This window comes from Chiloscyllium plagiosum, unplaced genomic scaffold, assembly GCF_037043375.1.
Source record: "Chiloscyllium plagiosum isolate Xiang-an unplaced genomic scaffold, Cpla_swu_hap1 HiC_scaffold_27, whole genome shotgun sequence".
NCBI classification, from domain to species: Eukaryota; Metazoa; Chordata; class Chondrichthyes; order Orectolobiformes; family Hemiscylliidae; genus Chiloscyllium; species Chiloscyllium plagiosum.
Genome location: NW_028270165.1, coordinates 48,719,042 through 49,007,399, shown reverse-complemented (window position 1 = coordinate 49,007,399; position 288,358 = coordinate 48,719,042). Strand labels below are relative to the sequence as shown.

Sequence of the window (288,358 nt, the reverse complement as noted above, 5' to 3'; positions counted from 1 at the left end):
TAAAGAATTGTTGGCACTTTCTGGGAATGACTCCCAGCCTGTAAGAAATGGCTAAATGCTTCGGGGTGTCTATTCACATTCAGCAGTGACTTTTAAATTAGATTTACAGTTACGTGTCTGTGAAAAGCTCATAGTCCAAGGATTGCACAAAGGCTTGGCAATCCATTGTGTGAAACTGTTTGTTTGAATTGGTAAGTTTAAAAAAAAAATCTTTCTTAATTTGCCGTTTAAGTTTCTGTCTCTGAAAAGGTGGGGGACTTGATCAAAGGGTTTAAATCATTGCTATTAATTAGATTATCTACTTCAACTTTGCCCTAGAAAAGTTGCCGTATTTATAATTGTTGGTTTTTGTTTAAATTATAATGTTGATGTGCAAGATCTGTTCTTCATCAAGTCTGGTTCGGAACAGTTGAGAAATTGAGGGACATTGCATGTTTTAATTTCACTGTGTTGTGAATCTGGTGAGAGTGACATTCATTTGTATTGGGTTGCTTATCCTTAGTTGTAATGTCTTTCACCCCAACTATTCACTATGGAAGTGAGTTCCACAGTCTCACCACACTCTGAGGTTTTTCATGAAATCCTTAGTACAGAATTGGAAGGGAAAATGTTGACGAGGGCAGAATATAGGGTCTTAACTGCAAAAGCCAGGAAGTCATTCGACAAAGTAAGACCATGACAATGTAGGGACAAATAAGGAACTTTGACAGCAATGAAGACGTCACACGTCAGAGTTCAAGATAATGGTCGTGACAAAAAGAAAAAGTACTCTGCTGATATTGGATATTGTAATTAAGCAAGTTTCGAGATGCTGCAGTTGGTTGAATATAATGACGTAAGAGATGAAATAACCAAAACCACGAATGTAATTTGATGTCGGTAACCATAAAGCAAGTGTATACTATTGATTGATAGAGGTCAATTGCGTGCAAGTAGGCCATTCAGCCCATCGAGTCAACATTGACTGACCGTCCCACCCAGACCCAGTTCGTTACCCTATCTCTGTAACCCTGCATCTCCCATGGTCAATCTACCCTCACCTGCACATCCTTTGGATTGTGGGAGGAGGCCAGAGCACCAGAGGAAACCCACGCAGACACAAGGGGAGAAGTGCAAACTCCACACAGAGAGTCGGCCCGAGGGTGGGATCAAACCGAGGTCACTGATGCTGTGAGGCAGCAGTGCTAACCACCGTGCCACTACCACATGCTGCTCTCCAAAGAAATGAATTTCAAAGACTCGGGAACACTTGAGAGAAAAACAAAACTCTCCTATATTAAATGAGAGGCTAGTCTCTGGCTAGAAATGAGTGGACATGACATTTACATTAAGTCCTCTCCAGATGTTATACAGCTTCATCAGATCATCTGTTTCTTCTAAACTCAAACTGATACAAGCCCAGCCTGACATCCTCCTGTCCCCGATTATAAGTTGAGTAAATCAGCGACCCTCGACCTGACTGGCATGACACAGGATGCCCCCAATCCAAGTTGACCTTAATTGTCTAACCTCTTGACGCCAACGCCACCATGTGGTCAGCCGCAACTCAGCCCTGAACGAGAGCAGAGGAACTGAATAGACGGCAGTGAGGTGGACATTGCATTCCCAGAGAATATTGTTCAAGTGAGAAAGTTGTTCAGCTCACATTCGGATCATTGCAGGGACCATGTATCCTGTCATTTAAATATCATAGATCCCAATAACAGTCTACTTTTGTTGTACATTGTGTGTGTTTTACCTGATTTACTGTTGCTGTCATTCCCATTAGGGTGTGTGAATTCAGTACCAGATAATAGTCTCAGTTCTGAATTATCCTTGAGGATTGGTGTAGAACGTACAAAGTGTCAGTCATAATGGAAGAAGCTCTACTGTTTATTTAACCCTTTGCTGCCATTGTCCTGGGACTAAATGAATGGGAAAGTGTAGAGGGAGTTTTACTCTGCATCTAACCCAATGCTGTCTTTGTCTTGGCAGTGTTTGTTGGGGACAGTGTTGAGGTAGCTTCACTTTCAATTTAAGAGTAGAGGAAGCTTTATTCTGATTGTAATCGCATGCTGTCCTTGTCCTGGGAGTGTGAGATGGCATCTGTAATTGAAGTGAATGCAGACTTGCTGTGGGAGTGGAGGGTACTTCTACCTGAGCACACCCATCTTTGAGATTGCTGTGCTAATCAAGACAATCTCAGACACCTTCATTCACTTTTCCAACCAACCACAGGGTGGTTAAGGATGGTATAAATGCAAGCATTGCCAGCGATGCCTACACCCAATGCATGAATAAATACTTTTTGTTTAAAAGTTACATTCACGTTCCAAACCCTCTAATGTATGATTACTTACATGGAAAATTCCTGTCAGTTTCGAATATCATTTTAAAACATAGGAATGTGTCAACCATGTAGAAATATAACAAGAACAACAAATGGAGAAGTTAACAGGTAATGAGCAGGACCAGAATGCTGAGTCAGTCTGACCTCCATGGCTGAGAGAGTTCTCCCAGATGTTGAAGTTACACCAATGCCTTTTACTCTTGCAGCTTCCCCAAAAGTTTGTCCCCGATGTCAGTTCATTCAATGACCTGAAGAACTAACTGTTTTCATCTCCATAGCTGATGCCAGACTTGCTGAGTAATTCCAGCCCTTCTGCTTTATTGTTTTATGGGATTTGAGTTTCCCTAAGTCAGTGTAATGAAGAACTGCAATGCTGGAGATCTGAAACACAAAAATGCACCAATTGCTGGAGAAACTCAATAGGACTGGAATCAAAAGTGGAGAGAGAAGCAGAGTTAGCATTTCAAGTGCTGTGACCCTTCTTCACAACAGTTCTGGACGAAGGCCAGGATATTGACTTTGTTTCTTTCTATCTCTCTATCCACCAGTGTTGCCAGACAGGCTGAGTTTCTCCAGCAATTTCTGTTCTGACACTTTCACAAGGTTGATGTTTGTTATTTATCCCTAAGTGCAAGGTGTCTTGCTTATGCCAATTCAGAGGGCAATTTAAGAGTCAACCACATTGCTGTGGATCTGGAGTCACATGTAAGCCAGACCGGGTAAGGATGGCAGTTTCCCTCCTGAAAGGACATTGGTGAACATGGGTTTTTATGACAATTGACGTCAGTGCCATCGATACCATACTGAGACTAATTTTGTGTTCCCCATTTATGATTTGAATTATTCACAACTCACCTCTTGCTGTGGTGGGATTTGAACTCATGTTCCCTGGATTACTCATCCTGTGACATTATGTTCACAGTGTTGCTTCCCATCCTTTGCTATTTTGTGTTTGCCTTTTACGTCTTTGTCCTCTGATGTTTGGGAAATTGAACCTGTTTAAAAGATTGCCCTAAACCTGCCCCTTTGACCAAGTCTTTGGTCACCTGTCCTAATCTGTGCTCCACTCTTGTGATTTTTAAAGGAATTCTCATTATGTTCACGTGAAGCACTTTGAGATAGTTCGCTGCACCACAGAAGTTATTTGAATGCAGTTTGTATCCCTATCTTAATATCTGAAAGTAGAGGGTCATATTTTAAAAGTAGAAGACAAAAATGAGGATGATTTTTTTTTCTTTCTGATGGTTGTGTGTCTTCCTCAAAAGGCAGTGAATTCAAAATCTTTCAGGCAGATGTAGATAGGTTCTTGATAACCAAGTGGATGACAGATTGTCGGGGATGTGTAGGAATGTAGAGTTGAGGTTGAATTCAGATCAACCATGATCTTATTGAATGTTGCAGCAGGCTCGAAGGGCCGAGTGGCCTACTCCCGCCCATTGTATGTTTGTATCAAGCAGTCTGTGTCTCCCTTCTTATAGCTATGAACTGGGTCATTCCTTTCCAATATTGCGTCTTGTAGACAGTTAAGTGAACACCAGGTGGCCTCCTATTGGGAGCAGGCATATTGTAGGAATTGCAGTATTTCTTGTGTTAATTTTGTTGCTTCTCACTCAGTGTTGCTGAGAATCACCTAAATAAAAACCAAAACACTTATATTATTATCGCACCAATGGAAGTGTTGGTTTGGATGTAACATTGTTGAATAAGCCATTCCCAGCTTTTCCAGATATCTGTGTTTAAAGCCCTAGAGTCTGGTTTGTACCCCTGAAACAGTTCTTATCAAGGTCATATTTGACATCCTCTGTAACGGTGATCGGGATGAACATTGCCTCGTCGACCTGCGGACAGCCTCGATCAGAGTTAATGACAGTACTGACCCTCTCCAATATCGCTGTATGCTCTGGGAGGGTCTGCTTTTAGCGTCTTCCGTTCTTATTTATTTAACCGTAGCTGCTGGTGTTGGCATCTATACTGATGATATCCAACTGTGCCTGAACACCACTTCTCTCCCGACTCCTCTGTCATTTATAATTTACCAATAATTTCATCTGAATGCCTGCCCAGTTTATAACCATAAACATTCCCTTAGTTAAATATTGTGAAGGGTGAAGCCATTGTTTTAATCCCCAAGTTCGATGACACCCCATCCAACCCCAGTAACTCTGTTGACATCCTTCTTGTCACATTTAAACTAGGATCGATAGATTCGTGAACAGCCGGGGGATGAACAGTTACAGGAAAAGGGCAGGGAAGTGGATGTGGGGAATGTCAGATCAGCCACGATCCTACTGAATGGAGGAGCAGGCTCAATGGGCTGAATGGCGTATTCCTGTTCCTATTTTTTATGATTCCCGAGCCCTTACCTCTGATACAGGACACTGACTTCAGTTTGTGCCATTACTGAGAGTGCTGATGTTCCCTTGTGTAATATCAACAACTTAGCAGCTGCTGCAACCTCTCGCTCCTTTGTTACCTCTAAACACAATATGCCAATGTGTCCAGGGGAGGCGATGGCCGACTTTATTGTCACCAGACTATTCAGCCAGTTAATGTTCTGGGGATTTAGGTTCAAAACCTACCACGGCAGATGGTGGAATCTGAATTCAATATAAATCTGGAATTAAGAGTCTAAGGATGAAATCGTTGTGGTTTGTTTTAAAAAGTTATCTGGTTTCCTGCTGTCCGAAACTGGTCTGATCTACATGTGATTCGGATCCACTGTCAGCTGGTTGAATCTTCACTGCACTTTCAATCAAAACCTCCAGGCGGAGGTTCACTATAACCTCCCCACTTTTATACTCTATTTAAATGCCAATCTCCCTTTTGCCGTCCCTATTACTCACTGAACTTAGATGAAGAGTTCATAGATGCTTCCAAATCCTCCTATTCAGCAACTTTCTCCATTTAACATTCAGCACATTTCCTGCTGGCAAAGTGCACAACCTCATTTTCCCACATTCTATTCCATCTGCCAAGGGTTTGCTCATTTGCTTAACCTGTCGATATCCCTCTCCATGTCATCCTCACCACCTGCATTCCAATCAACTGTCTCTACTGCAGTCTTGGCAATAGTACATTCACTTCATGTTTCCAAGTAATTCATATCCATATTGTAAATAATTTTGGCCGCAGCCCTGATCCCTGTGGCACATTGCTCGTTACAAGTTGCGATCCTGAACATGCCCCTTATCCCTACTGCATCATTGGTTAGCCAATCATCTATCCATACGATTAGACTGTCCTCGATATCGTGCGAATATCATTGGCTCTGCCAGCAAATCTTTCCAAACTGTCCTTGAAAAAGTGGTGGTGAGCTGCCTCTTAAATTGCTTCACAAATATGATGTGGTCTATAATAAAGGTTCAGGAGCGAGTTCCAGGATTTTGATCAATAACATCGAAGTAATGCGTATATGTCACAGTTGGAATGTTGTGTTCACACTTATCTCCTCTTGCTGGTTGAAGTGATGGAGTGGAAGTTGCTCTTGAAGAGCCGCCACTCATATAATCAAGCCAGACAGATCGATTGTGGCCAGAGACTCTGCCATTTCGACTTCTCATCAATCTACATTCTTTCCATCCAAGTTTTAGTCACATCAAACTGCCACGCAATGCTGTTATGGCCTCAGTAAACTATAATAACGTGAAGATCGCTGGGATGACTTTCTACATCCTAATATAAACACAGATCATTGTTTCCAGTTTTGGTGGAACAAAAGACATCATATTGGTGGATAATTACAGTTAGTGCAAACACAGCTAGCCATCGATAAATATTAATCCTGTTCACTTCAACGGCCAAATTTTAATTCAGAAACCAAGTGCACTCGGCTGCTTGTAACAGAGACAACATGACAAAATGGCTCATACGAGGAGAAATGGGACATTGAGGAGGAGTGAAATGTTTGCTTTTGGTCACCTCCACAATTGTTAGAAAAACAGGTTGAAATGATTCTTTAAAGCTGGCTGAAGTAATGGTAAAAAAAGACATTTCTTATTTCTGAAAGAATGGGGAAACAGAAGAGGGAATGAAATCTGACTTGGGAGCTATTTCCTATTTGTTGAGGATGTTGCTTCATCACAGTCTTGGTTTAGAGCATAAGCTCTTCATCGGGAATAAAGGGTGGCCCAAGGGGGCTGAGAGATAACTGGGAAGGAAGTGGGGCTGGAGGGAAGGCAGCTGGGAGTGCAATAGATAGATAGAGGTAGGGATTGATGGTGATAGGTCAGAGATGAGGGTGGAGCAAATAGGTGAGAAGCAAGGTGGACAGGTATGACAGGTCAAGAGGTTGGTGTCGAATTGGAAGGTTGGATCTTGGACAAGGTGGGGGAGAGGGAATTAGGAAACTGATGAAATCGATATTGATCCCATGTGATTGGAGGGTCCCAAGGCAGATGATGAGGCGTTTTTCCTACAAGCGTCGGGTTGCAAGAGTTTGGCAGTGTAGGAGATCCAGGGCTTGCATGTCCTTGGTGGAATGGGAGGGGGAGTTAAACTGTTCAGACACAGGGCCGTCGGTCGTTTGGTTTTATTGTCCCAGAGTTGTTCCCTGAAACGTTCCGCTAGTTGGCGTCCAGTTTCCACAATGTGGATGAGACCATATTGCGCGCAGTGGAAATAATCTTATAAATAGATTGCATAAATCTTAGCCTGCCAGAGTTATTTTCTTTAATTAAATTAAAGAATATTTTAATTAAATTGGGTGACTGCATGAAACGGGTTGTTGGTCAGATTTGAATCATCACTCCCAAATGAGACAATGCCATGAATATCAGTGAACTGCTGTTTTTGTTAAAATCCACAAGTTCTTGATGTATTTTCACAACTTACTGGTATTCACATCTGCACATTCAATGTCAAACTCTGACACCAGAAATGAAATTACAGCATTAATTTTGACTTACAATATTCGAAGAAACAAATTAATAGCACACAGTGAATACCAAGTCTGATTAATATGAAATTAAATTTGACCAAAAAATATAAAATCAAGATGGGAGATAAGAAATGGGAGAAGTGCATTAAGGCAAGAAATGCAGCATCATAGAAGGTGCTCCTCCAGTGAGTGTATTTTACCAACTAACACTGCTAAATATAAACACTCTGATATGATCCTCTGGTTTTAATGTAAACCATAACCCCATACAGTAGATACCATTTAAATGAGTTAAAAATACAATCCTTGATCAAACCCAGCCTCCAGCCTTACCGCCGGCTTCTTGGAGCTTGGACCTTCCTTCAGCTCCGGGGGGTCGTTGAACTCCTGCGCTCCAGCTGCCACTTCTCCACTGAAGAAGCTTTGGGAAGCAGATGCAAAGGCAAGACACAGAACAGACCACCTTTGTAAATGAAAGCAGCTGACGGAGACATTGAGCAATAGCGTCACATGGTTTTGACCCATCGATCTCTGGTTCATCTGACCAGCACACTCACGCAGCACTACTCTGCTTCTGTGCTCCCAGAAGCTGGATTGTGGTTCAGTTTAAAGTAGGTCCTATATCTCTGATAACATCGATACACAAGGCAGTGAAGAAAGGTTTCAGCACACTGGCCTTCATTAATTAGGGAATTGAGTATAGATGTTGGCAAGTTATGTTGTAGTTATACAGGACGTTGATGAGGCTGCACCTGGAATATTGTGATCAGTTTTGGTCCCCTTGGTGTTCTGACTTCTGACTTCTTCAACTCTGGGTTTGTGTTGAACTTGATGGGATACTTTGTGCAACTCAGCATGTTTAAACAGTATCTCTCAGAGGGATTCATTTGAAACTTTTCAGGAGGTGAGCTCAACAAGATTGAACTATTCAAATTTACTTGGACTCTCTTTTAAACTTACTTCAGGACCAGTAGTCAGAGACACAAACAGCATGGAAACAGGCCCTTCTGTCCAACTTGTCCATGCTGACCTGATATCCTAAATTAATCGAGTCCCATTTGACAGCACCTGACCCATATACACTGGCAGCTTATTTCATATATATACCACCCTCTGCATGAAGACGTTGTCCCTTTAATATATTTCGCCTCTTACTCTAAACCTATGCCCTCTAGTTCTGGACTCCCCCATCCCAGGGAAAAGACCTTGTCTATTACCCTGTCAATATTCCTCATAATTTTGTAACTTCTATTGGGTCACTCCTCTGCCTCCGATGCTCCAGTGAAAACAGCCCCATCCTATTCAGCCTCTCCCTGTAGCTCAAACCCTCCAACCCTCAGCAATATTCCCGTAAATCGTTTCTCATAGAGAAGTTAGCGTTTCAGTCCTGAAGAAGGGTTAATACCCAAAACGCTGACTACTCCACATCCTGGTGCTGCCTGGCTTGCTGTATTCTCCCAACCTCCTGCTTGCCTGCTACGGGTTGCAACATGTAGTGGCTCAGTGTTACCACTGCAGCCTCACAGTGCTGGGGACCCAGGTTTGATTCCAGCCTTGGGTGGCTGTCTGTGAGGAGTTTGCACTTTCTCCCAGTGTCTGCGTGGGTTTTCTCTGGATGATCCTGTTTTCTTCCATAAACCAAAGATGTGCAGGTCATGTGGATTGGCAATGCTTAATTGCCCATAGAGTTAGGTACATTAGTCAAAGCGAAACGGGTCTGGATGGGTTAGTCTTCGGAGGGTCGGTGTGGACTTGTTGGGACAAATTGCCTGTTTCCACACTGTAGCTAATCTCATCTGCACTACTTTTGTCACTAAAGAATGGCAGAGAAGACTTGACGGGCCGAATGGACTAACTTCTGCTCAGATGGTCTTGCGGTCTTAGGTTTCTCTGGAACATTTCATTGGCAATGTGCAGTCCCGGGCTCAATGAGCAGAAGTGTCCATTGAAAGCAAAGCTCATTGTATCGTAGAACTCCTACAATGTGGAACCAGGTCCTTCAGCCCAACACATCTGCACTGATCTTCCGAAGAGTAACCTACTCAGATCCATTTTTCTACCCTCCGTATATTGCACACAGACCCCCTAGGGTGGAATTGATCCTGGGTTCCGGTGCCATGAGGCAGCAGTGCTAACCATGAGGCACCATGGGGTTGTGGCTGTGGGGTGTAGGGGAGGCACTTGCAGTCCAGCAGAAAACAAAAACAGCCCACCTACTCTCCCACTGCACCCACTGTCAGAACTGGCAGAGGTTCAGTCCTGGGGTGTGACCGAAGGCAGCGTCACCGGTGGGATCTGATTGCTGGGAGCGCTGGTGCCCCCGCTGGTGCTTCCGCAAGTTGCAGGAAAACATGAACCTCTTCCCACAGTCGTGCCAGCTGAAGGGCCTCTCCACGGTGTGGACGGACTGGTGCCTCAGCAGGGCTGAGGAATTGCTGAAGGCCTTCCTGCACTTAGGGCAACTGAACGACCTCTCCCCAATGTGGACCCACCAATGGGCCAGCAGGTCGGAGGAAAGAGCAAAGCCCTTCCTGCACTGTGACATCTGGGCAGAAGAATGGCCTCTCCTCGGTGTGGACCCACTGGTGTCTCAGCAGGTGGGAAGAACTGCTGAAGGCCATCTTGCACTTGGGGCCGGAGAACGGCCTTCCCTGGTGTGGACCAACTGGTACGTCAGCAGGGCAGAGGAATCACTGAAGGCCTTCCCGCACTCAGGGCAGCAGAAGGGCCTCTTCCCCTCTGTGGACCCATTGGTGCTTCAGAACCCTTTCAAATTTCACAATATGCTTCTGATAGGAGGGAGACCAGAATTGCACACAATATTCCAAAAGTGGTCTAACCAATGTCCTGTACAGCCACAAAATAACTTCCAAACTCCAATACTCAGTCAGAGGATTGGGAAAGCTTTCGAAACCCACAAAAAACAAGCAGGAAAGAATGGAGGGACAAACCGAATTTTTGAGAGTCAGCTTGGAAGCATCAATGAGAAATCGGCGGACTGGGTTTATTGGGTACCCGTTCTCCTTAAATACATTATATACGTATTTCTCTTATGCTCTTCGTAGTTTCTCTGTGCTGCAGTGTGTAGTGGCTCGTTGATATAATGTCCTGATGCAGCTTCGTTTGTGGGTGTTGGCATGATTGCTTCTACGGTTAAGAACTTGGTTTGCGTGTGTTGTTTTTCTGTCGACGCTAGTTTGAAGTTCCCCATTGACTGTTCGCTCTACTGTGACATCTAAGAATGGCACTTTGTTGTTGTTCTCCTCCTCTTCAAACCAGGAGACCCCCTCAGGCCACAGTCTCACTACTTGGAACACCAATATACAGACTAGTCAAAGGCCTCCACTGAAGACTAAAACACCAAGTCGAAGATTCACGTCACTCCATTTACTCCATCCAAGAATTCCTGAACACCAAAGACACCAAGATCGAAGATGATGGAATAATGTTGTGCTTTGGCATAACAGCCCTGTTCACATCCATTGACATCAACGTGGCCAAAGAAAACTGAAGACACTACTCGAAGAACCAAAGTCACAAACACAGCACCAACTTCATCAGCAAAGATAACAGTGTCAAGCTCGTGGAACTGTGCCTTATCACCCACTTCATATTCAGTAACAAGCCCTACAAACAAATCAACGGAACACCCATGAAACCACCAGTGTCAGGATTCCTAGCAGAAACAATAATGCAGAGACTCGAACAAACAGCCCTTTCAACGATCCAACCCAAACTTTGTGTCCGCTACAGTGATGACACTTTTGTCATCAAAAAATGAAACAAATTAGAGGAAACCTACAACACCATCAACAATATCCTTACGGGCATAAAATTCACAAAAGAGGAGAACAACAACAAAGTGCCATTTCTCGATGTCACAGTAGAGCGAACAGTGAATGGTAAATTCAAAACAGCGTCTACAGGAAAACAACGCACGCGAACCAAGAACTTAGCTACAGAAGCAATCATCCCTGCACATACAAACAAATCTGAATCAGGACACTATTTCAACGAGACACGACACACTCGAGCACCCAGGAACTTCGAAGACCAATCAATAACTGTACAGCGCATTTAAGAAGAACGGGTAGCAAACAAACCCCACAGAAAATTGCTTCTCTGACCGGGAATCGAACCCGGACCGCGGCGGTGAGAGCGCCGAATCCTAACCACTAGACCACCAGGGAGATGTCAATGCATGGTGTCAGATCTGCTAGAAATGACTTACCTGCCCGAAAATCGAACCCGAGCCGCGGTATATCGAAGGCTTTCACCTGTGCATCTACCAATATCATTTCTTGTATCCATTGCTCCCGATGCGGTCTCCTCTACATTGGGGAGACTGGAGACTCCTCGCAGAGTAAAGTCACAGCGCTGAGGGAACATCTCCAGGACAACCGCACCAATCAACCCCATCGCCTTATGGCCCAACATTTCAACACCCCCCCACTCTGCCGAGGACATGCAGGTCCGAGGCCTTCTCCATCACCGCTCCCTCCCCACCCGATGCAAGGAGGAAGAACGCCGCATCTTCCGCCTCGGATACATTCAACCCCCAGGACATCAATGTGGACTTCACCAGTTTCCTCATTTCCCCTCCCCCCACCTTACCTCCGTTCCAACCTTACAGCTGACCTGTCCTACCTGCCAATCTCCCTGACCACCTATCCGCTCCACCCCCCTCTCTGACCTGCCACCTCCATCCCCACCCCCAATTCACCTATTGTACTCTTTGCTACCTTCTGCTCAGCTCCCCACCCCCCCGCCCCCCCCCCCCCAACCAATTTATCTCTCCACCCTGGAGGCGTCCTGCCTCTATTCCTGATGAAGGGCTTTTGCCCGAAACGGCGATTTTCCTGCTCCTCGGAAGCTGTTTGACCTGCTGTGCTTTTCCAGCACCACTCTGATCTAAACTCTGGTTTCCAGCATCTGCAGTCCTCACTTTTGCCGAACCAATAAACCCAGTGTGCCGATTTCACATCAACAAATTGACACAAGCAGACGCAACGTGTGCAGAAACCCTAGCCACATTACTTTACATAAAAGACATCTGTGAAGTGATGTCCAGACAACTCAACCCTCTCAGCATCATGGTAGCCCACAAACCTACCAACACACTTAAACAGCGGCTAATGAACCTGAAATACCCGATACAAACAACCCGCAAACGAATGTTATTTACAAAATACCATACAAGGAAATATATACATGAACTCTGCTGCACAGTTCTCTGTGGCAAGAAATGCTGGGATGAGATAAGGAATATTTTTTTCAGCCAAAACGAATCGGCACTAACTGGACAGCCATTTAAAATCAACGCTGTCAGGCCAGGATGGAAGATCCAAAGGGATGAACAGCTTTCATATTTCCTGAAGATTTACAAAACTGAGACTGGGTTTTGGTGTTTGTTCCCATTCCACTCCCAGGAGCCGCAGTGGTTGGGGCGGTGAGTTGGGGAAAGTGAAATATGCCCGTGAGAAGCGTGTGGGGCTCTTTCAGCTTCCCCTCCTCTGACAGCGCTGTGACGGGACTCTGATGTTCTCAGGGACACTGACTGACGCGAGACAGTGAAAAGATTCCCATTCCCGCAGATCGGGAATTCAAACCGTATGTCGGCTTCAGGACAATGAGAAAGATTAATTGAGGTGTGTGAAGAAGCTGTGAGCTGCATTTCAAACAGGTAGGTGGAGTCAGATGCGTCATCCATTGCGCCCCTGGCCGTGTGCGTATCTGACGCCGCCATGATGCAGAGTTCTGACGTTAACACGGACATGCGCAGCAATGGGAACATTCACAAGGTGAACAGACAAGATAATCACCGTCACTGCTTCCCTTCCATTGTCCCAACTTTGTGAAGCAGTATCTTTCATTGGGAAATAAAACACCTTTGTCCTTCGGTACCTGCTTCATTTCGATCACGACTTCACGCCCCTCACTGTTCTAGTCTCATTTCCAAACTCTTGGCTCATATCCTCAAAAGCAGCTCTGTGGGTATCTGCTTGTTCCACCCTGACAGGCAGTGGGTTGCAGATTCCCGACCAGTCTCAACGTGATTGAAATATTTCAACCCCTCCACTGATTTGCATCTTTAAAAAAGCCGTGGAGCAATCTCTCTTTCTTTTTGACGATAGTTCTCAACTGTAGTCGGCAGGGTTCACACCTGCGTGGGGAAACCGCAATGGATTTCATGTCCATCGCATTCACCACTCGGCCCACCAATACAGAACCACACTGACAGCTTCATTTCCCAGGTCTCTCTGCCTGTGGAGCTGAGAAAGAGTGAATCATTGCAGAGTTTGTTTGAATCCAATCACTCCACAGGTTTCGAAAGGGTTAAATATCTGCAAATGGCGAGTCTGGGTGTTTCATCCCGAAAGATGAAACGGACGTTCAGTTAGAAACAAAACCAGGAATTGCAGGAGCAACTCAGCGGGTCAGGCAGCATCTGTGGAAAGAGAATCAGAGACAACTTTTCAGAACTCCTTTTTCCTCATCCAGGTACAGCCAAACCTGCTGAGTTTCTCCAGCCGTTTCTCTCTCTGTCTCGGATTCTCAGCATTCGTAGTCCTTTACGTTAGAAATTCAATCAATTCAGAAACCCCTTTGTGCTTCCTCAGTGGAGAAGATTTCCGTTTGGGAAACATTTTCCTGACACCATTAAAAACTGACACCTTCGCAGCCAAGAAAGCGGTAGGAGCGAGAGCAACAAACACTCCATGCCTGGGTGGTTTCGAATTACCAACCTTCCGGTTAACAGCCGAACGGGCTGACCAATTGCGATGTAGAGATACGCAAACGCACAGCTTGCACAGTCTGTTAGAGGAGGCTGTTCGTCAATGCATAATTCTGTCTGTCGTGCCCAGCATGAACATTGTCCTCTCCAACATAACTAGGAACTCGCCCTCCGACACCGGGGCCATCGCCCTTTGAGCCTTTCCGTGTCTTGCCTGTTCCCGACTTTTCACAGTGACCCGGAGCCGGAAGGCGTTTGAATTCCTGATGTGCAGGAACGAGAATTTTATCAATGTCTCAGATCAGTTCATGGCCCGAGAATAATAGAGTCAATCTCCCGGCCTCTTAAAAAGGGGACGGTGTCTGGACTGTCTCTGCTCAGTCGGACAGTTCATTCCTTCATTCTCCTCTAATTCCATTTCCCAAAGCGTTTCTGAAGATTCACAAAGCTGGAGACTGGGATTTCTGTTTTATTTCATGAACATATTTCCACCTGCTAACTGACAATATTTTGCTAAAATCTCTTCCCGATTGTAACACTTGCATCATGTCCAGCCATGAGGTATTTCCATTTTGGGAATGTTCTCTTTGGAGCAAAGAAGGTTAACTGGAGATGTCCAGGGGCTGTTGGCAATGCTGGTAGAAGAAGTGCTGGGAATGGACAGGTTCATGATCAGAAGAACCTATTGCCACTGACTAGGATCAGTTACCAGAGGACAGGGATTGAAGTTTTTTAATGGGAAGCAGCATTTGTGAAGAACAAACACAGCGAATACTGCAGAAAGCCAACGGGTCGAGCAGCATCTGTGGAAAGGTAAACAGAGCTGACGTTTTGAGTGTGCTATGGTTTTTGTTCAGAACACGAGTTTCCTGCATGGCAATAAATTCCCAGACGTGAGAAAACGGGACTTTATTGAGACGGGTTTTGTGAAGTTTGAGCGATAATGCAACCAACAGGAAGTCATTTAAAATCGCCAGCGAAGAAAGCATAGTCAGCAGGTTACCACCCTGGGCGGGGGAACCCCACAGGGTGTCTAAGGCAGCAACGTAAATGTTCGGCCACAACTAGAGGCCTAATATTTCTCATGGAATGTTTCCCACAGGAAAGGTGAGTATTGGGCTTGTCAGCCTATTTCAGCTTCCCCTCCTCTGACAGCGCTGTGACGTGACTCTGATGTTCTCAGGGACATTTACTGACGCGAGACAGTGAAAAGAGTCTCGTTCCTGCAGATCAGGAATTCAAACCGTATGCCGGCTTCAGGACAATGAGAAAGATTAATTGGGGTGTGTGAAGAAGCTGTGAGCTGCATTTCAAACAGGTAGGTGGAGTCAGATGCGTCATCCATTGCGCTCCCATGCTGCAGAGTTCTGACGTTATACGGACATGCGCAGCAATGGGAACATTCACAAGGTGAACAGCCAAAGATAATCACCATCATTGCTTCTTCCATTGTCCCAACTTTGTGAAGCAGTATCTTGCATTGGGAAATAAAACACATTAATCCTCAGGTGCCTGCTTCATTTCGATCACGATTTAAAGCCCCTCACTGTTCTAGTCTCATTTCCAAACTCTTGGCTCATCGCCTCAAAAGCAGCTCTGTGGATATTTGCTTGTTCCACCCTAGCTGTATCCTTTACCTGGTCTCACCAACAGGTGACTCCAAACCCACAGCAGTCTTGTTGACTCTCTACTGCCCCAACTCTCCAACCACCCTCCCCCAGCAGATGGGCTGGGAAAATCTTACATGGAGACAGGGTCTGGGTTGAAATTGCTGACTGAGGCAACACTTCCTTTGGATTAAGGTTGTACCAAGGATCCAATTACAAAGGGACAACTTGGTGGTTACCAATAGTAAGGGAAGTGAGGTGGGATGGTGTTTGCGCGCTTTGACCCAGAGTTGTTTAAAAAGCAGCTACGTTTTCTATGCCTTTTTACTGGGGGGAATCTGAAGCTGTAACAAAGTTGTCACAGTAAAGGTTACCTGAACTTATCGCCGGGCTCAAGCTCTCATTAAAAGCTTTGAGCTCCAAGAGGTTTTTGTTTTAAAGCTGCTCATTTCTTTCAGCCTTCTGCACAAAGTTTCCAATGTCGTGTATCAGATGGAGCAGTGAATGAGGAGCTAGTATTGTTAGAAATTGTAAACTTTTCAGGACTGCAGGTAATGTGTTGTTACATCAGCATTTTAAAGTTTACTGGCAGCACTGGGCAATGTGGGCTGTATTCACTAGAAACAATGTGGAGTAGCTGGTATTGGACTGGGGTGTACAAAGTTAAAATTCACACAACACCAGGTTATAATCCAACAGGTTTATTTGGAAGCACTTGCTTTCGGAACGCTGCTCCTTCGTCGGTTAGCTGAGAGGTATGAATAAAAGTGACGGCTTGCATTTTCTTAAAACAAGGAAGGGCAGGACTTGTACAGTTAATGGTAGGGCCCTGGATCATGTTGTGAAACAGAGAAACATTGAGGTGGAGGGGCATTCAGATACATAGTTCTTTGAAAGTTGCATCATTGGTGGACAGGGTGGTTAGTTGAAACTTTATTGCTGGAACAGCACAGCAGGTCAGGCAGCATCCAGGGAACAGGAGATTCGACGTTTCGGGCACAGGCCCTTCTTCAGGAACGTCGAATCTCCTGTTCCCTGGATGCTGCCTGACCTGCTGTGCTGTTCCAGCAATAAAGTTTCAACTTTGATCTCCAGCATCTGCAGACCTCACTTTCTCTTCCGGACAGGGTGGTTAAGAAGGCATTTAGCACCATTGCATTTATTGTTCCCCCCACTGCGTATAGGAGTTGGCCCATCATGTTGAGGTTGTACAGGATGTTGGTGAGGCCACTTCTAGAGTACTGAGTACACTTCTGGTCACTCTGTTACTGGAAGAATACTGTGCTGTACATCTCTATGACTCTATAAAAGATCCATTACAAATTTGATGGACCAAACAATTGCCTTTTGAGAGAGATAAACGAGAGGATCAATATTTAAGTAAACTTCCAATTTTTGTTCTCCTGCCAAAGTCTCTGTTTTGTCGGGGACAGGGTAAGCCAATAGACCTTGCAACTCAACCTCATCTTGTCCTCACCCAATATTTAAGGAAAATAAGGGATGATGAAAAATACCGGCTTTGCCAGTGATGCTCACAGTCCATGAACAAATAAAACAGATTAGGGTGCTGCCATCACTGCATGTGTCAGAATTAAGTGATCAGAAAAATTCTGAACTCACACTACACACAGTTTGCGCACAATGCCATCATGTCTATTAATTCTGATCATTTCAATTGATATTCAGTCTGTACCAAATTCAGAGCAGTCACGGTTTATGTTTCATTGGCAATTCTACATGTTGACTTTCTATTATCACAATCTCTTTGACGTTGTTATATGTATTTAATCTTTAGATTGGTTGTGTCTTTAATTGTGAAACAGACTGAAAATTCACAACTTCACCAAATGCCAAAACGTTTTTATTTAGGATGTTTGGGCACTAGCACTGACAAATAAAATATCAAAGAAATACAAAGTTTTCAAGAGAGATACATATCTTGTTTAATCAAATACATTGGCAGTGCAGAGAATTTCAGCAAAGTGCAATAAATATTCACTTTGTACCCCTTATTCAACTCATTCAAGAATTTCAAATTGAGCTTGAGGTAATTCAAGAGAAAATGGCAACATTCGTTTGTTAATACACTCACCATAAACTCTGATAAAAATAATCTTTCAAAGTAACAATGTTTAGTCCCAAACAGAGCAATTAAGTGCAAAGTTACTTTCAACCATTTAATAAAACATTGCAAATTTTATTTCCTATGAAAAACAATTTTATAGTTTTGATAAGATCTTTACAAATATATTAAACAAAATAGCTTTCCTGGGTGTTAATATTGACAACAGTTATGCAGCTATTATTTGGCAATTGACCAACTAATTGAAATAATTTCAGAATAAATTAGCTGCTTCATTATAATACATTAAGATATTTTAATAAAGTCATGAAAAGGAAATCTTTAACACAAAATTAAATAAAATACAAAACCATCTTACAGAATTCAATTCAAATCATATCTGTTGAATCACAAAAAGATGATGCTCAATGTACCAATGACAGACAATCACTGGTAATGAAGGAAAAACATTGTGAAGAACATATATATCTCAATTATATCTTAAATGAATATCTACTTTGTCTTGGACAACAATGACTGAAAGTTTTTTTGGCGAATTGAAACTACAATAGCAAAGCTTTAGAAAATCCATCACTGAGCCCAACCTTCAATCAATGTTTTTTTCAGGAAATCCCTTTCAGATTTCAGGCTTCTCCAGCTACAATTAGCACGAAGGGAAAGGCTGAGCAATAGCAATATCTTGGCTCTCACCCAAGTATTCTCTGAAGAAAAAAAAATGCATCTGGATGGGGACATGAATAAGGAAGGAATCAGAGGGATATGGGCCAAATGCTGGCAAATAGGTCACTAGGTTACTTTAGGATATCTGGTCGGCCTGGACTGAAGGGTTTGTTTCTATGTGCTCATTACAGATACTCCTCTTCTGTGATCCCCAGTCATCTCCCCATACCAGCTGTACTTTTCATGAAATAATTTGACAATTGTTGACTTCTATCAACCTCTTCAATCCTGAGAAATTTCCTCTCTCTGCAAAATGTGGTTCACGTTGGCAAGTTCAATCCTCCTCCGTTCCTCAGGAATGCACTTTATAATGTGCAACGTTCTCAATAGCTGTTTAACATTCAATGGGGAAACTATTTTCAGTCCAACAGTTAGACAGAATTTCTCTGAAATGTTTATAGCAAATGCACTGCTCCCATGAAAGCTTGTGGGGCCACAGTTAAAATGCTTTTAACAGCCTTTTCTTTAAATTTCCCTGACTTCCCAGGATAGAAATTTTCTCCCAAAAAATCCAGCAGTAAAATGATTATGGAGCTATCAATAAAAATGTCTCAGTTGGCTTATCCAAGGTTAGAAATGGAAGAACATCTCTCTTCAAGGTTACAGCTCAATTTGCCCTTTCAGCATTCCTTGAAATTAAGGTGTTCCATCATAATGTTTAATTATGATCCATTAAAAGCAGTATCTACTCTCATCTGAGTGCAGAACCAACTCAACTGACTGAACAAGCAAAATAACTTTTCTGTATGCACTTTAGATGTGACATCCTCTCCCTCTCTCTCTGTTGACCCAACAGGATTACCAGGGCTATCGAGTAACGATTGCTGATCTACAGTTTGCTTCTGCTGGTTAACATAAGCATTTAATAACTGCCAGCCTGGTCATCCCCAAAGTCAAAGAACAGACTGTTCACCTGTGCCTGCGCAGAGGATAAATTTCACTTGGAACAGATCACAAAATGACAACTGTTACCAGTCCCACAACTCATGAGTTTCCATGGACAAAGTTAAAAATCACACAACACCAGGTTATAATCCAACAGATTTGTTTGGAAGCACTAGCTTTTGGAGCACTGCTCCTTCATCAGGTGGTTATGGAGAATGAGATCATGGTCACGGAATTTATAGTCAAAGGAGTCAAGCATTATGGAAATGTGATGCATTAAACAATTTTAGATTAAATCTTTCATCTTTTAGAACGGGTTTCTGCTCTTTGGTATGTTAATCCCAGAATTTGGTTTTAATTACCTTCTCAAAAATGCCATTGAAATGCAGAGCTTTTTGAACAGAGGTGTGAATTCTGTTTGTGTCCCAATGTCCAGTCAGACTGACATTTTTCTTAGAAAAGCTCTGTACTTAGATTACATTCTTGAGAAGGTAAATTATAGATTAGGGTGGATTGGCAGTGCTAAATTACCCACAGTGCCCAGAGATGTGCAGGTTCGGGTGGATTAGCCATGGAAAATATGGAGTAAGGGGGTGTGTATGGATGGGTAGCAATATGGAGGGCCAATGTGGAATAGATGGGCCGAATGGCCTGCTTTCACATTGTCAGGATTCTGTGACCCTCCCCAACAAAGGCACATTTTATCTGCATCTATCCTTTCAAACCCCTTTCAGAATTCTACTGGTTTCAATAAGATCACTTCTGATTCAGAGAGATATACAGCACAGAAACAGACCCTTTGGTCCAAATCATCCATGGATTCTCAAACTGAACTCGTCCCACTTGCCTGTATTTGGCCCATATCCCTCTAAACCTTTCTTTTCATGTACCCATCAAATGTCATTTAAACGCTGTAGCTGTCCCTGCATCTCCCACTTCCTCAGCAAGATCATTCCTCATGTAAACCACCCTCTGTCAAAACGTTGCTCCTCAGGTTCCTTTTACGCCTCTCTTTTCACCTTAAAAAAAAAATGCCTCCTACCTTTGAGCTCCCCGACACTAAGAAGACCCTTTCTATTCACCTTACCTCCACTCCATGATTTTATAAATCTCAGTGAGCGTACCCCTCAACCTCCTGTGTTCTCGTGAAAAAAGTCCCAGCCTCTCCTTGCAACAGAAACTCTCCAGTCCTGGTAAATCTTTACCAAACCCTCTCTAATAGTATTCTTCCTCTTACAGGGTCACCCAGAGCTGTACTCAGTACCCGGAAAGTGGCCTCACCAACATTCTGTTCCTCAACAAGATGTCCCAACTCAATGGTGTTAACAGTGGAGGCAATGCTGCTGAATGCCTTCTTAACCTCCCTGTCTAGCAGTGATACAACTTTCAAAGAAATATGTACCTTAACTCCCCCCATGTCTCTGTTTTACAACATGACCCAGGGCCCTACCATTAACTGTACAAGTCCTGCCCTTCCTTGTTTTAGCAAAACACAACTGCTCGCTTTTATTCATACCTCTCTCATACACATGCTCTCTCTCTCTCTCTCTCTCTCTGTCATATACATGTACACACACCCCCACCCCCCGAACACACTCTCAGGCTTATACTCCATCACACTCTACCAAATGTTCACACAGTGTTACGCACACTCGCATGCACAAACTGACATGCACACAATCACACTCTCATGCACACACACCCACAACTCTATGGGGTGAATTTGGCAGAATTATATTTGCAGATACATTCAATTTTGCTCAAAAAGCACAGAATCTGCAGGCAGTCAATCCATGTAATATTTTATAAATTCCTATTTTGGAAATAGAACCAATCTGATTCAAGATTGGGATACTGGGATAGACTCGAAGCTCACACCTGTAATGCATTGTCTGAGCTAAGATATCACTTTTTAAAAAAAAAAACCTTAAGTCATCTCAAGACTATGACTTAAAAGTAGTTCTGGGATTTACAGATCAACAAACTAAAACCTGCAACCCATTCTAAAAGATGAATGGCTTCACAGCACTCTTGGTTTGTTCAATATATCCTATTAGTTGCATGACACTGATTTTTGCAATAAAATGTGTCTTATGATCCTGCTCCACAGCTACCTGATGAAGGAGCAGCGCTCCGAAAGTTAGTGCTTCCAAAGAAACCAGTTGGACTATAACCTGGTGTTGTGTGATTTTTAACTTTATCCACCCCAGTCCAATGCTGGTATCTCCACATCATATCTCGTGAACACAGCCCACACCTTAGTGCTGCCAGTAAGCTTTACAATGCCGATGAAACGACGCACTCTACACTCCTGAAAAATTTACAATTTCTAACGATACTCATTCACTGCTCCATCTGATATACGACATTGGAAACTTAGTGCAGGAGGCTGGAAGAAATGAGCAGCTTTAAAACAAAAACCTGTTGGAGCTCAAAGCTTTCAAAGTCTGAGCCCAGCAGTAAGTTCAGGTTACCTTTATTGTGACCCAACTTTGTTACAGCTCCAGATCACCTCAGCAAAAATGTGTTGAAAAAGTAGCTGCTTTTTAACAGCTCAAGGTCAAAGCACCCCCCCCCCCACCCAACCACTTTCTTTACTATTGGTCACCACTGACTTGTCCCTTTGTAATTGGATCCTTGGCACAGCCTTAACCCGGAGGAAGTATTGCCTCACTCAGCAATTTCAACCCAGACCCTGTCTCCAAGTAAGTTTCTCCCCGCCCATGTGCCGGGAGGGAAAGAAGTGGGGGGAAGCAGGTGGAGTCAACTACACTGCTGTCGGTCTGCAGCCACGTGTAGGCTAGACCAGTGAAAGAATGCAGCTGGGACGACAGAGTGAATCCTTTGCCACAACAGCAGTTTCCTTCCCTAAAAAGGACGTGACTGAATCAGAATGGGGCTTCCCCCCCACCCCGCCCGATGGTTTCATTGTTAGATTCTGACCTCCAGATTACTGACCGAATTCCAAATCCGCTGTCTGCTGCGGTGGGATTCAAACCTGGGAGTTCCAGAACTAGGTTGGTAGCCCAGTCCACAATGGCACTCGACAGTCGCTCCTTCAATCCCCCTGCAATGGCACGTGAACTCCTTGGTGCCTCCGCAGGGTGGCTGCCCGGGTAAAGCCCTTCCCACATTCGGGACAGCTGAAGGGCCTCTCCCCCGTGTGGACCCGCCGATGCTTCACCAGGGCAGAGGAATCGCTGAAGGCCTTCCCACATTCGGGACAGGGGAATGGCCTCTCCCCCGTGTGGACACGCTGGTGCTTCAGCAGGTCAGAGGAATCGCTGAAGGCCTTCCCACATTCGGGGCAGGGGAATGGTCTCTCCCCCGTGTGGACTCGCTGGTGCTTCAGCAGGGTGGAGGAATCGCTGAAGGCATTCCCGCACTTGGGACAGATGAAGGGCTTCTCCCCCGTGTGGACCCGCTGGTGCGTGCGCAAGTTGCCCATCTGAGTGAATCCCTTCCCACACTCAGGGCAGCAGAAAGGCTTCTCACCTGTGTGGATCCGCTGGTGGATCAGCAGGACCGACGCCTGGGTAAAGCTCTTCCCACATTCGGGGCAGCTGAAGGGCCTCTCCCCTGTGTGGACCCTCTGGTGTTTCAGCAGGGAGGAGGAATTGCTGAAGATCTTGCCGCACTCTGTGCAGGGGAAAGGCCTCTCCTGCGTGTGGACCCACTTGTGGGTCTGCAGGGCAGAGGAATCGTTGAAGGCCTTCCCACACTCAGGGCAGCTGAAAGGCTTCTCCCCAGTGTGGACCCGCTGGTGCGTCCGCAACTTGCCCTCCTGAGTGAATCCCTTCCTGCACTCGGAACAAGGGAATGGCCTCTCCCCAGTGTGGACCCGCCAGTGGGTCAGTAGGGTGGAGGAGGTGCTGAAGGCCTTCCCACACACAGTGCAGGAGAATGGCCTCTCCCCCGTGTGGACCCGCCTGTGGGTCTTCAGGTCAGAAGAATAGCTGAAGTCCTTCCCACAATCGGGGCAGCTGAAGGGCCTCTCCCCAGTGTGGACCCATCAGTGCCTCAGTAGGGCGGAGGAATTGCTGAAGGCCTTCCCACACCTGGGGCAGGTGAATGGCCTCTCTCCGGTGTGACTGCGCCAATGAATCTCCAGGGCAGATGGAGCACGGAAGCCTTTTCCGCAGTCGCCACACTTCCATGATTTCTCCACGGGGTGGGATTCCTCAGGTTTCTCCATGGCCGAAGCTTCAGCTGTACACAAATGCGTGTAGAGCCCCGCCTCACCGTGAATTCCTCTTTCCAGGCTGTACAACTGTTACTGGCTCCACGCTCAGTGCGCTGCCAACAGTAGGGTCACTCACCCAGTCCCACTGATGCTGAAAATGTACTCAAACAGGAACCAAAAAGCTTTGCTCCTTCTCACAGAATCACAGTCAAACATTGTTGCAGTCAGACATTGACAACAAAGTGAGGACTGTAGTTACTGGACAGTCAGTGCTGGAAAAGCACAGCTGGTCAGACAGCATCTGAGGAGCAGGAGCGTCGACGTTTCAGGCATAAGCCCTTCATCTGTTAATTTTGAAACTTCCGTCCTCAGATCGCCAAATACTCTGTAAAAAGAGATTACAAAAGTCATCAGTGTCAGTCCAGGGTAGAAATTCAAAACAAGTATTTCTACTTTCTTTTCTTTAGTTATTCCACAAAATTGAAAGCACCATCTCGCTCTCTCTTTCTTGGTTCTCACACTAACGTCCCTGGGAAGTGGGGGGAAAGGAGACATCAAAGCATTAAAACCGACACCAGAGAGAAACTGTACATATGTTAGTAGAAAGCCAGAGTCATAGAGATACACAGCACAGAAACAGACCCTTCGGTCAATCTCTTCCGTGCCAACCTGATACCCAAAATCAATCTAGTCCCATTTGTCAGTACTTGGCCCATATCCCTCTGAACCCTTCCTATTCAAACACCCACCCAGATGCCAGCATCCACCATTTCCTCTGGCAGCTCATTCCTTACACACATCACATTCTGCATGAAAAAGTTGCCCCTTAGGTCCCTTTTAAATCTTCCCCCACCTTAAACCTATTACCTTCTGGTTCTGGACTCCCCCATCACAAGGTAAAGACCTTGTATATTTACACTATCCATGCCCCTCATGCTTTTCTGGAAGTCTATAAGGTCACCCCTAAGTCTCTGGCGCGGGAGGGAAAACAGCCCCATCCCATCCCATCCCATCCCATCCCTCCTCACCCGGGTAATTAAGACACATTCCTGAGTTTGCAGAGTCTGCCCCCTCCCTGGAATCACTCCAGTTGCTCGAACTGAACAGATTTTACCCCCACTCCCTCCCAGGATGAAGGGTTGCCCAGAGGGAGGGAGTTTCACTCTGAAACGGACAGGGCCACTTCCGCGTTATGACGTCATAGATGAAGCGAGGGGGCGGGGAAGGCCGACAACAGCCCCGCGCACTGCGCCTGCGCAGCCCTGCAGTTTGCAATTGGGTAATCCCTTCCTTTCAGAGAATTCCCAGAGTGTGGAAGCAGACCACTCGGCCCAAGGAGTCCATACCGACCCTCCGAAGGATAACCCACCTACACCCATCCCCCTATTGCCCTGACTAATGCACATCCCTGAGCACTACGGGTAATTTAGCTTGGCCAATCCAACCTAACCTGGACAAAGTTAAAAGTCAAACACCCAACAGGTTGATTTGGAAGGACTGGTGTTAACAGCGCTGCTCCTTCATCAGGTGGTTGTGGAGAATAAGATCATAAGGCACAGAATTCATGGAAAAACATTACAGTGCCCTGCCACTGAAATGATATATTGAACAGACCTGGATTAAGTCTTTCATCGTTTAGAATGGGTTGCAGGTATCAATAATATGTAAATCCTAGAACTTTCTGTCAGTTACGTGTGTGCATGCATGCATGAGGGAGAGAAAAAGTCTCTTTCTGTGCTGTATATCTCTATGTCTGTATGATAACAAATGATTTATGTTGGTGTAAATATTGTTGTAAATCAAAGCTGGGTACTAATAGTTAGATTTTATTGCTGGAACAGCACAGCAGGTCAGGCAGCATCCAGGGAACAGGAGATTCGACGTTTCGGGCACAGGCCCTTCAAGGGCCTGTGCCCGAAACGTCGAATCTCCTGTTCCCTGGATGCTGCCTGACCTGCTGTGCTGTTCCAGCAATAAAGTTTCAACTTTGATCTCCAGCATCTGCAGACCTCACTTTCTCCACTAATAGTTAGATGTAAAGGAGAGAGTATCCCTCAAGTAGGCAGCTCATTCTATAAGAATCCTGGGAAGTCTCTATTTCTGGTTTACTTCCTAAAGAACAAACATTTGGGGGTAGCATGGTGGCTCAGTGGTTAGTACTGCTACCTCACAGCAATAAGGACCTGGGTTTGATTCTGTGTGGAGTTTGCACATTCTACCCGGGTCTGAGTGGGTTTCCACCGAGTGCTCCTGTTTCCTCCCACAGTCCAAAGTTGCGCAGGTCAGGTGAATTCGTCATGCTAAATTGCCTATAATGTTAGGTGCATTAGATAGGGGTAAATGTAGGGGAATGGGTCTGGGTGGGTTACTCTTTGGAGGGTCAGTGTGGACTTTTTGGGTGGAAGGGCCTGTTTCCATACTATAGGAATCTAATCTAATTAAGCACCTATATATTTAACTTTGTTTCATTTTTCTTGTTTGATTCCATGCTATGACTACACTCTTGTGCCTGATTGGTTTGAGAGACTGGGAGATTGTGGGTTGGGTCTCAATTCACTGAATGTTTTATTGTTCCAGAAGGTGTAAAGGGGTGGGGGTGGGGTCAAAGCTTCAGCAGAAATCCAGCAGAGCTGAGAGCAGACCCACATTTTACTCTGTTGGAACAGGAAAATCAACAGAGGACAGAGAAACCAGGACCTGAAATCCGAGCTGACACCAGATTACCCTGTGATCAGTGCTTTCATGAGCACCTCTCCCATTCTCTTACTTTCCATTTGACGACCCCCCTCAATTTTCAGGATCCAATCCTTGTCATTCTGAAGCCATGTCTCCATTAGGAGTCTCAGATCATAATTATTCTCTTCAATGTGTGCAGTCAATTCATTCGCTTTTGTTACAATGCAGCACACATTCAGACAAACCATTTTTAGTTTCCATTTTTGTGATCTTTAGAATCCAGTTTTGATTGCTGGTATACTTACTCTCCTTGTCCCTTTCTATCATTCTCTGATGTTAATTCTCCAGATCACAACATTGCTCACTGGCCTTGATTTGGATTGGCCAGGCTAAATTGCCCAAAGTGTCCAGGGATGTGCAGGTTCGGTGGGTTAGCCATGGGAAATACAGGGTTATAGTTCCATAGTAATAGAAGCAGGAGTAGGCCATTGGCTCATCGAGCCTGCTCTGCCATTCATTCAGCTCATGACTGACCTATCCATCGTCTCAGCTACTCCTACCTCCATTGTCCCAACTACCCTTCATTCCCCTACCATTGCAAAACCCCATCCAACTGTGTCTTGAATATACTTAATGAAGCTGCCTCTCCTGATTCCTTGGCAGAAAATTCCATAGATTCACTACTCTCCAGGTAAAGCAGTTCCTCCTCATCTCTGTCCTAAATCTACTCCCCCTAATCTTGAGTCCGAGTCTCATCTACCAGCAGAAATGACTGGATAGGGTAGGGCTTCATCCCCACAGTTCAATGAATTCTCACTTTCCAAGATGTATTCACTCATTCAGTTGCTGTCTCACAAATAAAAGATTTAATTGCAACTTCTTCTGTTCCCAGACAAGGCAAAACATCTTTGAAAGCTGCTCTGAAAGTCCAGTCTTCACAACCACACATCTGCTTTCACTGAAGATGATGAGAGTCATAAGCACAGAAACAGACCCTTCAACCCAACTCATCTGTGCCAACAAGAAATCCTAAATTAATCTAAATCATTTGCCAGCATTTGGTCCATATCCCCCTAAACTCTTCCACTTTATATCCCCATCCAGATGCCTTTGAAATTTTGTAGTAATTGTATCAGACTCCATCATCCTCTGTGAAAACGTTGCTCCTCTGGTCCCTTTTAAATCATTCCCTCTCACCTCAAACATATGCCGTCTAGTTTTGGACTCCCCTACCCTGGGTACTCATCCTATCCTGCCCCTTATAAACATCTATAAGGTCACCCCTCAACCTCCAGTGCTCCACAGAAAATGTTCCTGGCCTATTTAACCTCTTCCTGTGTCTTAAACACTCCAACTCTGGTAACAGCCTTGAAAAACCTTTCTGAACCTTTTCAAGGTTTCACAACATCTTTCCTGTAGCAGGGAGACCAGAACTGAACACAGTATTCTAAAAGTGGCCTAAACCAATGTCCTGTACAGCCACTCCATGACCTCCTAAGACTCACTTTCAAGGAACTATGAACCTGCACTCCAAGGTCTCTTTTTGTTTTGCAACACTCCCCTTCACTGTGCCAGTCCTACCTGGATTGCTTGATCAAAACGCAATACCTCACATTTCTCTAAATTAAACTCCATCTGCCAGTCCTCAGCCCATTGGCCCATCCGATCAATTCTAATTCACAGCAAACTCTTTTTCCTCTCTTATTCCCTGGAAGCTGAAAATCTCCATCCAACGCAATCTCCCTCCATTCTCACTTTGTTGAACCTAATTCCTGCTGCAGGAGAAAGTGAGGTCTGCAGATGCTGGAGATCAGAGCTGGAAATGTGTTGCTGGAAATGTCATTCCTGAAGAAGGGCTAATGCCCGAAACGTCGATTCTCCTGTTCCCTAGATGCTGCCTGACCTGCTGCGCTTTTCCAGCAACACATTTCCAGCTAATTCCTGCTGCACCTCATCTTGAAGGGTTTGGTTCATGCTGATTAACAGGTGTCACAAAGGTAGTTCCGTTTTTGACTAAAAGCTTTTCCCTGGCTCAAGGAGACTCTGTCCATGACTTTTTTCAGAGAGGTAATAAACAGGCCGGGTTCCATTCAGTCTGGTTTGAACAGAGATGAAAAGAATTTTGAGAGGCCTTTTGTTTATATGTAAACAGATGTGACTTCAGGCCAAATTGGTCATGTTTTAGAAGTGACTTGTATAAAGAAAGGGGAGTGAGCTGAGCAGTTTTAGTTCAGTCTTGAACTGGCTGCAAGTTCAACAGGGAGCTGTGTGGAAACTCTCTCTCTCTCAATTTCAACCTATAAGCATGTGTTCCATTTATACTGGTTTTCAAAGGGAGTTGGCTTATTGGGACTGTTGTGTATATTCAGAACAGCATAACTGAGTCTCGTTGGATAGGCTGAGTGTTGTATGGGTTCTTTATTCTGATCTTTGTGTTTCATTGTGTAGTTTTGAGAATAAATTTTAGTCTGTTTTAAAATCTAGTAGTCAACTGAGCTAACTTACTCCAGATAATTTTCACTGTACACTTACCAAATCAAATTACAAAGTTATGGTCTGGGACTGCCTGCTTAAGAATGTTTTGAGTGGTCTGGCTTAGTCCATAACAGGCCCACACTCTCACTCGGGGAGATACAATTGAAACATACAGAACATTGAAAGGCCTAAACAAAGTGGGCGTTGGGAAGATGTTTCCATTGGTGGGCGAGACCAGGACCTGAAAGAGACTAGAAAAGGGAAGACCTTTTCGAAGGGAGATAAGGAGAAACTTTTCAGCCTGAGAGTGGTGAATCTATGGAATTCACTGCCACATGAGGCTGTGGAGGCCAAGTCACTGGGGATATTTAAGACTGAGATAGATAAGTTCTTGAGTATCAAGGGTTATGGGGAGGAAGTGGGAGAATGGGGTTGAGAAACATATCAGCCACAATTGTGTGGTATGAGCAGACCTGATGGGCTGAATAGCCTACTTTCTGCTCCTGTGTCTTATGGTCTCTTGCTGTCTTGGACGCAGAGTGAGAGAGAATTGGGAGCAGGAGTCGGCCATTTGGTCTTTTGAGCATGCAGCAGCACTGAACAGATCATAACTGGATATGAATATGCCTACATCTAGGTGGATAGGCTGGGACATTTTTCCACTGAGGGACAGGAAGTTGAGAGGTTACCTATGAAATTTATAAAACCAAGAGGGGTGTCAATGAGGTGAGTGGCTGGTGCTGTTGCCTTCTGGTGGGGGTTTCAAGATTAGGGAGCAAACTTTTAAGGAGAGAGGAGAAAGATTTAAAAAAAGATATGAGGAACACCTTTTTTTGAAAGAGAGTGGTTTGTGTGTGGAATCAATGTCCTGAGGAAGTGGTGGATATAGGTACAGTAATAGCATTTAAAAGACATTTGGATAAGTACACGAGTAGGAAAGGTTCAAAGGGATATGAGCCAAACTACGTGGGACTAGTTTAGTTTATGAATACAGCCAGCATGGACTAGCTGGACTGAAGTGTCTCTTTCTGTGCTGTATGACTCTGTAACTGTTCTGTACTGGTCTTAAAACCATTATTTTTGCCTTCCCCCATCACCATCCACTTCTTTGTTGTTCAGAAATCAGATGAACGCAGGCTTGAATATATTCAATGACTGCCTGATCACAAAAAGCAATCCCAACTTCTGAATTCTTGCTAATGTACCACTCGCCTTGCTGATTGCTTGCTACACTTGTCTGACAACTGGCAGTGACTGGTGTGGAAAGTTGCCGAGACCCCATTGTACATCCACACATCATTCCTGGTGAAGGGCTCGTGTCCATATCACCAACACTCCTGCTCCTCGGATGCTGCCTGACCTGCTGTGCTTTTCCAGCACCACACTTTTCAACTCTAATCTCCAGCATGTGTAGCCCCCACTTTTTCCACATCCAATATATAACCATTTAAACAAATTACCTTTTTTTCTGCATTTTCTTCCACAGCAAAGGCAAAATCATCACATTGTGGTAACGCGTTTGCCAATGGAGACACAGACCTGGACCAACGCTTGCAGAGTCTGTTCCCCCAACCCCCGATTCACCCAATTTCCTTTCAGTTGCTGCAAGTCAACAATTGAAGCTCAGAATTTAGAAAAGAAACGGAAAAGAGAGTGCCGTACTCACAGATGTTGGACAGAGGAAGGAGGTTGCAATCGAGGGTGAAGTTCAATCTTTATTCAGAGAGAGAGGAGCAACAACAGCAACTTCCGAAGCTCATGTTCCAACTTCCGCATTCAGACAATAGGGGCGCTCTGATTGGCAGGAGGACCAGTCTCCTTCCGGTCCTCCAGTGCTTCCTATTGGTCCATCAAAAGAAAGGCGCGAGCCGTGTGCGCGGACACTGAGCAGCTGGCGCAGTTTTCTTGCTGACTCCGAGGAGCATGCGCAGTGCTTGCTGCCACAGAGACGCTGGAGACCCTGGGAGGTGGTATTACTGACAGATTTGAAGTGTCCAATTGCCAATAGGAGAAAAAAGGCTGGAGCCACTTTCTTTTCCCCATCTGTGGCTCGACTTCTTAGCCCTTTTGCATTTGTTTGGCTGCTCAACTTTTGTATATCTCTTCCCCGGGGTCGGGGTCCTAAACTAGAGGGCAAAGGTTTAGGGTAAGTGGGGAAAATTTGAGGGACTTCGGATTAGAAAGAAAAACAGTGTGAAAGTTAATTGTCCTTAAGAAATACCCTCCCTTACACCCCAACAAAAATAGATTGCTCACAGCCTATTGGATCACTCAGTGGGAAGAATGTTGTGAAACTTGAAAGGGTTGAGAAACGACTTATAAGGATGTTGTTAGGTTTGGAGCTACAGGGAGAGGCTGAAAAGGCTGGGACTGTTTTCCCTGGAGTATTGGAGGCTGAGGGGGTAACCTTATAGAGGTTTATAAAATCATGAAGGGCATAGATAATGTAAATAGACAAGGTATTTCCCCTGGGGTGGGGAGGTCCAGAAGTAGAAAACATTAGTTTTAGGGCGAGGGGGGAAAACTTAAAAGTGTCCTATGGGGCAGCTTGTTTCACACAGAGAGTGGTGTGTAAATTGAATGAGCTGCCAGAGGAAGTGGTACAATTACAACATTTAAAAGGTATCTGGATGGGGACATGAACAGGAAGGTTTACAGGGATATGGGCAAAGTGCTGGCAAATGAGACAAGGTTAATTTGGGATATCTGTTCGGTCAGAACCAAAGGCTTTGTTTCTGTGCTCTACAATTCTATTTCGACATAGTCTGAGCCAATTTCACAAGACTAGGAATAGGCCATTCACCCATTACAGCCTGTCCTCAGCTGTGGCCTAACTGCACATATTTCAATGCGAGTTTCTAAAGATGTCTGCAGGTTTTTTATAAAATTAAACATGCTTTAATAATGTTTCTGAATATATCATTTTAGCTATTCTTAATTTTAAAAATAAGCCATTTCCCAGGTAGAGTCATCACCATCCATTCTCTCTCCCTCTTCTTATCGGTTCCTGAATCCTGGCACCAGGCAGACACCAATATCATCTGGCCTCCTGCTGGCAACTGCAGAGAACGGAGACAATCCCTGACCCAATCAGAAGGCTGTCCAGAGGGCAATGACCGTCTCCCAGAATAAAGTGTCCGGTTAAGATCCCCCCACCCACCACCACCACCGTGTCTGCAGCCTGGCGTCCAGCTGAATCTGAGCCGAAGGTTCTCCAGCGTGTGTTTACCCTGGATGATAGCATACAGAGCCTCCCACCTTCTGTGAGACAAGTGTCACTCTATCCTCTCCGATGGGTGTTGTGTCACTGCTTAACTGTTTCCAGTGACTGAGCAGAGGTTGATGGCCAAGTTCAGAACCCAAGAGGATAACCTTGGGTGACCCCACTACACTCTACACTCTCTCTCACTCACGGTCTCTCTCAGACACACACAAATCCACCAATGCACACACCCTCTCACAGGCTCATACTCTATCATACACACATGCAAAAACACACACTCACACTACTCTCTCATGCACGCACATACAAGTCCATGGGACGAATTTGCGTTTGCAGTATTATATTTGCAGATAGATTCAATGTGTGCTTTTTGTGGAAAAATTGGCAGGCAGTTAATGAAGGCCATCAATCCATGTAATATTTTATCAACTCATACTTTGGAAATAGAACCAGTCTGATTCAAGATTGGGATACAGACAGACTGAACCTCTCACCCTTCATGCATTGTCTGAGCTGAGATGTCACCTATTTTTATAAAACCTTAAGTCATCTTGAGAACATGAATTAATAGTAGTTCTGGGATTGACATATTAAATGAACAGAAACCTGCAACCCATTCGAAAAGATGGAAGACTTAACAGCAATCAAGGTTTGTTCAATATATCCTATCAGTTGCATGAAACTGTGATCTTTTGCTATAAAATCTGTGTCTTCTGATCCTGCTCCAATGCAGCGCTCTGAAAGCTAGTGCTTCCAAATAAACCTGTTGGACTATAACCTGGTGTTGTGAAATTTTACCTTTGTGCACATCAGTCCAACAGTGACACCTCCACAACGTTTCTAGTGATCACAGTCCATACTTCCGCCAGGAAACTTTACAATGCTGATAAAACAACGCAGTACGTGCATTCCTAAAAACTTTACAATTTTTTTTTATAGATATTTTTATTAGAAATTTAACATTTTTACAAGTTTACAAAAATAAACAAAACTCTCAGATATAAACATTGATATACAATTAGCTCAAATATACAATAGCCAAAATTTGACAAAAAAAAACAAAACAACAAAAAAAAACCCGAAAAAAAAAACAACAAAAAAGAACAAACAAACAAAACTCAACTATCTACTAATCTAAACTACAACTAACCAGGGTATATATTTAAGTCTCTTACATGCTCGGGATGTGTTAACATCAGATATGATAAAACCCGTATTCGTGCGGGATTCCTCCCCCGAGGGGCCGCGGACCAGCCAGGTCTGTAGTCTCAATTAAATAAAAGCCCTTGTTAGGATAGCCGAAATATCTGTATTTATGTAATTCAAAAAGGGCTGCCATATTTTATAAAATAATTCGGTCTTTCGGTGCACCATGTTTGTAAGGAAGTCAAGGGGAATACATTCCATAATTAGTCTGTGCCAATTTGAAAGTCCAGGGGGGCCCTCCGCCACCCAGTTCATCAAAATATTTTTCCTTGCACAGAAAGAAAGAATAGAAAATAGTCTCTTCCCGTACGTGTCCAGTGAGGGAAAGTTCGAAAAGCCCAATAGGAGAGATACGGGGTCCACTTTTATTTCCGTTCCTAAAATTTCTGTCAGGGTACTTGCTACTTTAGTCCAATATCCACGGATCTTATGACAGGTCCATAAGCAATGTACAAGAGTGCCCACCTCTATTTTGCATTTAGGACACATTGGAGATGCTCCTGCCTTAAATTTTGCCAATCGAACCGGTGCTATATGGGCCCTATGAAGTATCTTCAGCTGGATAGCCTGGGTTCTGTTACAAATAGTAATTCTTCTAGCATTTTCCCAGATATCATTCCACGTTTCTGTGGAGATTTCTAGTCCCAGATCCTGATCCCATGTTTTAAGCAGATTATCCATATCTCCCGATACTTCATCATGTAGCAAATGATAAATATTACTGACGGAAGATACCCCCACTGGTCGTAGGACATTACATTCTCTATCGGATTTATAAAGACTATCTAATAACGTAGTCTTCTTCTGTATAAAATCTCGAATTTGGAAGTATCGAAAGAGGTCTCCATTGGGTAATCCGAATTTCTGACGCAGCTGTCCGAAAGACATCAGGACCCCCTCTTTAAATAAATCCCCGAGACATGAGATACCCCTGGCTCTCCAGAGTTTAAAAGTGGCATCTGTTAACCCCGGTTGGAATCCCCATGCTCCCACTATCGGTGCATAGGGGGATGTTTTATGTGAATTACCCTCATTTTGCCGCATTATATTCCAAGCCTTGATTGTATTCAGTATTATAGGGTTTTTACAGTGATCTGTAATGATTTTCCTCTTGTCTGAGAATAAAAGGTTAATAAGTGGGTATTTTACTTGAGAAGCCTCGATGTCCAACCAGATTGATTGTGGATCAGACAAGACCCAATCAGCTATATAACTTAATAGGGAACTTAATTGATATTTCCTAAAATCTGGGAAGTCCAATCCACCCCTTGCCTGTGGAAGCTGTAGCTTCTTCAGCTTAATGAGGGGCCGCCTATGGTTCCAGATAAAGGAGCTCAGCCAGCCGTATAATTTACATAAAGCTGTCCTCGGCAGCATCACCGGAAGCATTCTCATAGGATATAGGAGACGGGGCAGGATATTCATTTTGATTAATGCTATTCTACCCAGCCAGGAAATTGGCAGGTCTCCCCATCGCTGGAGGTCCTGCCTTATCCTTTCCAATAAATTCACAAAATTAGCCTTATACAACTGACCAAATACTGGAGTAATAAAAATGCCTAAATATAAGAAACCCTCCATGGACCAGCGAAAGGGAAAAAGGGAACCGTCCGCTAAGCGGGGTATCACAGCAAGGCCACCCATTGGCATAGCCTCCGATTTTGAAAAATTAATTTTATAGCCTGAGAATGCACTAAATGTATTAATAACTTGAATTAAGCGGGGTATGGACATCAAAGGGTTACTGAGGAAGAGAAGAACATCATCTGCATAAAGGGTAATTTTATGTTTACCTGTACCAATCCTTGGGGCCACTATATTAGGATCAGCTCGTATAGCTTCTGCTAGTGGTTCAATTATTAGCGTGAATAACAATGGTGAGAGGGGACATCCCTGACGGCAGCCCCTACCCACACTGAAGCTATCCGAGCCTAATCCATTGGTAACCACAACTGCTTTGGGATCACTATACAATGTTGAGATCCATTTGGTAAACACCTGTCCAACACCAAACCTCTCCAACGTGCAAAACAAATATGACCATTCGACCCTATCAAATGCCTTTTCCGCGTCTAATGAAACCACTACTCCTGGTATCTTTCCCTGATGACAAGCTTGAATCATATTCAGAGCCCTTCTAACATTATTGGATGATCTACGGCCCTTAATAAACCCCGTCTGATCCTCCTTTATAATATGTGGCAGTATCCTTTCTAATCTCAGTGCTAATGTTTTAGAGAGGATTTTAAAATCTACATTTAGCAAGGATATTGGTCTGTATGATGTACAATCTTCTGGGTCCTTTCCTTTTTTGAGGATAAGAGAGATATTTGCCTCTTTCAGCGAAGGCGGGAGACAGCCCTGACTATATGCATAGTTATACATGTCCATAAGTGGACCAACCAGTATTTCTGTAAATTCTTTATAGAATTCAGCTTGAAAGCCATCTGGGCCCGGCGTCTTACCATTTTGAAGGTGCCTAATTGCATCAACTATTTCTTGGGGTGTAAGAGGAGCATTTAGGACCGATACTTGTTCCGGAGTTAGGTCTGGAAAAGTCAAATTTTTAAAAAATGACTGCATCCTCTTCGCCCTATCTTCACAATCCTGTGATTTATATAACTCAGAATAGAATTTTCTAAAGGTCGCATTAATCTTTTTATGATCATGAGTCAAAATACCCGTACTTTCCTTGATAGACATAATAGTCTGAGGGGCCTTTTTTTTCTTTGCAAGAAATGCTAAGTATCTACCCGGTTTGTCGCCATATTCATATAATCTTTGCTTTGCAAATAATATTTCCCTCTTAGCCGTTTGAGTAAGTGTAGTATTTAGAGCTGTCCTAAGAGCTGTAATCCTTTGCAATTTAATAATAGAGGGTCTATCAATGTATGCTGTTTCAGCCGCTTTTAAGCGGGTTTCAAGCAAACGCTGTTGTTCTCCTTTTAATTTCTTCTGGGTCGCTGAGTAGGAGATGATCAAGCCTCGCGTGTAAGCTTTGATGGTCTCCCACATCATTGACGGGTTGCTAGCTGTACCTGAATTAATTTCTAAAAAAGTTTTAAATTCTTGAGAGAAGTACTTTACAAATTTACTATCTTTCATTAAGAAGGGGTCCATACGCCAATGCCGAGGGGATGTCCCACTGTTCTTCGCCTTAGTTTCCATATATACAGCAGCGTGGTCAGAAATTGCTATATTACCTATTTTACAGGATGATATGGAATTTAAAAAAATTGAGGGGGCAAAAAACATATCAATTCTGGTATGACATTTATGTGGATTAGAGTAGAAAGAAAAATCTCTACCCTGTGGATGAAGACATCTCCATACATCTACTAATCCTAATTCTTTGTTCAGATCCATCAATTGTCTAGATCTGGGAGATACTCCTGCAGTACTCTTGGGAATCCTGTCTATTTCCGGATCCATAATACAATTAAAGTCTCCCCCTATAATTATATGACGGGCATCAAAAGCCATCAATTTTGAGAAGGCTTCCGTTATAAATTTAAAGGGGTGTGCCGGGGGGCAGTACAAATTTAAAATCCCATATTCCTCTCCATTTATGAGAGCTTTAATCAAGATATATCATCCAGATTCGTCTTTTATCTGCTTTAGGATTTTGAAAGGGAAATTCTTCCGAACAAGAATAACAACTCCCCTGCTTTTTGAGCTAAAAGAAGAAAAAAAGGCCTGATCAAATCCGCCCTGTCGTAATTTCAAGTGTTCTTTATCTGACAGATGCGTCTCCTGTAGGAGAGCTATATCAACTCTTTCCTTCTTAAGATTTGATAATATTTTCTTCCTTTTAAGTGGCGAATTACTCCCTTTGACATTCCAGGTGCACCACTTAACCGATTGATCAACCATAATCCTCTGGGCCAATCCGAGACCCCTCGGGAGGGGGAACCCCATCCAGAACATCCCGGGCATGGAACATGTAAGATTTACAAAAATAAACCCTCTTTAATACACCCACAACAATACAGTAAAAAACTATTTCTAAATAAAAAAAATATAAAACGTATCTAAGTGGAGACTTTCCCCCTTGTTCCCAGGGGGCATCACTTCCTCTCCAAAAATCCCTCATATCCTCTCCCAACCAATGCCCCACCCTTGACCCAGGCACTCCTCAATAAAGTGAGGAAAATTCAAATATAATACAAAGCTAGAGTTAACAGTGAGCACCCCACCCCCACCCCTACCAACACCTGGGTATATTTGGTAATGTTAATACCACATATAAACATATAACTATAAAATTACCAGTTCAACAAATAATAATTAAATATGATAATACAAAATAACGAAGGGAAAAACAACCCCGCTCCTAAAGACAGAGGTAAAATCGAATAAGGTAACCACCTCCCCCCACCCACATTAACCAAATCCCCCAGCTTATATATACATACACATACATACACACACATATACATACACCCCTCATATATACATAAAATAATAACAGAAAACAACTCCAAGGGGGGGGGGGGAGAAAATCAAATCCCTCTCCCCACCCCCCATAATAATATTAAGCAATAAGGTAAGAAAAGAAAAAAAAGGGAGGGGATATAAACCAAAACGGGGGGGGAAGGCAGACCAACATCCATTATGTCCTACAGTTTATCTAAGAGAGTCCAAGAATTCCTTAGCCTTTTCTGGTGATCCAAAGTTATATACAGATCCTTCATGGTTAAAGCGTAACATCGCTGGGTAGCGTAAGGAGTACTGTACATTTAAGTCCCTTAAACGCTTCTTCGCCTCGTCGAATGCCTTCCTCTTTCGAACCAGAGCCGGGGAAAAGTCCTGAAATAGCATGATCTTGGATCCTTTGTAGATCATAGCTTGGGGGTCTTTTCCGAGATTTCTAGAGGCTTCTAGGAGTATCTGCCTCTCCCTGTAGCTCTGCAGCCGGAACAGGACCGGGCGTGGGCGCTGGTTCGAGCCGGGCCCGCGTATTGCTACCCGGTAGGCCCATTCCACCCTTACCTGGCCTGATCCAGCTTGCAGATTTAAAAGTTGTGGCAGCCACTGCTCCAGGAATGCTGTAAGCTGGCCTTCCTCTTCCTGCTCGGGAAGGCCCAGCAAACGAATATTTTTTCGACGACCTCGATTATCGAGGTCATCAATATGATTTTCCAAGGTCCGGACTCGCTGCTCGAGAGTCCGGACCTGATCCACGGCCGATTGAGCGGTTGTCTCCGAGGTCGCGGCCTTTAGCTCCGCCCCTCCGACTCGGCGTTGAATTTCATCAATTTCACGGTCGTGCTTCTTCAGCGCGGCCGAGAGCGACTCCCAACGATTCCTGGATTCGACGATGAAGGCATCAATCTTCGAGTCAAGCTTGGAAAGCATTTCTGTAAGGCTTGCTACTGTAGGTAAGTCCCCCGGGGCGGCTGTGGACGCCTCTGCTGCAGCTGGAGAGTGTGGGGGAGGGGTTCCTGCTTGCTGAGAGCTGCGGGCTCCCTTCCCTTTAGTCATTTTAACTTAGGATAAAGTTGCTTAAATATAATATTACACCACTAATTCAGTTACTAAACTATTATAAATGATTTATAAATGATTTGGTGAGCTTGGTAGGGGGTAGGTGACCCACTGTGCCCAAGTCTTGGGAGGAGCACTATAGACTCAGTCTTACTGGGTCGCCGCCATCTTGGATCCCCCAACTTTACAATTTTTAATGATACTAGCTACTCATTCACTGCTCCATCTGATACATGACATTGGAAACTTAGCGCAGGAGGCTGAAAGAAATGAGCAGCTTTAAAACAAAAACCTCTTGGAGCTCAAAGCTTTCAATGAGAGTCTGAGCCCGGCAGTAAGTTCAGGTAACCTTTATTGCGACCCAACCTCGTTACAGCTTCAGATCCCCCCAGCAAAAAGGTCTAGAAAAAGTATCTTTTTTAAAAAAAAACAGCTCAAGCTCAAAGCACACACACTTCTCTCCCCCCTCACCCCCACTTTCTTTACTATTTGTCAGCACAGAGTTGTCCTTTTGTAATTGGATCCTTGGTATAGCCATAAACTAGAAGTATTGCCTCATGCACCAATTTAAACCCATACCTTGTCTCCAAGTAAGTTTCTCCCCCCTCATCGGCTGGAGTTGGGGTGGGGAGGGAGAAAGGAGTGCAGAATAGTCATCCAGACTGCTGTGGGTCTGGAGTCACGTGTAAGCCAGCTCGGGTAAAGGATGCACTGGGACAAGTGAGTGAATCCGTTCCCACATTAGCAGTTTCCTTCCCTTAAAAGGTTGTGAGTAAATCAGATGGGGGTTCCCCCTCCCCTCCCTGACAATTGTTTCATTGTTAGAAATCTGGAGTTCAGAATCTAACCGAATTCCAATTCCGCCATCAGCCTTGGCAGCTCCCGGAACTGGGTTGATAGTCCAGGCGATAATGGCACTCAGCCGTCACTGCTTTAAACTCCCTGCGATGGCATGTGAACTCTCTGGTGCCTCCGCAGGTGGGAGGAGCGGCTAAAGCTCTTCCCGCACTGAGAGCAGGTGAACGGCCTCTCCCCTGTGTGGACCCGCTGGTGCCTCAGCAGGTCAGAGGCCTGGGTAAAGCCCTTCCTGCACTCTGGGCAGCTGAAGGGCCTCTCCCCCGTGTGGACCCGCTGGTGCTTCAGCCTGTCGGAGGAACTGTTGAAGGCCTTCCTGCACTCTGTGCAGGGGAATGGCCTCTCCCCTGTGTGGACCCGCTGGTGGGTCAGCAGGGCAAAGGAATTGCTGAAGCCCTTCCCGCACTCGGTGCAGAGGAACAGCCTCTCCCCAGTGTGGACCTGACGGTGGGCCAACAGGGTGGAGGCCTGGGTAAAGCCCTTCCCGCATGCGGAGCACCTGAAGGGCCGCTCCCCTGTGTGGACCCACCGGTGCCTTAACAGGTCAGAGCAATTGCTGAAGGCCTTCCCACACTCGGGGCAGCTGAAGGGCCTCTCCCTGGTGTGGACCCGCCGGTGCCTCACTAGGTCGGAGGAATTGCTGAAGGCCTTCCCGCACTCTGTGCAGGGGAATGGCCTTTCCCCGGTGTGACTGCGATGATGAATCGCCAGAGCAGATGGGAAACGGAAGCCTTTCCCACAGTCGTCACACTTCCACGGTCTCTCCACGGGGCGGGATTCCTCTGGTTTCTCCATGGCCAAAACTTCAGCCGCACACAACACGTGTAGAGCTCCTCCCCTCCGTGAATTCCTCTTCCCAGGCCTTATAACTGTTTCAGGCTCCACACTCAGTGCACTCCAACAGTAGGGTCTCTCATCCAGTCCCACTGATGCCGAGAACGGACTGAAACAGGAACCAAAACGTTTTGCTCCTTCTCCCAGAATCAGTCAAAAATGGTTGTGGTCCCGATGGAGTGAGTGACTGTCAGACATTGACGTCAAAGTGAGGACTGCAGACGCTGGAGAGTCAGTGTCGAAAAGTGCGGCACTGGAAAAGCACAGCAAGTCAGGCATCACCTGAGGAGCAGGAGGGTCGGCATTTTGGGCATAAGTCCTTCATCTGTTGATTTTGAAACTTCCGTCTTCAGATCTTCAAATACTCTGTCAAAAGAGATTACAAAATTCATTACTGTCAGTCCAGAATAAAAATTCAGAACAAGCAATTTGTTTGTGTTGTTACTCCACAAAATTGAAAGCACTATCCCACTCTCTCACCCCCCCCGCCCTCCGCTCCAACTCATTCTCCTAAAGGTGTTGATTCAGGATCTTATCGGGGCAGAAAAGCAAAAACGTCAAGACTGACATCTCTCTGAGTTTTGGATAACTCCACCTGAAATGTAATATCTTTCACAACACTGGGATATTGCTGAGAGTGTGCAGGTCTGATTTTGGGAAGCAAAAAAATGTCAGTTCAGGGTGAACCTGCAATGCAGGTTCTTGAAGAACAACCAGACAAAATGGTTAACATTCCCAGGAAGTCGGGGGGTAAGCAAAATGAGCCATCAAGGCATTGACACCGCCACCAAAGAGAAACTGAACATAGACATGACAAACGTTTGTGGAAAGCCACAGTCATCGAGATGTAGAGCACAGAAACAGACACTTCAGTCAAATTCTTCTGTGCCCAACCAGATATCCAAAATTAATCTTGTCCCATTTGCCAGCGCTTTGCCCATATCCCTTTGAACCCTTCCTTTTCATACACTCATGCTGATGACTTTTAAATGTTGTCATTGTACCAGCCTTCACCACTTCCTTTGGCAGCTCATTCCATACATGCACCATCCTCTGCGTGAAAATGTTGCCCCTTAGGTCTCTTTGCAGTCTCCCTCCCCTTGCCCTCACCTTAAATCTATTACCCTCGAGTTCTGGACTCCCCATCCCAAGGAAAAGACCTCGTCTATTTACCCAATCCATGCCCCTCATGAGTTTAAAAAAGTCTATCAGGTTACTCCTCACACTCTGATGCACTAGGGAAAACAGCAGCACCCTATCCTTCCAACCCTCCTTCCCCGGGTAATTAAGACACATATCTGAGTTTGCAGAGTCTGCTCCCTCCCTGGGTTCATTCCAGTTGCTACAAGTGAACAAATTACTTCCCCCCGCACTCCACCCACCGCTTCCACCCTCCCCCCTCTTCCTGAACAGTTAACAAAAATCCCTTCTCTTCACAGAACCCTCACTGTTCTAACAAGTCTACACCAACCTCCGAATGGCAACCTCACCACACCTATTCCCCTATTCCTATTGCTCTACATTTACCCCTTGACTAATACATCTAACCTGCATATCCCTGGGCACTGTGGGTAATTTAGCACCGCCAATCCACCCTAACCTGCACATCCTTGGGGACTATGTGTAATTTGACCTGACCAATCAAACCTTACCTGGACAAAGTTAAAAATCGCACAACACCAGGTTATCGTCCAATGGGTTTATTTGGAAGCACTAGCATTTGGAGCGCTGCTCCTTCGTCAGGTGGTTGTGGAGTGTAAGATCATAAGACACAGAATTTCTGGAAAAGCATTACAGTGTCCTGGCATTGAAATGATATATTGAACAAACCTGGATCATTAAGTCTTTCATCTTTTACAATGGATTGCAGATACCATTAATACGTAACCCAGAACTTTCTGTAAGGCACCTTCTCAGGATAACTTTATAACAAAAGGAGACACCTCAGCTCAAACAATGCATTAAAGGTGCGAGGTCAGAATCTGTCTGTATCCCAGTCTAGAGTCAGACTGGTTCTATTTCCAATGTGGAATTTACAAAATATTACATATATTAACTGCCTGCAGATTGTGCATTTTTTGAGGAAAATAGAATGCATATGCAAATATCATTCTGCAAACACAAATTCACCCCCATGGACTTGTGCATGTGTGTGCATGAGAGAGAGAAAAAGTCTGTTTCCATGCTGTATATCTCTATGTGAATTTGACAACAGATACTTTTTTTTCTGTTGGTATAAATATTGTTGTAAATCATAGTGGGTACTAATAGCTCGATGTAAGGGTGAGAGAATTCCTCAAATAAGGCACTGTAGGAATCCTGGGAGAATAGTATTTCTGGTTTACTTCCTATTGAACAATATTAAGCAAAAGCACCTACTTATTTCTAATTTTGGTTCACATTTCTTGTTTTATTCCCTGCTATGACTACACTCGGTGTTTGGATGGTTAACAGGCTGGGAGATTGTGGGTTTGGATTGACTTATTGTTCCAGAAGGTGTAAAAAAAAAAGGGGTCCAAAGCATCAGCAGAAATCCAGGAGGGGTGAGAAATCAGGACCTGAAATCTGAGCTGACACCAGATTACCCTGTGATCAGTGCTTTGATTACCTGTGCACCCTCTACCTTTATCACCTCCTCAATATTGAGGATCCAATCCTTGTCATCCTGGAGCCATATCTCTGTAAGGAGTCTCATATTTTAATTGAAGGAGTTCCCTTCAACGTGTGCAGTCAATTCATTCGCTTTTGCTGCAATGCAGCACACATTTTTAGTTTCAGTTTTAGTGATCTTTAGAATCCAGTTTTGATTGCTGGGACATTTACTCTCCATGTCTTTCTGTCGTTCTCGGATGTTCATTTTTCACATCACTGTATTGCTCACTGGCCTGGATTTGGATTGGCCATGCTAAATTGTCCATAGTATCCAGAGATGTGCAGGTTAGGTGGGTTAGCCATGGGAAATGCAGGGTTAGAGTTTCATAGTAATAGAAGCAGGAGTAGGTCATTTGGCCCGTCGAGCCTGCTTCGCCATTCATTTAGATCATGACTGATCTGTCCATTGTCCCAGCTTCTCCTCCCTGCATTGTCCCAACTACCCTTAATACCTTTACCATGCAAAAACCCATCTGTGTCCTGAATATACTCAATTAAGCTGCCTCTACTGCTTCCCTGGGCAGAGAATTACATAGATTCACGATTCTCTGGGAAAAGCAGTTCTTCCTCATCTCTATCCTAAATCTACTCCAACTAATCTTGAGGTCTGGTCTCACCTACCAGCAGAAATGACTGGATAGGGTAGGGTTTCATCCCCACAGTGCAATGAAATCCCACTTTCCACAAAATCTCAGATGTACTCACTCACTCAGTTGCTGTCTCAAATGAAAGATTTCATTGTAACTTCTTCTACTCCCAGTAAGGACAAAACATCTTTGAAGGCTGCTCTGAAAGTCCAGTCTTCACAATGACACTTCTGGTTTCACCAAAGACCCAGAGAGTCATACAGCACAGAAACAGACCCTTCAGTCCAACTCATATGTGCCGCCCAGATATCCTAACTTAATCTCGTCCCATTTACCAGCATTTGGTCCATGTCCCTCTTCCTATTCTTGTACCCATCCAGATGCCTTTTAAATGCTGTAATTGTATCAGGCTCCACCCCTTCCTATGACAGCTCATTCAATACATGCACCATCTTCTGCGTGAAACAAGTTGCCCTTCATGTCCCTTTTAAATCATTCCCCTCTCCCCTCAAACATTTGCTCTCTAGTTTTGCATTCACCCTATCCATGCTCCTTATACATATTTATACGGTCACCCCTGAACATCCAATGCTCCAGGAAAATATCCCTGACCGATTCAGCCTCTCTCTGTAGATCAAACCCTCCAACTCTGACAACAGCCTTTCAAGTCTTTTCTGACCCCTTTCAAAGTTTCACACCATCCTTCCTGTAGCAGGGAGACCAGAACTGAATGCAGTATTTTAAAAGTGGCCTAACCAATGTCCTGTACAGCCACAACATGACCTCCCAACTCCGATACTCAATGCTCTGACTAATAAAGGAAAGCATACAAAATTCCTTCTTCACTATTCTGGCTACCTGAGACTGCACTTTCAAGGAACAATGAACCTGCACTCCAAGGTCTCTTTGTTCTGAAACACTCTCTTAACTGTCCTGCCTGGATTGCCTTACCAAAATGCAAACATCACATTTCCCTAAATTAATCTCCATCTGCCACTCCCTGGCCCATTGCCCCATCCAATCAATTCTAATTTATAGCAAGCTCTCTGTAATTCTTATTCCCTGGAAGTTCAAAATCTCCATCCCACACACACTCCCTCCATTCTGACTTTGCTGAACCTAATCCCTGCTGTACCTCATCCTGAAGGGTCTGGTTCATGCTGATTAACAGGGTCACACTCAGGGGAATCTAACTGAAACAAACAGAATACTCAATGGCCTGGACGAGTTGATGTTGGGAAGATGTTTCCATTGGAAGGAGAGACTAGCAGCCGAGGGCACAGCCTTAGAGTAAAGGGAAGACCTTTCAGAACTGAGATTAGGAGAAATTTCTTTAGCCAGAGAGTGGTGAACTGATGGAATTCATTGCCACAGAAGGCTGTGGAGGCCAGGTAACTGAGGATATTTAACACTGAGACAGAAACAGCTCTTGAGTATCAAGGGGATCGAGGGTTACAGGGAGATAACAGGAGAATGGGGCTGAGACACTTATCAGTCGCGATTGAATGGTGTGGGCAGACCCAGTGGGCTGAATGGCTTAATTTCTGCTCTTATGAATAGGAAAGGTTCAGAGATATATAGGCCAAACAAGGTAGGACTAGTTTAGTTTATGGATATAGTCAGCATGAAATCAAGTATCTGTTTCATAGAACATAGAAGAATACAGCGCAGTACAGGCCCTTTGGCCCTCGATGTTGCACCGATCCAAGCCCACCTAACCTATACTAACCCACTATCCTCCATATACCTATCCAATGCCCGCTTAAATGCCCATAAAGAGGGAGAGTCCACCACTGCTACTGGCAGGGCATTCCATGAACTTACGACTCGCTGAGTGAAGAACCTACCCCTAACTTCAGTCCTATATCTACCCCCCCTTAATTTAAAGCTATGCCCCCTTGTAATACCCGACTCCATACGCGGGAAAAGGTTCACACTGTCAACCCTATCTAACCCCCTAATCATCTTGTACACCTCAATCAAGTCACCCCTAAACCTTCTTTTCTCTAATGAAAACAGCCCCAAGTGTCTCAGTCTTTCCTCATACGATCTTCCTTCCATACCAGGCAACATCCTGGTAAACCTCCTCTGCACCCGTTCCAGTGCCTCCACATCCTTCCTATAGTATGGCGACCAAAACTGCACACAATAGTCCAGATGCGGCCGCACCAGAGTCTTATACAACTGCATCATGACCTCAGGACTCCGGAACTCAATTCCTCTACCAATAAAAGCCAGTACGCCATATGCCTTCCTCACTGCACTATTTACCTGGGTGGCAACTTTCAGAGATCTGTGTACATGGACACCAAGATCCCTCTGCTCATCCACACTACCAAGTATCCGACCATTAGCCCAGTACCCCATCTTTTTGTTATTCTTCCCAAAGTGAATCACCTCACACTTAGCTACATTGAATTCCATTTGCCACCTTTCTGCCCAGCTCTGCAGCTTCTCTATATCCTGCTGTAACCTGCCACATCCTTCCTCACTGTCAACAACTCCTCCGACTTTCGTATCATCCGCAAACTTGCTCACCCAACCTTCTAACCCCTCTTCCAGGTCATTTATAAAAATGACAAACAGAAATGGTCCCAAAACAGATCCTTGCGGAACACCGCTAGTGACGGCACTCCATGAAGAAACTTTGCCATCAACTACTACCCTCTGTCTTCTTCCATCCAGCCAATTCCTAATCCAAACCTCCAACTCACCCTCAATGCCATATCTCTGTATTTTCTGCAGTAGCCTACCATGGGGAACCTTATCAAACGCCTTACTAAAATCCATATATACCACATCTACCGCTTTCCCCTCATCAACCTCCTTCGTCACCTTTTCAAAGAATTCAATAAGGTTTGTGAGGCACGACCTGCCCTTCACAAAACCATGCTGACTATCCTTGATCACATTATTCCTATCCAGATGTGCATAAATCCTATCCCTTACAATTCTCTCTAAGACTTTGCCCACAACAGAAGTGAGACTCACCGGCCTATAGTTACTAGGGTTATCCCTACTCCCCTTTTTGAACAAGGGAACCACATTTGCTATCCTCCAGTCTTCTGGCACTACTCCAGTAGACAAAGAGGACATAAAAATCAAGGCCAATGGCTCTGCAATCTCCTCCCTTGCTTCCCAGAGAATCCTAGGATAAATGCCATCAGGCCCAGGGGACTTATCTATTTTCACCTTTTCCAGGATTTCCAACACCTCTTCTCTACATACCTCAAAGCCATCCATTCTACTTATTTGTGACTCAGTATTCACATCGATGACAATGCCCTGTTCCTGAGTAAATACTGAAGAAAAGTATTCATTCAGTGTCTCCCCAATCTCTTCCGCCTCCACACGCAACTTCCCACTACTATCCTTGACTGGACCTATTCCTACCCTAGTCATTCTTTTATTCCTAACATACCTATAGAAAGCCTTAGGGTTTTCCCTAATCCTACCGACTAAGGACCTTTCATGTCCCCTCCTTGCTGCTCTTAGCTCTCTCTTCAGGTCCTTCCTGGCTACCCTATAACTCTCAATCGCCCCAATTGAACCTTCACGTCTCATCTTGAGATAGGCCGCCCTCTTCCATTTAACAAGGGATTCCAATTCCTTATTAAACCACGGCTCCCTCGCACGACCCTTCCCTCCCTGCCTGACAGGTACATAATTATCAAGGACACTCAATAGTTGCTCCTTGAACAAGCTCCACATATCATTTACACTCTTGCCTTGGAGTCTACTTTTCCAAGCCACACATCCTAAGTCATGCCTCACCGCATCATAATTTCCCTGACCCCAGCTATAACTCTTGCCCTGTAGTACACACTTATCCCTCTCCATCACGAGTGTAAAAATCACCGAATTATGGTCACTATCCCCAAAGTGCTCACCTACCTCTAATTCTAAAACCTGGCCTGGTTCTGGGTAACGAAATCCAGTATGGCCTCACCTCTTGTTGGCCTGTCTACATATTGTGTCAGGAAACTCTCCTGCACACATTGAACAAACACTGACCCATCTAACGAACTTGAGCTATAGCTTTCCCAATCAATATCAGGAAAGTTAAAGTCCCCCATAACAACCACCCTGTTACTGTCACTCATCTCCTGAATCACCTTCCCTATCCTTTCTTCAATGATTCTAGGACTATTAGGAGGCCTGTAAAAGACTCCTAACAGGATGACCTCACCTTTCCTATTCCTAACCTCAGCCCAAACTACCTCAGATGGCAAGTCCTCATCCATCGTCCTTTCCACCACTGTAATACTATCTTTGACAAGCAATGCCACACCTCCCCCTCTTTTACCCCCACCTCTGACCCTACTAAAACATTTAAATCCTGGAACCTGCAACAGCCAATCCTGTCCCTGTTCTAGCCATGTCTCCGTAATAGCCACAACATCGAAGTCCCAGGTACCAACCCACGCTGCAAGTTCACCTACCTTATTTCGTATACTTCTTGCATTGAAGTATACACACTTCAAGCCAGTTTCCTGTTTACAGACACCCTCCTTGGAAATTGATGCCATGTTCCTAACCTCCCTACACTCCAGGCCCTGCACCCTGAAGCTACAATCTGGGTTCCCATGCCCCTGCAGAGTTAGTGTAACCCCCCCCAAGAGCACTAGCAAACCTCCCCCCAAGGATACTGGTGCCCCTCAGGTTCAGGTGTAGACCATCCTGTTTATAGAGGTCCCACCGTCCCCAGAAAGAACCCCAGTTATCAAAAAACCGGAATCCCTCCCTCCTGCACCATCCCTGTAGCCACGCATTTAAGTGTTCTCTTTCCCTATTCCTCGAATCTCTATCACGTGGCACGGGTAACAAACCAGAGACAACAACTCTGTTCGTTCTAACTCTGAGCTTCCAACCTAGCTCCCTGAAAGCCTGTCTAACATCCTCGGCACTCCTCCTAACTATGTCGTTGGTGCCAATATGGACCACGACTTCGGGCTGCTCCCCCTCCCCCTCCAGGACCCGGAAAACACGATCAGAGACATCACGTACCCTTGCACCTGGGAGGCAACATACCAAACGTGAGTCTCTCTCGTTCCCACAAAACCGCCTATCTGTGCCCCTAACTATCGAGTCCCCAATTACTACTGCCCTGCTCTTCTTCACCCTTCCCTTCTGAGTAACGGGGACAGGCTCCATGCCAGAGACCTGAGCCCCGTTACTTACCCCTGGTAAGTCATCCCCCCCACAAGTATCCAAAACGGTATACTTGTTCTTGAGGGGAACGGCCGCAGGGGGTCCCTGCACTGGCTGCTTCCTCCAAGTCCCCCTCACTATCACCCATCTATCTGCCATCTTTGGAGTTACTACCTCCCTATAACTCCGATCTATGACCCCCTCTGCCTCCCGAATGATCCGAAGTTCATCCAACTCCAGTTCCCTAACACGGTCTTGGAGGAGCTGGAGATGGGTGCACTTCCTGCAAGTGTAATCGGCAGGGACGTCGATGGCATCCCTCACCTCATACATGTTGCAGGAGGAACATTGCACTGCCTTCACTGCCATCCCTCTAAAGCTAACTTTTATTTTTAAAAAAACTGGGTCTAAAGAATACAACAAGCAAAATTCAGCACTTCCTCTCCTTCGCGCTTTTAAAGGGGGAAAAAGCCTACCCAGGTAAGCTTACACTAACTGCTTCCGGGTCTCGGCTGCCCCTCTGGTCGTCGTCACTTCCCCCTGGTGCTCCCGCTCTTTCTGTGAAGAGAGAGTGAAAGAGAAAAAGAAAACACCGCTGCCCGCTACCGGTAAGCACTTTTAAAACCAAACGGTCTTACCTTCGCTGCTGCTCGCACTGGAAAATGTGTGCTGTACGATTCTGTAACTGTTCTTAAAACCATTTTTTTCCTGCTCCCTCATAACCATCCACTTCATTGTTGTTCAAAAATCAGATGAACTCAGCCTTGAATATATTCAATGACTCCCTAACCGCAGGAAGGCCCCACCCCACTTCTGAACTCAATTCCTCTTGCTAATACACGACTTGCCCTGCTGACTGCTTAGTGCACCTGTCTGACAACGGGTATTGACTGGTGTAAAAAGACATTGAAACCTCTTTGTACATCCACATAACATTCCTGATGAACAGCTCGTGTCCAAAACGTCAACTCTCCTGGTCCTCGGATGTTGTCTGACCCGCTGTTCTTTTCCAGGGCCACACTTGTCAACTCTGATCTCCAGCATTTGCACTTCTCACTTTCTCCATATCCCAACATGTCACATTAAAACAATGCACCTCCTTTCTGCTTTCTCACAGCAAAGGCTATATTATCACATTGTGGTAATGCATTTGCCATGTGTTTGCCAAGTGAGACACAGATCTAGACCAACATTTCTAGACAAAAAAGTGAGTACTGCAGATGCCGGAGATTAGAGTCGAGAGTGTGGTGCTGGAAAAGCACGCAGGTCAGGCAGCATCTGAGGAACAGGAAAATTCCTGATGAAGGACTTTTGCCCGAAACGTAGATTTTCTTGCTCCTCGGACGCTGCCTGACCTGCTATGCTTTTCCAGCACCACACTCTCGACCAATATTTCTACACTCTGTCCCCTCCCTGAATTCACTCCCTTTCCTTTCAGTTGTTGCAAGTCAACAATTGAACGCCAGAATTAAAAAAAAGTGGAACAGATGTCGAGAAAAGAGAGTGCTGTACTCACAGTTGTTGGACAGAGGAAGAAAGTTGCAGTTTGGGGTAAAGCTCAATCTTCATTCAGAGAGACAGGAGCAGCAGCAGGGGCTTCAGAAGCTCATTATCCAACTTCCGCATTCAGACAATAGCGGTGTTCTGATTGGCAGGAGGACAAGACAACTTCCGGTCCTCCCGAGTTCCCTATTGGTACATCAAAAGAAGGTCATGAGTCGTTTGTGTACACAACTAGGAGCATGCACAGTCTTTTGCTGACACCAGCGGACATGCGCAGTGCTTGCTGACACCGAGGGGCATGTGCATTATGCTCTTCAGAGATGCTTACGTTACTGACAGATTTGAAGTGTCCAAATGCCAATCAGAGGAAAAAAAAGTTGAACCACAATTTTTTCCCCCCTGTGGCTCGACATTGTATATCTTTTGTATATATTTTGTATATCTTTTCCCTCGGTTAGGGGAGTCACAAACTGGAGGGCATAGGTTTAGGGACCAAAGGATGAGAAAAAACGTGAGACATTTAATTTGCCTCAAGAAATGCCAGAACTAGAGGACATTAGTTTTGGGTGATCGGGGAAAGATTTAAAAGGGACCTAAGGGGTAACTTGTTTCACACAGAGGATGGTAAATGTATTGAATGAGCAGCGGGAATGGAGGCTGGTACAATTACAACTTTTAAAAGGCATCTGGATGGGTGTACGAATAGGAAAGTTTAAAGGGGTTTGGGCTAAGTGTTGGCAAATAGGAGTAGATTAATTTAGGATATCTGGTCGGCATAAACCAAACTGTTTCATTCCATGCTCCATGACTCTATTTCTTCATAATCAGAACCAATTTGACAATATTAGAATGGGCAACTCACCCCTTACAGCCTGTCCTCAACTGTGACCAGACTGCACATTTTTCTACGCAAGTTTCAGAAAGATGCCTGTAGCTTTTTTAAAAATAGAATTGAACATGCCGTAATGTTGTTTCTGAGTAGCTATTCTCAATGTTAAAGATCAGCCATTTCTTGTGCACCCCCATCTCCCAGGTAGAGTTATCACCATCTGTCTCTCTCTCCTTAGAAGGGCTTGATACAGCGAACAAAGAGGGATGGAGGCATGAGAAATAATAGGTGGTGGGGAAAGAGAATAGTTGGGGGGGGGAGGAGCTGAGGGTGGGTGTCAAGAGAGAGAAAATGGACAGGGGGACAGAAAGAGAATGGACAGAGGACAGTGACACTACAAATCCCACCTTTCCCAGGACCATAGTAATCATTTTTCAATATACAAATGGCTAAAGCAGTAGAATCACATAATCCCTGCAGGCCATTCAGCCCATTCACCTCACACTGACCTTCCAAACAGCATCCCACCAGACCAACCCACTTACCATACAACCCTGCAGTTCCCCATGGCTTACGCACCCGAAAATGCATATCCTTGGACACTTCAGCACAGATGATCCACCCTAAACTGCAGATCTTTGGACTGTGGGAGGAAACTGGAGCACCTGGAGGAAACCCATGCAGACACAAGGGGGACAATGTGCCAAAGTCGCCTGAGGCTGGAATCAAACCCAGCACTGTGAGGCAGTAGTACTAACCACTGAGCCACCATGCCACCCAGAGCTTTGATGTTCTGCTTTGTTTTCATAGCTTCTGACTTCTCATGCGCCCTCAGCAGAAGCTCTGCCCTCCTGAGATTTGTGGACCACACCCACTGCAGCCTCCCATTCCCACTTCTCCTGTCCTGAGCACGTCAGTTCCTGAACCTGGTGCCAGACAGACACTGATGCCATCTGGCCTCCTGCTGCTAACTGCAGAGAAAGACGACAATCACCTGTCAATATTCTGCCCCTTACTCCCAACGCCCCCCCCCTCCCACCACTCAGCCAGGTAGCTCCTCCCCGCTGCCCAATCTCAGATCCCCTTTACCTCTGTGATTCACACTCTCACCCTTCTGACCCTGTCCAATGACCTAATCAGAAGGCTCTGTCCAGAAGGGAATGACCATCTCCTGGAATAAAGTGTCCGGTTAACCTTCCCCGTGACATGTCTGCAGCCTGGCTTCCAACTCCATCTCTCTGAGCCAAAGGTCTTCCAGCGTGTGTTTACCCTGAATCACAGCATCCAGAACCTCCCACCTTCTGCAAAGTGAAAGACAAGTCTCACCCTGCCCTCTCCAATGTGTGAGCGTGTAGATTAGATTTGATTCCCTTTAGTATGGAAACAGGCCGTTTGGCCCAAAATGTCCACACTGACCCTCCAAAGAGTAACCCACCCAGACCCATTCCCCTCCCTATATTTACCCCTGACTAATGCACCTAACACTGTGGAATTTAGCATGGCCAATTCACCTGACCTGCATATATTTTGGATTGTGAGAGGAAACTGGAGCACCCGGAGGAAACCCATGCAGACATGGGGAGAATGTGCCAACTCCACATAGACAGTTGCCCAAGTTGGGAATCGAACCCGGATCCCTGGTGCTGCGAGGCAGCACTGCTAACCACCGAGCCACCATGCCACCCAGTAACTGATTAATTGTTTCTACTGGCCAAGCAGAGGCAGATAGCCAGGTTTGGAACCCATGAGGACGGTCTCAACCGGGACCTTCACTACACTTAACACTGTCTCTCACTCCCACACGCACACATACACACCCAGTCACGCAGACCCTCTCTCACACATACACCTCCCACACTCAAATCCATGCACACACCTTCTCACAGGCTTCTACTCCATTGCATCGACACACTTTATCAAGCATGCACATGCAAACACACACACTGTCTCTCTCATGCGCACACACACACACACACACACACAAACCTATGCAGTGAATTTGCATTTGCAGATACATTGTGCTATTTGAGCAAAACACAATCTGCAGGCAGTCAATCTATGTAATATTTTATAAATTCCTACTTTGGTAATAGAACATATGTGACTCAGGACTGGGATACAGACAGACTTGAACCTCACACCTTTCTTGCATTGTCTGAGCTGAGAGGTCACCTAATTCTATAAAATCTTAAGTCATCGGGAGAATGTGACTTAAAAGTAGTTCTGGGATATACATGTTAATGAACCGAAACCTGCAACCCATTCTAAAAGATGAAAGACTGAATTGCAACTGGACTGGTTCAGGAAATCTTATCAACTGCATGACACTGTAATGTTTGGCCATAAATTCTATGTCTTATGATCCTGCTCAACAGCTACCCGATGAAGGAGCAGCGCTCCAAAAGCTAGCACTTCCAAATAAATCTGTTGGGACTATAACCTGGAGTTGTGTAGATTTTAACTTTATCCACTTCAGTCCAACACCAGCAACTCCACATCATTTCTAATTAACACAGCCCACACCTCCTGGTGCTGCCAGTAAACTTTACAATGCCGATAAAACGAAACAGTACCTGCACTCCTGAAATATTTGCAATTTCCAACGATACTAGCTACTCATTCACTGCTCCATCTGATACACGACATTGGAAACTTAGTGCAGGAGGCTGAAAGAAATCAACAGGTTTAAAACAAAAACCATTTGAAGCTCAAAGCCTTCAATGAGAGTCTGAGCCTGGCGGTAAGTTCAGGTAACCCTTTATTGTGACACAACTTTGTTACAGCTTCAGATTCCCCCCAGCAAAAAGGCGTGGAAAAAGTAGCTTTTTATTTAAAAACAGCTCAAAGTCAAAGTGCACACACTCCCTTTCTTAACCTGTAGGAAGTATTGCCTCATTCAGCAATTTCAACGTATACTCTATATCCAAGTAGGTTTCTCCCTGTTCATTTGCTGGGGAGAGGGAGGGGCCCAGTGGGGAAGAGAAGGGAGTGGGGGTGGGGGGGCGGTGGAAGGCAGTGTAGAGTCAACCATAGGCCAGACAGGGTAAAGGATGCAGCTGGGACGACTGAGTGAATCCTTTCCCACAACGGCAGTTTCCTTCCCGAAAAATGACGTGAGTGAATAAGATGGGGGTTTTCTTCCCCCTCCCCCCAAAAATGGCTTCATCATTAGACTTGGAACTCCAGATTACTGACTGAATTCCAATTTCACCATCTGCCACAGCAGGATTCGAACCCAGGAGGCCCTGGAACTGGGTTAATACTCCAGTCAATAATGGCACTCAGCCGTCACTCCTTCAATGCCCCTGCTATGGCACGTGAACTTGCTGGTGCCTCTGCAGGTAGGAGGAGCAGGTGAACACCTTACTGCACCTGGGGCAACTGAAGGGCCTCTCCCCTATGTGGACCTGCTGGTGTTTCTGAAGTGTGATGGCCTGGGTAAAGCACTTCCCGCACTCGGGACAACTAAAGGGCCTCTCCCCCGTGTGGATCCGCTGGTGGGTCTGGAGGTTGGAGGCCCGGGCAAAGCCCTTCCCGCACTCGGGGCACCTGAAGGGCCTCTCCCCGGTGTGGGACTGCTGGTGTCTCAGCCGGGCAGAGGCCTGGGTAAAGCACTTCCCGCATTCACAGCAGCTGAAGGGCCTCTCCCCTGTGTGGACCCGCTGGTGGGTCTGCAGGGTGGAGGAATCGCTGAAGCCTTTACCGCACTCTGGGCAGCTGAAGGGCCGCTCCCCTGTGTGGAGCCGCTGGTGGATTAGCAGGGCAGAGGCCTGGGTAAAGGCCTTCCTGCACTCGGAGCAGCAGAAGGGCCTCTCCCCCGTGTGGACCCGCCGGTGGGTCAGCAGGTGGGAGGAATCACTGAAGGCCTTCCCGCACTCGGGGCAGGAGAGTGGCCTCTCCCCCTTGTGGATTCGCTGGTGCCTCAGCAGGGCGTAGGAATTGCTGAAGACCTTCCCACACTCGTGGCAGCTGAAAGGCCTCTCCCCCGTGTGGACCCGCCTGTGGGTCAGCAGGGCAGATGCCTGGGTAAAGCCCTTTCTGCATTCGGGGCAGCTGAAGGGCCTCTCCCCGGTGTGACTGCGCCGATGAGTCTCCAGAGCAGACGGGGCACAGAAGCCTTTCCCACAGTCGCCACATTTCCACGGTTTCTTCACGGGGCGGGATTCCTCGGGTTTCTCCATGGCCGAAGCTTCAGCTGCACACAAACGTGGGTACAGCCCCACCCTGCCGTGAATTCCTCTTTCCAGGCTGTATAACTGTTTCAGGCTCCATACTCACTGCGCTGCAACGTAGGGTCTCTCATCCAGTCCCACTGATTCTGAAAATGTATTCAAGCCAGAAGCAAACGCTTTGCTCCTTCTCACAGAATCACAGTCAAAAATCCCAGTGTCACTGTCAGACATTGATGTGAAAGTGAGGACTGCAGATGCTGGAGAGTCAAGAGTTCAAAAGTATGACGCTGGAAAAGCACTGTAGGTCAGGCAGCATCCAAGGAGCAGAAGAGTCAATGCGTCGGACATAAGGCGATTTTGAAATTTCCGTCTTCAGATCTTCAAATACTCTGTAAAAAGAGATTACAAAAGTTATTACACTTAGTGCAGTGTAACAATTCTGAACAAGCAATTCTACTTTCTGCAGATTATACTTTTCTTTTGTTATTCCACAAAATTGAACGCAACATCCCACTCTCTCTCCCCCTCTGTTCTCACTCCACTCTAATTCTCCTCAAGGTGCTGATTCAGGATCTTACAGATGCAACCAACAGAGTCATAGAGATGTACAGCATGGAAACAGACCTGAACCCAGGGAAAAGACTGTCTATTTATCCTATACATGCCCCTCATAAATTTGTAAACCTCTATAAGGTTATCCCTCAGGCTCCAAAACTCCAGGGAAAACAGCTCCAGTCTGTTCAGCCTCTCCCTATAGCTCAAATCCTCCAACCCTGGCGACATTCTTGTAAATCGTTTCTGAACCCTTTCAAGTTTCACAACATCTTTTCGTTGGAAGGAGACCAGAATTGCACGTAATATTCCAACAGTGTCCTAACCAATGTTCTGTACAGCCGCAACATGACCTCCCAAGAGTTCAAAATTTACATGAAAGAAGTCTTCGATAAGCATTTGGTCCTTAAAGTTTGACAAGGCACTGATGAAATGCATCCAACAATCTTGAAGGGAGGGACTTGGAGGAGGTGCCAGAAGACTGGAGAATTGCAAACATTGCAGCCTGGTTTAAGAAAGGTTGTAAAGTTAATCTCAGCAATTATAGAGTCATAGAGATGTACAGCATGGAAACAGACCCTTCGGTCCAACCTGTCCATGCCGACCAGATATCCCAACCCAATCTAGTCCCACCTGCCAGTTTAAACTTGGTGGAGAAGCTTCCAGTAATACTTATTCTGGTCAAAATTAGTAGTCACATGGAGAAAGGTGGATTGATTAGGAAGAGTCTGCATGGGATTTCTGACGGGGACACTGCATTTAACTAACTTGTTAGAGAATTGTGAAGACGTTACAGGCTTGATAAGGATAACACTTCAGCTCTCCTGTATGTTATCCATCCTGGCTATCTTAGGGAGCCTGGTACCCCTATAGCCTTGACATTATTCTGAATGGCATGCATTTGAGGCGATTAAAACACCAAAGTGTGACTTCAGATTACTTGGCTACACGGGTGTCTCGGTTTTGCTATCATATCTCTCCCATAAAGGCTGACAGAACAGGCTGTGTGCAGGAATCTGCTGGGCACCACCTTCATTAATCAAAAGGGAAAGAGCTATTGATTCAGCACCTCAGTAAATCTTGAGGTAGTCTTGGCACATGTTGGGATACATGTAAGGAGATGTTTATATTTTGCTTCTGTACTTAGAATTCATAAATTGAAGCCAGTGCACATTTTTAAAATCTTCAAGATTAAAAGTACAGAGGAGATCAATATTATACAACAATCCAACAACCCCGTCCCAAGACAACAGGCGCCTGACCCTCACAAAGATGGCGGCCGGTTGCCCGGGCAACCCGAGAGCTCCTTCGCCGGTGAAGTAAACACTGGGCCTGTGGGGCTTCTATTGGAGGCCTGAGGCCTCCCCCTAGGAGTTTATAAACTCCCCAGTCTCCCTCCTCCCGCGGTCCCCAATCCTACCCTGTCTCACTGTCTCCTCTCCCCGGGGGCAGGAGCCAGGTCTTGGCGCTCGGGCCTGGCGACCTCCCCGGGATGTTCCTGAAACCTGGTCCTGTTCTGAAGGAGGATCCCCGGACCCGAAACACCTCCTCACATTCCTCCCGACACGAGCTGCCGGACCTGCTCAGCTTTTCCAGCGGCTCCTGTTCTTGTTCCTTCAGCCGCCGGCGCCATTCCTCTCCCACACTCAGCAACACTGCCACTGTCCGGCCGCGGGACCTACACTGCACATGCGCCAACATACAGGGGGCGTGGTCCCGACGACGTCGTCACCAACTGAGGGGCGTGGCTGGGGAGCCCTCCAACCAATAGGGGACAATGGGGGTTGGTTTTCCCCGCCCCCAGCCTGTTCAGGAATGTTACTCCAGACCTTTGGAAAGCTGAAACATCGGGAAACTTCCAGACACAAACAAAGGGATTTTCAAAGATGAATAGAAATAGGTAAGGTAAATTACGAAAGAAGTCTAGCATAAAATATCAAAAGCTTCTGTTGGTCTGCCAAAGGGAACAGTGTCGCTAAAGTAAATGTTGGTTCCTTGGAAGGTGAAACAGGTGAGTTAATAAGGGGAACACTGAAATAACAGAGCTGCTAAATCAATACTTTTCCTCAGTTTTCACGTTGGAGGACAGCAGTACCATTCGTATTGGAACGAGCAAGTCAAAGGCTATAGAAAAGGTAGAACTTAAACAATCAACGTCGATAGGTACACTGTTAGGATTGAGGGCAAACAAATCCCCTGGGCCTGATGGCCGACATCCTAGGGTACTAAAGGGAGTGGCAGTGGAGATTGTGGATTCATTAGTTACAATATTCCAAAATTCCCTGGACATGAGAAAGATTCATTGAGTTTATTTAATACAGAGATAGGTAGGTTCTTGATTGTCAAGGTGATCAAAGAAAGCGGGAGAATGGATTTGAGAAACGTTTCAGCCATGATTGAATGGCTTAGTTTCTGCTCCTATATCTTAGGATCTTATGGTTCCAGTGGATTGGAAAAATGCTAATGTAATGCCTGTATTCAGAAAGGGAGGCAGGCAATATGTGGGAAATTGCAGACCAGTTAGTTTAACATCTGTTGTTGGGAAGGTGTTAGGATCAATTATCAAGGAAGCAATATCAGGACGTTTGTAAAGTCAAAACTCTATCCATCAGAGTCAGCATGGTTTTATGATGGGCAAATCAGATTTGACTAAGTTCTTCATAGATGTAACAAGTGGATAATAAGGGTCCTGTAGATGTAATATATCTGGCTTTTCAGAAGGCATTTGCTAAAGTGCCACAGAAAGCGTTAACTCGCAAGGTTAGATCATATGCGATATGGGCTGATTTATCAGCTTGGATAGGTGGCTGGCTGATGGGCAGAAGACAGACAGTCCAAATTGATGGGTTTTTTTTCTGGATGGCAAGAAGTAACTAGTCAGGTGCCACAGGGTTGGGTCCTTGGACCCCATCTATTTACAATCTACATTAGTGACTTGGATACACGTATAAAAGGCTCATTTGCCAAATTTGTGGATGACACATAAATAGGCGTGATGGTAAATTGCAATGAGGATATATGAACCTTACAAATGGATCTGGATAGGTTAGGAGAGTGGGCCAAAATGTGGCAGATGGAGTTTAAGGTGGATAAGTGTGAGGTCATGCATTTTGATCAAAAACAAAACCAGCAAAGCAACCTATTATCTAAGAGAGGGTTTAGGGTGATCTGGTGCAGAGGGATCTGGGTATCCTCATTAATGAGTCACAGAAAACTAGCATGCAGGTACAGTAGATAAGTAAGAAAGTGAATGCAGCATTCGCTTTGATCGCTAAAGGAATAGAACATAAAGGGAAGGAAGTGTTGTTGCAACCAAACATAGCATTGCTGAAACTGCACCTGGAGGATTGTGCCCAGTTTTAAACTCATTTCCCCTTATATGGTTATGGTAGGGGATTTAACTTTCCAACCATAGACCAGGACTGCCATAGGTTTAAGGGTTTAAATGGAGAGGAATTTATTGAGCGTGTTCAAGAAAGATTTCTGACTTAGTATGTGGATATATCTATGGAGAAGGTGCAAAACATGACCTACTCTTGGGAAATCAGGCAGGACAGCTGACTGAGGTGTCAGTGGGGGTGCACTTTGGGGCCAGCAACCATAATTCTCTTAATTTTAAAATAGTGATGGAAAAGGATAGACCAGATCTAAAAGTTGAAATTCTAAATTGGAGAATGTCTCATTTTGACAGTAATAGGCAAGAACTTTCAAAAGCTGTTTGGGGGCAGATGTTTGCAGGTAAAGAGACGGCTGGAAAATGGGAAGCCTTCAGAAATGAGATAACGTGAATCCAGAGACAGTATATTCCTGTTAGGGTGAAAGGAATGTCTGGTAGGTGTAGGGAATGTTGGATGACTGGAGAAATTGATTGTTTGGGTCAGAAAAAGAAGGAAGCATATGTCAGGTATAGACAGGATAGATTGAGTGAATCCTTAGAGTATAAAGGTAGTAGGAGTATACTTAAAAGGGAAACCAGGAGGGCAAAAACTGGACATGAGATAACTTTGGCAAATAGGGTTAAGGAGAATCCAAAGTGTTTTTACAAATACATTAAGGACAAAAGGGTCACTGGGGAGAGAATAGGGCACATCAAAGATGAGCAAGGCAGTCAATGTGTGGAACTACAGGAGATGGGGGAGATACTAAACAAGTATTTTGCATCAATGTTTACTCTGGAGAAGGACATGAAAAATATAGAGTGTAGGGAAATAGATTATAACATCTTTAAAAATGTCCATATTACAGAGGTGGTGGTGCTGGATGTCTTGAAACACGAAGGTGGATAAATCGCCAGGACCTGATCAGGCGTACCAGAGAACTCTGTGGGAGGCTACGGGAAGTGATTGTTGGGCCCCTTGCTGAGATATTTGTATCATTGATAGTCACAGGAGAGGTGCCAGAAAACTGGAGGTTGGTTAACGTGGTACCACTATTGAAGAAAGGTGATAAGGAAAAGCCAGAGAACCTGACATCGGTGGTGGGCAGGTTGTCGGAGTGAAACCTGAGAGACAGGGTTTATACATATTTGGAAAGGCAAGGACTGATTAGGGATCGTCGGCATGGCTTTGTGCATGGGAAATCATGTCTCACAAACTTGATTGAGTGCTTTGAAGTAACAAAGAAGATTAATGAGGGCCGAGCAATGGACATGATCTATATGGACTTCAGTAAGGTGTTTGACAAGGTTCCCCAAGGGAGACTGGTTAGCAAGGTTAGATCTTATGGAATACAGAGAGAACTAGCCCTTTGTATACAGAACTGGCTCAAAGGTAGAAGGTGGTGGTGGAGAGTTGTTTTTCAGACTGGAGGCTTATGACCACTGGAGTGCCACAAGGATCGGTGCTAGGTCCACTCCTTTCTGTATTTTTTTATGCAAATGACTTGGATGTGAACATAGATGTATAGTTAGTAGGTTTGCTGATGACACCAAAATTGGAGGTGTAGTGAACAAGAGGAAGGTTACCTCAGATTACAATGGGATCTTGATCAGATGTGCCAATGGGCTGAAGAGTGGCAGATGGAGTTTAATTTAGATGAATGCGAGGTGCTGCATTTTGGAAAAACAAATCAGAGCAGCACATCTACACTCAATGGTAAGGTTCTAGGGAGTGTTGTTGAACAAAGAGACCTTGGAGAGCAGGTTCACAGTTTCTTGAAAGTGGAGTTGCAGGTAGATAGGATAGTGAAGGTGGTGTTTGGTATACTTTCCTTTATTGGTCAGAGTATTGAGTATAGGATTTGAGAGGTTATGGTGTGGCTGTACAGGAGAATGTTTAGGACCCTTTTGGAATAAGTGTACAATTCCGGCATCCTTCCTCTTGGAAGGATGTTGTGAAACTTGAAAGGGTTCAGAAAAGATTTACAAGGATGTTGCCAGGATTGGAGGATTTGAGTTATAGGGAGAAGTTGACGAGGCTGAGGCTGTTCCCCCTGGAGTGGAGGCGGCTGAGGGGTGACCTGAGAGGTTTAAAAAATCATGAAAATCACGGATAGGGCGAATAGCCAAGGTCTTTTACCCCCCGAAATGGAGGAGTCCAAATCTAGAAGGTATAAATTTAAGATGAGAGGGGGAAAGATTTAAAAAGGAACCATGGGGCAACGTTTTCACGCAGAAGGTAGAGCGTGTATGGAATGAGTAGCCAGAGGTAGTGGTGGAGGTGGGTACAATTACAACATTTAAAAGGTTGAATAGTTCGGATTTAGAGGAATATGGAGCAAATGCTGGAACTTGGGACTGGGCCAGATTGGAACATCTGGTCGGCATGGATGAGTTGAACTGAAGTGTCTGTTTCTGTGCGGTGTGACTCTGAGTCTATAACTGCTATGACCGAAACGAGACCTTTTTACTGATAATCTTCCTGCTGGATTTTTTTAGTGCACCCAGTTTCAGTCGATTTCTGGTGGGGAAAATTGGCATATGTCCTGTATCCTGGAAATTCTGAAAAATAAAAATAAATAATTGTGAATGGTACAATCCACACCCCGTGATGTGAATGGTACAATCCTCCCCTCCCCTTTTCCTCCTCCACACCCCTCCACCTTCGAATGATGCAATCGTCCCCCTCTGAATGGTATAATCCTTTACTCCCCCACAGCCATTAAGGGTACAATCCTCCCAAGTCTCAATGGTACGATCCTTTCCACACACCCCGAAATGAATGGTACAATCCTCCCCCTGAGCTGGGATTCCCCAATCCCTTTCTGTTTCACATTTCCGAAGCCTTTCGCATTTTGAAAACAGTCTCTGTTTCTGGTCTTCCCACCAAAGTGCATAACCTCAGACTTTACCACATTGTATTCCATCTGCCCCTTCTCTGACCATTCTCCTGGCCTGTCCAAGCATTCTCAGCATGGACCCCCTTTGGAACTCCAAAGACCCCTTTATGCCAACTCTCTGCCTTCTGCCAGTCAGCCAATCCTCTATCCGTGCCAGTACCTTGCTCCTACACCAGGGACTCTGATCTTACTTAGCAGCCTCCTGCACGGCACCTTGTCAAAGGCCTTCTGGAAATCCAAATCGCTCACGTCCACTGGCTCTCCCTTTGTCTAACTTACTCATTACCTGCTCAAAGAATCCTAATAGATTTGTCAGACATGACCTCCTGTTGTCAAAGCCATGCAGACTCGGTCCTGTTTTAACATGCACCTCCACATACTTCCCACTTTCACCCTTCATAAAACCTGTTAAGTTTACCCATTTTTACCATAAATACGTTGTTGTGCTCTTTAAAATGAATTCAAGTTTAAAGATTTCATATTATGTATGCACACTACCTTTGCCCCTCATATTATTTTATCCTTCTGAAGAAGACCTTCAAAAGAGATTAGCACAAGGTATGAAACTGATTGTGACTGCATCAAGTAAAAGGAGTTAGTAATAATGAGAAAGGAGTGGCTAAATATCTAAACCTACCCATGCAACGGTCAAGAAGGCACAACTACGCCTTTTCTTCCTCAGGATGCTCAAGAAATTCGGCATGTCCATAATGACACTCACCAACATTTACAGATGCACCACAGAAAGCATTGAATCTGGGTGCATCACGTCCTGCTACGGCAACTGCTCTGCCCAGGACCGGAAGAAACTACAGATGGTGGTGTGCACAGCACAGTCCATCACGGAAGCCAACCTCGCACCCATGAAATCCATCTACACTTCTCGTTGTCGTGGAAAGGCTACCAACCTCAAAGACCCCTCCCACCCCGGGAATGATCTCCTGCACCATCTTCTGTCAGGCAGAAGATACAGAAGCTTGAACACATGTGCCAACAGGTTCAAGAATAGCTTCTTCCCTGCTATTATTAGACTGCTGAATGGAGCTCTCCAATTTGAAATCCAATGTTGACCTTGCTTCTGCGCACCTCTTGTGCAGCTGTAACCCTATATGCCTCACTCTGTCTAAGCGCAGTATGACCTGCATGTCCTTGGTTTGCTCGGATCTGACTGTACTGCTGATAAAACAAAACTTTTAACTCTACTTAGGTACATAGCACAGTACAGGCCCTTCAGCACTCGATGCAGTACCGGCCCTTTATCCTACTCTAAGATCAGACTGACCTACATACCATTTATTGTACTAACTTTCATGTACCTATCCAAGAGTCGATTAAATGTCCCTAATGTATCTGACTCTACTACCACTGTTGACAGTGCATTTCACACAGCCACCACTATCTGAGTAGAGAACCTACTCTGACATCTCCCCGAAACCTTCCTCCAATTACCTTAAAATTATGCCGGGAGTGTGGTGATGGAAAACCATAGCAGGTCAGACAGTAGCTAAGGAGCAGGAGAATTGACATTTTGGGCATAAGCCTTTCATCAGGAACGAGGCTTGTGGGCCGGGGGTGCTGAGAGATAAATGGGAAGAGGGTGGGGTAGGGGGACAAGGTCGCTGAGAATGCCATAGGTAGATGAAGGTAAGTGTAGGTGTGTGTGTGTGTGTGAGGTGGGGGTTGGGGTGGCAAGATGATAGTTCAAAGGGGGTTATGGTGCAGATAGATAGGAAAAAATGATGGACAGGTCAGAATGGGCAGCGACACGTTGGGGGCTTGAGACTGGGATAAAGTGGGGGAGGTGAGGAAACTATTGAAATCCACATTTGTCCTGTGGGGTTGCAGGGTTGCAAGGCAGAATATGAGGTGTTCCTCCTCCAGGCATCGGGTAGTAACGGTTTGGCAATGGATAGGTTGGAGAAGTGGGTGGAGCTGATAGATTGAAAAGTTGATGGACAGGTCAAGAGGGCGTGCTGTATTGAAGGCACGGGACTGGGATAAAGTGGAGGGGGCGCGGTGGAAAATGATGTCTGGCATTAGCAGTCCTCATTTTCTCCTCAAAATTATAGACATTTGTAAGGGGCATGGATAGGGTGAATACCCAAGGTCCAGTACTAAAGGGGCATAGGTTGAAGGTGAGTGGGGAAAGGGACCTGAGGGGCAACATTTTCACGCAGAGGGTGGTGCGTGTATGGAATGAACTGCCAGCAGAAGTGGTGGAGGCTGGTACAATTACAACATTTAAAAGGCACCTGGATGGGGATATGCATAGGAAGGGTACAGATGAACATAGGCCAAATGCTGGCAAATGGGCCACTAGATTCATTTAAGGTATGGACTGAAGGGTTTGTTTCAGGCTCTACAACTCTATAACTATGTCTACATAGTTGAAACCAATTTCACAAAATGAGGAATAGGTCATTCACCCCTCACAGCCTGTCCTGAGCTGTGGCCTAACTGCACATATTCCAGTGCAAGTTTCATAAAGATTTCAGCAGCTCTTTTAAAAAATTGAAATGCGTTTAGATTTCAATGATGTTTCTGAATATATCATTTTACCTATTCTCAATTTTAAAGATAAGAGTTTCGAGTGAACACAGCCCACACCTCCCAGTGCAGCCAGTAACCTTTACAATGTTGATGAAACGATGCAGTACCTGGACTCCTTAAACATTTACAATTTCTAATGATACTAGCTACTCATTCACTGCTCCATCTGATACACGACATTAGAAACTTAGTGCAAGAGGCTGGAAGAAATGAGCAGCTTTAAAACAAAAAACCATCTGGAGCTCAAAGCTTTCAATGAGAGTCTGAGTCCAGCAGTAAGTTCAGGTAATCTTTATTGTGACCCAACTTTGTTACAGCTTCAGATCCCCCCCCCCCAGCAAAATGATGTAGAAAAAGTAGCAGCTTTTTAAACAGCTCAAGGTCAAAGCGCACACACTCCCCCGCCCTCCCCTCCCCCCACCCCACCTCACTTTCTTTACTATCGGTCAGCACAGAGTTATCCCTTTGTAATTGGATCCTTGGTACAGCCTTAACCCGTGGGGCCGGGAACGGGAGCAGTGTGGAGTGAAACAGACTGCTGTGGGTCTGGAGTCACGTGTAGGCCAGACCAGGTAAAGGATGCAGCTGGGACGACTGAGTTAATCCTTTCCCACAACGGCAGTGCCCTTCCCTAAAAAGGGCGTGAATCAGATTGGGGTTTTCTCTCTCTCTCTCCCCCCCCCCCCAGAAAATGGTTTCATCGTTAGATTCTGACCGTATTCCAATTCAGCCATCTGCCGCGGTGGTATTCAAACCCAACAGATCCCAGAACTGGGTAAATAGTCCAGTCGATAACTGCACTCGGCAGTCGCTTTGTCAGTCCCCCTGCGATGGTACATGAAGTCGCTGGTGGCTCCGGAGGTGGGAGGAGCGGGCGAAAGCCTTCCCGCACTCAGTGCAGCTGAAGGGCCTCGCCGATGGGTCAGCAGGGAGGAGGAATCGCTGAAGGCCTTCCCGCACTCGGGACACCAGAAGGGCCTCTCCCCTGTATGGACTCGCCGGTGGGTCAGCAGGGAGGAGGAATAGCTGAAGGCCTTCCCACACTCGGAACATTTGAAGGGCTTTTCCCCCGTGTGGACCCGCTGGTGTCTCAGCAGGGAGTAGGAATAGCTGAAGGCCTTCCCACACTCGGGACAGCAGAAGGGCCTCTCCCCCGTGTGGACCTGCTGGTGGGCCAGCAAATTGGAGGAACGGCTGAAGGCCTTCCCGCACTCGGGGCAGCTGAAGGGGGTCTCCCCCATGTGGACCTGCTGGTGCCTCAGCAGGGTGGAGGAATCACTGAAGGCCTTCCCGCACTCGGGGCAGCTGAAGGGCCTCTCTCCCGTATGGATCCGCTGGTGCCTAAGCAGGGCAGAGACCTGGGTAAAGCCCTTCCCGCACTTGGGACAGGAAAACGGCCTCTCCCCGGTGTGGATGCGCCGATGAATCTCCAGGTCAGACGGAGTACGGAAGCCTTTCCCACAGTTACCACACTTCCACGGTTTCTACATGTCCGAAGCTTCAGCCACAAGTAAACGCATGTACTGCCCCTCACTGCTGTGAATTCCTCTTTCCAGGCTGTATAACAGTTTCAGGTTCCACACTCAGTGCGCAGCAACAGTAGGGTCTCTCATCCGGTCCCACTGATAATGAAAATGTACTGAAATAGGAACTAAAAAGCTTTGCTCCTTCTCACAGAATTGTAATAAAAAATCGTGGCTGCCCCAATTGATTGAGTGACTGTCAGATATTGACGTGAAAGTGAGGACCGCAGACGGGGGAGAGTCAGTGTTGAAAAGTGCGGCGCTGGAAAAGCACAGCAGGTCAGGCAGCATCAAGGAGCAGGAGAATCAACATTTCGGGCATAAGGCCTTCATCTGTTCATTTTGAAACTTCTGTCTTCGGATCTTCAAATACTCTGGAAAAACAGATTACAAAAGTCATCACTGTCAATGCAGGGTAGAAATTCAGAACAAGCTATGGAGCATTCTTTTCTTTTGTTATTCCACAAAATTGAAAGCAACATCCTTCTCTCTCTCTCTCTCTCTCTCTCTCTCTCTCTCCCCTCCTCTGTTCTCACTCCGCTCCAAGTTATTCTCCTGAAGGTGCTGATTCAGGATCAGAACAACAAAAACGTCAAGACTTACATATTGGATAACTCCACCTGAAAGTTAACATCTTTCACAACATTGGGATACTACTGAGAGTGAGGAGGTCTGATTTTGGGAAGCAAAACAAAATGTGTCAATTCAGGATGAATCGGGAATGCAGCTTGAGGAATAACCAGACACATCAAGGTATTAACACAGACACCAGAGAGAAACTGAACAGAAGAGATGTGGCAAACGTTAGTAGAAAGCCAGAGTCATTAAGATATACTGCACAGTCACAGACCTTTTGGTCCAATTCGACTATGCTGACCAGATATTGTAAATCAATTTAGTCCCATTTGCCAGCACTTGGCCCTTATCCCTTGGCCAATCCACCCTACCTTGCACATCCCTGGACACGACGTGTAAGTTAGCATGGCTAACCCACACAAACCTGCACCTCCTTGGGCACGATGGGTACTTTAACACGGCCAATCCACCCTCACCTGCACATCCCTGGGCACTATGCATAATTTAGCATAATCCACCCTAACCTGGGCAAAGTTAAAAATCACACAAACCCGGGTTATAGTCCAACAGGTTTATTTGGAAGGACCAGCGTTCGGAGCACTGCTCCTTCATCAGGTGGTTGTGGAGAATAAGACCATAAGGCACAGAATTTATGGAAAGACATTTGTGGCCTGCCACTGAAATGATATATCGAACAAATCTGGATTGTTAAGACTTTCATCTTTTAGAATGGATTGCAGGTATCATTAATATGTAAATCCCAGAACTTCCTGTAAGGCACCCTCGCAAGATAATATAAGGCTTTACAACAAAAGGTGGCATCTCAGCTCAGACAATGCATTAAAGGTATGAGGTCAGAGTTTGCCTGTATCTCAGTCTTGAGTCAGACTGGTTCTATTTCCAAAGCAGGAATTTATAAAATATTATCTGGATTGACTGCCTGCATGAACTGCCGAGTCTCATCCACCAACTGAAATGACTGGATAGGGAGGGCTTGATCCCCACAGTGCAATGAATTCCCACTTTCCATCAAAATCCCAAATATCCATGCTCACTCAGTTGCTCTCTCACAAATCAAATATTTCATTGTAACTTCTTCTGCTCACAGTAAGGGCAAAAAATCTTTGAAAGTTGCTCTGAAGTCCAGTCTTCACAACCACACTCCTGCTTTCACCGAAGACAATTAGTCATACAGCATGGAAACAGACCCTTTGGTCAAACTCGTCTGTGCCAAACAGATATCCAAAATTAATCTAGTCCCATTTGCCAGCATGTGGCTCTTATGGTTCTAAACCATTCCTATTCATGTACCCAGCCAGATGCATTTTAAAGATAATTGTACCAGCCTCACCACTTCCTCTGGCAGCTCGTTCCATACATCCACAACCCTCTGCGTGAAAAAGTTGCCCCTCAGGGCCCTTTTAAATCATTCCCCTCTCACCTCAAACATATGCCCTCTAGTTTTGGACTCTCCTACCTTGGGGAAAAGACCTTGGATATTCACCCTATCCATGCTCATTATAAACCTCTATATGGCTGCCCCTCAGCCTCCGATGCTCCAGGGTAGTTCAAACCCTCAAAGTCTAGCAACATCCTCGCAAATCTTTTCCGACCCCTCTAAAAGTTTCACAAGTTCTTTCCGAAAGCAGGGAGACCAGAACTGGACGCACTATTCCAAAAGTCACCTTACCAATGTACAGCCACAACATGATCTCCCAATGCCTATACACAATGCTCTAACCAATAAAGGAAAGCATACCAAACACATTCTTCACTATCCTGTCTACCTGCAACTCCACTTTCAAGGAGCTATGACCCTGCACTCCAAGGTCTCTTTGTTCTACAACACTCCCCTTCACTGTGCCAGTCCTGCCTGGATTGCTTGACCAAAATGCAAAACCTCATTTCTCTAAATTAAACTCCATCTGCCACTCCTTGGCCCATTGGACCATCTGATCAATTCTAATTTATAGTGAATTCTGCTTCCTCTCATTCTCTCGAAGCTGAAAATCTCCATCCCACACACTCTCCCTCCCTTCTCACTTTGTAGAACCTAATCCCTGCTGTATCTCATCCTGAAGGGTCTGGTTCATGCTGTTTAACAGGCCCACACTCAGGGGTGATCTAATTGAAACATTCAGAATACTGAACGGCCTGGACAGAGTGGACGTTGGGAAGATCTTTCCATTGGGAGGAGAGACTCGGGCTCGAGGCACAGTCTTAGAGTAAAGGGAAGACCCTTTACATTGGAGGTAAGGAGAAACGTCTTCAGCCAGAGAGTAATGAATCTATGGAATTAACTGCCACAGAAGGCTGTGGAGGCCAGGTCACTGAGGATATTTAAGATTGAGATAGATAGGTTCTTGAGTATCAAGGGGATCGAGGGTTACGGGGAAAAAGCAGGAGAATGTGGATAAGAAACTTAACAGCCACGATTGAATGATATGAGCAAACCCAATGGGCTGAATGGCCTAATTGCTGTTCCTATATCTGACGGTCTCTTGCTGTCCTGGACACAAACTGCATGAATCCAAGTACGATTCTGTTAATCCCTTTTTTAAGATTAGAATCAGTCTAACCGTTGTGGTACAGACAGCCTCACACAGGGAAACTCACACCTTCAATACGTTATCTGGGACAACATGACACCAATTGGGAATGTAACTTTTAAAAAAGGTTTTGCTATTTACATATGAAAGAACTAAAACCAACATGGTTATTCTAAAAGAGGAGAGACTTAACAATAATCAAGGTCTTTTTCAATATATAATTTCAGTTACATCCCACTGTAAACTTTTGCTATAAATTCAGTGTCTTACAATGGTATTCTTCACAACCACCCGATGAAGGAGCAGCAATCTGAAAGCTAGTGCTTCCAAATAAACCTGTTGGACCATAATCCTGTGTTTTTGATTTTTAACTTTGGACACAGAGCGTGAGAATTGGGAGCAGGAGTTGGTCATTTGGTCTTTGGAGCCTGAACCAGCATTGAACAGACCATAACTGGATATGAATCTTCCGACATCTTGGTGGATAGGCTGGGACTTTCTTCACTGGAGCACAGGAGGTTGAGAAGTGACCTTATAGAGGTTTATAAAATCATGAGAAGTATACATGAGGTGAATGGCAAGTGTCATTTCCCTCAGGTGGGGGTTTCAGGATTAGGCAGCAAATTTTGAAAGGAGAGAGGAGAAAGGTTTTGAAAAGACTTGAGGCAGCTTTTTTTTTTAAATACAGTAGTTCACGTGTGGAATGAATGTCCAGAGGAAGTGATGTTACTTTCAAAAGACATTTGGTTAATTACATGAATAGGAAAGGTTCGGAGGGATATGGGCCAAACACAGGTAGGTGGGACTAGATTAGTTTGTGAATATATTCAACGTGGTCTAGTTGGACTGAATGGTCTGTTTTTTTGCTGTATGACTCTGTAACTGTTCTGTACTTGTCTTAAAAACATTTTCTTGCTTTCTCCCATAAACATCCACTTTATTGTTGCTCAAAACTCAGATGAACTCAGCCTTGAATATATTCAATGACCCCTAACTGCAGGAAGACATCCACAATTCTGAACACAATTCCTCTTGTTAATATACCACTTGCTTTGCTGATTGCTTGCTGCACCTGTCTGACAACTGGCAGTGACTGGTGTAGAAAGACACTGAACCCCCTTTCTATATCCACATATCATTCCCTATTCCCTTGTGCCTGAAACATCGACTGTCCTGCCCCTCAGATGCTGTCTGACCTGCTGTGCTTTTCCAGTGCCACACTTACTGACTCTAATCACCAATATCTGCAGATCTCACGTTCTCCACATCTCAATATATCACCATTTAAATAATACACTTCCTTTCTGCTCTTTTTCACAACTTCACATTGTTGTACTCTTTTTCTCATGTTTTCCAATTGTGGTCTTCTCTACATTGGAGAGACTGAGCATAAACTTGGGAACGGTTTGCTGAGCATCGCAGGCAGGTCCACAGAGGTTGACTGGACCTCCCAGTCACTACCCACTTTAATTCCCCTTCCCCCTCCCTTTCTGAAAAGATTATCTTAGGCCTTCTCCATTACCACAATGAACCAAACAGCAAATTGGAGGAACAACACCTCATCTTCCGCCTGGGCAGCCTATAGCCTAGAGGACTCAATATAGAGTTCTCCAGTCTCAAATAACCTCACTTCCCATTCTCCCCCCCCCCAAACGACTCCCTTCTCAGTTCCTCCCCCTCATCACTCATGAACCAGATTTATTCCTCCCATTCACCAACCAGGTCAGACCTTTCACCTATCCCCAATTCACCACCCTGCCCCAAGGACACTCTTTATCTGCACCTATCCCCAATCCTGAAGAAGGGTTACACCTGAAACATCGACTTCTCCACCTCCTGATGCGACCTGGCTTCTTCTTCCAGCCTCCTGCATATCTATTTTGCCAATTGCGACACAGACGTGGAGCAACGTTTCTAGAGTCTGTCCACCCCAATTCACTGCCTTTCCTTTCAGTTGCTGCAAGTCAACAACTGAAGCCCTGAATGAAAAAAAAAGAAATGGAAAAGTTGGTGAGAGAAGAGAGTGCCGTACTCACAGATGTTGGACAGAGGAAGGAGATTGCAGTCTGGGGTGAAGCTCAATCTTCATTCAGAGAAACAGGAGCAGTAGCAGCAGCTTCAGAAACTCAGGGTCCAACTTCCGCATTCAGACAATGGGGTGGCTCTGATTGGCAGGAGGACTAGACTCTTTCCGGTCCTCCTGTACTTCCTATTGGTCAATCAAAAGAAGATCGCGCGCCTTTTTGTGCGGACTGCGATGATCAGACCCAGTGTTTTTGCTGACACCCGGCGAGCATGCGCATGGCTTGCTGACACCGGCAAACATGCGCTGTATGCTCTATCGGGATGCTGGTGTTCCTGACAGATTTTAAGTGTTCAAATGCCAATAGGAAAAAAAAGGGGTCGAGCCACAATATGTTTTCCCCGTGGTTCGACATTTTATTGCTTTTGCATTTTGTCTCGCTGCTCAACCTTTGTACGTCTTTTACCCTTGTTGAGAGAGTCTCCCCGTGAGCTGACTGTGGGCAGCGCTTTAACCAGTTACACAGACTGAAGAAACATTACACTATTCGCAGGAGGGAGTGACTGTACACGTTTCCTGAGTGTGATCACACTTTCAATTGTTCATCGGAAACACAGAGCCAAAAAGTCACCAGAACTGCGGAGAAGTTGTGGAAATGTGGGGACTGAGGGAAGGGATTCCATTCCCTGTGGGCACTGGAGATTCATCAGCTCAGTCGCAGTACGGAGAGGCCGTTCTTCAAAAAATTATTACAACATTATTTCCCATTGACAAAAACACATTCACGCTGCCTGATTACCTTGAACTTATACAAGTGCCCTGTCATAATATCTTTGATAATAGCTTTGAACATTTTCCCCATTACATATGTTAAGTTAAATGGTCTGCAGTTTCCTGTTCTCGGTCTCCCTTTTTGAAGAAAGGATTTTTCCAATCTAAAGAAACCATCCCTGAAACTAATGAGGTTTGGAAAATTAAAACCAATACATTAACTATTACGGGGAGAATGCGGGTAAGTAGAGTTGAAATGCCCATCAGCCATGATTGAATGGCAGAGTGGACTCGATGGGCCGAATGGCCTTACTTCCACTCCAATGTCTTATGGTTTTATTTCACTCGCTAATTTCTCTTTAAGAGTCCAGGATGAATTCCTTCAAATACCCGGGACTTATCAGCTCGTAGTTCCAACAGTTTACTCAGTTCTAGTTCCTTAGTGATTGTAATTTTCTTCAGTTCCTCCCTCCCTTTCAATTCCTGATTTACAGCTAGTTCCAGGGTGTTACTTGTATCCTCTCTAGTGAAGAGAAAGTGAGGACTGCAGATGCAGAGGCCTCATTCCTGAAGAAGGGCTTATGCCCGAAAGTTCGATTCTCCTATTCCTTGGATGCTGCCTGACGTGCTGCGCTTTTCCAGCAACACATTTTCAGCTCCTCTCCAGTGAAGTCAGATTCAAACTCTTTTCAATTCATCTGCCATCTCTTTATCCTCCGTTACTGAATCCCCAGACTCATTTTCTGCAGAACCAACACTTATTTTGTTAACTTTTTTTAAGAAAAGCTGACAAAACTTTCCAACCTGTTTTTATAATTTTTTTAGCTAACTTTCTAACCCTAATTGCCGTGCTACTGCCTGCATTATTTCTGATATTTTGCCACAGCTCTCAACTCTAGCATCAACTTGTCTGCGTATTCTATTGAACTGACCTTGATTAAGTGTTGCAAAACACACAAGGGCAAATCTTTCCTCTCCAGAACGTCTTAGTACTTAACATGATAAAATTCACTTTGAAATATTGTTCATCCAAATTTTACCAAGCACATACTACAGATTCAACATCCCACAATGACACCCAGTTTTGTTATGATCTTTAATTCTGAAGAGAAATTTGAATACCCAATGATTAACTGGAAGAACTCTTCATTAAGTTTTCACATTTTTAAACAAATAAAAATTACCAATTAACTGGAGTAACTTAGCAGAATGGGATGTATGGCCTTAAATTGTAAATCTAGTTTTCTTTACATCCCTGCAAGAGTTCCCACAAATCTTTACAAGAGTCTTGATAGTTCATTCACTTTCTGGGAATAGTCGAAGGGATGCAACATCTCTCTAGGATTTACTTGAATCCTTCAAGTATTCCTGATAATTGTATGTGGGAAAAGATCTGCCACCCTGGCAATCCACAATAGGCTCACAAAAGCAAAATTGACCAAAATTGACCACAAAACACCCAGAATGTCTTAGCAGGGACCAAGCAGGCTGACAAGTGAAACTAGACAGCACTTGCAGACAAGGGAATACCTGTACACTAACAATGACAGAGTACCACAGCTATCCAAAGCCCTGAGGGCAGTTTCACAACCCAGCAATACCAAAGCCACACAAAGGACAAATCAGACAGAGAGGCACCAGCAAGAGCATTGCTCCCAGGACAGGACAATGGAAGCACCTCACCGCTTCAGAGGAGACATTAGCACCTATCTGCGAAGAGTAATGGAAGCTCCTGATCCATCGATACTGTCAGAATGTTGCTTTGTGTAGAGAATTAGGACATTCCTCTGGTAACTGTTTTTCGATTAGCATCATTGTAACTAGATTACTCCATTTCCAGCAACAACATTTCACTGCCACTCAGAGAATTGGCTCTGAGGTTGCTTTACTATCCAAAGCCATCCTGTCCCGACAACGTGCCCCTGCCCTGAACCCCACCACCCTGCTCCCACTCACTCTGACCACCATTACAGATGACCACGACTGTTTAGACCTTGTCCAGCAGGTCGTTGTCCCATGCCCTGACCTCTCTGAAACACCTCTAGACAACTCTGACCACATACTCGATACAGATGGCTCATCCTTCAGGCCCTCAGACCACTGCACACTGGCAGGATATGCCCTCTGCACTTCTTTCACAGTTCTAGAGTCAGCTGCGCTGCCAAATGGCACATCTGCACAAGCTGCAGAGCTGTTTGTACTTACTAGGGCTTGTGTCATTGCTAAAGGACACACAGCAAACATTTATCCTGACTCCAGATATGCCTTTGGAGTCATCCACAATTTTGCCACATTCTGGAAACAGAGAGGCTTCATCACGTCAGCAGGGAGGCCACTATAACATGCTATGCTGATTTCTAATCTCCTGGAAGCAGCCCTGTTACCCTCAGTCCTAGCAATTATCAAATGCCGCGCCCATACCTCAGCCACTGACCCGGTCGCCCTCAGGAATGCCTCAGCTGACACAGCAGCCTGGAAGTCGCACTGCACCCCACCATCTACATCCTGCAGGCTCCCAGAATAGCGAAGGTCCCAGTATTCACTGACCCCATGGAGGCTGTGCAAGCTACTCAAGAAACTGCAGGAAAAGGACAGTTGGGCCTGCATTGGGGCCACACAATCTCCTTCCCTCAACCTGCTAATACACCCTGATGGCCACATCATTTGCCCAAGTGCCCACCTACACACACTGGCCCTAGCAGCCCACAGCATTGGCCATACAGGCAAGAGGGGCATGATACACACTGTAACGCAGTCCTGGTATGCACCAGGATTTACTGCCGCTGCCCCAGTCCTGCTGTCACAGTGCCTCATCTGCCTGCAGAACAATGCAGGGAAGCCAGTTGTCAAGTACCTGCCAGTTCCTGAGGGGCCTTTCAGCCTCTTACAGATTGACTTCACACACATGCCCCAAAAACTGGGTTACAAGTACATCCTGGTCATCAACGACATGTTCTCGAAATGGGTGGAAGCATTTCCCACAAGAAAGGATGATGCATGTATGGTAGTAAAATGCCTCCTAAAGGATGTCATCCCCAGATTTGGAGTTCCCAGCAGCATAGAGACGGAGAGGGGGACTCACTCACGGCTTGGCTTGTGACCAGCATTAGCGAGGCACTAGGGATACCACGGCGACACCCCATCCCCAACCAACCCCAGTCGTCAGGCATGGTCGAGCGGATGAATGGCATCCTGAAGACCACACTGAATAAAACCACCCAGAAAACAGGACTGACCTGGTCAGACACCTTGCCACTTGCCCTCTATGCTACACATGCGCAGCCAAACTGAACAGCTGTGCTCACCCCTTTTCAAGTACTAATGGGGCAGCCTATGCCCACTGCCACCAGATCCCTGACACTCACCACAGACACAGCCCTGCTTCTGACACAAGAGGCCCCACTAGAGTATGTCCAGGCCCTTAGCAGGAGCATTAGTGCTCACACAACCAGGTCAGGGCTGCATTGCCCACACCCCAATCATTACACTTTCATCTGTTCTGACCTGGGGACTATGTCATGATAAAATCACTAGGAAAAGATTCTCTCTCCCCTCGGTGGAAAGGTCCGTACCGGATCCTGATGACAACCCGGACTGCTGTGAAACCGGAAGGATGGCCCGAATGGACACATACCACCCGCTGCAAGAGGGCTCCACAACCTCTGAACAGGGACCACACAGAGGAAGGCACCACTCCGAACACCGAGGATGAATCTAGCTGCTCGCGGCAGCCATCACCATCTGATCTGTCTGACCATCACACTGTGGCTTGCTGGTAAACAGTGCCAAGGGGCAGCACATTTCATAACCCACTGTGATTTGCAGGCCAACACCTTCCTCAAAATGGCCCATGGGTATGCCCAGCGATTTAATCAGACCCGCTGCTGGGTCTGCACTAGGTCCCTGTCCACTCTCACGGAGGGTATTTCCTTAGCCTCAATCCCCTTAAATATCTCTGACATGGCGGAATGGTGCCTGGAACCAGACAGGTCCCCTGAAGTTACCACACTCAAAATACCACCAGCAATGACCAAATATGGGGACAACAGCCCAGCCCGCTGGAGGTCTGCGGGTTACCACCTGGAAAAATATAAAGGGTGCTTTTACCCGGCCTACAACCTCTCCCATGAGCCCCCAGCCCTGACTATTGCTGACACTAACACACACTGGCCACCTGCAGGATCCATCTGTTTGAAACACACACAGCCATCTGGATGGGAGGTTGACTGGAGCCGGTGCACTGACTCCCTGCTCCTAACTCCCGCAGCACGCCGATCCACTGCAGAAGGCAGCATTTTAAACTGATAGGTCCTCAACAGGATCACCCAGAATACCACCTTCCTCACCAGCTGGACAGGAACCCAGACACTCCATCTCCAGACCGACAATGGCACCTATTTTATCAGTGGCCACAAAGCCTACCCCTGGCTGCTGTTGTCCTGAACTGGGAGCCTACAATGTTGGGAATGCAGTACCATTAATTTATCACTCCCAGTCCCCTCCCTTTCCAAAGCCCATGCCAGGGAGCAGATGAGCCCTCGCTGCCATTGAAGCAGCTCTCTACCTGATGTCACCCCACTCTGCAACCTTACAGTTACAGATAGAAGCCCACAAACTCGCTGTCACAGTACAGGAGGTGGCAAACTTCACAGCAGACCCATTCGCCCAGCTGAATGTGGAGGCTGTTGCCATCTGTACTGTGAGTCTGCAGAACAGGATGGCCCTGGACTACCTACTCGCTGTGAAAGAGGGCACGCGCACAGCCTGACTGCAGGGACTGATAGCCCTCATCGCTATCATTGCCAGGCTTAGAGCGCTAGCCATGGCTATCCGACTGTGCTGTTCATGCCTATGTACAATTCTGTTACCCTCTGTCCCCCTCACAACTCAGCTAGCACAGATCCACTGGGAGAACATCCCTGTCCCTAAAATAGCCTCCCCTGGACCAGACTTGGATACTGAGAGCTACCTGTCTGATACTGAGATCCCCACCCAACAACCCCCCTGGCTCCGGCTACATTGCCCCTTCTCGTCCCTCCCCTAAGCAGAACACAAAAACGGTGGGGGGGGGGGGGGGGGGGGGGGGGGGGGAGTTGTGGAAAAAGATCTGCCACTCTGCCAACCCACAATAGGCCCACAAAAGCAAAATTGGCCAAACTGTACCTAAAACACCCAGAATGCCCATGCAGGCTCGCAAGCCAAACCAGACAGCACACACGGACAAAAGAATACACTTCAACCTCACTAACAATGACAGAGTACCAGGTATCTCAAAGCCCCAAGGACAGTTTCACAACCCAACAATATCAAAGCCACACAAAGAGCAGGTCAGACAGAGAGGCACCAGCAAGGACTTGCTTCCAGAACAAGAAATGGAAGCACCTCACCACTTCAGAGGAGAAGTTAACACCTACCTGTGAAGAGGAATGGAACCATCGATAGTCAGGATGTTACACTGTGTGAAGGAACAGGACATTCATCCGATAACTGTTTTCCAATTAGCATCCTTGTAACTAGATTACTCCATTTCCAGAAACATTGTATATTCCCCATTTCTTAATCAGCCTTATTGTACAGCATTATTATAAAAACTGGTCTTATCCTCAGCTCTTAGAAGAGAAATTCTGATCTACCTGTACAGACTGTCAGTTCTGTGTCAGTCTAGTCAGTTTCTCTTTCAGTGACATTGCTTGTAATAAAGTGTTTGTCAATTTCACTTTGAACCGCGCTTTGTGATCTCTAACTTATTGGGCAAATTTCTCCGACATGCTATGACAGGGCGACCAGAACTGTACTCAGTACTCTGAAAGTGGTCATACCAACATGATGTTCCAACTCCTATACAAAACGCTGTGAACAATGAAGGCAATTGTACTGAACGCCTCTTAACCACCCTGTCTACCAATGATGCAACTTTCATAGAACAATGTACCTGAAACCCACCATGTCTCTGTTCTACAACGCAACCAATGGCCCTATCATTAACTATACAAATCCTGCCCTTCCTTGTTTTAGCAAAATGCAACCCCTCGCTTTTATCCATACCTCTCTCATACACATGCTCTCTCTGAGACACTCACACCCTCTCACAGGCTTCTCCTCCATCACACTCACGCTTCAAGCATGCACACACGCAAACAGACACACGCGCTCTCATGCACACACACTCTCTCATGCACACACAGGTCTATGGGGTGAATTTGCATTTGCAGATATATTCAATTTTGATCAAAAAGCACACAATCTGCAGGCAGTTGATACATGTAATATTTATAAATTCCTACTTTGGAAATAGAACCAGTCTGATTCAAGATTGGGATACAGGCAGACTCAAACCTCACACTTTTCATTATTGTCTGAACTGAGATGAAACCTATTTATATAAAACCTTAAGTCATCTCGAGAATCTGACTTCAAAGACTTTCTGAGATTTACACATTAATGAACTAAAACTTGCAACCTATTCTAAAAGACAAAAGACTTCACAACAATCTAGGTTTGTTCAATATATTCGATCAGTTGCACGATACTGTGATCTTTTGCTATAAATTCTGTCTTATGATTCTGCTCCACAGCTTCCTGATGAAGGAGCAGCGCTCTGAAAGCTAGTGGTTCCAAATAAACCACTATAACCTGATGTGTGATTTTTTAACTTGATCCAACCCAGTCCATCTCTGGCTCCTCCACATCATTTCTCATGAAGGCAGCCCACCCCTCCCGGTGCTGCCAGTAAACTTTACAATGTTAATGAAACGATGCAATACCTGTACTCCTTAAAAATTTACAATTTCTAATGATACTAGCTACTCATTCACTGCTCCATCTGATACACGACATTAGAAACTTAGTGCAGGAGGCTGGAAGAGAGGAGCAGCTTTAAAACAAAAAACCATCTGGAGCTCAAAGCTTTCAATGAGAGTCTGAGCCCAGCAGTAAGTTCAGGTAATCTTTATCAAGACCCAACTTTGTTACAGCTTCAGATTCCCCCAGCAAAAAGGTGTAGAAAAAGTAGCTTATTTTTTTAAAAACAGCTCAAGGTCAAAGAGTACACAGTCTCCCCACCCCCCACTTTCTTTACTATTAGTCAGCACCAAGTTATCCCTTTGTAATTGGATCCTTGGTACAGCCTTAACCCGGAGGAAGTATTGCCTCACTCAGCAATTTCAACCCAGACCCTGTATCCAAGTGAGTTTCTCCCTGTTCATTTCTGCAGATGGGGGAGTCAACCACACTGCTCTAGGTCTGGAGTCACATTTAGGCCACCCGGGAAAAGGAAGCAGCTGGGACAACTGAGTGAATCCTTTCCTGCAAAGGCAGTTTCCTTTCCTAAAAAAGGGCATGAGTGAATCAGATGGCGGATCTCACGCCCCCGCCCCCAAAAATGGTTTCAGCGTTAGATTCCGAACTCCAGACTTCTGACCGAATTCCAATTCCGCCATCTGCCACAACGGGATTCAAACCCAGGGGTCCAGTCGATAATGGGACTCTGCCATTGCTCCTTCAATCCCCCTGCCATGGCACGTGAACTCGCTGGTGCCTCTGCAGGTGGGAAGAGCGGGTGAATCCCTTCCCACACAGAGAGGTGAATGGCCACTCCCCACTGTGGACCCGCTGGTGGGCCAGCAGGGTGGAGGCCAGTGTGCAAAGCCCTTCCCACACTCAGGGCAGCTGAAGAGTCTCTCCCCAGTGTGGACCCGCTGGTGCTTCAGTCTGTCGGATGAATTGCTGAAGGCTTTCCCGCACTCGGGGCAGGTGAAGGGCCTCTCCCCGGTGTGGACCCGCCGGTGGGTCAGCAAGGTGGAGGCATGGGTAAAGCCCTTCCCGCGTTTGGGGCAGCTGAAGGGCTTCTCTCCAGTGTGGACCCGCTGGTGCTTCAGTCTGTCGGAGGAATTGCTGAAGGCCTTCCCGCACTCGGGGCAGCTGAAGGGCCTCTCCCCCGTGTGGACCCGCTGGTGCCTCAGCATGGCGGAGGAATTGCTAAATACCTTCCCACACTCAGGGCAGCTGAAGGGCCTCTCTCCCGTGTGGCCCCGCTGATGCCTCAGCAGGGCTGAGGAATTGCTGAAGGCCTTCCTGCACTTGGTGCAAAGGAACGGCCTCTCCCTGGTGTGGACCTGCCGGTGGGTCAGCAGACTGGAGGCCTGGGTAAAGCCCTTCCTGCATTTGGGGCAGCTGAAGGGCCTCTCCCCCATGTGGACTCGTTGGTGCTTCAGCAGGTCAGAGGAATTGCTGAAGGCCTTACCGCACTCTGTGCAGGGTAACGGCCTCTCCCCGGTGTGAGTGCGCCGATGATTCTCCAGGGCAGACGGGAAATGGAAACTTTTCCCACAGTCACCACACTTACATGGTTTCTCTACGGAGCGGGATCGCTCAGGTTTTTCCATGGCCAAAACTACCCACAAAAATGTGTAGAGCCCCTCCCTGCCGTGAATTCCTCTTTCCAGGCTGTATAACTATTTCTGGCTCCACACTCAGTGCACTGCAACAGTACGGTCTCTCATCCAGTCCCACTGATTCTGAAAACATACAGAAACAGGAACCAAAAAGCTTTGCTCCTTCTCACAGAATCACAGTCGAAAATTGTTGCGTTCCCAATGGATTGAGTGACTGTCAGACATTGACATCAAAGTGAGGACTGCAGACACTGGACACTCAGTGTCGAAAAGTGCGGCGCTGGAAAAGCGCAGCAGGTCAGGCAGCATCCAAGGAGCAGGAGAGTCGATGTTTCAAGCATAAGCCCTTCATCTGTTGATTTTGAAACTTCCAAATTCAGATCTTCAAATAATCTGTAAAAAGAGATTACAAAAATCATCACTGTCAGTGCAGGGTAGAAATTCAGAACAAGCAACTCTACTTTCTGCAGAACGTTCTTTTCTTTTGTTACTCCACAAAATTGAAAGCATCATCCCACTCTCTCTCTTCTCTCCCCCTCTGTTCTCACTCTGTGCTAATTCCCCTGAATGATTCAGAATCTTCCAGGGGCAGAAAAGCAAAAATGTCAAAACTGACATCTCTCTGAATTTTGGATAACTCCACCTGAAAGTTAATATCTTTCCCAACATTGGAATACTGCTGAGACTGAACAGGTCCGATTTTGGGAAACAAATACTGTGTCAATTCAGGGTGAACCTGCAATGCAGCTTCTTGACGAACAATGAGACACGAAATGGTTAACATCCCCAGGAAGGGAGAGAAAAGGAGACATCAAGGTATTAACACCAACACTGACACCAGAGAGAAAGTTAACATGCCGATCAGGTATCCAGAAACAATCTAGGCCTGTTTGCCAGCACTTGGCCCATTTTCCTTTCACCCCTTCCTGTTCATATACCCATCCAGATACCTTTTAAATGTTGTGATTGCACCAGCCTCCACCATTTCCTCTGGCAGCTCATTCCTTACACACACCGCCCTCTGAATGAAAAAGTTGCCCCTTACTTCCCTTTTAAACCTTCCCTTCCCCACCCCACCTGCCCACCCTGAACCTATTACCCTTACATTCTGGAGTATCCCATCTCAAGGAAAAGACCTTGACTATTTACCCCATCCATGCCTCTCATGATTTTATCAACTTCAGCCTCCAGCGCGCAAGGGGAAACAGCCTCAGTCTGCTTGGCCTTTCCCTATCACTCAAACCCTCCAACCCTGGCAACATCCTTGTAAATCTTTTCTGAACCCTTTCAAGTTTCACAACATCCTTCTGATAGGAGGGAGACCAGAACTGTACACAACCTTCCAAAAGTGGCTATGGTTCTGCTGAACAATGGCAATTTAATTCCAAAATATTAATTTCTTCATGAGAAGGGAATAATTGGCAATGTAGCTGTAAGAGGCCTCTTGCGGAAGAGTGAAGAACTGAGTGAGTGAACTTTCCATTAAAATGGAGAGGAACAGAGGTGATTCTGTGACTGGGAACTTAAATCTAAAGCACGGAAATTACAATGGCAGAGGCACAAACTTGCCACAACAAATGAGGGAACATTATTGAAAGAAATGACAAACATTTAAAGAGCACCTGGAGGAACTGCAACAGTTGTCCATTCCTGTCTGAAAAAATAAAACACAGAAGGTGACACAGCCACGGCTAACAAGGGACATGATGGATAGGACTAGATCCAAAGGAGTGGCTCTCAAATTGGCTAAAAATAAAGTAGCAGATCTGAAGACTGGGAGCAGTTCAGGTTTCAACAAAAGGATTGGTCAAAAGGGGAAAATGGGGAATGTGAAGAGGAAAAAAATTAGAGAAAACAATAACAATAAGAACAGGCAAAGTTCTCATGTGGAACAAAGAGATGGCAGACCAATTAACCACATATGTTGCTTCTATCATCACAAAGCACAGGTAACATTCCATGCTAGGGTTGAGGGATTTGAGCTATAGGGAGAAGTTAAACATATAGGCGGTTTTCCATGGAGAGTCGGACGCTGAGGGGTGACCTTATAAAGATTTATAAAATGATGAGGTGCACGGATAGAATAAATAGACAAAGTCTTCTCCCTGGGGTGGGGTAGTTGATAACTCTAGAACATAGGTTTAGGGTGAGAGGGGAAAGATTTAAAGGAGATGTAAGCGGCGACTTTTTCATGCAGAGAGTGGTAAGTGTATGGAATGAGCTGATGGAGGAAGTGGAGGAGGCTAGTACAATTGCAACATTTAAAACGCATGTGGATGGGTATATGAATAGGAAGGGTTCGGAGGGATATGGGCTGGGTGCTGGCTCAAGTTATCCCTCCTCCTGCATTGAATTTCAAATCCATCTTCATCACGTATTTCCTCCACTCCTGGCGTTCTCTTTTCTCCTGTCTACAAACTGAAAATAACTTCAACACATCAATGCTCTCCTGGTCACTGCGATCTTGGAAGTACCCAGTTTCTGTTCCAGCGCCACAAATGATCAGATTCATTCACCTCAAATTCACAGTCCGCCTTCGTGTCATTCTAGATCTCTCTCTCTCCCTCCCACTCCCTTTTCCTGTTTTAAGGCCACACAGACAAAGCTCAGGGCCAGGTCTCTCAGAGTGAAATGAGGAAATTCTACTTGAATGACACCAACTGTCACTTCTCTCCCGGAAATGACAGCTGATGGTGCCCTCACCAAGATGGCCGCCCGCGCTCCCCGCCCCAAGTCAACATGCGCCTTATCCTTACAAAGATGGCGCCCTGTTACCCGGGCAACACGAGAGCTCCTTCGGTGGTGAAGTGGGCCTGGGGAGGTTTTATTCACGGCCTGAGGCCTCCCCCTAGGAGTTTATAACCTCACCAGTCTCCCTCCTCCCGCGGGTCCCAATCCTACCCTGTCTCACTGTCTCCTCTCCCCGGGGGCAGGAGCCAGGTCTTGGTGCTCGGGCCTGGCGACCTCCCCGGGATGTTCCTGAAACCTGGTCCTGTTCTGAAGGAGGATCCCCGGACCCGAAACACCTCCTCACATTCCTCCCGACACGAGCTGCCGGACCTGCTCAGCTTTTCCAGCGGCTCCTGTTCTTGTTCCTTCAGCCGCCGGCGCCATTTCTCTCCCGCACTCAGTAACTTTGCCTCGCCGCACGCATGCGCACTGCCAGGGGCCCATAGAGAGGTTTCTCGATCGCATGGGATCGTGGGAATTGAAGGCGCCATTAATGTCATGAAATCCAGTATCCCATATGCCTTCTGAACTGTCCTATTCACGTGTTAATGAAGATAATGAAGAAGGACTCATGCGCGAAACGTCGATTCTCCTGCTCCTTCGATGCTGCCTGACCTGCTGCACTTTTCCAGGTGTAAATTATTCATCGATTTTAGATTTATACATTGAGTGGAACACTACAGGTGTTTAACTCTAAACTCTAGTTCCAATTCAGTGTCAGTATAATCGCTTTTTATCTGCTCTAAAATAAGCACCGAATCAATGCACTCCATCTGACCCTTCTTAATGTTGATTTCCTTTAGTTTGCAGATTCCAACACTCTGTTTCAATAATTTATTAAAATCTACTTCTGGTACATGGGCGTCACTGGCTGGCCAGCATTTGGTTCTCCTTGAGAATGTGGTGGTGAGCTGTCTTCTTGAACCGTTGCAGTCCACATCCTGTACGGTGACCCACAACGTCTTGAGGGAAGGAATTCCAGGATTTGGACCAGTGACACGGAAGGAACATTTCCAAGTGAAGATGGTGAGTGGCTTGGAGGGGTACTTGCAAGAGGTTGTGTTCCCATGTATCTGTTTTCCTGGTCCTTCTAGATGGAAGTGGTTGTTAGTTTGAAAGGCAATTTGTAAGGTGCTTTGGTAAATTTTTGCAGTGCATCTTGTAGATACTACACACTACTGCTTCTGAACAGTGGATATGTACCAATCAAGCTGGCAACATTGACCTGGATGATATGAAGCGTTTCAAATACAGTTGAAGCTGCAACCCCATCCAAGCTAGTGGGGAGTATTCCATTACACTGCTGACTTGTGGCTTGTAGAATTGGAACAGGGTTTGGAGAGTCAGGAGGTGAGTTACTCACTACAGTATTTCTGGCCTCTGACCTGCTCTTGGAGCCACTGTGTATATATGGTTCATCTAGTTGAGTTTCTGTTCAATGGTTAACCCCAAGGATGTTGATCGTGGGGTATTTAGTGACAGTAACACTGTTGATATCACAGGTCAGTGGTCAAATGATCTCTTTTGGGGATGAGTCATTCTGTGACATTTGCATGGCATTCATGTCACTTGCCACTCATCAGCCCATTGGATATGGTTAAGATCTTGAAGCATTTCAAACTGAACTGCTTCAGTTTGTGAGGAGTTGTTTATAGTGCTGAACATCTGCAATTATTGCGACATCTCCACTTCTGAACTTATGATGGAGGAAGGTCATTGATGAAGATGGTTTGGCCTATGAACTCCTGCAGAGTTGTCCTGAAGTCGAGATGACTGACCTCCACAAATCATAGCCATCTTTCCATGTGCTAGGCATGACTTAACAATTAAGACATATAAAACTAATTGAAGGAATAGGTATGAGACAACCCTCTTCAGGGTGTCTCCAGTGCAGGTTTTTCTGTTCTCGAAACAATCTGATAAATGTTGACATTCATCAACCTTTTGATCTTGGCAGTTTCCTTTCTCTCCAACATTTGTTTCATGTTAGCAAATTGAATTCTTCTGCATTTTTCAGGAAAATGTTTTACAGAAGGTAACATTCTTAATATCTGTGTAATATTCCGTGGGAAAACTGTCTATAGTCCACCAGTTGGAGAAAATGTCTCTGAAAAGGTTTGTCAAATGCCCTGCTTCCACAAGACCCAGTGTTCCCAAAGTTGAAGTACTTTTAACAGCCCCTTTATATTTTCCAGAATTCCCATGATAGGAGACATGTGCCACTTGTACTCACCACAAATCTCCTGAAACTGGGTGCGCTACAAAAGTCAAGCAGGAAGATTATCAGTAAAAAGGTCTGGTTTCAATCACAGAGTTATAGACATCTAGAGACACACTGCACGGAAACAGATCCTTTGGTTCAACTCATCCATGCTGACCAGATGTCCCAAGCTGACCCAGTCCCAAATTCCAGCCTTTGGCCCATATCCCTCCCAGATGCCTTTTAAATATTGTAATTGTACCCATCTCCACCACTTCCCTGGCAGCTTGTTCCACACACACACCACCCTCTGCATAAAAAAAATTGTCCTTGAGGTCACTTATTCCTTTCTTGCTACCCACAGCACCTCTTCTCTGTTCCCCACCACCCTCAGCATCCCCTGTCCATCCACAGCGCCTCCTGTCCATTCCCACCTTGACACCCACAGTGCCCCATGTCCATTTCCCTCTCCCCACCCTCTGCCCACCCATCCATCCTCCCTCTCTCCCCTCACCCTCCACTCTCCATCTCTCTGTTCCCTGTCTATTCTCTCTCTCCACCAATTCTCTGCTGGCCATTCTTCCACTGCCCCCACCCTCTCCTTGCCACTCATTCTCTGTCTCCACCCACCCTCTGTCCCCGTCCATTCTCTGTCTCCCCTCACATTCTGCACCCCACACCATTCTATCTTCTGCCCCCCCCCAACACTCTACTCCCACATTCTCCCTCTCAGACCCTTCCTCCCCATTCTCTGGGTCCCCCACGCTCAGCCCCGCAGGCCTTTCTCTCCCCCCCAAGTCCTTCTCCTCTCCCTCACCCTCTGCTCCCCTGTCCATTCTCTCTCTCTCTGTTCTCCACAGCTCCACCCAGCCCCTGTCCATTCTCTCTCTATTCTCTCCAGCCTCCGTCCATTCTCTTTCTGTTCTTCCAAGCCCCACCCTAGAGCCCCCATCAATGAGAGGAATGTGGCAGGGAGGAGGAGGAGCTAGAAAGATAGGGAGCTTATTTGAAATTGAGTTCCCCAATGTTGAGTCCTCCCAACTCTACGCAGCCCGGGCGGAAGATGGGATGTTGTTCCTCCAATTTGCAGTTTGATTCATTGTGGAAAGGGAAGAGGCCAAAGATAGTTATGTCAAAAAGGGAGTGGGAAGGGGAATTAAAATGGCTGGTGACCGGGAGGTCCGGTCAGCCTCTGCGGGCCCAGGTACGATGCTCGGTGAACTGTTCCCCAAGTCTCCCCGATGTAGAGAAGTTCACAATTGGCAAACACATGGCAAATGCAGTACCACAATGTAAAATTATAGTCTCTGCTGTGAAAAAAAAAAGCAGAAAGGAGGTGTATTGTTTAAATGGTGATGTATTGGGATGTGGAGCAAGTGAGGACTGCAGATGCTGGAGATCAGAGTCGAAAAGTGTGGCACTGGAAAAGCACAGCAGGTCAGGCAGTATCCAAGGAGTAGGAGAGCTGATGTTTTGGGCATGAGCCCTTCATCAGGAATGATGTGTGAATGTACAAAGGGGGCTCAGCGTCCTTCCACACCAGTCAGTACCAGTTGTCAGACAGATGCAGCAAGCAATCAGCAAGGCAAGTGGTATGTTAACAAGACGAATTGAATTCAGAAGTGGGGATTTCTTCCTGCAGTTAGGGGGTCATTGAATGTATTCAAGGCTGAGTTCGTCTGATTTTTGAACAACAAAGAAGTGGATGTTTATGGGGGAAGGCAAGGAAATGGTTTTAGAACAGTTTCAGTCCAACTCGTCCATGCTGACTATGTTCTCAAACTAAATTAGTCCCAGCTGCCTGTGTTTGGCCCATATCCCTCCAAACATTTCCTATTCATGTACTTGTCCAAATTTCTTTGAAACGTTGTTACGTTTCCTGCATCCTTCCTCTGGACATTTATTCCACACACAAACCACGCTCTGTGTTTTTTTTAAAAAACTGGTGCCCTTCATGTCTTTTTAAAATCTTTCTCCACTCACCGTCAAATTTTGCTCCCCAATCTTGAAACCACCCCAGAGAAAGAAAACCCGCCGTTCACTTCATCTATATCTTTCATGATTTTATAAACCTCTATATGGTCACCTCGCAACCTGCTGTGCTCCAGTGAAAAAGTCCCAGCCTATCCACTTAGATGTAGTTAGATTCATATCCAGTTATGATCTGTTCAATGCTGGTGCAGGCTCCAAAGACCAAATGGCCGACTTCTGTTCCCAGTTCTCTTACTGTGTCCAGGACAGCAAAAGACTATAAGACATAGGAGCAGAAAGTAGGCCATTCAGCCCATCAAGTCTGCTCATACCATTCAATTGTGACTCATAGGTTTCTTAGTCCCATTCTCTTGCTTTCTCTCCATAACCCTCGATCCCCTTGGTACTCAAGAACATATGTCTCAGTCTTAAATGTACTCAGTGACCTAGCCTCTGCAACCTTCTGGGGCAATGAATTCCATAGATTCACCACTATCTGGCTGAAGAGTTTTATGTTTATCTATGTTCTAAAAGGCCTTCTCTTTACTCTGAGGCTGTGCCCTCGGGTCAGAGTCTCTCCTACCAACAGAAACATCTTCCCAACGTCCACTGTGTTCAGGCCATTCAGTATTTTGTGTGTTTCAATTAGATCGCTCCTGATTGTGGGCCTGTTAGTCAGCATGAAGCAGACCCTTCAGGATGAGGTACAACAGGGATTAGGTTCGGCAAATGGAAAGAGAGTATGTGGGATGGAGATTTTCAGCTTCTCGGGAATAAGAGAGGAAAGAGAGTTCATTATAAATTAGAATTGTTCAGGTGGGCCAATGGGCCAAGGAGTGGCAGATGGAGTTTAATTTAGAGAAATGAGAGGTTGTGAAACTTTGGACATGGTTGGAGAAGATTTACAAGGCTCTTGCCATGCTTGTGACCTACAGTGAGAGGCTGAAGAGGCCAGGGATATTTTCCCTGGAGAATTGGAGGCTATGGGGGTGATCTTATAGATGTTTACGAGGGGCATGGATAGGGTAAATACCCAAGCACTTTTTCCCAGGGTAGGGGAGTCCAAAACTAGAGGGCATATGTTTGAGGTGAGAGGGGAATGATTTAAAAGGGATGTGACCGGCAAGGTTTTCATGCAGAGGATGGTGCATGTGTGTAACAAACTACCAGATAATGACAACATTTAAAAGGCATCTGGATAGGTACATGAATAGGAAGGATTTAGAGGGATATGGGCCAAATGCGACTAGGTTAATTTAGGATATTTGGTTGGCATGACAAGCTGGGCCGAAGGGTCTGTTTCCATGCTTTATAACTCTAATCAGCTTTGCTGAAAGCAGAAGAGTCAGAGCACTTTCAGAACAGCTTTCAAAGATGTTTTGCCCTTACTGAGAGCAATAGACAATAGGTGCAGGAGTAGGCCATTCTGCCCTTCGAGCCTGCACCAACATTCAATATAATCATGGCTGATCATCCTTAATCAGTATCCTGTTCCTGCCTTATCTCCATAACCCTTGATTCCACTATCCTTGAGAGCTCTATCCAACTCTTTCTTAAATGAATCCAGAGACTGGGCCTCCACTGTCCTCTGGGGCAGCGGATTCCACACAGCCACCATTCTCTGGGTGAAGAAGTTTCTCCTCATCTCTGTCCTAAATGGTCTCTCCCGTATTTTTAAGTTGTGTCCTCTGGTTCGGCACTCGCCCATCAGCGGAAACATGTTTCCTGCCTCCAGAGTGTCCAATCCTTTCATAATCTTATATGTCTCAATCAGATCCCCTCTCCGTCTTCTAAACTCAAGGGTATACAAGCCCAGTCGTTCCAGTCTCTCAGCGTAAGGTAGTCCCGCCATTCCAGGAATTGACCTCGTGAACCTACGCTGCACTCCCTCAATAGCCAGAATATCTTTCCTCAAATTTGGAGACCAGAACTGCACACAATACTCCAGGTGTGGTCTCACCAGGGCCCTGTTCAGCTGCAGAAGAACCTCTTTGCTTCTATCCTTAATCCCTCTTGTTATAAAGGCCAGCATGCTATTAGCCTTCTTCACTACCTGCTGTACCTGCATGCTTACCTTCATTGACTGGTGTACAAGAACACCCAGATCTCTTTGTACTGTCCCTTTACCTAAATTGATTCCATTTAGGTAGTAATATGCCTTCCTGTTCTTGCCACCAAAGTGGATAACCATACATTTATCCACATTAAACTGCATCTGCCATGCATTTGACCACTCACCTCACCTGTTCAGGTCACCCTGTAATCTCCTAACATCCCCCTCACATTTCATCCTGCCACCCAGCTTAGTATCATCAGCAAATTTGCTAATGTTATTACTAATACCATCTTCTATATCATTAATATATATTGTAAAAAGCTGCGGTCCCAGCACTGATCCCTGCAGTACCCCACTGGTCACTACCTGCCATTCCGAAATGGAACCGTTTATCACGACTCTTTGTTTCCTATCAGCCAAGCAACTTTCAATCCAAGTTAGTACTTTGCCCCCAATACCATGCGCCTTAATTTTGCTCACTAACCTCCTATGTGGGACTTTATCAAAAGCTTTTTGAAAGTCCAGGTACACTACATCTACTGGATCTCCCTCGTTCAACTTCAGAGTTACATCCTCAAAAAATTCCAGAAGGTTAGTCAAGCATGATTTCCCCTTCATAAATCCATGCTGACTCTGACCTATCCTGTTACTACTATCCAGATGTGTCATAATTTCATCCTTTATAATAGACTCCAGCATCTTTCCCATCACTGAGGTCAGACTAACTGGTCTATAATTTCCTGCTTTCTCTCTCCCACCTTTCTTAAAAAGTGGTAAAACATTAGCCACCCACCAATCCGCAGGAACTGATCCCGAATCTATCGAACTCTGGAAAATAATCACCAATGCATCCACGATTTCTCGAGCCACCTGCTTCAGAACCCTGGGATGTAGACCATCAGGCCCCGGGGACTTATCAACCTTCAGACCTAACAGTCTCTCCACCACCAAATTATGGCAAATATAAATTGCCTTAAGTTCAAGTCCTTCAGCCACTGTTACCTCAGGGAGACTGCTTGTGTCTTCCCCAGTGAACACAGATCTGAAGTACTAATTCAATTCTTCTGCCATTTTTTTGTTCCCCGTAATATATTTCCCTGTTTCTGTCTTCAAGGGTCCAATTTTAGTCTTAACTATTTTTTTGCCTTTCACATACCTAAAAAAGCTTTTACTATCCTCCTTTATGTTTTTGGCCAGTTTACCTTCGTACCTCATTTTCTCTCTGTGTATTTCCTTCTTAGTTATCCTCTGTTGTTCATTAGAAGCTTCCCAGTCCTCCATTTTCCCACTTATCTTTGCTATGTTATACTTTTTCTCTTTTAACTTTGTATGTTTCTTAACTTCCCTCGTCAGCCATGGCCACCCATGCCTCCTCCTAGGATCTGTCTTCCTTTTTGGAAAGAACTGATCCTGCATCTTCTGCATTACACACAGAAATATCTGCCATTGTTCCTCCACTGTCATCCCTGCTAAGGTATTGAACTTTGGCCAGCTCCTCCCTCATAGCTCCATAGTTCCCTTTATTCAACAGAAATATTGTCACTTCCGATTGTACCCTCTCCTTCTCAAATTGCAGATTGAAGCTTATTGTATTATGGTCACTACTTCCCAATGGCTCCTTCACTTCGAGGTCCCTGATCAATTCTGGTTCATTGCACAGAACAAGTTACAGTGAAATCTTTAATTTGTGGGACAGCAACTGAGTGAATGAGTATATCCAGAATTTTAATGGAAAGTGGGAATTCATTGCACTGTGGGGATGAAGTGCTTTAAGGTTTACCGGCAGTAAGGACAGTGTGCTGAGTGGGGAGCTGAGTGAAAGGTTAGGTGGGTTCTTTTTTTAAACTGCTCATTTCTTTCAGCCTCCAGCATTGTATTTCCACTGCTGTACATCAGAAGGAGTGAATCAGTCACTGTTATTATTAGAAACCTTACGGTTTTCAATACCCCATTGTTTCCTGAGCCGTATTCACTGGAAACGATGAAGCAGACAGATAACACACATACGAGAGGGCAGGGTGGGACTTGTCTTTTGATTTGGTGGAAGGTGGGAGGTTCTGAGCGCTGTGATCCGGGGCAAACACGACTACAGTAAATCATTCAATCTCTACAGTGTGGAAGTAGGCCATTCAACCCCTCTGAAGAGCATGCCATCCCGACCCACGCCCACCAGCTCCCTGCCCTGTCTAGTAGTTCCTGCTGGGGGATGAGACTCGGCCATAAAATTAGGGGGAGTAGATTTAAGGTCGAGATGAGGAGGAGCTGTTTTTCCCGGAGAGTAGTTAATCTGTGAAGGGTGAGGGTGGATTGGCCATGCTACATTGCCCCACATGGTCCAGGGATGTGCAGATTAGGGTGGATTCGCCATGTTAAATTACCCATAGTGCCCAGGTATGTGCAGGTGAGGTCTATTCGGGGGGTAAATATCGGGCAGGAGGGGAAAGGGGAATGGATGTGGGTGGGTTACCCTTCGGAGGGTCGGTGTGGTCTCATTGGGCCGGGTGACCTGCTTCGACATTGTGCGGATTCTCTGAAGGGAAAGGATTTTTGCAAACTGTGCAGGGCAGTGCGGAGCCGCCGTTCGCCCCGCCCCTTCGTCTCGTCATGCCCCGTCTCGTAGGGCGTCGCTCGACACTTGTTCCTCCCACTGGCCCGGCCGCTCTCCGCGTCTGTACCCGCCTCTCGCTCCACCCAGTCGCCCCGCCCCTGACCCCGATCGTCGCTCCGCCCCTCTCCGCTGCTCGCTCCTCCCCTTCCTGTCTCTCCCTCCGCCGCCTCGACCCATCGATGACGTCACAACGCGGAAGTGGCTCTTCTCGGTTCAGAGTAAAACCCTTTCGCTGGGCAACTCTTCAATCTGAGAGGGAGAAAATCTGTTCACTGGTAGCAACTGGAGTGAATCCAGGGAGGGCGCAGACTCTGCAAACTCAGGTATGTGTCTTAATTGCCCGGGTGAGGAGGGACAGAAGGATAGGTTGGGGCTGTTTCCCCAGCCCGCGCCAGAATCTTAGGGGTAACCTTATAGACTTTTATAAAATCAGAAGGAGCATGGATAGGGTAAATAGACATGGTCTTTTCCTTGGGGTGGGGGAGTCCAGAACTAGAGGGTGATTGGTTTAGGGTGAGGGCGGCGGGGGAGCGGGCGTGGAGATTTAAAAGAGACCTAAGGAGGCAACTATTTCACGAGGTTTGGGCGGGTGTGAATGTGTGTACGGAATGACCTGCCAGAGAAAGTAGTGGAGGCTGGTACAATTACTGCATTTAAAAGGCATTTGGACGGATGTATCTATACGGACGGTTAAGAGGGCCAGGGAACACGTGCTGGCAAATGTGACTAGATTAATTTAGGCTATCTGGTCAGCACAGAAGAGTTTGACTGAAGTGCCTGTGTCTGTTTCTGTGTGTATATCTCTAGGACTCTGGCTTTCCACTAACGTTTGCCACGTCTGTCTGTTCAGTTTCTCTCTCTGGTGTCGGTATTAATACCTTGGTGTCTCATTATGCTCCCCTTCCCGGGGACATTAACCATTTCTTGAGGTTGTTCCTCAAGATGATGCATTGCAGGTTCATCTTGAATTGGCACACTTTATTTTGCTTTCCAAATCAGACCTGCACACTCTCAGCATTATGCCAATGACGTGAAAGATATTAACTTTCAGGTGGAGTTTCAGAGAGATAAGTCTTGATGTTTTTGCTTTTCTGCTCCTGTAAGATCCTGAATCAGCACCTTCAGGAGAATTAGTTTAAGTGGAGTGAGAACAGAGGGGGGGGGGGGAGAGAGAATGGGATGGCGCTTTCAATTTTGTGGAATAATAAAAGAAAAGAATGTTCTCCAGAATGTAGAATTGCTTCTTCTGAATTTCTACCCTGCACTGACAGTGATGACTTTTATATTCTCTTTTTACAGCGTTTGAAGATCTGAAGACAGAAGTTTCAAAATCAACTGTAACGTCAACTCTCCTGCTCCTCGGATGCTACTTGATGTGCTGTGAATTTTCAAGTGCTGTGCTTTTTGACAGTGACTCTCCAGAGTCAGCAGTCCTCACTTTGGTGTCAATGTCTGACAGTATCAGTGGGACTGGATGAGAGACCTACTGTTGCAGTGCACTGAGTGTGGAGCGTGTAACAGCTATACCGCCTGTTAAGAGGAAATCACGGTGCGAAGGGGCTTTACATGCGTTTGTGTGCGGCTGAAGCTTCGGCCATGGAAAAACCTGAGGAATGCCGCCCTGTGGAGAAACCATGGAAGTGTGGTGACTGCGGGAAAGGCTTCTATGTCCCATCTGCCCTGGAAACTCATCGGCGCAGTCACACCAGAGAGAGGCCCTTCAGCTGCCCTGAATGTGGGAAGGGCTTTACCCAGGCCTCTGCCCTGCGGACTCACCAGCGGGTCCACACAGGGGAGAGGCCGTTCCCGTGTCCCGAGTGCGGGAAAGGCTTCAGCAATTCCTTCAACCTCCAGACACACAGGCGACTCCACACTGGTGAGAGGCCGTTTTCTTGCTCCGAGTGCAAGAAGGCGTTCAGACATTCCTCTGACCTGCTGACCCACTGGCGGGTCCACACGAGGGAAAGGCCCTACAGCTGCCCCGAGTGTGGGAAGGCCTTCAGCAATTCCTCCCACCTGCTGACTCACCAGCGAGTCCACACGGGGGAGAGGCCGTTCACCTGCCCCAAGTGCGGGAAGAGATTTAGTCAGGTGAGCAACTTGTGGAAGCACCAGCGTCTCCACACTGGGGAGAAGCCCTTCAGCTGCCCCGAGTGCAGGAAGGCCTTCAGCAGTTCCACCACTCTGCTGACCCACCGGCGGATCCATATGGGGGAGAGGCCATTCCCCTGCACAGAGTGCGGGAAGGCCTTCAGTAATTCCTCCATCCTGCTGAGACACCAGAGGGTTCACACAGGAGAGTGGCCCTTCAGCTGCCCTGAGTGCAGGAAGGGGTTCAGCGATTCCTCCAATCTCCAGGCCCACCAGCGGATCCACACTGGGGAGAAGCCCTTCGGCTGCACAGGGTGTGGGAAGGCCTTCATCCGCTCCTCCCACCTGCGGAGGCACCAACGAGTTCATGTGCCATCGCAGGATGATTGAAGGAGTAACAACCGAGTGCCATTAGGGACTGGACTATCAACCCAGTTCCTGGGACTCCTGAGTTTGAATCCAGCCGCAGCAGATCATGGAATTGGAATTCGGTCAGAAATCTGGATTTCAGAATCTGATGATGAAACCGTTTTTCGGGTGGGGTGAAATTGCTGAGTGAGGCAATACTTCCTCCAGGTTATGGCTGTACCAAGGATCCAATTACAAAGGACAACTTGGTGATCACCAACAGTAAAGAAAGTGAGGTAGGATAGGGGGTGTGAGAAGTATGCGCGCTTTGACTTTGAACTGTTTAAAAAGCAGCTACTTTTTCTACACCTTTTTGCTGGAGGGATCTGAAGCTTTAACAAAGTTGGGTCGCAATAAAGATTACCTGAACTTACCGCGGGCTCAGACTCTCATTGAAAGCTTTGAGCTCCAAGAGGTTTTTTGTTTTAAAGCTGTTCATTTCTTTCAGCCTCCTGCACTAAGTTTTCAATGTTGTGTATCGGGTGGAGCGGTGAATGGGTAGCTGGTATCATTAGAAATTGTATTTTTTTCAGGAGTGCAGGTACTGTGTTGTTTCATTGGCATTGTAAAGTTTACTGGCAGCACTGGGAGGTATGGGCTGTGTTCACTAGAAACGATGTGGCAGTGCCAGTATTGGACTGGGGTGGATAAAGTTAAAAATCACACAAGACCAGGTTATAATCCAACAGGTTTATTCAGCTTTCGGAGTGCCGGTCCTTCCACAGCTGTGGAGCAGGATCATAAGACACAAATCTTATAGCAAAATTCATAGTGTCATGCAACTGATGCCTTTTAGAATGGGTTGCAGGTTTCGGTTCACTAATATGTAAATCCAAGAACAACATCTAAGTCATGCTCTTGAGATGACTTATGGTTTTATATATTTTTTAAAAAGTGACATTCAGCTCACACAATACATTAAAGTTGTGAGGTTCGAGTCTGTCAGTATCCCGATCTTGAATCAGACTAGTTCTGTTTTTAAAGTAGGAATATATAAAATATTACATGGATTGACTGCCTGTAGATTGTGCGCTTTGTGAGCAAAATTGAAAGTATCTGCAAATATAATTCTGCCAATACAAATTTACTCCATAGAGTTGTGTGTGTGTGCATGTGAGTTTGTGTGTGAGAATGCATGTAAGAGTGTGTGCATGCTTGGTAAAGTGAGTGTGATGGAGTATAAGTCTGTGAGTGTGTGAGCATGTTAGAGCTGAAAATGTGCTGCTGGAAAAGCGCAGCAGGTCAGGCAGCATCCAGGGAACAGGAGAATCGACGTTTCGGGCATAAGCCCTTCTTCAGGAATGAGGAAAGTTTGTCCAGCAGGCTAAGATAAAAGGTAGGGAGGAGGGACTTGGGGGAGGGGCGTCGGAAATGCGATAGGTGGAAAGAGGTCAAGGTGAGGGTGATAGGTTAGACTGGGGTGGGGGCGGAGAGGTCAGGAAGAAGATTACCGGTTAGGAAGGCGGTGCTGAGTTCGATGGATTTGACAGAGACAAGGTGGGGGGAGGGGAAATGAGGAAACTGGTGAAATCCGAGTTCATCCCTTGTGGTTGGAGGGTTCCTAGGCGGAAGATGAGGCGCTCTTCCTCCAACCGTCGTGTTGTTGTGGTCTGGCGATGGAGGAGTCCAAAGACCTGCATATCCTTGGTGGAGTGGAAGGGGGAGTTGAAGTGTTGAGCCACAGGGTGGTTGGGTTGGTTGGTCCGGGTGTCCCAGAAGTGTTCTCTGAAACGCTCCGCAAGTAGCCGGCCTGTCTCCCCAATATAGAGGAGGCCACATCGGGTGCAGAGGATGCAAAAGATGATGTGTGTGGAGGTGCAGGTGAATCTGTGGCGGATATGGAAGTTTCCTTTGGGGCCTTGGAGGGAGGTGTGGGGGAGGTGTGGGCACAAGTCTTGCACCTCCTGCGGTTGCAGGGGAAGGTGCCGGGAGTGGAGGTTGGGTTAGTGGGGGGTGTGGATCTGACGAGGGAGTGGTCTTTACGGAATGCTGATAGGGGAGGGGAGGGAAATATATTCTTGGTGGTGAGGTCCGTTTGGAGGTGGCGGAAATGACGGCGGATGATGCGCTGTACATGGAGATTGGTGAGGTGGTAGGTGAGGACCAGTGAGGTTCTGTCCTGGTGGCGGTTGGAGGGACGGGGCTCAAGGGCGGAGAAGCGGGAAGTGGAAGAGATGCGGTGGGGGGCATCGTCGACCACGTCGGGGGGGGAAATTGCGGTCCTTGAAGAAGGAGGCCATCTGGGTTGTACGTTTCTGGAACTGGCCCTCCTGGGAGCAGATGCGGCGGAGACGAAGGAATTGGGAGAATGGAATGATGTTTTACAGGGGGCAGGGTGGGAGGAGGTGTAGTCCAGGTAGCTGTGGGAGTCGGTCGGTTTGTAGTAGATGTCCATGTTGATTCGGTCGCCTGAGATAGAAATAGAAAGGTCGAGGAAGAGGAGGGAGGAATCTGAGACTGTCCAGGTGAATTTGAGGTCGGGGTGGAAGGTGTTGGTGAAATGGATGAACTGTTCAACCTCCTCGTGGGAGCATGAGGCGGCGCCGATACAGTCATCGATGTAGCGGAGGAAAAGGTGGGGGGTGGGGCCAGTGTAGTTGCGGAAGATGGACTGTTCCACATATCCTACGAAGAGGCAGGCATAGCTGGGGCCCATGCGGGTGCCCATGGCTACTCCTTTTGTTTGGAGGAAGTGGGAGGATTGGAAAGAGAAATTGTTCAGGGTGAGGTTCAGGTTCAGTCAGTCGAAGGAAGGTGTCAGTGGAAGGGTACTGGTTGGGACGGCGGGAAAGGAAGAAGCGGAGGGCTTTGAATCCTTCGTGAAGGGGGATGGAGGTGTACAGGGACTGGACGTCCATGGTGAAGATAAGGCGTTGGGGACCGGGGAAGCGAAAATCATGGAGGAGGTGGAGGGCATGGGTGGTGTCCCGAACGTAGGTGGGGAGTTCTTGGACTCAGGGGGACAGGACCGTGTCAAGGTTTGTGGAGAGGAGTTCGGTGGGGCAGGAGCAGGCGGAGACAATGGGTCGGCCGGGGCAGTCAGGTTTGTGGATTTTGGGCAGGAGGTCGAAGCGGGTGGTGCGGGGTTGTGGGACTATGAGGTTGGAGGCGGTGGATGAGAGATCCCCCGAGGTGGTGAGGTTATGGATGGTCTGGGAGATGATGGTTTAGTGGTGGGGGGTGGGATCATGGTCAAGGGGGCAGTAGGAGGAGGTATCTGCGAGCTGGCATTGGGCCTCAGCGGTGTAAAGGTCGGTGCACCAAACTACTACCGCGCCTCCCTTGTCTGCTGGTTTGATAGTGAGGTTGGGGTTGCAACGGAGGGAGTGGAGGACTGCGCGTTCCGAGGGTGAGAGGTTGGAGTGGGTGAGAGGGGTGGGGGAGTTCAGGTGGCGGTTAATATCGCGGCGGCAGTTGGCTATGAAGAGGTTGAGGGCAGGTAGGAGGCCAGCACGGGGTGTCCAGGTGGATGAGGTGTGTTGGAGGCGTGAGAAGGGGTCGTCAGAGGGTGAGCGAGAGTCTTGGTTGAAGAAGTGGGCGCGGAGGCGAAGGTGGCGGAAGAATTGTTCGATGTCACGCCGTGTGTTGAACTCATTAATCCGAGAGCGTAGAGGAATGAAGATGAGGCCTCTGCTGAGGACTGATCCTGTGAGCATGTTAGGGTGTGCGTATATGAGAGAGGTATGAATAAAAGCAAGGGATTGCATTTTACTAAAATGAGGAAGGACAGGACTTGTATCGTTAAAACAGAGACCTGGGAGGGTTCAGATACATAGTTATGCAACCTGCAAAGAACTGGTAGACTGGATGGTTAAGAAGGCATTTAGCACCATTGCCACCCAGACCCACCCCCTTACTTCATGTTTCTCATAGCTAATCCACCCTACCTTGCATATCCTGAACAATAAGGGTAATTTAGCATGGCCAATCCAGCCTAACCTCCACCCTAATCTAAAAACTACCTTCTCAAGAATGTAATTTAAATGCACAACATTTCTAAGAAAAATGTCCGTCTGACTCAACCCTGGGACCCATACAGAATTCACACCTATTGTTAGAAAAGCTGTGCATTTGAATGACTTTCTTGAGAAGGTAATTAAAAACAAGTTCTGGAATTAACATGCCAAAGAGCAGAAACCCATTCTAAAAGATGAAAGATTTAATCTAAAATTGTTTAATATATCACATCTCCATGACACTGGACTCCTTTGGCTATAAATGCCATGATCATGATCTCATTCTCCACAACCAACCTGATAAAAGAGCGGTGCTCCAAACGTTAGTGTTTCAATAAATCTGTTGGTTTATAACCTGGTGTTATGAGATTTTTAACTTTGTCCAAGGAAACACGTGTTGTGGGACTGGTAACAGTTGTTATTTTGTGATCTGTTCCTCCTGAAACTTCTCCTCTGCGCAGGCACAGGTGAACAGTCTGTTTTTGTGCTTTGTGCGAGATCAGGCTAGCAGCTTTTAAATCCTTAAAAGAAAACGGTAGGTTAGCAATCGTATTTCGAGAATGGTACTTCCAGCTCTGGTAGTCCTGTTGGGTCACCAGAGAGGGAGGGGGAGAGAAGATGTCACATCTAAAAAGCAAACCGAAAATTTGTGTTGTTTGTTCCGTCAGTTGAGTTGGTTCTGCACTCCGATGAGACTGGATTCTGATTTTAATGGATCAGAATTGAACCCTACAATGGAACCCCTTAAATTTCAAGAACGTTGAAAGGGCAAATCAAACTGTAACCTTGAAGAGATATGCTTCCATTTCTAACCTTGGGTGATCCAAATGAGACATTGTTACTGATCACTCCATTTCAGAGTGCTGCTCTTTCATCAGCTGGTCGTGGACAGTAAGATCATGATCACAGAATTTATAGCCAAAGGAGTCCACGGTCATGGAGATGTCCTTCACTAAACAATTTTAGATTAAATCTTTCATATTTTAGAATGGGCTTCTGTTCTTTGGTACGTTAATCCCAGAACTTGTTTCAAATTACCTTCAAGAATGTCATTTAAATGCAGAGGTTTTCGAACAACAATGTCAGTCTGACTCGATATTGGGACACAGAATTCACACCTATTGTTAGAAAAGCTCTACGTTTTAATGACATTCCGAAATGGCTGATCTTTAACATTGAGAATAGTTACATTGATATATTCAGAAACATTGTTAAAGTTTGAAAGCATGTTCACTTTTTGAAAAGAGGTGCTGAAATCTTTCTGAAACTTGCATTGAAACATGCGTAGTTAGGCCACAGCCCAAGACAGGCTGTAAAGGATGAATGGCCTAATCCTAGTTTTGTGAAATTGATTCTGACTATGTAGAAATAGTCATAGAGTTGTAGAGCACAGAAGCAAACCATTCAGTCCAGACAACCAAATATCCTAAATTAATCTAGTGACCCATTTGCCAGCATTTGGTGCATAGCCCTCTGATTCTTTTCTATTCATGTCTCCAACCAGATGCATTTTTTTCTTCTTCAGCTAATTGAAGCTGGAGAAGCCTGAAGTCTTTAAAGGATTTCCTGCAAAACACTTTTATGCAAGATTTGGTTCAGTGGTGGATTTTCCAAAGCTTTGTTATTGTAGTTTTCAATTTGTCAAAAAAACTTTCAGTTGTTGTTGTCCAAGGCAGAGTAAATATTCATTTAAGATATAATTGAGATATATACATTCTTTACAATGTTTTTCCATCATTACCAGTGATTGTCCATCATTTGGTACATTGAGCATCATCTTTTTGTGATTCAACAGATATGATTTGAAGTGAATTCTGCAAGATACTTTTGTATTTTATCTAACTTTGCTTTGTGTTAAAGATTTCCTTCGTGACATTTTAATTAAAATATCTCAATGTATAATAATGAAACAGCTAATTTATTCTGAAATTATTTCAATTAGTTGGTCGATTGCCAAATAATAGCTGCATAACTGTTGTAAATATTGACACCCAGGAAAGCTATTTTGTTTAATATATTTCCTTTGTAAAGATTTTATAAAATGATTGTATTTTCATATGAAATAAAATTTGCAGTGTTTTATTAAATGGTTGAAAGTAACTTTGCACTTAATTGCTCCATTTGGGATTAAACATAGATTATTTTTATCAAAATCATATTCACAATTTATGGTGAGTGTATTAACAAACAAATGTTGCCATTTGCCATCGAATTGCCTCAAACACAATTTGAAATTCTTGAATGAGTTGAATAAGGGGTACACTGTGAATATTTATTGCGCATTTCTGAAATTCTCTGCACTGTCATTGCATTTGGTTAAACAAGATATGTAACCCTCCTCATAACTTTGTATTTCTTTGATATTTCATTTGCTATTGCTATTGGTATTGCCCAAATAACTTCATCACATGCCAAAACGTTTTTTAAGCTGTGAATTTTCGGTCTGGTAATGTCATTGTTGTGAACAATCTGAAGATTGATTTCAATACATATAAGAATGTCAAAGAGATTGTGATAATAGAAAGTCAACATGTCGAATTGCCAATGAAATGTAAACCAAGGCTGCTCTTAATTTGGTACAGACTAAATCGCAATCAAAATGATAAGAATAAGTAGAAATAACGGCATTGTGCACAAACTGTTTGTAGTGAGTTCAGAATTTTTCTGATCATTTAATTCTGACACATGCAGTGTGCAACACTTATTTGTTCATGGAATGTGAGCATCACTGGCAGAGCCACTATTTTTCATCATCCCCTCTTTCCCTTGAAAACTTGACTGCTAAGCACCCATATGAATATTGGGTGAGGAGACCATGAGGTTGAGTTGCAAGGCCTACTGTGGCATAACAAATTGGACTGGCTTACACTGCACCCTGACAAGACAGATTTTTGGGAGAACAAAAATTGGAATTCCTACTTAAATATTGATGCTCCCATTAATATCTCTCAAAAAGATATTGTTTGCTCCATAAATTTGTAATGGCTCTTTTGTTGAATTATTTTCCTGCATCCGCATATATCTGGAATCATTTTCTTTTCAAGAATTTTGTATTAACGTTTGCCACTTACTGCTGCCATCATCCCTTCAAGATCATTCCAAATCGTAATAACTAGCTTATTTTCTTAAAAATTAAATCTTACCCCACCCCCCACCCCTTCTCCCCCGCGCCCCAGCCCAAATCCCTTTTCTTATAAAGTGGCTGCACTATTTCGAACATGGTCACGCTTTCTAAATATTACCATGTACTTTTAATTGAGATTTCAATGTGTCTTTTTAAATATAAAAATGCCCCTTCAAATGTAGTTATGCCCTTTAAATGGGTTGTGTTCCTCTAAGCGCAATCTTGTCCCTCGATAATGTATCTTTACCCCTTTAGATATGACTGTTTCTTAAAGCGTCATATCTATTCATAAATAGGGCAACGTCTCTTCGAAATATAGATTCATTTAGATATGACTGCGTCATTTTGCATATTAAGATATCCCTTTGAATGTGCCTACATCCCTTTGAATGTAATTTTGTCCATTTCAATCTATTTGCAGAAATAGCCCGTTAAATGTCCATGTCCCTTTTTAAAATGCAGATTTCCCGCTTCAGGTAGCAGCAGTTGTAGCGCGAGGTGGCTGTTGCTTGGTGACGGTGACGCTCCCCGGCCCCGCCCATACCCGAGCTGACGTCACGCGGGGGCGAAGGCGGTTGGGAGGAGAAGTCGCTCGAGCGAGGAAGCGGCGGGAGGGCGGCCGTTAGGAAAATGGCGCCGCGCGGCCCGGGGCAGACACCCGTCACTGGGCACCGCCGCCTTCCTGGCGCAGCTGCTGTGTCACGGCCACACCGGCCGGCTGTACAGCAGGCAGGAGCCGGTGAGCATTCTGGAGGCGGATGTTCCTCAGTCATTGAAGGGGCAGGACCTGTTGAGAATGGTTAGTGAAGTGTCTGGTGTACTGAGCCTTATTAACATGGATATAATTTATAATTTGTCAAAGTATACATTTTATTATTTAGAATGGTAGAGATGTACAGCACAGAAACAGACCCTTCGGTCCAACCCGTCCACGCCAACCAGATATCCTAAATTAATCCGGTCCCATTTGCCAGCACTTGGCTCATGCCTCTAAACCCTTCCTATACGTATATCCATCCAGAGACCTTTTAAGTGCTTTAATTGTAGCAGCCTCCACCACTTCCTCGGGCAGCTCATTCCATTCACGCACCACCCTCTGCATGGAAACGTTGCCCCTGAGGTACCTTTTATTATCTTTCAGCTCTCACCCTGAACCTAGGCCCTCTAGTGCACACCTTCACCCCCTACACTAGGGAAAAGACATAAGAAAGTTGAGCAGCCAGACAAGACGGAAAAGCCACAAAATATCGAGCCAGATGGGGAAAAAAGTTGTTCTACCACCTTTTTTTTCTCCTATTGGCATTTGGACACTTCAAAATCTGTCAATAATACTAGCATCACCACTGAGCATATTGCATACGTTCCACTGTGTCAACAAGCATTGTGCATGTTCCTTGCTTTGGGTGTCACCCTTGTTCAGGACTGGGGGTGGGTGTTGGGAGAGCTGCAGAACAAGGGTGTGCTGGAAGCAGGGTGGTGAATTGGGGATAGGTGGAGACAGGTAGAGGGTACAAACTGGTTGGTCACTGGGAGGACGGAATCTGGTTGGTGGCAAGGAGGGGTGGGGGTGGGGAAGAGCCTGGGAAGGGATTTGAGGAGTGGGGAAAGAGGTTATTTGAAATTGGAGAACTCAGTGTTGAGTCCTCCAGGCTGTAGGCTGCCCAGGTGGAAGATGTTGTGGTGTTCCTCCAATTTGTGGTTTGGTTTGTTGTGGTAATGGAGGCGGCCTAAGATGGTCATGTCAGAAAGGGAGTGGGAATGGGAATTAAAATGGGTGGTGATTGGGAGGTGCGGTCAGCCTCTGCAGACCCAGCTGTGACGCTCGGCGAACCATTCCCCACGTTTACCCTCTGTCTCCCGAAGACCACAATTGGCAAACACATGGCAAATACAGTACCCCAATGTGAAGTTAGAACCTTTGCGGTGTTAAAAAAAAAGCAGAAAAGAGGTGCATTGTTTAAATGGTAACATATTGGAATATGGAGAAAGTGAGGACAGCAAATGCTGGAGATCAGAGTCGAAAGGTGTGGTGCTGGAAATGCTCAGTCAACATTCGATGAGCAGGAGCGTTGACGTTTCGGGCACGGGCCCTTCATCAGGAATGACGTGTGGATGTACAAAGGGGCCTCAGCATCCTTCTACAACAGTAAATGCCAGTTGTCAGGTGCAGCGAGCAATGCAAGTGGTATATTAGCAAGTGGAAATGAGTTCAGAAGTGGGGATGCCTGCCTGCAGTTAGGGGATCATTGAATATATTCAAGGCTGAGTTCATCTGATTTTTGAACAACAAAGAGGAGGATATTTATGGGGGAAGGTGAGAAAATGGCTTTTAAGACCAGTACAGAACAGTTACAGAGTCATACAGCATAGTAACAGACCCTTCAGTCCAACTAATCCATGCTGACTATGTTCTCAAACTGAACTAGTCATACCTGCCTGTGTTTGGCCCATCTCCCTCTGAACCTTTCCTCTTCATGTACTTATCCAAATGTCTTTTAAATGTTGTTAGTGTACCTGCATCCACCACTGTGTCGGGATGTTCATTCCACACACAAACCACTCTTTAAAAAAATAATGCTGCTCCTCAAATCTTTTTAAAAATCTTTCTCCTCTCACCTTCAAAGTTTGCTCTCTAATCTTAAAATCCCCACCCGTGGGGAATGACACCCACTATTCACCTCATCTACCCCCCTCATGATTTATAAATCTCTAAGGTTACCTGTCAACCTCCTGTGCTCCAGTGAGAAAAGTCCCAGCCTATCCACCTAGATGTAGGTAGATTAATATCCAGTTATTGTACAGAACTTTGTAGGAAAGTGGGAATTCACTGCACTGTAGGGATGAAACCCTATCCTATCCAGACATTTCTGCTGGTGGATGAGACTAGGCCACATAATGTGGAGGACTGGATTTCGGACAGAGATGAGGAGGAACTATTTTTCCTGGATAGTAGTCAATCTATGGAATTCTCTGCCCGAGGAAGCAGTAGAGACAGCCTCATTAAGTATATTGAAGACACAGTTGGTTAGGTTTTTGCATGGTAGGTTAATTAAGGACAGTTGGGATAATGCAGGGAGGAGGAGCTGAGACAATAGACAGTTTTACCATTATTTTAAATGAATGGCGGAGCAGGCTAGATGGGCCAAATGGCCTGCTCCTGCTTCTATTACTATGAAACAATAACCCTGCATTTCCCATGGCTAACCCACCTAACCTGCACATCCCTGGACACTATGGGCAATTTAGCATGGCCAATCCAAATCAAGGTTGGTGAGCAATGTAGTGATGTGGGAAATTAACATCAGAGAATGATAGAAAGGGACAAGGAGAGTAAATATACCAGCAATCAAAACTGGATTCTGAATGATCACAAAAGTGGAAACAAAAAGTGGTGTTTCTGCACTGTAACAAAAGTAAATGAATTGTCTGCACACATTGAAGAGAATAATTATGATCTGAGGCTCCTTACAGAAACATGGCTTCAGGAATGACAAGGATTGGATCCTGAATATCGAGGTGGTAGTCAAATTGGAAGCTAGGTAAAGGTAGAGGGTTGCCACTGATAATCAAAGCACTGACCACAGGGTAGTCTGGTGTCCGCTCTGATTTCAGGTCCTCATTTCTCTGTCCTCTGATCTCCCTGTTCCCACTGATTAAGATGTCAGTCTGTTCTCAGCTTTACTGGATTTCTGCTGAAGCTTTGAACCCCACCCCCTCTTTGAATATTTTATTGTTCCAGAAGGTGTAAAGTCAGTCAATCAAAGCCCAATGCACAATCTCCCAGTCTCTCAACTAACCAGAGACAAAAGTGTCATCATAGCAGGGAATCAAACAAGAAAAATGAAACAACATGAGAAATAAATAGGTGCAAGTGCTTAATGTCTGTTCATTAGGAAGCAAACCAGAAATAGGGCTCTCCCAGGATTCTGATTGTGTCCAACTTGAGGATCCTCTCTCCCTTACATCGAACTGTTAGTACCCAGCTATGATTTACAATATTTACACCAGAAATGAAGCATCTTATCAAATAGACACGTACAGCATGGAAGTAGACTTTCTCTCTCTCATGCGCGCTTACACACAGAAGTCCATGGGGGTGAATTTTTATTTGCAGATACATCCTATTTTGCTTAAAAATGCACAGTCTGCAGGCAGTCAATACATATAATATTTTGTAAATTTGACTTTGGAAATAGAACCAGTTTGATTCAAGGTTTGAACTCTGACCTCACACATTTAATGCATTGTCTGAGTTGAGATGTCATCTTTTGTTACAAAACCTTAAGTTATGTTGAGAAGTGCCTTACAGGAAGTTGTAAATTTACATATTAATGATGTCTGCAACCCATTTGAAAAGATGAAAGACTTAACAATCCAGGTTTGCTCAATATATATCATTTCAGTGGCAGGACACTACAATGTTTTTCCATAAATTCTGTCCCTTATGATCTTATTCTTCACAACCACTTGATGAGAGAGTTTCGTGCCGAAAGCCAGTGCTTCCAAATAGCTTGGTGTTATGTGATTTTTAACTTTGTCCAGGTTAGGGTGGATTGGCCATGCTCAAATTACCCATAGTGCCCAGGGATGTCCAGGTTAGGTGCATGAGTCAGGGGTGAATGTAGAGAAATGGGGGTAGGGGAGTTACTTTCTGGAAGGTTGGGTGGACTCGTTGGGTCGAGTAACCTGCTTCCACGCTGTGGGGATTCTCTGGAGAGAAGAGATTTCTGCAAACTATGCAGGGCAGCACAGGTGTCTCCATGTGAGTTTGTGCGTGTGTGTTTTTGCATGTGTGCTTGCTTGAAGTGTGTGTTATGGAGTATCAGCCTATGTGAGGGTGAGTATTGGGGATGTGCGTGTGTCAGAGAGTATGTGCATAAGAGAGGTGTGGATAAAAGCCAGCGGTTGCATTTTGCTAAAACAAGGAAGGGCAAGAGGGTCTGCAGAGGCCGCCCATTTTAATTCCTCTTCCCTCTCCCTTTCTGACATGACCAACTTTGGCCTCCTTCATTGCCACAACGATCCAATCCACAAATTGGAGGAACACCTCATCTTCCACCTGGAGTTGTCTAATTTCTCCCCTCCCATCCCCCAACTCTCTTCACAGCCTCTGCCCCTCCCATTCACTCTTCCCTGCCACCAACCAGATTCCTTCCTCCCATCGACCATCAGGTTGGACCCTCAGTCTTCACCAATCCCCACTTCAACACCTTGCTCCCGGCACCCCTTTATCTGCATCTTGTTCTACACCCATCCCCCATCCGGAAGAAACATCTGAAACGTCGACCTCTCCACCACCTGATGCTGCCTGACTTGCTGTGTTCTTCCAGCCTCCTGACTGTCTATATTGTCAATCAAGACACAGGCCTGGACCAACTGTTCCAGAGTCTGTCCCCTCCCTGGATTCACTCCCTTTCCATTCAGTTGCTGAAAGTCAACAATTGAACCCCCGAATGAAAAATAAATTGAAAAAGTGGGTGAGAAAAGAGAGTATTGTACTCACAGATGTTGGACAGAGGAAGAAAGTTGCAGTCTGGGGTGAAGCTCAATCTTCATTCAGAGAGAGGAGCAGCATCTGTAATCAAATAGACAGAGTCATAGATGTACAGCATAGAAACAGACCCTTCACTCGAACCTGTCCATGCGGAGCAGATATCCTAACCCAATCTAGTCCCACTTACCAGCACCTGGCCCATATCCGTCCAAACGCTTCCTTTTCATAAACCCATCCAGATGCTTTTAAATGTTGCAATTGTACGAGTGTCCACCACTTCCTCTGGCAGCTTACTCCTTAAATGCACCACACTCTGCGTGGAAAAGTTGCCTCTCAGAATTCTTATATCTTTCCCCTCTCACTGAAAACCTATGTCTCTAGATTCCCCCCCCCCCTCCCCCCCGCCACTGACTCCAGGGAAACGACCTTGTCTATTTATCCTATCCTTGCTCTTCATAATTTTATAAACCTCTATAAGCCTGTGACCCTCCAGATAAAATATCCCTGGCCTACTCAGCCTTTCCTTGTAGCTGAAACCCTCCAACTCTGGCAACAGCCTTGTAAATCTTTTCTGATCCTTTTCAAAGTTTCACAACATCTTTCCGATAGAAAGGAGACAAGAGGTGGATGCAGCATTCCAAATGTGGCTTAACCAATGTCCTGCACAGCCACAACGTGACCTCCCATACTCAATGCTGTGACCAATAATGGAAAGCATACCAAACACTGCCTTCACTATTCTGTCTACCCGAGACTCCATTTTCAATGAAGTCTGAACCAGCACTTCAAGGTCTCTTTATTCTGCAACACTCCCCTGTCAGTCCTGTCTGGATTGCTTGACCAAAATGTATTTCTCTAAATTAAACTCCATCTCCCATTGGCCTATCTGATCAATTCTAATTTATAGTGAACTCTTTTTCTTTCATTCCACAGAAGCTGAAAGTCTCCATTCCTTCATACTCTCCCTTGATGCTGCCTGACCTGTTGTGCTTTTACAACACCACACTCTCGACTCTGATCTTCAGCATCTGCAGTAGTCATTTCTCCAACATTTCCAGAGTCTGCCCCTCGCCCCCCCAGATTCACTCTCTTCCGTTTCAGTTGCTGCAAGTCAACAACTGAGGCCCTGAATGAAAAATAAATGGAAAACGAGGGTGAGAAAAGAGTGCCATACTCACAGATGTTGGACAAAGGAAGGAAGTTAGTCTGGGGTGAAGCTCAATCTTCATTTAGAGAGAGAGGAACAGCAGCAGCTTCAGAAGGACATGGTCCACCTTCCACATTCAGACAGTAGGGGGTCTCTGATTGCCAGGAGGATAAGTTTCCTTCCAGTCCGCCAATGTTCCCCATTGGTCAATGAAGGTCGCGAACCGTTTCCGGGGACAGCGATGTGCATGCAGTTTTTGCTGACACCGGCTAACCCGCACAGACCTTGCTGACACCGAGGAGCATGTGCAATATGCTCTGCCGAAGCTGCTGTTACTGACAGATTTTAAGTGGTCAAATGCCAATAGGGAAAAAAAAAGAGTAGAGCCACAATTGTGTTCTCCTGTAGCTTGACAGAACCGTACATGCTCGTCGCTATTTTTGCTATTTTTCTTACCGACACCACTCATGATTTTCTAAGTCTCAATAAGGTCACCCCTCAACCTCCTGCACTCCACTGAAAAAAGTCCCAGTCTCTCCTTATAACTCAATCCCTCCAGTCCTGGCAACATCCTGGAAAATGTTTTCCAAACCCCCTCCAATAGTATTCTTCCTATTACAGAGTGACCAGAACTGTACTCAGTACTCAAAATGGCTTCACCAACATCCTGGACATCCTCAACATGATGTCCCAACTCCTATCTCAACGGTGTGAACAATGAAGGCAATGCTGCTAAATGCCTTCTTAACCATCCTGTGTCCCAGCAATGCACCTTTCAAGAACAATGTACCTGAAAGCCACCATGTCTCTCTGTTCTACAACACGACCCAGTGCCCTACCATTACCTGTACAAGTCCTGCCCTTGTTTTAGCAAAATGCAACCCCTCGCTTTTATCCACAACTCTGTCATAAACATGCTGTCTCTCAGACACACACACATATGCACCACTCACCCCAACCAAAATACTCACCCTCTTACAGACTTAAACTCCAATCACACTCACACTTTACCAAGCATGCACACACGCAAACACACACACACAGATAATAGTCTATGGGGTGAATGTGCATTTGCAGATACATTCAATTTTCCTCAAAAAGTGCACAATCTGCAGGCAGTTAATCCATGTAATATTTTATAAATTCCTACTTTGGAAATAGAACCAGTCTGATTCAAACAAGAGTGGGATACAGACAGACTTGAACCTCACACCTTTCATGCATTATATGAGCTGAGATGTCTCCTATTTTTATAAAACCTTTATAAAACATTTGAGAATGGGGACTTAAAAGTAGTTCTGGGGTTTACATATGAATGAACTGAAACCTGCAACCCATTCTAAAAGATGAAAGACTTACTATCATTCTAGGCTTGTTCAATATATCCCATCAGTTGCATGACACTGTGATCTTTTGCTATAAATTGTGTCTTATGATCCTGTTCTACAGCTACCCGATGAAGAGCAGCGCTCTGAAAGCTAGTGCTTCCAAATAAACCTATTGGACTATATCTGGTGTTGTGTTTTTAACTTTGTCTACCCCAGTCCAACACTGGCTCCTCCACATCATTTCTAGTGGAGACAGCCCATACCTCCCGGTGCTGTCTGTAAACATTACGATGCTGATGAAATGACGCAGTAACCGCACTCCTGAAAAATTTACAATTTCAATGATATTAGCTAGTCATTCACTGCTCCATCTGATACATGACATTGGAAACTTAGTGCAGGAGGCTGAAAGAAATGAGCAGCTTTAACACAAAAACCTCTTGGAGGTCAAAGCTTTCAAATGTACCATTCAAAATCAGAGACAATTACACAGAGTGTTGAACTTAGCCCAGACAATCACAAAGGTCAACCTCCCATCTATATCATCCATCTATCAGGCCCACTGTCAAGGAAAGGCCGCCAGCATTCTCAAAGACCTATCACAGCCGGGCAATGTTTTTCTTCAACCTCTACCGTTGGGGTGGATAGTACAGAAACCTGATCACATACACCAGCCGGTTTTGAAACAGTTCCTACCACACTGTCGTTAGAATACTGAATGGACTTTCAAACTCTTAACATTCACCTGGACCTGTGTTTTTGTTTTTGCAGCTGTTTATTTATTATTTACATATCTTTGCTACTTAACTCTGTGATCTGCCTGTACTGCTCACAAGACAAAGCCTTTCACTGTATCGCGGCGCACGTGACAATAAATCAATTCAATGAGAGTCTGAACCCTTCAGTAAATTCAGGTAACCTTTACTGCGACCTAACTTTGTTACAACTGCAGATCCCCCCCCAGCAAAAAGGTGTTGAGAATGTAGCTTTTTCTTTTCAACAGCTCAAGGCCCAAGTGCTCACACTCCTCCCACCCCCCACTTTCTTTACTATTGGTCAGCACCAAGCTGTCCCTTTGTAATTGGATCCTTGGTACAGCCTGAACCTGTATTGCCTCACTCAGCAATTTCAACCCACACCCTCTATCCAAGTACATTGCTCCCCACTCATTTGCTGGGGGTGGCAGTGTAGAGTCAACCACACTGCTATCGGTCTGGAGTCACGCAAAGGCCAGACTGGGTAAAGGATGCAGCTGGTTTTCAGTATCAGTGGGACTGGATGAGAGACCCTACTGTTGCAGCGCACTGAGTGTGGAGTCTAAAACAGATATACGGGCCTGGAAAGAGGAATTCACAGCAGGGAGGGCCTGTACACAATTTTGTGTGCAGCCGAAGCTTTAGCCATGAAGAAACCCGAGGAATCCCGCCCTGTGGTGAAACCGTGGAAGTGTGGCAACTGCGGGAAAGGCTTCTGTTTCCCGTCTGTGTTGGAGACTCATCGGCACAGTCACACCGGGGAGAGGCCGTTCTCCTGCCCTGACTGAGTGAATCCTTTCCCACAACGGCAGTTTCCTTCCCTAAAAAGGACATGAGTGAATCAGATGGGGGTTTTCTCCAGCTCCCCCCACCCATGAAAACAGTTTCATCATTAGATTCTGAACCCAGATTTCTGACCAAATTCCAATTCCGCCATCTGACTCAGCGGAATTCGAACCCGGGAGTCTCAACAACTGGGTTGATAATCCAGTCAATAACGGTACTCTGTCATCGCTCCTTCAATCCCCTTGCGATGGCACTTGAACTCTCTGGTGCCTCCGCAGGTGGGAGGAGCGGGTGAAGCCCTTCCCACAGTGAGAGCAGTTGAACGGCCTCTCCCTGGTGTGGACCCACCGGTGTCTCAGCAGGTTGGAGGAATCGCTGAAGTCCTTCCCACACTCGGGGCAACTGAAGGGCCTCTCCCCAGTGTGGACCTGCTTGTGTTTCAGCCTGTCTGAGGAATGGCTGAAGGCCTTCCTGCACTTGGTGCAGGGGAAGGGCCTCTCCCCTGTGTGGACCCGCTGGTGGGTCAGTAGGTTGGAAGCCCAGATAAAGCCCTTCCTACACATGGGGCAACTGAAGGGCCTCTCCCGTGTGGACCCACTGGTGCCTCAGCAGGGCAGAGACCTGGGTAAAGCCCTTTCTGCACGCGGGGCAGGTGAACGGCCTCTCCCCCGTGTGGACCCGCTGGTGGGTCAGTAGGTTGGAGGAATTGACGAAGCCCTTCTCACACTCAGGGCAGGAGAACGGCCTCTCCCCAGTGTGACTGCGCCGATGAGTCTCCAACACAGACAGGAAACAGAAGCCTTTCCTGCAGTTGCCACACTTCCACGGTTTCTCCACAGGGCAGGATTCCTCGGGTTTCTTCACGGCTAAAGCTTCAGCTGCACACAAAATTGTGTACAGGCCCTTCCTGCTGTGAATTCCACTTTCCAGGCCGGTATATCTGTTTCAGGCTGAACACTCAGTGCGCTGCAACAGTAGGGTCTCTCATCCAGTCCCACTGATACTGAAAACGCACTCAAGCAGGAACCAAAAGCTTTGCTCCTTCTCATAGATCCATAGTTGAAAATTGTTGCGGTCTCAATGGATTGAATGACTGTCAGACATTGACATCAAAGTGAGGATTGCAGACACTGGATAGTCAGAGTCAGAAAGTGCGGCACTGGCAAAACACAGCAGGTCCGGCAGCATCTGAGGAGCAGCAAAGTCTGTTTCGGGCATAAGCCCTTCATCTGCTGATGTTGAAACTTCCGTCTTCAGATCTTCAAATACTCTGTTAAAAGAGATTACAAAAGTCGTCACTGTTAGTCCAGGGTAGACATTCAGAACAAGGAATTTTACTTGCCGTTGAACATTCTTTTCTTTTGTTATTTCATAAATTTGAAAGCACCATCCCCCTCTCTCTCCCCCTCGGTTCTCACTCTGCTCTAACTAATTCTCCTGAAGGTGCTGATTCAGTATCTTATAGGGGCAGAAAAGCAAAAACGTCAGGACTGACATCACTGAAATTTGGATAACTCCACCTGAAAGTTAATATCTTTCACAACAACATTGGGATATTGCTGAGAATGAGCAGGTCTGATTCTGGGGAGTAAAACAAGTGTAAATTCAGGTTGAACTTGCAATACAGCTTCTTGAGAAAAAAACAGACACAAAATGGTTAACATCCCAGGAGGTGGGAGTGGAATGAGATATTAAGGCTTTGACACCGACACCAGAGAAAGACTGAACATACAGACGTGGCAAATATCTAGTGGATAGCCAGAGTCAGAGATATACAGCACAGAAACTCTCAGTCCAACTTGTCCACGCCAACCAGATATCCCAAATTAATATCGCCCCGTTTGCTGGCACCTGGCTTCTATTCCTCTGTACCCTTCCAATTCATATACCCATCCAGATGCCTTTTAAATGCTGTAATTGTACCAGCCTCCACCACTTTCTCTGGTAGCTCTTTCGTTGCAAGCACCACCCTCTGAATGAAAAAGATGCCCAAGGTCCCTTTTAAATCTGCACCCCCATCCCACAGCCCTCACCCTGAACCTGTTACCCTCTAGCTCTGGACTCTCCCATCCCAAGGAAAAGGCCTTGTCTATTTACCCTATCCATGCCTCTCATGATTTTATAAACGTCTATAAGGTCACCTCTCAGCCTCCGGCGCGCAAGGGGGAATAGCCCCAGTCTATTTGGCCTCTCGCTATCACTCAAACCTCCTGGCTACATCATTGTAAATCTTTTCTGAACCCTTTCCAGCTTCACAACATCTTTCCAATAGGAGGGAGACCCGAATTGCACACAATCTCCCAAAAATTGCAATGGTTCTGTTGGCTAATGGCAATTTAATTCCAAAATGTTAATTCCTTCATGAGAAGGGAATAATTGGCAATGTAGCTGTGAGAGGTCCCTTGCGGAAGAGTGAAGAACTGAGTGAGAATTTTCCATTACGTTGGAGAGCAACAGAGTTGATACTGAGACTGGGGACTTAAATCTAAAGCAAGGAAATTACAGGCACAAAAAGGCTGCAACAAACGAGGGCACATTATTGAAAGAAATGACAAACATTTAGATAGCACCTGGAGCAACTGCAATAGTTGTTCCATCCTGTCTGAAAAATAAAACAAAAGGTGGCCCAGCCACAGCGAACAAAGAATATTATGAACAGGACTGGATCCAAAGAAGTGGCATACAAATTAGCTAACAAAAAGCAGCTAGTCTGAAGACTGGGAGCAGTTCAGGTTTCAACAAAAGGATTGATTAAAAGGGGAAAATAGGGTATGTGAAGGGGGGAAAGAAAAGGATTGGTGAAAACAATTACAATTAGAAACAGGCAAAGTTCTCATGTGGAACAAAGATGGCAGACCAATTAACCACATAGGTTGCTGATATAATCACAAAAGGAGGGCACAAATAACGTCCCCAAAATGTTGGGGAACACATGATCCATTGAGAGCAGAACTGAAGGAACTGAGTAGTCGTAGGGAAATGGTGTTGGAGAAATTGATGGGATTAAAAGTTTACAAATCCCCAGCACCTGGTAATCCACACACCAGACTATGGCCCGAGATGCATCATGCAGTTGTCGAATTTAGGCTGATCTTAGTAAGACTTCAACACATAATGATAAGGTCTTTGGGAGTATTGCTTAAAAAAGAGACCTTGGAGTCTAGGTTCATTGCTTCTTAAAAATACATTAGGAAGTGCAGTGGAGATGGTGGATTCATTAGTTATAATATTCCAAAGTTCTCTACACGTGAGAAAGATTCATTGAGTTTATTTAAGACTGAGATAGGTAGGTTGTTGATTGTCAAGGTGATCAAAGGTTATGGGGAGAAAGTGGGAGAATGGGGTTGATAAACCAGTCAACCATGGTGGAGCAGACTCGATCGGCTGAATGGTCTCATTTCTACTCCTATATCTTATGGTCTTATGGTTCCAGTGGATTTGAAAAATGCTAATATAACACCTGTATTCAAAAAGGGAGGGAGGCAATATGTGGGAAATTGCAGACCAGTTAGTTTAACACCTGCTGGTAGAATCAATTATCAAGGAAGCAATATCAGAATGTCTGAAAATCAAAACTCCATCCATCAGAGTCAGCATGGTTTTATGAAGGGCAAATCAGATTTGACTAAGTTCTTCAAAGATGTAACAAGCAAAGTGGATAATGGTGATCCTGTAGATGTAATATATCTGGCCTTTCAGAAGGCATTTGCTGAAGTGCCACACAAAAAGTTAATTCACAGGTGGGATCATATGGGATTAGGGGTAATTTATCAGCTTCAATAGGTGACTGGCTGATCGGCAGAAGACAGACAGTCCAAATCTATGGCTTTTTTTCTGGATGGCAAGATGTAACTACTGAGGTGCCACAGGGTTGGGTCCTTGGACCTCAGCTATTTACAATCCACATTAGTGACTTGGATACAGGGATAAAAGGCTCTTTTGCCAAATGTGTGAATGACACAAAAATAGGTGGGACGGTAAATTGCAATGAGGAAATAAGAACCTTACAAATAGATATAGATAGGTTAGGAGAGTGGGCCCAAATGTGGCAGATGGAGTTTCAGGTGGATAAGTGTGAGGTCATGCATTTTGGTTAAAAAAAAAGGAGGTGACCTACTGTCTAAATGGGGAGAGACTTTGGGGTGCTCTGGTGCAGAGGGATCTGGGTATCCTCATTAAGGAGTCACAGAAAACTAGCATGCAGGTACAATAGATAAGAAAGAAAGTGAATGCAACGTTGGCTTTGATAGCTAAAGGAATAGAATACAAAAGGTAAGGAAATGTTGCTGCAACTATATATGGCATTGCTGAGGCCGGACCTGGAGGATTTGCCCAGTTTTAGACCCTTTTTTCCCCTTATATGGTTATGGTAGGGGATTTAACTGTCCAAACATAGACCGGGACTGCCATAGGTTTAAGGATTTCGTTGGAGAGGAATTTAAGTGTGTACAAGAAAATTTCTGATTCAGTATGTGGATGTACCTACTAGAGAAGGTGCAGAACCTGACTTACTCTTGGGAAATAAGGCAGGACAGGTGACAGAGGTGTCAGTGGGGGAGCACATTGGGTCGGCGCCCATAATTCTATTAGTTTTAAAATAGTGATGGAAAAGGATAGACCAGATCTAAAAGTTGAAGTTCTAAATTGGAGGAATCCCAAGTCTGACAGTATTAGGCAAGACCTTTCAAAAGCTAATTGGGGCGGATGTTCGCAGGTAAAGGGACGGCTGGAAAATGGGAAGCCTTCAGAAATGAGATAATGAGGAGACCAGAGATGGTATATTCCTGTTGGGGTGAAAGGAAAGTCTGATAGATGTAGGGAATGCTGGATGACTAGAGAAATTGACGGTTTGATTCAAAAAAAAAAGGAAGCATATGTCAGGTATAGACAGGATAATCGAGTGAATTCTTAGAAGAGTATAAAGGTACAAAGTATAAACAAGTATACTTAAGAGGGAAATCAGGAGGTCAAAAAGGGGACATGAGATAGCTTTGGAAAATAGGGTGAAGGAGAATCAAAAGGGTTTTTACAAATACATTAAGGACAAGAGGGTAACTAGGGAGAGAATGGGGCACCTCGAAGATCAGCAAGGTGGATTGTGTGTGGAACCGCAGAAAATGGGGGAGATACTAAATGAGTATTTTGCATCAGTATTTCCTGTGGAAAAGGTTATGGAAGATATAGACTGTAGGGAAATAGATGGTGACATGTTGAAAAATATCCATATTACAGAGGTGGTGATGCTGGATGTCTCGAAACACAAAGGTGGATAAATACCTGGGACCTTATCAGGTGCCTCTAGAACTCTGTGGGAATCTAGGGAAGTGATTGCTGGGCCCCTTGCTGAGATATCTGTAAATCAATAGTCACAGGAGAGGTACCAGAAGTCCAGAGGTTGGTTAACTTCTGAACTCAATTTTTCTTGCTAATGTACCATTGCCTTGCTTGTTGCTCCTGTCTGACAACTGGCATTGACTGGTGTAGGAGGACGCTGAGGCCCCTTTGTACGTCCATTCCTGATGAAAGACCCATGCCCAAAACGGCGACTCTCCTGCTCCTCCGTTGCTGTCTGACCTGCTGTTTTTCTAGCACCACATTTTTCGACTCTGATCTCCAGTTCTCACTTTATCCACACCCCAATATATCACCATTTAAATAATGCACCTCCTTTCTGCTTTTTTTTTTACTGCAAATGCTATAACTTCACATTGTGGTACTGTATTTGCCATGTGTTTGTCAACTGTGGACTTCTCTACATCGGGGAGACCAAGAGTAAACTTGAGGAACGGTTCGCCGAGCATCGCAGCCGGGTCCGCAGAGACTGACGGGTCCTCCCAGTCACCACCCATTTTAATGCCCCATCTACAGTTCCCCCTGCACTCTCCCACTCCGCCACGAAGAAGGTTTACACCCAAAACATCGCCTTGTCCACCTCCTTATGCTGCCTGGCTTAGTGTGTTCTTGCAGTCCCCTGCCGATGTATTTTGCCAATTGAGACACAGACCTGGACCAATTTTTCCAGTGTATGTCTCTGCCTGGATTCACTCCTTTTCCTTTCAGTTGCTGCAAGTCAACAACCGAACCCCAGAATGAAAAAAAGTGAAATGGAAAACGTGGGTGAGAAAAGAGACGACCATACTCACAGATGTTGGACGGAGAAAGGAAGTTGGAGTCTGGGGTGAAGCTCAATCTACATTCCAAAGAGAGGAGCACAAGCAGCAGCTTCAGAAGTTCGTGGTCCAACTTCCGCATTCAGACAATGCGGTGGCTCTGATTGGCAGGAAGACCAATCTCCTACTGGTCCTCCAGGGCTTCCGATTGGTCCATCAAAAACAGGTCGCGCGCCTCTCGTTTGGGCAGCTATGAGCATGCGCACTGCGTTGCTGACACCAGCAAATATTGGCAATATACTCTTGTGGGGATGCTAGTTTTACGGACAGATTTTAAGTCTCCAAATGCAAATAGGAAAACAAAGGTAGAGCAACAATTTTGTTCCCCCGTGGCTCGACATTTTATTGCTTTTGCATTTTGTCTGGCTGATCAACTTTTGTATGTCTTTTCCGCATGTTTGGGGGGAGGGGAGCCCAGAACTGGAGGGCATAGGTGAGGATGAGAGGGGAAAGATTTCTGAGGATCTTAAGGGCCAACCTTTTTGCACAAAGGGTGGTATGTGTATGCAATGAAGTGGTGGAGGCTGGTACAGTTACAATATTTAAAATGCATTCTCATAGGGCTATGAATAGGAAGGATTCAGAGGGAAATGGGCCAAATGCTGGCAAATGGGTCACTAGATTAATTTAGTTTGTTTCTGTGCTATACAAATCTAAAACTCTATTTTGACATAGTCAGAACCAATTTCATGAGACTAAGAATAGGCCATTCACCCCTTACAGCTTGTCCTGAGCTGTGGCCTAACTGTGCCTATTTCAATGCTAGTTTCAGAAGATTTCAGCAGCTCTTAAAAATTGAACATGCTTTCAGACATTAATGATGTTTCTGAATGTATCATTTTAGCTATTCTCAATTTTAAAGATCAGCCATTTGTCACCCGTCCTGACTCCAAGTTGAGTCATCACCATCTATTCTCTCTCTCTTCTGAAAAGGCCTTGATACAGTAATCAAAGAGGGCTCGAGGCATGAGAAAGGATGGGGAGAAAAGAGAGAGAATGGATGAGAGGGCAGAGGGTGGTGTGTAGAGAAACAGAAAATGGACAGGAACAGAGGGTGGGGTTAGAGAAAGATTGGGGGGCAGAGGTTAGTGGGGGGGAGGGAAGAGAAAGACCTGCAGGGCAAAGGGTAGGGGGCAAAGTGAGAGAATGGGGCAGCAAAGAATGGTGGAGGGGACCAAGGGAGAATGGGGTACAGAGCATTGTGGGGTAGAGAAATAGTGGAGTGCAGAGGGTGAGGGGAGAGAGAATAGATGGGAGTCATTGGATTGCAGGAGAATGGACAGAGGGCAGAACGTGGGTGGAGAAAGAGAATATATGGGGGAACAGAGGGATGGAGAGCAGAGGGTTTGGGGGAGAGAGAAAATGCATAGGGAGTCAGAAGATGGGAAGAGGGACTGGACAGGGATGCAGAGGGTGGGGATGAGAGAAAGAAAGAGAGACAGAATGGACGGCGTACCGGGGGTGATGAGGGAATGGACAGGGGTGCCGTGGGTGGCACGGGGGAATGGAGAGGGGGGAGCCATGAATGGCGGGGGAGAATTGATGGGGGTGTTGTGGGGCCACAGGGGAGAATGGGCACGTCGTGCTGTAGTTGGTGGGGGAGAATTGACAGGGTGCTGTGGGTGGCAGGGAGAATGGTTAGGGGATGCTGTGGGTGGCGGGGAGAATGGATGGGGGGGCGCTGTGAGTGGCAGGGAGAATGGACAGTGGCACTGTGGTTGGCAGGGGGTAAGGCCAGAGGCACTGTGGTGTTGGAGGAATGGATAGGTGGTGCTGTGGGGATGTTTGGGTCTTGGAGGGAGATGGTGGTGGTGAAAGCATCCCACTCACTCCCAGCATCCCCTTCTCTGCACACATGCGGTGCACATTTTTGTGAGTCTGGATGGGATGCTGTTTGGAGGGTCAGTGTTGATTCGATGGGCTAAATGGCCTGCTCCCACACTGTAGGGATTCTATGATTAGGAGAGCTGTCAAACCAACAACTTCTAATTGGTGAAGTAAAAGACCAGGAGCCAATCTTTAAGCAGTTTTCCATTTATTCACTCAAACTGCGCTTTCAATTGAATTCCTTGAATTTAATGAGTTCCGTTGTAGTTTAATTATGATCCATGAAAAGCAACATCCAGTCACATCTGTGGGCAGAACCAACTCAACTGACTGAACAAGTGTAACAACTCTTCTGAATGCACTTTAGGTGTGACATCCTCTCCCTCTCTCTCTGTTGACCCAACGGGATTACCAGGGCTAGAATTACCACTCTCAAAATACAATTGCTGATCTACTGTTTGTTTCTGCTGCTTAACATAAGGATTTAAAAGCTGCTAGCCTGATCTCGCAGAAAGCACAAAAACAGACTTGTCACTTGTGCCTGCGCAGAGATAAAATTTCATTTGGAATAGATCACAAAATAACAACAGGTGCCAATCCCACAACTCTGTGTTACACATGGAGGGAGGGGAGGGGAAGGAAAGTGTTTTACTCTCAGACGTTAGAGGGGAGGACAAAGTTTCAGCCAGTGGGAAGTTAAAATTAAACCCTGTGCTGTTTTCTGTTATAAAAACTCAAATCGCAAGGATTTGGGGGAAATAAAAAATGAAGGAAAGGGAGTTTGCAAAGTTTCCAAGCCCCCACAACACACACACACAATTCCCACTGCTCAGCCGGAGACAGTGCTGCCCCCCCTCTGTTTAGGAGTAAACTCAGGAAAGGTGGTGGTATTGATAGTGAGGAGGATGGTCTCCGGCTACACTTTGATACCAATCAGCTGGTAAATGGGGCAGAGAGAGATGGAATTTAATCTCCAGGCATTCTGGGAAATGTAATAATGGAAGAAAGTAATCAATAAATAGTAGGTCCCTACAGAGTGCTGAGGAACAAAGGAACCTTGCTGTCCAAGTCCAGAGATCCCCGAAGGTATAAGTACAGATAAAACGAGGGAGTGAGGAAGGCATAGATTTGTATTTTTTTCATACAGAGAGTGGTGCGTGTGTGCAATGGGCTGCCAGAGGAAGTGATGGAAGCTGGTACCATTATAACATTTAAAAGGCATCTGGTTGGATATATGTATTGGAAGGGTTGAGAGAGATATGGGTCAAATACTGGCAAATGGGTCACAAGATTAATTTAGGATATCCAGTCAGCATGGGTGAGCTGGACTGCAGAGTCTGTTTCTGCGCTGTATGACTACTCGCCGAGTTCAATGCAAGTTTCAGAAACATGTCTGCAGCTTTATGCCTTTAGACATTAACAATGTTTCTGATTATATAATTTCAGCTGTTCTCAATTTTAAAGATCAGCTATTTCTTGTGCACCCCTGTCTTCCTGGTTGAGACATCACCATTCATTCTCTCTCTTTCCCGAGAAGGGCTTGATACAGCAATCAAAGAGGGCTCGAGATACGAGAAAAGATGGGGGGAAGGTAGAAGGGAGAGAGAATGGACAGGGGTGCAGAGGGTGGGGGGGGGGGGAAGAGGGAGAGAGAGAGAGAGAGAATGGATAGGGGAGCAGAGGGTAGGGGGAGAGTGAGAGAAAATGGATAGGGGACAGAGGGTGGAGGGGAGGAGAGGGTGGGTGCAGTCGTTTCTCAATAGACGGTAGATTCATATAATCCATATGGGCCATTCGGCCCATAAAATTCAGACTGACCTTCCAAACAGCATCCCACCCACTTTCCCTGCAGTTCCCCATAGTGAACCCACCCTAGGTTGCAGATCCCTGGACACTTCAGCATGGTCAATCCACCCTAAACTTCAGATGCTTAGACTGTCGGAGGAAACTGGAGCACCCAGAGTTCACCCACGCAGACACAAAGGTGAGAACATGCCAAAGTCCACACAGAGAGCTGCATGAGAGTGGAATTGAACCCAAGTCCGTGGTACTGTGAGGTAGTGGTGCTAACCACTGAGCCACCATGCCACCTAGAGCTTTGAAGTTCTGCTTTGTCTTTGTAGCTTCTGACTTCTCATGAGCCTTCAGCAGCGGCTCTCTCCTCCTGACATTGTTAGACCCACGCCTGCTGCAACTTCCCTTTTCCATTTCTCCAGCCCTGAGCACACCGGTTCCCAAATCCTGGCGCCAGGCAGACACTGATGCAACCTGGTCTTCTGCTGCCAACTGCAGAGAATGGTGACAATCCCTGCCACTATTCTCTCCCTGACCACCACTGCCCCCTCCCCAACATTGTTCTTACACCCACCATGCAGCCAGTTAGCTCCTCGCTCGTGCAGAGCTCTCTCAGATCCCCTTTATTAGATTAGATTACTTACAGTTTGGAAACAGGCCCTTCGGCCAAACAAGTCCACACCGCCCCGCCGAAGTGCAACCCACCCATACATCTACCCCTTACCTAACACTACGGGCAATTTAGTATGGCCAATTCACCTGACCTGCACATCTTTGTGATTGTGGGAGGAAACCGGAGCACCCGGAGGAAACCCACACAGACACGGGGAGAATGTGCAAACTCCACACAGTCAGTCGCCTGAGGTGGGAATTGAACCCGGGTCTCTGGTGCTGTGAGGCAGCAGTGCTAACCACTGTGCCACCGTGCCACCCGTTCTGTCTGACTTGTGCTGACATCCTCCTGACCCTGTCCACTGACCCAGTCAGAAGGCTTTGTCCGTAGAGGAAAGACCATCTCCCAGAATAAAGTGTCCAGTTAACTTTCCCCTTTTCCCCCAACGTGTCTGCAACCCGGCTTCCAGCTGCATCTTTCTGAGCCGAAGGTCCACCAGCCTGTGTTTGCCCTGGATCACAGCATCCAGAGCGTCTCAACTTCCGCAAATCGAAAGACAAGGCCCACCCTGCCCTCTCCAATGTGTGTTGTGTAACTGCTTAATCATTTCTGGTAGCTGAGCGGAGGCTGATATCCAAATTTGGAACCCCATGAGGGTGGCCTCAACTGGGACATTGGGTTCATGTCACACTACAGGTGACCCCACTACACTATACACTCTCTCTCTCTCACTCTCACTCTCACACTCATGCTCGCACTCAGACACACACACATACACACACCCTCTCACAGGCTTATACTCCATTATTCACACACTTTACCAAGCACGCACATACCCAGACACACACATCAGTCTATGGTGTGAATTTGCAATTGCAGGATTTTAATTGCAAGTACATTCTATTTTGCTCAAAAAACGCACAATCTTCAGACAGTCTATCCATGTAATATGTTATAAATTCTACGATGGAAATAGAACCAGTCTGACTCAAAATTGGGATACAGACAGACTCTGACATGAGTGAATCTCATGGGATATTTTTTTCCCAGAATATGGTTTCATCATTAGATTCTGAACCCCAGATTTCTGACTGAATTCGAATTCTGCCATCTGCCACAGTGTGATTCGAACCCAGGAGTCCCCAAAGCTGGGTTGATCGTCCAGTCGATAATGGCACTCGGCTGTCATTCCTTCAATCACCCTGCAATGGCCTCCACAGGTGGGAGAAGGGGGTAAAGCCCTTCCCACACTGACAGCAGGTGAGCAGGCTGTCTCCGGTGTGGACCCGTTGGTGCGTCTGCAGGCTGGAAGAATCAATGAATTTCTTCCTGCATTCGGAGTAGGTGATTGGCCGCTCCCTGTTGTGGACCCGCTGGTGAGCTTCTAAAATCTCAAAACAAATAATCAAGAAAGAACCCACTCTATTCACTACCGCAGACTTACAGCAAGGTTACACATTAAAAACTATGCACTTCTCTGTTCCTGTGCTGTGAGCTCTCCCACACAGATTTCACCAAGACCAGTTGTGAATTTTGCTGTTTGTTAATTTTTCCTAGATGCACTCCAATGTTCAGAGATACATGATTTCAAACAACAAAGGCAGTAACTACATAGATTCACTGCTGTGTCAGCTAGCAGTGTAGGATTTTCTCTCTCTCTCTCTCTTTCAGACCATGTGCTCGCTGCCTTTAGCTGTCTTTCTCTCTTTTAAAAGTGCTGTTGACTTGATTTTTTTACTCCAAAACTCCAAAACAATGCAACAGTATATAAAACAGTCAGTGCTGCTCCTGGAATTCAAGGAAATCGCCTCCAACACTGAAAATATCTTTAAAAAAGAGCAGCTCTTACAGCCACAAATTTTCCGGTCCTCCATCTTGGATTAGTTCTTGGTGAACATTCCCATCTCCCAGGTTACAGTTATTCAAATAATCTGCTTTTGTATTTTTGCTACCAAAGTGGATAACCTCACATTGATCCACACTAAACTGCACCTGCCATACATTTACCCACTCACTCAGCCTGTCCAAATAACATTGCATCCTCCTCACAGCTCACCCTTCCACCCAGCTTTGTGTCATCTGCAATTTGTGATACATTCCAATTAGTTATCTCATCTAAATCACTGACATATACTGTGAATACCTGGGGTCCTAGTCCCAATCGCTGCAGTTCCCCAATCCTGAATCATTATACAACATCAATCTGACGGATCCTCCCTGACTGACCGTACAAAATAGCAGATGTTAGCCTGATGCTCATAACTGACGGAGACCTGATCCACTGAAATACTAAATCACAGAAGCAGGCCATTCAGCCCATTGTGTCCATGCAATTCTCTAAATGAGCTTTCTGACCTTGTGCCATTTTCCTGACATTTCCTTGGAAACTGGTACATTGCTTGTCATCAAATAATTGTCCAATGCCCTTAATTGAACCTGCTTCAACCACGTCTCCATGCAACGTCTTCCAGATCTATTTACTTACTGTGTGAAATTTCTTTCTCACATCACATTTTCTTTCTTGTCATCAACTTCAAATTTGCGTTCTTATTCTCAATGCTTTTACCATGGTGAACAGTTTTTCACTGGGTATGATTTTCTGGGTATGATTTTCATCATGATTTTCAAAACTTCTTTTAAATCTGGCTTCAGAGAGCAGTCCATGAGGCCAAGCCCATCAACAATTCCAGCCTCGGGCGATTGTCTGTGTGGAGTTTGCACATTCTCCCCGTGTCTGCGTGGATTTCCTCCAGGTGCTCCGGATTCCTCCCACAGTCCAAAGATGTGCAGGTCAGGTGAATTGGCCATGTTAAAATGCCCATTGTGCTAGGTGCTTAGTCAGAGGGCAATGGGTCTGGATGGGTTACTCTTCAGAGAGTCAGTGTGGACTTGTTGGGCTGAAGGGCCTGTTTCTACACTGTAGGGAATCTAATCTAACAAAACAATACAGAAACAACCGAGCATCTAAAAGGACGGCCCCTCAGTCATCACTGTGAGCCCCACAGCAACCATTGTTACCTGGTCGGCAATATTGGACCACAGTTTGGAAAACTGTGATTTTCGCTACGACTACAAAGATTGAATGTTTTTTTTAAGGCAGTTGTTGCTGGGAAGTTTAATCCTTTCTGTCCAGTAGGAAGTCAATGATGTATTTGGGTTTGAATGACATGTGGAGCAAGTGGATCACCGCTCCCTGGTATGCATGAGAGCATTCCATTCCAGATTAAGCAGGGAATTGGATCTCTTCCTACAGCCCATACATACCTCTGGTAACTTCCCAGGGGACTGTGCTTGTGTGGCACAGGTCAGATCATTGGCTGGCTTAGAATGTTTTAGAATGTTACAGTACATAAGGAGGCCATTCAGACTATGATGTCAATAATAGTTCCTGAAACACCCACCCACTCTCCATCTCTATCTCCACCATCTTGCAACTGTCCAGCATCCTCGGTAGTATAGTGGTTAGTATCCCCACCTGTGACTCAGGAGACTGGAGGATTTGATATTTTTATGTATGTCTTGTAGCGCAGAGGTAGTGACCCTAACTCTAGATCGGGTTCAAGTCCTGGCTGCTCCAGAGTTCAAAAGTTCACAAATATAAGAGCAGAATTAGGTCATTTAGCCCATCAAGTCTGCTCCGCCATTCAATCAAGACTGCTCATCACCCCCTTTTCCTGCTTTTTCCCCAAACCCTTGAAAGGGTTCAGAAAAGATTTACATGGATGTTTCCAGGGTTGGAGAATTTGGGAGAGGCTTAATGGTCCAGGACTGTTTTCCCTGGAGCTTCAGAGGGTAAGGGGTGACTGTATGAAGGTTTATAAAAAATGAGGGGCATGGATAGGATAAACACAAAAGGTGTTCAAAGTCTGTGAGAAGATTTGTAGCTCAGGTGCTCGTTGTTGTGGTTCTGTTCGCCGAGCTGGGAATTTGTGTTGCAGACGTTTCGTCCCCTGTCTAGGTGACATCCTCAGTGCTTGGGAGCCTCCTGTGAAGCGCTTCTGTGATCTTTCCTCCAGCATTTGTAGTGGTTTGAATCTGCCGCTTCCGGTTGTCAGTTCCAGCTGTCCGTTGCAGTGGTCAGTATATTGGGTCCAGGTTGATGTGCTTATTGATTGAATCTGTGGATGAGTGCCATGCCTTTAGGAATTCCCTGGCTGTTCTCTGTTTTGGCTTGTCCTATAATAGTAGTAACAGTCTTAAATAAACTCAATGAATCTTTTCCATGTTCAGAGATCTTCAGAATATTGTAACTAATGAATTCACTATCTCCGCTGCCACTTCCTTCAGGACCCTAGGATGTCGGCCATCAGGCCCAGGGGACCTGTCTGTCCTCAATCCTACTAGTTTGCTGTGTACCTTTTCCCTATCGATGTTAGTTGTTTAAGTTCTCCCCTTTCTATAGCCTCTGACTTGTCCATTTCAATAGGAATTGTTCTGTTGTCCTCCAACGTGAAAACTGAGGACAAGTATTGATTTAGCATCTCTGCCATTTCAGTATTCCCCCATTAACTCACCGTTTTCATTTTCCAAGGTATCAATACTTACCTTAGCGACTCTGTTCCCTTTACCGTACCAACAGAAGCTTTTGCTGTTCTCTTTGATTTTTAGTGCAAGGTTTCTTTTGTAATTTATCTCATCTATTTTAATTAATTTTTTTTAGTATCCCTTTGTTTATGTTTGAAAGTTCAATGTTTCACCCATCCAGAGGTCTGGAATACCAGTTCTGAGCAGGATGAAACGATTTTTAACAAGTCAAAACTTTTTTCAAACCCCTTCATGTGGCTGGGGGCCAGAAAAACGATCGCCCCGCCCCATCGTCTCCGATTGGTTGGTGGACTCCTCCAACCACGCCCCCCTCCGGTGAAGACGTCATGCACCGGAACCCCGCCCCTTGAGAGCTGGCGCATGTGCAGTGTAGGTCCTGCAGCAGGACAAAGACAGTGTTACTGTTTGTGGGAGAGGAATGGCGCTGGCGGCTGAAGGAACAAGAACAGGAGCCGCTGGAAAAGCTGAGCATCCCTGGCTGCATGTGTGAGGAGAAATCCGAGGAGCCGTTTCGGGTCCGGTGATCCTCCTTCAGAACAGGACCAGGTTTCAGGAACATCCCGGGGAGGTCGCCAGGCCCGAGCGCCAAGACCTGGCTCCTGCCCCCGGGGAGATGAGACAGTGAGACAGGGTAGGATTGGGAACCGCGGGAGGAGGGAGACTGGGGAGTTTATAAACTCCTAGGGGGAGGCCTGAGGCCTCGAATAAAATCCTCACAGGCCCAGTGTTTACTTCACTAGGGAAGGACCTCGCGGGTTGCCCGGCAACGGCCGCCATCTTTGTGAGGGTAAGGCGCATGTTGTCTTGGGGCGGGGAGCGTGGGCGGCCATCTTGGTGAGGGCACCATCAACTGTTATTTCTGGGAAAGACTTGTGCCACCCTTGTGGCAGCCCCGGCCTTGGCTGAGCTTAATTCCCCACACTGTCCAGCGACGTGCAGGTTAGGGTGGATCGGCCGTGCTAAATTAGTGCTAATGCCCAAGGAAGTTCTGGTTAGTGTTTATCGGCCATACTAACTTACCCTGATGAAGGGCTCCTGCCCGAAACGTCAATTTTCCTGCTCCTCGGATGCTGCCTGACCTGCGCTTTTCCAGCAACACTTTTTCAGTTCTTTCCGTCTGTTGTAGGGTTCCGCTGTCGGACTAGCTCCGCCCATTATGACATCACAACACGGAAGTGGCCCTATCAGTTTCAATGTGAAACACCCTCCTCTGGGCAACTCCCCATCCTGGGAGGGAGAGAGGGAAGGGGGAATAAACTGGAGTGAATCTAGGGAGGGAGCAGCCTCTGCAAACTCGGGTATCTGGCTTAATTACCCGGGCGAGGAGGGATGGATGATAGCGATTCCCGCAAATAAATGCATCGGGTACAAGTACAGCGCATGCGATAATCCACATTGCAGCTTCAAGCCAGCTGCAATAGTTTTACATCCTCTGTTCTTCCTCTGTCTTGGCTCCTGCATTTCGGCTTCCTTCCCCCATTCCCACCCTGGACCCGAGACATTGGTGCTTCCAAGCTGACACTCATAAGTTCGGGTTGTCCCTCCATTCTTTCTCAATTTTCAAAACCCACAAAAGACAACTTTCCCAATCTTCTGAGCATTGGAGATGGGAGGTTACATTGAGACTGGTTAGGCCGCTTTTGGAATATTGTGTGCAGTTCTGGTCACCCTCCTATCGGAAGGATGTTGTGAAAAAAGATTACAAGGATGCTGCCAGAATTGGAGCGTTTGAGCTTAATTGGTTGGTGCTGTTTTCACGAGTGTGCCGAAGGCATTTGTACACATTTATAAAATCATGTAAGGCATGGATTGGTTAAATAGACAAGGTCTTTTCCCTGGGTTTGCGGGAGTCCAGAACTAAAGGGTAATAGCTTTAGGGTGAGGTGGATGAGCCAAGAATTAAAAGAAACCTAAGGGCAACTTTTTAATTCATAGTGTAGTGAATGTAAAGAATGAGCTGCCAGTGGGAATGGTGGAGGCTGGTACAATTACAATATGTGAAAGTCCTTGCGAGATCAAGAATTTATCAATCTCTGCCTTGAAGACATTTAACATCCTGGCCTCCACTGTCTTCTGTGGCAATGAATTCCACAGACCCACACTCTATGGCTGAAGAAATATCTCCTCATTTTTGTTCTAAGTTGACCCCCTCTAATGCTCAGGTTGTGCCCATGGGTCCTAGTCTCCCTGCCTAATGGAAACACCTTCCCAGCATCCACCCTTTCTAAGCCATGCATTATCTTATAAGTTTCTATTAGATCTCCCCTCAACCTTCTAAACTCTAATGAATACAATCCCAGGATCCTCAGCCATTCATCGTATGTTAGACGTACCATTCAGTGATTCTTCTACTCTGCTGGCCCACCGGGGGCTCCACTCTGGGGAGAGGTCCTTCAGCTGCCCTGAGTGCGGGAAGTGCTTTACCCAGGCTTCCCACCTGCTGACCCACCAGCGGGTTCACATGGGTGAATGGCTGTTTACCCGCTCTGAGTGCGGGAAGGCCATCGGTGACTCGTCAGACCTGAGGAGGCACCAATGTGTCCACACCAGAGAGAGGCCGTTCCCCTGCCCTGAGTGCAGGCAGAGGTTCACGTTGTCCTGCAACTTGCAGGGGCACCAATTCTCCCAACAGTCGGATTCTGCCAGCGATGCTGCTGTGGCTCACCACTAGTCTTGATTCCTCGGCATTATGATCTGCCTTCAAATTTGTCAATTGGTTCACTCAGCTGTTATTGGTATGATGTGAATTCAGTCCTGAGATTGAGTCAACTTTACAGTGGTCTCCTAAAAAGCTGGAAATAAATTTCTAGGACCTTTGCAGTTGTAGAGTCATTGAGTCCAACAGCAAGGAAACAGACCTTTCGGTCCAACCAGTCTATGCTGAACATAAGCTGAAAATATGTTGCTGGAAGAAGGATTCCTGAAGAAGGGCTTATGTCCGAAACGTCGATTCTCCTGTTCCCTGGATGCTGCCTGACCTGCTGCGCTTTTCCAGCAACACATTTTCAGCTCTGATCTCCAGCATCTGCAGACCTCACTTTCTCCTATGCTGAACATAACCCAAACTGAACTCGTCCCACCTGCCTGCTCCCAGCCCATATCCCTCTAAGCCTTTTTTATTCATGTACTTATCCAAATCATTACAAATACCAAAGGAATTCACTCCTCTTAATCCTTTATTTCCAAAAGCAATTAGGAGTCTAACTGCTTCCTCCCCCACCTCCCCCTAAGCCTTTGCCCTCTAGTCCTGGACTCTCCCAACCCAGGGAAAAGACCTTGTCTCTTTATCCTTTCAACGTCCCACGTGATTTGATAAACCTCTATAAGGTCACCCCTCAGTCTCCAATGTTCCAGGAAAAACAGCCCCAGCCTATTCAGACCCTCCCTGTAGCTCAAACCCTGGCAACCTCCTTGTGAATCTTGAAACAGTTCAGAAAAGATCTACAACATCCCTTCTATAGCAAGGAGATTGGTTAGACCACTTTTGGAATACTGTGTGTTTCATGTCCTGTACAGTTGCAACATGACCTCCTAAGTCCAATACTCGATGCTCTGACCAATAAAGGAGAGCGTGCCAAACACCACCTTCACTATTCTACCTACAACTCCATTTTCAAACAACTATGAACCTGCGCCCCAAGATCTTTGTTCAGCAATACTCCCCAGGATCTTACCATTAAGTGTATAAGTCCTGCCCTGATTTGGCTTTCCCAAAATGCAACACTTAAGTAAACTACATCTCCAGAAAAAAACACATGGTCTTTTAAAGGGATCACGCAATGCTTTCCCCATTTTGCAATTTTACACATACCACCAAATTCGAAATTCTTGCCACCCAACCTACAATTACAGAGGAACCGCGATTACCCAAACGAGATGGGCGGGCACTATTTCATTCAGATAACTGATTGTTTGGTTAATTGATTCAATGCCTGTCCTGTGGGGCTCAGTTTTCTGAAGTTTCCTTCTTCCTCGCTCTGCCTGCCTTGCTCCCTCTGTCTGTCTCAGGGTTTGTTTCTGAGCAGACACACACTTTTATGTGTAAGGGACTTGCAGCATTTCTGAAGCCCCAGGCGCCCCCCCATCCCCCCACCCCCATCAGCTCCCATGAGTATCCCGCCGGCCCCCTATCCCCTCTCTGGAGCAGCCGGACTGGACACCAACAGTAACAATGCTGCTGCCGTTGGGTGGGGGGGGGGGGGGGGGGGGGGTTAAGTCTCAAATAGTGCACACGCTACTTTTATTTGCAACAGGTTCCACCTTTGCCCTGTACAGGATAATGCAAGCGGGCATCAGAGCCGCCCTGCTTTTGCCACGGGACTATGCCTACATCAGGAAACTATAAGAATTCATTTTGTGTTTTAAACAGCAGTCGCAGCTTTAAACCCACAGAACTCAGCAGCTGCCGGTCCGCCCACGTGACCGGGAGATGGGAGACAGAGGACAGATAAAATCCACACTATACCAACACTACCCATGACTCATAGACCAAAACTCCGGAATTAATTAATATGGAAACTCATCTCCTAATCACATCAAGAGACTGACTGAAACACACCCATACCCATTGATACGGACCCACCCTAACACAAAGGACAGGCATCCACCACACAGGAACGGACAGACCAATACACACCAACACCCCAAGCGAACAAAGGGGGCTGCTAGCCCCTGCCCTCACAGAGAGAGACAAGCAGATAATACCCAGACCCGTTTTACATAAACCAATTAGCACCCTATTGTGCGTGCCCTGCAACTCTCCTGGGATGGCAGGAAACATTCTATTTGCACCGACTCCAGTGATGATGGGGAACTATCATCCCATTCATCCTCAAATTCCACACATCCTGACAACTAAAAGTATATAATATGTAGCAGCGTGCAGGAACAGGAGAGCGGCTGAGATTCGGACCTCGGTTGGTCTCCGCCGGCGTTACTGTAGCAATAAACGTTACCGATTGTTGAACTGCACTCTGGGCTCGGACTAATATCATTTCATTCGCGCTAACAATAATATTGGAGAGATTATCTGGGAAAGGGAAGTTGAGGGTACTCGCCTGTATAGAACTTCAGGGGAAGTGTGGGAGAGAGAGAAGCCAAGCAGTCAGTCATTGGGAGATGGTGCCTGGGCTCCCATAGATATCCAGGATTGTTGACAGCATTTCAGTAAGCTGAGTGCATTTTTAATCATTATAAACAAAAGGCGCAATCAGTATTGAAACACCTCTTTGATGTAATGTTTCTATCGGGACCTTGAGATCTTCTTCGGATAATCCAATATTCGGATAATTAAGTTTCCTCTGTACTCTATCCAACTTCACAACACACCACTTCTGGAAGATGACATTTCAAATCTGCTATTAAATTAAGAAAGAGAGGGTTTAGGGTCCTTTCTCAAAATCTTTTGAAGGGGCTGGGCATGGGTCTGGTCTGGTCCATAACAGCTGTCAGTAACTTGTTACCCACCAGCACTGCCATCAGCTGATAGTACCCAATAGCTGCCAATTATGGCCACATTGATGTGGTTTCTTGGCTCAAACACCACAGAGTAGGATATGGTCTGAATACTTCTCTACAACACAGACCTTTATGGATCAGACAAGAACCCCTCAAAAAATGTGAAGATTGTAGGCCACACCCTAACTTGTTAATTTATTTTTTTAGGCAATTTCACAAAATTTATTTAGTGAAGTGGATATTCCAGGACTGATGCAGCTGGTCAAACCACTCAGTTTCAGACAAAACAATTTATTTACACACTACAGATGAAACACAAACAAAAGAAAATAGAATTGAGAATAACTTATATGAAAACTCAACTGACTATTGCAACTTAACAAAGCTGTTCCAATTTCGCAACATCCTGTGAACACACCTCTTGGCAAAAGGTAAATTTGAACACAGGTTCTTACAGGCAGGAGAGATTTCAGAGAGTGGAGTCAGGCAAAATAATGTCTATTAAAGCAAGTTTCATTGTAGCTGCTTGTCTAGGTCCCCAGTAATTTTCTGACTCTGCTAAAACCAAACCAAACTGGGAAAAAAAAAACTGAGCTGGGAGAACTGGCCACTCCCCTTTCATTGTGCAACTGTGTTTAAAAAATCTCTAAAGGCTTCCTCTGGTTGTTGATTCAGGCAGTGTCTGTTAGCCTTTTCCACACCACTGCTTTTACAACCTTTCTTGAACAAAACCAAGGACAGTATAACCTTGTTTAAGGGGCAGAATCGTCCCATCACCATGTAATATGGGTTCTTGTGGAGGCAGATGTCTTGAAGTTTATTAAAAACACTCATTATTTGCACCATTACAAGATCTCAAGCTGAGACACAGACTGGGTCCTGGGCTCATTGATGCACCACATGACTAGAACACGACTTGTGGCTGACTGAGTGACCACATATTGCATTGTGACTACTGAGGTGAGGGAACAGACTTTGTTGTGGAATGCCACATTGTGAGGTGATCTAACTGCGTGTAATGTACATGGTCTTTCTGCAATCCATGCAAAGCTACACGAGACGTCATCCTCTCATCTTCAAAAAGGAAGATACCGGAACTTCAGTTTTAATCCTAGGTTCTAAAATGGCCACTGCAGACTGCAGGATATTTCTCTCTTCGTGGAAGCAGGGATAAAAAATCCCCAGGACCTAATCAGGTGTACCCGAGAACTCTGTGGGAAGCTAAAGAAGTGATTGCTGGGTCTCTTGCTGTGATATTTGTATCATTGATAGTCACAGGTGAGGTGCTGGATACTGGAGGTTGGCAAACGTGGTGCCACTGTTTAGGAAGGGTGGCAAGGATAAGCCAGGGAGCCATAGACCAGTGAGCCTGACCTCGGTGGTGGGTAAGTTGTCGGAGGGAATCCTGAAAGACAGGATATATGTGTATTTGGAAAGATAAGGACTGATTAGGGATAGTCAACGTGGCTTTGTGCTTGGGAAATCATGTCTCACAAACTTGAGTTTTTTACAGAAGTAACAAAGGATTGATAAGGGCGGAGCGGTAGATGCGATCTACATGGACTTCAGTAAGGTATTCGACAAGGTTCCCCATGGGAGACTAATTAGCAAGGTTAGGTCTCATGGAATACAGCGAGAACTAGCCATTTGGATACAGAACTGGCTCAAAGGTAGAAGACAGAGTGTGGTGGTGGAGGGTTGTTTTTCAGACTGGAGGCCTATGACCAGTGGAGTGCCACAAGGATTGGTGCTGGGTCCTCTACTTTTTGTCTTTTACATAAATGATTTGGATGTGAACATAAGAGGTACAGTTAGTAAGTTTGCAGATGACACCAAAATTGGAGGTGTAGTGGACAGCAAAGAGGGTTTGATTTTAGCAGAGTCAGAAAACTACTAGGGACCTAAACAATAGGATCTTGACTAGATGGGCCAATGGGCTGAGAAGTGGCAGATGGAGTTTAATTTAGATAAATGTGAGGTGCTGCATTTTGGGAAAACAAATCTTAGCAGGACTTATACACTTAATGGTAAGGTCCTAGAGAGTGCTGCTGAACAAAGAGACCTTGGAGTGCAGGTTCATAGCTCCTTGAAAGTTGAGTCGCAGGTAGATAGGATAGTGAAAAAGGCGTTTGGTATGCTTTCCTTTATTGCGACTGTACAGGACATTGGTTAGACCACTGTTGGAATATTGCGTGCAATTCTGGTCTCCTTCCTATCGGAATGATGTTGTGAAACTTGAAAGGGTTCAGAAAAGATTTACAAGGATGTTGTAAGGGTTGGAGGATTTGAGATATAGGGAGAGGCTGAACAGGCTGGGACTGTTTTCCCTGGAATGTTGGAGGCTGAGAGGTGACCTTATAGAGGTTTAAAAAATTATGAGGGGCATGGTTAGGGTAAATAGGCGAAGTCTTTTCCCTGGGGTTGGGAGTCCAGAACTAGAGGGCATAGGTTCAGAGTGAGAGGAGAAAGATATAAAAGAGACCGAACGGGCAACTTTTTCACACAGAGGGTGGTACTGGTATGGAATGAGTTGCCAGAGGAAGTGGTGGAGGCTGGTCCAATTGCAATATTTAAGAGGCATTTGGATGGGTATATGAATAGGTAGAGTTTGGAGGGATATGGGCCGGGTGCTGCCAGGTGGGACTAGATTGGGTTGGGGTATCTGGTCGGCATGGACGGTTGGACCGAAGGGTCTGTTTCCATGCTGTACATCTCTGTGACTCTATGAATGTAGAGGCTGCTTGGTTTAACATTAGTCACAGGGAGAAATGCTGCAATCAGTTAATAAGGAAAATAAATTGTGACATTTATAATCTTGTTGCAATCAGGCAGAGTTAACAAAGGATTGTGAAAGGGACTCACGCATTGGGAAATCTATTTTAAGAAAGTAACAAGCAATGTGGTTCATTCAGTTTGATTTGCATTGCTTTATTATTGTCGCATGTACCTAAGTACAGTGAAAGGTTTTGTTTTGTGTGCAGATATACTACACAAGGTGCATCAGAGTAATAGAACAAAGCAAGGAATGCAATGCAACGGCTGCAGAGAAGGTGCACAAAGAGTGACATCAACAATAAATTTGAAATTTGAAGTGTCCAGTCAATGGTCTAAACCAGGGTCGGAGGGGTCTTTGATGTTGGCTGAGTTCCTGAGGCAGCAGGAAGTACACATGGAGTCAATGGTTGGAAGGTTGTCTTGTGTGATGGACTGGGCTATGTTTGCAACTGTATGTAGTTTCTTTCGGTCGTAGGCACAGCAGTTGCCGTACCAAGCCGCAATGCATCCAGAAAGAATGCTTTCAATGGTGCAGCCATAAACATCGCTAAGAGTCTTTACAGATATGCTGAATTGCCTTAGCTTCCTGATATATGTTAAGTGAGTGCACAAAAGTTTGGCAATTGGAGTAAAATGTTAATAAATGTGAAGTCATCCATTTTGGTTGGCATAACAGTAAAAAGGATTATTACTTGAATGCTTAAAATAATTGCAATATGCTGCTGCGCAGAGGGACCTGGGCGTCCTTGTGCATGAATTACAGAAGGTTGGTCTGCAGGTACAGTAGGTATTTAAGAAGGCAAATGGAATTTTGTCTTTCATCACTAAAGGGATCGAGTTTAAAAGCAGGAAGGTTATGTTGCAGCTGTTTCGGGTGCTGGTGAGGCTACACCTGGAGTACTGTGTGCAGTAATATGCTCCTCATTTAAGAAAGGATGTACTGGCACTGGAGTGTGTGCACAGGAGGTTCACTAGGTTAATTCCAGAGGTAAGGATATTGGCTTATGAGGAAAAACTGAGTAAGCTGGGATTATGTTATTGGAATTTAGACAAATGAGGTGAAATCTTATAGAAACGTAAAATTATGAAAGGAATAGATAAGACAGACTTAGAGAGGATGTTTCCACTGGCAGGTGAAACCAGGATAAGAAGGCAGAGCCGCAAAATTAGGGGGGAGCCGATTTAGGACTGAGTTGAGCAGCACTTTCTTCACACAGAAGTGGCTGTGAACTTGTGGAATTCCCTGCCCAGTGAAGTAGTTGAGGCTACTTCAGTAAATGTTTTTAAAGCTAAGATAAATAATGTTTTGAGCAGTGAAGGAATTAAGGGATACGGTGAGAGGGTGGGTACGTGGAGCTGAGGCCACGAAAAGATCAGCCATGATGTTACTGAATGTTGAAGTGGACTCGAAGGGCCAGTTGGCTGACTTCTGCTCCTAGTTCTTATGAAGTAGAGGAACCCATGGATGTACTGATATTCCAGAAGTCTTTTGGTATGGTGCCACATCGAAAGTCATTATTCAAAATAAGAGCTCATCTTGTCCAGGTCATTTAACAGCGTGGATAGAGCATTGGTGAGTGAACAGGCAACAGTCATCAAAATGTTTCAGGTTGCCAAGGGGTGATGAGTGGAACACAGAGCAAGGGCTTCCATTTTTTTCACAATGTCTTTTCACAGCTTTGATGATGGAAGTATCTGCAATGGTATTCAGTTTGGTGATGGACCAAACCTAGGTAGCAAACTCATGTACAAACAGGGAATAAGACAACTGTAAAGTGTGGTTGACAGGTTGGGACCAGGCAAGATTGGAGTTTAATGCAGGAAAACCTGTCCAACTTAAATGAAATGTTCTCATTTCTGGTAAGGGGGTAGAATATAAAGTCAGGGTGTTTTCCTCCATTTGTCAGTGGGTATTGGGAAGACCACCATATTTGGTTTCTTTACTTAGTAAATACATTCAAAGCAGTTCATAACTGAATTTACTCAACTTATAATCAGAGTCAAGGGGTTGTCGGGTTGCGATGTTATCAGTTAGAGCTTATAAAAATCAGATGATCTGATGGAGATGTATAACATCCTGTGAGGACTTAACAATGTGAATGGATGAATGCCATTGTGCCAGAGACTAGAAATGAGTGGACCCAGTTAACAAATAGGTGGCCACTCATTTAAGAGAGGAGAGTTATGTTTTTCTCTGAAGGCTTCCTGAGTCTTTAAAATTCACTTCTTTAGAGAGCAGAATGAGATAGAACAGAGGTTAGCACCGCTACCTCACAGCATCAGGGACCTGAGTTTGATTCCACCCTTGGACGACTGTCTGGGCTGAGTTTGCACATTCTCCCCCGGTGTCTGTTTGGATCTCCTCTGGGTGCTTCAGCTTCCTTCTTCCAGGAGGGAGAACAGCATGGGATTACAATCGGAATAAAGCTTCCTCTACTCTTAAATTGAAAGTGAAGCTACCGCGACACTGTCCCAAACAAATACTGCCATGACAGGCACAGCATTGGCTTGGATACAGAGTAAAACTCCCTCTACGCTTTCCTATTTAAACACTCCCAGGACAATGACAGCAGAGGATTAAATAAACAGTAGAACTTCTTCCATTCTGACTGACACTTGGTATGTTCTACACCAATCCTCAAGGATAATTCAGAAGTGAGACTATTATCTGGCACTGAATTCACACTTCCTAATGGGAAATGACCAGGTCCAGAAAATCACCTAGTGAAACATAGATAAAGCACACACAATGCACAACAGACCAGAATTTTATTGGGATCAAAGACTTTTAAATGAGAGGAGACACGGTCCTTGCAACAATCCAAATGTGAGCTGGACAATTTTCTCACTCTCATCAGATTCTCTGGGGATGCAGTGTCCACCTCACTGCTGTCTGGTCAGTTCATCTGTTCTCATTCAGAGTGAGTTGTGGCTGACCACATGGTGGCCTGGGGTCAAGAGGTTAGAGGATAAAGGTCAACTTGGATAGAGGGGATCTTGTGTCATGCTAGTGAGGTCGGGTGTTGCTGATTTACTCAACTTATAATAATCAGGGACAAGGGAATGTCAGACTGGGCTTGTATCAGTTCAAGCTTAGAAGAACCAGATGATCTGATAGAGGTGTATGACATCTGAAGAGGACTTTACATTCACATTGTTATGTCCACTCATTTCTAGCCAGACACTAGCCTCTCATTTAAGATAAGAGAGTTTTGTTTTTCTCTCAAAGATTCCCGAATCTTTGAAATTCACTTTTTTAGGGAAACATGGAGTGGTGGTACAGTGGTTAGCACTGCTGCCTCACGGCATCAGTGACCCTAGTGTGGTTCTACCCTCGGACCAACTGTCTGCGTGGAGTTTGCACATTCTGCCCCTGTGTCTGCCTGGGTTTCCTCTGGTGCTCTGGCCTCCTCCCACAAGATGTGAAGGTGAGGGTGGATTGGCCATGGGAAATGCACAGTTCCCGGGATAGGATAGCAGAGTGGGTCTGGGTGGGATAGTCAGTGCTGATTCGATGGGACGAATGGCCTGCTTGCACACTAAGGATTCTAGAACTGCCTGGAGCCTGTAACTGACCAGATGACACGTGGACACTTTTCTTACACTGCTTTTATTCAAGCCTGCAGAGCCATTTCCACAAGATGGCAACAAACTCCCCAAATACTAAAATACATCCGTTTTATATACTGTTGTGTTATTTTAAGAGCAGTTTACATATACCAAATCAATAGTATACAGTTGTTTTATGGTTATCGTTATCCAGTTACAATTAGTGGTTCTGGTTATTTCATCTGCCTTACCTTATTGTATTCAACCAACTACAGCATCTTGGCACTTGCCGAATTACAAAATCCAATGTTCGCACAGTATTTTTCTTTTTGTCGTGACCGTTACCTTGAATACTGACTTGTGACCTCCTTATTGCTCTCAAAGTTCCTCATTTGTCCATACATTGTCAAGGTTTTACTTTAGTCGAATGTGTTCCTGGCTTTTTGCAGTTAGCACCCGATCTTCTGCCCTGGTCAACGTTTTCCCTTTCCAGGTCTATACTGAGGATTTCATGAGAAACCTCAGAATGTGGTGAGACTGTGGAACTCACTACCATCGCAACAGGTTGGCATGAAAAGCATTACAACCAAGGGTAAGCCAGCCAATACAAATGAGTGTCACTGTCACCAGATTCACAACACAATGAAATTAAAACATGCAAAGTCCCTCAAAATTTCTCAACTGTTCCTAACCAGACTTGATGAACAGATCTTGCACACCAAAATTATAATTTAAACAAAAACCAACAATTATAAATACTGAAACTTTGCTAGGGCAAAGTTAAACACGATAATCTAATTAATAGCAATGATCATTTCCCTACCATCTCAGAAACAGAGACTGAAGAAAGAAAATTTTAAAATTACCAATTCAAAAATGGAGTGCCAAGCATTTGTGCAATCCTTAGACAATGGATTGTTCACAGGCACGTAACTGTAAATCTAAATTCAAAGTCACTGCTGAATACGAATGGACACCCCAAAGTATTTAGCTATTTATTGTAGACTCGTTCCCAGAAAGAGCCAACAAATCTTTATGTGGGCAGAAAAAACTAGAAAGAACACTCCCGGGCACAATGAGCAGCAATGCCCACTGGAAGCAAAGTTGGGGATGGGGGTGGGGGGGGCACGCTGACTCTCCCACTGCACTCACTGTCAGAATGGGAAGGATTCAGTCCTGGGAGTGACCCACAGCAGTGTCACCGGCAGAATCAGATTGTTGAGAGCACTGGTGCTTCCGCAAGTTGCAGGATGATGAGAACCTCCGCCCACACTAGGGACAGGACAACGGCCTGTCCCCAGTGTGGATCCGCTGGTGCCTCAGCAGGTTGGAGGAATTGCTGAAGGCTTTCCCGCACTTGGGGCAGGGGAAGGGCCTCTCCCCCGTGTGGACCCGCTGATGGGCCAGTAGGTGGGATGTCTGGGTAAAGCCCTTCCCACACTCGGGGCAGGAAAATGCCCTCTCCCTGGTGTGGACCTGCTGGTGCCTCAGCCAGGCAGAGGTATCCTTGAAGGCCTTCCTGCACTTGGGGCAAGTGAAGGGCTTCTCCCCTGTGTGGACCCCCTGGTGCCTCTTCAGGTGGGAGGAACTGCTGAAAGTCTTCCCGCACTCTGGGCAGGCAAACGGCTTATCTCCAGTGTGGACTCGCTGGTGCCTCTGCAGGTGGGAGCTATTACTGAAGGCATTCCCGCACTCGGGGCAGCTGAAAGGCCTCTCTCCGGTGTGGATCCGCTGGTGCATCAGCCGGGCAGAGGAATTGCTGAAGCCCTTCCCGCACTCGGGGCAGCTGAAGGGCCTCTCCCCTGTGTGGACCCGGTGGTGCCTCAGCCGGGCGGAGGAATTGCTGAATGTCTTCCCGCATTCAGGGCAGCTGAAGGGTTTCTCCCCCGTGTGGACCCGCAGGTGCCTCAGCTGGTTGGAGGAATTGCTGAATGTCTTCCCGCATTCAGGGCAGCTGAAGGGTTTCTCCCCCGTGTGGACCCGGTGGTGGGTCAGGAAGGCAGAGGAATAGCTGAAGGCCTTCCTGCACTCAGGGCAAGTGAATGGCTTATCAGCTGTGTGGACCAGCTGGTGCCTTTGCAGGTGGGAGGAACTGCTAAAGGTCTTCCCACAGTCGGGGCAGCTGTAGGGTCTCTCCCCTGTGTGGACCTGCCGGTGCCTCAGCAGGTGGGAGGAATTGCTAAAGCCTTTTCCGCACTCATGACAGGAGAACGGCCTCTCCCCGGTGTGACTGCGCCGATGAGTGTCTAGGTCAGACGGGAAATGGAAGCCTTTCCCACCGTTGTCACACTTCCATGGTTTCTCCACAGAGTGGGATTCCTTGGGTTTCTCCATGACCGAAGCTTCATCCGCACACAAAAGCACGTACAGCTCTTCCTAGGCGTGAATTCCTCTTCCAAGGCCGTATAACTTTTTCAGGCTCCACACTCAGAGCGATGCAATAATAGGGTCTCTCATCTCGTCCCACTGATGCTGAAAACGTATTGAAACAGGAACGAAAAAGCTTGGTTCCTTCTCACAGAATCATAGTCGAAAATTGTTGCAGTCCTGATGAATTGAGTGACTGTCAGTCATTGACATGAAAGTGAGGACTGCAAATGCTGAAGAGTCAGAGTTGAAAAGTGCGATGCTGGAAAAAGCACAGCAGGTCAGGCAGCATCCGAGGAGCAGTAGAGTTGATGTTTTGGGCATAAGCCCTTGATCTGTTGATTTTGAAACTTCTGTCTTCAGATCTTCAAATACTCTTAAAAAAAATTACAAAAATCATCACTATCAGTCCAGGGTAGAAATTCAGAACAAGCAACTCTACTCTCTGCAGAACATTCTTTTCTTTTTCCACAAAATTGAAAGCACCATCTCTCTCTCTCTCTTTTTCTCGAGTTTTATCTTTCACGATGTTGGGATACTGCTGAGAGTGAGCAGGTCTGATTTGGGAAGCAAAAAGTGTCAATTCAGGATGAACCTACAGCTTCTGGAGAAATAACCAGACACAAAATGGTTAATGTCCGGGGAGGTGGTGAAGAAGAAATGAGACATCAAGGCATTGGCACCAACACCAGAGAAAAACTGAACATACAGACGTAGTAAATATTAGTGGCAAGCTAGAGTCATAGGGATATACAGCACAGAAACAGGTCCTTTGGTCCAACTTGTCCATGCTGACCAGATATCCTAAACTAATCTAGTCCCATTTGATAGCACTTGACTCATATCCCTCTAAACCCGTCCTATTCATATAACCATTCAGATGCCTTTTAAAATGTTGTAATCACACCAGCCTCCACCACTTCCTCTGGCAGCCCATTCCTTGCACGCACCACCTTCTGCATGAAAAAGTTGCACGATGGGTCCCCTTTAAATCTCCCCTATCCTCACTCTAACCCTATTATCCTCTAATTCTGGACTCCCCCAATTCCCTACCTTGTCATCTATCATACCCTATCTATGCCCCTCATGATTTTATAAATGTGTATAAGGTCACACCTCAGCCTCCCTTGGGTAAACCTTACCCTTGGGTAAACAACCCCAGCCGATTCAGCTCAAACCCTGGCAACATTCTTGTAAATATTTTCTGAACCCTTTCAGGTTTCACAACATCCTTCCGATAGGAGGGAGACCAGAATTGCACACAATATTCCAAAAGTGGCCTAACCAATGTCCTATACATCCACAACATAACTGCCCAACTCCTCTACTCAGAGGATTGGGAATATTTTCAAAATGCACAAAAACACAACCAGGAAAGAATGCAGGGACAAACTGAACTTTTGATGGTCAGCTTGGAAGCACCAATGCCTCAGGGCAAAGATCCTTTTGTTACACAATGATTGTTCAATTTTGTGACCAAAATAATTGGATTTGTAATTACTTATATCAGATATTGTCATCATCTCAGGCAAGAACACAACCAATTTTTTTCAGACAGTACATTTACATGATTCGATACAATTCCCTATTCCTTACTTTACCAGAACATTATCAGGAATGGAGGGTTTGAATTATAAGGAGAGGCGAGATAGGCTAGAACGTTTTTCCGCTGGAGCCTAGAAAGTTGAGAAGTGACGTTGTAGAGGTTTAGAAAATCGTAAGAGTATAGATAAGGTGTCTTTTCCCTAGGGTTGGCAGAAAAGAAGCTCATAAAGTCAGTACCGTATGGAAACAGGCCCTGCAGCCCAACAAGTCCACACCGAGTCCGGAAGAGTAACCCACCTCGACATATTACCCAACATTTACCCCCTGACCAATGCACCTGACCTGCACATACACCCTCACCCCCACGCTATATTTCTTACCAGGTGCCACCTCCATGTTGCCTCCTCCTCCAGGCCCCGCCCCCACGCTGTATTCCGTACCAGGCACCGTCACCACCTCCTCCAGGCCCCGCCCCCACGCTGTATTCCATACCAGGCACCGTCACCACCTCCTCCAGGTCCCGCCCCCACGCTGTATTCCATACCAGGTGCCACCTCCATGTCTTCTTCAAAGACCACCAGGGATATATTTCCCTCCCCTCCCCTATCAGCATTCTGAAAAGACCACTCCCTCCGTGACTCACTCGTCAGGTCCACACCCCCCCACCAACCCAACCTCCACTCCCGACACCTTCCCCTGCAACCGCAAGAAATGCAAAACTTGCGCCCACACCTCCCCCCTTACTTCCCTCCAAGGCCCCAAGGTATCCTTCCATATCCGCCACAAATTCACCTGCACTTCCACACACATCATTTATTGCATACGCTGCACCCAATTGGGGAGACAGGCCGTCTACTTGCGGAACGTTTCAGAGAACACCTCTGGGACACCCGGACCAACCAACCCAACCACCCCGTGGCTCAACACTTCAACTCCCCCTCCCACTCCACCAAGGACATGCAGATCCTTGGACTCCTCCATCGCCAGACCATAGCAACATGACGGTTAGAGGAAGAGCGCCTCATCTTCTGCCAAGGAACCCTCCAACCACAAGGGATGAACTCAGATTTCTCCAGTTTCCTCATTTCCCTTCCACCCACCTTGTCTCAGTCAAATCCCTCGAACTCAGCACCGCCTTCCTAACCTGCAATCTTCTTCCTGACCTCTCCGCCCCCACCCCCATTCCAGCCTATCACCCTCACCTTGACCTCTTTCCACCTATCGCATTTTCAACGCCCCTCCCCCAAGTCACTCCTCCCTGCCTTTTATCTTAGCCTGCTGGACACACTTTCCTCATTCCTGAAAAAGGGCTCATGCCCGAAAAGTTGGTTGTCCTGCTCCTTGGATGCTGCCTGACCTGCTGCGCTTTTCCAGCAACACATTTTCAGCCACCTTCATGTTGCCGCCTCCTCCTCCAGGCCCTGCCCCCACGCTGCCACCGTCTCCCAGGCCCCGCCCCCACCGTCTCCCAGGCCCCGCCCCCACGCAGCGTTCTTCCCCAGGCCCCGCCCACACTGCCGTGTCGCCCACGTGGAGACTCGAGCTGAAAATGTGGCTTCTTCAGGGCTCATCCCCGAAACGTCGATTCTCCTGTTCCTTGGATGATGCCTGACCTGCTGCGCCTTTCCAGCATCACATTTTCAGCTCTGATCTCCAGCATCTGCAGTCCTCACTTTCTCCACGTGGAGACTCTATCCAGCACCGGGCCTCTCCAGTCCAATGTGAGTTCCGGGTCGGTACCCAGGCCATCGCGACCGCCCCAGTACTCACCCGCAACCTCGGTCTCCGGTAACGCTGCCCCGGAATCTGCCGATAACAAAACTCGGACCGACCTCGACTTCATTCCAGCTTGTGACTCAAAGTAGACAGGCAGGAGGCTGAAAGAACACAGCGAGCCTGGCAGCAGGAGGGGAAGAAGTCGACGTTTCTGGTGTAACTCTTCCTCAGGTTTGGGGGTGGGTGTCGGGGGAGCTGCAGAGAAAGGGGGTTGTGGGGGCAGGGTGGCGGAGTGGGGATTGGTATAGACAGGTAGAGGGTTTGACGTGGTTGGCCAGTTGGAGAAACGAATCCGGTTGGTGGCCTACGGGGGTTGGAGGGAGGGGAGGAGAGGGACTGTATTTGAAATTGGAGAACTCAATGGTGAGTCCTCCAGGCTGAAGGCTGCCCAAGCGGAAGTTGAGGTGTGGTTTGTCATGGCAATAGAGGAGGCCGAGGATGGTCATGTTGGAAAGGGAATTAAAATTGGCGGATCTGGGAGGTCCTGTCGGCCCGACTGAGATGGTTGGTGAACTTTCCCTCAGTTTATGTTTTGTCTCCCGATGTAAAAAAGACCACATCAGGCGCATCTGATATAGTAAACTAGGTTGGAAGAGGTGCAGGTTAACCTCTGTCTCAGCTGGAAGGACTAGTTGGGGCTCTGGATTGAGGTGAGGGGGTGGTGCCTGCTTGGAGCATTTCTATCTATACACAGTATCACCTTTCGTAGAACAAACAATCCTAAGGAGCACCATAAAACATAAGTTCACTATCTTGGTCATAGAATCATACAGCATGGAAACAGACCCTTCGGTCCAACTAGTCCATGCTGACCCTGTTCCCAAACTAAACTAGTCCCCCTGCCTGTGTTTGGCTCATATCCCTTCAAACCTTTCCTATTCATGTACCTATCCAAATGGAGATTTGGGCGAGCAGGGGAGTGTAGCTACATCATATACCCTAGACCGGCGGAGCAATTCTCTTCTAGGGGGTCATCCTCCGCGACCGAGCGTTGAGCTTCAGGAGGGACGCACATGGAACTGTGAGGGAAGGGGGAAAACCACCTACCCACCCAGATCAGCCAAATGAACCCTGAAAATCAATGGGGTGACAGATGTCGCACCCAGATCGCACCATGGGTTGAGGGAGTCCAGAACTATAGGGCATATGTTTAGGGTTAAGGGGGGGTGGTGGGGGTTGAGATTTAGAGGAGACCGAAGGGGCAACCTTTTCACACAGAGGGTGGTACGTGTTGAGTTGCCAGAGGGAGTGATGGAGGATAGTACAATTGCAGCCATTAAAAGCCATCTGGATAGGTATATGAATAGGAAGGGTTTGGAGGGATATGAGCTGGGTGCTGGCAGGTGGAACTAGATTGGGTTGGGATATCTGGTCAGCATGGAGAGTTGGACCAAAGGGTCTGTTTCTGTGCTGTTCATCGCTTTGGCTCTATGACTTTTAAACATTCAGCACTTCCTCTAACAGTTCACTTCACACACAAACCTCCCTCTGTGTAAAAACAGTTGCTCCTCCAGTCCTTTTTCAGTCTTTTTCCTCTCACTTTAAAAATATATGCCCTAGTTTTGAACTCCCCTTCCCTTAGAAAAAAGACATTTGCTATTCACCTTATCTTTGCCCCTCATGACTTTATAAACCTCCATAAGGTGGCCCCTCTACCTCCTACACTCCAGTGAAAAAACATCCCAGCCTATCCAGTCTATAAATCATTCCAGCAACATCCTGGTCAAAAAGGGTGAGTTTTAACAATTGACCATAAGGGCAATGAAGACTCAACCAGCTTACAGTGGGTTTGGAATCACATGTAGGCCAGACCAGGTTCAGACAGCAGAAAACCAGATGAGTTTTTTTAAAAAAGATTAGATTAGATTCCTTACAGATTCTTTACAGTGTGGAAACCGGCCCTTCGGCCCAACCAGTCCACACTGACCCTCCGAAAAGTAACCTACTTAAACCCAATTCCCTCTGACTAATGCACCTAACACTATGGGAAATTTAGCATGGCTAATTCACCTAACCTGCACATCTTTGGACTGTGGGAGGAAACCGAAGCACCCGGAGGCAACCCACACAGGCACAGGGAGAATGTGCAAACTCCACACAGACAGACAGTCTCCCGAGGTTAACCACTGAGCCACCGTACCGCCCATTTTTACAACAATCCGCAACAGTTTTGTAATTAGACTCTTCATTCCAGATTTATATTGAATTTACATTCCACCATCTGTTTTAGTAGGTTTTGAACCCAGGGAATGTTTACCTCTGTCACCACTGCAAAGAATGTCAAACATGACCTTGATAAGAACTGTTTCAGGGGTGGAAACCAGACTAGAGGGCTTTAAATGTGGAAGTCTGGAAAAGATGGGAATGGCTAATTCAACAACGTTACATCCAAACCAACACTTCCATTGATGCGATAGTAACAGGAACTTTTTAGTTTGAAGATTTTCAGCAACACTGAGTAAGAAGGAACAAAATTGATATAAGAAACACAGCAATTGCTACAACGTGCCCACTCCCAATATAAGGTCTTCTGGTATTCAATTAACTGTCTACAAGAGGCAATATTGGAAAGGAATGACCCAGTTCAAAGATATAAGAGGGGAGACACAGACAAAGGGACAGGAGTAGGCCACTCGGCCCTTCGAGCCTGCTGCAACATTCAATAAGATCATGGCTGATCTGAATACAACCTCAGCTCTACATTCCTCCACATCCCCGACAATCTGTCACCCACTTGGTTAGCAAGAACCTATCTACCTCTGCCTTAAAGATACTGAATCCACTGCCTTTTGTGGAAGACACACAACCTTAAAGAGAGAAAATAAATCCTCATTTCTGTCTTAAATGTGCAACCTCACACTTTTAACATATGACTCCCTAGTTCCAGATGTTAAGATAGGGATACAAGCTGCATTCAAATAACATCTGTGGTATAGTCAACTGCCTCAAAGTGCTTCATGTGAAAATAAGAAGAATTATTTTCTAAAATTACAATACCGGAGCACAGATTACGACAGGTGACGAAAGACTTGGTCAAAGGGGCAGGTTTAGGGCAGCTCTTTAAACAGGTTCATTTCCCAAACATCAGAGGCCAAAGACAGAAACAGTAAACACAAAATAGTAAAGTACAGGAAACAACAGCGTAGTCGTAATGTCACTGGGTGAGTAATCCAGGGACATGGGATCAAATCCCATCACAGCAAGTGGTGAAATTTGAATAAACCAACTAATAAATGTGGAACACAAAGTTAGTCTCAGCATGGTGTCGACGGCACTGATGTCAATCATCATAAAAAACCATGTCCTTTCAGGAAGGAAACTGCCATCTTTACGTGGTCTGGCTTACATGTGATTGCAGACCCACAGCAATGTGGATGACTCTTAAACTGCCCTCTGAAATGGCGCAAGCAAGACACCTTGCAATTAAGGATGGGCAACAAACATCACCGTTGTGAAAGAGTCAAAAACAGAAATTGCTGGAGAAACTCAGCCAGTCAGGCAACACTGTTGGAGAGTGAGAAAGAAACTGAGTCAATATCCTGTCCTAAGTCCAGAACAGCTGTGAAGAAGGGTCAAAATGCACTCGAAATGCTAACTCTGATTCTTTCTCAACACGTGCTGCTAGTCCTGCTGAGTTTCTCCAGCAATTTCTGCCTTTGTGTATTTCAGATCTCCAGTATCCACAGTTCTTCATTACACTGATTTAGGGAAGCTCAAATCCCATAAAAGGGTAAAGCAGAAGGGCTGGAATTACTCAGCAAGTCTGGCAGCAGCTATGGAGATAAAAACAGTTAGCTCTTCAAGTCATTGAATGATCTTACATCAGGGACATATTTTTGGGGAAGTTGTAACTGCAACATCTGGGTGAACTCTCTCAGCCATGGGTCAGGCTGACTCAGCATTCTGGTCCAAATTACCATCCTGTTCATTACCTGTTACCTGCTCAATTTGTTGCTCGTTATATTTCTACGGTTGCCACATTCCTATGTTTTAAAATGATATTGCAACCAAATATGAATTTTCCGATGTAGGTAATCAGAGGGTTTGGAATATAAGTGTAACTTTTAAACAAAAAGTATATATTCGTTCTTGGGATGTAGGCATCGCTGGCAATGCCAGCATTTTTACCCATCCTTCACCATCCTGTGGTTGGTTGGAAAAGAGAATGAAGGTGTCTGAGATGATCTTGATCAGCAGAGCAAAGCCCAAGACGGGTGTATTCAAGTAAAAGTACCCTCCACTCCCACAGCCAAGTCTGCATTCACTGCAATTACAGAGGTCTTCATGACAGATAGAACAGCTCTCTCCATCAGCACTCTGTCCCATCTAAAACTCCCAGGACAGGGACAGCACAGGAATACAATCAGAATACAGCCTCCTCTACTCTTTTCAGTTGAAAGTGAAGCAACCATGACACTGTCCCAAACAAACAGTGCCAAGAAAGACACATCATTGGGTTAGATACAGAGTAAAACTCCCTCTAACCTTCCCATTCAAACACTCCCAGGACAGGGACAGCAGAGGGTTAAATAAAGAGTACAGCTTCTTCCATTCTGACCGACACTTGGTATGTTCTACACCAATCCTCAATGATAATTCAGAAGTGAGACTATTATCTGGTACTGAATTCACACTTCCTAATGGGAATGACAGGAACAGAAAATCGAGTGAAATACAGATCGATAAAACATACAACGTGCAACAGAACCAGAACTTTATTGGGATCAAAGACTTTTAAATGACAGGAGATATTGTCCCTGCAACAATCCGAATGTGAGCTGAACAACTTTCACACTCGAGTAGAACTGCCTGGAGCCTGTAACTTACCAGATGATACGTGGACACTTTTCGTACACTGCTTTTATTCAAGCCTGCAGAGCCACTTCCATCAGTTGGCAACAAACCCCCCAGATGATCAAGTACATCTGTTTGATATACTGTTCAATTATTTTAAGAGCAGCTTACCTATACCAAATCAACAGTATACACTTGTCTTAGGGAAATCCACAGTCGATAAATGTCGTGCTGGAAAAACACAGCAGGCCAGGCAGCATCCAAGGAGCAGGAGAATCGACGTTTCAGCCCTGCTCCTGCTCCTCGGATGCTGCCTGGTCTGCTGTGTGTTTCCAGCATGACATTTTTCAACTCTGGTACTCCAGCATCTGCAGTCCTCACTTTCTCCTTAGGGAAATCCACATCCAATTACGATTAGTAGTTCTGGTTATATTATTTGTCTTACCTTATTGGATTTAACCAACGACAGCATCTCAACACTTGCCTAATTACAATATCCAATGTCTATAGACAATTTTTTTTGTCATGACTGTTATCTTGAACACTGACTTGTGATCTCTGCATTGTTGTCAAAGTTCCTTATTTGTCCCTACATTGTCAAAGTTTTACTTTGTCGAATATCTTCCTGGCTTTTTGCAGATAGCACCTTATATTCTGCTCGTCAACATTTTCCTTTCCAAGTCTGTACTGAGGATTTCATGAGAACCTTCAAGATTGTGGGGAGACTGTGGAACTCACTACCACAGTGAGTAGTTCGGGTGAAAGCAAGGGTGAGCAAGCCAATACAAACGATTGTCATTATCACCAGATTCACAGCACAATGAAATTAAAACACACAATGTCCCTCAGAATTTCTCAGCTCTTCCTAGTCAGACTTGAAGAACAGATTTTGCACACCAAAACTATAATTTAAATAAAAATTAACAATTATAAATACTGCAACTTTACTCAGGCAAAGTTAAACAAGATAATTTAATTAATAGCAATGATCATGCCCCCACCATCTCACAGACAGAGACTTAAGGGGTAAATTAAAAAAGAAAACAAAGAATTGACCAATTCAACCAGTTTCCAACAATTGATTTCCAAGCTTTTGTGCAATTTTTGGACGATGAGTCGTTCACACGCACATAACCGCATATCTAATTTCAAAGTCACTGCTGAATGTGAATGGTTGTCCTGATGCATTCAACTACTTCTTACAGACTGCGACTCATTCCCAGAAAAAGCCAACAATTCTTTAACTGGACAGAAAAAAAAAAGTAGATTAGATTACTTACAGTGTGGAAACAGGCCCTTCGGCCCAACAAGTCGACACCGACGCGCAACCCACCCATACATTTACCCCTTTAACCTAACACTATGGGCAATTTAGCGTGGCCAATTCACCTGACCCGCACATCTTTGGACTGTGGGAGGAAACCGGAGCACCCGGAGGAAACCCACGCAGACACGGGGAGAATGTGCAAACTCCACACAGTCAGTCGCCTGAGTCGGGAATTGAACCCAGGTCTCTGGCGCTGTGAGGCAGCAGTGCTAACCACTGTGCCACCGTGCCGCCCCAAGTAGCTTTTGGGCTCAACATGCTGCAGCTCCCACTGGAAGCAAAGTTGGACGGAGGGAAGTCCAGCAGAAAACAAAAATAGCTCACTGACTCTCCACTACCAGAACAGGTGGGAGTTTCAGTCCTGGGGATGACCCACAACAGCATCACCGGTGTAATCCGATTGTTGGGAGCACTGGTGCCCCCGCAAGTTGCAGGACAACAAAAACCTCCACCTGCACTAGGGGCTGGCAAATGGCCTCTCAACAGTGTGGATCTGCTAGTGCCTCAGCAGATGGGAAGAATTGCTGATGGCCTTCCTGCACTCGGGGCAGTGGGAGGGCCCCTCCCCCTGTGGACCCGCCGGTGGGTCAGCAGGTTGGAGGAATGGCTGAAGCCCTTCCCCTACTCAGGACAGCTAAAGGGCCTCTCCCCCGTGTGGACTAGTTGGTGGATCTGAAGGGTGGAGGCCTGTGTGGATGCATCGATGGGTCTCCAAGGCAGAGGGGACACAGAAAACCCCTCTGGGAGGGGAAAGTGTGTGTGTGTGGGGGGGGAGGGGAAAAGTGTGGGGGGGGAGGGGAAAAGTGTGGGGGGGAGGGGAAAAGTGTGGGGGGGAGGGGCAAAGTGTGGGGGGAGGGAGGGGAAAAGTGTGGGGGGGGAGGGGAAAAGTGTGGGGGGGGAGGGGAAAAGTTTTTGGGGGGGAGAGGGGAAAAGTGTGGGGGGGAGGGGAAAAGTGTGGGGGGGGGAAAGTGTGGGGGGGGAGGGGAAAAGTGTGGGGGGGGAAGGGGAAAAGTGTGGGGGGGAAGGGGAAAAGTGTGGGGAGGGGAAGGGGAAAAGTGTGGGGGGGGAAGGGGAAAAGTGTGGGGGGGGGAGTGGAAAAGTGTGGGGGGGAGGAGTGGAAAAGTGGGGGGGGGAGTGGAAAAGTGTGAGGGGGGAAGTGGAAAAGTGTGGGGGGGAGGGGAAAGTGGGGGGGGAGGGGGAAAGTGGGGGGGGGAGGGGAAAGTGGGGGGGGAGGGGAAAGTGTGGGGGGGGGAGGGGAGGAAAGTGTGCGGGCGCGAGGGGGGCGGGCGCGTGCGGGAGTGCGGGTATGTGTGTGTGTAGTGCAATGGTGATCACCTGTAATGTGACATGAACCCAAGGTCCCGGTTGAGGCCCTCCCTATCGGTACCGAACTTAGCTATCAGCCTCTGCTCGGCCACTTTCCTCTGCTGCCTGTCCTGAAGTCCACCTTGGAGGATGGTCACCCGAAGGTCCGAGGCTGAATGTCCTGGACCACTGAAGTGTTTCCAAACTGGGAGGGAACCCTCCTGTCTGTTGATTGTTGTGCGGTGCCCATTCATCCGTTGTCGCAGCCTTTGCTCGGTTTCCCCAATGTACCATGCACAGGCTTATACTCCATCACACTCTTACATTACCAAACATGCACATAGGCAAACACACGCTCTTCCACAAACTCTCAGACACAAACTCACATATACACACACACACACACACTCATGCATGCACAGACACACAAGTCTATGGGATAAATTTACATTTGCAGATAGATTCAATTTTGATCAAAAAGCACAATCTGTAGGTAGTCAATATTTTAATAATTTAAACATTGTAATATTTTAAAACTTCCGACTTTGGAAATGGAACCAGTCTGATTGTCTGTATCCCAATCTTCAGACTCGAACCTCACACCATTCATGTACTGAGCTGTGATGTCACCGATTTTTATAAAACCTTAAGTCATCTCGAGAACCTGATTTAAAAGTACTTCTGGGTTTTACATATTAATGAACCGAAACCTGCAACCCATTCTAAAAGATTAAAGACTAAACCGCAATCTAGGGTTGTTCAATATAGCCCAGTTGCACGACACTGATCTTTTCTATAAAATCTGTGTCTTATGATCCTGCTCCACTGCTACCTGAAGGAGCAGCGCTCCAAAAGCTAGTGCTTCCAAATAAACCTGTTGGACTATAACCTGGTTGTGTGTGATTTTTAACTGTATCCACCCCAGTCCAACATCGACTCCTCCACATTGTTTAGTGAACACAGCCCACACCTCCTGGTGCGGTCTGTAAACCTTACAATGCTGACGACGTAACGCAGTACCTGCACTCCTGGAAAATTTCTAACCATACTGGCTACTCATTCACTGCTGCAACTGATACACAACATTGGAAACTTAGTGCAGAGGCTGAAAGAAATGAGCAGTTTTAAAACAAAAACCTGTTGCAGCTCAAAGCTTGCAATGAGTTTGAGACTGGTGGTAAGTTCAGGTAACCTTTATTGCAACCCAACTTTACTACAGCTTCAGATCCTCCCAGCAAAAAGGCATAGAAAAAGTAGCTGCTTTTTAAACTGCACAAGGTCAGAGCATTGTCAGTCCAGAGTAGAAATTCAGAATATGCAATTCTACTTTCTGAGGAACGTTTTTTGCTTTTGTTATTCCACAAAATTGAAAGCACAATCCCACTCCCTGTGTTCTCACTCTGCTTGAACTAATTCTCCTGAAGATTCAGGATCTCACAGACAGAAAAGCAAAAAATGTCAAAACTGGCATCTCTCTGAATTTTGGACAACCCCATCCAACAGTTAATATCTTTCACAACACCATGGTACTGCTGAGAATGAGGTCTGATTTTGGGAAGCAAAAACAAAAGGGTGTGTCAATTCGGGGTGGACCAGCAATGCAGCTTCTTGATGAAGAACCAGACATTAAATTGTTAACATCCCCAGGAAAAAAAAAGGGTGGGTGTGGAGGAGGTGAGACATCAAGGCATTAACACCAACACTCAAGAGAAACTAAACATACAGACATGGCGAGCATTGTTGGAAAGCCAGGGTCATGGAGATATACAGCACAGAAACAGACCCTTCAGACCAACTCATCCGTACAGAAAATATATCCTAAATCAATTAGTCCCATTTGTCAGCACCTTAGCCGATAACTCTTCTTATTCATTTTCCTCATTCAGATGCCTTTTCAATATTGTAATTGTACCAGCCTGCATCACTTCCTCTGACAGCTCATTCCTTTCACGCACCACCCTCTGAATGAAAAAGTTGCCCTTTTTTTCCCTTTTAATCTCGCTACCCCCCCCCCCCCCCACCCCACCCACCATCCCCCTCCACATCCCCCAACAGTGAACCGATGACCCTCTCATTTCGGACTCCCCTATCCCCAGGAAAAGAGATGGTCTATTTACCTTATCCATGCCCCTCATGATTTTATAAACATCTATAAGGCCACCCCTCAGCCTACCAAACTCCAAGGAAAACAGCCCTAACCTATTCAACCTCTCCCTATAGCTCAAATCTCTCAACTCTGACAATATTCTTGTAAATCTTTTCTGAACCCTTTCAAGTCTCTCAACATCTTTCCAATAGGAGGGAGACCAGAATTGCATACAACATTCCAAAAGTGGCTGCGGTTCTGTTGGGCAATAGTAATTTAGTTCCAAAATGTTAATTCCTTCACCGAGAAGGGAATAATTTGCAACGTAGCTGAGAGAGGTCCCTTGCGGAAGAGTGAAAAACAGAGAGAGAACTTTCCATTAAAGGTGGAGAGGAACAGAGTTGATTCTGTGATTGGGGACTTAAATCTAAAGCGAGAAAATTACCATGGCAAAGGCACAAACAGGCCACAACAAATGAGGGAACATTATTTTAAAAAATGACAAACATTTAAATAGCACCTGGAGGAACTGCAATAGTTGTCACTTCCTGTCTGACAAAATAAAATACAAAAGGTGGTCCAGCCACGGCTAACAAGGGACATCATGGATCGTACTGGATCCAAAGAAATGGCGTACAAATTGGCCAAGGAAAAGCAGATCTGAAGACTGGGAGCACTTCTGGTTTCAGCAAAAGGATTGATTAAAAAGGGGAAAATGGGGTATGTAAAGACAAAAAAAAAGGATTAGTGAAAATAATTACAAATGAGAACAGGCAAAGTTCTCATGTGGATCAAAGAGATGGCAGACCAATTAACCACACATGTTGCTTCTATCATCACAAAGGAGGACACAAGTAACATCCCCAAAGTTTTGGGTAATACATGGTCCATCGAGAGCAGAACTGAATAGTTGTTGGGGAAATTGATGGGATTAAAAATTTACAAAGCACCAGCACCTGATAATCCAAACTCCAGGGTATGGACTGAGATAGAACTGGAGGATTTAAGCCATCACCAGCTGAAGGGACGTGAATGGACAAGTCTTCCAAGAATTTGAAAACAATGGGAGCGGGGCGATAGGTTTGCCCGCCCCCAGCCACCTGATAGCTGGGTTTATTTTCAGTTTGAACAAAAGTACGTTTTCAATTTTCAGCCTGTCCAGAAATGATATTCCAGATCTCTGGAAAGCTGAAACATTGGGAAACTTTCAGACATAAACAATGGGATACTAATAAAATGAATAAAAGTAGGTAAAGTAAATTACCAAAGAAACCTAGCACAAAATATCAAAAAGAAAAGCAAAAGCTTCTAGTCGTATGCTAAAGGGAACAGAGTAAATGTTGGTCCCTTGGAAGATGAAACCGGTGAGTTAATCGGGGGAATACTGAAATGGCAGAGCTTCTAAATTAATACTTTTCCTCAGTTTTCACCTTGGAGGACAGCAGTACCAGTCCTATTGGAACAGCCAAGGCAGAAGCCATAGAAAGCGTAGCACTTAAACAATCAACGCTGATAGGTGCACGAGGAGGATTAAGGCTAGACAAGTTCACTGGGCCTGGTGACCTACATTTTAGGGTACTAAAGGAAGTAATGGCGGAAATAGTGGAAACATTAGTTACAATATTCCAAAATTCCCTGGACAGGAGAAAGACTAATTGAGTGTATTTAAGACTGAGATAGGTCGATTCTTGGTTGACAATGTGAACAAAGGTTACGGAGAGAAAGCGGGAGAATGGAGTTGAGAAACTTATCAGCCATGGCTGAATGGTGGAGCATACTCGATAGGCTGAATGGCCTGATTTCTGCTCCTATATCTTATGATGTTATGTTTCCAGTTGATTGGAAAAATGCTAATGTAACATCTGTATTTAAAAAGGGAGGGAGGCAATATATAGGAAATTGCAGACCAGTTAGTATAGTATCTGATGTTGGGAAGGTATTCGTATCAATTATAAAGGAAGCAATATCAGGACGTTTGGAAATTCAAAACTCCATCCAGCAGAGTCAGCATGGTTTTATGAAGGGCAAATCAGGTTTGACTAAGTTCTTTGAAGATATAACAAGCGAATTGGATAATGGGGATCCTGTAGATGTAATATATCTGGCCTTCCAGAAGGCATTTGTGAAAGTGCCACTCAAAAGGTCAATTCACAGGTGGGATCATATGGGATTAGGGGTGATTTATCTGCTTGAATAGGTGACAAGCTGATGGGGAGGAGACAGACAGTCTGAATCGATGGCATTTTTTTATTCTGGATGGCAAGATGTAACTGTTGACGTGCCACAGGGTTGGGTCCTTGGAGCCCAACTATTTACAATATATATACAGGGATTAAAGGCTTGGATTCAGGGATAAAAGGCATTATAGCCTAATTTGCAGATGACACAAAATAGGCATGATGGTAAATTGCATTGAGGAAATAAGAACCGTGCAACTAGATATAGATAGGTTAGGAGAGTGAGCCAAAATTTGGCAGATGGAGTTTGGTAGATAAGTGCGAGGTCATGCATTTTGGTCACAAAAACAGGAAGGAGACCTATTATCTAAGTGGTGAGAGGCTTTGGCGTGATCTGATGCACAGGGATCTGGGTATCCTCGTTCATGTGTCACAGAAAACTAGCATGCAGGTACAGCAGATAATAAAGATAGCGAATGGAATGTTGGGTTTTACAGGTAAAGGAATAGGATATAAGGTTAAGGAAGTGTTGCTGCAACTGTACATGGTATTGCTGAAACCACACTTGAAGGATTTGGCTAGTTCTAAAACCCTTATTTCAGAAAAGATGTAGTTCACAGGAGGTCCACTAGATTGATCCCACAGATTTTTTTAATATAGATTAGATTACATTACAGTGTGGAAACAGGCCCTTCGGCCCAACAAGTCCACACCGACCCGCTGAAGCATAACCCACCCATACCCCTAACCTAACACTACGGACAATTTATTATGGCCAATTCACCTGACCCTGCACATCTTTGGACTGTGGGAGAAAACCGGAGCACCCGGAGGAAACCCACGCAGACACGGGGAGAACGTGCAAACTCCACACAGTCAGTCGCCTGAGGCGGGAATTGAACCCGGGTCTCTGGCGCACCGTGCCACCCACAAAGGTTGTCGAATGAAGAGAAATTGAAAAGTTTAGACCGATACTTTTGAGAATTTAGAAGAATGAGAGCAGATCAAATTGAGGTATTCAAGATGATAAAAGGTATGGATAAAGTAGACATGGAATGGACGCACCCTCTTGTGGGGCATTCTAGGAGAGGTCACAGACTAGGACAAGGGGGAGCAAATTTAAAACAGAGTTGCATGAAACTACTTCTCCCAAAGGGTTGTGAATCTGTGGAATTCGCTCCCCCAAAGTGGTCGAAGCTGGGACAGTGAATAAATTTGAAGAGGTGTGAAATAGGTTTTTAATTGGTGATGGGTTGAAGAGTTATGGGGGAGAAGGCAGGAAAATGGGGGTGAGGAGCATATCGGCCATGATTGAATGGTGAAGCAGTAAGATTTACAGGGATGTTGCTGGGACTGGTGGTTTTGAGTTGTAGGGAGAGGCTGGGGCTTTTTAAAACCTGGAGCGTCATAGTCTGAGTAGTAACGTTATTAGAGGTTTCTAAAATCATGAGCGTCACAGATAGGACGAATAGCCAAGGTCTTATTTCCCAGGATGAGGGAGTCAAAAACTAGAAGGCATAGGTTGAAGGTGAGAGGGCGAAAGATTAAAAAAGGACCGAAAGGGCAATGTTTGGACACAGAGGGTGGTGCTTGTATGGGATGAGCTGCCAGACGAAGTGATGGTGGTTGGTACAATTACAATATTTAAAAGGTGAATGGATGAATAGTTTGGGTGTAGAGGGATTTGGACCAAATGCAGTAACTTGGGACTGGGTCAGTTTGGGACATCTGGTCAGCATGAATGAGTTGATCCAAAGGATCAGTTTCTGTGCAGTGTGACTCTATGTCTCTCACTCTATGACTGAAAGCAGGCCTTTTTACTGATAATCTTCCTGTTGGATTTTTTTGGTGCACTCAGTTTCAGGAGATTTGTGGTGGGTGAAATTTGCACATGTCCTGTATCCTGGAAATTCTGGAAAATAAAAATAAATAATTCTGTGTGAATGGTACAATCCACATCCCCCGACATGAATGGCACAATCCTCTCCTTCCCCTCTGCACCTCACCGCCCCCCCACCCCGAATGGTACAATCATCCTATCTTTCTACCCCTTCCCATGAATGATGCAATCCTCCCCCTCTCAATGGTACAATCCTTTCCTCCCTCACCCATGTCTGGTGCAATTCTCCCGTCCTCCGAATGGCACAATCCTTCCAACTGTCAATGGTAAAGTTCTCCCCTACCCACATCCGCCGTGAATGAAACAACCCTCCCTGTCTGAACTGTACAATTCTCCTTTTCTCATGTCCATGGGATGATTCTTCCTCACCCCCACCCCCATGAATGACAGCATCCTTTTCATCCCCATTCGCCGCCCCCCACCACCACCCCGACCAGGAATGGAACAATCCTCCGTCGGGGAGTCCAATACGAGCGGGCATAGGCTTAGGGTGAGAGGGGAAAGATATAAAAGAGACCTAAGGGGCAACTTTCTCAGGCAGAGGAATGAGCTGCCAGAGGAAGTGGTAGAAGCTGGTACAATTGCAACATTTAAGAGGCATTTGGATGGCTATATGAATAGAAAGGGTTTGGAGGGATACGGGCCTGGTGCTAGCAGGTGGTGCTAGATTGTGTTAGGATATTTAGTCGGCATAGATGGGTTGGACCGAAGGGTCTGCTTCCATGCTGTACATCTCTATGACTCTATAAGTTTAAAGACTTCATATTATGTATGTACACTATCTTTGCCACTTGTAATATTTCATCCTCCTGAAGAAATCCTTCAAAAAATATTAGCACCAGGTATGAAACTGATTGTGTGACTACTTCAAGTGAAGGAGTTAATAAGAATGAGAAAGGAGCGGCTGAATATCCAAACCTACCCATGTTACAGTCAAGAAGGCACAACAATGCATTTTCTTCCACATGAGGCTTAAAAATTCAGCATGTCCATAAGATCCTCACCAACATTGACAGATGTCCCAAACTGACCCAGTCCCAAGTTCCAGCATTTGGCCCAAATCCCTCTACACCCAAACTATTCATCCATTCACCTTTTAAATATTGTAATTGTACCAACCACCATCACTTCGTCTGGCACCTCATCCCATACAAGCACCACCCTCTGTGTCCAAACATTGCCCTTTCGGTCCTTTTTTAATCTTTCGCCCTCTCACCTTCAACCTATGCCTTCTAGTTTTTGACTAGATGCACCATTTCTGGCTGGAAGAAGACAGAGGGTAGTAGTTGATGGCAAAGGTTCATCTTGGAGTGCCGTCACTAGTGGTGTTCCACAAGGATCTGTTTTGGGACCATTGCTGTTTGTCATTTTTATAAATGACCTGGAGGAGGGGTTAGAAAGTTGGGTGAGCAAGTTTGCGGATGATACGAAAGTCGGAGGAGTTGTAGACAGTGAGGAAGGATGTGGCAGGTTACAGCGGGATATAGATAAGCTGCAGAACTGGGCAGAAAGGTAGCAAATGGAGTTCAATGTAGCTAAGTGTGAGGTGATTCACTTTGGTAAGAGTAACAAAAAGATGGGGTACTGGGCTAATGGTCGGATACTTGGTAGTGTGGATGAGCAGAGGGATCTTGGTGTCCATGTACACAGACCTTTGAGAGTTGCCACCCAGGTAAATAGTGCAGTGAAGAAGGCATATAGTGTACTGGCTTTTATTGGTAGAGGAATTGAGTTCCGGAGTCCTGAGGTCATGTTGCAGTTGTATAAGACTCTGGTGCGGCCACATCTGGAGTATTGTGTGCAGTTTTGGTCGCCATACTATAGGAAGGATGTGGAGGCATTGGAACGGGTGCAGAGGAGGCTTACCAGGATGTTGCCTGGTATGGTAGGAAGATCGTATGAGGAAAGGCTGAGGCACTTGGGGTTGTTTTCATTGGAGAAAAGAAGGTTTAGGGGTGACTTGATAGAGGTGTACAAGATGATTAGGGATTTAGATAGGGTCGACAGTGAGAATCTTTTTCCACATATGGAGTCAGCTATTACAAGGGGGCATAGCTTTAAATTAAGGGGGGTAGGTATAGGACAGATGTTAGGGGTAGGTTCTTTACTCAGCGAGTCGTGAGTTCATGGAATGCCCTGCCAGTAGCAGTGGTGGACTCTCCCTCATTATGGGCATTTAAGCGGGCATTGGATAGGCATATGGAGGATAGTGGGCTAGTGGAGGTTAGGTGGGCTTGGATCGGCGCAACATCGAGGGCCGAAGGGCCTGTACTGCGCTGTATTCTTCTATGTTCTAGAAAGCATTGAATCTGGGTGCATCACGGCCTGCAACGGCAACTGCTCTTCCCAGGACTAGAAGAAACTACAGAAGGTTGTGTGCACAGTACCGTCCATCCTGGAAGCCAACCTTCCATCCATGGAATTCATCCTCACTTCTCATTGTCGTGGAAAGGCTGCCAACATCATTCCCGCAGCCACCCCCACCCCAGCCCCCAGGAATGATCTCCTACACCCTCTTCTGTCAGGCAGAAGATACAGAAGCTTGAACATACGAACCAAAAGTTTGAGAATAGCTTCTTCCCTGCCATTATTAGACTGTTGAATGTGACTCATGAATTTGAAATCTGATGTTGACATTGCTTTTGTGCACCTTCTGTGCAGCCATAATCCTACACGCCTCGCTCTGTCTAAGCACAGTATGACCTGCATGTCCTTGTTTGCTAGGATCTGACTGTACTGCTCACAAATCAAAACTTTTGACTGTACTTAGGTACACAGAACAATACAACACAGTATAGGCCCTTTGGCCCTCGATGTAGTGCTGACCCTTTATCCTACTCTTAGATCAAACTAACCTACATATCCTTCATTGTACTAACTTCCACATGCCTATACAAGAGTTGCTTAAATGGCCCTAATGTATCTGATTGTACTATAACCGCTGGCAGTGTATTCCATGCACCCACCATTCACTGAGTAAAGAACTACTCTAACATCTCCCCTGAACTTTCCTCCAATGACCTTAAACTTATGCCCTCTTGTAAGGGCATTTCTGCCAAGGCTATCCATTCTATCTATGCCTCTCAACATCTTGTACACCTCTCTCAAGTCACCTCCATCCTTTTTCGCTCCAATGAGAAAAGCTTTAGCTCCCTCAACCTTTTTTCATAAGACATGCCCTCCAGTGCAGGCAGCATCCTGGTAAATCTCCTCTGCATCCTCTCTAAACTTCCACATCTTTCCGACAATGAGCCAACCAGAACTGAACACAATATTGCAAGTGTGGTCCATACAGGATTCTACGAGCTGCAGAATAGCCTCATAGCATTTACACGAAGTCCTCCTGCTAATTAAAGCCAACATACCATACACCTTCATAACAGCCCTATCAATCTGCATGGCAACTTTGAGGGATCAGTGGACATGGACCCCAAGATCTCTCTATCCCTCTACTCTGCCAAGAATCTTGCCTTTAACCCTGTATTCTGCATTCAAATACGACCTTCCAAAATGAATAACTTCACATTTTTCCACGTTGAACTCCATCTGCCACTTATCAGCCCAGTTCTGCATCTTGTCAATGTCTAATTGCAAACTAGAACAGCCCTCCACACTACCCACAACTCCACCAACCCAATGTGGGACATATGGCAATAAATCAAGTCAAAAAGCTCTCACAAAGAACTCTCAGAGGGAATCTCCCCCCGACCAGTGCCGTTTCTCATGTAGATCCAATATTTTTGTATCTATGTTAGAGTGGTGCTGGAAAAGCAAAGCAGGTTAGGCAGCATCCGAGGAGCAGGTAAATCGACGTTTTGGTCAAAAGCCCTTCATCAGGAATAACGTTGATTTTCCTGCTCCTCAGATGCTGCCTGATCTGCTGTGCTTTTCCAGCACCACTCTAATCTGGACTCTGGTTTCCAGCATCTGCAGTCATAGTTTTTACCTACATTCTTGTATCTATTCTGACTGCAGATCAAGAGGCCATCCTTTTTGCGAGAGAAATAAATGTGTCAAGTTGAGGAAACAAAGCCTGTCAATGTCTTTAATAGACACAGATCGAGACCAACATTTTCCAGAGACTGTCCCCTCCCCTGGATTGACTTGTTTTCCCTCCAGCTGCAACAAACCAACAGTTGAACCTGAGGATGACAAATAGAAAAGGAGGGGAGGGTGAGAAAAGAGGGTGTTGTGCTCACAGATAGAACAAAGAAATTTTATAGTCCAGGAATATGCCCTTCAGCTGTCCAAGCCTGAGCAAATCCAAATCTTCTGTCTGTCTAAACCTGTTGCCCAATTCCTAAGCATCTGTATCACTCTGCTCCCCACCTACTCATGCATCTGTCTAGGTGCATTTTAAATGAATTTACCGTGCCTGCCTCTACTACCTCTGCTGGCAATACATTCCAGACACCCACCACCCTCTGTCTAAAGTACTTGCCACATGTATCCCCCTTAAAAACTTTTCACCTCTCGTTATTGAATCTTATTGAAAGAAAGCTCATCTCTATCTACCCTGTCTATATCGTTCATCATTTTGTAAACCTCAATCCCCCCTCAATCTCCTTTTTTCTAATGAAAACAAACCTAACCTACTCAACCTTTCTTCATAGCTAGCACCTTCCATAAAAGGCAACATCCTCATAAACTTTCTCTGCACCCTCTCCAAATTGTCCACATCATTTTGATAATGTGGCGACCAGAACTGTGCACAATATTCTAAAAGCAGTCGAACCAACATCATTTAAACTTTTAACATGACCTGCCAGCTCTTATATTCAACACCCTGTCTGATGAAGGCAAGCATACCATATGCCTTCTTGACCACTCTATCCACCTGTGCAGCAACCTTCAGGGGACAATGGACCTGCACTCCCAGATCTCTCTGCTCATCAACTTTTCCCAAGGCTCTTCGGTTCACTGTATAATTTGCTCTAGAATTAGACTAGCCGAAATGCATCACCTCATATTTGCCAGGATTGAACTCCATCTGCCACTTCTCTGCCTAACTCTCTAGTCTGTCTATATTCTCCTGTATTCTTTGACAATCCCTTATGCTTTCCGCTACTCCACCAATCGTTGTGTCATCTGCAAATGTGCTAATCATACCAACAGTGCTCTCTTCCAGAGCCCTGATCCCTGTGGAACACTACAGGTCACCTTTCTCCATTTCAAGAAACTCCCTTCAACTACTACTCTCTGTCTCTTGTTGCTCAACCAGTTCTTTATCCTCCTAGCTAGAACACTCTTTGATTGGTAGGAGGACCATTCTCTGATTGGCAGGAAGACCAGACTCTGATTGGCAAGAGGACCAGACTCTTTCCGGTCCTCCAGGGTTTCCCAAAGGTTGGCGAAGGCGAAAGTGAGGACAGTAGATGCTGGAGATCAGAGTCTAGATTAGAATGGTGCTTGAAAAGCACAGCAGATCAGGCAGCTTCCGAGGAGGAGGAAAATCGACATTTCGGGCAGAAGCCCTTCATCAGGATCAAAGGTTGGTCTGCCGTCCATCAGAACAATGTGGGGCGGGCCCCATTCCGATCTCACACATGCGCACTGCCTGCGACCGACACAGCGGGTTCTGCAGCGCATGGGATTGTGGGAGATATAGCCGCCAGTAACGAGGTGAAATGAAGTGTCCCACATGCCGTCTTAATCATACTATTCACGTGATATTGAAGTACACGTTAGGAGCCAACCTTTAATCGATTTTAAATGTATACACTGAATGAAATACTATAGGTGTTTAACTCTAAACTCTATTTCCAATTCAGTGCTAGTATATTGCTCCTTATCTGTCCTCAAATAAGGACCGAATCAATGCCCTCCATCTGTCCCTCCTTAACGTTAATTTTTCTTTAGTTTGTACAATTCAACGCTCTGTTTCAACGATTTATTAAAAGTTACTTGCGGTAAATTGGTGTTGCTGGCTGGCCAGCATTTTATTCCCCTTGTGGTGATGGTGGGCTGCCTTCTTGAACTGCTGAAGTCTGTATGTTGTATGATGACCCACAATGTCCTTGGGGAGGGAATTCCAGGATTTACACCCAGCAACACTGAAAGAATAGCGATACGTTTCCAAGTCAAGATGGTGAGTGGCTTGGAGGGGTACTTGCAAGAGGTTGTGTTCCCAAGTATCTGTTGTCCTGGTCCTTCTAGATGGAAGTAGTTGTTGGTTTAGAAGCTATTTTCTAAGGATCTTTGGTGAATTTCTGCAGTGCATCTTGTAGACAATACACACTACTGCTTCTGAACAGTGGAGCAGAGGAAGTGAATGTATGTGGACATCGTGCCAATCGAGCAGGTTATTTTGTCCTGGATGGTATCAAGTCTTTGCTTGAAAACTGTTGAAGCTGCAGCCATCCAAGCTGATGGGAGAATATTCCATTACATTGCTGACTTGTGCCTTGTAGAAGATGGACAGATGAAAATATTTGACAAATAGACTATTTCCACAAGACCTAGTATTCCCAAAGTTAAAGTATTTTTAATAACCCCTTTATATTTTCCAGAATTTCCAGGATTGGGGACTTGCACCACTTTTACCCACCACAAATCTCCTGAAACTGGGTGCAGTAAAAAAAAATCCAGCAGGACGATTTTCAGTAAAAAAAAAAGGTCTGGTTTTGATCATAAAAATAGTCAATTTATAGAGTGACACTGCATGGAAACAGACCCTTCAGTTCAACACATCCACGCTGACCAATTGTCCAAGATCTGACCCAATCCGAATTTCCAGTATTTGGCCCAGATCCTTCTCAACCCAAATTATTCATCCAGGCACCTTTTAAATGTTGTAATTGTACCCTATTCCACAACTTCCCCTGGCAGCTTGTTCTACACCTACACAACCGTCTGCATGAAAAGCTTGCCCTTTAAGTCCCTTAATCCACATCCCTGCCACTCTGTGACAGCACCATCTGTCTATTCAAGACTGTCACCCGCAGTGCTGCCTGTCTCTTCCCCCCCGCCACACACAGCGTCCCCTGTCCATTCCCCAACGCCACCCACAACACCTCCTGTCCCTTCCACCCCGCCACACACAGCGCCGCCAGCCACTCCCTCTGGCACCCACTGCAGCCCCGTCCATTCCCCATGCCACCTACAGCGCCCCCATCCATTCCCTATGCCACCCAAAGCACCCTCTGTCTAGTTCCCCCCCGTCAATCGCCCACGGCACCCAAAGCTCTCCCAGTCCATTGCCCCCCACGCCACCTACAGCGCCTCCTATCTATTCTGCTCTGCCACAAACAGCATCCCCTGTCCTTTCTGCCCCGCCACCCACAGTGCCCCGTCCATTCATCCACGTGACCTATAGCACCCCCTGTCGATTTCCCATCACCTCAGTGTCCCCTGTCTATTTCCCCAACAACCCCCAGCGCTCTCTGTCCATTGACCCCCACATTCCACAGCATCCCCTGTCCAGTCCCACCTGCCACCCAATGCACTCCAAGTCCATTCTCTCTCTATCCCCAGCTTTTTGTCCATTATCCCTCTCTAACCCGAACACCCCGTCCATTCTATCTCCCCATCTTCTGCCCCTGTCCTTTCTCTCCCCACCCAGTGCACCCCATCCATTCTCTCTCTCCCCACGCTCTGCACCCCCAACCATTCTGTCTCTCCTCACACTCTGCACCCCACACTATTCTCTCTCATTCCTTCCCAACACTCTGCCTCCCCCATTCTCCCTCTGTAGCCCCTCTCACATTCTCTGCCCTGCCATCCTCTGTCCCCCCCCCGTCTTTCTCTACCCCCACCCTCTGCTCCCCTGTCCATTCTGCCTCTTTTCTCCCCAGCCCACAAACCCACCCCCCGTCCTTTCTCGTGTCTTGAGACCTCTTTGGTCGCTGTATCAAGCCCTTCTAAGAAGAGTGAGAGAGAGAGAGACAAAATATATGTGATGACTCTATCTGGGAGACGGGAGGGACGAGAAATTGTTAATCTTTAAAAGTGAGAATAGCTAAAATGTTATATTTAGAAACATCGTTAAAGTCTGAAAGCACGTACATTTTTTTAAAAACAGCTCCTGAAATCGTTCTGAAACTTGCAGTGAAATATGCGCAGTTAGGCTACAGCTCAGGACAGGCTGTAAGGGGTGAATGGCCTACACCTAGTCACGTGAAATTGGTTCCCTTGTGAATTAGAGTTGTAAAGCACGGAAACAAAACCTTCAGTGCAGGCCGACCAGATATCCTAATTTGGCCGATATCCCTCTAAACCCTTCCATCCAGATGCCTTTTGAATGTTGTAATTGTACCAGCTACCACGACTTCCTCCGGCAGCTCATTCCAAACACACACCACCCTCTGTGTGAAAAGTCGCCCCTTCGGTCCCTCATAAATCTTTCCCCCCTCACCCTAAACCTATGCTTCTCGTTCTGGATTCGCCCCTTCCACTACCCTGAGGAAAAGGCATAAAAATGTTGAGCAGCCAGACAGAATACAAAAGGAAAAAAATTGTGGCTCGACCCTCTTTTTCTCCTATTGACATTTGGACACTTAACTGTCAGTAACAGCAGCATCTCTACGGAGCATACTGCGCATGCTTTACGGTGTCAGTAAGGCACTACGCATGTTTCTCAGTGTCAACAAATCACTGCGCATGCTCCTTGCTGTCCGCGGAAAAGGCGCGCGACCTACTTTTGATGAACCAATAGGAAACCAAGAGGACCGGAAGATGACTGGTCCTCCCGTCAATCAGAGCCCCCATTGTCTAAATGCGGAAGTTGGACCATGAGCTTCTGAAGTTGCTGCTGTTTCTCTCAATGAAGATTGTGCTTCACTCTGGACTGCAACTTCCTTCCTCTGTCCAACTTCTGTGAGCACATAATTCTCTTTTCCGACTCCGTTTTTCCATTTATTTTTCATTCTTAAATTAAGGGGCGAGGGTTTCATCCAAGTGCTCCGTAGTCATCCCACAATGCAAAGGCGGAGAGGTCAGGTGAATTGGCCATGCTAAATTGCCCATAGTAATCAGGGATGTGTAGGTTAGGTGCATTAGTCAGGGTAAATTTAGAGTAAGGCAATGGGTCTGGATGGGTTGCTCTTTGGAGGGTTGGTGTGGACTTGTTGGGCTGAAAGGCCTCTTTCCACAATGCAGGGATTATATAAATTGTTGACTTGTAGCAACTGAAAGGTAAGGAGGGGACAGACGCGGGAAATATTGGTCCAGATCTATGTCTGAATTGGCAAAATTCACAGGCAGGATGCTGGAAGAACACAGCAAGCCAGGCAGCGTCAGGAGGTGGACAAGTTGATGTTTTGGGTGTAAACCTTCTTCAGGACTGAGCGTGGGAGCTGCAGAACAAGTGGGTGCTGGGGGCAGGGTGGTGAAGTGGGGACAGGTGAACACCTGATTGGTCAATGGGAGGAAGGAATCTGGTTGGTGGCAGGGTGGGAGAGGGGATCGGGATGGGAAAGGAGGTTACTTGAAATTGGAGAACTCAATGTTGAGGTGTTGTTCCTTCATTTTGCAGTTTTGTTTGTTGTGGCAATGGAGGAGGCCAAAGATGATCATGTCAGAAAGGAAATGGGAAGGGGAATTAAAATGGGTGGTGACTGGGAGGTCTGGCCGGCCTCTGCGGACCCAGCTGCGATGCTCTGTGAAGTGTTCCCCAAGTTTACACTTGGTCTCCCCGATTGTAGAGAAGGCCACAATTGGCAAACACATGGCAAATACAGTACCACAATGTGAAGTTATAGCCTTTGCTGTGAAAAAATTAGAAAAGAGGTGTATTGTTTAAGTGGTGATCTATTGGGATGTGGTGAAAGTGAGAACTGCAGATGCTGGAGATCAGAGTCAGAAAGTGTGGCATTGGAAAAGCACAGCAAGTCAGGTAGAATCCGAGGAACAAGAGCCCTTCATCAGGAATGATGTGTGGATTTACAAAAGGGCCTCAGCGTCCTTCTACACCAGTCACTGCCAGTTATCAATCAGGTGCAGCAAACCATCAGCAAGGCAAGTGGTATATTACCAAGAGGAATTGAGTTCAGAAGTGGGGATGTCTTCCTCCAGTTGGGGTGTCATTGAATATATTCAAGGCTGAGTTAATCTGATCTTTGAATAAGAAAGAAGGGGATGTTTATCGGGGAAGGCAAGAAAATCCTTTTAAGACCAGTACAGACCAGTATAGAACAGTTACAGAGTCATACAACATAGAAACGGATCCTTCAGTCCAAATAGACCATGCTGACTGTGTTCTCAAACTAAAGGAATCCCACCTGCCTGTGTTTGCCCCATATCTCTCTGAACCTTACCTATTCATGTACCAATCCAAATGTCTTTTAAACATTGTAACTGTACCTGCATCCACCACTTCCTCTGGACACTCATCCCACACACAAATCACTCTCTTAAAAGAAAAAAGGTGCAACTCAAGTCTTTTTAACATTTTCCTCGTCTCAACTTCATAATTTGCTCATGAATCTTGAAGCCCCCACCTGTCGGAAAGGATACCTGCTGTTCACCTCCTCTATCACCCTCATGATCTTAAAAACCTCTATGAGGTCACCTCTCAGTCTCCTGTGCTCCAGTGAAAAAGTCCCAGCCTATTCAACTAAATGTAGGGATATTCATATCCAGTTATGATCTGTTCAATGCTGGTGCAGGCTTCAAAGACCAAATGGCCGACAACTGCTCCCAATTCTCTGTGTCCAGGACAGCAATAGACCATAAGACATAGGAGCAGAAATTAGGCCATTCAGCCCATCAGGTGTGCGCATACCATTCAACCATGACTGATGGGGTTTCTCAACCCCATTCTCCCACTTTCTCCCCGTAACCCTCAGTCCCCTTGATACTCAAGAACCGATCAATTTCAGTCTTAAATATCCTCAGTGACGTGGCCTCCACAGCCTTCTGTGGCAAAGAATTCCATAGATTCACCGGTCTCTGGCTGAAGGAGTTTCTTCTTATCTCCATTCTAAAAGGTCTTCCCTTTACTCTAAAGCTGTGCCCTCAGGTCCTAGTCTGTCCTCCCAATGGAAACATTTTCCCAACATCCACTCTGTCCAGGCCATTCAGTATTCTTTGTGTTTCAATTAGATCTCCCCTGAGTGTAGGCCTGTTAATCAGCATGAACCAGGCCCTTCAAGATGAGGTGCAGCAGGGATTAGGTTTCGCGAAGTGAGAATGGAGGGAGAGTGGGTGGGATGGAGATTTTCAGCTTTGAGGGAATAAGAGAGGAAAAAGAGTTCACTATGAATTATAATTGATCGATGGATCATGGATTGGCAGATGGAGTTTAATTTGGAGAAATTAGTCAATCCAGGCAGGACTGACACAGTTAAGGGGAGTGTTGTAGAACAATGAAACCATAGAGTGCAGATGTTTGTCAGGGGCATGAATAGGGTGAATATCCAAGGTGTTTTCCCCAGGGTAGAGAAGCCCAAAACTAGAAGGCATACGTTTGAGGTAAGAGGACAATGATTTAAAAGGGCCCTGAGGGGCAACCTTTTCACTCAGAGGGTGTTGCATGTATGGAACAAACTGGCAGAGGAAGTGTGGAGACTGGAACAATTACAACATTTAAAGGCATCTGGATGTCTATCTGTTCTCAGCTCTGCTAGATTTCTGCTCAAGCTTTGACCCCCTTTTACACCTTTTGGAATAGTAAAACAAGACCCAACCCACAATCTCCCAGCCTGTCAACCATCCAGACACAGAGTGTAGTCATAGCAGTGAATAAAACAAGAAAAATGAAACAAAATTACAAATTAATAGGTGATCATGCTTAATGTTTTGTTCATGAGGAAGTAAAGCAGAAATAGGACTCTCTCAGGATTCTTCTGGTGCCCAACTTAAGGAATTCTGTCTCCCTTACATCTAATTATTAGTACCCAGCTGTGATTTACAATATTGACACCAACAGAAATAAGGCATCTGTTATCAAACAGGCATAGAAATATACAGCACAGAAATAGACCTTTTTTCTCTATCATGCGCATACACATGTATAAATCCATGGGGGAGAATTTGTACTTGCAGAATGGTATTTGCACATCCATTCTATTTTACTCAATAAAAATGTACAGCCTGCAGGCAGTCGATCCATGTACTATTTCGTAAATTCCACTTTGAAAATAGAATCAGTCTGACTCAAGATTGAGATACAGGCTGATTCTGACCTCACACCTTAAATACATTGTCTGAGCTGAGATGTCACCTTTTGCTATAAAACCTTAAGTGCTCTTGAGAAGGTGACACACAAGAAGTTATGGGATTTACATAGTAATGATACCTGCAACCCATTCGAAAAGTTGAAAGACTTAACAATTCAGGTTTGTTCAATATATCATTTCAGTGGCAGGTCACTGTAATGATTTTCCATAAATTCTGTCTTATTATCTTATTCTCCACAACCACCTGATGAAGGAGCAGCGCTCCAAATGCTGGTCCTTCCAAAAAATCCTATTGGACTCTAACCTGGTGTTGTGTGATTTTTAACTTTGTCCAAGTTAGGGTGGATTGGCCATGCTAAATTAGCTATAGTGCCCAGAGATGTGCAGGTTAGGTGCTTGAGTCAGGGGTAAATATAGAGCAACTGCGGGGAGGAGAATGGGTGTCAGTGGGTTACCCTTCGCAGGGCCAGTGAGAACTCATGGGGGTTCTCTGAAGGGAAGGGATTTTGACAAACTCATTTTTTGCTTCCCAAAATCAGACCTGCTCACTCTCAGCAGTATCCCAATGTTATGGAAGATACTAACTTTCAGGTGGAGTTATCCAAAATTCAGAGAGATGTCCGTCTTGATGTTTTTGCTTTTCTGTAAGATCCTGGATCAGTACCCTCAGGAGAATTAGTCAGAGTGGAGTGAGAATAGAACGGAGAGAGAGAGAGAGAGATTTTTGTAGAATAACAAATCTGAATTTCTACCCTGGACTGACAGTGATGACTTTTGTAATCTCTATTTACAGAGCATCTGAAGAGCTGAAGATGCAATATTCAAAATCAGCAGTGAAGGGTTTATGCCTGAAGTGTTGACTGCCATGCTGCTCGGATGTTGCCTGACCTGCTGTGCTTTTCCAGAGCCACACGTTTTGACTCTCCAGTGTCTGCAGTCCTCACTTTGACATCAAAGTCTGACATTCATTCAATCCATTAGGATTGCAATGATTTTTGACTGTGATTTTATGAGGATCAAAGCTTTTTGGTTCCTGTGGAGTATGTTTTCAGCATCACTAGGACTGGATGAGACCCCACTGTTGCAGCACATTGTGTGGAGTCTGAAACAGTCAAACGGCCTAGATAGAGGAATTCATGGTGGGGAGAGGCTCCACACATGTTTGTGTGCGGTAGGAGCTTTGGCTATGGAGAAACCCGAGGAATCCTGCCCATTGGAGAAACGATGGAAGTGTGGTGACTGTGCGAAAGGTTTCCGTTTCCCATCTTGCCCTGGAGACGCATCGGCGCAGTCACACAGGGGAGAGGCCGTTCCCCTGCAGTGAGTGCAGGAAAGCCTTCAGCCATTACTCCGACCTGCTGAGACACCAGCAGGTCCACCCCGGGGGAGAGGTCCTTCAGCTGCCCCGAGTGTGGGAAGGCCTTCAGCAATACCGCCCACTTGGTGACCCGCTGGCGGGTCCACACAGGGTAGAGGCCCTTCAGCTGCCCTGTATGTCGGAAAGCCTTCAGTAATTCTTCCTCCCTGCTGAGGCACAGGCGGGTCCACTCGGGGAGAGACCCTTCAGCTGCCCCCAGTGCGGGAAGGCCTTCAGCGATTCCTCCAACCTCCAGACCCACCTGCGGGTCCACATAGGGGGAGAGGCCATTCACCTGTCCCAAGTGCGGGAAGGCCTTCAGCAATTCCTCTGACGTGCTGAAGCAAAAGTGGGTCCACGAGGAGGAGAGGCCCTTCTGCTGCCCTGAGTGCGGGAAGGAATTCATTCAGGTGGGCAACTTGCAGAGGCACCAGCAGGTCCACACCAGGGAGACGCCCTTCAGTTGCCCTGAGTGCAGGAAGGACTTCACCCGCTCCTCCCACCTGTGGTGGCACCAGCGAGTTCACATGCTGTCGCAGGGTGATTGAAGGAGTGACGGCTGAGTGTCATTATCGACTGCACTATTAACCAAGTTCCGGGGATTCCCAGGTTCAAATCCTGTCGCTGCAGATGGCGGAATTAGAATTCGGTTAGAAATCTGGAGTTCCGAATCTAACGATGAAACAATTTTCAGGTGGATGGGCCTAGAGAAACGCCTATCTGATTCACTTACATCATTTTTGGGGAAGGATGCTGCCGTTGTGGGAATGCATTCACTCAGTTGTCCCAGCTGCATCCTTTACTCATCTGGCATACACGTGACTCCAACCCAAAGTAATGTGGTTGACTCTACACTGCCCCAACCTGGCAAATGAGCAGGGAGAAACTTACTTGGATACAGGATATGGGTTGAAATTGCTGTGTGAGGAAATACTTCCTATAGGTTGAGGCTGTACTAAGGATCCAATTACAAAGGGACAACTCAGTGGTGAGCAATATTAAAGAAAGGTGGGGTGAGTACTTAGTGGAGTGTGTACGCTTTGACCTTGAGCTGTTTTTTTTTTAATAAGTACTTTTTGTACGCGATTTTCCTGGGGGGATCTGAAGCTGTAACAAAGTTGGGTCACAATAAAGGTCACCTGAACTTACAGCTGGGTTCAGGTTCTCATTGAAAGCTTTGAGCTCCAAGAGGTTTTTGTTTTAAAGCTACTCATTTCTTTCAGCCTCCTGCACTAAGTTTCCAATGTCGTGTATCAGAAGGAGCAGTGATTGAGTAGCTAGTATCGTTAGAAATGGTAAATTTTTCAAGAGCGCAGGCACTGCACCATGCCATTGTAACGTTTACTGGCAGCACCAGGAAGTCTGGGCTGGGTTCACTAGAAATGATGTGGAGGAGCTGGTGTTGGACTGGGGTGGATAAAGTTAAAAATCACACAACACCAGGTTAAAGTCCAACAGGTTTATTTGGAAGCACTAGCTTTTGAAGCGCTGCTCCTTCATCAGGTAGCTGCGGAGCAGAATCATCAGACACAGATTTTATAGCAAATTATCACAGTGTCATGGAACTGATACGGCATATTGATCAAAACTAGATTGCGGATTAGTCTTATAAATTAATCTTCTGTAAGTCTACAAGGTCACCCCTCAGACACTATTCTTCCGTCTCTCCTCACCCAGGTAATTAAGAGACATACCAGAGTTTGGTCCCTCCCTGAATTCAATCCAGTTGCAAACAAGTGAACAGATCTCTTCTTCCCCCTCCCCCCCCCCGGATTCAGTCCAGTTGCTACAACTGAACAAATTTCCCTCCGCCCCCCCCATCCCCCGCTGGATTCAGTCCAGTTGCTACAAGTGAACAGATTTTCCCCCTTCTCTTCTCGCAGGATGAAGAGTTAGCTAGAGGGAGGGTCTGCGTTGTGATGTCATCAATGGATCGGCAGGCAGAGGCAGGCCGAAGGTTTGGGAGATGGAGCGAGACAAAGGGTTTGGGCCAAGACAGTGGGCGGGCCGAGGCAGGCAGCAGAAAACCCCAACCGCGCCTGCTACGGACGGCTGGCCTGCACTTCCCTGCACAGTTTGCAAAATTACCAACCTATCAGAGAATACCCACTGTGTGGAATAGACCACTCGGCCCAAAGACTCCACATCAACTCTCCCAAGGGTAATCCACCCACACTCATTTCCCTATTGCTCTACATTTACCCCTGACTAATGCACCTAACCTGCACATCCCTGGACACTATTGTGTCTGAATTACCCGAATGAGGAGTGACAGTAGGATAGATTGGGATGGGGCAGTGGTTGAAATCGTTTCTGTTTTTATTTTTAAAATGCTCCTGAGTCCCACAAATAAATGCAACCAGTACAAGTACAGCACATGCAATACTCCTCATTGTAGCTCCAACCCAGATTTGCATCTTCTGTTCCTCCTCCACCTTGGCTCCAGCACACTCTTCTTCCTTCCCTCACCTCATGGATGGTAAAGAAGGCATTTAGCACTATTGCCTTCACTGCTCACATCATTGAGTGTAGGAGTTCGGACATCATGTTGAGGTTGTACAGGATGTTGGTATGGCCACTTTCTGGGTACTGAGTACAGTTCTGGTGGCTCTGTAATTGGAAGAATACTATTAGAGACAGTTCTGTAAAGATTTACCAGGATTTTGCCAGGACTGGAGGGTTTGAGGTATAAGGAAAGGTTGGGGTTCATTGGAGTGTCGGGGGTTGAGGGGTGACCTTACTAAGATCTATAAAATCATTAGGAGTGGCGGGAAGGTGAATAGCAAAGAGCTCTTCCTTAAGACCATAAGACACAGGAGTGGAAGTAAGGCCATAAGTCCACTCCGCCATTTAATCATGCCTGACGGGCATTTCAACTCCACTTACCATACTCTCCCCATAGAGATACCAAGATTCCTTGCGATACCAAGAATTTATCAATCTCTGCCTTGAAGACATTTAATGTCCTGGTCTACACTGCACTCCATGGCAATGAATTCCACAGGCCCACCACTCAGTCTGAAGAAATGTTCATCACTTGCATTCTAAATTGACCCCCTCTAATTATCAGGCTGTGTCCATGGGTGCAAGTCTCCCCACCTAATGGAAAAAACTTACCAGCATCCACTCTTTCTACGCCATGCACTATCTTGTAAGTTTCTAATAGATCTCCCCTCGACCTTCTAAACTCTAATGAATATAATTCCAGGATCCTCAGCTGTTCATTGTATGTTAGGCCTACGATATCAGAGATCATCGTGTGAATCTCTGCTGGACATGCTCCAGTGCCACTGTGTCCTTCCTCAGGTGTGGAGCCCAAAATTGGACACAGTATTCGAAATGGGGCCGAACCAGAGCTTTATAAAGTCTCAGTAGCACATCGCTGCTTTTACATTCCAACCCTCTTGAGATAAATGACAACATTACATTGCTTTCTTAACCACTGACTCAATCTGCAAGTCAACCTTTAGACTAACAGTCCCAGATCCCTTTGTACTTTGGCTTTATGAATTTTCTCACTGTTTAGAAAATAGTCCATGCCTGTTTCTTTTTTTCAAAGTGCAAGACCTCACATTTGCAAACATTGAATTTCATCAGCCATTACCTGGACCACTCTCCTAAACTGTCCAAATCTTTCTGCAGCCTCCCATCCTCCTCAGAACTACATGCCTGTCTGCCGAACTTTGTATGATCAGCGAACTTTGTGGGAATGCCCCCAGTCCCTTTATCCAGATCATTAACAAATAAAGTGAACAGCTGCAGCCCCAACACTGAGCCCTGCGGGACACCACTTGTCACCGGCTGCCATTCTGAAAAAGAACCTTTTATCCCAACTCTCTGCCTTCTGTCAGGCAGCCAATGCTCAATCCATGCCAGTAGCTCACCTCTAACACCATGGGCCCTCACCTTACTCAGCAGCTTCCCATGAGGCACCTTATCAAAGGCCTTTTGGAAATCTAGGTAGGTGACATCCACTGGGTTTTCCAAGTCTAACCTACTTGTTAACTCTTTGAGTGCGAGCAGCAGCTAAGGTAAGACAGTTTGTTTTAAAATTACTTAGCGGTAGCGGGCAGCGGTGTTTTTTTCTCTCTTTACAGAAAGAGCGGGAGTAGCAGGGGAAGTGACGAAGACCGGAGGGGCAGCCGGAAAGGAAAGCAGTGAGTATAAATACTCACCCTTCGACGCCAACGGTCACTTTGAGTGCGAGCAGCAGCTAAGGTAAGACAGTTTGTTTTAAAATTACTTACCGGTAGCGGGCAGCAGTGTTTTTTTCTCTCTTTACAGAAAGAACGGGAGCAGCAGGGGGAAGTGACGAAGACCGGAGGGGCAGCCGGGAAGGAAAGCAGTGAGTATAAATACTCACCCTTCGACGCCAACGGTCACTTTGAGTGCGAGCAGCAGCTAAGGTAAGACAGTTTGTTTTAAAATTGCTTACCGGTAGCGGGCAGCGGTGTTTTTTTCTCTCTTTACAGAAAGAGCGGGAGCAGCAGGGGGAAGTGACGAAGACCGGAGGGGCAGCCGGGTAGGTTTTTTTCCCTTTAAAAGCGCGCAGGAGCTAGGTTGGAAGCTCAGTGTTAGAACAAATAAAGTTGTTGTCTTTGGTTTGTTACCCGTGCCACGTGATAGAGAGTCGAGGAATAGGGAGAGAGAACAGTTAAATGCGTGGCTACAGGGATGGTGCAGGAGGGAGGGATTCCGGTATTTGGATAACTGGGGTTCTTTCAGGGGAAGGTGGGTCCTCTATAAACAGGATGGTCTACACCTGAACCTGAGGGGCACCAGTATCCTTGGGGGAAGGTTTGCTAGTGCTCTTGGGGGGGGTTTAAACAAACTCTGCAGGGGCATGGGAACCCAGACTGTAGCTTTAGGGTGCAGGACCTGGAGTGTAGGGAGGTTAGGAACATGGCATCAATTTCAAAGGAGGGTGCCTGTAAACAGGAAAGTGGATTGAAGTGTGTATATTCAATGCAAGAAGTATACGAAATAAGGTAGGTGAACTTGCAGCGTGGGTTGGTACCTGGGACTTCGATGTTGTGGCTATTACGGAGACATGGGTAGAACAGGGACAGGATTGGCTGTTGCAGGTTCCAGGGTTTAAATGTTTTAGTAGGGTCAGAGGTGGGGGTAAAAGAGGGGGAGGTGTGGCATTGCTTGTCAAAGATAGTATTACAGCTGTGGAAAGGAGGATGGATGAAGACTCGCCATCTGAGGTAGTTTGGGCTGAGGTTAGGAATTGGAAAGGTGAGCTCACCCTGTTAGGAGTTTTTTTACAGGCCTCCTAATAGTCCTAGAAACGGAGAAGAAAGGATTGCGAGCATGATTCAAGAGAAGAGTGAAAGTAATAGGGTGGTTGTTATGGGGGACTTTAACTTTCCTGATATTGATTGGGAAAGCTATAGCTCAAGTTCGTTAGATGGGTCAGTGTTTGTCCAATGTGTGCAGGAGGGTTTCCTGACACAATATGTAGATAGGCCAACAAGAGGTGAGGCCATACTGTATTTGGTTCTGGGTAACGAACCAGGCCAGGTGTTAGAATTAGAGGTCGGTGAGCACTTTAGGGACAGTGACCACAATTCGGTGACTTTTACTCTAGTGATGGAGAGGGATAAGAGTGCACTACAGGGCAAGAGTGAGCTGGGGGCAGGGAAATTATGATGCTGTGAGGCATGACTTAGGATGTGTGGCTTGGAAAAGTAAGCTTCAAGGCAAGGGCGTAATTGATATGTGGAGCTTGTTCAAGGACCAACTATTGAGTGTCCTTGATAAGTATGTACCCGTCAGGCAGGGAGGAAAGGGTCGTGTGAGGGAGCCGTGGTTTAATAAGGAATTGGAATCCCTTGTTAAATGGAAGAGGGTGGCCTATGTGAAGATGAGGCGTGAAGGTTCAATTGGGGCGATTGAGAGTTATAAGGTAGCCAGGAAGGACCTGAAGAGAGAGCTAAGAGCAGCAAGGAGGGGACATGAAAGGTCCTTAGTTGGTAGGATTACGGAAAACCCTAAGGCTTTCTATAGGTATGTCAGGAATAAAAGAATGACTAGGGTAGGAATAGGTCCAGTCAAGGATAGTAGTGGGAAGTTGCGTGTGGAGGCTGAAGAGATTGGGGAGACACTGAATGAATACTTTTAGTCAGTATTCAATCAGGAACAGGACATTGTTGTCAATGTGAGTACTGAGTCACAATTAAGTAGAATGGATGGCTTTGAGGTATGTAGAGAAGAGGTGTTGGAAATTCTGGAAAGGGTGAAAATAGATAAGTCCCCTGGGCCTGATGGCATTTTTCCTAGGATTCTCTGGGAAGCAAGGGAGGAGATTGCAGAGCCATTGGCCTTGATTTTTATGTCCTCGTTGTCTACAGGAGTAGTGCCAGAAGATTGGAGGCTAGCAAATGTGGTTCCCTTGTTCAAGAAGGGGAGTAGGGATAACCCTAGTAACTATAGGCCGGTGAGTCTCACTTCTGTTGTGGGCAAAATCTTAGAGAGAATTGTAAGGGATAGGATTTATGAACATCTGGATAGGAATAATGTGATCAAGGATAGTCAGCATAGTTTTGTGAAGGGCAGGTCGTGCCTCACAAACCTTATTGAATTCTTTGAGAAGGTGACTAAGGAGGTGGACGAGGGGCAAGCAGTAGATGTGGTGTATATGGATTTTAGTAAGGCGTTTGATAAGGTTCCCCATGGTAGACTACTGCAAAAAATACGGAGGTATGGCATTGAGGGTGAGTTGGAGGTTTGGATTAGGAGTTGGCTGGCTGGAAGAAGACAGAGGGTAGTAGTTGATGGCAAAGGTTTATCTTGGAGTGCAGTTACTAGCGGTGTTCCGCAAGGATCTGTTTTGGGACCATTGCTGTTTGTCATTTTTATAAATGACCTGGAGGAGGGGTTAGAAGGTTGGGTGAGCAAGTTTGCGGATGATACGAAAGTCGGAGGAGTTGTAGACAGTGAGGAAGGATGTGGCAGTTTACAGCGGGATATAGATAAGCTGCAGAACTGGGCAGAAAGGTGGCAAATGGAGTTCAATGTAGCTAAGTGTGAGGTGATTCACTTTGGTAAGAGTAATAAAAAGATGGGGTACTGGGCTAACGGTCGGATACTTGGTAGTGTGGATGAGCAGAGGGATCTTGGTGTCCATGTACACAAATCTTTGAAAGTTGCCACCCAGGTAAATAGTGCGGTGAAGAAGGCATATGGCGTACTGGTTTTTATTGGTAGAGGAATTGAGTTCCGGAGTTCTGAGGTCATGTTGCAGTTGTATAAGACTCTGGTGCAGCTGCATCTGGAGTGTTGTGTGCAGTTTTGGTCGCCATACTATAGGAAGGATGTGGAGGCACTGGAACGGGTGCAGAGGAGGTTTACCAGGATGTTGCCTGGTATGGTAGAAAGATCGTATGAGGAAAGGCTGAGGCACTTGGGGTTGTTTTCATTGGAGAAAAGAAGGTTTAGGGGTGACTTGATAGAGGTGTACAAGATGGTTAGGGGTTTAGATAGGGTCGACAGTGAGAATCCTTTTCCACGTATGGAGTCAGCTATTTCAAGGGGGCATAGCTTTAAATTAAGGGGGGGTAGGTATAGGACAGATGTTAGGGGTAGGTTCTTTACTCAGCGAGTCGTGAGTTCATGGAATGCCCTGCCAGGAGCAGTGGTGGACTCCCTCATTATGGGCATTTAAGCGGGCATTGGATAGGCATATGGAGGATAGTGGGCTAGTGTAGTTTAGGTGGGCTTGGATCGGCACAACATCGAGGGACGAAGGGCCTGTACTGCGCTGTATTCTTCTATGTTCTATGTTCTTCAAAGAATTCTAACAGGTTTGTCAGGCACGACCTCCACTGACTAAATCCATGCTGACTTATTTTAATCCAACCATGCAATTCCAAGAATTTAGAAATTTCATCCTTTACGATGGATTCTAGAATTTTATCTACAACTGAGGTTAGGCTAATCGGTGTATAATTTTCCATCTTTTGTCTTGATCCTTTCTTGAACAAAGGACTTACGACAGTGATTTTTCAATTGCCTGGGACTTTCCCTGACTCCAGTGACTTTTGAAAGATTACAACCAACGCCTCTGCGAATTCTTCAGCCACCTCCCGCAGAATGCCAGGATGTAGCCATCAGAACCAGGAGATTTCTCAATCTTTAGACCTTTTAGCTTTTCTAGCACTTTCTCTTTTGTAATGGCTACCATACTCAACTCTGCCCCTTAACTCTCCTTAATTGTTAGGATATTACTCATGTCTTCAGCTATTTCCTTGTTTCCCATCACTATCTTCCTGCATCAATTTGGAGCAGCCCAATTTCTACGTTTGCCTCTGGTTTGTTTCTTATGTATTGCAAAAAAACTTTTACTATCATTTCTAACATTACTGGTCCGCTTACCTTCACATTTGATCCTCTCATTCCTTATTTCTCTCAGTTATCTTCTGTTTGTTTTTGTAGTCTTCCCAGGCATCTGATTTCCCAGTGGTCTTGGCCACTTTGTAGGTTCTCTTTTTTTCATTGATACATTTCCTGACTTCCTTTGTCAGCCATAGCTATCTTCTTCACTGCCCTCCCCCCGATAATCTTTCTTTTTTGGGGAGGATGAACCTCTGTACTGTGTCCTCAATTACACCCAGAAATTCCTGCCATGTTACTCTACTGTCTTCCCCACTAGGCTCTACTTCCAACAAATTTTTGTCCGTTCCTCTCTCATTGCCCTTGTAATTACCTTTATTTAAGTGTAACATCCAATTTTGCCTTCTCTCTTTCAAACTGCACACTGAACTCTACCATATTATAACTCCTAAGTGTTCCTTTGCTTTAAGATATTTTTATAAAGTCTGGCTCATTACATAGCACTACGAATTGAAATATGCTCAGTTAGGCCACAGTTGAGGACAGTGTGTAAGGGGCGAATGGTCTATTCCTAGTCTTGTGAAATTGGTTCTGGCTCTGTAGAAATAGAACCATTGAGTTGTACAGCACAAAAACAATCCTTCAGTATGTGCTGACCAGATAGCCAAATTAATCTAGTCCTGTTTGCTCGGACTTTGTCCATATCCCTCTAAAACTTCCTATTCATATACTTATCCAGATTTCTTTTAAATGTTGTATTTGTACCAGTCTTCACCATTTTCTCTGGCAGCTCATTCAGTTCACACACCAACCTATATGTGAAAAAGTTGCCCCTTGGGGCCCTTTTAAATCTTTCCCCTCTCACCCAAAAACTAATGCCCACTTGTACTGGACTCCTCCACCCCAGGAAAAAAACCTTATCTTTTTGACCTATCCATGCCTGTCGTGATCTTATAATCCTCCATAAGATCACCCGTCAGCTTCCGGTGCTCCAGTGAAAACGGCCCCAGCCAATTCAGCCTCTCCCTGTAGCTCAAACCCTCCAACCCGAGCAACATTCTTATAAATAATTTCTGAACTCTTTTAAGTTTCACAACATCCTTCTTGTTTAGTGAGTAATAGGCTGTGAACAATCTAATTTGTTTAGGTCGTAAGAGGGGGCTTTTCTTGAGGTGAACTAACTTTCACACATTTTTTTCTAATCCATGGGACCCTTTTAAATTTTTCCCCTCTCACCCTAAACCTGTGCCCTCTAGTTTGGGATTCCCCTCCCCTGGGGAGGAGAAAAGCAAGGAGAATGAGAAGTGCAACCACAGGGAAAAGAAATCGTGACTCCCGTCTTTTTATCCCAAATTGGCAATTGGACAGAAACTCTGTCAATAACAACCGGCGCCGACCGCCATTGGTCAGGTGGAGTAAGGTGCGCTCTGATTGGGCGGAGCGTGGATGACGCGCGTCACTGAAGGAGGAGATGGAAAGAAGAAAAACAAAGATGGCGGCGCGAGGCTGCGGTTTTCTCATCGACTCAGCGGGCGGTTTCTGACGGAGGGAGGGGGCAGACAGGCATCGTTTACCTCAGAAAATACCTTTAAAATACATTTCAAATTAAAGCCGGAACTTTTCAAACAAAAGTTGTGAAGAAAAGGAGACAGTCCCGGTGGGGTTTATTGTTTATTTGTGTATAATTCCCGGGGCCCGGGAAGGGGGAGGTGACGGTTACCGGGTGAACGAGAAAACAAATTAAAAATGTCGGCGGTGGAGGAGAGAGAGCCGGCGCCCGCGGCTTCTTCGGCGGCGGGAGGTGGAGGAGCGGCGGCGGGGGGTAAAGTCCGGCGGAACACAAGCTGGAGGAGAGGCTGCACTCGGTGCTGTGCTGGACCGTGAGCCTGGAGCTACCCGCGGCTTCACTCTACCAGGTACCGGGCTGGGCTGAGGGGGAACCCGGGGGATAAGGCGGATCGCCATTAGCCTGGAGCCACAATCACTCCCATTCCTAAAACAAACATAATTTCTATTAGAATCACCATCTAATCCTCCATACACCTTCTATAATCCATGTAGGAGGGCAGGCTGTACCATCTGACTGAACTGTTCCGATGTTAAATTGTGTATAATATATAGATATCTTTTTTTTAATAAAATATACAATGTTATTTAACACATTGGTTATGAAATACTGTCATCATGGGATTTACAGCACTTTACAGCGCTGTAGAAGGTCACAGGCAATATTGTGTACGAGAGCCTGTGTAAACCCCTATGGTTATGTTTTATAAATGTGATTTGAGGTAATTGCACGTAAAATGGGTAGGATTGTGTGTGTGTGTGTATGTAGGTATGTTATTTAGATCCTGGGGTTTTGTCTTGCCCAGTGATGATTTGGCTGTGGAGGGAGGGGAGTGAGGGTACTAATTAATCTTTCTACCAAACCCAGCATTTTGTTGAAGAGCTTCATTTCTTTGCGATTGTCATCTTCCAAAGAATCAACCTACCCAGTATTTAAATGGACATGTGCACATGTATAGTTGTGTATGAATGCTGGAAATCTCTTTTTTTTTTAAATTTTTTACTTTATTTCCTGTTCTCCATGCATGGCGAATTGGACGTGTTTGATTTCTTTTTCTTGCAACTGTTTTGAAAAGTAGTCTGATCATGTAAAAGTCGACCCTAGTTCTTCATAGACAACAGACCCATGTTTGTGAGTCAGTGTGATGGCCGTCAAGTTCCACTCCAGCTCTGCAGTCTGTCGGTTGTTCGGCTCTGTTCCTGTCTTCCAGTCCGTTGTCTGTATGTTCCACTCAGTTTTCAGAATTACCATAATTTTTTTTGCTTTGTTCATCAGTTGAGCTTCTGCTTATGATACGGTATGAATCTTGACAGGCATGAATTTCAGCCCCTCAAGTAGTATCCAAGTAACAGTCGACCCCCTAAATTTAACCTTAAAAAGTAGTCAAAAATTTGACTATTACTTGAGTATATACGATATAAATGAATTAATGTTCATTGCTTCTTCGCTTTACGCTATTTTGCCTTATGAAAGGTTTCATAGGAACGCTCCACTTTTGCATAGTGGGGAAAACCTGTATCAGTACAACACAGTCACAAGCCATTCTTATTTGGTTTAGGCACCCCCGTCAATCCTGTGCCAATTCTTAATCCTCACTTGGACCTGCTATTTATTGCTCATGTGCGGTTTCTATCCTTCTGTTCATCTCGCGTTCATGTGTCTATCAAGATACACCTTAAACGTTGCTAAGGTGCCTCCTTCCACCACCCATCACCCCTCTGTGTGAAAAACCTTCCCCTCCACTTCTCCCGTAGACTGCCCTCCTCTTGCCTTGAACCTGTGCCCTTTTGTTGTTCTTTTCACCCTGGGGAATAAAAAAACCTCTGAGTAACATAGAATCCCGAGTGTGGAAAAGACCATTCGGCGCAACATGTGCACACTGACCCTCTGAAGAGTAACTGACACAGACTTATTCACCTACTCCTATTACGCAACATTAGCCCTTGACTATAGCAACCTCTCCCAGAGCATCCACGTCCTTCTGATAGCGTGGTAACCAGAACTGCATACAATATTCCGAATGTGGTTGAAATAAATAGCTGTAATGTAACTTGCCAACTCTCACACCCAGGAAAGGCAAGCGTCCTATGTGCCTTCTTGACCACCATACCCACCTCTGTTTCCACTTCCAGATCCCTCTGCATGCCAGTGCTCCTAAGAGTTCTGTCATTTATTGTACAGTTCTTGTATTTCTTTCTCCCTTGTGGCTGTATCCAGCTTCCCCTTAATTCTACTCCCCCTTCATCTCTTTGCCCACTCATCACCCCTCCACACATCAGCATATCATAAGACAATAGGAGCTGAAATTAGGCCATTCATCCCATTGAGTCGACTCCACCATTCAATCGTGGCTGTTAACTTTCTCAAGCCCATTCGTCCCGGAACCCTTGATCCCCTTGATACTCAAGAACATTTCTGTCTCCATCTTAAATCTGCTCAATGACCTGGCCTCCACAGCCTTCTGTGGCTGTGAATTCCATAGATACACCACTCTCTGGCTGAAGAAGGTTTTCCTTATCTCCCAACTAAAGGGTCTTCCTTTTCTTCTTAAGGCTGTACTCTCGGGTCCTACTTTGTCCTAACAATGGAAACATCTTCCCAACATCCACTCTGTCCAGGCCGTTCAATATCCTGTAGGTTTCAATTGTAACCCCCCTCATCCTTCTAAACTTCATATAGTCCCAGAGTCCTCAAAAGTTCCTCATATGTTAAACGTTTCATTCCTGGGACCATTCTCGTGAACCTCCTCTGAACATTCTCCTGGGGCACATCCTTGCGAATAGGAGGCCCAAAACTGCTCACAATGCTGCAAATGTGGCCTGACTAGAGCCTTATAGAGACTCAGAAGTACATCCCTGCTTTTGTATTCAAGTCCTGTCAAAATAAATGCGATTATTGCATTTGCCTTCCTAACTACTGACTCAACCTGCAAGTTTACTTTGAGAAAATCCTGGACTTGAACTCCCAAGTCTCTTTGCACTTCGGATTTCTGTATTTTCTTCCCATAATCCTTCTGTTCCAACAGTGACTGTCTGGTGTCAGGGCAGCACTAGTGATTTCCTGACATGTGGATTGTATTTGGGGATACCAAGGAATGTCAGGAATTGCGAGTATCTCAGGAACAGTCGTTATTCCTGGAAGAGGCAGACAGGAATGTGGTGTGGTCCTGTAAACTCCAGAACTTTGATAACTTCATGAGTCAGCAATAACGCTTTCTGGACCAAGAAACGAAAGGGCCAATGAGAAACTGCTACAAGGGAGTTAACAAATAACATACATTAACTATCGCTGGGAAGGAGGAGGCAAAACAATGAGCTGTTTCTTTGGACAGATGAGATAATGGTGTTTAATAACTGTGACAAAAGGACAATTAATTCTGCTTGTAGAAGGAAAGCCTTGGTGTAAAGGGCATACAAGGAGCAGGAAAATCAACATTTCGGGCAAAAGCCCTTCATCAGGAATCCTGTATTCCTGATGAAGGGCTTTTGCCCGAAACGTCAATTTTTCCTGCTCCTTGAATGCTGTCTGAACTGCTGTGCTTTACCAGCACCACTCTAATCTCGACTCTGGTTTCCAGCATCTGCAGTCATTGTTTTTACCTTGGCGTAAAGGGGTTAATTGCAGGACAGGCTGTTTCAAACAGGTGGAAAACCCTCAAGGATAAGAAGGTAAGCTACAGACCTGAAGTCTCCAGAAGTGTGGGGAGATGGTGTTAGAATCTAAAGAAACGCTACACCACAAATCTGAAAGTGACGGAACTCCACCAGAATTCAACTCCAGAACGTTTCAGCTGCAGTGCTTGGAAGAACAACCCTGCATCAGACCCCTGTAAACTTCCAGAGATGGGCACTGTTGGTAGAAACAATGTTAAATTCCGCCAACATTTGGGTGATAGCCAAGATTTGGGTGGTGAGGGTGAACTTGCTTACTTGAGGGGTTTTATATTTTGGTTCCTACTTACAATAAAGTGTAAATTATGATTCAACAGTTGGTTGTCTGTGCAGTTTCTGAGTCAGTATTCAAATTAAAGCGATTCACCCACAATCAGAGTGAGAGGCTAGGATTAATAATGACTCCTTTGCATTCAGCAGGACGGCACGTCAATACTGTTATAAAACGAATGCTGAATCCCCTCCCCTCTCTGAGATCTCAAACCGAAACACCAATAGAGGAGTGCATTGCCCTATAATCGGAAAATTAGTGTGAAAAGTAGTGTCATCTGCTCTAGTCTTAAACAAAAATAAATCCCTGACACTTTAAAAATCAACAAAAAACAATTTACATATCCAACTTGAATGGTGAACAACTGAACTAAACTATTAACAAACCTAATAAATCCCTTCGAACTACTGACGATTCTGGCATGAAACAGGATTTTTGTCATATGCTGTTCCAATAAATACAAGACCCACTAAAACAACAAGAAATAGAATTTAGTCTCTCAGATTACATCTTCCAGAATATTCTAAGCATCCTTCTATTGAATCTTTTGTCAGGAATGCCTCCTGCAATTCCTGCTCTTCTGGTTTTTTTGTAAATGATGCTGTCTCATTCACAGCTGACTGTCAGAGCTGATGTCTCTCTCTAGTGCTGAGGACTCTTAGCTCTAGCAATGGGGAGTTAGCTCTGGGGTTCTGTCCAACTTCTGTCCCTTCTTTTATACCCTTGATGCCATATTGAGTTTTTACAATAGGATCGGTCCTCTGTTGTCAAAACCATCACATTTAAATTTAATAGATATTGGTAGCCAAAGGACCGGATTTAAATTGATTGGCTAAATTGAAAAGTCATTATCTTGGCCTGTTAACTGTACAACCTTGTGATAGAAATGTTTCTGTTTGTGTGCTCTCTGTTGTGATGATGTTACTCCTTTAAGAAGATGTCATCTTGATTTTTTTCCCAAGAGAGGTTGTAAAAGGCAGAGGGTCCGATTCGACTGGGCTAAGGGACTTCACTCATGGCCAGATGTTGGCAAAGGCAACAATCGGAAAAAGGTTTGAGATTTTTTTTTTCTGAAACACTTCTACAGCGAAACAGTCTGTAAGGTCACCCCCCAGCCTCTGACCCTCCAGGGAAAATAGACTGGGGCTATTTCAGCCTCTTGCAACAGCTCAAACCCTCCAACCCTGGCAGTATCTTTGTAAATCTTTTCAGAACCCTTTCATGTTTCACAACTTGTTACAAACATGTCAACTAATTCAGAGAAGCCTCTCAATTACAGCTGTAAATGGAGAAAGTGTGTTTAATCATGAGTCATGAATAAAGGCTGTATTAATCTTTTATTGTGAAGTTTTACTCCTACATTTCCAAACAGTGCATACAAACCTGGTCAGAGGGGAGTGATTGAAAAAATATGTGGGGCAAAAATTTTAGAGTGTGGCTTGTGTATGGAATGAGCTGCCAGTGGAAGTGGTTGAGGTCGGTACATTAACAACATTTAAAAGACATTTGGTCAAACACATGGAGAGGAAAGGCTGAGAAGGATAGTGGCCAAGTGCAGGGAAATGGGGTTACTGTTGATGGAAATTTTGGTCGGCATGGACCAGTTTGGGCCGATGGGCCTGTCTCCGTGCTGTAGCACTGACTCGTGTCTCTTTGTCTCTCCAACAGTTTTGAGTTTTCAGATGAGCATCTCACTTAATCACACTGAATAAAATCCAATCTCATTAGTCAACTCTGATGTGGAAGTGCTGGTGTTGGATTGGGCTGGACAAGGTCAGAAGTCAAATGGCACCAGGTTAGAGTCCAACAGGTTTATTTGAACTCAAGATTTCAGAGCACTGCTCCTTTGTCGGTGAAGTGATGAAGCAGCAGCATTGAAGAAGGAGCAATGCTTCGAAAGCTTGTAATTTCAAATAAACCTGTTGGTCTCTAAGCTGGTGTTGTGTGATTTCTGATATCTTCAGCTGTGGGTTTGTGTCGAACTTAATGGGATATTTTGTCCAATTCGGCATTTTTAAACAGTATCACTTGGAGGGATTCACTTGAAACCTTTCAAGAGGTGAGTTCAACAAGACTGAACTATTCAAAGTTACTTGGACTCAATTTTAAAACTTACATCAGGACCGGTAGACATAGATGTACAGCACGGAAACAGACCCTTCAGTCCAACTCATCAACGCTGACAAGACATCCTAAATTAATTTGATTCCATTTGTCAGTATTTGGCCCATTATCTTTCTGAACCGTTCCTGTTCATGTCCGAAACCAGATGCCCTCTCAGTGGTATAATTGTACCAGCCTCCACTTTCTCTGGAAACTCATTCCATACATGCACTACCCTCTGCGTGAAAACATTGCCCCTTACGTCCCTTTTAAATCTCTCACCCAGCCAAATAGCCTCTCCCTGCAGCTCAAACCCTCCAACCCCCGGCAACATCCTGGTAAATTGTTTCTGATACAGAAGTCAATGTTTTCGGAAGAACCCTTCTTCAGTCCTGAACGAGGGTTAATACCCGAAATGCTAACTTCACCTCCTAATGCTACCTGGCTTGCTGCGTTCTCCCAGCCTCCTGCTTGCCAACTTTGGATTCCAGCAACCGCAATTATTTTTTGTTTCTAACAAATGGTGGAGCAGACTCAATGGGCTGAATGGCCTCATGTCTGCTCCAGTGCTCTTGTGGTCTAAGGTTTCTGCGGATTCTTAGCAACGTGCAGTCCCAGACTCCGAGTAATGTCGCCCACTGGAAGCAAAGTTTATGGAATCACAGAATCCCTACAGAATGTAAACAGACCTTTGGGACCAAAAAGGCAACATCAACCCTCCGTATAGTTACCCACCCAGACCTATTCTCTTAACCCTGTTACTTTACATTTACTTGGAGAAAGTGAGGACTGCAGATGCTGGAGATCAGAGTCAAGAATGTGGTGCTGGAAAAGCACAGCAGATCAGGCAGCATCCGAAGACCAGGAGAATCCTGATGAAGGACTTATGCCCAAAACGTCGATCCTCCTGCGCCTCAGATGCTGCCTGACCTGCTATGCTTTTCCAGCACCACACTTTTGACCAGTCTACATTTACCCCTGACTACTGCACCACACTTACACATCCCTGAACACTATGGACAATTTAGCTAGGCTAACTCACCCTAACTTGTACATCTTTGTATTGTGGGAGCAAAAGCGGAACACCCGGAGGAAACCCATGCAGACACGGGAGAATCAAACACTAGATTCAAACCCGAATCCATGGCTCTATGAGGCAGCTGTGCTAACCACTGAGCCACCATGTCGCCCCGAGCCACTTTAGAGTTGCACTTGGGGGTGCGAGGCAGTGTGCAGTCCAGACATTTTTTTAAAAGCCCACCAACTTTCCCACTGCACCCATTGTCAGAGTGGGGCACAAGGTTTAATCCAAGGTAGCGTCACTTGCAGTATCCGATTGTTGGGAGCACTGGTGCCCCTGCTGGTGTCTTCGCAAGTTCCTGGAAAATGTGAACCTCTTGCCACACTCAGGGCAGCTGAATGGCCTCTCTCCTCTATGGACCCGCTGGTGGGTCAGCAGAGCAGAAGAATTGCTGAAGCCCTTCCTGCACTCAGGACAGTAGAACGGCCACTCTCCCATGTGGACCCGCTGGTGGGTCAGAAGGTGGGAGGAGCGGTTAAAGCGTTTCTCGCACTCTGGGCAGGAGAACGGCTTCTCCCCTGTGTGGACCCGCTGATGCCTCAGCAGGTGGGAGGAATTGCTGAAAGCCTTCCCGCACTCGCGACAGCTGAAGGGCCTTTCCCCCGTGTGGAACTGCTGGTGGGCCACGAAGTTAGAGGAGACCGCAAAGCCCTTCCCGCACACTGAGCAGGAGAATGGCTTCTCCCCGGTATGGACCCGCCGGTGGGTCAGCAGTTGGGAGGGCTGGGGAAAATTCTTCCCACACTCAGGGCAGGCAAATGGCCTCTCCCCAGTGTGGACCCGCTGGTGTGTCAGCAGGGAGGAGGAACTGCTGAAGCCCTTCCCACATTCAGGGCAGGGGAACGGCTTCTTGCCTGTGTGGACCCACTGGTGCCTCAGCAGGGCAGAGGAATCGCTAAAGGCCTTCCCGCACTCGGGGCAACTGAATGGCCTCTCCCCTGTGTGGACCCGCTGGTGCTTCAGCAGGTCAGAGGATTTGCTGAAGGCCTTCCCACAATCAGAGCAGGGGAATGGCCTCTCCCCGGTGTGGACAAGCTGGTGCGCCAGCAAGTGGGAGGAGTGGGTGAAGCTGTTCCCGCACTCGGGGCAGGTGAATGGTCTCTCCCCAGTGTGGACTCGGCGGTGGTCCAGCAGGTGGCAAGAGCGGATAAATCCCTTCCCACACTCTGGGCAGGAGAACGGCCTCTCCCTGGTGTGACTGCGCTGATGAATTTCCAGGGCAGATGGGACACTGAAGCCTTTCCCGCAGTCACCACACTTCCACGGTTTCTCCATGGGGCGAGATTCCTCTGGTTTCTCCATGGCCAAAGCTTCAGCTGCACACAAACGCATGTACAAACCCTCCCTGCCGTGAATTCCTCTTTCCAGGCTGTATAATTGTGACAGGCTGCACATTCAATGCGCTGCCACAGTAGCGTCTCTCATCCAGCTCCACTGATGCTGAAAGCGTACTGAAACAGAAACCAAAGAATTTTGCTCCTTCTCGCAGAATCATAGTCAAAAATCGTTACAGTCCCAATGGATTGATCGACTGTCTGTCATTGACATGAAAATGACGACTGCAGATGCTGGAGAGTCAGTCAAAATGTGTGGTGCTGGAAATACACAGTAGGTCAGGCAGCATCCAGGGAGCAGGAGAGTTGCTGTTTCGGGCATAAGCCCTTCAACTACTGAATTTGAAACTTCAGTCTTCAAATCTTCAAATGCACTGGAAAAAACAGATTATGAAAGTTATCACTGTCAGTCAGGGTAGAAATTCAGAACAAGCAATTCTCCTTTATGCGGAACATTCTTTTCTTTTGTAATTCCATGAAATTGAAAGCACCATTACCCTACTCTGATTGCTCTACATTTACACCTGATTAATGCATCTAACCTACACATCCTGGACATTATGGACAATTTAACATGGCTAATTCACCCAAACCTGCACATCTTTGGATAGTGGGAAGAAACAGGTGCACTGGAAGAAATCCGCAGCAAACACCAGACGGAGAATGTGCAATATCCACACAGACAACGGCCCCGAGGCTGGAATTGTATCTGGCTCTCTGGTGCCGTGAGGCAGCATCACTAACCACAGACACCGTACCTTCCTTTTCCAGTCCTGCCACCAAGTCACTCAGCTTGAGCTCAAGCAAAGCACTACGTTTAATTTTCACTTCACACACACTGAACTTTCGGCCCGTCCCCACTTCCCCTACAGGAAATGCAAACAGCTGGTGGGTTGCCACATCGAATCCCTACAGTGCGGAATGAGGCCATTTGGCCCAACAACTCTCCATTTACCTCTGACTAATATACCTAATCCACACATCCCTGAACTCTATGGGGCAATTTAGCATGGCCAATTCATCCTAACCTGTACATCTTTGGACTGTGGGAGGAAACCGGAGCATCTCGATGAAACCCACACAGCTACGGGGGGGGGGAGACAATATTCAAACTCCACACAGACAGACAGTTACCTGAAGCTGGAGTCAAATCCTTGTCCCTGGTGCTGTGAGGCAGCAGTGTAACCACTGAGCCACGTGCTGAAAGAGATGCAATGTGGAACTTTATTGACTGTACTGCACAGTGGATTGTTGAGTAAGGTTGATTCTCGAAGGATCTGGAAAGAGGTAGCTAACATTTAGGAGCGCATTGCGACAGATGCTGGAATCATTCCTGAAAACAACAAATGCTGTAGATCACAGCTGGTCAGGCAGTGTCCACATAGAGAGCAAGCTAACATTTCAGGTCTTCTTTGAGATTTATAAAATCTTGCTGGATACAGAGAAGATGAATGCCAGGAGTCATTTCCCTGGAATGAGGGATTTCAAGACGAGCGGACATATTTTTAAGGTGAGAACAGAAAGATTTAAAAACAAAATAAGGGGCAACATTTTTACACAGAGTGCTTCACGTGTGGAATGAATTTCCAGAGAAAGTGATGGATGCGCTTATAGTCCCAACATTTAAATGACATTTGGATAAGTACATGAATAAGAAATGTTCAGAGGGATATTGGGCCAAGCACATGTAGGTGGGACTAGTTTAGTTTGGGATTATAGTCAACATGGACTGGTTGGACCGAAGGATCTGTTTCCGTGCTGCGTGACTCTGACTGGATACAGTGGATGTGGGGAAGATGTTTCCACCAGTAGGAGAAACGAGGACCAGAGGATACAGGCTCAGGGTGAAGGAATGCCTTCAGAACTGAGCTGAGGAGGAAATTCTGCAGCCAGAGGATGGTGAATCTGTGGATCTCATTGCTGCAGAGCGCTGTGGAGGCCAAGTCATTGAGGGCATTTAAGACAGGGATAGATAGGTCTTTGATAAGTAAGGGGATCAAGGGTTACGAGGAGAAGGCAACAGAATGGGGTTGAGAAACATATCGGCCATGATCGACTGGTGGAGCAGACTCAATGGGTCAAATGGCCTCATTCTGCTCCTGTATATTGTCGTCTTAAAACTGGGCAGATTACTGAAGTGGTTTTCATGAACAATTTCAGAGTCCTGAATTAAAGCCGTAGAGGTGTACAGCACAGAAACAGACCTTTTAGTCCAACTCATTCATGCCGACCAGTTATCCCAACCGAATCTCGTCCCATTTGCCAGGACTTGGCCACTATCGCTCTAAACCTTTCCTATTCATATACCCATCCAGATGCCTTTTAAATGCCGTAATTGTACCATCCTCCATCACTTCCTCTGACACTCGTTCCATACATGCACCACCCTCTGCATGAAACACTTGTTCCTGAGGTCCCTTTTAAAATCTTTCCCCTCTCACTCTAAACCTATGCCCTCTAGTTCTGGACTCCACGACCCAGGGAAAAGACCTTGTCTGTTTATAAAATCATGAGGATTATGGATAGAATAAACGTGTCGAAGGTCACCCCCACCCCCACCCACACCCACAAAAGCTTCTGACGCTCCAGGAAAACAGCCCGAGTCTATTCTGCCTCTCCAGATAGCTAAAATCCTCCAAACCTGGCAACATTCTTGTAAATCTTTTCTGAACCCTTTCAAGTTTCACAGCATCCTCCTGTTAGGAAGGAGACCAGAATTGCACACAATATTCCGAAAAGGCCTAACCAGTGTCCTATACAGCTGCAACGTGACCTCTCAACTTTCCTACCCAATGTTCTGACCGATAAAGGAAGGCATACCAAATGCCTTCCTCACTGTTCTATCTACCTGCGACTCTACTGTCAAGAAGCTATGAATCTGCACTCCAAGGTTTCTTTGATCAGCAACACTCCCTCGGACCTTTCCTGATTTGCTTTTCCAAATGTAGTACCTCACATTTATCTAAATTAAACTCCATCTGCCATTCCTTAGCCCATTGGCCCATCGGATCAAGATCCCATTGTCATCTGAGGTAACCTTATTTGCTGTCCACTACATCTCCAATTTTGGTGTCATCTGCAAACTTACTAACTATACCTCTTATGCTCACATCCAAATCATTCATATGAATGATGAAAAGTAGTGGGACCAGCACCAATCCATGTGGCACAACACTGGTCACAGGCCTCCAGGCTGAAAATCAACCCTTCACCACCACTCTCCGTCTACTACCTTCAAGCCAGATCTGTATCCAAATGGCTAATTCCCCCTGTATTTCTCTAGATCTAACCTTGCTAACCAGCCTCTTATGAGGAACCTTGTTGAATGCCTTTCTGAAGTCCATGGAGATTATGTCGACTGCTCTGCTCTCGTCAATCCCTTGTTGCTTCTTCAAAAAATTCGATCAAGTTCGTGAGGCATGATTTCTCACGCACAAAGCCATGCTGACTATCCCTAATCAATCCTTGCCTTTCCAAAGACATGTAAATCCTGTCCCTCAGGATTACCTCCAACCACTTGCCCTCCGGCAATGTCAGGCTCACTGGTTGATAGTTCCCTGGCTTTTCCTTGCAATCTTTCTTAAATATTGGTACCACGTTAGACAACCTCCAGTCTTTCATCACCTCACTTGTGACTATCGATGGTACAAATACCTCAGCAAGGGACCCAGCAATCACTTCTCTCGCTTCCCACAGAGTTCTAGGGTACAACTGTTCAGGTTCTGGGGATTTATCCACTTGCATGCATTTCAAGACATCCAGCACCACCTCCTTTGTAGTATGGACATTTTTACATTTTTCAAGATATCATCATCTGTTTCCACACATTCTATTTCTTCCATGTCCTTCCCTACAGTTAACACTGATGTAAAATACTTGTTTATTATCTCCCCCAACTCCTGCAGCTCCACACATAGGCCGTCTTGCTGATCTTTGAGGGGCCCTGTTCTCTCCCTAGTTACCCTTTTCTCCTTAATATATTTATAAAAATCCTTTGGATTCTCCTTAACTCTACTTGTCGAAGCTATCTCATGTTCCCTTTTTGCCCTCCTGAGTTTATTCTTAAGTATACTCCAACTGCCTTTGTACTGTCAGGATTCACTCGATCTCTCCTGTCTATACTTGTCATATGCTTCCTTCTTTTTCTGAACCAAAAGCTCAATTCCTCTAGTCATTCAGCATTCAGTACACCTACCAACCTCCCCTTTCACCCTGGGTTCTAGATGAGAGTGGTGCTGGAAAAACACAGCAGTTCAGGCAGCATCCGAGGAGCAGGAAAATCGATGTTTTGGGCAAAAGCCCTTCATCTAATCTAGAATCTGGTTTCCAGCATCTGCAGTCCTTGTTTTTACCTAGATTTTCCCCTTTCACCCTAACAGGAATATACTGTCTCTGGACTCTCAGTTTCTTATTTTTGAAGGCTTCCCATTTTCTAGCCATCCCTTTACCTGCGAACATCTGCTCCCAGTTAGCTTTTGAAACATCTTGCCTAATACCAAGTTAGCCATCCTACAATTTAGATCTGGTCTATACTTTATCTTCACTCTTTTATAGCTCATAGAATTATGGTCACTGGCCCCAAAGTGCTCGTCCACTGACAGCTCAGTCACCTGCCCTGCCTTATTTCCCAAGAGTAGGTCACGGTTTGCACCTTCACTAGTCAGAACATCCACTTACTGAATCAGAAAATTTTCTTGTACACATTTAAATTCCTCCTTAACTCTACTTGTCGAAGCTATCTCATGTTCCCTTTTTGCCCTCCTGAGTTTACTCTTAAGTATACTCCAACTGCCTTTGTACTGCCTTTAAACACTATGGCAGTCCCAGTCTATGTTTGGAAAGTTAAAATCCCTGACCATAACCACCCTATTATTATTAAAGATAACTGAAATCTCCTTAAGTTTTTTCTCAATTTCCCTCTGACTATGAGGGAGTCTGTAATAAAATCCCAATAAGGTGATCATCCCTTTTCTTATTTCTCAGTTCCACCCAAATAAGCTTCCTGCATGTATTCCCAGGAATATCCTCCCTAAGCACAGTAATATATCCCTTATCAAAAAAGCCACTCTCCCTCCTCTCCTGCCCCTCTTTCTATCCTTCCAATACCATGTGTGTTCTTGAACATTAAGCTGCCAGTGCTGTCCATCCTTGAGCCATGTTTCTGTAACTGCCATGATATCTCAGTCCCAAGTTCCTAACCATCATCTGCCTTCCCTGTTCGGCCTCTTGCAATTGAAATAAATGCAGTTTAATTTACCAGTCCTACCTTGTTCTCTGCTTTGTTACTTCCTGCTCTGATTGTTTAACTCAGTCCCTTTCCCAACTGGACCAGTCACAGACTGATCTCTTTCCTCACTATTTCTCTGGGTCCCAGCAATCCCTGCCCCCCACCCACCCCTACCTTACTAGTTTAAATCCTCCTGAGCAGCTCTCGCAAATCTCCCAGCAATATATTAGTCCCCTTCCAATTCGGGTGCGATCCATCCTTCTTGTCCAGGTCTTTTCTACCCCAGAAGAGATTCCAATATTCACATTTTTGGATCCTTTCTCCCATGCACCAGTTCCTCAGCCACTGATTCATCTGCCCTGTCCACTTATTCTCACCCTCACTAGCAACATTCCCCATTAACTGGTTAAGTCCTGGATTGCTTTCCGAAAATGCAACACCTCACGTTCGTCTAAATTAAACTCCATCTGCCAATCCTCGGTCCATTATTCCATCCGATCGATTATAATTTATAGCAAACTCTCTTTCCTCCCTTATTCCCTAAAAGCTGAAAATCTCCATCCCACACACTCTCCTTTCATTCTCATTTTACTGAACGTATTCCCTGCTCTGCCTCATCCTGAAAAGTCTGGTTCATGCTGATTAACAGGCCTACACTCAGGGGGGATTTAATTGAAACATAAGAATGCTGAATGGCTTGGACAGAGTGCATGTTGGGGGAGATGTTTCCAGTGGTAGGAGAGATGGGGACTCGAGGGCACAGCTTTCGAGTAAACGGAAGATCTTTTCGAACAGAGATAAGGAGAAACTTCTTCAGCCAGACAGTGGCGAATCTATGAAATTTACTGCCACAGAAAGCTGCGGTAGCCAAGTCACTGAGTATATTTAAGACTGAAACAGATGATAGGTTCTTGAGTCTCAAGGGGAGAAAGCTGGAGAATGGGGTTGAGAAACTTATCAGCCATGATTGAATGGTGGAGCAGACCCAGTGGGCTGATTGGCCAAATTCCCGCTCCTGTGTCTTATGGTCTCTTGCTGTTCTGGACACAGTGAGAGAAACTTGGGAGCAGGAGTAGGCCATTTGGTCTTTCAAGCCTGCACCAGCATTCAACAGATCATGACTGGATATTAATCTACCTACATCTAGGTGGATACACTGGGATTTTTTTTCACTGGAGCACAGAGGTGACCTCACAGAGGATTAGAAAATCACGAAGGATAGCGATGTCCTTTCGCTCAGATGTGAGCATCAAGATTAGGGAGCACATTTTTAAGGCGAGAGGAGAAAGATTTTAAAAAGACATCAGAAGCGCCCTTTTTTAAGAGAGTAGTTTGTGTGTGGAATGAATGTCCAGAGAAAGCCCAGAGGTCAGATCAGTTTTCCTTCATGTGAATCCAAGGAAAGCGATGGGATCAGACGTAGGACCAGGCCGTGCACTCAGAGCATGGGCAGGTCAACTGACAGAGGTCTTCTCGCACATCTTCAACCTCTTCCTGCAGCAGGCCATTCTCCCTGCCTGTTTCACGAGGGCCAACATCATCCCTGTGCCTCAGAAGACTCATGCAGCACGTGTCGATGACTACCACCCAGTTGCCCTAACTTTGGTGGTCATGAATTGCTTTGAAAAGCTGGTCATGGCATGAATCAACTCCAGCCTTCCCACTACTCTTGCCCCACTCCAATTTGCCTATTGGCAAATTGGGATCCACATCAGATGCCATATCATTTGCCCTTCCCTCCTCCCTAGAACATCTTGACACCAAGAACAGGTACGTAAGAATCCTACTTGACTGCAGTTCAGCCTTCAACACTGTTATCCCCTCGAGACTGATTACTAAACTTAGTGATCTCGGACTAAGCCCCACTCTCTGTAACTGGATCCTCAGTTTCCTGACCCACAGGCCACAATCAGTGAAGACTGGGGACAACATTTGATCCTCACTAACACTCAACACTGGAGCCCTCCAGGGGTGCATACTCAGCCCCCAACTGTACTCACTGTATACCCATGACTGCGTCGCCAAATACAAGACTAATGCCATTTACAAGTTCACTGGCACCACTATAGTCAGTCAAATCTCAGATGGCAACAAAACAGACTGCAGACGGGAGATGGAAGACCTGGAAAAATGATGCACTGAAAACAAACCAGATCTCAATGCTAGCAAAACCAAGAAACTCGTTATTGACTTTTGGCGGGATGTTACTCATGCCCCCATACACATTAACAGCACAGAGGTGGAATGAGAGGAGGGTGTCAAGCTCCTGGGAGTGGTCATCCACAACAAGCTGTCTTGGATGTATCACGACCTTGTATGGCAACTGTACCATTCAAGATTGGAGACGGTTACAGAGAGTGGTGAACTCAGCCCGGACAATCACAAAGGCCTACCTCCCATCTATAAAATCCATCTACCAGGCCTGCTGTCAAGGGAAGCTGCCAGCATTCTTAAAGATCCATCCCACTCTGGCAATGTTTGTCTACAACCTCTACCATCAAGGAGAAGGTACAGAAGCCTGAACAAACACACCAACCAGTTTTGTAACAGTTTCTACCCTACTATTGTTAGAATACTGAATGGACTCTCAAACTCTCAGGATTTGCCTGAACCTTTATTTTTGTTTTTGCCGCTGTTTACCTATTATTTACTATGCGACTTAACTATGTGATCGCAAGACAACGCTTTTCACTGTGCCTCAGTACATGTGACAATAAATAAATTCAATTCAGTTCAAGTGGTGGATGTAGTCCAGTTAAAAGGGTTAAAAAGCATTTGGATCAGCACATGAATAGGAATGGTTCAGAGGGATATGGGCCAAACACTGGTAGGTGCAACTAGTTTAGTTTGAGAACATAGTCAGCATGGACTAGTTGGACAGAACAGTCTGTTTCTGCACTGTCTGACTGTCTAACTGTTCTATACTGGTCTTAAACCCATTTTCTTGCCTCCCCCCATAACCATCCACTTCCTTGTTGTCAAACATTCAAATGAACTCAGCCTTGAATATATTCAATGAACCCCACCCCCAACTGCAGGAAGACATCACCACCTAGGAACTCAATTCCTCTTGCTAATGTATCATTTGCCTTGCTCATTGCTTGCTGATATAGAAGGACGCTGAGGCCTGTTTGTACATCAACACATCATTCCTGATGAAGGGCTCGTGCCTGAAATGTCGAATCTCCTGCTTCTCAGATGCTGCCTGAACCTGCTATGCTTTACCAGCCCTACACTTTTCGACTCTGATCTCCAGCATATGCAGTCCTCACTTTCTTCACATCCCAATAAATCACTATTTAAGGAATGCGTCTCCTTTCTGCTTTTTTTTAAAACAGCAAATGTGATAACTTCACATTGTGCTACTACATTTGCCGTATGTTTGCTAACTAAGACACAATCTTGGACCAACTTTTCCAGACTCTCTCCCCTCGCCGGGATTCACTCCTTTTCCTTTCAATTGCTGCAAAACAAAAATTGAACCCCAGAATGAAAACAAATGGAAAAGGGGGTGAGAAAAGAAAGTGCCGTACTCACAGATGTTGGACAGAGGAAGGAAGTTGCAGTCTGGGGTGAAGCTCAATCTTCATTCAGAGAGGAACAACAGCAATAGCAGCTTCAGAAGCTCATGGTCAAACTTCCGTATTCAGACAAAAGCAAGGCTCTGATTGACAAAGGAACCAGGCTCCTTCCGGTCATCCCGAGCTCCCCATTGGTCCATCAAAGAAAGTCGCGTCCGTAATTGCGGACAGCGTGGGGCATGCGCAGTTCGTGTCAACGCCGCTGAACATGCGCAGTACTTACTGACACCGAGGAGTATGCGCAGAGTGGTCTGTGGCGATGCTGGTGTTGCTGACAAGATTTTGTACCCAAATGTCAAATGTCAACAGGAGTTTAAAAAAAAGCTGAAGCCACATTTTTTTTAAATCTGTAGCTCGACATTTTATTGCGTTTGCATTTTGTGTGACTCCTCAACTTTTGAATGTCTTTTCCTCAGGGTAGGGGAGTCCCAAACTAGAGGGACTCCCCTTCCCTGAGGATTGAGAGGGAAAAGATTTAAAGGGACCTCAGGGTCAGAAAAAAACAGTTTGAAAGTTAATTCCCCTCAACAAATGCCCCCTCTTATGCCCTGAACAAGATAGATTGTTCACAGCCTATTAATCATGAGTAGCAATGATGTTGTGAAACTTAGAAGGGTTCAAAAACGATTTACAAATATGTTGCAAAGGTTGGAGAGGTTCAGCTGCAGGGAGAGGCTGAATAGACTGGGCTGATTTTCATACAGCGTTGGATGCTGAGGGTTTATAAAACCTTATAGAGATTTATAAAATCATGAGGGGCATTGATAGGTTAAATAAACAAGGTCTTTTCGCTGGGGTGGGAGAGTCCAGAACTAGAGGGCATTCATTTTGGGTGAGAGGGGAAAGATATAAAAAGGACCTGAGGGGCAAATTTTTCACGCAAAGGGTGGTGCATGTATTGAATTAGCTGCCAGAAGAAGTGGTGGAGGCTGGTACAATTACAAAATTTAAAAGACATTTGGATGGGTATAAGGGCCAAGATTAATTTAGGATACCTGGTCAGCATGGACCGACGGGTTTGTACAACTCAATGGTTCTATTTCTGCATAGTCAGAATCAATTTCACAAGACTAGGAATGGGCCATCCACAAATTACACCCTGTCCTCAACTGTGGACTAACTGGACATATTTGAATGCAAGTTTCAGAAAGATGTCTGCAGCTTTTCTATAAAGTTGAACATGCTTTCATGATATTTCTGAATATATCATTTTAGCTATTCTCAATTTTAAAGATCAGTCATTTCTCGTGAAGCCGTGTCTACCAGGTATAGTCATCAACATCCATTCTCTTTCTCTCTTCCTAGAAGGGTTTGATACAGCGATCGATGAGGGTTTGAGGCATCTGCAAGGAGAGGGAGTGGGTGGAAGAGAAGGAGAGAGAATGGACGGATGGGCAGAGTGTCAGGGGGTGAGAGAGATAATTGACAGGGGGACAGAGGGTGGGAGGATGAGAACACTGGGGGGAACAGAGGGTGATGGGATGGAGAAGATTGTGGGTACCGATGGTTAGGGAAAGAGAAAGACTGGTGGGCAGAAGTGGGGAGGAAGAGAATGCAGGGCAGAGGGTGGGGGTTGAGAGAGAATGGACGGGGACAGTGGGTGGGGAGAGATTGGACAGGGGGGCAGAGGGTGGGGGTGAGAGACTGCCCAAATCCCACCTTCCCCAGGACTGGTGTTGATATCTCACGAACTGGAACCCACTCCTCCCACAGCAGACTTGTGTCAATCATTTCTCAATATATACGTGGCAAAAGCAGTAGAATCATAATTCTGACAGGCCATTCGGCCCATCGAATTCACACTGACATTCCAAATAGCATCCCATCCAGACCCATCTGCTGACCCTACAGCCCTGCAGTTCCTCATGGCTAACCCACTCTAATCTGCACGCTTCAGCATGGCCAATCCACCTTAAACTGCAGATCTTTGGACTGTGGGAGAAAACCAGAGCACTCGCAGGTAACCTACACAGACACAAGGAGGAGGACGTGCCAAGGTCCACACAGACAGTTGCCCAAGGATGGAATCAAACATGGACCCCTGGCACTGTGAGGCTGTGGTACTAACCACTGAGCCACTGTGCCGTCCAGAGTTAGCTTCTAACTTTTCACGTACCCTCAGCAGAGGCTCTCTCCTGACATTTGTGGACCACACCTGCTGTAACCTCCCTTTCCCACATCTTCAGCCCTGAGCACAATGGTTCCCGAATCCTGGCACCAGATAGACACCGATGTCATCTGGCCTCCTGCTTACAATTGCGGAGACCGGAGACAATCCGTCACTATTCTGTCTCTTACCACCACCTCCCCAATGTTGTTCGTATTCCCAGCACCCAGCCAGTTCGCTCCTCCACTCCCTTGCAGCCCTCTCTCAGATTCCCTTTACCTGCCTGATCCACGCTCACACCTCCTGACCCTGTCCACTGACTCAATCAGAAGGGTCTGTCCGGAGAGGAATGACTAACTCCTGGAATAAAATGTCTGGTTATCTTTTACATCAAAGGTCTGCAGCCTGGCTTTCAGCTCCATCTCTATGAGCTGAATGTCCACCAGCATGTGTTTGCCCTGGATCACAGCATCCAGAGCCTCCCACCTTCTGCAAATCAGAAGACAAGTCCCACCCTACACTCTCCAATGTGTGTTGTTTAACTGCTTCATCATTTCTGGTGGCCGAGCAGAGGCTAAGTTCAACTTGGATTCCAAACTTGGGTATCAATAGCCATGAGGATGGCTTCAAATGGACCTTGGGTTGATGTCACACTACATGTGACTCCACTACACTATACAGTCTCTCTCTCTCTCACACATACACAGACACACACACTCTCATACACACACACATGCATGTAAGTCAATAGGGTGAATTTGCGGAATTATATTTCCAAATACATTGTATTTTGCTCAAAAAGTTCACAATCTGCAGGCAGTCAATGCATGTAATAATTTTATAAATTCCTACTTTGGAAATAGAACCAGTCTGACTCAAGATTGGGATACTGACAGACTTGAACCTCACACCTTCCATGCATTGTCAGAGCTGTCACTTCTTTTTATAAAATAGAGTCATAGAGTCAAAGAGATGTACAGCATGGAAACAGACCCTTCGGTCCAATCCGTCTACACCGACCAGACATCCCAACCCAATCTAATCCCACCTGCCAGCACCCAGCCCATATCCCTCCAAACCCTTCCTATTCATATACCCATCCAAATGCCTCTTAAATGTTACAATTGTACCAGCCTCCATGACATCCTCTGGCAGCTCATTCCATACACGTACCACCCTCTGCGTGAAAAACCTGCCCCTTAGGTCTCTTTTATATCTTTCCCCTCTCACCAAAAGGAATGCCGTCTAGTTCTAGACTCCCCGATCCCAGGGAAAATACTTTGTCTATTTATCGTATCCATGCCCCTCATAATTTTGTAAACCTCTATAAGGTCATCCCTCAGCCTCCGACGCTCCAGGGAAAACAGCCCCAGCCTGTTCAGCCTCTCCCTATAACTCAAATCCTCCAGCCCTGGCAACATCCTTGTAAATCTTTTCTGAACCCTTTCAAGTTTCGCAACATCTTATGGGTGGCGCAGTGGTTAGCACTGCTGCCTCACAGCGCCAGAGACCTGGGTTCAATTCCTGCCTCCGGCGACTGACTGTGTGGAGTTTGCACATTCTCCCCGTGTCTGCGTGGGTTTCCTCCGGGTGCTCCGGTTTCCTCCCACAGTCATAAAGATGTGCAGGTCAGGTGAATTGGTCATGCTAAATTGCCCCTCGTGTTAGGTAAGGGGTAAATGTAGGGGTATGGGTGGGTTGTGCTTCAGCGGGTCGGTGTGGATTTGTTGGGCCGAAGGGCCTGTTTCCACACTGTAATGTAATCTGTAATCTTTCCGATAGGAAGGAGACCATAATTGCATGCAATATTCCAACAGTGGCCTAACCAATGTTTTGAACAGCTGCAGCATGATCTCCCAATTCCTGTACTCAATGCTCTGACCAATAAAGGAAAGCATACCAAATGCCTTCTTCACTATCCTATCTACCTTAAGTTATCTCGAGCATATGACTTAAAAGAAGTTCTAGGATTTGCATATTAATGAACTGAAACCTGCAACCCATTCTAAAAGATGAAAGACTTAACAGCAATCTTGGTTTGTTCAATATATCATTTCAGTTGCATGACACTGATCTTTTGCTATAAATTCTGTGTCTTATGATCCTGCTCCACAGCTACCTGATGAAGGAGCAGCGCGCCGAAAGCTAGTGCTCCCAAATAAACCTGTTGGACTATATCCTGGTGTTATGTGATTTTTAACGTTGTTTCTCATGAACACAGCCACAACACTTCCTGCTGCTGCCAGGAAACATTACAATGCTGATGAAACGATGCAGTACCTGCAGAGATGAAAATCTTAACAGTTTCTAAGGATACTTGCTACTGATTCACTGCTTCTTCTGATACACGACTTTGGTAACATAGTGCTGGAAGCTGAGTGAGCAGCTTTAAAACAGAAACTTGTTGGATTTTAAATCTTTCAATGTCTGAGTCTGAATTTAGGTAACCTTTATTGCGACCCAACTTTGTTACAGCTTCATGATCTCCCCAGCAAAAAAATTACAAAAAGTAGCTTTCCTTTTCTTCAACAGCTGAAGCTCAAAGCACGCACACACACCCCTGACCTCCCCTGCCACCCCAGTTGCTTTATTATTGGTAAGCACTGAGGTGTCCCTTTGTAACTGAATCCTTGATACAGTCTTAACCCGGAGGAAGTAATGCCTCACTCAGCAATTTCAGCCCATATACTGTATCCAAGTAAGTTTCTCCCCACTCATTTTCCGGGGGCAGGGGTGGGGACAGGGGCTTAAAGTCGACCATATTGCTGAGAGTCTGGAGTCATGTGTAGGCCAGACCGGGTAAAGGATGTATCTGGGACGACTGAGTGAATCCTTTCCCACAACAGCAGTTTCCTTCCCTAAAAAAGTCATGAGTGAATTAGATGAGGATGTTTTCCCCCTGAAAATGGTTTCACCATTAGATTCTGAACTCCAGATTTCTGACCAAATTCCAGTCTGCCATGGCGGGATTCAAACCCGGGGGAGTTCCCAGAGTTGATGTAGTAATCCAGTTGATAATACCACTCGGCCATTGCTTCTTCGATCCCAGTGATGGCACATGAACTCACTAGTGCCTCCGGAAGTTGTCCACCCAACCAAATCCCTTCCTGCACTCAGCAGGAGAACAGCCTCTCCCAGTGTGGACCCACTGGTATGTCTGCAGGGTGGATGAACTCATGAACCCCTTCCTGCAGTGACAGTAGGTGAACGGCCTCTCCCCAGTGCGGACCCAAGGATGTTTCAGCAGGCCAGGAGAATTGACGAATGTATTCCTGTACTTGGAGCAAGTGAATGGCTTCTCCCCGGTGTGAACATGCCAGTGCATCAGCTGGTTGCACAGCCAACTGAATCCCTTCCCACACACAGAGCAGGAGAATGGCCTCTCCCCTGTGTGAATGCTTCTATGAGTCTCCAGCACTGACGGGGAAGGGAACCCTTTCCCACAGTCCCCACATTTCCACAGTTTCCCCATGGGGAGAGCTTTCCTTGTGTCCCTCTGGGTTTGAAATTACCAACAGAATGGGTACACAGTCTCTCTCCACCGTGAGGGATGAAACTTTGATTCCCCAAACTGAGTAACTGGTTTCAAGCACTTTTCACAGTCAGTGCACTGAATCTCCCTCACTTGGGTGTCTCTGTATTCAAAAAGTGTCCAAAATCTCTCAAGCAGACAAAAGCAAACATTTCTTCTCAATTGGAATGGTTGCTGATATTCAAGTCCCAATGAATCAAGTGGCTCTGTCAGAAGTTGATGTATCATTTGCTTTCAGATTTCTTTCTACATGTCTTCCTGCAAAATTAAATTCACAAAATACGCGATCACAGTCAATACTGTTAAATGAACACAACATAGGTGACAATTCCTGTAGTTTGTCAGATGCCTGATCACATCTTATCCAGGACACAGAAACCTGAAAACCCTCATGCAACCAGATAGCCTTAAGTGTGTATGGAGGAAATCTTCATTTCGGTGACAATAACCTAGAACAAGCTGCCGACAAAGGCACTGGAAATGGAGCTGAATCAAGGACAATGAAAATGAAATGTCAAGGCTACTTGAGAAAAACAAACCAGTAAAGTTGCTGAATGACTTTCTACTGTCCTATTCAATAAAAAAGATGACAAGAAATACAGAATATAACTTCAGTGCTAGATTAGAATGTGAAAAATAATAGCCACAAGGCTTTTATAACAGCGAATAATATCAGATATACACCATATGAAGCAACATATGTCTACATTTTATATCAACGTCCCAATCCCTTAGATTCTGCTCCGTCCCATGAGTAACTACCATCTTAATTCTGAACATGAGGAAAGAAGCGATCTTTTTCCGCAATGCAAATTGTATTTAAATAAACGTATCAAACTGAGGGGAAAAATTTAGTATACCGTTAAGAAGGACAGAGAGCATCTGATACCTTTGCAGAGTCTGCTCCCTCCCTGGATTCACTTCAGTTGCTACATGTGAATAGTGTTTCCTCCCTCTCTTTCTCCCTCCAAGGATGAGAAATGGAAAGGGCAAAGATATTGCTTTGCTTCCACAATTTCTCCATGATGTGGGAATCCTTGTCTCTCTCCAGCTTTGACAATCGGTTGAAAGACCACTCATGTATGGAACATGTTCCATCTATTGCTGCTGCGAATGGGGTGTTGCTATTTTAGGCTGTGTACCCGCTTAAAGCTCTTCCCACGGTCAGTTCATTGGAACACTCTCACTCAGGTATGCATACCTCAGTCTCACTGATGTTTGAAACCTTGTGAAGCAGACAGGACAGGAGGGAAATTAAAAAATGCTACTAGATTCAAAGGCCGATGATATTCCCGTGCCAATGAATTGATTGTCTCTATCAGATCTTGTTTTGAGATTTCTGGCTGTAAATCCTCCCTTTCTCGTATACTGTAAAAGGAGATTACAGAAGACATTGCTGTCTACACAGTATAGAAATTCAATACAGACAATTCTGGTTTCTGAGGAACATTCTTTCTTTTCTCCTTCCCTCAAAAATGTGAATCGTAATGCTACAGTCTCCCTCCATTCTTACTCTACTGTGGCTATTATCACCCTCATTTCCGTTCTCCTAAAAATGCTGAAAAATGTTGACTGACAGATCTTGTGGAACCCTAGGTCTGAATATCATACAGAAGTTGAAGCATTTTATCTTGTCAAGGTCCCACAGGATGTTTATAAGCCCTTCGACCAAAATAATCCATTCACCCCATCAAATCTGCTCCACCATTTATTCCCATAATGATTAATATTATAATCCAAAAATCCACATTCATGCCTTATTATTGATTCCCCTATTGATTAAAATTCTGCCCAACATCTGCCTTGACTGTACTTAGTGATTGAACTTCAATAGCCCTGTCATTCATTACCCTCTGAGAGAAGATATCCACCTCATCTCCATCATAAATATGCAAACACTTAAGATTAGAGGCTATTCCTTCTGGTCTGAAACTCTCCCACAAATGAACACTACCTTTTTGGCAACTAACCTATCAGGCCCACTAAAATTCTGATACTTATTCATTCAGATCTCCTCTCATTCTTCCAAACTCGAACGAATGCTCAGCTAAGCTACTCAACATTTCCTCATTAGCAAACACGTCAATTCCCGGGATTAATTTTGTGAACGCTCTCTCACCAGCTTCCAATATTTCTGTCTTCTCCTCTACTTCGAGGGACCAGAGTGCAAAACACGCAAGTTACAGCATAATAAAGAATGCTGAATAATAGACATTTTTCCAGCAGAAAATCGAAAATGTGCAAAAATAGTCAGATGGAAAAGAGTCCAATCATGTAGTGGTAAGGAGCCTGATGGCTTGGGGGAAGAAACTGTTGCCTAATCTGGTCGTGATAGATTGAATTGGGAGGTGGGTGTGAGGATCTAAAGTTGGAATTAAGGCAACAAAATATGTACATTTTTATTTCAACAAAATGGCTTCTCGATTTAAAAGAATACTACAAAATGGCCTGTGAACCATACTGCTGAACAAACTGCTGATTTGCAGAATTAACTTGCAGTTCAAAGATAAGAGGACAATAGAATTTTCATAAGATGAATACTGACACATTATTTGACCATTTGAACTAACCTTGAACTAATACATGGCATGACAATTTATGTAAATTAGATATCCTTCTTAAAGAAAATATCATTGGATTAACTTGCTGTAAATCATGTCACCTTATTATATGTGATTGGTCTTTCTCGTAATTAAGACTACTATTTCTTAAAAAAATGTAAATAATGTATAATTTTTAAGTGTAATTGCGCAACTTCATCACGGAACACAGAAGCTTCAATCTCTGTGTTGCTGTTTAAAAAGGGGAGAGATTAATTGAAGTTGAGGGTGCTTTGGTACTTGCGGACAGTGGTCTTCGAAAATTGCTGAACTCTGAGGGGAGGGTTGAAATCTGAATTCCCAAGCTTTATTAACTTTTGTTTTTTTAAAAAAAATTCTTTCTCCCGAGCTTCGTTGCTTTCAGAAATAAAACAATATCAATCTCCAGAGATTGGTTATTTTCTGGTGTTATCTTTTTAATAGAAAAAAATTCGATCGCTCAAAATTCATTTATTTTCGGTTTGGGTTGTGTTAACTTCGTTACTTTTCGGTTTAAAAAAAACTCCGATTGCCTTAAATTCGTTTATTTTCGGGTTCGCTTAATTTGAAATTCGTTATTTTTCGGGTTTATGTTTCATGCTCAATTGGGAAAACGACACTGCAGTGGACTAGGTTGTGGCAAAAGTGCTGCTTCACCTGGCAGGTATGTTAGAGCCCTTCGATATTCAGGAGGGAGCAGGTAAATGGGCAGGTGTTACACATTCGGCGGTTGCAGGGGAAAGTGCCTTGGCACTATGGGAGGTGGGTGTGGGGTGTTGCGAGTGAAGGAAGAGTGGAACCGAGGTGGAACCCCTGGCACAACGGGTGCGTGTTGGGACCATAACCCAGCTGAGAAAGCATTCTCTCCTATTCACTCAATGTCGTCTTTAGCAGCTTTCCGGTATAACAGCGCTCTGTTCTGCACCTCGCCTTCTCATCTGGTGCCGAAAAAAGCTTGGACATAAATATTTCCCAGTGATATACTGGCCCAATGTGCACAGTCGCGTTGATACACTCGTAGAGGTCTGCGTGGACTTCTCCTGTTCTCTGTATCCTATGTTGAGGAGGGCAATGCTTGTCACTGGCCACTCGGGCGTCAGAGAAAAGTTTCGAAACAAAATGGTTGAATTATCTGCCAGTGGAGAGAGCCCGGTTCCCGGGGACGGGACAAACAGCAGCAGGGAGACTGAATGAGAAGCAGCTGTTCGGGAAACTCTTTGCCGTTTGCAATTCTCAGAGCAATCTCAAATGTATTTCATACTGAGCAAGTCTCAGGTCGCGCAAGCGGTGTGGGGGGTTAGTAGCATTCCGGCCCTCTGGCTCGTTGGTCTAGGCGTATGATTCTCGCTTTGGGTCCTTTACTGTACCGAGTTGCGAGAGATCCCGGACGAGCCCGCGTTTTTTAACTTGACTTGTGCAAAACTGCCTGATTAATTTTCTCAAAAAACGCCTTCGTGAAACGAGGTTGGGCTGTTTGGAGTACGAATGAGGCAGAAAACAGGGAAGTGAAATGGTTGGAGATAGTGTTCAACAGGTTGACGTGAGTGGTGCTGTGTTTGAGGAATGTCAACAATCAAGGGAGATTGGAAAATTGGAACAGCTCTCCTCGGAGAACCGAACTTTTCCAAGTCATGAGGGACCTAGAAACAGGAAATAATGTTGTGAAAATGCTCCCACACCTGAAAGGATCCTCAACGATTCGGCAGAATTTTAAAGTCACGAGGAAAAGAAGTAAAAGTGACATTAGGAAGAACGTTTACGTACAGGGAGTGGTTAGGGTTAGTAAGTCCCTGTCTGACACTGACAAAGAGGAAGATTCAATGGACACAAAAGGGAATTCGGTGGTCACGTTCAGATGTGCAAATTTACGCTGAGAAGGCGAGAGAATGAAACGAATAGAGACACACGTTTACTTAAGTGTAGAACCAGCAAAGCGAAGGTGGGCCGCATGGCCACCGTCTGCGCTGTGACACATGTTGTGATTCAGTGTGAAATCACAGTTCGACCAACAGAATGTGGGAATTTAGAAATAAGTTTATATTTACACAGCCTCCATACGTCCGCGAAACAGCATATCACACGACAGCAGTGGAGGTCTTTGACATCAGGCTCGAACGTGCCTGCCGTGTGCCAGACGGAAACCTGAAGTGTTCTGTGGAAGGGGCGCCGCGTGTGGCAGCAGAGTGGCGCAGCGGGAGCGTGCTGGGCCCATAACCCAGAGGTCGATGGATCGAAACCATCCTCTGCTATTATTCAATGTCTCCTCGAGCTGCTTTCCTTAAGATCGGTGCTCTCTTCTGCAAGCTGCCTTTGCATCGATTTACCAAAATGTCGGATATCGATGCACTCGCCAAATCAGGTGGCATGGTTTTAGAGGTCTCAGTGGTATTCTGGTCTTCGCCGGTTTCCTCTTGAACCGAATCGCAAACCCAGTTCTCTGCGATGCCAATCAGCTGGTAAAGTTGAAACACATGCCTTGTGGTTTCGTCCATTCCTTGCAGTAATTCGCCACCCTGGTTCAGACGAGAATGACAAGCATGTCAGAAACCGCATCACGACTCAGACATCGTCCCCTCCTATTAGGACGGATACCACCGATTGTGAATAACCTCAGAGAGAGAGAGAGAGAGAGAGACAAGTGACAGACAGTCGCCGTGGACGCGATGGGCTGAACGGCTTCTGTCTGCGCGAGAATGATGCTACGTGTTTATGCCGTCCCACTGCCTGTCTCTGGGACAGAGAGGCTGAGGGGGCAAAACTGGTTCATTTTTAACCGTCCCTTCCGTGTTGGACTGCCTGCAGTCCCTCAGCTCAGGGCCGTGGGGATGACTCTCAGTGAGTGAAGGTTTCACTCGGATTCTCTTCATCTGGGACACTTGGGGCTCAGATGTTAACTGCTGCGCGGTCGCAGCAAAGAAAACAATGCCCACTTTGCAATAGACTTTCCGTAAGATTGCTGCGTGAAGACGATTTCTGAACACCAAGAAGGCTGCACAACAATGTGAATTTACCTGAGCGAAGAGTCCTCGGTGTCCATTTCTTTCTGTCCTGCCAGCACAGCATCTTTCTATCTCTCCGATAACAGACCCTTGGAGAAAGTTCACAATCAAAGTTGTTCATGTTCCCCGCATTAATGTAACTGACACCTCTCACCCCAAGGGTTTCAGAGAGAGAGAGAGAGAGCAGAAGAGCGAATGGACTCTACCCGCACCCCACCCTACACCCCGTCCCACCCCGCAGAACAACGTGCAAGTAGAAATGAAATGGTTTAATTATCCACCAGTGGAGGTAGTCCAGTTCCTGGGGATGAGACAAATATCAGCGCCCCGGGGACAGAATGACAAGCAGATGTTCTGGAAACGCTTTGCTGCTTGCAATTGTTGGAGCAATGTGGAATATACTTCACACTGAGCAAGTTTCAGCTGGCTCAGAGTCTCCGATGTACATTGCTGTGTTTGCCGCCAGCTCAGAGAGAGAACAATAGGAAGGACGTAGGAGTGAATAACGATCCGCGTGAGAGGGCGAATAACTGTTAATGGAGAATGTTAGCGGCTAACAATACGTAGTGTGTCATAGCAGACGAGGTGATAACAAGGAGTCGTTTGTGTGGTAGGGGTCAAGGACATGGGGGAGTTTAGGCCCTAAAGTTATGGAACTCGATATTGAAGACCGGAGGGCTGTAAGGTCTCCAAGTGGAAAATGAGGTGTTGTTCTTTCATCTGGAGCGAGAACACTGCTGCAAGCCTGAGACAGAGATGTTGGCCAGGGCACAGGGTGATGTGTTAAAGTGGCAGGCAACCGCAAGGTCAGGGCCTTTTTTTCCGCGGGCAGAACCGGGATGTTCTGCGAAGCAGTCACCCAGTTTATGCTTCATTCTACATTGGGGAAATGAGACTGTGAGCAGCGAATGCAGTGGACTAGGTTGTGGCAAAATTGCTGCTTCACCTGGCAGGTATGTTAGAGCCCTTCGATATTCAGGAGGGAGCAGGTAAATGGGCAGGTGTTACACATTCGGCGGTTGCAGGGGAAAGTGCCTTGGCACTATGGGAGGTGGGTGTGGGGTGTTGCGAGTGAAGGAAGAGTGGAACCGAGGTGGAACCCCTGGCACAACGGGTGCGTGTTGGGACCATAACCCAGCTGAGAAAGCATTCTCTCCTATTCACTCAATGTCGTCTTTAGCAGCTTTCCGGTATAACAGCGCTCTGTTCTGCACCTCGCCTTCTCATCTGGTGCCGAAAAAAGCTTGGACATAAATATTTCCCAGTGATATACTGGCCCAATGTGCACAGTCGCGTTGATACACTCGTAGAGGTCTGCGTGGACTTCTCCTGTTCTCTGTATCCTATGTTGAGGAGGGCAATGCTTGTCACTGGCCACTCGGGCGTCAGAGAAAAGTTTCGTAACAAAATGGTTGAATTATCTGCCAGTGGAGAGAGCCCGGTTCCCGGGGACGGGACAAACAGCAGCAGGGAGACTGAATGAGAAGCAGCTGTTCGGGAAACTCTTTGCCGTTTGCAATTCTCAGAGCAATCTCAAATGTATTTCATACTGAGCAAGTCTCAGGTCGCGCAAGCGGTGTGGGGGGTTAGTAGCATTCCGGCCCTCTGGCTCGTTGGTCTAGGCGTATGATTCTCGCTTTGGGTCCTTTACTGTACCGAGTTGCGAGAGGTCCCGGGTTCAAATCCCTGAAGTTGGCATGTTCTCTCCCCCTTGTGTCTGTGTTGGTTCCTCTGGGTGTTCTGGCTTCCTCCCACAGTCCAAAGATCTGCAACCAGTTCTTCATCCAGACACCCCCTCTGGACAAGCCCTTCGCATACATAGGATCTGTTCAGGTGAGGAGGAACACTACGCAATGTTCTTCACAGCTTGCAGCACATTATTGATGAGGATGAGCACCTCACCAAGACCTTCCCCACGCCTCCACTTACCCCCTTCAAACAACCGCCAAACTTTAAACAGATAATTGTTCGCAGTAAACTGCCTGGCCTTCAGGACAACATGATACAACTCTGTCACGGCAGATAATGAAAGACGTATCAGAATGTTGACACGATTACCACTATTACACGTGGGGACACCACCCACCATGAGGGCAGCAGGTACTCATGTGACTCAGCCAACATTGTTTATCTCATATGCTGCAGGCAATGATGCAAACAAGTCTTGGAAAATTGGTGAGACCGAGCAGAGGCTACAGCAACAGATGAATGGACACTGCACAACAATCACCAGCCAGGAGTGTTTCCTCCCAGTCAGGGAACAGTATAGCGGTCTGGGACATTCAGCCTTGGACCTTCGGGTGACTATCCTTCAAAGTAGACTTCAGGATGGGCAACAACGGAAAGTGGCTGGGCAGAGGCTGATAGCCAAGTTCAATACCCTTTGAGACGGCCTCAACCGGGACCTTGGGTTCATGTCACACTACACTATACATTCTCTCTCTCTCTCTCATACACACGCGCGCGCATGTATTCACACACACCCTCTCGCAGACTTATACTCCATTATACACTCTCTCTCTCACACACACACACACACCCACACCCTCTCAGACTTATTCCCCATTACACTCTCTCACACACACATGATCACTTGGTTTCTCCTGCACACACACACACATACATAAAAGTTTGTGGGTTGAATTTGTACTTGCAGAATCGCATTTTATTTTGCTCAAAAACTCATACACGTAAGATTCTGTAATACAACGATAGAAATAGAATCCGTCTGACCTAACATTGGGACACAGACAGACTTTAACTTAACACCTTCAATGCATCATCTGATTGAGATGACACCTATTGTTAAAAGCTAGCTTGACAACGTAACTTTTGAAAAGTTTTAGGATTTACATGTGAAGGAACCGAAACTAACATGGTCATTCTAAAAAATGGTCGAGGTAAGCTAAAGTTGTTTAATATTCCATCCCATGCCACTGCAATCCTGGTGCTATAAAGTCTGTGTGTTATGATTCTGCTCCACAACCAACGATGAAGGAGCAGCGCTTCGAAAACTAGTGATTCCAAATCAACCTGTCGGGCTATAACCTGGCATTGTGTGATTTTTAACTTTGAAAATATGTAGTAATGCCAACATCTCCATACTGCGCATGCTACTCGGTGTCAGCACGCACTGCGCATGTTCCACGGTGTCAGCAAACTATTACGCATGCTCACGCAACAAGCGGAAACACTCCGTGACCTTGTTTTGATGGACCAATGAGAAGCTCTGGAGGACCGGATGTAGACCGGTCCTCCTGCCAATCACAGCAAACCCATCGTCTGGATGCGGACGTAGGACCATGTGCTTCTGAGGTGGTTGTTGCTGCTCCTCTCTCTCTGAATGAAGATTGAGCTTCACCCCAGACTGCAACTTCCTTCCTCTCTCCAACATCTGTGAGTTCAACACACTCTTTTCTCAACCCCTTTTCCATTCCGGGGTTGAGCTGTTGACTTGCAGGAACTGAAGGCAAACGGAGTGAATCCAGGGAGGGGACAGACTCTGGGAAAGTTAGTCCAGGTCTTTTTTTCAATGGCAAATACAGGAGAATTGACATTTCAGGCTCGAGCGTTTCATCAGCAATGATGTGTGGATGAACAAAGGGGCCTCTGCGTCCTTCTAATCCAGTCAATGCAAGTTGTCAGACAGGTGCAGCAAGTAGTGAGCAAGGCAAGTGGTATATTAGCAAGAGGAATTGAGTTCAGAAGTGGGGACCCCTTCCTGCAGTTTGGGCGTAATTGAATATATCCAAGGCTGAGTTCATCTGATTTTTGAACAACAAAGAAGTGATGATTATGGGGGAGGCAAGACCAGTGCAGATCACTTACTATGCTGACTATGTTCTCAAACTAAACTGGACCCACCTGCCTGTGTTTAACCTATATCCCTCTGAACCTTTTATATTGGAGTCATAGAGATGTACAGCACAGAAACAGACCCTTTGGTCCAATTTGTCCATGACTATCAGTTATCCTAATCTAGTCTATTTGCCAGCCCTGGACCATATCCCTCGAACCCCTTCTATTATAGACTGTGAGAAACAAAAGCTCACTCACTTTAATAATTTCAGTCCGAGACAAATATCTGAATAACAGCTTCTTTTTTTATTTATACACCTATAGGTGGGTGCCTTGACTAATTACCAGGTAAGGTAATTACAGATGCACACTATATCCAAACAACCCTCACAATTTATACCATTTTTTTCCTTATTCCATTGTCTGTTCCCTGCTTCGCTTACGTCACTCATTTCCTTAAGACTTATCCCACAACTTCTGTTTATCCTGTTTTGTCCGTGACAAACTCTTATCTCTGACTCCCATAAGGGTGTTTGACGTCAGTCTATTATAGATTATTGATTAGGCATATCTTTTCTTCTATCAGCATCTATTTCCATCCAGAGGCCACTTTGACCTCTTTGATTAGGGTTAGTTCCTGTGTCTTCAGGAAGGGAAACAGATGCTTTCCTGTTTGCCCATATATCCACCATTGTTCTGTATTCATGTCTCATGCTCACATATCCTTTGTTTTTGCTGAATATGTATTTTCTCATTCCTATTCTGTATCAGAATTTATACTTGCAGAAATAACATTAATTCATTTATATCCCACAATTTCCCCATTTTCTTTTCATTACTATCTGTTATCTTCTGCATTTTTGTCTCCCTCTTTTTTTTAAACATTGTTCCCAAAATTCGCAAGCATCATTTCAGAGATTTCATCCATCTTAGTCTCACTCATCTCCTTATTATTTAGTTGATAAAGTCCCTCTGTCAAATTTCCCCTCAGGGGCATTCGTTTCATCAAGGCTGTTTCAATCAGCCTCTGGGTGAGCCCTCGTATACAGGGTATGATACAACAGCCAATGGCCACCAATACCCCGACTACTACTATCAGGGAAGTAAGGATAGAAACCACGACCCCCTTCCATTTTCCAAACCAGGATTCAAGCCACCCTGTGAGAGATGTGTCTACTCCTGAATTCTCAGCCAGTTCCTCTGCTAAGGTAGTCAATCCCCTTAAGGCCCGAGTAATTGAACCATCAGGCGCAGTATTATTAGGAATAAAGGTACAACAGCTTCCTCCTAACATCACACATACACCCCCTTTCTCTGCTAAAATCATATCAAGGGCTATTCTATTTTCCCATGCCATCCTACTCGTCGCATCAAGCTGTTCTGATATTCCTTTAACCGCCTCTCTTGTATAATTTATAAATCGCTGTTGATTATAGAAAATGTAATTTATCCAATCTACATTTTTATTAATTGTTACCCACCAAAAGAGAGCTGACTCAAAGCCTGCTGCAATCTGGTTACGAGCCTTGAATTCATCAGGTACTCCCCTAGGAACTCCTACCGAATCAAGATAAATCCTGTCATCAAAAGAAGTATCTAACAGTAATCTCTTACCCCTTCCCCTTTTTCTTACTATCTTCTCCTTCTCAAATGCCAAGGTAAATGGAATTGCCAATTGTACAATTGCGCATATCCCTTTCCAATCCGGAGGTCGTGTGGGTCTCAATATTTTTCCTCCACAGTACCACCACAGATCCGCTCGGGGAACCTTTAATGCCGAGTAGTTCCCTCCCTTCTCCGTTTCGGTAACATTCTTAATCTCTGTACACAATTTCAGCTCCCCCAAATCTCTCGACCGGCTTGTACCTCATCTACGCACACACGACGTGTGATTTCCAACTGCGGCAGAAAATGTGGGGGGAACTTTTGCATCTTTCTCCTCCAAGGGAGGGAACATCAGAGATAGGGAGGTATAATTCCGATCATTCCATGCAGTCTCATCCTGATACAGGGCTATCATACATTTCATGCCCTTCCTGTCTCGCTTCCATCCGAGCGGAAAGGGAACCACCTGGGCCACTGGCCTACCGGAGGCACATGCATAGCAATTGCTTTTGTTCAGACTTTTTACAGTATACTTTACCCATTCAACCCAGGCATTTGTATCCCCGTACCCAGTCTCTATCTCGATGGTCTGTTTCAAATCCTTTACCTCTATAATTTTTACTACTTTAGGATCATCGGGAGGGGTGAAAGGTTGTATCTCATTACCCAGTAATTCTACCCGTTTTCCCTGTCCTACGCTAATTCGAAAACAACAGCCCACAAATTCCTTCCCATTTGCTTTCATTTCAATCCCAAATGTTTCATTTAATTGTATCTCATAAGTGCCACCTCCCAAAACTGCTTCGTGCCATGTGGTTTTCCTTATCGTTAAATATATGGGGTTACACTTTTTATCGGGACAATCGGTGCTGGTCGGAAGGGGGCCCGGTCTATTGTGACAAGACCATTATACCAGGTACCATCCCCGAGGCCATCCCCATAGGACTTAAGATGTATCTCTGAGTTGCGGTATTGTCTCTGATTAGCTACATTCCCACAATTTACTAAGCTACATACATCAGTGTCTATTACTTGTGGATTATCAGACTCAGGAACCATTAATAATACATATGAAAATGATATTTGACAAAATCCTAATACCAAGAGGGCTAGCATCATAACTCTAAGCATTCCCAGTATTCTAATCGCTATGCTAAAACACAAAAGGCTTAATATACAATCTTACAGAAATAATCCCGTGCCCGCGTCGCCACTGTATAGTCAATTACTCAAAGTCTCTTTAGTCTGAGTTTCAGCGGGTCTTGCGTTGATTCGGCTGTCCAGACTTCTTCCTCAACTGGAGGGTCCACTGGCCCTTTGATCCGAGTATAATGAGTCCAGCCTTTTTCCGCCGTCCTTATTGCCGTTTCGGTAGTCAAAAGAGCCTGGTACGGCCCTTCCCAGTCTGGCTGCAGCTTAGTCTCTGTCCATGATTTTATTAAGACCCAATCTCCTGGCCGGATGGGATGAACAGCAAATTCAAGGGGCGGAGTCTGTGCCAATAGACCCTGTTTTCTGAGGAAAGATAAAGAGGAGGACAAGCCCAGTATATACTTCTTTAAAAACAAATCTTTAGTTTCAGGAATTGGCAATTCTCCCTGCGTTCCCAAATAAGGTAATCCAAATAAAATTTCATAGGGGGATAGTCCCAAATCTTTCCTCGGGGCTGTTCGTACTCGCAAGAGAGCTATAGGTAAACATTTGGTCCAAGGGAGTCTGGTTTCTCTGATCAATTTAGAGAGCTGTCGTTTGAGTGTTTGGTTCATTCTCTCGACTCTTCCTGATGATGGTGGATGCCATGGAGTATGGAATTCCCAGGAAATCCCCAACCCCTTCATTACCCCCTGTAACACTTTAGAGGTAAAATGAGTTCCTTGGTCGGAATCTATACGGTTCACTAACCCATATCGGGGAATTATGTGCTCTAATATTGTTTTAGACACCCCATTTGCAGTGGCGGTAGCCAGGGGGTATGCTTCAACCCAACCAGATAAATGATCTACTATGACCAACATATATTTTAATCTTCCAACTCTAGGTAGTTCAGTATAATCTACTTGTATACTCTGAAAGGGTCTCAATCCTGGGTCTCTTCCTCCCTGGGCCTGTTTTCTCAGAACTTTTTTATTTACCTTTCTGCATATTATGCATCCCTCACATATTTGTTTAGCAATGGTATATATCCCTTTACATCCATATTCCCTGAGAACTAAATCACACATTGCTTGTACTCCCCAGTGACTGCCTTGGTGTAGGATAGCCATAATCTCTCGCATCATCATTTTGTTTAACATTTCCCTTCCATCAGATAACTTCCAATGCCCGTCAGCTGTCTTTGTAGCCCCTAAATCTCTCAATTCTCTTTCTTCCTTTTCAGTAAATATAGGAGCTTCCCTAGGACCTGGAACAGTAGGTATTAGGGAATGAATCACCACTTCTTGTGGGTTCAGGGCGGCTTCCCTAGCCACTTCATCAGCTAATCTATTTCCCCTAACCTCTGGTTCATTTCCTTTCTGATGACCATTTACGTGCACTACGGCTATCTCTTGGGGGAGTAATAAAGATTCCAAGACCCGTTTAATCAATTCTTCATGAACTAATTCCTTCCCCCGGCTATTGATCAATCCTCTTTCCTGCCATATCTTTCCGAACGTATGCACAACACCAAATGCATATTTAGAATCAGTGTATACTGTTCCCTCTTTATTTTCTAATGTCCTAAGGGCTCTCTCCAACGCATAGAGTTCGCAGGTCTGAGCTGACCACCCATTTGGCAACCTTCCTGCCTCCACCACACGACTTTCTGTCCCGTCTACGACTGCATACCCATTATGCCTTTTCCCTTCAATCACCCGGGATGACCCGTCTATAAAAAGTCTAGCCCCTGCATGAAGTGGAACATCTCTCAGGTCCATACGGACCTTAGTTTGGTATTCAATAATGTCAAGGCAGTCGTGCCCTGGATTCTGAGGAGAGTCTCCTTCCCCTTTCCAAAGAAAAGCAGCTGGATTTAAACAATTGTCGGTGACCAACACTAAATCATCCTTTTCTATCAGTATCGCCTCATATTTCAAAATCCGCGAGTCTGTCAACCATCGCCCAGCTTATTGGTTTAGGATTGTTCTCACTTGATGTGGAGTGCTTACTATTAGGGCTCCCCCAAATGTAAGCTTTCTGCTTTCCTCCACCAACAGTGCAGTGGCAGCCACAGCCTGCACACACTCAGGCCACCCTAGGGATACTGGATCCAATAGCTTTGAAAGATATGCTACTGGCTGTTTCATCCCTCCCCACCTCTGGGTTAATACTCCTAAAGCCGCTCCCTTATCTACGGTGACAAAGAGGTGGAAGGGTTTATCTAGGGAGGGTAAGGCTAACACGGGGGCATAAATCAAATCTCTTTTGAGTTTCTCGACTAGTTCTTTTTCCTCATTATTCCAATTTAGATGTTCTGGCTCCCCCTCTATTAGTTTGAGATATAATTTCCTAGTCTTCTGAGCATAGGAATCTATCCACAATCTGCAATATCCCGTTAGACCCAAACATTTGCGTAACTCTCGTTTAGTGCTGGGCAGTGGCATCCCCACTATTCCCTCTATCCGCTCCGGGCTTATCTTTCGCTTACCCTCACTCACTAAATGTCCCAAGTATTTTACTTCTTGCTCCACATATTGTAATTTGTTTTTAGATACTCGCAGGCCCTGCTGGCCCAGAAAATTCAATAATTTGTTAGTGGCTTCTACTACTCTGTCTCTTCTTATTCCTGATACTAAGAGGTCGTCTACATACTGCAACAGGGTAGTCCCCTTGGGGCTGCTAAATTTCTCCAATATTTGTTCTAACTTCTGTCCAAATAAATTCGGGGATTCCGTAAACCCCTGGGGGAGCACAGTCCATCGGTATTGCTGTTTCTGCCCTGTCTTGGGATCCTCCCATTCAAAGGCAAACAAATTCCTACTTTCCTCCGCCAAGGGACAAGCCCAAAAGGCATCCTTTAAATCTATCACACTAAACCATTTGTGGTCATGAGGGATCTTACTTAATAACGTATAGGGGTTTGGCACCACTGGGTGCCTGACCTGCACTATCCGATTTAATGTTCTCAAATCTTGCACCAATCGATAAGTTCCATCAGATTTCCGTACTGGTAGAATTGGGGTATTATAAGGAGACATACATGGTTCCAACAGTCCATCTCTAATCAGTCCCTCAATTACTGGCTGCAATCCTCGTTTACCTTCTATGGAAATAGGATATTGTCGTTCACAGACAACGTCCCCTTTCCGTTTTAAATTTATTAAAAGGGGAGGGATCTGTAGTTTTCCACGATTCCCTTCTCTAGCCCATACTATAGGGTCTATCTCTCTCTCTGCATCCTCTGTCAATATTGCCAGTTGTACAACTAATTCTTTTTCCTGAATTCCAATCTCCAGTCCTAAAAGAATAATTAGGTCTCTCCCCAGTAAGTTACTTCCTATATCAGGGATATACAGCAGTTCCCCTGTAACCCTACCTTTAGGACCTTCTATCATCAGAGGTTCAAATAGTGGAACAGTAAATCCTTCCCCTTTCACCCCCGAAACAGTAATTGACCGTGTTAACATTTCTACTTTCTTTGGTTTAAAATTTAGCGATGACCGTGCTGCCCCCGTATCTACTAGGAAGACTACCTCTTCCCTACAGGGTCCCACCTTCAAGTTTATCAAGGGTTACTGGTGGGCCCCCGAGGGCAGGAACCCCTGACACCCCTATTCTTCATCATAATTCATAAGCGGAATTGCCTTTTCTTCCCTTTGTAGATCAGGACACTCCCGCTTAAAATGCCCTATCTTTCCACAATAATAGCATCCTGCCTGTAGCGACTTCCATCTCTGCCCCTGTCGCTCAAACCCTCTATCAAATGTTCCCCCTTGTCCTCTCCCTCTCCCTCTCCCTCTCTGTCCTACATGCTGCCTCCTGCCACTCCGGTTGCTCACTATTGGTTCCATTCTCCTCTTAATTACCTCATCAACCGTAGCTACCATCATTCTCGCCTTCTGTTTTTGTCTCTCATCCTCCCTCTTTACAAACACTTTCTGTGCCTCTCTCAACAATTCATCTAATGGTTTTTCACTCCATCCTTCTATCTTCTGTATCTTTCTCTGTATGCCTGGCCATGCTTTTGTCACAAAATGTACTTTCAAAAGACCCTGTGCCACTGGGTCCTCAGGGTTCATTCCAGAGTATTTCCGCATTGAGTCCCTTAATCTTTGCAAGAAAGCTGAGGGAGTCTCAACTTTCTCCTGTCTAATTTCATAGGCTTTAATCAAATTCTGTGACTTCGGAACTGCCTCCCTTATCCCTTTTAGAATCAGGTCTTTCAATTCCCTCATTTCTTCTCTATGCTCCGGGTTTTGGTTTTCCCACTGGGGGTCTCTGAGGGGAAACTTCACCTCTCCCTGTCCAGCATCCCCATCTCCAATCGGGTGTTCCCTGTCCCATATTTTAATGGCAGCTCCTCGTATAAGTCCCCTCTCCTCCCCAGTAAATAGTACATTCAAAATAGACATTAATTCAGCCCAGGTATACAGACTGGGCCCCAAAAATTGATCAATTTGTTCAGACAACCCCACCGGATCCTCAACCAGGACCTTCATTTCCTTTTTAAATGTTCTGACCTCCCCACTGGTGAGGGGGGCACTTACAAACCCAATCTCTTTGTCCCCTATGGGTACCTCCCGAAGGGGATAAGTCGTTACGTTTTTCCCCTTTTTCTTTTGTTTTCCCCCCTTAGACTTTGATTTAGATTCTCCGGAGGCCTCCTCTACATCTACTGTAGCTTCCCTTTCTTTTGCTGAGAATTGAGGGTCAGGAACAACAACATCCCCAGCCCCTGTCCCTTCGTCTTCCTCTTGTGAATCATCTGTTCCCTGTCTGTCTGTCTGTCCTCCTTCCCCTTGTTCACCTAACCTGATTTTATGGTACGGGGGGGGGGCAAACAGTTAAGAGGATCCCAGGGACTGGGTGGGGCAGAGGGGGAATCCTTTGTCTTTACTAACATCATTCCCAAACTGCCCTTCCAACAGGACGCATAATCCGCCTCCTCTTGACTAAAAGGTTGTTTTCCATTCACATACAACCCTAAATACTGACAGACCCAATCCTCGTCCGAACCATACTTTGGCCAGAAGACAGCCGGACGAAGGATTGGTTCTTTGGTCCATATTAAACAACAATATTTAATCATTTTCTTTTTATCTTTTGCCCTTGTACAAGTATTACTTGTCCAATCCCGCAACATCCTCCCCAACGGACTTTCAGGAGGAATGTTACCAGGGACTTTTTCATCCCTTACTCCGTGACAGTTACTCTGCCTACCCCCCATTTTCCCGGGGCCCTCGCTAGTCCCCCAGCGAGTAAATTCCTCTTTTCCCGCCCACCAAGGCAATACTTAAAAGTCAATTTTCTTACCTTGGTCTGTGCACAGAATTGTCTGGCCCCTTTTGTCACCGTATCTTCTATCGAGCTCCTATCACTGTCTGATTCAGATGTCTCTCTTGTGGGATTCACATCAGTCACCCAAGGGAGCAGACCAAACCGGGACACGAGACCGCTCCTCAATGGGGAACGGGACGCGTCTTCCCAGTGTCCAAGGCCAGCCACTCCCCCCGGTGATGGAAGAAAATCCCGGACGAGCCCCCAATTGTGAGAAACAAAAGCTCACTCACTTTAATAATTTCAGTCCGAGACAAATATCTGAAAAACAGCTTCTTTTTTATTTATACACCTATAGGTGGGTGCCTTGTCTAATTACCAGGTAAGGTAATTACAGAATGCACACTATATCCAAAAAACCCTCGAAATTTATACTATATGTTTTTCCTTATTCCATTGTCTGTTCCCTGCTTCGCTTACGTCACTCATTTCCTTAAGACTTATCCCACAACTTCTGTTTATCCTGTTTTGTCCGTGACAAACTCTTATCTCTGACTCCCATAAGGGTGTTTGACGTCAGTCTATTATAGATTATTGATTAGGCATATCTTTTCTTCTATCAGCATCTATTTCCATCCAGAGGCCACTTTGACCTCTTTGATTAGGGTTAGTTCCTGTGTCTTCAGGAAGGGAAACAGATGCTTTCCTGTTTGCCCATATATCCACCATTGTTCTGTATTAATGTTTCATGCTCACATATCCTTTGTTTTTGCTGAATATGTATTTTCTCATTCCTATTCTGTATTAGAATTTATACTTGCAGAAATAACATTAATTCATTTATATCCCACACCAGTGTTGGACAGGGATGTACAAAGTTAAAAATCACACAACACCAGGTTATCGTCCAACAGGTTTAATCAGCTGATGAAGTAGCATCGCTCCGAAAGCTAGTGTGCTTCCAATTAAACCTGTTGGACTATAACCTGGTGTTGTGTGATTTTTAACTGGGTATAGTTTGTTACTTGGAAAATATACTTTTTATTATTTAAAGTCATAGAGATGTACAGCACGGAAACAGACCCATTTGGTCCAACCTGTCCATGCCAGCCAAATATCCTAAATTAATCTAGTCACATTTGTCAGCACTTGGCTCATACCCCTCTAAACCCTTCCAATTCATAGACCCATCCAGATGCCTTTTAAATACTGTAATTATACCGGCTTCCACTACTTCCTCTGGCAGTTCATTCCATACATGCACCACCCTCTGCATGGAAACGTTGCCCCTTAGGTACCTTTTATATCTTTCTGCTCTCGCCCTAAACCTGTGCCCTCTAGTTGTGAACTTCACTCCAACACTGAGGAAAAGACATAAAAACATTGAGCAGCCAGACAAATGCAAAAGCAATAAAATATCGAGACACATAGTGTAAAACAAATTATGGCTCTAATCCTTTTTGTTCTCTGAGGCATATGGACACTTAATCTGTCAATAACATCAGCATTGCTACAGAGCATATTGTGTACACTCCTCAGTGTCAACAAGCAGGGCACATGTTTGCCGGTGTCACCAAAACATTGGGCATGTTCCTCGCTGTTGGCAGAAAAGGGGCGAGACCTACTTTTGATGGACAAATAAGGAGCACTGGAGGACCAGAAGGAGAGTTGTCCTCATGCCAATTGGAGCTCCCCTATTGTCTGAATGCGGAAGGTGGACCATGAGCTTCTTAAGGTCCTGCTCCTCCTCTCACACTGAATGAAGATCGAGCTTCACCTCAGACTGCAACTTCCTTCCTCTGTCCAACATCTGTGAGTACAGCACTCTCTTTTCTCACCCCCTTTTCCATTTACGTTTCATTCTGGGGTTCAATTGTTGACTTGGAGCAACTGAAAGGAATGGGAATGAATCCAGCGAGTTAGTCCATGCCTGTGTCTCAATTGGCAATACAGACAGGCAGGAGTCTGTAAGAATGCAGCAAGCCAGGCAGTATCAGGAGGTGGAGAAGTCGACGTTTCGGGTATAACCCTTGTTCAGGACTGGGGGTGAGTATAGGGAGAGCTGCAGAACAAGGGTATGCTGAGGGCAGGGTGATGAACTGGGGATAGGTGTAAATAGGTAGAGGGTACGACCTGGTTGGTGAATGTGAGGAAGGAACCTAGTTGGTGGCAGGGAGGTGGAGGGGCAGGGGCTCGGAAGGGAGGTTATTTGAAATTGGAGAACTCACTGTTGAGTCCTTCGGGCTGTGGACTGCTCAGGTGGAAGATGAGATGTTGTTCCTCCAATTTGCACTGTGGTTTGTTGTGGCAATGGATGGGGCCAAAAATGGTCATGTCAGAAAGGGAGTGGGAAGGGGAATGAAAATGGGTGGTGACTGGGAGGTCCGGTCGGCCTCTGCAGACCTTGCTGCGATGCTCGGCGAACCGTTCACCAAGTTTATGCTCGTGCTCCCCGACGTAGAGAAGGCCACAGTTGGCAAATACAGTACCCCAACATAAAGTTACAGCCTTTGCTGTGAAAAAAAGTAGAAAGGTATATTGTTTAAATGGTGATATATTGGGATGTGGAGAAAGTGAGGACTAGAAATGCTGGAGATTAGAGTCAAAAAGTGTGGTGCTGAAAAAGCACAATAGGTCAAGCAGCATCCGAGCAGTAGGACAGTCAAGGTTTTGGGCGCAAGCCCTTCATCAAGAATGATGCGTGGATGTTCAGAGGGGCATCAGTGTCCTTCTGTGCCAGTTGTCAGACAGGTGCAGCAGGCAATGAGCAAGGCAAGTGGTGTATTAGCAAGAGGAATTAAGTTCAGAAGCGGGGATGTATTCCTGCAGTTGGGGGGTCATTGAATATTCGAGGAGAAAGTGAGGTCTGCCGATGCTGGAGATCAGAGCTGAAAATGTGTTGCTGGAACAGCGCAGCAGGTCAGGCAGCATCCAGGGAACAGGAGAATTGATGTTTGATTCCTAAAGAAGGGCTTATGCCCGAAACGTCGATTCTCCTGTTCCCAGGATGCTGCCTGACCTGCTGCGCTGTTCCAGCAACACATTTTCAGGTCATTGAATATATTCAAGGTTGAGTTCATCTGATTTTTATGTGGATGTTTATGGGGAAGGCAAGAAAATGGTCTTGAGACAAGTACAGAACCGAGTTACAGAACCATACAAGCACAGAAACAGACCCTTCAGTCCAACTAGTCCATGCCGACTATGTTCACCAGCTAAACCAGTCCCACCTGCCAGTGTTTTAGCCCATACCCTTCTGAACATTTCCTAATCATGTAATTATCCAAATGTCTTTTAAACCTTGTAACTGTACCTGCACCCACCACTTCCTCTGGACATTCAGTCCACACGTGAACCACACTCTGTATAGAAAAAATATTGTGCCCTTCAAGTCTTTTTAAAATCTCTTTCTCCTCTCACATTCAAAATTTGCTCCCTCATCTTGAAACCCCCAGCCTAGGGGAAGGACACCTGTCATTCACCTCATCTCTCCCCTCATGATTTTATAAACCTTGATAAGGTCACATCTCCACCTCCTATGCTCCAGTGAAAAAAGTCCCAGCCCATCCACCAAGATGCAGGTAGATCCACATCCAGTCATGATCGGTTCAATGCTGGTCCCAATTCTCTCTCACGGTGTCCAGGACAGCAAGAGACCACAAGACGTAGGAGCAGAAATTAGACCACCAGGTCTGCTCATTCCATTCAATCATCGCTGATCAGTTTCTCAATCCCATTCTTCCACTTTCAACAAAGTGAAAACGGACGGAGAGAGCGTGGGATGGAGATTTTCCGCTTCTAGGGAATAATAGAGGAAAGAGAGTTCACTATAAATTAGAATTTTTGGGATCGGCTGATGAGCCAAGGAGTGTCAGTTGGAGTTTAATTTAGAGAAGTCTGAGGTTTGCATTTTGGTCAAGCAATCCAGGCAGGACTGATGCAGTTAGGGGAATGTTGCAAAATAAAGAGACCTTGGAGTGCAGGTTCATAGTTCCTTGAAAGTGGAGTCTCAGGTGGATAGAATAATGAAGAAGGCGTTGGTTTGCTTTCCTTCATTGCTCAGAGCATTCAGTATAGGAGTTGGGAGGTCATGTAATACACCCTTCCCCCTCAAATGTGTGGTATCTAACTGCTTCATTGTTTCTCGTGAATACAGCCCACACCTCCCGCTACTGCCATAACATGAAAGCACTAGCTTTTGGAGTTCTGCTCTTTTATCAGGTGGTTGTGGAGAATAAGATCATGATCACAGAATTTATAGCCAAAGGAGTCCAGTGTCATGGAGATGTGATACATTAAACAATTTAGATTAAATCTTCCATCTTTTAGAATGGGGTTCTGTTCTTTGGTATGTTAATCCCAGAACCTGTTTTCAGTAACTTTCTCAAGAACGTAATTTAAATGCAGAGCTTTTCTATCCAAAATGTCAGGCTGACTCGGCATTGGGACCCAGACAGAATTCACACCGATTGAAGGGTAGGCTGGGACTTTTTTCATTGGAGCACAGGAGGTTGAAAGGTGAAGGTGTCGGGTGCCTCGTTAGCAAGTTTGCAGATGACGCTCAGATTGATGGAATATCAGATAGTGAAGGGGACTGTCAGATGATACTGCAGAATATAGATTGGAGAGTTGGGAAGAGAAATGGAGTTTAATCCAGACAAATGCGAGGTGATGCATTTTGGAAGGTGCAATTCGAGAGCAAACTATACATTAAATGGGAAGGTCCTGGGGGAAATTGATGTACAGAGAGATCTGGGTGTTCAGATCTATTGCCATCTTCAGAGAACAATGTCTGTCAGTAGAGTGGTTAAGGCAGCATACAACATGCTTTCCATCATCGGACGGAGTATTGAGTACAAGAGCTGGCATGCCATGTTGAAGTTATATAAGATTTTGGTTCGGCCACATTTGGAATACTGCTGTACAATTCCGGTCGCCAGATTTCCCAAAGGATGTGGATGCTTTGGAGAGGGTGCAGAGGAGGTTCACCAGGATGTTGCCTGTTATGGAGAGCGCTAACTATGAGGAGAGAATGAGTAGATTAGGAGTATTTTCATTGGAAATAAGGAGGTTGAGGAGGGGTCTTGATTGAGGCCTATAAAACCATGAGGCATGTAGACAGGGGTGGATAGGAAGAATTTTTTTCCCCCCATAGGGGAAGACTTAATTACTAGGAGTCACGAGTTCAAAGTGAGAGGGGAAAGGTTTGAGGGAGATCTACATGGAAAGTTCTTTACGCAGAGGGTGGTGGGTGCCTCATGCAGTGGAGGCAGTAGGGCTGGGATCGATAGCGTCATTTAAGATGTATCTAGACAGATACATGAATCGGCAGGGAGCAAAGGGATACAGATCCTTAGAAAATAGGCGGCAGGTTTAGATAGAGAATCTCGATCAGCATAGCCTTGGAGGGCAGAAGGGCCTGTTCCTGTGCTGTAAGGTTCTTTGTTCTCTTTATAGAGGTTTCCAAAACCATGAGGGGCATAGATAAGGTGAACGGCATGTGTCATTTCAAGATTAGGCCGCAAATTAAGTTGAGAGGAGAAAGATTTTAATAAGAGATGAGGAGCACCTTTTTTGTAAACAGAGTGGTTTGTGTGTGGAATAAATGTCCAGAGGAAATAGTGGATGCTGGTTGTGTAACAACGTTTAAAAGACATTTGCATAAGTACATGAATAGGAAAGGTTCAGGGGGATATGGGCCAAATACAGGTAGGTGGGACTAGTTTAGTTTGTGAATATAGTCAGCATGGACTAGTTGGGCTGAAGGGTCTATTCCTGTGCTGTATGACCCTTTAACTGTTCTGTACTGGTCTTAAAATCATTTTACTTGCCTTCCCCCAGAAACATCCACTTCTTTCTTGTCCTAAAATCAGACGAACTCAGCCTTGAATATATTCAATGACCCCCTAACTGCAGAGACTTCTGAACTCATTTCCTCTTGCTAATATACCACTTGCCTTGCTGATTGCTTGCTGCACCTGTCTGACAACTGGCAGTGACTGGTGTGGAAGGATGCTGAGGCCACTTTTTACATCCACACATCATTCCTGAGGAAGGGCTCATGCCTGAAACGTTGATTCTCCTGCTTCTCGGATGCTGTCTGATCTGCTGTGCTTTTCCAGTGCCACACTTTTCAACTGTCATCTCCAGCATCTGCAGTCCTCACTTTCTCCGCATCCCAATATGTCACAATTTAAACAACGCACCTCCTTTCAGCAGTTATTTGTTCGTAACTGAGGCTAGAACTTCACGCTGTGGGACTGCATTTGCCATGTGTTTGCCAAGTGAGATACAGACCTGGACCAACATTTCCCGACTCTGTCCCCTCCCTGGATTCACTCACTTTCTTCAGTTGCTGCAAGTCAACAATTGGCTTCTCATTGGTCCATTTGAAGAAGGATTTGCGCCATTTTTGCAGACAGCAAAGAGCGTGAATGGCTTTTGCTGAACCAGCATGGAAACAGACCCTTCGGTCCAACCCGTCCATGCCGACCAGATATCCCATCCCAATCTAGTCCCACCTGCCAGCATTTGGCCCATATCCCTCCACACCCTTCCTATTCATGTACCCATCCAAATGCCTCTTAAATGTTACAATTGTACCAGCCTCCACCACTTCCTCTGTCAGCTCATTCCATACACGTACCACTTTCTGTGTGAAAAAGTTTCCCAGTAGGTCTCTTTTATATCTTTCCCCTCTCACCCTAAACCTATACCCTTGACTTCTGGACTCCCCCACCCCAGGGAAAAGACTTTGTCTATCTATCCTATCCATGCCCCTTTTGTGAACCTCAGCTTCCGACGCTCCAGGGAAAATAGCCCCAACCTGTTTAGCCTCTCCCTATACCTCAAATCCTCCAACCCTGGCAACATCCTTGTGAATCTTTTCTGAACTCTTTCAAGTTTCACAAAATCTTTCCAATAGGAAGGAGACCAGAATTACACACAATATTGCAACAGTGGCCTAACCAATCTCCTGTACAACAGCCACATGACCTCCCAACTTCTGTACTCAATCCTCTGACCAATAAAGGAAAGCATACCAAACACCACCTTTACAGTTCTATCTATCTGCGACGCCAGTTTCAAGGAGATATGAACCTGCACTCTGAGGTGTCTTCGTTCAGCAACACTCCCTAAGACCTTACCATTAAGTGTATAAGTCCTGCTAAGGTTTGCTTTCCCAAAATGCAGCACCTCACATTTATCTGAATTAAACTCCATCTGCCACTTCTCAGCCCATTGGCCAATCTGGTCAAGATCCTGTTGTAATCTGAGGTAACCCTCTTCACTGTCCACTGCACCTCTAATTTTGGTATCATCTGCAAACTTACTAACTGTACCTCTTATACTCGCATCCAAATCATTAATGTAAATGACAAAATGTAGAGGGCCCAGCACCGATCCTTCTGGCACTCCACTGGTCACAGGCCTCCAGTCTGAAAAACAACCCTCCATCACCACCCTCTGTCTTCTACCTTTCAGCCAGTTCTATATCCAAATGGCTAGTTCTCCCTGTATTCCATGACATCTAATCTTGCTAATCAGTCTCCCATGGGGAACCTTGTCGAACGCCTTACTGAAGTCCATATGGATCACATCTACCGCTCTGCCCTCCTCAATCCTCTTTACTTCCTCAAAAACTCAAAATTTGAGATATGATTTCCCACACAAAAAGCCATGTTGACTATCCCTAATCAGTCCTTGCCTTTCCAAACACATGTACATCCTGTCCCTCAGGACTCCCTCCAACAATGTGCCCGCCACCGATGTCAGGCTCACTGGTCTATAGTTCCCTGGCTTGTCCTTACCACCCTTCTTAAACAGTGGCACCACATCAGCCAACCTCCAGTCTTCCGGCATGCGCAGTGTTCTCTCCTAGCAGATTTAAAGTGTCCAAATGCCACAATTTCTTCCCCAGTCACCCGACATAACCGCGCATGCTCCTTTCTGTGTTTGATGTTCATCTTCCCTATAACCCTCATGATTTTATAAATCTCAAATGAGGTCACCCCTCAACCTCCTGTGCTCCAGTGAAGAGTGTCTCAGCCTCTCCTTACAACTCAAACCCTCCAGTCCTGGCAACATCCTGGGAAATCTTTACTGAACCCTTTCTAATAGAATTCTTCCTATTACAGGGCCACCAGAAGCGTTCTCAGTACTCTACAAGTGGCTTCACCAACATCCTGTACAACTTCAACATTATGTCCCAGCTCCTTTATTCAATGGTGTGAACAATTAAGGTAAGTGTGTTGAATGCCTTCTGAAGCTTCCTTCCAGCCAGTGATGCAACTTTCAAAGAAGTATATATCTGAACCCCCGCCGCCCCCCACCATATCCCTCTGTACAAGCCCTGCCCTTCCTTATTTTGGCAAAATGCAACCCCTCACCTTTTATCTATACACATGTTCTCTCTCAGACATACACACATACACGCCCCCCCCCAACACACACACCCTTTCACAGGCTTCTCCTCCATCACACTCACTTTACCAAGCATGTGCACACATACTCTCTTACACGCACACTCATGCTGCACACATACATATAACAATGTGGTGCATTTGCAGAATTATATTTGCAGATATATTCAATTTTGCACAAAACGCACAATATGCAGGTAGTCAATCCATGGAATATTTTATAAATTCCTAGTTTGGAAATAGAACCAGTCCGATTTAAGATTGGGATACTCTCACACCTTTCATGCATTGTCTGGACTGAGATGTCACCTGTTTTTTAAAAAGACCTTAAGTGATCTTGAGAATATGACTTAATAGTAGTACTGCGATGTACACATTAATGAACTAAAACCTGCAACCCATTCTAAAAGATGAAAGATTTAACAACAATCTACGTTTGTCAATATATCATCAGTTGCATGACATTGATCTTTTGCTCTTAACTCTGTGTCTTATGATCCTGCTCCACAGTTACCCGATGAAGGAGCAGCACTCCGAAAGCTGGTGCTTCCGAATAAACCTGTTGGACTATAACCTGGTGTTGTGATTTTTAAACCGTGTCCAACCTAGTCCAACAGCAGCACCTCCACCTCGTTTCTAGTGAACACAGCCCATACTTCCCAGTGCTGCCAGTAAACTGCCGATGAAACGATGCACTCCTGAAAAATTTATAGTATCTAACGAAACCAGCTACTCATTCACTGCTCCATCTAATACACAACATTGGAAACTTAGTGCAGAAGGCTGCAAGAAATGAGCAGCTTTAAAACAAAAACCGCTTGGAGCTTACAATGAGAGCCTGAGCCCAGCAGTACGTTCTGGTTACCTTTTATTTTGTGTCCCAACATGGTTACAGCTTCAGATCCCCCCCCCCCCCAGCAAAAAGGGCAGAGAAAGAGTAGCTGTTTTTTAGACAACTCCACAACAGGGGAGAGGAGCAAAGGGCGGGGCAAGGCCAACAGCAGGCCCCCACACTACGCCTGCATTGCCTTGCACTGTTTACAAAAATGACTTCCCCTTCAGAGACTCCCCACAGTGTGGGAGCAGGCCAACTGGCCCAAAGGCTACACACCGATCCTCCGAAAGGTAACCCACCCACACAATTCCCCTATTGCTCAACATTTACCCTTGACTAATGCACCTAACCTGCACATCCCTGGGCACTATCTGAACCTGGACAAAGTTAAAAATCTCACAACACCAGGCTAAGTCCGACAGTTTATTTGGAAACACGAGCTTCGGAGCACTGCTTCTTCATCAGGTGATTGTGGACAATAAGATCATATGGCACAGAATTTATAGGAAAACATTACAGTGCCCTGCCACTGAACTGATATATTGAACAAACCTGGATTGTTAAGTCTTTCATATTTTAGAATAGGTTGCAGCAATCATTAATTAGATTACTTACAGTGTGGAAACAGGCCCTTCGGTCCAACAAGTCCACACCGCCCCGAAGAAGCGCAACCCACCCATACCCCCTACACTTACCCTTTACCTAACACTACGGGCAATTTAGCATGGCCAATTCACCTGACCTGCACATCTTTGGACTGTGGGAGGAAAGCAGAGCACCCGGAGGAAACCCACGCAGACACGGGGAGAACGTGCAAACTCCACACAGTCAGTCGCCTGAGGCAGGAATTGAACCCAGGTCTCTGGAGCTGTGAGGCAGCAGTGCTAACCACTGTGCCACCGTGCCGCCCACTAAACAAAAACAAACATTGCATAGGGCTTTCTGATAGGAAGGAAACCAGAATTGCATGCAATATTCCAACTGTACAGCTGTAACATGACCTCCCAACTCCTGTACTCAATACTCTGACCAATAAAGGAAAGCATACCAAATGCCATCTGCACTATCCTATTGACCTGCGACTCCACTTTCATAGAGCTGTGAACCTGCACTCCAAGGTCTTTTTGTTCAGCAACACTCCCTCGGACCTTACCATTAAGTGTACAAGTCCTTCTAAGATTTGCTTTCCCAAAATGCAGCACCTCACATTTACCTAAATTAGATTCCACTTGCCACTTCTCAGCCCATTGGCCCATCTGATCAAGATCCCATTGTAATCTGAGGTAACCTCCTTCGTTGTCCACTACACCTCCAATTTTGGTGTCATCAGCAAACTTACTATACCACTTATGCTCGCATCCAAAAGGTAGTGGGCCCATTATCTATTTTCAAAGTGGAATTTACAATATATTACATGTATTGACTGCCTGCAGATTGTGCAGTCTTTGAGCAAAGTAGAATGTATTTGCAAACATCATGCTACAAAGACAAACTCCCACCATGGATGATCTATCATGTGTGCATGAGATAGAGAAAAAGTCCATGTCCGTGCTGTATATCTCTGTCTATTTGATAACAGATGCTTTATTCCTGTTGGTGTAAATGTTGTTGTAATTCATAGCTGGGTACTAATAGATGTAAGGGTGACAGAATTCCTCAAGTAGGGCACTGTAAGATTCCTGAGAGACCCCTATTCCTGGTTTACTTCCTCATGAACAAACATTAAGCACGTGCGCCTATTTATGATTTTTGTTTCATTTTTTCTTGTTTTATTCCCTGCTATGACTGCACCTTGTATCAGGATGGTTGACGGGCTGGGAGATTGTGGGTTGGGTCTTGATTGAATATTTTATCGTTCCAGAAGTTATAAAAGGCGGGGTCAAAGCTTTCACAGTAATCCAGCAGAGCTGAGAACAGACCGACATCTTAGTCTGTGGGAACAGGAGGATCAACACGGGACAGAGAAATCAGGGCCTGAAATCTGAGCTGACACCAGACCACCGTGTGATCAGTGCTTTGATTAGCAGCATCCTTCTACATCAGTCAATGCCAGTTGTCAGACAGGTGCAGCAAGGCAAGTGGTATATTAACAAGCTGAACTGAGATTAGAAGTAGGGATGTCTTCCTGCAGTTAGGGGGTCATTGAATATATTCAAGGCTGAGTTCATCTGATTTTTGAACAATAAAGTGTGGATTTCTTTGTGCGCAGGAGGTTTTTTTTTAATTTGGAATGGTTTATGTGTTGGATGCAGGTACAGTATCCACGTTGAAGGTGGAAGGCAAGAAAATGGTTTTAAGACCACGACAGAACAGTTACGTTAGACAGCACAGAAACGGACCCTTCAGTCCAACTATTCCATGCTGCCTACGTTCTCAAACTAAACTGGTGCCACTTGCCAGTGTTTGGCCCATATCCCTCCGCACCGTGCCTCTTCATATACTTATCCAAATGTCTTTTAAACGTTGCATCTGAATGTGCATCCACCACTTCCTCTTTACATTCACTCCACACGTGAAACACACTGTTTATAAACAAACTTTTCCTGATTCTGTCCACTCCGTGAATTCATTCCCTTTCCTTTCGGTTGCTGCAAGTCGTAAATTGAAGCCCAGAATAAAAAACATGGAAAAGGAGTTGTGAAGAGAGTACCATACACTCAGATGGTTGACAGAATAAGGAGGTTACAGTCTGGAGCAAACTCAATCTTCATTCAGAGAGAGCAGCAGCAGCTTCCGAAGCTCATGTTCCAACGTCTGCATTCAGACAATAGGAAGGCTCTGATTGGCAGGAGGACCAGTCACCTTCCGGTCCTCCAGGGCTCCTGACTGGCCTCTTTCACTACCCTGTGTCCCAATGATGCAACTTTCAAAGAACTATGTACCTGATTTGGAGATGCCGGTGTTGGACTGGGGTGTGCGAAGTTAAATTTCACACAATACCAGGTGATACTCTAACAGGCTCATTTGTAAGCACTAGCATTTGGAGCACTGCTCTTTCATCAGGTGGTTGTGTCTTATGATCCTGTTCCACAAACACCCAATGAAGAAGCTCGTGCTTCCAAATAAGCCAGTTGGACGATAACCTGGTGTTGAGTTTTAACTTTATCCACTCCAGTCCAACACCGGCACCTCCACATCCTGTCTAGTGAACCAAGCACACACTTCTCAGTGCTGCCAGGAAACTACAATGCTGATGACATTGCACTCCTGAAAATTTTACAATTTCTAACAATGCTGGCTACTCATTCACTGCTGCAACCGATACACAACATTGGAAACATAGTACAGGAGACTGTCAGAAATGAGCACAGCAGGTCAGGCAGCATCTGAGGAGCAGGAACATCAACGTTTCTGGCAAAAACCTGAGGAAGGACTTTTGCCCGAAATGTCAATTTCCCTGCTCCTCGCACGCTGCCTGACCTGCAGTGCTTTGCCAGCACCACTCTAATCTTGACTCTGATCTCCAGCATCAGCAGTTCTCACTTTCACATGTAAAATGAGCAATTTTAAAACAAAAACCTGTTGCAGTTTAAAGCTCTCAGTGAGAGTCTGAGCTCAGGTAATCTTTATTGTGACCCAACTTTGTTACAGCTTCAGAATCTCCCAGCAGAAAGGTGTAGAAAAAGTAGCAATTTTTTAAAAATCGCTCAAGGTCAAAGTGCAACCCCTCACTTTCTTCATTATTGGTCACCACTGAGTCGTCCCTTTGTAACTGCATCCTTGGTACAGCCTTAACCTGGAGGAAGTATTGCCTCACTCAGCAATTTCAACCTGTATTCCAATCAAGTTGGATGAGCAGCGTAGAGTCCACCAGACTGTTGTGGGGCTGGAGTCACGTGTAGGCCAGACCGGGTAAAGGATGCAGCTGGGACGACTGCTCTAATAACTGCTCAAGTCTTCCCTAAAAAAGAACTGAGTGAATCAGATGGGGGTTTTCTTCCACCCCCACCCCACCAACAATGGTTTCACCGTTAGATTCTGAACTCCAGATTTCTGACCAAATTCAAATTCCACCATCTGTGTGGACCCGTTGGTGCCTCAACAGGTTGGAGGATTCATGGAATATCCTTCTGCACTCGGGGCAGCTGAAGGGTCTCTCCCCCGTGTGGACCCACCGGTGCCTCAGCAGGGCAGAGGCCTGGGTAAAGGCCTTCCCGCACTCAGGGCAGCTGATTCCCTGCTGTGACTACACTGTGCCTGGATTGTTGACTGGCTGGGAGATTGTGGATTGAGGCTTGATTGACTAAATGTTTGTTTGTCCCAGAAGGTGTAGAAGGGGTGGTTCAGAGCTTCAACAGACATCCAGCAGAGCTGAGAACAGACAGACATCCACGTGCCTTTTAAATGTTGTAATTGTGCCAGCCTCCACCACTTCCTCTGGCAGTTCGTTCCATACATGCACCACCCTCTGAAGTGGTTGCCCCTCCAATCTCTTAAATCATTCCACTCTCACCTCAAACATATGCCTTCTAGTTTTGGACTGCCATACCCTGGGGAAAAGACCTTAGGGTTTCCCTTCTATCCATGGCCCTTACAAAGGTCTATAAGTTTACCCCTCAGCCTCTGATGCTCCATGGAAAATGCCCCTGGCCTATTCTTTTCTGACCCCTTTCAAAGTTTCATAACATCTTTCCTACAGCAGGGAGACCAGAACTAACTGCAGTATTCCAAAAGTGGCTTAACCAACATCCTAGACAGCCACAACCTGACCTCCCAACTCATCTACTCAATGCTCTGACCAACAAAGGCTATCCTGTCTACCTGAGAACTATGGAACCTGCACTCCAAGGACTCTTTGTTCTGCAACACTCCTCTTAACTGTGTCAGTCCTGCCTGGATTGCTTGACCAAAATGCAACAACTCACATTTCTCCAAATTAAATTCCATCTACCACTCTTTGGCCCATCCGATCAATTCTAATTTATAGCGAACTCACTTTTCTCTCTCATTCCCTAGAAGCTGAAAATCTCCATCCCACACACACACTCCCTTCATTCTCACTTTGCTGACCCTAATCCCTGCTGTACCTCATCCTGAAGGGTCTGGTTCATGCTGATTAACAGGCGCACACTCGGGGGGGGGGGGGGGGGGGGGGGTTCTAATTGAAACATACATAATCTTCAAAGCCCGGACAGAGTGGACATTGCGAAGATGTTTCCATTGGTAGGACAGACTCGGGCCAGAGGGCACAGCCTTAGAGTAAAGGGAAGACCTTTTAGAACGGAGAAACTTCTTCAGCCAGAGAGCGGTGAATCTGTGGAATCTATTTCCACAGAAGGCTGTGCAGGCCAGGTCACTGAGGATATTTAAAACTGAGACAGATAGGTTCTTGAGTATCAAGGGGATCAAAGGTTACGGGGAGAATGGGGCAGGTGGGACTAGTTTAGTTTGTGAACACAGTCAGCATGGTCTAGTTGGATTGAAGGGTCTGTTTGTGCTCTCTGGCTCTGTAACTGTTCTAAACTGGTCTTGAAACCATTTTCATGCCTTCCTCTTGTTCAAAAATCCAATTAAGATCATGGCTAATCTATTCACCATCTGAGATCCTCCTCCCTGCATTGTCCCAACTACCCTTAATTCCCCTACCATTGCAAAAACCCATCCAATTGTGTCTTGAATATACTTAATGAAGCTGCCTCTACTGCTTCCTGGGGCAGAGAATTCCATAGATACACTACACTCCAGGAAAAGCAGTTCCTCCTCATCTCTGTCCTAAATTTACTCCTCCTAATCTTGAGCCTGGTTTCATTCACCAGCAGAAATGACTCAATAAGTAGAGTTTCATCCTCGCAGTGCAATGAATTCCCACTTTGCACCAAAACCTCGGATTTACTCACTCACTCAGTTGCTGTCTCACAAATGCAAGATTTCATTGTACCTTCTACTCCCATTAAGGGCAAAGCATCTTTGAAAAGTCCTCAGAAACACTTCTGCTCTCACCGAAGATGATTAGAGTCATACAGCACAGAAACAGACCCTTTGTCCATCCACATTAAGGGCAAAGCATCTTTGAAAGCTGCTCTGAAACTCCAGCCTTCACAATCACACTTCTGCTCTCACTGAAGATGATTAGAGTTATATAGAACCGAATCAGACCCTTTGTCCATCCACACATCATTCCTGATGAAGTGCTCGGGACCGAAATGTCGACTCCCCTGGTCCTCAGATGCTGCCTGACTTACCACCTTTTTCAGCACCACACATTGACTCTCATCTCCAACATCTGCAGTTCTCACTTTCTCCACATCCCACAGTATCACCATTTAAACAATACATCTCCTTCCTGCTTTTTTGTTTCATAGCAAAGACTATAACTTCACATTGAGATACTGCATTTGCCACGTGTTTGTAAATTGTGGTCTTCTCGACTTCGGGGAGACTGAGCATAAACTTGGGGAACGGATTGGCGAGCATCACAGCTGGGTCCGCAGAGGCTGACCAGACCTCCCAGTCACCATCGATTTTAATTCCCCTTCCCACTCCCTTTCTGACAAGAACATCATAGGCTTCCTCTATTGCCACAACGAACCAAACCGCAAATTAGGGAACAACACCCCATCTTCCGCCCGGGCAGACTACAGCCTGCAGGACCCAACATCGAGTTCTCCAATTTCAAATAACTTCCCTTTCCATCACCCGACTCCCTTCTCAGCCCCATGCCCCTCACTACCACTCCTTCCTGCCACCAACCTGATTTCTTCCACCCAATGATTAATCTGACCGATTCTTCACCTATCCCCACTTTAGCCCCCGGCCCTGGCACCCATCCCCAGTCCTGAAGAAGGGTTACACCCGAAATATCGACTTCTACACCTCGTGATACTGCCTGATTTGTTGTGTCCTTCCAGCCTCCTGTCTGTCTATTTTGCCAATTGAGACACAGACCTTGATCACTTTTCCATAGTCCGTCCCCTCCCTGGGTTCAATCCCTTTCCTTTCAGTTGCTGTAAGTCAACAATTGAACTCCGGAAAGAAACAGAAATGGCAAAGGGGGCGAGAAAAGAGAGTGCTATACTCACAGATCTTAGACAGAGAAAAGAATTTGCAGTCTGGGTGAAGCTCAATGTTGATTCAGAAAGAGGAGCAGGAGTAGCAGCTTCAGAAATTCATGGTCCAACTTCCGCATTCAGACAATGGGGTGGCTCTGATTGGCAGGAGGACCAGTTTTGTTTTGGTCCTCCACGGTTCCCTATTGGACCATCAAAGGAAGGTCGCGCGCCATTTTTTGCGGAAAGCGATGAGCATGCCCAGTGTTCAGCTTATACCGGTGGGCATGTGCACTGCGTTACTGACACCGGGAAACATGCGCAGTATGCTCATTAGGGATGCTGGTGTTCCTGTCAGATTTTAAGAGTCCAAATGCCAATACGACAAAAAAGGGGTCGAGCTACAATTTGTTTTTCCCTGTGATTCGACATTGTATTGTTTTTGCATTCTGTCTGGCTGCTCAACTTTTGTATATCTTTTCCCCACGTTGCGCGAGTCCAGAACTGGAGGGCATGGGTTTAGGGTGAGAGGGGAAAGATTTCTGAGGGGCAACCTTTTTGCACAGAACGCTGGTGCGTGTCAGCCAGAGGAAGTGGTGGAGGCTAGTACAATGATAATATTTAAAATGCATCTGGATGGGGATATGAATAGGACAGATTCAGAGGGATAAGGGGCCAAATGCTGGCAAATGGGTGACTAGATTAATTTAGGATATCTGGTCGGCATAGACCGAAGGGTATGTTTCTGTGCTCTGTGACGCTATTTCTAGATAGTTGGAACCAACTTCACAAGACTAGGACTAGGCCATTCACCCCTTACATTCAAGATCAGAGTGGTGTTGGAAATCACAGCAGGTCAGGCAGCATCCAAGGAGCAGGAAAATCGATGTTTCAGGCAAAAGCCTCGAATGCTGCTTGACCGGCTGTGCTTTTCCAGCACCACTCTAATCTTGACTCTAATCTCCTGCATCTGCAGTGCTCATTTTCGCCCATTCACCCCTTCCAGCCTGTCCTGAGCGGTGGCCTGACTGCGTTTATTTCAGTGAAAGAATCAGATAGATTTCAGCAGCTCTTTTAAAAAAAACTTGAACACGCTTTCTGGCTTTAACGATGTTTCTGAAGATATCATTTTAGGTTTAGGGTGTAGGTTTGATATCCAGACGTTTCATCACCTGGCTAGGTAACATCTTCAGTGGCGACGCCAAGTGAAGCGAAGCTGTTGTCTCCTGCTTTCTATTTATATCTTTCTCCTGGATGGGGTTCCTGGGGTTTGTGGTGATGTCATTTCCTGTTCGTTTTCTGAGAGGCTGATAGATGGTATCTCGGTCTATGTGTTTGTTTATGGCGTTGAGGTTGGAGTGCCAGGCCTCTAGGAATTCTCTGGCAAGTCTTTGCTTAGCCTGCCCCAGGATAGATGTGTTGTCCCAGTCGAAATGGTGTTTTTTTTCATCCATGTGTAGGGCTACGAGGCCTGGCACTCCAAGCACAACACCATAAACAAATACATAGATCTAGATGCCATCTATCAACCCCTCAGAAAACGAACAGGAAATGACATCACCACATACCCCAGGAACCCCATCCAGGAGAAAGATATAAATAGAAAGCTGGAGACACAGCTTCGCTTCACTGGGAGGTCGCCACTGATGATGTTACCTAGCCAGGTGATGAAACGTCTGGATATCAAACCTACAGCCCAGCGAGCAAACCTCCACCCTAAACCTCAACCTGAGCTACAAACCTTGCAAAAATCATTTTAGGTATTCTCAATTTTGAAGATCAGCCATTTCTCACCCCTCCCAACTCCCAGGTAGAGTCATTACTATCCATTATCTCTCTCTCTCTCTCTCTCTCTCTCTCTCTCTCTCTCTCTCTCTCTCTCTCTCTCCTTGTCCTTTGAAGGGCTTGATACAGCGGTCAAAGATGGTTCGAGGCTTGAGAAAGGACGGGTGTGGTGGGGGCGGGGGAGAATAGAGACCAAAAGGATGGGGGACAGAGAAAGAGAGAAAATGGCGGTCAGAGGGTGGGGGTAGAGAGAGAGAATGAGTGGGGTTGATAGAGAGATTGAGTGGGGGAGAGAGAGTGGGCATGGCGGAGAGGTGGGGAAGGGCAGGATGTTACTAGGCACACAGATACACAAGATGGCTACTGAGCCATCAGTTGGCCAACTTGACACACAAGATGGCCGCTGGATCACAATATGGAGAAAAACAGCAGAGCAGATACAGACACTGCCTGGGGCCACCAGAATGCCAGCACAATCGACTCACAACCCAGGTGATTAGTTTAAGGCGGGTGGGGGAGAGAATACACATGAGTAATGAACACTGCCCGCTGAAGTGTCTGGGTCCAGCCAACACCTCTTATAGAAGTGTCAGCGGAGCAGGTAAGGGCTGTTTGGCAGGGGCTGCTTGAAGGCTCGGTGACGTTTGTTTAACGGTTTAAATTTGAAAGTTTTTGTTTAAAAAGCGCGAAGCGGATCTGGAAGTTGGTGTAGCGTAAGCTTACCTAGGTAGGTTTCTTTCCCTATAAAAGCACGCAGGAGAGGAACCCGAGGCACTACAGAGGTGCCTAACCTAATAATAAGAACCGTTGTGGTAAGTAGGTAAGTGCTGCATTTTGCTTGTTCTATTCTTGGACCTAGTTTGTTTTTAAAAGGTTACTTTTAGAGGGATGGCAGTGAAGGCAGTGCAATGTTCCTCTTGCAACATGTTTGAGGTGAGGGATGCCATGGTCGTGCAGGAAGTGCACCCATCTCCAGCTCCTCCAAGACCATGTTAGGGAACTGGAGCTGGAGTTGGATGAACTTAGGATCATTCGGGAGGCAGAGGGGGTCATAGATCGGAGCTTTAGGGAAGTAGTAACTCCAAAGATGGCAGATAGATGGGTGACAGTGAGAGGGACTGGGAAGAAGCAGCCAGTGCAGGGACCTCTGCGGCCGTTCCCCTCAAGAACAAGTATACCATTTTGGATACTTGTGGGGGGGACGACTTACCAGGGGTAAGCAATGAGGTTCAGGCCTCTGGCACGGAGCCTGTCCCCGTTGCTCAGAAGGGAAGGGTGGAGAAGAGCAGAGCAATAGTTCGGGGCACAGATAGGCGGTTCTGTGGGGGCGAGAGAGACTCACGTTTGGTATGTTGCCCCCCAGGTGCAAGGGTACGTGACGTCTCTGATCGTGTTTTCCGGATCCTTAAGGGGGAAGGGGAGCAGCCTGAAGTCGTGGTCCACATTTGCACAAACGACATAGGTAGGAAGAGGGTTGAGGATGTTCGGCAGGCTTTCAGGGAGCTAGGTTGGAAGCTCAGAGTTAGAACAAACAGAGTTGTTGTTTCTGGTTTGTTACCCGTGCCACGTGATAGAGAGTTGAGGAATAAGGAGAGAGAACAGTTAAATGCGTGGCTACAGGGATGGTGCAGGAGGGAGGGATTCCGGTATCTGGATAACTGGGGTTCTTTCTGGGGAAGGTGGGACTTCTATAAACAGGATGGTCTACACCTGGACCTGAGGGGCACCAGTATCCTTGGGGGAAGGTTTGCTAGTGCTCTTCGGGGGGATTTAAACTAATTCTACAGGGGAATGGGAACTTAGACTGTAGCTTTAGGGTGCAGGACCTGGAGTGTAGGGAGGTTAGGAACATGGCATCAATCTCAAAGGAGGGTGCCTGTAAACAGGAAAGTGGCTTGAAGTGTGTATACTTCAATGCAAGAAGTATATGAAATAAGGTAGGTGAACTTGCAGCATGGATTGGTACCTGGGATTTCGATGTTGTGGCTATTACGGAGACATGGGTAGAACAGGGACAGGATTGGCTGTTGCAGGTTCCAGGGTTTAAATGTTTTAGTAGGGTCAGAGGTGGGGGTAAAAGAGGGGGAGGTGTGGCATTGCTTGTCAAAGATAGTATTACAGCAGTGGAAAGGACGATGGATGAAGACTCGCCATCTGAGGTAGTTTGGGCTGAGGTTAGGAATAGGAAAGGTGAGGTCACCCTGTTAGGAGTTTTCTACAGGCCTCCTAATAGTCCTAGAGACGTAGAAGAAAGGATTGATTCAGGAGAAGAGTGAAAGTAATAGGGTGGTTGTTATGGGGGACTCTAACTTTCCAGATATTGACTGGGAAAGCTATAGCTCGAGTTCGTTAGATGGGTCGGTGTTTGTCCAATGTGTGCAGGAGGGTTTCCTGACACAATATGTAGACAGGCCAACAAGAGGTGAGGCCATGCTGGATTTGGTTCTGGGTAACGAACCAGGCCAGGTGTTAGAATTGGAGGTAGGTGAGCACTTTGGGGACAGTGACCACAATTCGGTGACTTTTACTCTAGTGATGGAGAGGGATAAGTGTGCACTGCAGGGCAAGAGTTATAGCTGAGGACAGGGAAATTATGATATGGTGAGGCACGACTTAGGATGCGTGGCTTGGAAAAGTAGGCTTCAAGGGAAGGGCGCAATTGATATGTGGAGCTTGTTCAAGGAGCAACTATTGAGTGTTCTTGATAAGTATGTACCTGTCAGGCAGGGAGGAAAGGGTCGTGTGAGGGAACCGTGGTTTAATAAGGAATTGGAATCCCTTGTTAAAGGGGAGAGGACGGCCTATGTAAAGATGAGATGTGAAGGTTCAATTGGGGCGATTGATAATTATAAGGTAGCCAGGAAGGATCTGAAGAGAGAGCTAAAAGCAGCAAGGAGGGGACATGAAAAGTTCTTAGTTGGTAGGATTAGGGAAAACCCAAAGGCTTTCTCTAGGTATGTCAGGAATAAAAGAATGACGAGGGTAGGAATAGGTCCAGTCAAGGATAGTAGTGGGAAGTTGCGTGTGGAGGCTGAAGAGATTGGGGAAGACACTGAATGAATACTTTTCGTCAGTATTCACTCAGGAATAGGACATTATTGCCGATGTGAATACTGAGTCACAATTAATTAGAATGAATGGCTTTGAGGTATGTAGGGAAGAGGTGTTGGAAATCCTGGAAAGGGTGAAAATAGATAAGTCCCCTGGGCCTGATGGCATTTATCCTAGGATTCTCTGGGAAGCAAGGGAGGAGATTGCAGAGCCATTGGCCTTGATTTTTATGTCCTCAGTGTCTACAGGAATAGTGCCAGAAGACTGGAGGATAGCAAATGTGGTTCCCTTGTTCAAGAAGGGGAGTAGGGATAACCCTAGTAACTATAGGCCGGCGAGTCTCACTTCTGTTGTGGGCAAAAGTCTTAGAGAGAATTGTAAGGGATAGGATTTATGAACATCTGGATAGGAATAATGTGATCAAGGATAGTCAGCATGGTTTTGTGAAGGGTAGGTCGTGCCTCACAAACCTTATTGAATTCTTTGAGAAGGTGAATAAGGAGGTGGACGAGGCTAAAGCGGTAGATGTGGTGTATATGGATTTTAGTAAGGCGTTTGATAAGGTTCCCCATGCTAGGCTACTGCAAAAAATACGGAGGTATGGCATTGAGGGTGAGTTGGAGGTTTGGATTAGGAATTGGCTGGCTGGAAGAAGACAGAGGGTAGTAGTTGATGGAAAAGGTTCATCTTGGAGTGCCGTCACTAGCGGTGTTCCGCAAGGATCTGTTTTGGGACCATTGCTGTTTGTCATTTTTATAAATGACCTGGAGGAGGGGCTAGAAGGTTGGGTGAGCAAGTTTGCGGATGATACGAAAGTCGGTGGAGTTGTTGACAGTGAGGAAGGATGTGGCAGGTTACAGCGGGATATCGATAAGCTGCAGAGCTGGGAAGAAAAGTGGCAAATGGAGTTCAATGTAGGTAAGTGTGAAGTGATTCACTTTGGTAAGAGTAACAAGAAGATGGGGTACTGGGCTAATGGTTGGATACTTGGTAGTGTGGATGAGCAGAGGGATCTTGGTGTCCATGTACACAGATCTCTGAAAGTTGCCATCCAGGTAAATAGTGCTGTGAAGAAGGCATATGGCGTACTGGCTTTTATTGGTCGAGGAATTGAGTTCCGGAGTCCTGAGGTCATGTTGCAGATGTATAAGACTCTGGTGCGGCCGCATCTGGAGTATTGTGTGCAGTTTTGGTCGCCATACTATAGGAAGGATGTGGAGGCACTGGAACGGGTGCAAAGGAGGTTTACCAGGATGTTGCCTGGTATGGTAGGAAGTTTGTATGAGGAAAGGCTGAGGCACTTGGGGCTGTTTTCATTGGAGAAAAGAAGGTTTAGGGGTGACTTGATAGAGGTGTACAAGATGATTAGGGGTTTAGATAGGGTTGACCATGAGAACCTTTTTCCACGTATGGAGTCAGCTATTACGAGGGGGCATAGCTTTAGATTAAGGGGTGGTAGGTATAGGACAGATGTTAGGGGTAGACTCTTTACTCAGCGAGTCGTGAGTTCATGGAATGCCCTGCCAGTAGCAGTGGTGGACTCTCCCCCTTTATGGGCATTTAAACGGGCATTGGATAGGCATATGGAGGATAGTGGGCTAGTGTAGGTTAGGTGGGCTTGGATCGGCGCAACATCGAGGGCCAAAGGGCCTGTACTGCGCTGTATTTTTCTATGTGCAATGTCTTTGGGATGGGTCCAAAACTTACTTCGTTAATGATTGAAATTACTTTGACCTCTGGAACTGTCTGCCAGAGAGTGTGTTGGAGTCAGATTCAGTTATGGATCATTAAACTGAAAAGGAAAGCAAGGTACTGTCGTGGATGTCAGAATATGAGTTTCCTGATTGGGACTGTTCACTTGCTCCTGTTACCATTTCAGGTTGCTAACTTTTCGTTAGCATCCTGCACATGCTGGGAATTTTTCTCCTTTCTAGTATCTCAGTGACAAATCTAGTTTATGAATTGTTCCTATGATATCTCATGAGAGGGTTTATGATATTCACAGTGTCCAAGTGAGGACAAACAAACTGTTCATCTTAAATATTTGATTTTAAACAATGGAAATAAAATTAATGTTTGGAAAACACAACTTGCTATGAAGTAAGATAATCAGAAATAGGTATGGGAGTAAGTAATTGACCGTTGAGATGCTCTGTCTTTCATTTATCTAAATTCTCTTTCCTGCACTTGTTTTTTCATGACTTCATCTGCTGAAGTGACTACACTCCAAAAGCTGTGATTTCAACATAAGAGCATAAGAACTAGGAGCAAGAGTCGGCCTTCTGGCCCTTCGAGTCTGCTCCACCACTCAATAAGATCATGACTAATCTTTTCGTGGACTATGCTGCACTTACCTACGTTTTCACCATATCCTTAATTCTTTTATTTTTCAAAAACGTATCTACTGCTTCTAGTGATTGCTGAAGTAATGTCAAATACTTCCCTGGGCAAGGAATTCCATAGATTAACAACCCTCTGGGTGAAGAAGTTTCTTCTCAGTTCAGTTTTAAACCTGCTTCCTCTAATCTTGAGGCCATGTGCTCTTATCCTAGTCTCACCTACCAATGCAACATCCTACTTCTATTTCTTTCATAATTTAATATATTTCTGTAAGATCCCCTCCAAACAAACCTGCTGGACTATAATCTGGTGTCATGTGACTTATGACTAAAAAATTTGTTATTACACATCCTCATAGCAGTGGGATTTCAGGGCTCGAAGATAGGGACACGACCACTGCGCCATAAAAAAACCTCTGCAGCAAATAGGCCCTCTTCTAGTGAATGAATGGGGAGAGGTTTCTTCTCAACGTGGGATACAAATATTATACCCTCAGAGCCCTTTACACTAAATTGAGCCCTCTTCGGTTGAATGAATGGATGTGGAGGTGCCACAGTTGAATTAGTTGATAACGTTAAAAATCACATCTTCTCCCTGAATATGTGACACTACCGCTATAGCTGCAGAGCCCGTGGCAGTAAATTGGGTCATCTGCTGTTGAAGGAATGAAAAGGGTGGATACACTGACGTGATTGTGAAATTCCCAACCAATCCCAAAGCTTGTGGTCGGTACCGACTAATCGGAGAGAGATATTGCAGACGGTGGGACCAACACGACACGGAATGCCAGCTGCCATTGGTCAGGTGGAGTAAGGTGCGCTCTGATTGGAGGAGGCGCAGATGACGCGCGTCACAGAAGGAGGAGACGGAAAGAAGAAGAAAAACAAAGATGGCGGCGCGAGGCTGCAGTTTTCTCATCGACTCAGCGGGCGGTTTCTGAAGGAGGGAGGGGGGCAGACAGGCATCGTTTACCTCAGAAAATACCTTTAAAATACATTTCAAATTAAAGCCGGAACTTTTCAAACAAAAGTTGTGAAGAAAAGGAGACAGTCCCCGGTGGGGTTTATTGTTTATTTGTGTATAATTCCCGGGGCCCGGGAAGGGGGAGGTGACGGTTACCGGGTGAACGAGAAAACAAATTAAAAATGTCGGCGGTGGAGGAGAGAGAGCCGGCGCCCGCGGCTTCTTCGGCGGCGGCCGGAGCCCAGGAGCTCAACAACCCCCCGGAGCTGGAGGAAGGTCCGAGCTCCAAGAAGCGGGGGGTCCGGCTGGAGGCTGGATTTGCTCAAGGCTTGTATCTATTAACTTATTTAAATGGTACCTACTGTATGGGGCTATGGTTTACATTAAAACCGGAGGGTCATGTCAGAGTGTTTGCTTATATTGAGCAGTTGTAGTTGGTAAAATACACTCCCTGGAGGAGCACCTTCTATGATGCTGCATTTCTTGCCTTCTGCCCTTCCCCCATTTGTTATCTCCCATTTGATTTTACATTTTATTTGGTCAAATTTAATTTCATATTAATGAGACTTGGTATTCACTGTGTTATTAATTTGTTTGTTGGATTATTGTAAGAAAAAATTAATGATGTCATGTCATTTCTGATGTCAGAGTTTGACATTGAATGTGCAGATGTGAATACCAATAAGTTGTGAAAATAAATCAAGAACTTGTGGTTCGAACAAAAAAAACAGTTCACTGATATTTATGGCATTGTCTCATTTGAGGAGGATGATTTGAGTCTGACCAACAAATCGTTTCATGTAGTCACCCAATTTAATTAAAATTTTCTTTAACTTAATTAAAGAAAATAACTCTAGCAGGCTAAGATTTGGACAATTTGTTTATAAGATTTATTTATAAGTCCATTGCTCTCGATGTGGTCTCTGCCACATTGGGGAGACTGGACGCCAACTTGCAGAACATTTCAGGGAACAGCTCTGAGACGCCAAAACTAAACGACCCCACCACCTTGTGGCTGAACACTTTAACTCCCCCCTCCCAATCCGTCAAGGACATGCAAGTCCTCGGCTGCCTCTCCCTCCAAGCTCTAGCTACCTGACGCTTGTAGGAAGAACACCTCGTCTTCTGCTTTGGGACCCACTAACTACATAGGATCAATATAGATTTCACCAGTTTCTTTATTTCCCATCCCCCCACCCCCACACCACACACCTTGTCCCAGATCCAGAGTTGAAAAATGCCTAGAGGCCATGCCTTTATGAATTCCCTGGCCGTTCTCTGGCATAGCACTCATCCACAGATTCTATCAACAAACACATTGACCTGGACCCAATATACCGGCCAATGCAGCGGACAGCTGGAACTGACAACCGGAAGCGTCAGAGACAAACCACTATAAATGCTGGAGGAAACATCACAGAAGCGCTTCACAAGAGGCTCCCAAGCACTAAGGATGTCACCTAGACAGGGGATGAAACGTCTGCAACAAAAATTCCCAGCTCGGCGAACAGAACCACAACGAGCACCCGAGCTACAAACCTTCTCACAAATTTTGAATTGAGCATAGGAGTTGGGACATCCTGTTGCAACTGTCACACATGCCACACAACACAAGGCGTGGCCCGTCTCTGACTTACCGTCCCTTTGAATATCAGGGGGAAGACACCCCTTTAATTTTAACATTCAGGAAAGATGCCTTACTTCAACAAAAATGTGCTGTGCTCACAGATGTTTGGACAGAGGAAGGGAGTTGCAGTCTGGGGTGAAGCTCAATCTTCATTCAGAGAAAGAGAGGAGCAGCAGTAGCTTCAGAAGCTCAAGGTCCAACTTGCGCATTCAGACAATAGGGGGACTCTTCTGGGTAAAATCTGGGAGTGAAGCAGAAGTCTCCTCCTTTCCATTCCTCATCCTGGGAGGGAGAGAGAAGGAGGGAAGCACTGTTCACTTGCAGCAACGGGAGACAGAGAGTATGAATCCAAGCAGGGAGCAAACTCTGCAAAAGTCAGTTTCAGTCGGCTTCTTCTGGAATATTGTGTGCAATTCTGGTCTCCCTTCTATAGGAAGGATGTTGTGATACTTGAAAGGATTCAGAAAAGATTCACAAGGCTGTTGCCAGAGTAGGAGGGTTTGAACCACAAGGAGAGGCTGAATAGGATGGGGCTGTTTTCCCTCGAGCATCTCAGGCTGAGTGTGTGTTTTTTAAAGAGGTTTATAAAAACTTGAAGGGTGTGGATAGGGTGGATAGACAAGGTCTTTTCCCTGGGATAGGGGGAGTGCAGAACTAGAGGGCATAGGTTTAGGGCGAGAGGGGAAAAATTTAAAAGGGACCTTGCAGTCAACCATTTTTTGCAGAGGGTGATGCGTGTATGGAATGAGCTGCCAGAGGAAGTGGTGGAGGCATCTGGATGGATATATGAAAAGGAAGGGTTTAGAGGGATATGGACCAAGTGATGGCAAATGGAACTAGACTAATTTTGGATATCCGATTGGCATGGACAAATTAGATTGAAGGATCTGTTTCTGTGCTTTATGTCTCTGACTGTATGACTGGTGAAAAGCGTTGGCATTCGTCGAAACATTTATGTAACAGAAAATTATAAGAGGGTAAAGATTAGCCTCACGTCATTGATCCATGAATCCTGGTGTAGTATGGATGTATTTCCAGTAATAGAGTCAGTATGGCATGGAAGGAGTCCAAAACGATGGCTTCTTTTACAAAAAGTCACACTTAAAACTTACATTTCCAGAAGACTCAGATTTAAGACAACCGTGCATTAATATAAGACAGATAAGTCTGGGGTATATGTTACATATTTGATGGAATGTTTATAGCTCTCAAAGCCTGATTTGCAGTTGTTGCTGGGCTCGTAATATTGTACAGCAGAATATTGTGTATCTTCAGTAAGAACGTCAATACCGCATGATAGATGTCCATTCAGCAACTTGAGTGGACTCTTCATGGAGTATGCAATCCACCACATTACCCTGCTGTATACATTTACATAAAGATCAGCACAAAGATCTTGGGTATTAAGAGAGGAAAGAATGTTCCACAGAAACTAGAATTGTGTGTTTTGATTTTCTATTGTGGACTGACAGCGATGACCTTTGCAACCTCTTTCCACAGGAATATTACAAGAGAAGAATTTGGAGGCAGAAATCTCAGACCAAACATCACATCGAAGTCTGACAGTCGCTTGATTCACCAGGACTTGGATATTGATGGCCTTGAAAACAAAGGGGAGAAGGTCTGTCTGCTTAGTTAGGTTTTAAACGTCAGTGTGACTGGAAACTCAGAGTCTCACATACCCACACACCAGAGTAGTGACTGGAACATGCTTTACAGACTGAATGAGAGTCCTCCAATTACCAGTTCACCAGTAACACCACACCTATGCTGTAAGTGTGAGCGAGTTTCAACTGATTGTTGAACCTGGAGAAATACGAGTACACCTGCACCATGGAGAAATCATGAAAATGCAGGGAGTGTAGGAACGGTTTCCCTTCCCCGCCTGCCAGATATTCATCAGCATTTATACACTGGGCAGCAGCCATTCACCTACATTCAGCACAGGAAAGGCTTCACTCAGTCGCATCACCTCCTGGTCCACATTGTGGAGAAACTGCTCATCTGCCCTGTATGCTGAAGCAGATGAAGGACATTTTTTTTAATCCTGGATGGAGAATACTGCAGGTATACCTGAAATAGATACATTTGTCTCTGTCCCATTGAGTCTCCAGCACAGGGCCAGGCTCAATTGGTCTCTGTGTTTATTCTCCACCTGAGCCTCCATCCACCCCTCTTCACTGCTCCCCCATCTCCCCTCCATCTGCATAAGGGTATCCCCCACTTTTCGAAAGTTCACTTTACACTACTTCACTTTTACAAAAGACCTACATTAATACCTGTTCTCACAAATCGAAAGAAATCTGAAGAGGATTGTCGCTTTTACAAAGAAAGGCATAATATAAATTAATTCATGGTAATTGCTTCTTCGCTTTAGGCCCATTTCAGCTTATGAAAGGAACACTCTACTTTCAAATAGTGGGGGAAAGCTGTATCAATACAGCACAGTCACAGGCTCTTCTCACTTGGTTTAGGCATACACACCCCCTCAAGCCTGTGCTAATTCTTAATCCTTACTTAGACCTGCTATTTATTGCCTAGGTGTGGTTTCTGTTCCTCTGTTCACCTCCCCTTCATGTGTCTATCAAGATACACCTTAAACATTGTGAAGGTGCCTGCTTCCACTACCTCCACTGGCAGTGCGTTCCAGAAACCCACCACCTCTCTGTGTAAATTCCCCACCCCCACCACTTCTCCCCCAAACAGTCCCCCTTTCACCTTGAACCTGTGCCCTCTTTTAGTTGACTTTTCCACCCTGGAGGGAAAAAACGCCTCTGACTATCACAGAATCCCTCCAGCGTGGAAACAGACCATTCAGCCCAACAAGTCAACACCGGCCCTCCAAAGATTAACACATAGAGACCCGTTCCCTTACCCTTATTATCTACATTTACTCCTGACTAATGCACCAAACTTACACATCCCTGAACATTGGGGCAATTTACATACAGACAATCCAACTTAACCTGCCTCTCCCTTGACACTATGGGTAATTTAGCTTCGCTAATCCACCCTAACCTATACAAGTTTGGATTGTAGGAGGAAGCCGGAGCACCCGGAGGAAGCCCACACAGACACCGGAGGTGGGGTGCAGGGACAATGTGCCAACTCCACACAGATAGTTGCCTGAGACTAAAATCGAATGCAGGGCTCTGGCACTGTGAGGCGTCAGTGCGAACCACTGAGCTACCTTGCCACCCCTGTCCAGCCAATCTGTGTGTCTCATCATTTTGTCGAGGTCTCCTCTCAGCCTCTGTTTTTCCAAAGAAAACAATCCAGGTTTATGCCTCCTCTGCTCGTAATGAGAGCCCTCCAGACTAGGCAATGTCCTGGTGAACCTTGTCTGTACCCTCTGCCAGAGCACCCACAACCTTCCAGTAGCACCGTGACCAGAACTGCACACAATATTCCGAATGTGGTCAGAATAAAGAGCTGTAACGTAACTCTTACACTCAAGGAACCATGCTGTGTGCCTTCTTGACCACCATGCCCACCTGCATTACCACTTCCACGGATCTATATGCCCAGATCCCTCTGTATGCCAGTGCTCCTATGTGTTCTGCCATTTATCATACAATTCTTATATTTCCTTCATCACTATCGAGGTTCACTTTAACTATCTTTCTCTCTTCATCTCTTTTTCCCCCCTCCTCACATCAGCATATCATAAGACCATAGGAGCAGAAATTAGGCCATTCAGCCCATTGAGTCTGCTTCACCATTCAATCATGGCTGATACGTTTCTCAACCCCAATCTCCACGTAACCCTTAATCCCCTTGATACTCAAGAACCTATCTATCTCAGTCTTAAATATACTCAGTAACTTGGCCTCCGCAGCCTTCTGTGGCGGTGAATTCCATAGATTCACCACACTCTGGTTTAAGAAGTTTCTCTCCCCTCTGTTCTAAAGGGTCTTCCCTTGACACGAAAGCTGAGCACTCAGGTTCTAGTCTGTCCTACCAACATCTTCCCAACATCCACGCCGTTTATTATTCTGTAGGTTTCAATTAGATCCCCTCTCATCCTTCTGAACTCCATGAAGTATCAACCTAGAGTCCTCTAATGTTCTTCATATGTTAAATTTTTCATTCCTGGACCATTCTTGTGAACCTCCTCTGAACATGTTCCAGGGCCAGTACATCCTTCCTGAGATATGGGGCCCAAATCTACATACAGTACTCCAATTGTGGCCTGACCGGAGCCTCAGAAGTTCATCCCTGCTTTTATATTCAAGTCTGATCAAAATAAATGCCTGCATTGCATTTGTCTTCCTAACCACTGACTCAACCTGTAAGTTTACCTTGAGAGAATCCTGGAGTAGAACTCCATAGTCTGTCCCCATAATCTTTCTGTTCCTGAGTAGCAGCAGAGATTTACAGATACCTCGATTGTTTTCAGGGATACCAAGGGATCTTGGGAATTGCCAGTATCTCGGGAGGAGGCAGAGAGGAATGTGGTGTGGTCCTGTAAACTCCAGAACTTTCCAAACTCCCTGAGTCAGCAGTAACTCTTTCTGGACCAAGAAACAAAAGGGCCACTGAGAAACTGCTACATCAGAAGACCTCAGAAGCAGAAATGAGGCCAATCAGCTCATTGAGTCTGCTCCACCATTCAATCATTCTTACGTATCAAGGGTTACGGGGAGAATTGGGTTGAGAAACATATCAGCCATGATTGAATAGTGGAGCAGACTCAATGGGCTGAATGGCCTAATTTCTGGTAGTTAGTCATCCCTGGGTAGAAGGACGCAAAACAACAAGTTGTTTCCTGGGACCGATGAGCTAAGTGTTTAATAACCTCATGACAAAAGGACAATTAAGTTTGTCTGTGGAAGGAAGGCACTGACGTAAAGGGGTTTTTTGCAGGAAAGGCTGTATCAAACAAACCACTAACCCTCGAGGATAAGAAGGTAAGCTACAGACCGGAGATCTCCAGAAGTGTGGGGAGATGGTGTTAGAATCTAAAGAAGCATCACACCACAGATTTGAAAGCGAGGAATCTCCACCAGAATGCAACTCCAGAACGATGCAGCAGCAGTACTTGGAAGAAGAATGCTGCACTGAATCCCTGGATACTTCCAGAGACAAAGTGTTGGTGGAAACTCAGTTAAATTCTGCCATCAATTGGGTGATAGCCAAGTTGTGAGTGAGGTTGAACTTGGTTACTTGAGTTTTATTTTTGGTTGCTCCATACAATCAAGTGTAAATCATTGTTTCAGCAGTTAATTGTGTGCAGTTTCTGAGTTAAGAGCCAAATTAAAGCGATTCACCCACAACCACAGTGAGAGGCTGGGATTCATGTTGACTCCATTGCATTCAGCAGTACATCACGTCAATACTCTTATAAAGCGAAGGCTGACAGCACCACCTTTCTCAAACAGAGAGTGTCGCCCAATAATCTATAAAATTAGCATGAAAAGTGGTGTAACCTGCTCTAGTGAGAAGAATAAATCCCCAACACTTTAAAATCAACAATCAGCAATTTATTTATCCAACTCTCATGGTGAACAAATGAACAAAACTATTAACAAACTGGATACAGGCCAGGAGCAGATGGGTGGCACTAGTTTAGTTAGGGATCATGGACTGGTTGGTCTGAAGGGTCTGTTTCCAGGCTGCATGACTCCATCGCATGGAATGAATGGGGATCCATCCCAAAGATGATAAAGGTTTCAAGCACCACCTTAGGCAAATGTGTGGACTCCCTCCAGATAACTGAGGGCAGTGGGACACTGTGAGGGTCAGTAGATCAGTCAGCCAGCCAGTTCTCTCCAGGAGACTTCTCTCTCAAGAAAGGAAGTGGTTTCCTGCCCCATCAGCCAGATTATCCAGTTTGGATTAGGTCCTATATTTCCAACAAAATAGGTAGACAGAGCAGTGTCTATAACAAATATGTTATTAAACTTGGAAGCGTGCTGAAGACATATACAAGGATGTTGCCAGGACTCAAGGGTCTGTGTAAAAGGGAGAGGTTGGACAAGCTAAGATATTTTTATTTAGAGCATTAGAGACTGACAGGGGCCCTTAGAGAAGTGAAGTGATCGTGAGAGGCATGGAGAGGGTGAATACACTCAGACGTTTACCCCGGGGTTGGGGAAGTGAGAGCTAGAGGGCATCAGTTTAAGGTTAGAGGAAAAAGAATAAAAGGGAATGTGAGGGGCAACTTTTTTTTTTATGCAGACGGTGGTACACATATGGAATGAAATGCCAGCGGAAGTGGTTGAGGTGGGTACATTAACAATATTTATAAGGCATTTGGACAAATAAGTGGATAGGAAAGGTATGGAAGGAAATGGGCCAAGTGCAAGGAAATGGGCTTAGTGTTGATGGACAGTTTGGTTGGCATGGACCATGTTGGGCCGAAGGGCCTGTCTCCTGCTGTGGGACTTTATGATTCGTGTCTCTTTGTCTGTCCGACAGTTTTGAGTTTCCAAATGAACATCTTACTAAATCAGGCCGAATAAACTCCAATCTCATTCATCAACTCTGATGCGGAGGTGCTGGTATTGAATTGGGGTGGACAAGGTCAGAAGTCACATGGTACCAGATGAAGTGATGAAGGAGCAGCACTCATGAAAGAGCAATGCTCTTAAAGTTTGTGATTTCAAATAAACTTGTTGCACTGTAACATGGTGTTGTGTGACTTCCGACTTCTTCAACTCTGGGTTTGTCTCAAACTTGACGGGATACTTTGTCCAACTCGGCATATTTTATCAGTATCGCTTGGAGGAATTCTTTTTTTTAAAGATTAGATTCCCAACAGTATGGAAACAGGTCCTTTAGCCCAACAAGTCCACACTGGCCCTCCGCAGAGTAACCCAGCCAGACCCATTCCCCTATTCCTATTCCTCTACATTTACCCCTGACTAATGCACCACACCTACACATCCCAGAACACTATGGGACAATTTAGATGGGCCAATCCATCCTAACCTGTACACCTTTAGACCAGGGGAAGGAAACCGGAGCACTCAGAAGTAACCCATAGAGATGTGGGGGGGACATCGTGAAAGATACACACAGACTGTCATCCCCAGGGTGGAATTGAACCCAGGTCAGCATCGTGAGGCAGTGGTACTGACCACTGAGTCACCATACCACCCCTGAGCCACGTAGGTGGGCTTTGGGGGGTGGGGGCGGGGAGGGGATGGTGAGTCCAGCACAAAACAAAAAAAGCCCACTGCACCCACTGTCAGAATGGGCAGGAGGTTCAGCCTTGGGGGTGACCCACTGCAGCATCACTGGTGGAATCTGATTGTTGGGTGCACTGGTGCCTCCGCAAGTTGCAGGACAATGTGAACCTCCGCCCGCAGTCGGGGCAGGCAAACGGCCTCTCCCCGGTGTGGACCCATTGTTGGGCCAGCAGTTTGGAGGAGCGGGTGAACCCCTTTCCACACTCGGGGCAGCTGAATGGCCTTTCCCTGGTGTGGACCCGCCGGTGGGACAACAGGTCAGAGGAATTGCTGAAGGCCTTACCACACTCAGAGCAGCCGAAAGGCCTCTCCTCCGTGTGGATTCGCCGGTGTCTCAGTAGGTCGGAGGAATTGCTGAAGGCCTTCCCGCACTCTGGGCAGCTGAAGGGCCTCTCCCCCGTGTGGACCCGCTGATGGGCCAGCAGGTTGGAGGATTTACTGAAGGCCTTCCCGCATTCTGGGCAGCTGAAGGGCCTCTCCCCCGTGTGGACCTGCTGATGGGCCAGCAGGTTGGAGGAATTGCTGAAGGCCTTCCCGCACTCTGGGCAGCTGAAGGGCCTCTCCCCTGTGTGGACCCGCCGGTGCCTCAGCAGGTTGGAGGAGTCGCTGAAGGCCTTCCCGCACTCTGGGCAGCTGACTGGCCTCTCCCCCGTGTGGACTCGCCGGTGCTTCAGCAGGTCGGAGGAATTGCTAAAGGCTTTCCCGCACTCGTGGCAACTGAAAAGCCTCTCTCCTGCATGGATTTGCTGGTGGGTCTGGAGGTTGTCCACACAAGTGAACCCTTTCCCGCACACGGAGCAGTAAAACGTCCTCTCACCAGTCTGTATATGCTGGTGGGCCAGCAGGACACAGGAGCAAGTAAAGCCCTTCGCCCGCTTGGGGCAGGAGAACGGCCTCTTCCCAGTGTGATTGCACTGATGAGCCGCCAGGACAGATGGGACACGGAAGCCCTTCCCGCAGTTGCCACACTTCCATGGTTTCTCAACGGGGAGTGTTGCCTCAAGTTTCTCCATGGCCGAAGCTTCAGCTGCACACACACACACACGTGTACAACCCCGCCGTGAATTCTTCTTTCCAGGCAGTAGAGTTATTTCAGGCTCCACACTCAGTGCGCTGCAACAGTAGGGTCTTTCAACCAGTGCCCCTGTACTCAAAACAGGAAGCAAAAAGAAAGCTTTGCTCCTTCTCACAGAATCATAGTTGAAAATTGTTGCGGTCCTGGTGGATTGAGTGACTGTCAGACATTGACGTGAAAGTGAGGAATGGAGACGCTGGAGAGTCAGATTCAAAAAATGCGTCGCTGGAAAAGCGCAGCATGGCAAGCAGCGTCAGATAAGCAGGAAAATCAATATTTTGGACTTGAGCCCTTTATCTGTTGACTTTGAAACTTCTGTCTTCAGATAATCTGTAAGAAAAGATTACAAAAATCATCACTGCCAGTCCGGTTAAGAATGAGACATCAAGGCATTGACACTGACACCAGAGAGAAACTGTACATATAGATGTGGCAAATGTTAGTGGCAAGCCAGAGTGATAAAGATATGTAGCACAGAAACAGACCCTTCAGTCTAATTCATCCGTGCCAACTAGATAACCTAACCTAATCTCGGCTGATTTGCCAGCATCTGGCCCATATCATCTAAACCCTTCCTAATCGTATACCCATCCAGATGCCTTTTAATGTCATAATTGTGCCAGCACCCACCACTTCTTCTGACAGCTCTTTCCTTAAACACGCCACTTTCTGCATGAAAGACTTATCCCTTAGGTTCCTTTGTTAAGTTCTTTTGCTTGAGCTTCTTACACTGCAATACGCCAACTTCTGTGAACAACCAAACTTTATTAAGTACAGTACAAGCTGTGGAGAAACTCTTAACACTCTTCGCAATGCTTGAACACAACAGTACCAAAAAAACAAACCCCTTAAACAAAGTAAAACTGAAACAGAGGCTTACAGTTGAAGTTAGAAGGGCAGAAGGAGACAGTATTAGCAGCCTTTCTCCACACAGCCCACTGCTTAACTCACCCAAACAAGACTTCAGCTTTCAGGACTGACCACTCCCCTTTCATTGTACAGGTCACTTTTAAAACATAAAAGCTTTGGCCTCAAGTCTCATCGGTTCACACATTACCAAAAATGCCTCCCAATACCGTTTTTCATCTCTGTACTAAACCAGTCGCTTCGGAGCTTGGGTCTTTTTACCACCCCTCTGAAAAAAAACCAAGGACACAGCATCCTTGAGAAGAAGGACCAGCTTTTAGAAAAAAGGACCAGCTTTGTGACAGAGGGATATAGGCCAAACACTGGCAGATGGGATTAGATTAGTTTCAGAACATAGCATGGAGTAGTTGGACTGAAGGGACTGTTTCTGTGCTGTTTGACTCGGTAACTGTTCTGCAATGGTGTGAAAACCATTTTCTTGCCTTCCCCCATAAACGTCCACTTCTTTGTTGTTCCAAAATCAGATGAACTCAGCCTTGAATATATTCAATGATCCCATAACTGCAGGAAGACATCCCCACTTCTGAACTCAATTCCTCTTGCTAATATAACACGTGCTTTGCTCATTGCTTGCTGCATCTATCTGACAACTGGCATTAACTGGTATGGAAGGACGCTGAGGCTCCTTTACACACATTCCTGATGAAGGGCTCGTGCCTGAAACGCTGACTCTCCTGCTCCTCGGATGCTGCCTCATCTGCTGTGCTTTTCGAGCACCACACTTTTTGACTCTGATCTCCAACATTTGCAGTCCTCACTTTCTCCACATCCCAATATATCACCATTTAAACAATGCATCTCCTTTCTGCTTCCCCCACCCGCCCACAGGGAATGCTATCACTTCACATCGTGGTACTGCATTTTCCATGAGCTTGCCAACTGAGACACAGACCTGGCCCAACTTTTCCAGAATCTGTCCCCTCCATAAATTGAGATTGAGAGACACACACAATAAAGGTGTCTCTGATTAGTAGGAGGACACGCTCCTTCCGGTCCTCCAGGGCTTCCTATTGGCCCAACAAAAGAAGATCACGCGCAGTTTCCGCGGACAGCCAGGAGCACGCGCAGGTTTTGCTGACACCGGCGAACATGCGCAGTGTGTGTTGTCACCGAGGAGCATGCGCAAGATGCTCTGTGAAGTTGCTGGTGTTACCGACAGGTTTTGTGCCCAAATGACACTCGGAGACAAGAAAGGCTGGAGCGACATTTTATATTTATCCTGCGGCTCGACATTTTATTCCTTTTGCATTTTATTTGACGACTCATCTTTTCCTCAGGGTAGGGGATTCCCAAACTGGAGGGCATAGGTTGAAGGTGAGAGGGGAAAGATTTAAAAGGGACCGAAGGAGTAGAAAAAAAGTGTGAAAGTTAATTCCCCACAAGTGCCCTCTCCAAACCTGCACATCTTTGGATTGTGGGGAGAAACCGGAGCACCAAAGGAATCCCATGCAGACATGGGGAGAAGGTGCAAACTCCACTCAGACAGTTGCCCGAGACTGGGATCAAACCCGGGTCCCTCGCGCTATAAGGCAGCAGTGCTAACCACTCAGCCTGTTCAGAAAAAGCAGCAATTGATTTATATTAGGGTGGGAGGGGAAAGGATTAAAAGGGACCTCATGGGCAACTATTTTACGCAGCGGGTGGTGCGTGGATTGAATGAGCTCCCAGAGGAAGTGGTGGAGGCTGGTACAATTACAATATTCAAAAGGCATCTGGATGGGTACATGAACAGGAAGGTTTGGAGGGATATGGGCCAAGAGCTGGCAAATGGGCCAAGGTTAATTTAGGATATCCGACTGGCACGGAACAAACAGTTTGTTTCCATGTTCCACTACTCTATTTCTATATAGTCAGAACTGTTATGACACGGACAACACCCCCCACTAATTTAAACCCAAAAAAGATTTACCCCATGTGATCATGTGAAAATTCAAGAGGTAAGGAACTGTTTCTAAAAGTCACTATTTAAAGTTTTATTTCATGATCTAGGACACTAACTTGCAAGTGTTTAAATCTGCTGGGATTTTTCGTACCGCCAAATCTATTCAAATCTGTCTAAACTAGTTCAAATCTCGTACGAAAGCCCCCAAATTTTACAACACTGGGTGCAACCTCCCCTACCTAATTTAAACCAGCAACATAGAGAAGGTTTAACCCATGCAGTAATCTGTGAAAATTCAAGAACCAAGAAACTATTCCCAAAGGTCAGTATTTAAAGTTAAAATTAACAACTTTATTTATTAACGTCTAACGGAGAATAATTAATTAACAACAATTTACAACTCCTTTCTCTAACCTATCTTCTACTTTCCCCTGTATGATACCAGTCCAATAAAAAACCCTGATTAAGATTTACCGAAAGATTCAAACTTCAAACCCAGCCAGCTGTTAAATCTTCTCTTTGTACCTTCCTCTGTAGATTTGCTCTCCAGGTCGGTGTCGATGTTTTTTCTCTGTGCAGACTCCTTCTCTGGACAGGTACCTCTCAGAGTTCTCACTCTGGTCTTTTGAAAGCTCTCCTGTAACTGTTCAACTTTTTTTTTGATTTTGTACTCCAAAGCATCAAATCGTTTCATTGGTGTTAATATTAGATTAGATTAAATTCCCTACAGTGCGGAACCAGGCCCTTCGGCCCAACCAGTCCACACCGAGCCTCCGAAGAGTAACTCACCCAGACCCATTTCCCTCTGACGAATGCAGCTAACACTACGGGCAATATAGCATAGTCACTTCACCTGACCTGCACATCTTTGGACTGTGGGAGAAAACTGGAGCACCCAGAGCAAACCCACGCAGACACAGGGAGAATGTGCAAACTCCACACAGTCACCCAAGGCTGGAATCCACCCTGGTGGTGTGAGGCAGCAATGCTAACAATATTCTCAAAATACTAAATTCAAATTTGATTGGAATTCAGTATTTTGGGGCAAGATTTAAATCGATTGGCCAAAATTGAGTATGTTTTTGTCTCCAGGCAACCCAGCTACTGAGCTGTTTGACCAAATGTTAAATTGTTACCTTGTTCACAACGTTTGGTGCTATGTCAGGTGGTTCTGCTCGCTTTTCAATTCTCTTGAAGGTAGAATACACCTCTACACCTTCTAACAGAACCAATTTTTCAAGACTAGGAATCGGCCATTCACCCCTAACAGGAGAAAGTGAGTACTGCAGATGCTGGAGATTAGAGTCAAGAATGTGGTGCTGGAAAAGCACAGCAGGTCAGGCAACATCCGAGGAGCAGGAAAATTGACATTTTAGGCAAAAGCCTCATTCACCCCGAACAGCCTTTCCTCAACTGCACATAGTTCAAAGCAAGTTTGAGAAAGATGGCTGCAGCTTTGTCTTTATAGAAAATTGAACATGCGTTCAAACTTTAATGCTATTTCTGAATATATTATTTTAGCTATTCTCAATTTGAAAGATCAGCCATTTCTCGTGCACGCCCATCTCCCAGGCAGTGTCATCACCAACCATTTTCTCTCTCTCTTCTGAGAAGAGCTTGATACAGCGATCAAAGAGAGCTCGAGGCATGAGAAAGTTTAGTGGGAGTTGGAAGAGACACAGAATGGACAGGGTGACAGAGTGTGGGGCCATTGAGAGACTGGGGGGAACAGAGGGTGGTGGGGGCGGAAAGGAAAGACTTGGGGGTCAAAGGATGGAGGAATAGAATGAGGGGGAGAGAGAGAAAATGGGGGCAGAGAGTTGCGGGATGAGAGATAATGGTTTGGGGCAGTGGGTGGGGAGAGAGACAGCACAATTCCCACCTTCCCCAGGACTGGGGCAGTGTCCCATCAACTGGAACCTACTCCTCCCACAGCAGTCATTTCTCAATCCACATATGGCTAAAGCAGAAGACTTATATAATCCCTGCAGGCCATTTCACCTATCAAATTCACACCGACCTTCCACACAGCATCCCACCCAGACTCATCCACTTACCCTGCATCCCTGCAGTTCCCCATGGCTAACCCACTCTAACCTGCACATCCCTGGACACTTTAGCACAGCCGATCCATCTGAAACTGCAGATCCTTGGACTGTGGGAGGAAACCGGAGCACCCAGAGGTAACCCGCGCAGACAGAAGAGGGAGAACATACCAAAGTTCACACAGACAGTCATGAGAAGGTAGAATCAAATTGCTTCTAACAATTCTCCCACACCTGCAAAACCCTGAGCACTATGGGTAATTTAGCAGGGCCAACCCACCCTAACCTGGGCAAAGATAAAAATCACATGACGCCAGTCCAACAGGTTTATTTGGAAGCACTAGCTTTCGGAGCACTGCTCCTTCATTCGGTGGTTGTGGAGTATAAGATCATAAGACACTGAGTTTACAGCAAAACATTACAGAGTCATGCCACTGAAATGATACATTGAAGAAACCTGGATTGTAAAGTCTTTCATCTTTTAGAATGAGTTGCTGGTGTCATTAATATGTAAATCCCAGAACTTCTTCTAAGGCTCAAGATAACTTAAGGTTTTATAAGAAAAGATGACAACTCAGCTCAGACAATGCATTAAAGGTGTGAGGCCAGAGTCTGTCTGTATCCCAGTTTTTGAGTCAGACTGGTTCTATTTCCAAAGTGGAATTTATAAAATATTCCATGTATTGTCTGCCTGCAGATTGTGCATTTTTTGAGCAAAATAGATGGTATCTGCAAATACAAATTCACCCCATAGACCTCGGTGTGTGTGTGTGCGCGCGCACACACACGAGAGAGAGAAAAAGTCTAGTTCCATACTGTATATCTCTATGTCTATTGCATAACAGATGCTTTATTTCTGTTGATGTAAATATTGTTATAAATCATAGCAGGGTACTAATACTTAGATGTAATGGAGAGAGAATTCTTCAACCAGGGCACTATAAGAATCCTGGCAGACCCCTATTTCTAGTTTACTTGCCAATGAACAGACACAAGCACCTATTTAATTCTAACTTTTCACTTATTTTGTTATATTTTCTGATATGATACTCTGTGTCTGGATGGTTTACAGGCTGGGAGATTGTAGATTGGACTTTGATTGACTGAATGATTTATTGTTCCAGAAGGTGTCAAAGGAGGTTAAAGCTTCAGCAGAAATGAAGCAGAGCTCAGAACAGACAACAACTGTGGGAACAGGGAGATCAATAGAGGACAAAGAAACCAGGACCTGAAATCCGAGCTGACACTAGACTACCCTGTGATCAGTGCTTTGATTAGCAGTGTCAACCCTCTACCTTTACCTCGCTTCCCATTCGACTTGAATGCCACATCTCCCCTCAATATTTAGGATCCAATCCTTGTCATCCTGAAGCCATGTCTCTGTAAGGAGTCCCAGATCAAAACCTGGAGTGCAGGTTCATAGTTCCTTAAAGGTAGAGTCCCAGGTAGATAGATAGTGAAGGCAGCATTTGGTATGCTTTCCTTTATCGGTTACAGCACTGAGTAAAGGAGTTGGGAGGTAGGTGATGTTGCAGCTCTACAGGACATTGGTGAGGCCACATTTGGAATATTGTGTGCAACTCTGGTCTCCTGCCCATCAGAAGGACGGTGTGAAACTTGAAAGGGTTCAGAAAAGATTTACCAGCATGTTGCCAGGTTTGAAAAAAATTAGCTCTCGGGAGAGGCTGAATAGGCTGGGGCTGTTTTCACTGGAGCGTCGGAGGCTGAGGGATGACCTTAGAGGTTTATAAAATCATGAGAGGCAAGGATAGGGTAAATAAACAAAGTCTTCTCCCTGGGGTGGGGGAGTGCAGAACTAAAGGTTTTGGGCGAACGGGGAAAGACATAAAAGAGCTCTAAGGGGAGCCTTTTCACACAGTAGTGCATATATGAAATGACCAGCCAGAGGAAGTGGCGGAGACTGGTATAATTACAGAATTTAAAAGGCATTTGGATTGGTCTATAATAGAAGGGGTTCGAGGGATTATGGCCCCAGGGCTGGCAAGCAGACGAGATGAGGATAACTGATAGGCATGGACAAATTGGACCGAAGGGTCTGTTTCTGTGCTGTATATCTCTATGACTCCAATATAAAAGGTTCAGAGGCATATAGGTTAAACACAGGCAGGTGGGTCCAGTTTAGTTTGAGAACATAGTCAGCATGGACTAGTTGGACTGAAGGGTCTGTTTCTGTAACTGATCTGTACTGGTCTTGCCTCCCCCATAACCATCACATCTTTGTTGTTCAAAAATCAGATGAACTCAGCCTTGGATATATTCAATTACGCCCAAACTGCAGGAAGGGGTCCCCACTTCTGAACTCAATTCCTCTTGCCTTGCTCACTACTTGCTGCACCTGTCTGACAACTTGCATTGACTGGATTAGAAGGACGCAGAGGCCCCTTTGTTCATCCACACATCATTTCTGATGAAAGGCTCGAGCCTGAAATGTCAATTCTCCTGTATTTGCCATTGAAAAAAGACCTGGACTAACTTTCCCAGAGTCTGTCCCCTCCCTGGATTCACTTCGTTTCCCTTCAGTTCCTGCAAGTCAACAGCTCAACCCCGGAATGGAAAAGGGGTGAAAAAAGAGTGTGCTGTACTCACAGATGTTGGAAAGAGGAAGGAAGTTGCAGTCTGGAGTGAAGCTCAATCTTCGTTCAAAGAGAGAGGAGCAGCAGCAACAACTTCAAAAGTTCATTGTCCTACTTCCGCATCCAGACGATGGGTTTGCTGTGATTGGCAGGAGGACCAGTCTCCATCCGGCCCTCCAGAACTTCTCATTGGTCCATCAAAACAAGGTCACGGAGTGTTTCCGCTTGTTGTGTGAGCATGCGTAATATCTTGCTGACACTGTGGAACATGCGTAGTGCGTTGCTGACACCGAGTAGCATGCGCAGTATGGAGATGTTGGTATTACTGCAGATTTTCAAAGTTAAAAATCACACAATGCTAGGTTATAGCCCAACAGGTTTATTTAGAATCATTAGTTTTCGAAGCGCCGCTCCTTCATTGTTGGTTGTGGAGCAGAATCATAACACACAGACTTTATAGCAACAGGATTGCAGTGTCATGGGATGTAACATTAAACAACTTTAGCTTACCTCTACCATTTTTTAGAATGACCATGTTAGTTTTGATTCCTTCACATGTAAATCCCAGAACTTTTCAAAAGTTACGTTCTCAAGATAGCTTTTAACAATAGGTGTCATCTCAATCAGATAATGCATTGAAGGTGTTAAGTTAAAGTCTGTCTGTGTCCCAATGTTAGGTCAGACGGATTCTATTTCTATCGTTGTATTACAGAATCTTACGTGTATGGGTTTTTGAACAAAATAAAATGCGATTCTGCAAGTACAAATTCAACCCAGAAACTTTTGTGTGTGTGTGTGTGCAGGAGAAACCGAGTGATCATGTGTGTGTGTGTGAGAGTGTAATGGGGTATAAGTCTGTGATAGGGTGTGTATGTGTGTGTGAGTGAGAGAGAGAGAGTGTAATGGGGTATAAGTCTGTGAGAGGGTGTGTGTGTGAGAGAGAGATCATTTGAGAGAGCGTATGTGTATGAGAGAGAGTCTGTGTGAGTGTTGGTTTGGAGGAGCATGTATTTGTGTGAATGCATGCTTGTGTGTGAGAGAGAGAGAATGCATAGTACAGTGGGGTCACCTGTAGTGTGACATGAACCCAAGGTCCTGGTTGAGGCCATTTCCATGGGTACCGAACTTGGCTATCAGCCCCGGCTTGGCCAATTTTGCATTTTTGCCTGTCCTGAAGTCTACCTTGGAGGATGGTCACCCGAAGGTCCAAGGCTGAATGTCCCAGACCGCTGTAGTGTTCCCCGACTGGGAGGGAACACTCCTGGCTGCTGATTGTTGTGCAGTGTCTATTCATCTGTTGCTGTAGCCTCTGCTTGGTCTCACCAATATACCAAGACTCAGAGCATCGTTGCCTGCAGCGTATGAGATAAACAATGTTGGCTGAGTCACATGATTACCTGCTGCACTCATGATGGGTGGTGTCCTCATGTGTAATGGTCATAATCGTGTCAACATTCTGATACGTTTTTCATCATCTGCCGTGACAGAGTTGTATCGTGTTGTCCTGAAGGCCAGGCAGTTTTCTGAGAACAATTATCTGTTTAAAGTTTGGCGGTTGTTTGAAGGTGAGAAGTGGAGGCGTGGGGAAGGTCTTGGTGAGGTGCTCATCTTCATCAATAATGTGTTGCAGGCTGTGAAGAACATGGCGTAGTGTTTCGGCTCCTGAGAAGTACTGGACAACAAAGGGTACCATTTTGGTTGCAGCTCGTGTCTGTCTCCTAAAGGAAGTCATTACAGTTTCTTGCTGTGACACATTGGAATTGGCAGTTGATGAGTTGAACATTGTACCCCGTTCTTATGAGAGCATGCTTGTGTACTTCCAAGTGTCTGCCATGTTCCTCCTCACCTGAACAGATCCTATGTATGCGAAGGGCTTGTCCAGAGGGGATGGCTGTTTTAATAAGTTTCACGAGAGAAGTGTAGCACTGTCAGGTTATCCGTGGGTTTGCGGTCCAGGGAAGTGCTGAGATACGCATCCTTGATAGAGCTGCATGTGTTCAAAAATGAGACAGATACTAAAGAGTATTATTGTTTCAGTGACTCCTCACCATGGGTCCAGAGGAAGAAATGTCATCAATATATCTGGTGTATAGTGTTGGTTGGAGGTCCTGTGCAGAAAAGAAGCCTTGTTCGAACCTGTGCATGAAAATGTTGGCATACTGGGGTGGAAGTTTGGTCCCCATGGCTGTTCCATGTGTCTGGATGAAGAACTGGTTGCCAAAGGTGAAAATGTTGTGGTTGAGAATGAAGCGGATGAGTTGTAGGACAGTGCTGAGAGATTGGCAGTTGTTGGTATTGAGTACTGAGGCTGTTACCGTGATGCCATCATCATGAGGAATGCTGGTGTAGAGTACTGACATGTCCACGGATTCAACTAATCCGTGGGTGCTGAGCTTCTGGAAGGATTGGATCAGAAGTCTTGATGAATGCTGTCAGTTCACGGTTGTGCTGTTTGGTCAGATCAGCTGGTAGTTGCCTGTTATGTTCCTGGTCAGTTGTTTGTACACTTCCTTGCAGAAGTCCATTCTATTCCGAATTACTCAAAAACTGCATAAATCCATGTAAGATTCTGTAGCTCCCACTTTAGAAATAGAATCAGTCTGACCTAACATTGGGACACAGACAGACTTTAATGTCCCACCTTCAATGCATTATCTGAGCTGAGGTGACACCTATTGTTAAAAGCTATCTTGAGAATGTAAGTTTAAAAAAGTTCTGGGATTTACAAATGAAGAAATCCAAACTCACATGGTCATCCTAAAAGATGCAAGCTCACCTGCACTCTTTAGCACAGCTGATCCACCCTAAAGTGCAGATCTTTGGACTGTGGGAGGAAGCCAGAACACCCAGAGGTAACCAACACAGACACAAGGGGGAGAACATGCCAAGCTTCACACAGACAGTCACCCAGGGATGGAATCAAACCCAGGCTCCTGGCGTTATTAAGCAGCATTGCTAACCACTGAGCCACCATCCCACCCAGTGCTTTGAGGTTCTGCTTTGTCTTTGCAGCTTTTAACTTCTCATGCACCCTCAGCAGAGGCTGTGTCCTGCTGACATCGTTGGACCACATCCATTGCACCTCCCTTTCCCACTTCTCCAGCCCTGAACGCATCGGTTCCTGAATCCTGGCACCAGATTCCGATACCCTCTGTGCTCCTGCTGCCAACTGCAGAGAACGGAGGCAATCCCCATCACTATTCTGTCCCTTATCTCCCACTCCCTAACGTTGTTCTTACTCCCACCACACCACAGTTAGCTCCTCCCCCCTGCAGCCCTCTCTCAGATCCCCTTTACCTACCTGACCCGGGCTCACACCCTCCTGACCCTGTCCACTGACCCCATCAGAAGGCTCTGTACGGAGGGAAAGATCATCTCCCGGAATAAAAAAACATCTGATTAACTTTCCGCCTTGCCTTCCCAGCGTGTCAGCAACCTGGCTTCCAGTTCCACCTCTCTGAGCCGAAGGTCCTCCAAGTTGTGTTTGCCCTAGATCGCATCATCCAGAACCTTCCACCTTTTGCAAATTGAAAGACAAGTCTCACCCTGCCCTCTCCCGTGTCTATTGTGTAACTGCTTAATCATTTCTCGTGGCCGAGCAGAGACTGATAGCCAAGTTTGGAACCCATGAAGATGGCCTCCACTAGGATCTTGGGTTCATGTTACATTACAGGTGACCCCACTACACTGTACACATTCTGTCTCTCTGTCTCTCACACACAGCCATACATTCTCACATACTAAGGCAGGCACTCTCTCAGATATACGCGCTCTCTCAGATGCACACACATGTACCCACCCACACTCTCACCCACACACACATCCTCCTGCACACTCTCACTTTACCAAGCATGCACACACGCAAACACACACTCTCTCAGCCAGACTCACGTGTATGCACACACTCACTCACTCTCATGCATTCACACATAGATAAGGCCATGGGATGAATTTGCATTTCCAGAATTATGTTTATAGATGCATTCTATTTTGCTCAAAAAGTGCACAATCTGCAGACAGTCAATCCATGTAATATTTTATAAATTCCTACTTTGGAAACAGAACCAGTATGACTCAAGACAGACTCGAACTTCACATCTTTCATGCATTGTCTGAGCTGAGATGGTACCTCTTTGTAAAACCTGAAGTTATCTCGAGACTGTGACTTAAAGTAAGTTTTGGGATTTACATACTAATGAACTGAAACCTGCAACCCATTCTAAAGATGAAACACTTAAAAGCAGTTGAGGTTTGTTCAATATATCATTTTGCTACAAATTCTGTGTCTTATGATCCTGCTGCACGAAGGAGCAACACTCCGAAAGCGAGTGCTTCCAAATAAACGTGTTGGACTATAACTGGATTTTAACTTTGTTTCCAGTGAAAACAGCCCACCCCTCCCACTGCTGCCAGTAAACTTTACAAAGCTGAGGAAACAATGAACCGTCAGTCCTGAAAAATGTACAAATCTAATAATACGAGCTACACATTGACTGCTCCTTCTGATATAAGACATTGGAAACCTCGCACCGGAGATTGAAAGAAATTAGCAGCTTTAAAAGAAAAACCTGCTGGATCTCAGAGCCTTCAATGTCTGAGTCCGACGGTAAGTTCAGGTAACTTTTGTTGGGACCCAACTTTGTTGCAGCTTCAGATCGTCCCAGCAAAAAGGTGCACAAAAAGTAGCTTTTTTTTAAACTCACACATACACACACTTCCCTGCAACCCACTTTCTTCACTATTGGTCAGCTGAGTTGTCCCTTTGTAATTCGATCCTTGGTGCAGCCTTAGCCTGGAGGAAGTATTGCTTCACTCAGCAATTGCAACCCATAGCCTGTATGCAAGTAAGATTCCCCCCGCGCATTTGCAGAGGGGCTGTCAAGAGTCAACCACACTGCTGTGGTCTGGAGTCACATATAGGCCAGACCAGGGAAAGGATGCAGCTGGGACGACTGAGTGAATCCTTTCCCACAACGGCAGGTTCCTCCCCTAAAGCATGAGTGAATCAGATTGGGGTGTTTGTTCCCCGAAAATGGCTTCATAATGAGATTCTGAACTCCAGATTTCTGACTGAACTCCAAATCCACCATCTGCTATGGTGAGATTCAAACCGGGGAGTCCCCAGAACTGGGTTATTAATGCAGTCGATAATGGCACTCGGCCGAAGCTCCTTCAATCCCCCTGCGATGGTAGGTGAACTCACTGATGTCTCTGCAGGTGGGAGGAGCAGGTGAAGCCCTTCCCGCACAGAGAGCAAGTGAACGGCCTCTTTGATCCTCCAAGCTGAGTAAATGGTGTGAAGTACTGCACTTTTCACAGTCACCTCATTCGGGTGTATCAGTATTCTTCCTGCCACACCAGTGTCCAAGCAGACAGAAGCAAACATTTCTTCTCGACTGGAATGGCTGCTGATATTCAAGTCCCAATGAATCAAGTGGCTCTGTCAGAAGCTGATGTATCTTTTGGTTTCAGATTTCTTTCCCCATGTCTTCCTGCAAAAGAAACCATGAAATAAGTCACGGTCAGTACAGTCAAATGAACATAACATCGGTGACAATTCCTTAGATTTCCAGATACCTGCTGATCATATATTATCCATGACACAGAAACCTGAAAACTCTCATTCAGCCAGATAGCATTAAGTATATAAAGAGGAAAACTTCATTTAGGTGACAATGACCTGGAACAACCTTCCTACAAAGTTGCTGGAAATGGAGCTGAATGAAGGATATGAAAATGAAATGTCAAGGCTGCTTCAGGAAAGAAAGCCGGTAAAGTTGCCGAAAGACTTCCTGCTGACCTGTTAAATAAAAATGAATACAAGAAATACAGGATGTAATTCCATTACTATATTAGAAGTTGAAAAATCATAGCCATGCAGCTTGTACAACAGCGAATATCAGATATACACCATATGAAGCAATCATAAAATCCCTGCAGTGCAGAAAGAGGCCATTTGGCCCATCGAGCCTACTCCGGCATTCTTTAAGATCATGGCTGATCTATCCATCATCTCAGCTCCTCTTACCTGCATTATCGTGACTACCCTAAATTCACCTACCATCCAAAATCCCATCGAACTGTGTCTTGAATATGCCTGTTTCTATTGCTTCCTTGGGCAAAGAATTCCATAGATTCACCACTCTCCAGGAAACGTAGTCCCTCCTCCTCTGCCTTAAACCTAGCCATATAATCTTGTTACCTAGTCTAACCCACAAGCAGAAACGACGAGATAGGTTGAGTCTGGGTGGCAAGTTGTTCGATGGGTTAGTGTGGACTTGATGGGTTGAATGGCCTCCTTCCACACTGTAAGGCTTCTATGATTTACTGCAGGACCACAGCTCCCAGAACCTCCCAACTTCTGCAAATTGAAAGACAAGTCCCACCCTGCCCTCTCATATGTGTGTTATCTAACTGCTTCATCGCTTCCAGTGAATACAGCCCACACCTCCCACTGCTGCCGATAACCTTTACAATGCTGATGCAACAATGCAATACTTGCAGTACTGAAAACCGTAAGGCTTCTGATGATACCAGTTACTGATTCACCGCTCCTTCTGATGCACAGCATTGGAAGTACATTGTTGGGGGCTGAAAGAAATGAGCAGTTTAAAACAAAAACCAACCGAAACCCTTCTCTAGGCTTCCCACTCAGGACACTTTACTTAAAACACTTCAACCCCACATTGCAACAAATTCCCACATTCCATCAAAATCCTGGAAGTCCTCACTTACTCAGTTGTTGTCTCTCAAATGAAAGATTTCATTGTAGCTTCTGCTCCCAGTAAGGACAAAATATCTTTGAAAGCTGCTCTGAAATTCCAGTCTTCACAACAATACTTCTGCTTTCCTTCAGTCCAAATTGTCTGTGCTGACCAGATATCCCAAATTAACATAGTCTCATTTGTCAGCACTTAGCCTATATCCCTCTCAATTCACCCTGTTACCAGATGCCATTTAAAATGCTGTAATTATACCAGCCTCCACCACTTCCTCTGGCAGCTCATTCCATGCTTGCATCACTCTCTGTGTGAGACAGTTGTCCATAAGGTTCCTTTTAAATCTTTCCCCTCTCACCTCCAATCTATGCCCTCTAGTTTTGGACTCCCCTACTATGTGGAAATGTTTTTGGATATTCACCCTATCCATGCTCCATATGAACTTCTATAAAGTCACCCCTCAGCCTCCAATGCTCCAGGGAAAACAGCCCCGGCCTATTCAGCCTCTCCCTTTAGCTCAAACCCTCCAACTCTGGCAATAGCCTTGTAAATCTTTGCCAAACCCTTTCAAAGTTTCACAACACTTTTACTGTAGCAGGATAACCAGAACTGAACACAGTATTCCAAAAGTAGCCTAATCAATGTCCAGTACAGGGGCAACATGACCTCCCAACATCTGTACTGAAATGCACTGACCTATAAAGGAAAGCATACCAAACACCCCCTTCACTGTCCTGTCTACCTGCGACTCCACTTTCAAGAAACTATGAACCAGCACTCCAAGGTATCTTTGGTCAACAACACTCCCCATTAACTTTGCAGATCCTGCCCTGATCTGCCTTTCCAAAATCAAAATTTCAAAATGGGGTTGAGAAACGTATCAGTTGTGACTGAACGGTGGAGTAGATCTGATGGGCTGAATGGCCTAATTTCTGCACCTATGTCAAATGGTCTCTTGCTGTCCTGGACACAGAGTGAGAGAATTGGGAGCAGGAATAGGTCATTTGGTCTTTCCAGTCGGCACCAGCATTGAACAGTTCATAACTGGATATCTATATACCGGCATCTAGGTGGACAGGGTGGGATTTTTTTCACTGCAGCATCGGAGGTTGAGAGATGACCTTAGAGAGGATTATAAAATCTTCAGGGGTATCGATGAGGTGAACAGCAGGTATTCTTTCCCTGGGATGGGTGTTTCAAGGTTAGGGAGCAAACTTTGAAGATGAGAGGAGAAATATTTTAAAAAGACATGAGGGGCACCTTTTTATTTTAAGACAGAGAATGGTTCTCATGTGGTATCAATGTCCAGAGGAGGTGGTGGATGCAGGTACAGTTAAAGTGTTTAAAAGACATTTGGATAAGTACATAGAGTCATAGAGATGTACAGCATGGAAACAGACCCTTCGGTCCAACGCATCCATGCCGACCAGATATCCTAACCCAATCTAATCCCACCTGCCAGCACCCGGCCCATATCCCTCCAAACCCTTCCTATTCATATACCCATCCAAATGCCTCTTAAATGTTGCAATTGTAACAGGAAAGGTTCAGAGAATCTGGACCAAATACTGGCAGGTGGGACTCGTTTAGTTTCAGAACACAGTCAGCATGGACTAGTTGGATTTAATGGTCTGTTTCTGTGCTGTATGACTGTAACTGTTCTATACTGGTCCTAAAACCATTTTCTTACCCCCCCCCCCCTCCCCCCCAACAATACCCATCCACTTCTTTGTTCTTCAAAGTCAAATGAACGCAGCCTTGAAAAATTCAATGACTGACCTAACTGCAGGAAGACATCCCCACTTCTGACCTCAACTTCTCTTGCTAATATACCACTTGCCTTGCTGATTGCTTGCTGCTCCTGTCTGACAACTGGCAGTGACTGGTGTAGAAGGACGCTGAGGCCCCTTTGTCCATCCACACATCATTCCTGAGGAAGGGCTCGTGCCTAAAACATTAACTCTCCTCCTCCGTTGCTGCCGAACCTGCTGTGCTTTTCCAGCGCCACACTTTTCAACTCTGATCTCCATCATCTCACTTTCACCACATCTCAACATATCACCATTTAAACAATGCGCCTCCTCTCTGCGCTTTTATTTTTAACATCAAAGGCTATACATTGTGTCACTGCATTTGCCATGTGTTTGTAAATTGAGACAGACCTGGATCAACTTTTCCGGAGTCTGTCCCCTCCCTCGATTCACTCTTTCCTTTCAGTTGCTGCAAGTTAACAATTGAACCCCAGAATGAAACAAAAAATGGAAAAAGTGGTGAGAAACAGACTGTTGTACTCACAAAAGTTAGACAGAGGAAGGAAGTTAAAGTCTGGGGTGAAGTTCACAGAGAAAGGAGCAGCAGCAGCTTCAGAGCTCACGGTCCAACCTTCACATTTCGACAATGGTCGGCTCTGGTTGGCAGGAGGACCAGTCTCCTTCCGGTCCTCCAAGGTTCTCCATTGGTCCATGGAAAGGAGCTGACGCGTAGTTTCTGCGGACACCAAGGAATATGCGCAGTGCTTTGCTGACACTGGCGGTCATGCGCAGTACTTGCTGACACCGCGGAGCATGCTCAGTGTGCAGACATTTGTTACAAATTTTAAAGTTAAAAATCACAAAACACCTGGTTATAGTCCAACAGACTTATTTGGAAGCACTAGCTTTCAGAGCGCTGCTCCTCCATCAGGTGGTTGTGGAGTATAAGATCGTAAGACACAGAATTTATGATCGTATACTCCACAACCGCCTGATGAAGGAGCGGCGCTCCGAAAGCTAGTGCTTCCAAACAAGCCGATTGGACTGTAACCTGGTGTTGTGTGATTTATAACTTCGTACACCCCAGTCCAACACGGGCACCTCCACATCATGACAAATTTTAAGTGTCCAAATGCGAATACGAGAGAAAAATACCAAAGCAAATTTTGTCGAAATGTTTTTCCCCTGTGCCTCGACATGTTATTACTTTTGCATTTTGTCTGGCTGCTCAACGTTTCTGTCGTTTCCCCAGGGTAGAGGTATTGCAAAACTACAGGGTATAGGTTTAGGGTGAGGGGAAAAGATTTTAAAAGATTTAAAAGACTCGGAATATAACATTCACCCCTTACAGGGCGAAAGTGAGGACTGCAGATGCTGGAAATTAGGGTCGAGAGTGTGTGCTGGAAAAGCACAGCAGGTCAGGCAGCATCTGAGGAGCAGGAGAATCGACGTTTTGGGCAAAACCCTTCATCAGAAAATAGCCATGGGGAACTGCAGGGCTGTAGCGTAATCGAGTGGGTCTGGGTGGGATGCTGTTGGGAAGGTCGGTGTGAATGGTCTGCAGGGATGATATGCCTTAGCCATGCTTATATTGAGAAATGGTTAACCCAAATCTGCTGTGGGACGAGTGGGTTCCAGTTCGTGGGACACTGACACCAGTCCTGGGGAAGGTGGGATTTGTGCTGTCTTTCGCTTCCCATTCTGCCGCTTGTCCATTTTCTCCCCACCCACTGCCCCGCCCTTTCTCCCTTCTTCACACTGCACCCCGATTCTCTCCCCAACCCTCTGAACCCCAGTCGTTCTCTACTCCCCAACCTCTGTCCCCTCTCCATTTCTCTCCCTTCTTCACCACCACCAGTGCCCCCGCCCGTCCTTTCTCGTGCGTCAGCCCTCTTTGATCTAGTGGCCGAGCAGAGGCTGATAGCCAAGTTTAGAACACATGATAATGGCCTCAGCCGAGACCCTGGGTTCACATCACACTACAGGAGACCAAGCTACACAATACACTCTCACACACACAAGCACACTCTCTTACATACTCACACGCTCGTGCAGACCCTCTCTGATAGACATGCTCTCTCTCAGACACACAGTAATACATCCCCACACTCAACCCGACGCATACACCATCTCACATACTAATACTCCATCACACACACACACACACACACACACACTGTACCCAGCATGCACACGCACACACACGCTCTCTCTCATGCATGCACTCACATATAGAAGTCTTTGGGGTGAATCTGCGTTTGCAGAATTATATACTTGGAAATAGAACCAGTCTCACTCAAGATTAGGATACAGATAGACCCTACCCTCACAGCTTTCATGCATTGTCTGACCTGAGGTGTCACCTCCTTTTATAGAACCTTAAGTTACCTGGAGAATGTGATTTTTAAAAAGTTCTGGGATTTACAGATTAATGAACCGAAATCTACAACCAGTTTTAAAAGATGAAAGACTCAACAGCAATCTAGGTTTCTTCAATATATCATTTATGTTACATGACACTATAATCTTTTATTCTATATTCTGTGTCTGATGATCCTCCTCCACAGCAACTACAGGTCCAAGGAGATCTGTCCCAATTTTCCAATCTACCTTCAGAACTGACACTCCTCAGGCACGGCACCATTCACGTCAACCTGTTCATACCCTGAGACCAACGAGCCACATGCCATGGGCGCAGCCAGCTCCAGAAGCAGCTGAGACTTGCTCAGTACGAAATACATTGTACATTGCTCCCAGAATTTCAAGCCGCAACGAGTTTCAAGAACATCTGCTTCTCAGTCTGTCTCCTGCTCCCAGAACACTCCTGTTTGTCCCGTCCCCAGGGACTGGGCTCTCTCCACTAGCGGATAATTGAACCATTTTGTTTCTGCTTGCAAGCTGTGCTGGTGGAAGGCAGAGCCCATTCGCTCTTCTGCTCTCTCTCACTATCACTTGGGGTAGGAGCCGTCATTGACACGAATGCATCAAATGGCAACTTTGAACTTGTTCCAAAGGTCTGTTATCGGAGAAATGGCAAGGTGATGTGCTATCGGGACAGACAGAAATGGACACCGGAGACTCTTCCCTCAGGTAAATTGATATGAGTGCCTGCTTGTGCAACCTGTTTGGTGTTCAGAATTTGCCTTGACACAGCAATCCTGCAGAAAGTCTTTTGTTACACGGGCGTCTGATTCTTTACCGCAGGAAATGGACAAAGGAAAGCAAGTCATGTGTTTCAACTTCACCAGTTCATTACCATCTGAGGGAAAAGGTTTCACACTTGAGATCAGAACACACCGACAGAACAGGACGAGACAACTCAGAGCTCCACAAGGGTGCCAGCGCAACTGTGTAAATCTGACCCTAACCACTCTCTGCACGAAAACGTTCTTCATAATGTTATTTTTACTTCCTCTCCTCAAGACTCTGCCTAATTGTTAGTGATCCTTTCAGGCGTGGTACCATTTTCACTATATTATTTTCTCTGTCTAAACCCCTCATGTCTTGTAAAACGTCAACTGGGCCAGATTTCAAACTTCTGTCTCCAAGGAGAGCTGTCCCAACTTTCCAATCTGCCTTCATTATTGACATTCCTCATACACGGCACAATTCACGACAACCTGTTCAGCGCTGTCTCCAATCACCTGCTCTTCTGCTGTCTCCCTCTCTCTGAATCACTTGGGTAAGAGGTGTCAGTTTCACTAAAAAGGCCCTGACCATGCGGTTGCCTGACACTTTAATACATCACCCTGTTCCCTGGCCAACATCTCTGTTTCAGGCTTGGAGCAGTGTTCGAGCTCCAGATGAAAGAACAACACCTCATTTTCCACTTGCCGAATCGTTGAGGATCCTTTCAGGTGTGGGAGCATTTTCACAACATTATTTCCTGTTTCTAGGTCCCTCATGACTTGGAAAAGTTCGGTTCTCCGAGGAGAGCTGTTCCGGTTTTCCAATCTCCCGTGATTGTTGACATTCCTCAAACACTGCACCACTCACGTCAACCTGTTGAACACTATCTCCAACCATTTCACTTCCCTGTTTTCCGCCTCATTCGTACTCCAGACAGCCCAACCTCGTTTCACGAAGGCGTTTTTTGAGAAAATTAATCAGGCAGTTTTGCACAAGTCAAGTTAAAAAACGCGGACTCGCCCGCGATTTGAACCCGGGACCTCTCGCAATTCGGTACAGTAAAGGACCCGAAACGAGGAACATACGCCTAGACCAACGAGCCAGAGAACCGGCACGCTGCTAACCCCCCACACCGCTTGCGCGACCTGAGACTTGCTCAGTATGAAATACATTTGAGATTGCTCTGAGAATTGCAAGCGGCAAAGAGTTTCCTGAACAACTGCTTCTCATTCAGTCTCCCTGCTGCTGTTTGTCCCGTCCCCAGGAACCGGGCTCTCTCCACTGGCAGATAATTCAACATTGGGCCAGTATATCACTGGGAAATATTTATGTCCAAGCTTTTTTCGGAAGCATATTAGAAGGCGAGGTGCAGAACAGAGCGCTGTTATACCGGAAAGCTGCTAAAGACGACATTGAGTGAATAGGGGAGAATGCTTTCTCAGCTGGGTTATGGTCCCAACACGCACCCGTTGTGCCAGGGGTTCCACCTCGGTTCCACTCTTCCTTCACTCGCAACACCCCACACCCACCTCCCATCGTGACAAGGCACTTTCCCCTGCAACCGCCGAATGTGTAACACCTGCCCATTTACCTGCTCCCTCCTGAATATCCAAGGGCTCAAACATACCTGCCAGGTGAAGCAGCACTTTTGCCACAACCTAGTCCACTGCATTCGCTGCTCACAGTGTCGTTTCCCCAATGTAGCATGAAGCATAAACTGGGTGACTGCTTCGCAGAACATCCCGGTTCTGCCCGCGGAAAAAAAGGCCCTGACCTTGCGGTTGCCTGCCACTTTAACACATCACCCTGTTCCCTGGCCAACATTTCTGTCTCAGGCTTTCAGCAGTGTTCTCGCTCCAGATGAAAGAACAACACCTCATTTTCCACTTGGAGACCTTACAGCCCTCCGGTCTTCAATATCGAGTTCCATAACTTTAGGGCCTGAACTCCCCCATGTCCTTGACCCCTACCACACAAACGACTCCTTGTTATCACCTCGTCTGCTATGACACACTACGTATTGTTAGCCGCTAACAGTCTCCATTAACAGTTATTCGCCTTCTCACGCGGATCGTTATTCACTCCTACGTCCTTCCTATTGTTCTCTCTGTGAGCTGGCGGCAAACACAGCAATGTACATCGGAGACACTGAGCCAGCTGAAACTTGCTCAGTGTGAAGTACATTCCACATTGCTCCAAGAATTGCAAGCAGCAAAGCGTTTCCAGAACATCTGCTTGTCATTCTGTCCCCGGGGCGCTGATATTTGTCTCATCCCCAGGAACTGGACTACCTCCACTGGTGGAAAATTAAACCATTTCATTTCTACTTGCACGTTGTTCTGCGGGGTGGGACGGGGTGTAGGGTGGGGTGCGGGTAGAGTCCATTCGCTCTTCTGCTCTCTCTCTCTCTCTCTGAAACCCTTGGGGTGAGAGGTGTCAGTTACATTAATGCGGGGAACATGAACAACTTTGATTGTGAACTTTCTCCAAGGGTCTGTTATCGGAGAGATAGAAAGATGCTGTGCTGGCAGGACAGAAAGAAATGGACACCGAGGACTCTTCGCTCAGGTAAATTCACATGGTTGTGCAGCCTTCTTGGTGTTCAGAAATCGTCTTCACGCAGCAATCTTACGGAAAGTGTATTGCAAAGTGGGCATTGCTTTCTTTGCTGCGACCGCGCAGCAGTTAACATCTGAGCCCCAAGTGTCCCAGATGAAGAGAATCCGAGTGAAACCTTCACTCACTGAGAGTCATCCCCACGGCCCTGAGCTGAGGGACTGCAGGCAGTCCAACACGGAAGGGACGGTTAAAAATGAACCAGTTTTGCCCCCTCAGCCTCTCTGTCCCAGAGACAGGCAGTGGGACGGCATTCTCGCCCAGACAGAAGCCGTTCAGCCCATCGAGTCCACGACGACTGTCTGTCACTTGTCTCTCTCTCTCTCTCTGAGGTTATTCACAATCGGTGGTATCCGTCCTAATAGGAGGGGACTATGTCTGAGTCGTGATGCGGTTTCTGACATGCTTGTCATGCTCGTCTGAACCAGGGTGGCGAATTACTGCAAGGAATGGACAAAACCGCAAGGCATGTGTTTCAACTTTACCAGCTGATTGGCATCGCAGAGAACTGGGTTTGCGATTCGGTTCAGAGTAAACCGACGATGACCAGGATACCTCTGAGACCTCTAAAATCGTGCCACTTGATTTGACGAGTGCATCGATATGCGAACATGCCATTTGGACATTCGGTAAGGAGATGCAAAGGCAGCTTGCAGAAGAGAGAGCACCCATCCAAAAGAAAGCAGCTCGAGGTGACATTGAACAATAGCAGAGGACGGTTTCGATCCATCGACCTCTGGGTTATGGGCCCAGCACGCTCCCGCTGCGCTACTCTGCTGCCGCACGCGGCACCCTTTCCACAGAACACTTCAGGTTTCCGTCTGGCACGCGGCAGGCACGTTCGAGCCTGATGTCAAAGACCTCCACTGCTGCCGTGTAATATACTGTTTCGCAGACGTATGGAGGCTGTGTAAATATAAACTTATTTCTAAATTCCCACATTCTGTTGGTCGAACTGTGATTTCACACTGAATCACAACATGTGTCACAGCGCAGACGGAGGCCATGCGGCCCACCTTCGCTCTGTTGGTTCTATACTTAAGTAAACGTGTGTCTCTATTCGTTTCATTCTCTCGCCTTCTCAGCGTAAATCTGCACATCTGAACGTGACCACCGAATTCCCTTTTGTGTCCATTGAATCTTCCTCTTTGTCAGTGTCAGACAGGGACTTACTGACCCTAACCAGTCCCTGTAACGAAAACGATCTTCCTAATGTCACTTTTACTTCTTTTCCTCGTGACTTTAAAATTCTGCCGAATCGTTGAGGATCCTTTCAGGTGTGGGAGCATTTTACAACATTATTTCCTGTTTCTAGGTCCCTCATGACTTGGAAAAGTTCGGTTCTCCGAGGAGAGCTGTTCCAATTTTCCAATCTCCCTTGATTGTTGACATTCCTCAAACACCGCACCACTCACGTCAACCTGTTGAACACTATCTCCAACCATTTCACTTCCCTGTCTTCTGCCTCATTCGTACTCCAAACAGCCCAACCTCGTTTCACGAAGGCGTTTTTTGAGAAAATTAATCAGAGAGTTTTGCACAAGTCAAGTTAAAAAACGCGGGCTCGTCCGGGATTTGAACCCGGGACCTCTCGCATCTCGGTGCAGTAAAGGACCCTAATCGAGAATCATACGCCTAGACCAACGAGCCAGAGTGCTGAAACGCTACTAACCCCCCACACCGCTTGCGCGACCTGAGACTTGCTCAGTATGAAATACATTTGAGATTGCTCTGAGAATTGCAAACGGCAAAGAGTTTCCCGAACAGCTGCTTCTCATTCAGTCTCCCTGCTGCTGTTTGTCCCGTCCCCAGGAACCGGGCTCTCTCCACTGGCAGATAATTCAACCATTTTGTTTCGAAACTTTTCTCTGACACCCGAGTGGCCAGTGACAAGCATTGCCCTCCTCAACATAGGATACAGAGAACAGGAGAAGACCACGCAGACCTCCACGAGTGTATCAACGCGACTGTGCACATTGGGCCAGTATATCACTGGGAAATATTTATGTCCAAGCTTTTTTTCGGCAGCAGATGAGAAGGCGAGGTGCTGAACAGAGCGCTGTTATACCGGAAAGCTGCTAAAGACGACATTGAGTGAATAGGAGAGAATGCTTTCTCAGCTGGGTTATGGTCCCAACACGCACCCGTTGTGCCAGGGGTTCCACCTCGGTTCCACTCTTCCTTCACTCGCAACACCCCACACCCACCTCCCATCGTGACAAGGCACTTTCCACTGCAACCGCCGAATGTGTAACACCTGCCCATTTACCTGCTCCCTCCTGAATATCCAAGGGCTCAAACATACCTGCCAGGTGAAGCAGCACTTTTGCCACAACCTAGTTCACTGCATTCGCTGCTCACAGTGTCATTTCCCCAATGTAGCATGAAGCATAAACTGGGTGACTGCTTCGCAGAACATCCCGGTTCTGCCCGCGGAAAAAAAGGCCCTGACCTTGCGGTTGCCTGCCACTTTAACACATCACCCTGTTCCCTGGCCAACATTTCTGTCTCAGGCTTGCAGCAGTGTTATAGCTCCAGATGAAAGAACAACACCTCATTTTCCACTTGGAGACCTTACAGCCCTCCGGTCTTCAATATCGAGTTCCATAACTTTAGGGCCTGAACTCCCCCATGTCCTTGACCCCTACCACACAAACGACTCCTTGTTATCACCTCGTCTGCTATGACACACTACGTATTGTTAGCCGCTAACAGTCTCCATTAACAGTTATTCGCCCTCTCACGCGGATCGTTATTCACTCCTACGTCCTTCCTATTGTTCTCTCTGTGAGCTGGCGGCAAACACAGCAATGTACATCGGAGACACTGAGCCAGCTGAAACTTGCTCAGTGTGAAGTACATTCCACATTGCTCCAAGAATTGCAAGCAGCAAAGCGTTTCCAGAACATCTGCTTGTCATTCTGTCCCCGGGGCGCTGATATTTGTCTCATCCCCAGGAACTGGACTACCTCCACTGGTGGAAATTAAACCATTTCATTTCTAGTTGCACGTTGTTCTGCGGGGTGGGACGGGGTGTAGGGTGGGGTGCGGGTAGAGTCCATTCGCTCTTCTGCTCTCTCTCTCTCTCTCTCTCTCTGAAACCCTTGGGGTGAGAGGTGTCAGTTACATTAATGCGGGGAACATGAACAACTTTGATTGTGAACTTTCTCCAAGGGTCTGTTATCGGAGAGATAGAAAGATGCTGTGCTGGCAGGATAGAAAGAAATGGACACCGAGGACTCTTCGCTCAGGTAAATTCACATGGTTGTGCAGACTTCTTGGTGTTCAGAAATCGTCTTCACGCAGCAATCTTACGGAAAGTCTATTGCAAAGTGGGCATTGCTTTCTTTGCTGCGACCGCGCAGCAGTTAACATCTGAGCCCCAAGTGCCCCAGATGAAGAGAATCCGAGTGAAACCTTCACTCACTGAGAGTCATCCCCACGGCCCTGAGCTGAGGGACTGCAGGCAGTCCAACACGGAAGGGACGGTTAAAAATGAACCAGTTTTGCCCCCTCAGCCTCTCTGTCCCAGCGACAGGCAGTGGGACGGCATTCTCGCCCAGACAGAAGCCGTTCAGCCCATCGAGTCCACGACGACTGTCTGTCACTTGTCTCTCTCTCTCTCTGAGGTTATTCACAATCGGTGGTATCCGTCCTAATAGTAGGGGACTATGTCTGAGTCGTGATGCGGTTTCTGACATGCTTGTCATGCTCGTCTGAACCAGGGTGGCGAATTACTGCAAGGAATGGACAAAACCGCAAGGCATGTGTTTCAACTTTACCAGCTGATTGGCATCGCAGAGAACTGGGTTTGCGATTCGGTTCAGAGGAAACCGACGAAGACCAGAATACCTCTGAGACCTCTAAAATCGTGCCACTTGATTTGACGAGTGCATCGATATGCTAACATGCCATTTGGACATTCGGTAAGGAGATGCAAAGGCAGCTTGCAGAAGAGAGAGCACCCATCCAAAGGAAAGCAGCTCGAGGTGACATTGAACAATAGCAGAGGATGGTTTCGATCCATCGACCTCTGGGTTATGGGCCCAGCACGCTCCCGCTACGCCACTCTGCTGCCGCACGCGGCTCCCTTTCCACAGAACACTTCAGGTTTCCGTCTGGCACGCGGCAGGCACGTTCGAGCCTGATGTCAAAGACCTCCACTGCTGCCGTGTAATATACTGTTTCGCAGACGTATGGAGGCTGTGTAAATATAAACTTATTTCTAAATTCCCACATTCTGTTGGTCGAACTGTGATTTCACACTGAATCACAACATGTGTCACAGCGCAGACGGAGGCCATGCGGCCCACCTTCGCTCTGTTGGTTCTACACTTAAGTAAACGTGTGTCTCTATTCGTTTCATTCTCTCGCCTTCTCAGCGTAAATCTGCACATCTGAACGTGACCACCGAATTCCTTTTGTGTCCATTGAATCTTCCTCTTTGTCAGTGTCAGACAGGGACTTACTGACCCTAACCAGTCCCTGTAACGAAAACGATCTTCCTAATGTCACTTTTACTTCTTTTCCTCGTGAATTTAAAATTCTGCCGAATCGTTGAGGATCCTTTCAGGTGTGGGAGCATTTTACAACATTATTTCCTGTTTCTAGGTCCCTCATGACTTGGAAAAGTTCGGTTCTCCGAGGAGAGCTGTTCCAATTTTCCAATCTCCCTTGATTGTTGACATTCCTCAAACACCGCACCACTCACGTCAACCTGTTGAACACTATCTCCAACCATTTCACTTCCCTGTCTTCTGCCTCATTCGTACTCCAAACAGCCCAACCTCGTTTCACGAAGGCGTTTTTTGAGAAAATTCATCAGAGAGTTTTGCACAAGTCAAGTTAAAAAACGCGGGCTCGTCCGGGATTTGAACCCGGGACCTCTCGCATTTCGGTGCAGTAAAGGATCCTAAGCGAGAATCATACGCCTAGACCAACGAGCCAGAGGGCTGAAACGCTACTAACCCCCCACACCGCTTGCGCGACCTGAGACTTGCTCAGTATGAAATACATTTGAGATTGCTCTGAGAATTGCAAACGGCAAAGAGTTTCCCGAACAGCTGCTTCTCATTCAGTCTCCCTGCTGCTGTTTGTCCCGTCCCCAGGAACCGGGCTCTCTCCACTGGCAGATAATTCAACCATTTTGTTTCGAAACTTTTCTCTGACACCCGAGTGGCCAGTGACAAGCATTGCCCTCCTCAACATAGGATACAGAGAACAGGAGAAGACCACGCAGACCTCCACGAGTGTATCAACGCGACTGTGCACATTGGGCCAGTATATCACTGGGAAATATTTAAGTCCAAGCTTTTTTTCGGCAGCAGATGAGAAGGCGAGGTGCAGAACAGAGCGCTGTTATACCGGAAAGCTGCTAAAGACGACATTGACTGAATAGGAGAGAATGCTTTCTCAGCTGGGTTATGGTCCCAACACGCACCCGTTGTGCCAGGGGTTCCACCTCGGTTCCACTCTTCCTTCACTCGCAACACCCCACACCCACCTCCCATCGTGACAAGGCACTTTCCCCTGCAACCGCCGAATGTGTAACACCTGCCCATTTACCTGCTCCCTCCTGAATATCCAAGGGCTCAAACATACCTGCCAGGTGAAGCAGCACTTTTGCCACAACCTAGTTCACTGCATTCGCTGCTCACAGTGTCATTTCCCCAATGTAGCATGAAGCATAAACTGGGTGACTGCTTCGCAGAACATCCCGGTTCTGCCCGCGGAAAAAAAAGCCCTGACCTTGCGGTTGCCTGCCACTTTAACACATCACCCTGTTCCCTGGCCAACATCTCTGTCTCAGGCTTGCAGCAGTGTTCTCGCTCCAGATGAAAGAACAACACCTCATTTTCCACTTGGAGACCTTACAGCCCTCCGGTCTTCAATATCGAGTTCCATAACTTTAGGGCCTGAACTCCCCCATGTCCTTGACCCCTACCACACAAACGACTCCTTGTTATCACCTCGTCTGCTATGACACACTACGTATTGTTAGCCGCTAACAGTCTCCATTAACAGTTATTCGCCCTCTCACGCGGATCGTTATTCACTCCTACGTCCTTCCTATTGTTCTCTCTGTGAGCTGGCGGCAAACACAGCAATGTACATCGGAGACACTGAGCCAGCTGAAACTTGCTCAGTGTGAAGTACATTCCACATTGCTCCAAGAATTGCAAGCAGCAAAGCGTTTCCAGAACATCTGCTTGTCATTCTGTCCCCGGGGCGCTGATATTTGTCTCATCCCCAGGAACTGGACTACCTCCACTGGTGGAAAATTAAACCATTTCATTTCTACTTGCACGTTGTTCTGCGGGGTGGGACGGGGTGTAGGGTGGGGTGCGGGTAGAGTCCATTCGCTCTTCTGCTCTCTCTCTCTCTCTCTCTGAAACCCTTGGGGTGAGAGGTGTCAGTTACATTAATGCGGGGAACATGAACAACTTTGATTGTGAACTTTCTCCAAGGGTCTGTTATCGGAGAGATAGAAATATGCTGTGCTGGCAGGACAGAAAGAAATGGACACCGAGGACTCTTCGCTCAGGTAAATTCACATGGTTGTGCAGCCTTCTTGGTGTTCAGAAATCGTCTTCACCCAGCAATCTTACGGAAAGTCTTTTGCAAAGTGGGCATTGCTTTCTTTGCTGCGACCGCGCAGCAGTTAACATCTGAGCCCCAAGTGCCCCAGATGAAGAGAATCCGAGTGAAACCTTCACTCACTGAGAGTCATCCCCACGGCCCTGAGCTGAGGGACTGCAGGCAGTCCAACACGGAAGGGACGGTTAAAAATGAACCAGTTTTGCCCCCTCAGCCTCTCTGTCCCAGAGACAGGCAGTGGGACGGCATTCTCGCCCAGACAGAAGCCGTTCAGCCCATCGAGTCCACGACGACTGTCTGTCACTTGTCTCTCTCTCTCTCTCTGAGGTTATTCACAATCGGTGGTATCCGTCCTAATAGTAGGGGACTATGTCTGAGTCGTGATGCGGTTTCTGACATGCTTGTCATGCTCGTCTGAACCAGGGTGGCGAATTACTGCAAGGAATGGACAAAACCGCAAGGCATGTGTTTCAACTTTACCAGCTGATTGGCATCGCAGAGAACTGGGTTTGCGATTGGGTTCAGAGGAAACCGACGAAGACCAGAATACCTCTGAGACCTCTAAAATCGTGCCACTTGATTTGACGAGTGCATCGATATGCTAACATGCCATTTGGACATTCGGTAAGGAGATGCAAAGGCAGCTTGCAGAAGAGAGAGCACCCATCCAAAGGAAAGCAGCTCGAGGTGACATTGAACAATAGCAGAGGATGGTTTCGATCCATCGACCTCTGGGTTATGGGCCCAGCACGCTCCCGCTACGCCACTCTGCTGACGCGCGCGACACCCTTTCCACAGAACACTTCAGGTTTCCGTCTGGCACGCGGCAGGCACGTTCGAGCCTGATGTCAAAGACCTCCACTGCTGCCGTGTAATATACTGTTTCGCAGACGTATGGAGGCTGTGTAAATATAAACTTATTTCTAAATTCCCACATTCTGTTGGTCGAACTGTGATTTCACACTGAATCACAACATGTGTCACAGCGCAGACGGAGGCCATGCGGCCCACCTTCGCTCTGTTGGTTCTACACTTAAGTAAACGTGTGTCTCTATTCGTTTCATTCTCTCGCCTTCTCAGCGTAAATCTGCACATCTGAACGTGACCACCGAATTCCCTTTTGTGTCCATTGAATCTTCCTCTTTGTCAGTGTCAGACAGGGACTTACTGACCCTAACCAGTCCCTGTCACGAAAACGATCTTCCTAATGTCACTTTTACTTCTTTTCCTCGTGACTTTAAAATTCTGCCGAATCGTTGAGGATCCTTTCAGGTGTGGGAGCATTTTACAACATTATTTCCTGTTTCTAGGTCCCTCATGACTTGGAAAAGTTCGGTTCTCCGAGGAGAGCTGTTCCAATTTTCCAATCTCCCTTGATTGTTGACATTCCTCAAACACCGCACCACTCACGTCAACCTGTTGAACACTATCTCCAACCATTTCACTTCCCTGTCTTCTGCCTCATTCGTACTCCAAACAGCCCAACCTCGTTTCACGAAGGCGTTTTTTGAGAAAATTCATCAGAGAGTTTTGCACAAGTCAAGTTAAAAAACGCGGGCTCGTCCGGGATTTGAACCCGGGACCTCTCGCATTTCGGTGCAGTAAAGGATCCTAAGCGAGAATCATACGCCTAGACCAACGAGCCAGAGGGCTGAAACGCTATTAAACCCCCACACCGCTTGCGCGACCTGAGACTTGCTCAGTATGAAATACATTTGAGATTGCTCTGAGAATTGCAAACGGCAAAGAGTTTCCCGAACAGCTGCTTCTCATTCAGTCTCCCTGCTGCTGTTTGTCCCGTCCCCAGGAACCGGGCTCTCTCCACTGGCAGATAATTCAACCATTTTGTTTCGAAACTTTTCTCTGACACCCGAGTGGCCAGTGACAAGCATTGCCCTCCTCAACATAGGATACAGAGAACAGGAGAAGACCACGCAGACCTCCACGAGTGTATCAACGCGACTGTGCACATTGGGCCAGTATATCACTGGGAAATATTTATGTCCAAGCTTTTTTTCGGCAGCAGATGAGAAGGCGAGGTGCAGAACAGAGCGCTGTTATACCGGAAAGCTGCTAAAGACGACATTGAGTGAATAGGAGAGAATGCTTTCTCAGCTGGGTTATGGTCCCAACACGCACCCGTTGTGCCAGGGGTTCCACCTCGGTTCCACTCTTCCTTCACTCGCAACACCCCACACCCACCTCCCATCGTGACAAGGCACTTTCCCCTGCAACCGCCGAATGTGTAACACCTGCCCATTTACCTGCTCCCTCCTGAATATCCAAGGGCTCAAACATACCTGCCAGGTGAAGCAGCACTTTTGCCACAACCTAGTTCACTGCATTCGCTGCTCACAGTGTCATTTCCCCAATGTAGCATGAAGCATAAACTGGGTGACTGCTTCGCAGAACATCCCGGTTCTGCCCGCGGAAAAAAAGGCCCTGACCTTGCGGTTGCCTGCCACTTTAACACATCACCCTGTTCCCTGGCCAACATTTCTGTCTCAGGCTTGCAGCAGTGTTATAGCTCCAGATGAAAGAACAACACCTCATTTTCCACTTGGAGACCTTACAGCCCTCCGGTCTTCAATATCGAGTTCCATAACTTTAGGGCCTGAACTCCCCCATGTCCTTGACCCCTACCACACAAACGACTCCTTGTTATCACCTCGTCTGCTATGACACACTACGTATTGTTAGCCGCTAACAGTCTCCATTAACAGTTATTCGCCCTCTCACGCGGATCGTTATTCACTCCTACGTCCTTCCTATTGTTCTCTCTGTGAGCTGGCGGCAAACACAGCAATGTACATCGGAGACACTGAGCCAGCTGAAACTTGCTCAGTGTGAAGTACATTCCACATTGCTCCAAGAATTGCAAGCAGCAAAGCGTTTCCAGAACATCTGCTTGTCATTCTGTACCCGGGGCGCTGATATTTGTCTCATCCCCAAGAACTGGACTACCTCCACTGGTGGAAAATTAAACCATTTCATTTCTACTTGCACGTTGTTCTGCGGTGTGGGACGGGGTGTAGGGTGGGGTGCGGGTAGAGTCCATTCGCTCTTCTGCTCTCTCTCTCTCTCTCTCTGAAACCCTTGGGGTGAGAGGTGTCAGTTACATTAATGCGGGGAACATGAACAACTTTGATTGTGAACTTTCTCCAAGGGTCTGTTATCGGAGAGATAGAAAGATGCTGTGCTGGCAGGACAGAAAGAAATGGACACCGAGGACTCTTCGCTCAGGTAAATTCACATGGTTGTGCAGTCTTCTTGGTGTTCAGAAATCACGCAGCAATCTTACGGAAAGTGTATTGCAAAGTGGGCATTGCTTTCTTTGCTGCGACCGCGCAGCAGTTAACATCTGAGCCCCAAGTGCCCCAGATGAAGAGAATCCGAGTGAAACCTTCACTCACTGAGAGTCATCCCCACGGCCCTGAGCTGAGGGACTGCAGGCAGTCCAACACGGAAGGGACGGTTAAAAATGAACCAGTTTTGCCCCCTCAGCCTCTCTGTCCCAGAGACAGGCAGTGGGACGGCATTCTCGCCCAGACAGAAGCCGTTCAGCCCATCGAGTCCACGACGACTGTCTGTCACTTCTCTCTCTCTCTCTCTGAGGTTATTCACAATCGGTGGTATCCGTCCTAATAGTAGGGGACTATGTCTGAGTCGTGATGCGGTTTCTGACATGCTTGTCATGCTCGTCTGAACCAGGGTGGCGAATTACTGCAAGGAATGGACAAAACCGCAAGGCATGTGTTTCAACTTTACCAGCTGATTGGCATCGCAGAGAACTGGGTTTGCGATTCGGTTCAGAGGAAACCGACGAAGACCAGAATACCTCTGAGACCTCTAAAATCGTGCCACTTGATTTGACGAGTGCATCGATATGCTAACATGCCATTTGGACATTCGGTGAGGAGATGCAGAGGCAGCTTGCAGAAGAGAGAGCACCCATCCAAAGGAAAGCAGCTCGAGGTGACATTGAACAATAGCAGAGGATGGTTTCGATCCATCGACCTCTGGGTTATGGGCCCAGCACGCTCCCGCTGCGCCACTCTGCTGCCGTACGCGGCACCCTTTCCACAGAACACTTCAGGTTTCCGTCTGGCACGCGGCAGGCACGTTCGAGCCTGATGTCAAAGACCTCCACTGCTGCCGTGTAATATACTGTTTCGCAGACGTATGGAGGCTGTGTAAATATAAACTTATTTCTAAATTCCCACATTCTGTTGGTCGAACTGTGATTTCACACTGAATCACAACATGTGTCACAGCGCAGACGGAGGCCATGCGGCCCACCTTCGCTCTGTTGGTTCTTCACTTAAGTAAACGTGTGTCTCTATTCGTTTCATTCTCTCGCCTTCTCAGCGTAAATCTGCACATCTGAACGTGACCACCGAATTCCCTTTTGTGTCCATTGAATCTTCCTCTTTGTCAGTGTCAGACAGGGACTTACTGACCCTAACCAGTCCCTGTAACGAAAACGATCTTCCTAATGTCACTTTTACTTCTTTTCCTCGTGACTTTAAAATTCTGCCGAATCGTTGAGGATCCTTTCAGGTGTGGGAGCATTTTACAACATTATTTCCTGTTTCTAGGTCCCTCATGACTTGGAAAAGTTCGGTTCTCCGAGGAGAGCTGTTCCAATTTTCCAATCTCCCTTGATTGTTGACATTCCTCAAACACCGCACCACTCACGTCAACCTGTTGAACACTATCTCCAACCATTTCACTTCCCTGTCTTCTGCCTCATTCGTACTCCAAACAGCCCAACCTCGTTTCACGAAGGCGTTTTTTGAGAAAATTAATCAGAGAGTTTTGCACAAGTCAAGTTAAAAAACGCGGGCTCGTCCGGGATTTGAACCCGGGACCTCTCGCATCTCGGTGCAGTAAAGGACCCCAAGCGAGAATCATACCACTAGACCAACGAGCCAGAGGGCTGAAACGCTACTAACCCCCCACACCGCTTGCGCGACCTGAGACTTGCTCAGTATGAAATACATTTGAGATTGCTCTGAGAATTGCAAACGGCAAAGAGTTTCCCGAACAGCTGCTTCTCATTCAGTCTCCCTGCTGCTGTTTGTCCCGTCCCCAGGAACCGGGCTCTCTCCACTGGCAGATAATTCAACCATTTTGTTTCGAAACTTTTCTCTGAAACCCGAGTGGCCAGTGACAAGCATTGCCCTCCTCAACATAGG

General features: G+C 45.9%; 4 protein-coding genes, 1 long non-coding RNA gene, 2 other non-coding genes and 2 pseudogenes across 12 annotated transcripts; 1 reads left to right on the top strand and 8 right to left on the bottom strand.

Moving 5' to 3' along the window:
• Positions 1-11,323: 11,323 nt before the first annotated feature.
• trnae-cuc (transfer RNA glutamic acid (anticodon CUC)) lies at positions 11,324-11,395 on the bottom strand. The gene has a single exon. It is a non-coding gene; the product is annotated as a tRNA-Glu (tRNA).
• A 5,996-nt stretch (positions 11,396-17,391) lies between these two features.
• On the bottom strand, positions 17,392-30,315 carry LOC148143961 (uncharacterized; annotated as a pseudogene). Its single transcript, XR_015751355.1, has 2 exons — positions 30,237-30,315; positions 17,392-23,804 (listed from the first exon to the last, which is right to left on the bottom strand). The product of XR_015751355.1 is annotated as an uncharacterized LOC148143961 (transcript).
• An 8,512-nt stretch (positions 30,316-38,827) lies between these two features.
• LOC148143960 (uncharacterized) lies at positions 38,828-43,032 on the bottom strand. The gene is made up of 2 exons (XM_087975288.1): positions 42,999-43,032; positions 38,828-40,315 (listed from the first exon to the last, which is right to left on the bottom strand). Exons 1-2 carry the CDS (start codon positions 43,030-43,032, stop codon positions 39,420-39,422), a joined length of 930 nt encoding a protein of 309 aa, XP_087831414.1. The 3' UTR covers positions 38,828-39,419.
• A 10,606-nt stretch (positions 43,033-53,638) lies between these two features.
• Positions 53,639-57,283, bottom strand: LOC148143959 (uncharacterized). Of its 3 annotated transcripts, none has more exons than XM_087974526.1 (2): positions 57,201-57,283; positions 53,639-55,458 (listed from the first exon to the last, which is right to left on the bottom strand). In XM_087974526.1, the coding sequence occupies exon 2, from the start codon at positions 55,076-55,078 to the stop codon at positions 54,206-54,208; it is 873 nt and encodes a 290-aa protein (XP_087830652.1). In that variant the 5' UTR covers positions 55,079-55,458; positions 57,201-57,283; the 3' UTR covers positions 53,639-54,205. The 3 variants fall into 3 exon arrangements, with proteins under 3 accessions (XP_087830652.1, XP_087830651.1, XP_087830653.1); XM_087974525.1 differs by lacking the exon at positions 57,201-57,283 and adding an exon at positions 57,042-57,187; XM_087974527.1 differs by lacking the exon at positions 57,201-57,283 and adding an exon at positions 57,052-57,182.
• Positions 57,284-64,925: 7,642 nt separating this feature from the next.
• LOC148143955 (uncharacterized) lies at positions 64,926-255,224 on the bottom strand. The gene is given in 7 exon segments (XM_087975287.1): positions 64,926-65,847; positions 111,516-111,696; positions 127,088-127,093; positions 138,895-140,008; positions 143,349-143,549; positions 187,689-188,481; positions 254,065-255,224. Coding segments are annotated over 7 exon segments (3,720 nt in total). The 5' UTR covers positions 254,839-255,224; the 3' UTR covers positions 64,926-65,196.
• On the bottom strand, positions 78,812-83,262 carry LOC148143958 (uncharacterized; annotated as a pseudogene). Its single transcript, XR_015751356.1, has 2 exons — positions 83,184-83,262; positions 78,812-80,675 (listed from the first exon to the last, which is right to left on the bottom strand). The product of XR_015751356.1 is annotated as an uncharacterized LOC148143958 (transcript).
• Positions 83,512-95,701, top strand: LOC148143957 (uncharacterized). Of its 2 annotated transcripts, XM_087974524.1 has the most exons (3): positions 83,512-83,644; positions 83,816-84,038; positions 93,147-94,614. In XM_087974524.1, the coding sequence occupies exon 3, from the start codon at positions 93,414-93,416 to the stop codon at positions 94,326-94,328; it is 915 nt and encodes a 304-aa protein (XP_087830650.1). In that variant the 5' UTR covers positions 83,512-83,644; positions 83,816-84,038; positions 93,147-93,413; the 3' UTR covers positions 94,329-94,614. The 2 variants fall into 2 exon arrangements, with proteins under 2 accessions (XP_087830650.1, XP_087830649.1); XM_087974523.1 differs by lacking the exons at positions 83,512-83,644; positions 83,816-84,038 and adding an exon at positions 92,047-92,170 and having other exon boundaries at positions 93,147-95,701.
• On the bottom strand, positions 102,131-108,209 carry LOC148143956 (uncharacterized). Its single transcript, XR_015751357.1, has 3 exons — positions 108,099-108,209; positions 106,930-107,001; positions 102,131-102,213 (listed from the first exon to the last, which is right to left on the bottom strand). It is a non-coding gene; the product is annotated as an uncharacterized LOC148143956 (long non-coding RNA).
• A 32,779-nt stretch (positions 255,225-288,003) lies between the features above and the next one.
• trnap-ggg (transfer RNA proline (anticodon GGG)) lies at positions 288,004-288,093 on the bottom strand. The gene is given in 2 exon segments: positions 288,004-288,039; positions 288,058-288,093. It is a non-coding gene; the product is annotated as a tRNA-Pro (tRNA).
• Positions 288,094-288,358: the final 265 nt, after the last annotated feature.

Excerpts from the sequence above, each read along its gene's own strand:
- LOC148143960 (XM_087975288.1), bottom strand. The coding sequence starts at position 43,032 with ATGAACATCCGAGAACGACAGAAAGACATGGAGA. Across the intron at positions 40,316-42,998 it reads ACGACAGAAAGACATGGAGA|AAGGAGCAAAACGTTTTGGT; the intron begins GTAAATGTCCCA and ends TGATTCTGGGAG.
- LOC148143957 (XM_087974523.1), top strand. The coding sequence starts at position 93,414 with ATGCGTTTGTGTGCGGCTGAAGCTTCGGCCATGGAAAAACCTGAGGAA.
- LOC148143959 (XM_087974526.1), bottom strand. The coding sequence starts at position 55,078 with ATGGAGAAACCCGAGGAATCCCGCCCCGTGAAGAAACCGTGGAAATGT.